General features: G+C 41.1%; 1 protein-coding gene and 3 long non-coding RNA genes across 6 annotated transcripts; 3 read left to right on the top strand and 1 right to left on the bottom strand.

Moving 5' to 3' along the window:
* Positions 1–9,098: 9,098 nt before the first annotated feature.
* Positions 9,099–27,250, bottom strand: LOC122459033. The gene is made up of 3 exons (XR_006279452.1): positions 27,240–27,250; positions 21,997–22,003; positions 9,099–10,689 (listed from the first exon to the last, which is right to left on the bottom strand). It is a non-coding gene; the product is annotated as an uncharacterized LOC122459033 (long non-coding RNA).
* ZEB1 (zinc finger E-box binding homeobox 1) lies at positions 13,456–229,730 on the top strand. 3 transcript variants are annotated; one of them, XM_038388627.2, is made up of 9 exons: positions 13,456–13,606; positions 174,769–174,969; positions 183,562–183,624; positions 186,420–186,581; positions 200,695–200,897; positions 216,790–216,895; positions 218,616–220,426; positions 222,387–222,567; positions 227,249–229,730. In XM_038388627.2, exons 1-9 carry the CDS (start codon positions 13,549–13,551, stop codon positions 227,779–227,781), a joined length of 3,318 nt encoding a protein of 1,105 aa, XP_038244555.1. In that variant the 5' UTR covers positions 13,456–13,548; the 3' UTR covers positions 227,782–229,730. The 3 variants fall into 3 exon arrangements, with proteins under 3 accessions (XP_038244555.1, XP_038244556.1, XP_043365472.1); XM_038388628.2 differs by lacking the exon at positions 13,456–13,606 and adding an exon at positions 15,352–15,599; XM_043509537.1 differs by lacking the exons at positions 13,456–13,606; positions 174,769–174,969 and adding an exon at positions 181,339–181,357.
* Positions 90,516–94,754, top strand: LOC122459032. Its single transcript, XR_006279451.1, has 2 exons — positions 90,516–94,081; positions 94,311–94,754. It is a non-coding gene; the product is annotated as an uncharacterized LOC122459032 (long non-coding RNA).
* Positions 151,837–160,955, top strand: LOC122459034. Its single transcript, XR_006279453.1, has 2 exons — positions 151,837–152,375; positions 159,635–160,955. It is a non-coding gene; the product is annotated as an uncharacterized LOC122459034 (long non-coding RNA).
* Positions 229,731–288,358: the final 58,628 nt, after the last annotated feature.

Below are 288,358 nucleotides of genomic sequence, written 5' to 3' on the forward strand. Positions count from 1 at the left end.
ATTAATGTATCTGTCACCATGCACTTAAATATCAGATTGTGGATTCGATTCTGAGGTAGAGTAAGGGGAAAACTAATGGCCTTCACATTCTTAAGACTGAAAAGGGGGAGACACACCTCCCTGATGAGCCCATTCGGGTCCTATGGGGAAGTAACAAAAGGTCTAGAGAAATTGGAATCTGCCCCATGATAGGTTTCAGAGTAGCAGCTGTGTTAGTCTGTATTCGCAAAAAGAAAAGGAGTACTTGTGGCACCTTAGAGACTAACAAATTTATTAGAGCATAAGCTTTCGTGAGCTACAGCTCACTTCATCGGATGCATTTGGCATCCGATGAAGTGAGCTGTAGCTCACGAAAGCTTATGCTCTAATAAATTTGTTAGTCTCTAAGGTGCCACAAGTACTCCTTTTCTTTTTGCCCCATGATATTTTGTCTTTTCCTCCCATTAGGGAAGTATTCAGAATTTTCTTTCACAGAGAGCTTTGAAATGTTCAGGTTTCGTTTTAAATCAGAACAAAGCCAAATTTAAAAATCTCCAAATCCTCTATGAAACAGAATTTCTGTCTTCCACACAACTCTAATTAATAATTCTCTCTTCAGAGCAGGTTTTAAATAGTGTGCAGTAAATAGGGCTTGAGAAAAAATGAGGATAAAACAAATGATTGAATAGCTGTTCATGAACTGAGCACCACCCATTCTATGTAGTGAATGAGGCAGGGGTCCTGTGGAAAAAATAATATGTGATCACTTAATTAAAAGACTGTATCATATAACACATACACACAAGGGGGACAAATTAAGGTTGCATTTGGAATATCCTAACCTCTGAGTGCTTAACTTTTGCAACCTTAATGTTCTTTCAGTGAAGCATTTATGTGTATGTATCTGTATATAAATCTATTTGATAGTAGATTTGTTATAGTTGTTCATTCATTAAAGTATTATTTATATATTTTTGTTTTTTCACATATAGAAGTTCTGCTGTGTAAGAACTGATGATGAAAGTAGAGCAGCAGTGATGTATTAACCAATAGGCCAAGGCTTTGCACAGCAGCAAATGAAGGGCAGCATATCATGGCAAGAGAGGAAATACATAGGTGACTTTGCATAAAATATTTTGATTCTGATTTGATTTTGTGTGTTCTTGTGGCCCATTTGATGATCCCTGATCACTTGGGCACTGCATCCAGTGCATTCTTCTATATACTTGAAGAGTTGCCTGTTTGCAGAATTTTGCACTTCCATCTAGGCAGCATACAGAAGGTAGGTATGTATGTTTGTTTTTATTTCCAGTCTTGTCCCAGTCAACAGCAAGGGGTAATCCATCACTGCACAGCAGGAAAGAGACTGGGAAAATAGGTGCCAAAATCATTTGTCTAGGATTGGCTCTGCTGTGCATCTGTTTGGGGAGAATGGAGAAGCAGCTCATCTGTTAAGAATTTGATGTAATGAAGATACAAAACTAATAGTCTTACAATGTAAAAGCAAATTATAGTTGAATGACCTAATAAATACATATGGAAGTCAAATTAAATTGTGGATTGTTCAATTTTCCTTAAATAATCGGGTAGATAGAAATCTGTTTAGAATTAGGCCCTGTCTATGCTAAACACACCATATTTTTGTAATAATTTGACCTGGTTACAACACAAACAGTTTGATTGTGTCCACATAGCAATTTTTTCCCCATAACACAATAACGTAGGTGCGCACATACTTTGTTGCCTAACTATGGGTATATCAGTGCATTCTGGGAGAATATGGAGAGGATACTGCCTCACTACTGCCTCAGTAAGGGATAATGCCCAGAAGACACACACAAAGAATGACATATGTCGAGCAATGCACTAAGGGATGTTTTATCACACAAAGCTAGAAGCAGGAACAACCACTTAATTAGGTTACACAGGCAAGGTTAAGACAGTCCCACAAACGCAGCCAAGTAAGTTTTATAACCTAGTTAGAGGAAAACAACGATGTGTCGCTTTGGGCTGATTACAAGGGTGGCACAATTAGTTACCATCATTATTAAATAGTGCATTAGCCAAGACATCCAGGGAGCCAGCTATGTCAATAACTGGTTACAAACACTTAATTTATATTGCAAACAGGAATAAATATGATCCAGTTAACCAACTCTTCATTTTAGCACTCCTGATGACTTTGATTTTTACCATCTAGGGACCAAGTTCTGAAGTCTCATTCAGTCCTTATTCAGGCACAACTCTGATAGACTTCTGTAGTTTTGCCTTAGTAAATACTAGCAAATCTGGCCCTAGATTAATATCTTTCACCCACAGATGGTTTGTCTATACTAAAATTTTTAACTCTAGCTAAATTATCTCACGTTAGCTAACAACTTTTTTACATGGTCATGTGTACATGCCACATTTGTTCAAGGACACGAATATTTGTGATTTAGCCAAGGGCAGAGCGTGTTGTCCTGGACCAACAATTTGTTGAGTATCCCAGCTAGCATGTGTAAGTGTTATCTAACTGAGTTTAGACTCAAGTGCACAGATATCCACCCTGTAGGGAAGCTGATCTGCACAGGGGCTTTAAGCTCACTTTTACAGTCTCCTGATTCTGCAGCTCTCTGCAGAACTGGTCCCCCTATACTATGTTGGAACAGCCTGAGGGCCTGCCAGGCTAAATAAGATAAAAAAAATTAGTTGATTGGTGTGATGCACGACAGTCACGACTCTTTTCCTTTCTATGTCAGTAGCAGGGTATGTTTGAGGTTCACAAGTCCCTACATCAGCTCTACAACAGAGAATCACCTTGCACTGAGGTGATTCTCCCTGGTCCACCAAGCCAATTTCATAGCCAGAGTATACTGCTGATGAGGTGTCAGATAGTCACACCAGAGAATCTGACCCATAGAGCCTGCTTTTCAGGTAGGCTAGGGCTCCTTTACATCATTCATTTACACTCATCCTAAGATACCTTGGCACTGCCAGTGGGAGGCTAAAGCTCCTTTACACAATTGAGAATCAGGCTCACTATGTTTAATACCTTAATGTTTCATCTCATGTCTCATAAATTTAGATCATAACCATTACACTGTTCTTAGTCTTCTTTTTATAATGATTGATTATTTGTTGTGATTTTTATAAAAAAACACCAAAACCAAACAATTCAGACTTTTATGTATTTATTGTGGAGGTTATATTTCTTTTCTGGTTCTCTTTATGCTAATACTGTTTATTCAGAAGACACACTACAAGCTCCAAATCTACAAATTTTGTAAACATATTAAGCACTTTGCAATAAAAGAAAATAAGTGAATGACATCTAACAAGAAAATGTCTTTCAAAAATAAAAAAAAAACGAAAAATTTATGTAGTGAAATAATAAAGAAAAGGATTGTAAGTTTGCATCTAAAGATCTGAGTGAGACAGCTGTACAGATATCACAACAAACAGAATAACTCCAAATGAGAGCCAAACAAGCAATAGCTCAACATTTTGAGACAGCAAGGAAGAGGGTGGGTAATAGAGCTAAATCAGAAACAGAATGCAAGTTACAGGAGGAAACAAACATGAACCATATGGAAAAATATTCATAACACATTAGTGTTTAATTAAATAATATGCTGGAAAGGACACTTATGCAAGTCATCATAAACATAGACAAAGAATAAATGAAAAATGTGCTGCTCATAAAACTGGTTAATCAATTTGCCCTCTAATTGTAAGCTGAGCAGCCACAAGTTCAGATATGGTGACTTAAAGCTGAAAATAATTATGTTTTTGGTACATTACTTTGCTACTGTAAATCACAGTCTATAGGTTAATGACTATCAAAGTAGAAGCTCCAGGATATTGTAAGAAAGAGCTACTCATAATCAAATACATGAGTCCAGAATTAACGAGTCACACTGCTAAAAGAAAAGGAAGAAAGTAGTAGAATGTATTTGGAAAGAGAATGTATTTGGAATTGTCATAACCATACAGCTAAGGATAGCGTAGTATTTCCCGAAGGGGAAAACGAACTATCTAACAAACCACTATTAACTATATGAGAAAACTATAACTATAGAGAACTATGAACTATGTGCACTAGGAACAAAAGACACTGCTAAGGCACTTGCTGTAAGCAGCGAGTAAAGTTCCAGCTAGCTGTCTTGGGCGATAAGAAGGAACTGACGGGGTGGAGGGTCGGCAGGGCCCTATACTAGGCGCCATGTAGGCGCCGCTCCAGGGGGCGCCCAGGCCAACACTACGGACGCTACTAGGGAAAAATCTTCCGGCTGGCGTGCACGCGGTGCACACACACCTGCTTGGAATGGACATGAACAATCACTCGAAGAACTAATGTTGCAGCAGTTGCTCTTTGCCTACAGGGCTGTACCACATCCCAGTTTAGGATTTTCACCATTTGAACTTGTGTATGGCCGCAAGGTTAAGGAGCCATTACAGTTGGTGAAGCAGCAATGGGAGAGGTTTATGCCTTCTCCAGGAACTAACATTCTGGACTTTAAAAAAAGAAAAGGAGTACTTGTGGCACCTTAGAGACTAACAAATTTATTACACGAAAGCTTATGCTCTAATAAATTTGTTAGTCTCTAAGGTGCCACAAGTACTCCTTTTCTTTTTGCGAATACAGACTAACACGGCTGCTACTCTAAATTCTGGACTTTGTAAACAACCTACAAAACACCCTCTGAACTTCTTTAGCCCTTGCTAGAGAAAACCTAAAAGATGTTCAGGAAGAGCAAAAGGACTGGTATGATAAACATGCCAGAGAACGTTCCTTTAAAGTAGGGGACCAGGTAATGGTCTTGAAGGCGCTTCAGGCCCATAAGATGGAAGAGGCATGGAAAGGGCCATTTATGACCCAAGAGCGTCTGGGAGCTGTTAACTATCTCATAACATTCCCCACCTCAAACCTAAAGCCAAAAGTATACTATGTTAATGCTCTAAAACCCTTTTATTCCAGAGAATTAAAGGTTTGTCAGTTTACAGCCCAGGGAGGAGATGACGCTGAGTGGCCTGAAAGTATCTACTATGAAGGAAAAAGTGACAGTGGTGTGGAAGAGGTGAACCTCTCAATGACCCTCGGATGTATTCAGTGCCAGCAGATCAAGGAGTTGTGCACTAGATTCGCACTGATGTTCTCAGCCACCCCAGGACGGACCAAACGGGCATACCACTCTATTGACACAGGTAATGCTCACCCAATTAGAGCCTAACTGTACCAGGTGTCTCCTCAAGCCAAAACTGCTATAGAACAGGAGATCCAGGACATGCTACAGATGGGTGTAATCTGCCCCTCTAACAGTGCATGGGCATCTCCAGTGGTTCCAGTTCCCAAACCGGATGGGGAGATGTGCTTTTGCGTGGACTACCGTAAGCTAAATGCTGTAACTCGCCCAGACAACTATCCAATGCCATGCACAGATGAGCTGTTGGAGAAACTGGCATGTGCTCAGTTCATCTCTACCTTAGATTTAACCAAGGGGTACTGGCAAGTACTGCTGGATGAATCCGCCAAGGAAAGGTCAGCCTTCATCACCCATGTAGGGCTGTATAAATTTAATGTGCTCCCTTTCAGGCTGCGAAATGCACCTGCCACTTTCAAAAAAAGTTGTAGATAGTCTCCTATCAGGATTGGGAGAATCGGCAGTTGCCTACCTTGATGATGTGGACATCTTTTCTGATTCATGGGCAGAACACCTGCAGCATCTGCAAAAAGTCTTCAAGCGTATAAGGGAGGCAGGGCTAACTGTTAAGGCTAAAAAATGTCAAATACGCCTAGACAGAGTGACTTATCTTGGACACCAGGTGGGTCAAGGAACTATCAATCCCCTACAGGCCAAAGTGAATGCTATCCAAAAGTGCCCTGTCCCAAAGTCAAAGAAACAGGTCCAATCCTTCTTAGGCTTGGCCGGATATTACAGGTGATTTGTACTGCACTACAGCCAAATCGCCGCCCCACTGACAGACCTAACCAAAAAGAAACAGCCAAATGCAGTTCAGACCAAAGAGTGTCAGAAGGCCTTTAACCAGCTTAAAGCAACACTCATGTCTGACCCTGTGCTAAGGGCCCCAGATTTTGACAAACCTTTCCTAGTAACCACAGATGCGTCCGAGCGTGGTGTGAGAGCAGTTTTAATGCAGAAAGGACCAGATCAAGAATTACATCCTGTCGTGTTTCTCAGCAAGAAACTGTCTGAGAAAGTCACTGGTCAATCAGCAAAAAGGAATGTTACGCCATTGTGTACACTCTGGAAAAGCTACGCCCATACGTTTGGGGACAGCGTTTCCACCTGCAAACAGACCATGCTGTGCTGAAGTGGCTTCATACCGCCAAGGGAAATAACAAAAAACTTCTTTGGTGGAGTTTAGCTCTTCAAGATTTTGATTTTGAAATACAACACATTTCAGGAGCTTCTAACAAAGTGGCTGGTGCACTCTCCCATGAAAGTTTCCCAGAATCAATTGGTTAAAATCATTCTTGAAATGTGGAACATATTGTTAGATTTATATAATTAGTAGTATCTCTAGAGGTGCATGTGTCTTATTAACTCAGTTTTCTCCTAGCGCTCCAAGAAGAAATCACAGCCAGTGTGGTACAGGCTGTCCAGCACTGTCTGTGATTTGGGGGATGTGTCATAACCATACAGCTAAGGGTAGCCTAGAATTCCTCTTTACCTGTAAGGGGTTAAGAAGCTCAAATAACCTGGTTGGCACCTGACCAAAAGGATCAATGGAGAAAGAAGATACTTTCAAATCTTGTAGGGGTGGGGGGGGAGGGAAGGCTTCGTTGGTGTGTTCTCTGCGGAAAGCAGAGAAGCATCAGGTCAGAAAACTCCTTCTCCTATAAACCATCCTAAAAGTCTCTCATATTACAAAAATTGTAAGTAAAAGCCAGGCAAGGCGTGTTAGATTATCTTTTCTTCTGCTTGTAAATTTTCCCTTTGCTAGAGGGAGGTTTATCCCATTTTTTGGTAACTTTAAGGTTTTGTCTAGAATATTATTATGGTTGGAAGGGACCTCAGGAGGTCAGCTAGTCCAACCCCCTGTTCAAAGCAGGACCAGTCCCCAATTAAACCATCCCAGCCAGAGCTTTGTCAAGCCTGACCTTAAAAAATTCTAAGGAAGGAGATTCCACTACCTCCCTAGGTAACCCATTCCAGTGCTTCACCACTCTCTTAGTGAAAAAGTTTTTCCTAATATCCAACCTAAATCTTCCCCAATGCAACTTGAGACCATTGCTCCTTCTTCTGTCATCTGCTACCATTGAGAACAGTCTAGATCCATCCTCTTTGGAACCCCCTTTCAGGTAGCTGAAAGCAGCTATCAAATCCCTCCTCATTCTTCTCTTCTGCAGATTAAACAATCCCAGTTTCCTCAGCCTCTCCTCATAAGTCATGTGTTCCAGTCCCCTAATCATTTTTGTTGCCCTCCGCTGGATGCTTTCCAATATTTCCAATCTTTCTTGTAGTGTGGGGCCCAAAACTGGACACAGTACTCCATATGAGGCCTCACCAATGTCAAATACAGGGGAATGATCACGTCCCTCGATCTGCTGGCAATGCCCCTACTTATATAGCCCAAAATGCCATTAGCCTTCTTGGCAACAAAGGCACACGGTAGACTCATATCCAGCTTCTCGTCCACTGTAACTTTCTGAGGAGGTTGCCTATTAAGAGATAATTAATGCCAATTACAAAGTAGATGTCTGTCCAAAACGAACTAGACAGAGGATCTGCCAAGTAGCCATCCGTTAATTTTAGTCACTGCCATTAACAAATCTCAAACTATCCAATCTCCCCCTTTTGGGACACAGATATTAATGTCTAGCTAAAACTGTTCTGCTGGAAATTGTAAATGAATGGAACCATTATATTTTTTTTATCATCAAGTCAGCTATAATCTTTTCCTCAGATATTATCCACTCACATGTATTCAGGTATCATCCAGTGACAGTCAGGACTACTCCATGTATGTCTAGAGAGGAACCCTCTGTGTTTTCAATCTGATTACCCTGTAAAGTATTTACCATCCTGATTTTTCAGAGGTGATTCTTTTACCTTTTCTTTAAATAAAATTCTTCTTTTAAGAACCTGATTGATTTTTCATTGTTCTTAAGATTCAAGGGTTTGGGTCTGTGTTCACCTGTACCAACTGGTGAAGATATTATTCTCCAGCCTTCCCCAGGAAAGGGGGTGTAGCGCTTGGGGGAACAGGACTCCAAGTGGTCCTTTCCCTGGTTCTTTGTATAAATCACTTGGTGGTGGCAGCATATTGTTCAAGGACAAGGTGGAATTTGTGCCTTGGGAAAGTTTTTAACCTAAGCTGGTAAAAATAAGCTTAGAGGGTCTTTCATGCGGGTCCCCACAACTGTACCCCAGAGTTCAGAGTGGAGAAGGAACCCTGAGAGGAATGGTGGTAGAACTTCCTAGATTACATTCCTCCTTTTCCTAAATAGTAGTTTTTTATGGAGGGTGTTTGTAAATCCACGTGGCTGGTTCATACATGCTACACACTAGGGCATGAATCCCCAGAGTAAAATTGGTGTAAGAATGGAGAATTAGACACTGTTTGTCCTATTCATTAAATTTATACAACGAAGTAGCACAATGGTACCCTCCTACATAAATCACAAAATTGGCATAGAGCAGCATCATGGGTTAATTGCCTTCTGACAGTAGACCTATCTGTGACAGCATTGGGAATGGAATGGGAATGAAAAGTACGCAAGACAAACAAAATGGTAGGGAAATAGTCTGGATATGTATGATTATTTATATGTTTACAAAGAAAATTTCAAAAGAAAAATACACAAAAGACTGTCCAGCTCATAGTAGGTGTAATTTACACAAGTGGTGCTTCATGGCACTTAACCTTAGCTTTCACTATGCTTACAATTTTCTGAGAAGGCTCTTTTCACTTACTAGAGAAATTTGTAGAACTATTTAATTATTTTTATATAAATTGCACGTGGTGTTTTTTCAGGTTGGTAAGGATGATAGTTGGACCACAATTAATGTTCAGCAACAGGACTCAAACACAGAGAGAGAATTTCATGGTAAAGTTCTCAAATAGAGAAAAAAGTCTGAGAGGATAAAAAGTAGATAAAACCCAATATTTTTAAATTTTTATTTTTTTGTTAAATTGTATAAAGAAAAGATCCTTAATTATACAATACAATAATAAGTACTTATATTAATAAATGAAAAAATTCTGTAGGGTAATCATGAGCACAAAATATTCCCATTTTACATGGTTTACAATGCACTTGCACTAATGTGACTTTGTAATTATTTTCTTAACAGAGTTTGCATCCCTCCCAACCAAAGACTTTCAATCCTAAAAGTTTCAAGCATATTATGTCCATATTTCAAAAATTAAATTCATATTTAACTGGAACTAAATTTGTATACTATTCATATGGAGCTGAAAACTGGGTATTTTTGGTAGCTGGCCACATCTCTGGAATTCTTTCTATAAAGAAATATGCTTTCAAACCAGGCTATGTTTAGAAAGTGCCACAAGATACATCTCTTTGCTCAGAACTTTACAAATAATTAAACTATTAATTCCTAGGTTCCTAGCTGAAAAATCAGATTAAAAGATGAGGATAATAAGGGGTTTCATGTTTCTTAATTCTCATTTACAATATAAATTGACAAAATGTAAACCTTGTAACATGTGCCTAGATACTACAGTGATGGGCATCTTATAAATGCAGTAATAACATTTAACTAACTGGCCTGTATGAGGAATCAGAAGAGATTCATTAGGCCAAATCATCATATTTGACGATGGATTTTTTATTTATTGTGACAAACTTTTAAAAACAGTATAGCGAGTATATGAAATTCTTCATGAGAGGCTGAGATCCGCAGTTGCTTGGTGATTAAATATAGCAAGGTTCAAAGAATCCACTCATCTACTTCTTAATGGTAACTGCAAGGCTTTCAAGTGGTGGTTGTGGGCTAATCCATCAATTTATGCAAACTCTAGCTTCTCTTTTTTTAGTTGCTAATCCTTTTGGTTGCAGTTAACCATCCAAATATAAACTAATTCAGTGCTGTCTTCATGTGACTACAAACAGATCACTCCAGTGTCTCTCCTATTATTTCTAAGCAGCAGCAGCAGCAGTATGAAATTAAGAACGCTCCCATCAGTTTCACTTCTGCTCTTCACAAACTGGTGGTCAGCTGTCATCTGTTCTCTTTCTGCTGTTGCTTACAAATCTCCAAGAGACAAGTGTGTGAACAAGCACTGCAACTATTCACAAGGAGTATCAGATAAAACTGAACAAAACCTCAGAGGTGAGGCTGAGGGAAGTCAAGAATAGCAAGAGATATACCCCATCATGCACAGCAGCCAGTAGGCTCAAGGAGAAATAAAGAAGCAGAGAAATGATACCTTCCTACAACAATCAAGAGGCTCTAGGGAAGGAAATAATCTTCCCCTTCTCCCTCTCAACAACCTGAAGAAAACACGTTCATAGGAATCGCAGCTTCTTTAAACCTAAGAGCCAAAGTGATTTTTTCCCCCCCAAAGGTGACAAGCTACAAAACAGAATCAAAACAAGTTAACTGAAGGACACATACAAAGGAGAAGTTTGGATATTGGTACTGTGTGCGCAAGAGACAACTGTTATAAACATTTTGAATAAAGAGAGTATGAATGGTGAATTAAACTAATGAGATTTTTCCCCCCCATCTTCTGCAACTAAAGTTTACAAGTTTAAAGAGACTGAAATCCTAGCACAGTACTCCACAAGCGACGCTCAGGACAAACATCATCAGTAGAATTACAAGCATTTAAATTTATTACCTGTGTTTCTAATACCTTAGGGCAGTGGTTCTCAACCTATTTACCATTGTGGGCTGCATATGCAGTTCTCTATGTGTTATGTGGGCTGCATCCACACTATATATATATATATAGGGTATAGCCCTGATGATGTCATATGGGCCATAACTGTGTGCTGACTGGGTGGTATGTGGCCCAAGGGTTGAGAACCACTGCCTTAGGCCCTAACCTGAAAGGTGCTCCATAGGACTGGATTACTTGTGGCACCTTAGAGACTAACAAATTTATTTGAGCATAAGCTCACTTATGCATCCGACGAAGTGAGCTGTAGCTCACGAAAGCTTATGCTCAAATAAATTTGTTAGTCTCTAAGGTGCCACAAGTACTCCTTTTCTTTTTGTGAATACAGACTAACATAGCTGCTATTCTGAAAACTGTCATAGGACTGGATGTTTGCTTGTATGCAGAGCAGCTTGCAGGACTGGGCCCTAGACAAAATTAAAACCCTGCCTTACTTTTCACCATTTATATTTTTTTACTCTTTGTAATGTACTCAGTTTTAACAATAATATTTTACTGAGGGTTTCACTTGTATTTCATAGTCCATTTCACTTTGTGATTCTATGGTACCCTTGTACTTGGGTTTCAGAAACTTTTAATTCATAAAAAGATTTCTATTATGATTTGTAACCCTTTTCAAAAAAGGTCTAATGGGCAGATCCTTAGCAGGCATAAACTGTTATAGTTCCACTGAACTCACTGGAGCTCTGGTAATTTACACCAGCTAAGGATCTGCCCCTAAATGCTGAGCCTAAACTTACCCAAATTTTCAGAAGTATGCACACTCAAACAATGCTGACGTGTGCCTGTAAGTGAGAGCTGTGGCATACTTAGGCATCTGAACACATAAATCCATGACTTGCATACACTTTTGAGACTGTGGACTGCCCTGTCCCTTTAACACAAAGTACAGAACAAATACACAGCCGCAAAAAATTAGCTTACATAGATCAGTGTTATGAGAAAATATTTGAGAAATCTGTGGAATCTCATGTTTCAGCTTTCTCTGTCATTTTTCAATTAAGAAAAAGTCACTTCAGTTTAAAAACCCATTGCTTCTACAAAATGAGGTCATATATGTACATGAATATACAGACTACCTAACAGGATGTGATAAGGTCATTTAGGCCCCAGATTTAATAGTTTTAAAATTATTTTAAAAAATCTAATACAAGTAGAAATGTTTTCACTGAAATTTACTGTGTTCTGTTCAGATTTAACCATTCACAGAAGCGTTGGCAACCTAAACATCATAGAATTATTCGAGTGCATGAGAACAAGGAAGTGAGAATAATTAGAAATAAGAGGGAAACTGACTAATTTATTTTTGTTCTCTAAACTGAGTGAAATGTAAAAAGTAAACAAATAGCAAAAATGGTGAAAGATCAATCAAATGTCTAACATTTTCAATGTTTTAATAACTGAAGGTATTTATTAAATAAAGAAATATGTGGGTTTTTAATTTTAAAAACAACAGCATTTTTTTGGTGTGTATAGCCTCTCCACCCCGGTAAAGTAGAAAATATGGTTTGTTAAAAAGGTATTTGACGAATTCTTTACATTGTGGAGACAGCTCACTTTTCTTCCATTTTTTTTTCTTGATTAGAGCCCTGTAATGCAGTACCAACATCATTTATATAAATCATCCCATATTACTTTGAAGTACATGACAAATCAATCAGTTACTTCATATCTATATGGTGATGGAGATTATGGTAAGAGATAAGTGAGGTCATGCTATACAAGTGGAAGAGGAAACGACAAATATGTAACATGCATTATGTTCAGGAGCTGTTATGACTACAAGTGGAGCTTCTCTGCCATTTTGCACTTTGGAAGTCAAACTTAACTCTCTTCCTGGCCTCAGTTAACCTTTTATTTCCTAACACCAAGTGCTTTATTTAGTAAATCGGATCTTCTCTATAGGCTTGTACACCAAACAAACCCTGACTTGCCAAATCTCTCCAGCTATTTTGAGGCTGATGGTGTGTGAGAGAGAGAGATTCATGTGGAAGACAAGAGGCAAGACCTGCCCCTAGTGTCTTTGGGAAAGGAGACAGGCCCATTTTTTTTTGGGGGGGGGAAGAGGGGGAGCAAAGACTCCTTCACTGAACTTAACTTTTAAACTAAGTCTCTCTGTTCTGGAGATGACTGAAGGGGGATTTTAATTCGATAATTTTGCTGCAGACGTTAGGATCCCTGCCCACGAGCATACCCGTCACACACGGAAAACCCCACGACCCGGCTCCGCACGGGGCGATCCCCCTCCCGCACACCCATGCTCACAGGAATCCCCGCCTTCCTCGGTGGGGATCCCCTTCCTGCACACCCCGGGCCCAAGGGTATCCCTCTCGCCTCCCGCCCATGGGATTCCCCGCCCCGCCCCCGGTAGGGATCCCCCCTCCCGCACACCCTTACCCACGGGGATCCCCCGCCCCTCTTTCGCTCCCGCTCCCCGGGTCGGCGCCACAGCCCGCCCTGCGCTCTCCTCTACCCCGGCACCTGAGGCAGGAACTTTTCCCTCTTCCCCGTTCAAACGTGCTGCCGTAAAGCACCCGTCTCCCCTGGCAACAAGGTTCCGGCCGAGAACTAGGTGTAGGAAGGTGATGTAAAAGTAAAACCACCCAGTGTCGTAAACCAGGTCCGGGGGGGAGGGGTGGGAGGGGAGGGAGGGGGAGGAGGTGACTGGAGCATTTAGACACAAGCGAGAGGATCATGGCGGATGGCCCCAGGTGTAAGCGCAGGAAGCAGGCGAACCCGAGGCGCAATAACGGTCAGTCAGCCCGCAGGGCAGCGGCCCGCTCCGCGCCGGGCCGGCTCCGGGGCCGGGCCGGGCCGCCCGGAGTGCAGGGGGGACGGGAGAAGTAGAAAGTAATGTCCCTGCTGCTCCTCGCTGGGTGCCCGGCTCCCTCTGCACCGTTATATCCGCTACCTGGTGCCTCCCTCGCTCCCTCCCTCCGCGCTCGCTCCCTGCCTCCCTCCTCCGCCTAGTGGTGCCTCCTCGCTCAGCCGCCTGTCCGGGACCGTTACACGCTGCCTCCCCCACACGCCCGGCAGCGGCAGCACCTTCTCCTGCCGCTCCCCGGGGCTGCGGCTCCCCCCTCGCGGGGCTCCGAGCCCCTCGGGGCAGCGCGGGGCGGCTCGGCCGGCCCTGGCAGCCCAACTCCCAAACTTGTTACCTGGGTGCGAGAGAGAGAGAGCGGGGGCAGGCGCCTCCGCCCCGGGCTGGCAGCGTGCGCGCCCCGGGCCGGAGCGGGGCGCCCCCCTCGCTGCCGCCGGGGCGGCTGTCTGTGTCCCCAGCGGTACTTTCCCCGCGTGCTCCCGGAGAGCGGGGGGGGGGGGGCTGGCGCGAGGCGTCACCTGGGGGGGGGGACTGGGACCCACCCGCGGAGTGGAGCGGGGTGACGGATGGGGCGGCTGGCGCTGGGGGGGGCGGCGGGGCTGGCCCCGGCGGCGGCACTGTTGCGTGCTGCGGTGCCTCTCGATTTGCGGGGGAAACACCCTCACCCCCACGCCCGGGGGGACCGCAGTGAAAGGGGGACCTCCCCCCCCCGAAAATAGCCCGTTTGCTACTTTCGGAGCCGCCTTTACTGCAGCGCAAGTTTATTTCTGTTTGCGGCCGTTGGCTGGGCTGTTTCTCCTCCCTAAAAAAGTCCCGATCTCTGCAGGATTGTCGGGACAAATAGGTTTCATAGGAGTGGCGGGGAAGGGAGGGTTTCTGTCTGTGTGGCGGGGGAGGGACGGCGATTCGGTGAAGTTTCTTCCCTTCCTTTGGCTTTGGAGGTACCTGTTTGTGTAATCATGGGTGGTAACGGTTTGGCCAGGGGCCCCTCTGCTGTGTGTCTGAACTGCTGCAGTCTATATAAGGAATTACATTTACATTTCAGACTTAAGGGGCTGTTTTTTTGCTACGTGTGTGACTTCAAAACGCATTTTGAGGATAAATAGAGGGGGGAATAAACGCTCATAACTCCTACTCCGTGTTTATTTTCAGAAAATAAGGAAACGGCTCTGTTGTTGGAGTAACTCTTTTTAATGGGATGTTAAACGGGAGGTTTTGTAACCGTCCTTGGCAATTTTAGGTTTTATGTGGCATTTCCTGTGTAGGGTCACGGATAGGAAGGCTTTCAGCTGTGATTCTTACCGCGTGAACAGTTTTTATTTTATTTTTTTTTATTTTTTTTTTTAATATATTTGACTCAGGGGATTGATGTTTCTGATCACTGCTTCGAATTGTTTAGGTTTATAAATGCGTATGTAAACATTGGCCTTTTAAGGGACTAACAAGTTGATCTAATCGTACTGAACTCGTGGCTCTCTTATTTTTACTGTAGGGAGATGTTTTTATTATAGCAAGTATCGGTGTATTTTAAAATTGCAGTTTTTAATTTCCTGTTTTACATCAGTACTTATATTTAGTTGATGTGGCTTTATTAAAGGTAAGTTTAGAAAGTGCTTTTCTCTTCCACCTTATTTAAAATGTTGATGATCAGAGAAAGGGGCTTTTCTTGTTGCTGACGACATGTGTGTGACATGTGAGTCTGAACCACCCAGTGTCTGTGCGGGAGCAGTAAACATGTTTACCTGAGCAGGAAAGAAAATGGATTTTATCTTAAAGATCCCGTGATATGAATATCATCCTCTTAAAGCATATCAACAGATGACTTGCAAGAGAGAGAGAGATTTTTTTTCCCCGAAAACCTAGCTTTTGGAATCAACGGGAAAAAGAGGTTCTCGATCGCTGCAGCAAATGGCAACTTGTGCAGGTAGAAAAAAAGATGGTGTTTAGTTTTCTCCTGCATGCATGTCAGCCCCCTCCTGTCTGCTGCTTTCATTCTCTAGGGAGGGATTTATTTACAACGCTTGCTGTCAGTGTTTTTTCCTTTGTGCTTAATATTAGAAAACAGATTTGAGGCTGTTTAGCACAAAACGTTTTGTCTGCAGCGTGCATCGCTTGCAGAAAACAAAAGGTGTATAAGGCCATTCAGGTGTCTTTCATCTTCGTCACTTTGGTCCTCACCATTGCACCTTTTTGTTATCAGAGGCGTTTTATTCTTTATTAACTAATTTTGTTGTATAGAATTTTTTTATTACAAATTAAAAATAACTTAAGATATTGTGTATTGAAGCATGAGGATAGGTTAGATAATAGATGCTGGATAATAGCGATTTCTCGGCAGTGGGCTTATGTCTGACTTGCAAATGTTTACTGAAGAAAATTGATAGAAAAAATGTTAAACCTTGAGCACAAATAAGTAACTGAAATTATTTCTGTGGCAAGCTTCTAAATGTACTATAGATAGAGATCTTTTTGTTAATCTAAGATTAAGGAACAGTAGATCCTCTAGCCACTGTGTTACTAGGCATATGCAGTAAATTAATTTGTACTCTGTTCCTTTCTCCCTCTACATCTCTTCCCCCTGCAGGACATTTTACTGGATGTCAACAGTGTGTGGCTAGAACACCAAACTGTGTACTCTAAACTTTAAAGCTGTTGCTCATGTAATGGAGGCACATACAAGCTCTAATTGATTTACCATGACTTTTTTGTTGCTGTCAATTATCTACTTTTTTTTTTAAATATCTATGCTTTTCTCCTTTCTTCCCCTGTTTGGAGTCCAAACTTATGGCTGCCATTCTGGTACATTAATTCTGGATGGAAAGACAGCTGCACACCTTTCTGTATCTGGAGCTAGCTCCTTTGCTGCCTTTTGAATCAGCCAATACTGGATGCTAGCAAAAGATCTGATTTGTTGCCAGTGAAAGCTTTCTGGTAGAACCAATATCTGGCACTTTCAGTTCATTAAACCATTAATTAAAGAGCAGCATAACGCACATAAAAAGATCCAAAGAATAAATGTCTGTATAGTGTTTCTCTATAATTAGAATTAAATTACCAGACTGTAAACAGTAGCAACACAAAGATTCTTGAGTGATTGTATGTTTTTCGTTCAGTATTTTTGTGGGGGGTGGGAGGAGAGACAGGAAGAAGGCCCTGATTCTTCAGTCTGATCTGCATGGACATTACTCTTACAGCTGTGTAGAGAGGCCTTTAGAAGTCAGTGGGTCCTGTGTAGGTACTGGGGTCCAACAGTGTGGTTCAATGTTCAGGCTCGGGGCCTAAGGATATTGTTTTGTCCGTATGGCTTTACGTCACACCTCTTCAATTAAAGACTTTAGCATGCATGTTGCTTAATTCTAATTTAAATACAGTACAGGTATGGTTGTTATGGTAATGATTAATAATGGTTGATGGCGAATTGCCTTTTAATTTAAAAGTCAGATAGCAACAACTATTACTTCTCCTGCAGGAAGGCTAAATGGAGAGTCAACTCAAAATAGTAATTTTCAAAAAATGCGTTTAGACACAACTACAGATGCCTTGTGAGCACTACATCTTACATTAAGTACCTTTACCAGGTTTTTGAGGTGGTAAAATATTTCCACTTTTAAAAAATAAGTCTTTCTACATGCAGAGCAATATGTGAAACTTACTAGCCATACACTGCAATCATATTTACAAAATTAAAAATAAGGTGGATTTTTCTCTAATCTTTCATGTATAGTAATACATAATATTACTTCTAACAATAACAGACAAACATTTTCAGGAAAGCTTTTTTTTTATCAGTGACTCTCTAACCATTTTACCATTGTTTTTTCTTCATTTACAGTTTTATGATATAATTTTATATATCTTCCATATGTTAAAATATAGATTAAAAATAACATTGCTTCCAAATAAGCCAAAAGTATGACATATCTGTTACCTTCAAGGTGTTAACAACTGGTAGGATGTCAGGTGTTTGTGACAATTGGGATACTAATTTCTTTTTCATGCCTTCTTCTTTTCCCCCCCCCCCCCCCACCTTCCCACTAGGTATTCTGTTTTCACTCCAGCATTAATTTAAACTTCCTATTTGGGAATTGAGGAATGTAGCCCAAGTTAAAATTCTAGGGACAGTGAACAGGTTCTGATCAGCCAGTTGAGTTAATCCAAAGAAATCCTGTATCTCATGTAAACTAAATGCAATTTTTGACAATTTTAAAATCAAGTCCAGTTTTCTCCTTTTTAACTTTATTCTCGATTGTTTGTGTCTAGTATAAAAATGGCTGTGAAGCCTGTTATTTGAAGTTAATCGGCTTATTTACTTCTAATAGCAGAAATATTTTCACTTTAATTTTTACAGCGCTTTTCAAGGGTCTGTACAGGTGTCCCAGCTTCTGTTGACTTCTGAATTTGGGTTTTATGTTTTCAGTGGTTATCAACCTGGTATCTAGATGAGCCTGTCTCCCTATTTTGTACATACAATTATTAAGATAAAGTTCAGGCGATTAAATTATTGGTATAATTTATATTCTGTTTTAGGAGGGACATTAGAGAGACAGGACAGGTGAAGCAATATCTTTTATTGGACTGATTTCTATTGGTGAGAGAGACAAAGTTTCAAGCTACACAGAGCTCTTCCTGAGGGAGGTGGCATAGTATTGGTTCATCTGTTCTTAATTATCCTCTGTTAAGATTTGTATACTTATTATTTTTCTTATCATTTTACATATTTCAGATATTGTGCCTTTGCACATGTGGAAACGACTACAGAAACATGAAATATTCTCAGCAAGGGATATTGATGATTATAAAACCATTATTTACATGAAATATTCTCAGCAAGGGATATTGATGATTATAAAACCATTATTTACACTTCTATTCCTAAGGATGTTATGCTCTTTCATTATGTCCTTTTTTTAAACTTACATGCATGTGACTAGGATTACAGTGACTGCAGTTTGGTGGCTTTTTTTTTTTTTTTAAATCCTTGAGCAAAACATCTGCTTGAGCAACTATTCACAATACTTGCAAGAGGAAACAGTGCTAAGACTGAGACTATCCAACCTGCTGGTTTAAAAAAGAAAACAAAAACAAACCCTCAGATGCACAAACTTTTAACTGCAGCCACTATCATAATAAAAATTAGTTGCTTTTAATTGGTTGCTGTATTTTTTGCAAAGATGGAGACAAATGAGAGCTGATTATGCATATCACTTCGTAGGAGGCACACCTTCTTGTGACCATAGAAGTGCAACAAGTGCTATTAATGTTAAAACTTTTTAATCTTTGTAGCCCCTAGAGGTCCTGGTTGTGGTAGGCTATATGCAAACATGGAAGACACAGTGTCTACCCCAAAAAGATGGGACTCTGGAGAATTGGGTTCAATTCCTGGCTTTGCTACAGATTTCTTTGTGACCTTGAGCAAAGGGCCTTAAGCTACATTTTCAAATGTACCCACAAATAGGATCAAATTTTTAAAAGTTCCTTTGTAGGCACGTAAATAAGGAACAGATTTGTAAAGGTGCTCGGCACCCAGCAGTTGCTATTTTGCACATATAACCAGACTTTAAGAACTCTGCACCTGTTGTGCTGACCTATCTTGAAAATTTAGCCAGTTCATACTGGTACCTAAATGGGAAGTGAGCTTTCTAGAAAAAATGCATCCCTTAAGTGATTTGCCCAAGGTCACACATGTAGAAATGTGACTGGAATTGAACCCAGATTACTTGAACCCCAGTCCATGTTTTGCCATCAGGAGTGTGCATCCTCTCTGGTGAAGGGAGAGCTTTAAAGAAAAGGGATGGATCTAGAATAAAAATTCGGCAAATGCCTATTAAATGCTTAGGAAGCCCCTTTGACTGACTTAGTCAATACATACAAATATTAAGTTCTGTTCATACATATCAAGGTGCAGATACCGTACATGTCAAGCAGTGGTACTTAATCAAAACCAACTAAAAACGATTAAAGAAAAAATTAGGACACTTTCTTCCTGAATGACTCTTCCTACATTTAAAGTCGATGTGGAAGGAATGAGGAGCAAAAGTCCTGTACCTTGATTTTGCACAGCATAACAAGCAATAAATCTATTGCAAAACAGAGTGTAGGCAGGGACACAAATAAAATTAATGAGGGAATTGAACTGTAAAGAATGCTAACCAGTGTTAATGGTCTAAATCTTCTTGGGTGTCCGAGTAGCTGGTGTAAGTCTTTACTTAGATGGTTAATATATGAGTTCCATCAGGGAAGGAGGCTGCTTGACCTGCCCTTGGTCGACTGTGGCTCAGAGAGAGAGAGAGAGAGAGAGCATGCTATTGGATGGCTGAAATTGCTAGCTTCAGAAAGCATCTGCCAGAAAAAAGTAGCAGCATGGTGGATTTTTCATTTTTAGGTATGAATTGGGTTGTAAAATCTACCTATTCAAGGTTGGCACAATAAACATCTGCTGAATTGTTTGTTTTTAAAATTTCTAGCCTTCATTTCTAGCATGGCTGCATGCATAGTCATTCAAGTGTGAAAAGAGAGCATAAATCTATTCGGTGATGTCTTCCTAAACTGCCCGGATATCTCCAGTATCATCACTGCTTGGTGGGGAGGGAAGAGAGGGAATTGCTGCTTTTAGGACAGGGCAGCAGAGAAGGCCACTCTCAGGAGTAGGGTGGCCTGGTGACATGGTGGCTGCTTGTACAGTCACCACCAACGCTGGATCGTGTGTTTGGGCATAGGGCTGGCATCTTAACTGAGGAATATGTAGACTTGTGGGAGGAGTCGAGGGCATCGTAAACTAATCTCTGGTGACGGGGACTGTCTTTTCATTCATTTACTGAAAAGGAGTGTAGGTTGATTGGGGTAGAGGGGTTAACTGGTTGTAGGAAAACATTAGGAAGTGTTGAAGAAAAAACAATGCTTTTACTCTTTTGTAGGGGGTGGGGAAATGGGAGCATTTCAACTGTCACTGAGGTTTGATACCTTGCCTCTATGGTGGTCTTTTCTTGAAAAGTGTACACCCACCTCTTACAACATAGTGCCATTGGCTGGTTGTGCAATAGGAGACCATAGTATAAAATATTTTTTTGACATCAGTTGATCAGCTTATGCTTTGAAACACTAGGATTGCTAACCCTTAACTTTTCTCCTTACATGTTCTTCATGTAAATGGGCAATCTTTTAAAATCTCACTTGGCTATTGCCTCCAATATCCTGATTTAGTCAATCCCACAGGTTAATTATGAGATGCACAGGAGTTTCTCATCAGTCTTTAATCAGTTTTTTTTTAGCTTTTTAATTTCAAGTGTGTCCTTGTTTTGTAAAGTATAGGAAAGAATAATGGAAGTCCATGACTAGGTTGAAACCACTCATTGTTCTATATTGTTGTACTTCTATATTCTCAGTCTCTCTCTCTCTCCACTTCAAACTAAATAACGCTAGTCTTTTTAAAACTGCCTCTTTTATGAAAATGTCTTCCGTGTACGAATTTTTTTTTTACTGATCTTTTTGTGCCTTTCTAATTTTTGCTGTGTTGGCTAGGATAAGTCCTATTTGGCAGCCCAGAAAAATGAAACTTCCTATTTGGTGAACAAGCTCCTGACTTGCTCTTAGATTCATGTAGGTACCCACAACTTACCTAGGTATTTATCTGGACCACCACCACCATAGTATTAAAAACAAGAATAGCTTACAGAGTCTCCCTGTGATTGTGTTTGTGTCCCTGAATCCTCGTCTAAATATTTCATTACCAGCACTGTTGCCCTCTGAATGCATTTTCTCTTAAGGACTTGTATAAAATTAAAGAACTTGCTCTCCTTGGTCTTCTGGAGAGTGAAGGAGGAAAATAAAAGTAGTGAAACTCAAATTTTTATGTTTAAGACTGGTGGGGCAGAAAGGGTTTAATTACATTTTCTTGATGGGGGAAGACTCTTCCCAGCACCTGGCACAATACACATTTTTCAAAATGTGGGAGCAAGAATAAAGGAGATGGTGATACAAAGGAGTCAGAAAAAGGCTTTTAGATTAGAGGCTGATATTATTAGTTAAATATTATTAAAATATTAATAAATATAAATAAAATAAAAAATATTATTAAATATTAGTGCTGATATTTTTGAACTTCTTACCGTTCTCCATCTTCATTCTTCTGGGTCAGTTCATCCTTATCTCCCAACCCATCATTTCATGCTTCTCTCCAGTCATATATTTCATTTGACCTCTTTTTTTTTTTTTTTTTCTCCCTTTCAGGGTGTTGTAAAATTGGTGTAAGTATCCTGGGTTTTCCAGCATGTCTTTTTGTTCTTAATATGTCTCTGTTTCTGCTCCTGTTTCTAACGCTTGACCTGGCATCTGGCAATAGTAGTATAGTGAAACTGGTGTAATCCTGATCTATCGCTCTGCTGCTCTTGTGGAGGACACATTTACAGGAGCTGTTCTGGTGAAGAGTAAAAAGAGGGGATGTTGCTGATAAACAAGGGAGTGGGATAGTAGTTTCACCAATGGTCAAGTGAAAGAACACATTAGTACCTCTTCTGCCTGTTCCAGTGCTGCAAAATTAGTGCATTCAGGGCCTGGTTTGTGAATGCTTCCCATCATTCTAGGAAACTCCCCTTCACTAAATTGCATCTGACAGAGTTGTGTGGCTGGATAATGGTGTCAGTTATGTCCACCCCCTTTTGTACAGAGGTTGCCAACATAGGGGAACTTTTGAAGGGAGTAAGGGGGGGAAAAAAGATTCCAAAATATCCACAAACAAATGTGGTGCTGGTGGTGGGAAACACTCTCCATCTGAAGGAATGGATTAGAGAAGAGACCCAGAAAAGAGGAGAAAATTGTTTGTGGGGGGTTGAGAGTTATTTTTGCTAAGATTAAGGTGGCAAGCTGGACTAGTAGTTCAAAGAAAATATTCTAACTAAACCTACAAGCAAAACCAACATTGTGGCATTCTCCATCTGAAAATGTTTGGGAGAGTGGGAGACTCTGCTTCTCTTACTCCCAGATACATACTTAATTTGTGTCTGGCAACAGCTTCTCTCCACACTTTAGTCTGAGCGCCCCCTGCCCCACCCCAGTCCCCTTTTAGGGCTGTCTTTTGAGATTTCTTTACCATCATTTTGTTTGTTCATTCTCCAAGGCTACATATCACAGTGACCATCAGTCAAACTAATTCTGGATTTGACTTCATCCAAAGCCTGGCAAACATTTTCTTTGGTCCAGCCTTCTGCTCTGCTCTTCCTAAACAGAATTTTGTCTGTGCCTTGTTGCTATCTAGCAGCAGCACCAGGAGTTGCAATAGAACAGAATTGATGTTCCCTCTTGTTAGGTTCACTCTGTGGTTACCGTGAGGAAGTGTTGCGAGTAGCAAAAGCAAATGCCCAGATGCAGTTGATTCCTGCAGCAAAAGGGTGTGGATAGAAGAGAATACAATGAATCTCTCTTGATGTCTACCTATTAACTTTCTCTCCCATCAGAAGAGAACCTGATAAGATCTGCATCAATTTCTTTCTGCTTTTGAGGAAGTGTTCTAGGTTGTAGCAGAGATGAGGTGTGATCTTCTATGAGACCATCGTACAGAGGAATTTCAGAACTTTTTGAGTGGTGAAAAGGGACTAGAAAAAATAGTTCCCATGCCAAAGTTAAACTCTTGTTTTGTGAAGATTACTTCAGTGAGTCATCCCCAGCTAAACTTAAGTCTTTTGAGAGATTGCAACTAATTCAGATACCATTAGTGAATTAGAAGCTCAAACTTTTGGTTCCAGTGTGTGTTTATACTCTGAATTTCATCTGTAATTTGTTGTTTGTATTATAAAGTTTAAATAATTACAATATACACAGAAAGATTTTTGCTAGTATCCTATACCTCTTACTTCATCTAATAAGAGATTGGCTTAAACTCTGCATGTTTATAACATGGATAAACTACGCTTGCACAGTTGGTAACGATAATGATACTAAACAAACCAAGACTAACAACTTTCATATACGGAATCTGTTCTAATTCCTTGGGATGTCAAATCAAGGACCTTATAAAATTCTCCCTGTGGAGTAACGTTCTTTAGTAACTTATTTCTTGTGGGTTTTTTGGTTTTGTTTTGGAGCCTAGTTTAGGGAAAGAGGAAACTTTCCATCCTATACGTAATGCCTTTCCCTACCTCCTCATCATTCTATAGAGGAACAAATAAAATAAATGGTTTGCATTTTTCTTGCAAACAGGCCTTTATTGGGTGTGGGTGAGAGAGATTTCCCTCTAAATTGTAGAACTTGTGTCTATTTTCTGAATGTTTTTAAAATCACCTCCAGAAAGTTCAGGAAATAGTAAAATTCATATTGCAATCTTTTTTACAAGTTTTTATTTTCTCTAACTGGACATTGCCCCTTAAATTTCAACCTTCATCTCTAACCTATCCAGTTTAGAACTTTGAATTTGTCAAACTTTTATAAGGATTTCTCTACAGAAACTTCCTGAGACTCCATCTTTGGCATCCTACAGACATTGCTTGTGTTATAAAGACTTCTGTTCGCTTGATATTTACGCAAACTGAGGGAAAATCTTAACTGGTATCAGGCATTCCACTTAGATTTTTAATAGTCTAGGCTGAATAGGCTTAAAGAACTGCCATGTCTCCCACCAGCCTCCACAATACTAGGTATGGTTGCAAGAAACAACTAGACAAGCTCCCTGTAGGAAGGTATTGGATGGTCTAGCAAGCACAAGAACCAGCAAGAATTGATGGATTCCCACCCCCCCCCCCCCGTCTCTCTTGCCACACTAACTGTTGGCAGGAAATGCTAACAGCTTCAACAAATGGCTCTACTGCTGTTAGGCATACAAGAAGCTGTTTTCAAAGATATTGACACACCTGACATTAAAAGCAGGTTTTGACACAGCAGCTTGCATCTGCTTCTTGTGTCCTAGCTTCCTTCTTGACATTAAGTAACTTAACATTTTATATTGGTAAACTTTACCACTTCACTCATTTTAATCTGTAGAAGAGCTCTATGTAGTTTGAAAGCTTGTCTTTCTTTCACCAGAAGAAGTTGGTCCAATAAACCACCTTGTCTCTAAAATATAAAGCAGTCTTGGTGCACTGCACCATCAACCTTTTTCCATAGTCAGAAATAGCCATTTTTGATTGATCCTCTTACCCAGTTCTTAGTCTGACAGTAGATTTATTTCAGGTCTGTTCCCAACTCTTTTTAACAGCATCTCTTCAGAGACTGTATTAAATATTTTGAAAGTCTAAATTTAATCCACCAGCTCCCCTTAATCCATTATTTATATTTTTTTAAATTTAACTGGTAGAAAGGCACTAAAAGCAGCCACGACTTCTCCATTGTGCCAAGTGTGCCAGGTGCTTTACAGACTAATCTAAAGAGTAGGTCTTTGCTCCAGAGATGATGCATTCTGAAAGGACAGGGAATAAACAAGGGATAGCAGGAGGAATGTGACTAAAAGTAGCATGATAGTATGGTTAAATAGAACAAGTATCTTATTCCACTGTAATTTAGTGTTTTGTATATAGAAGTGTGTTTTATCTAATCCAACAGGCAGAGATGTTTAGGGTTTTATAGGCCCTTTTGGAAGGGTATCAGATCTAATTGAAGGAATGAAGGCCAGAAGCATGGTGGATTGAGACAGGGATGCAGTCATGGAAAGAAGATTTGGAGCAGATAACTTTACTGGTTGGGTGGAACAAAGGCATAAAGGAGTGTGCAGAAATACTCAGGAGTTAGTGTCTCAAGGCCTAAACAACCCAACCTGGTACCCTATCACAGCAGATCAGGGTTTCAAAGACTTAAGCATTTTCTGCTACCCATGTTCTTCCTAATCTCTACTCGCCACCAGAGCTTGGGGTGGAGGGAAGAGACTTTATTAGCTTTGTGGTAGGCTTGCAGCATCCAGCCAGCAGATGTTTTGCTCTAAATGAAGGAGCCTTCCTGGACCTTGCCTCCACTCATCAAGTGAGGGCAGTGTCTTTTGACACAAATACAAACTCTCAATTGAACTGGCAAGTTAACATGAAACAGTTTGTTCTGTTATGGAAGGAGTCGGATTCTTGAGGTTTGCAAAATTTTGTTTCCAGTGTTTCATTTCACCTGAATGAAAGTCTAGTCTATCTTGGCATTTTGTTTTTAGTCTGTTTCAGACATATCAAAGCGTTTTCAAATTTCCACATGGAAAAGGATTGTGTTTTACCACATGAACTCTAGTTCATTGTCATTTAAGCACTAAGTTCTTGTTACTGTATATTGTAAGTATTTGTAACTCTTACTCTGTTTACCTCTTTGAAAGGTATAGTTTATGATCTCCTTACTCCCTGGCTGCTTTTCTCTTGGTCTAACCATAATTACTGTCATTCAAGATGCATCATTTTCATGTACATGAGACTCACTTTATGACCCTTCCAGATTTCATTGCGTCTTAAGTACCTCTACACCAGATTTTCCTTCAATCCTAGATCCTATTGTCAATAACCTTTCCCTCCCTCCTATTTCTCTGTTTCTCTGTTTTAAATAGTGACTTTAGAATATGAAACCTATCTGTGGTCCACAGAGAGCTGGCAGGGTACTCGGTGCTGCCTCCACCTCTGTCCTTAAATTTGTTTCTACAAACATCCAGGCTCTTTATGGCATTGAAAAACCTGGCTGTCTATATTTTTAAATAAATAAAATAAAAAAACCTAGAGACAAGGAAGAACTAGCCTAGATGCCTCCGTAGAGCAGTGGCTTCTAGTGTGAGGAGAGGTGAATGCGAGGAGAATGGAACCAAAGTCACTCATGGAGACTATATCAATTATTGGAACATTTAAAAATACTTGTTTCCACATAGGCAATTAATGTAGTTTATATAGTCTCAAATTTAAAGAGAAGGGTTCATACCACCGTCTTGGGAAGGGAGGTTGCCGTTGAGACTCTGTAAAATGTAAGCCAGGCTAATGAACTCTTGTGTTGGAGCCCTAGTAGATTTCTGTGAATGCCAGGTTTAACGCTTATGACTGGCCAACCTATGTTTGTTACTAAAGTCTCCCTGCTTTTCAAAGTGAATTGGCTCTCTCAGAAGTGAATGTCCCAGTCGACTGAGTCTCAAATGCACATACATGGGAGGCGGGGGGGGAAGGTGTCCAAAGACAACTGTGACCTTCAGCAAATAGGGGGAATTGAATATGAAGGGGATAATATTCTACAACTATTAGTAGATGTGCAATTCTAAAGATCACATGTAAAACTAGGGAGGTGGTAATGCTGCTTAATGTCGACTTGGTGTGTGACTTTTGCTAGAATGTTGTGCAGTGGTCCCCACGCTTCAGGAAATCTATAGAAAAAGCAGAGAATACCATACAAATGGAGGGATCAATTGCCTGAAGTTTTAAAAACTAATTTAGATTAAAAAGATCTCTTGCTTTAAACAAAAAAGATAAATAATGGTAGAATAACTACCAAGGTAGGTGGTGTCTGAAGCACAATTACTGCAGATATTAAATCTATTGCAAAAATTTGTTAGTGGGAATTATATAGTGAATAATCCTCCTATAAAGGAGGTTAACAGTGTTGTTTTCAGGCCCTGCTTCTCTTTTCTCCTCACTACATAAAACATCAGTCACTCTGACGCTGCTGCAGATACTGTGGTGTACAATATGATGATTTTTTTTTTCTCAATTGTCTAATCTCCTAACTCAACCAACTGGCGATGCCTTTCAAACAAGACTGCATTTGTCACTCTCATTGAAACTGTCAAATCGAGTTTGAGAGTACTGTTCTAAAACTTTGTTTTAACACTAGGTTCTGTCCACACTGGCTAGTCCAAACCATGTTTAAAATGCAGTTACAGTAAAACTCTATCCTTGGACCTCTGGTCTGCGTAGTAATCTTACTTCTGGGGGAATTCTGCACCATTGCGCATGTGCAGAATTCATGTCCCCTGCAGATTTCTTTGCTTCCCTGCAGAAAAGTGACTTTCTGATGGGGAAGCAAAGGGAAGCCCCAAAAGTGCTTATGCAACCCTCCCCAGCAGTATGTTTTGGGTGCCCAGGGCAGCTGGCAGAGATGCAAATCACTGCGGGGTAGGGGGTGGAATTTGAAGACCTGGCTGGTGACTCCTACCCTGTGCCAGGCTCAGCTGATAGTCCTGGCTGGGCTGGGGAGGATGGGACTTCCTCTTCTCCTGCACAGCATCCAGGAGTGGGTCAGATCCACCCCCAAATTTCTCCTGAGGCTTCAGAAAGCTCTGCAAACTTCCTCCCGGCCCTCGCTTCCTGCACCCATTGCTCCTCAGCTGCATGGGGGAGGGATTGCTGTATGGAGAGCTGATCCTCCATCTGCCCAACCCCCATGTGTCCAGATCTCCTCATACACAGAACCCCCTCTCCCCCCAGCTGAGCCCCACTGCCCCTGGTCCAGTCACTCGCACCTTGATCCCCACTCCACAGAGCCCCAACAGCAGCATCTGGATCCCCTACTGACCCCCCCCACACACACACACCCAGACCCCCTGCTGAGCTCAATCCCCACCACACCCAGACTCCCCACCCCCACTGAGCTCCAACCACCTTCACCTGGACCCCCTGCAGAGTCCCATTACCCTTGCAACCCTCCCCAACAAGCCCCTGTGCATCCAGATTCCCCCTGCACCCAGGTTATCCTACACAGAACCCTCTCAACCCACACCAAGCCCCTCCACACTTGGATCTGGCCAGGCTGAGCCTGTCTTCCCACACCTAGTGAACCTGGCACAGAGTGACAGGGCCCGGGGGTGTTTCTGGGGCAGGCCCCGTCCTTGACCTATGTCAGGATTAGGTGCATTCTTACTGGTGAGTCCATGCCCTGGGGCGGGGAGCTGCAGAGTGATCTCCCTGCTCTGTGCTCCCCAATGCCATACTGGAGCCTCCACATTTATTTGACAAATAAAATTTGCGGAATTTATTTATTTATTTATTTGGGTGCAGAATGCCCTCAGGAAATTGAAACAACAGAGTCAGATTCTTGCCTCTGCTCCAACAGCATATGGAGTTATGGTGATTTGAAGAGTAATTCTCTCACTGTAGGGCAGATGCAAGTGACTCTGCGCTGCCCAGCAGCATCCCAGGGGCACAAGAATAGGAGTGTGCTAGGGCCCAAGAGAGGGCATTCTCAGTCATATGGAGATTCTGGACTGCAGAACCGCTTGAGTAAGGCTGTCATGAGTTAAAGTAGCACAGGGCTGCTTTAACTCATGGTGAGGCCACTTCAGCCTTCAGAGCAGTCCAGAATTCAGGTTGTGTAAAGCTGCCTTGCCTTCAGTATAGAATCTAGCCTATTGTAGCCACATACTATAGAAACTACAGATTTAAACAAATCCTTTGTCAAGCATGAGTTTTGGAAGCCAGATGTACGTACATCTTATTAAAAATAGTCTAATGAAGTCACTTTTAATCTGGAATAAAAGCGAATCAGAACTGGAAGTTCTTTGCTCAATTTAATGACTGTTCTCTGAAACCACAATCTTACAACTTGCTGAAGCAACAGCTAAACTCACACCTGTGTCTTTGGTAGCTGGGAGTGTATGTGCTTCATAAAGGCATGAAACAGCATAAATTAGTTTTCTTTCGTTACTGTGTTTTTTCCTCACCAACTATCAGTTGCCATCTCCCCTCCTCTTTAACTTTGTAGCCATCCAGCCTGCTAGTGTTTCAAATTGCTCCATGCTAACTGGCTTCTTCAAAATGTATTGAACAGTTTTGTAAAAATAGACATTTGAGGTGACTTTTTAATTGACACTAGTTAGAAATCAGTGTGGTGTAGCTCTGCATTTCTATCAAAGTAACAAAGGTCTGTCTGATAAAACAGGATAATTAAATCTGAATTTTATACTTGATCCAACTGACTAAGCTTTCATTTATACAGAAAATGCTTTCTGTATTTTTAGGGGCAAAGGGACAATTGAATTATCTATTCAGGGCCTGCTTTCCACCAGTTCACAATATTAGTTGCTCTTTAGCTGAACTGTATTAATAAAAATTGATTTTTTTATTCAGTTTTTGATTTCACTTTTAACAGGAGTCTTATTTGAGATTTTTATTTGTACTTAGACAAAATTGTGTCACTTGCTTAAAAAAAAAAAGAGAGAAATCTAGTTTTGCTGCTTCATCTAAATGACATTCTTTGAATTAAATTTACCAAACATTCCATGATATTTTTGGCCAACTCAAGCTCCCATGTCAGAATCTCCATTACTGTAGATAGGGTTAAGCTAGTCCCTTTTTAAAATCTGAGTAAGCAGCAGCTGAAATACTGCTAAATGACCTTTGACATAGGAACCCATGAATGCCCCAAGTATGATTTCACTTTCACCATGTTCTCTGTGAACCTGAATGCTTGTCAAATCAGATGTGTGTTTAGACCTTTTCACTGAATGTGCCTGGAGGGGGAGAACAAAGCATGGGGTCAATTTGGCATAATCCCCACATTTTATCTTTATTCTGTTATAGTGGCTTGTGGGGGATGGGGTAACTAAGGTGAAAGTGCAAGCAGAGTGTAGGGAAGCTATCGGTCATTTCTTCTAGACTTTCTTCCCAACAACCTAGCTGGTCTCCTGTGATGTACACACACTAATGTATGGCTGACTAGATAGGTTACTGGTTGATATGTGTGATTGCTATTTGCTCTACTCACCACTGTTATGTAATAGTAGCATCAATTGGCTAATTATGTGAAGTAAACAAATGTGTATATTTAACCTTGGACAACATGTGGAAGTCTATACTAAACACTGCTTTCTTCTTGGCCTTGGAGCAGGGAGATGATTATTTGTGGTATATTAAAATGATAGGTAAGCAGTTTGAATATCTTAAATTATTTTTATAAAGACTTGAGCAACTTAATATACATTTTTACTGTGTAATCTTCATTACATTTCCTTTGCAGGTTTTTGGTTTTACTCAAAGTAGTGACTAAATTTTCAAAGCATGTAAGGTTTTGTTGTTTGGGAAACAAATAGTAGAGCTCCTTTCCTACTAAATTATTACGGTTCTTGTAATAGTATTTGGAGATTTTACTCCTGTAATAGATTGACTTTGCAATAAAGGATATTGGTTTCTGTATTGAGCTTGAGTGGTCTGAATCTGTAAATGAGCCATTGTGTGGTAAAGTATGAGTGGATGGAGGAACTATGACAAAGGCTTAAAGAAAAGGAGTACTTGTGGCACCTTAGAGACTAACAAATTTATTTGAGCATAAGCTTTCGTGAGCTACAGCTCACTTCGTCGGATGCATTGCTCACGAAAGCTTATGCTCAAATAAATTTTAGTCTCTAAGGTGCCACAAGTACTCCTTTTCTTTTTGTGAATACAGACTAACACGGCTGCTACTCTGAAACCTGACAAAGGCTTAGTTACCTTTACAGTTTGTTCGCTGTACCTTGTACACTTTGTTTCAGAAGAAAAGCACTATTCAGTGTCTTATGTGAAAGATTACCTCCTCAAACACAAGGCTTGTGGGAAATTTCTCTCCAGCTTGTGGGTTTTCAACTTGTGTAGAGTTGCATTGAATGCCTTTGGGATGTGACTTTAAACAGGTTTTTTTTATATAAAACATCTTTAGACTGAGCATTTCCTAGTTTGACACTTTGATAGTGAAAACGGAAATCAAACCTCAAGAGCACTTAAGAGGTGGAACATGTTGGTCACTAGCCCTTTTTAAAGACTTACTCTTCAGAAAAGATGCTTTTCCAAGGGACTCCTAAAATAGGAAATTGCTTTCACTGAGGTTAAAAATCTTGCTTTAATTTTGGGAGGAGGAAAAGGCATCTAAATGTAAAGCGCTAATTAAGTATTGTCTTAACCAATTCTGAAAGAAAAACAAGTTTTTGTTAACTGAGATCTAAACCTCCTCTGCTGTCCTCATTAAACCTGATAATTGTCTTCACACAAACCCCATAAAAATTACACATTTCAGTATTGTATCTGGGTGTATAACTGCTTTAGAAAACAAAGGGACAACTTTTGTTTCTTGTCTACATTAGCACTGCAGAGAATAAAACTTTTAAAATACTTTTCAGAAAGCTGCTAAGTACATTTTAGGAGGTATGCTTCACTCAAAATATAATATAACTATTATGGGGATTAAAAATGTAACTATTCTTCCTCTATGCCTCCAGTCACTGATTTTTGTTTTTTGTTTTTATTTATTTGACTGCAGTCCTCTTTGGCATTGGAAGTGGGAAAGGGTGTGATGGGGGGGGAGCTAGGGTCATTCCTGGCTAGCAGTCTCCTTCAAGAACTCTTGTATTCTTACCTCCCTGAGTCCTGTTCTTAGCCCCAAGCTTATCTTCTGCCCATCTGTATGAATAGCTGCTTTTCTTGTCTAAGAAGGTAATTCTGGGAAAGGATTAATACTACTAGGCTTGAGAGACATTTCCCAGAGGAGGATGATTAAGAAACACAGCCTGTCTCTGAGGCAGGCCTTGGCTCCATAAAAGCTCTTGCAATTTTTCCCTATTGCAACCTGCTGCCCTCTGAATTTTCAGACCTTGCATCAAAACTACTAACCCAAGTTCACAACCATGTGCTGTTCTGAATTAAAGGAATGCAAGCCAGAGTGCATTTGCAGAACACTTGAACAACAGCCTCTTCTCATTCATACCAAGGGTGCTTCAGTTCATCTCTTCTGTGTTAGTAGGTCATGGTGAGAGAAGCAGTCTCTGGTAGGTACATTTTCTGCAGCAAAAAAAATTGTTAAACTTAATTTGGAAACCTGTAAGCAAGGAACATTGGCTTAATCTGCATGTACTAAGAATGCTACTTACTATTGCATTCAGCATCTGCTTCAATTTAACCTTAATCTAGTGATGAGGGGGGAAAATTACATTAATTGTGTTGTGAAGGACTTTTGTCCCCCAGATGCATTCAGAAACTAAGAACAATTCTGTAATGTTTATGCAAAAAAAACCCTTTATTTTACTAGCAAACTGAAAGAACTAGCAGGAGTCTCTGTGTGAACCTGTATCCAATTTTCACACATCAGTATTGATGTGGAGTGATCTGCACATATAAAATCACTGCATTCTCCATGTTGCTTGTGTCTCTTCTGGTCAGCTGACTTTGGGTGAACATGACAGCATCAACAGCTGAGTTTGCTAGGTTCTTCTGTGGTGGCTGGTTTTTTGATGGTAGGCAAGGGACAAGAGTGCTGCTTTGATGGACATGGTGAGATGATTGGTATCAAGGATTCTTCCCTTTATATGTGTGTCTACGAGTCACTCAGCAAGACTGACGGGGAACAAGTGCCTTCTTTGTCTTGGTCCAATGTGTTGTGCCATGCAGGATTGTAGCAGATCCAAAGGACGAAGGTTGCAATGCCAGCAACATCAGGTATGTTGAAAAAAAGAACCATTGGGCGCCTATTTATCTTATGCCTGAAGGAGTACATTATTACAAGATGGTCCATATTATTGACACCACTTTTAATGTCATTGTAGTGGAGAATTATGTAGGGTTTCTTTTTGTCTTTTTCCACAGCCTTATCACGATGCATCTTGGATATCATTATTACTGACTTGCCCTTCTTTGGCATATAGGAAACCAGAGTGAATGGCCTAGCAAAATTGAACATTGACTATTTTTCTCTGCTGTGTTTATGGATGCATCTTATTGGGTATATGTAGCTTATTTCATTGGATTGTTCCAGCATAACTTTTTTTTTTTACCAGTGTTCAGTTTGCTGAAGATCTACCTCAAGTTTTTGTTGAGGTAGATCTTCAACTACATCTCTCCCAGTGTTACATCAGGTGTGAACATGAGCTCCTAATTGTCTGAAGATGAACAATCAATGGAAATGTGGTCTTCCTTCTCAGAGCAACTCTTGATGTGATCTAGCACAAAGTCATTATCATCTAATACATTGGCAACTCCGAAAGCAAGTTGTCATATGATGACAATCATTTTTATAAGGCCAGAAGCAGAATATTATGCCCATTTGTTTGCCATCTTGAATTGTGCAACACAGAAAATTCCCTAGAGTTTCCCGAGTCTGTAGTGTGTTTGGAGCACAATACCTGCATAGAAAATCCCCTTGAGTTTTGAGGCTACTTAACACAGAGTGGACTGATGCTGGCTGTCTTTGCCTAACAGGCCTGGAAGAACCAACCTCCCTGGAATACTTTCTATGGGGACTAGGCAGCAACCTCTGTCATTGCAATGCATTATCAGTTAGTATATGCTGACTACTAAAATACAAGATACTCTCACTGAAGCAAATATGTAAATTGAACTACTAGAAATCCAGGATAATAGTGCAACATGTTTCAGATACACTTGTGTACCACATACAATGTTTTCATATAATTTTTTTTCCACTGAATCATGTACGCGTGCCTACGTGAGTGTCCTAAAATAGCATAGTTTGAGGGCCACTAGGTCATGAATTACTGCAACTTGTATGCTTGTGGGATATAACATTACCCCACGAATGTACATGAGGTCTCAGATGTAGACCTATGGAGAGAGCATTGCAGTAGTACAATCTTGAAGTGACAATGGCAGGGATGACAGTCAGCCTGCTTCTAAAAGGCATGGTAGCCTCCAGATCATACACGAAAGAAAAGAAAAGGCTGATCTGCCTGTTTGATCTCCTGGTAACGGTAGAGAATCTAACCAGATCTCTAGATTGTGAATCTGACCAACAAATTGCAGACACATTCTTAATTAAGAGGACAAGAACAACAGCCTCATCTATCTTAGTTGTAGTCTTATGCTACTTACAATCATCATAATGTGAGTACTAATGATTTTAATGGAAGACAGAAAGTCAGTCCCTGATGTACCAATTGTCTGATTGCTTCGCTCAACCAACTGACATCACTTCTGTCTTGTCTAGGGCCTCGATGAAGTTCATTGAGACACTGGGGCACAGGAAGAGGAGTGAATGTAAGTGGAGGATGAATGGGGGTGAGTGAACAATCTGGCTATGTATGAGTTGGTTCAGTGGTGATTTGAGTAGATATGATGGTTGGTGTAGCCTGTGTGTATGTTTCTCCTTGTTTGTGGTCATGTGAGTGGAACATCTAGGGGTTTCTTCATTTTGGTGTTCATGGTAAGGGTAGGCTACAAGGCTCTCATCCAGATTGGTACATTTCCTTGCTAATTCTGGAAAACTGTCTTAACGTTTTGTGCACTTAAATTTTAAGCCGTTAACTCACTCTGCTAGTTAGCTGCTTTTGCCACAAAATTTTACTGAGCTCGATAGAGTCAGGAGCTATCCTTGGATCCTGGTGCCTCTGGCTACCTGGTTGCCCTGCTCTGTGGCACTATGAGCTAAGCGATCCTGGAGATCTTAGCAGTACCTCAAAGTGCTCAGAGGTAGGGCTGCCCCAACCCTATTTTGTTCAAGGTTTTGTGGTAGTGGAAGCTAAATGGCTTCTAGCTGAGCCAGTAAAGTGCAAAGTTTTGAGGAAACTTTAATTGTTTAACTAATGAAGCCAAACGCCTGTTGTTGTTGTAATATTGTAATATTTTCTCCAGCTTCCATGATGTAGACTAACAATGCTAATAACTCTTTACTTAAAACTGAACTATGATTATTTTGCATCTGTTCCACTAGCAAAAGTTTAAAGTATTTAAACAAAGCCATGTAAATTTAAGGGATCTGAGAACTAACTCCTGCCCATTAATTCTTTAAATTCCTCGACTATTGAATATACTTAACTCTGTATAGAGTTACAAGTTTTATTCAGTAGTGTTTACTTAATGTGGCATACATTTCATGGTACACATTTTTTATTCATCACAAGTGTTAAACCCTGCTCCAGCTGGAAAGGAGTATCCAATACCAATAAAAATTATAATGGATTTTCACCCTACTTCTCTTCTTCCTTATTTAAAAGCAACATTTTTTCCCCCAGTTGGCAGCTGCCCCATCCAGCAGGGATTGCAGTTGTATAAATAAAAAAATAGTTGGTCTATTCTGCATCGCTGTTAAACTATATGTGAAGTTGATAGCTCTGCCTACAGTTAGATTGCCCAAAACTTGCCATTGTAAGACCCTATTTTCAGTTGTTTATAACTTTGGGTTGAAATATCCCAGGTGTTTTGCTTCACACTGGATATTTTTTTTTTGAAAGCTTCAGCAAAAACTATTCAACTGTTCCTGAGAATGATATTGAGGAAAATACATTATTTTGCCCATGGTTTTAAAATAAATAAATAAATTTTAAAAAATCTTATAACCATTTCTTTAAGAATCTTTAGTGTCCGGATGCTTTGGGAAAGGGACTTGAAACTTGGTATGTGTTCCCTTTTTTAGTAGGGCTATGCTTTAAGTGGACCTTTTGCTGCTCCTATGGGGAAAAATCCAAATTTGGCCAAACTATTGTGAAAAATCAGTTTGCATATGTTCAGTAGATACTTGTTAGAATTTGGCAGCTAAATTCTCCAAAGATTCCACTGTACTAGCAGGGTGGATTTGATTTAAATCACTAGTCAGGAAGACTCGATTTAATCATGGATTTCTGCATAAAAGTGCATTCTTGTTGGTTGTTATAACCTTAATACACATTCTTCACAACTCAGATGTAGGCTTCACTTTTGGAAGGTACACATACATTTTTAAAGTGATTTATTTTGAAAACTTTTCAGATTAGTTTTACAGCTATATCAGAAAATGAATGGTTATTTCATTTACCAAAGGTAATTGAAGCAGATAGTTCACCTCCCAGTGACTTCATAAATATCTCCAATTCAACAGGTTAATCATTAATATTTGGAGGATTTTCTTGCCATGCTGTATTAGGAGGAGAACATCACCAAATAGACACTTTAAATGGTTTTATTTAACTAAAACAACAATGTTATGTATTCTGGATTTTTTTCTTCAACAGCAAATATATAACTTAACAAAACAAGCATATGAATTTTTGAATGTAGTTAAACATTCAAGTTTTTTAAAATCAAGTGTTTTTGTTAAAATCGTTAACTAAAATAGTTAAATGAAATAAAAAAACCACACCAATTAAATCAACTTTGTCAGCCAGGTCAACATGAGAAACTTAAAATATTGGCTGCTTCAGCTAACTCTGTCATCTTCACCTTCATTTTCCTGTTTGTTCATAATCTGGAAAAGAAAAACAAGCTTTCCTGCTTTTTTCAGGTCCCAAACGATTTCTCAATTTGGAATGAATTAGTCCGAAGGAAGAAAATATTCTTTCTATACCATCAGAAGAAGCCACTGCTGTTATAAGTGAGGTTATCATTTCAACAGTCTCTGAATCCAAGTGCTTAAGTGACTTCCACTAGTTGATTGGTGTGACTTTCTTTAAAACATCATCAGCAAACATATTTTTTGAATGGTTCTTATGCCCAAACTGGGTCTCTCTTACAGCCTGCTGTCATTATAGTTTTTCCCTTCTAGCGAGAGAATGGTATGATAGATCTCAAATCAATGAAGGCTACACTCAGAAAGACCTCAAGACTTCTGGAATATGCTGCTCAAACAGTTTCACTTTTGTTTTTACTGCCTGTCCCTCCCTTCTTACATATATCTCCAGACTTCTTCTTGTCCAGATCTGTTTGGCCCCCAACAATCTTCTATTCATGGAACTTTTTGAAACTTTGCACTTTTAGAGAGAGGTAAGGGATTGACTCTGTGTATGCAAATTTGCAGAGGGACAGTAGGGTTGAGGTCTGTTAATTCTCATCTCTATATATTATATTTATCTATTTAAAAACATTTTTGCTGTTAACAAGCATGTTATCTCTGGAGACATGAATCCACAGTTTGAGAACTGCAAAACTAAGCATCTCTGAAAGTGCTCAGTCTAGAAGATACCGAGTCCCATTGGATAGGTTGTATAGATTAACCCAAATAAATCTTTCTAAGGCCCCTGGAATCGCATAAAATTGGGTCCCTAATCCATGAACTATTGGAACTCATTTACAAAACTTTTCTTAAACATTATATAAATATATTGGCTCATACTTTAGAATTTATGATCCCTATTCTATGATGATATCCTTGAGCTATAATGTGTCTTAATTAAAACAATCTTTAGATTGCTTTTTCCCTCAAAAAGCATTTTATCAAAAAAATCAGATATACATTAAAAACCTGATTTTATTTTTTTATTAATCATTTTTATGTGTACTGGGCACACTCCAGCCCAGGGCTGCAGGGATGGAATAGGATTATTGCTGCTTATGGCTGCTGTGGTGCCAAGCCACTAGAATTTAGAGCAGGGAGATTATTTTCTGTACTCCCAATGCTGCCTCATTTGTTGTAGAGGTTAGAAGGTGGTAATAAATGAGGCAGGGGACTGCAGGAAGAGAGGATCGCCTCATGACTAAAGCAGTTGGAATGCTTTCCTGGAGAATTGGATTGTATTTGTATTTGTATTTGCTATGTGATGCTATATAAGTCAGTTAAACCAAATTTCACAAGTTATTGCTAATTGTCTTCCTTATTTTCTGGGTGTCTTAGTTGAGACCCTGGGTTCTGAATTTTCAGACTTACTAAGCACTCACAGTTGTAACTGAAGTTAATAGGAACTGTGCTTTGAACATACGAAGTACTCTATAATACTAAGTACTCTGAAAAATCTTGCCCCAGGTGTTCATAAAACATGCACAATACCTCCCCTTCACCTCACTGGGGTGTTGTGGAGATAAGTTCACTTTTTGAAGCACTTGGATACTATAATGATGAGCGCCACAGAAAATCCCATGAGGAAAGTAATAATTCTGTATTCTGAATAATGTGCAGTAAAGAAGAGATGAGGCCACATATTAAACAATAAGTATTCCTCAGGGAATTCTGTGCCCCCCCCCCAAAAAAAAATTCTGCATACAGTATTTTAAAATTCCACATATTTTATTTGTCACAGTAACACTATATAGTTATGCCAGTTTCAATTATGTTGACAAGTATTTTGAAATAAATTTACCAACAACTGTCTGTAACAGTCCAGACACACACAAATTTCCCCTAGGAGTATAGTTAAAGAAACACCTATGGCAACCTGGTCCTGTTTCTGTGTCCTCCCCCTCAAGCCCAACCCAGGGGAGGGGTCAGACCCTCCCCTGCCCCCAGACATCTGCACACCTACCCCCTCCAAAATCCAGGGGGAGAAACTGCCTGATGCTGGGTTCCCAGGCTTATATAGCATTTCCTGCATACTGCCTCCTTCCTTCAAGGTGTGCCCAGAACCCTCCAGCTCCTCCCCCCTTCCCCCCACAGTGTCTTATATTTATCAGCTGTGGAGCTGGACTCTGCTGAGTCCAACAGCCCTTAGTGGCAGCCAGCAGCTCTGCAGTGCCAATTTTGGGGATGGGGGGGGGGGGTGGAAGGAAATTCTGCACAGAACATTTAATTCTGTGCAAATTCTGCATTGCACAGTGCTGCAGAATTCCCTCTGGAGTAAATAAGGATAAAACAAAATATTGAATAGTCACTTATTCAATGAGCACAGTTCATCCTGTGTATTAAAGGAGGCAGCAATCATTTGAAAGTCAATGTGTGATCATGTAATAAAAGACCGAATAATTATGCAAGTCACAACAGGGCCTTTTTAAGGTTGCATGGATAACTTTTATTCTGGTATTTCCTAAACTTTGAGCAGTTGACTTTGCAATCTTAACGTTCTTTTCATGTAGTTTTTTGGAAGTAATAAAATTATGCTCATGGCAGTTACATCCTATGAACAGTGGAGAATCTTGTAATTCTGTGTAAAAACACCATACTACCTTCCCAGTATGCGGAAACTTGATAGCTCATAATTTTAACTTTCCTCACAACTTTTTGTACACTGGGAAAACTAGTCCTCCATTTTATTATCAGGCTTGAACAAAAACTTCTGTACTGCACCATTTAAAAAAAAACTGTTTACTGTAGCTCATTAATTTTATCAACTGTGATGTTCCTTTTTCTCTTTCCTGTTCACATCTGCTGTTACAAATGAGGTGTTTGCTAATATTTTATTTTGTTTTTACAGAGTACATCAGGCCCCAAAAATCTTTGCAATACTTATTCTGTAGAGGCTGCTGCTTTCTGAAGTAATTCATGCCAGCTAATTGTCTTCTACTACCATGTATAAAAGGAGTGTTTGAACATAGCCTGGGCTTATCTCTGAACTATAATAATTTTATAATTTAGGCCCTTTAACCCACAATATTTAAATCTATATCCAGCCTGCCAGATAAATAAAAAGAGCACTAGTAGGCCTCTTGCCATTTGCAGTGTCACTGCCATCCAAAGTATTTCCTCCAGTGATAAGTAAAAACTGAACTGTCTATGGCATCTCTCTGGAAATCACTTGAACTTCATAAATATAGTCAATTTCTAATTTATCTGAGTTTACACAAATAATTCCTGATAATCAGTTTGATACAAAACCAAATATATAGGCAATCCTCCGACTTGCGACACAATTGGTTCCTGAAAATTGCATCAAGAGTCGAGATGTTATAACTCGGAACTGCAATCCACTCCATTGTGGGACTGAGCGTCATAAAGTCGAAACCAATTGTTGTAAGTTGAATCAGTGTGTCAATTCAGAAGCATCATAAGTCCCGTTCATTGTAAGTCGAACGTCATAAAGTCGGGAACTACCTATTGTGACACGGTCGGGCCAGATGGCTACAGGAGAGTGATAGAAGGCAGATATATTAGTCCCAGGTTAAATAGGTCCCTTTCCCTGGGTAAGGTAACAGGGAAGGTTCTAGAACAATCAGGAACTTTCTGGAAACAATTAAGGCAAACAGGCTGATTAGAACACCTGCAGCCAATCAAGAAGCTGCTAGAATCAATTAAGGCACGCTAATCAGGGCACCTGGGGTTAAAAAAAGGAGTTCACTTCAGTTTGTGGTGCGCGAGAGGAGCTGGGAGCAAGAGGCGCAAGAAGCTGAGAGTGAGAAGGTGTACTGTTGGAAAACTGAGAAGTACAAGCATTATCAGACATCAGGAGGAAGGTCCTGTGGTGAGAATAAAGAAGGTGTTGGGAGGAGGCCATGGGGAAGTAGCCCAGGGAGTTGTAGTTGTCACGCAGCTGTTTATAGGAGGGGTTGACCTCTGTTTACAGGAGGGGTTCTACCAGAGGTGAAGGTCTCTGTCATGTTCCCTGATCCACTAGGTGGATCAGCAGAGACTGTGGGGATTATTGTTCTTCTTTTCCATGCTGGCCAGTGATGAGGCTAACTGAGTGAATGGCAGATTTGAGCCATGAAAGCCAAACTGAGGGCCGCCGTGAACCTCTGAGGCGAGAAAATCCGCCAAAAAGCCCAGGACCCACCAAGGTAGAGGAGGAACTTTTGTCACATTGTATATATTTTTAATTGGATAAACCAGAAATATGGATAATTGAGGTTGAAATATAGCTTGAGAACCCTTTACACAACACTAAAAGGCATCACCTGTAAGAGTGGAATATGACAATTTTTATATAACCATTCAGAAAGGGATGAACCCAATATCATCCTAAAACTGAGAACTTTTGTGAGTAAAATCATTTAGTCAAGGATAGGGCTAGCTATTACTACTGTACTGCAAAATGTGCTTTTATTTATTTTTAACCCATATATGGTTAGGGCCTCCATTTCTTTTCTCCTCTGAAAGACACCACCTCCAGCAGCAAAGTGCCTATAACACCATGCCTGAACACTTGCTTAATATTTATTCAAAGGAGAAAAAAAGCAATTCATCGAGTGACAAACACCTTTTTGCAGTACTTAGTGTTCTTTAAATGGTATTCATCAGGTCTGAGTAGTTTAGGAGATTTGAATACTGGAGCAGTATTGCTTCCTTTCAAACTACTCATTCTGTTAGGTGGGCTTGGGTGGAGGATGAAGCCTGGCTAGAGGTGGGAATACTCTCCAATTGTCTGTATTTGGACAGAGAGAATGTCTCCTCCACCTCCGCTCCTCCCCCAAGCAATTTTTTTCTTCATATATTGAATAAAGGAGGTGATTAACACAGCTTAAATGTACAGTAGCCAATCTAGTAAGCAGAAAGCTTCTATGGGTTCAGTCCTCTTTGAACATGCAATTGCTATGTAATAGCAATACTATTAAGATTTAAGCAGTTTAGTATTTGTAGTACCAGACAAGATTCTACTGACTTTGACTTTTTTCATATTTCTCCCCAGCTTGGTGTTTATAGGGTAGAGTTAAGGTGATTTGGGTATAATAAATGCATTTCTTTCTTAACATGTTTGAATTTATTTTTAAGTGTTACCTTTATTCTGTTTCTTCAGTTTGTAATACTTATTTTGGGATGATTATAACATCCTTGTGATGTGTGTTTGCCATTAAGTTACTGAAACATACACTCAATCCTAGACTTTTTTGGGGAGTGTTGGGTAAAATTTCCTTTGTCTTGAATATTTAAAATTTCATTCTCTCTCTCAAACCCAAGGAGAATGCTACCAAGAGAGATTTCTAATGACATAGTAAAACTTAGATTTTTTTTTTTTTTTAAGATTAAATTTTAAAGGCAGATTCACTGGTAGCACAAAACCAGAGTGCACTGATCAGTGAAGCAGGCTTTACAGCTGCTTTGTGTTACCAAAACAAAACAGCTGAAGCATATTAGTAAATCTGGCCCTTAATTTGCAGTCAACTGATCGGTTTAGAGGGTTGAGTTAATGAGACTGGCACAAAGGAATGGGGGTTGGGTAGGGAGAATTTAGTCCCAATGTCTTTGTGGTTTAAGGTGTTCTCCTGTACTCTTGTCTCAGTTCTCCTGGCGTGGCAGTGCTGCCTCAAAGTACAGTGACCCATAGCACTGCTGCTTTGGCACTTTCACTCACTGATGCTGTGGCTACATGATAGTTTAGGCATCTTTAATGATGGGACAAGTAATCTGCCAACATGAACTCTTGATGTGTGTCCAGTCTCCCTCAGACTGCTAATTCAGTACAGGCAATAGAATTGTTGTATGAAAACTAGCTGTAGAAGAAGGGTGCTGGTTGGTTTTTTTAGCTCTGTCACAATGGCCCCACTTAAAGGTTACCTGACTTGTTGATTTGATCCTGTCTGAAGATTATGTAATCACAATAATTAGATAGTCATCAATAATGTAGCTTAATTATAACCTAACTTAAAATATAGCCGATGCACGATGTTTCAATAAATTGTAAATATATAGAAAGTTTGACTTGTCTATTTCATTAAGAAATCTGGTATTTATTTTTTTTTTCCCAAATGATCTTAAAGGGCCCAGTTTTTAATGCTAACTCAGACTAATTAATGAATTTACTTGTCAATTCTCAGAAAATTACTTCTGTACTTAGACTAAGTGCTGGAAGTTTGCAGAGGAGACACTGTATGTTTAATATAAAGCAAAAGATAAATCCCTGCTTTAAGTCGAAATGGAGCTCTTTTAGCTATAGTCATGACCAGCACCTCCATCATATAATCACATAGCAATTAAAATAAACCAATAAAAGCTCCTACTCTGCAAAAATGTTAATAAGTATCAAACCTAATATCTGCCAGCTTTTTACTCCCAAATAAACTGAAAGGTAAGTACAATATTTCCACACAAGAAAGGAATAATGGTGTTGCTGTTAAAGCAATGAACTAGGATTCAGGTGATCTGTGTTTAAATTCCTGGTTCTGCAACAGGCTTGTGTGACCTTGGGTAAGTAACTTAATCCCCTATTGCTTCAGTTCCTTATCTGTAAAATGGGACTAGTGTTTCCTCTGTCTACTTATAACTGTAAATACTTTTGGTCAGGGGCTTCCTAGGTGTTCAGCCCCTAAAAACTTTGGATTCTTTATTAATGCTAATATGAGAGAGATCCCAAGATGAATGGCAGGGCTGACAGTTTACAAGTGAGGAATATTTTTCCTGAGCAGTATGATCGAGAAATCCACTGACATTTGTTCCCTATAAACTGCTCACTTTCAAGCAAAGTAACATCTTAATGAAAAATGGTGTAGTAATTCATCTTAGCTTTCCATGCTAGCAATTTTCCTATATTGCCTCTAATTTTCACATTGAGTCATCCTGTTCTGCACAGAATTACAAGAACACTCCCATAACACAAACTATTCAGATAGTAGGTGTTCCTCCCCCCCCCCCCTCCACTGCATTTGTGTACCCTCAGCACACCAATTTGATTTTTGATTTGTTACTTCTCCTTTCATCACTAAAGGACCACACAGCTGATTTTTGTTTAGGTACTCATTGCCTTCTGCTATTGAAATTCTTCTGCTGTTTCCCCCTTTCCCTAGTATTTTTTTTTCTCTTTATAAGGACAGACAAAATTGAGGCAGTTGATGACTTATTTTCCTATGATAAAACACATGTTGGACTTGAAATATCTCAGTACAGCTGAAGTGACTAACTTTAAATAGCTACTATGACTGACTGATGCTCTATCTGCCCTTAGGACTGCATGAAATCTGAGTTGTAGGATGCCTGGCTTCAGATTCTCTTCAAAGCTTCTGAGGCTATTTATTTAGTACTGGACCATTCTACTGCCTCTAAAATATCTGACACAAAGACTACTGATGGCAGTCCTTGAAAAAGAAAACCAGAGTGTTTATCTCTCATTGGGACCTACCGGCTTATTCAGGCTTAGTTCAAGGATTAGCATCACGAAATTATGTCCTGTAACTATTTCACCTGGTGTTTCTTCATCTAATTGAAAAAAGAACTCCTGAGATAACTGCAACCTATTTGACCTTCCATGAGTTATAACAGTCACTTAAGGCAAGTTTATTATACTTAACTCAGATGATTGGTTCCCCTACTCGAGACGTACCTGGTTTTTACACTGAGAATGTCCATGACTGATGTTAGACCTAGTTGCACTGGTTTCCTGCCTGGAAGAAGTGGGCAAGGCTTCACTCCAGATGTTGTCTTAATCTTTTTTGTTAGGTATATGTAACTCCCAGATTTCATAATGAGAAAGCAACAGGATTGCAGTTTGTGCTTATACTCACTCCAAAATGTGCTGGCTTGATTAGTTCCCCAGTATGCTTTCTGAACATTGTCTCAATCTAGCTACTGTAAATGCTCCCCCTCCTCATTCTCTCTCTCTCTCTCTCTCTCCTTTCCCCCGAATTTTGTGGAGTCACTGGGTGCTGTATACACCAAATCCTTCCAAGTATTTGGTAATGTGCCAGTGTACTGTGAGATAGAAATAAGTGCTGGAAACACCTACAACATTAGTACTAGTTCTGGCACCTGGCAATCTGCCAATAAGTCCTCTCAATTTTTAATGAGGTGGTGCAGTTACTATAGGTACAAATTCTTAGACATGTCATTTGTGTATATAGCTTCTTATAAGTTCCTAGATAACAGTACATTTAAGTAGGTATAAGTGTAATTTTGCCCACTGAGACCAAAACTGAACACAGTACTCAAGTTGATGATGTGCTAATTTTATATATGTACGCACACACACAATCACATTTCAATATTTTCAGTATTCAGTTCCTTCATGTATTTTAACATCTTGGTCTCTTTGTTTTCAGTTTTATTGAACACTGCTGTGTATTGAGCAACAATTTCATTAAGCTGCCTATAATAATATTAGGATCTCATTCGGAGTGGTTTTAGTTAACTTAAAACGCATCAGTGTCTGAGTAGTTCGTATTGCTCCTTCCAATATACATTACCTTGTACTTACCTAGACTGAAATTCATCTGCCATTGTGTTACCCAGTTATGCTCCTTGGAACTGTGATGGGGCTTCTTGCCAATTTGGAACACTTTCAGGCCACTTGTCTTGCAGCCTCCCTCACTAGTTAGCATCGTGGCTTTCCTCCTTGTGTTCCTTATTTGTTCCTTCAGGCCACTTCCCCTGCTGTCTGTTACTCACCTAGCCTCCCTAGCATTGAGCTGCCTGTATCTATGGCTCCTCCTTGATGATTCACCACCTGCATTTCTGGGATCTCCCCTCCACCCTACAACCTGACCTAGACCTTCCCTTCTCAGTTAAATCGTGGAGGAGGACTCTCTACTGCAGAGGTGGGCAAACTTTTTGGCCCAAGGGCCATATCCGAAACTGTATGGAAAGCAGGTGTAGTGTATTAAATTGCTCCCCATAGGAATGTGCTGCTTACTTACGGCTGCCAGTCCTGGTGCTCTGAGCTGCATGGTTAAGGGGCAGGGAGTCCCAGGGGACAGTCAAGGAGCAGGGGGCAGTTGGATAGACATGGGAGTCCCAGGAGACCTATCAGGGGATAGGGGGTGTGGATAGGGGTCCGGGCAAACGGGGAGGTTGGAGAGAGGGGTGAGGTCCCAGGGGAGCGGTTAGGGGCGGGGGGTCCTAGGAGGGGGCAGTCAGGGGACAAGGAGCGGGGGGGGAGGAGATGGGTCTGAGGGGGGCAGTCAGGGAGTGGGAAGCGGTAGGGGGCAGGGGCAGGCTGTTTGGGGAGGCACAGCCTTCCCTACCCAGGTATAATGTATTAAATTGCTCCCAGTAGGAATGCGCTACTTATGGTGTACAACTTGCTGCCAGTCCTGGTGCTCTGTAAGTAGCGCATTCCTACAAGAAACAATTTAATACACTACACCCAGCGGCTCTCGTACCCACGCTGTCCAGCAGGAGGTTGCAGCCCCGCTGCCCAGAGTGCTGACAGCACACCTAGCTGAGGCTGCATGGGAGGGGCTGGGGGCTCAAGGACCAGGTAGGATGGTCCCACGGGCTGTAATTTGCCCACCTCTGCTCGACTGTCTGATGATTGGATTCTTAAGAAAGCCTTCCATCTTTGGACCGATCCTTAATATTACCATCCATCTGGTTTCTCTGTACAGGTAGAGGCAGTCAGATCTCATTCATCTTTTGACCCATGGTACTTTCGTGCTCCTTGATAACTGACGTGCTTGGGAAGAAGTTTTGCCTTTAATATATTATTCCATAATGTCTACTAAGGTTTCTAAGCATGGTACTCTTCCACCTAAAGTGCATGTAAATTAAGGGTGAAAGGCAAAACAATCCATCCGTTTCATCTGAAGTACTAAGATGAATGAAGCCAGTTGGGAAGAGTTCGTATATTATCAAAAAACATTGGTTTATTTTTAATGTACATGTTTAAGGACTAAAACAGTCTCCTACTGAACCTGTAACCATGAATAAGTATTTGGTAACAAATATATCTTTTAATCTTTTTAATAGGGAAAGCTACTTTGAAGTGTGGTATATCAACATGAAGAACTAGGGGTTTTTAATAGCTGTAAATTTTTTAAATTGAATGGCTTTGAGTTTAGAGTAACTTGATGGATGTTTGAGATCAAGGAAAAGTGAGTTCATTGCTTAATTGAATAATTCACAAGGCACAAAAGCAGCTTTTTTTAAACTCTCCACTCCTTTCTCCCTATTCATTCTCTCTTAATGGCCCCTTCATAGCCAAAGAGCAACTTTGTCTGGATGTGCAAAAGCTTGGACATAATTGCAACCCCAGTGTTAACAGACTACTTAGTGAAATCTGTCTTGAACTGGTTAATAAGCAAGAAAACTAAAAACTGTGCTTAAATGCAAGCATTTCATTATGAGGCTCTGTATTTATCAATTTATATGAAGTGGTGTTGCAGAATTTCCATTGAAAATATCAGCATTCTAAAAGTCTTGCCTCTTTATATTGTGTTTCATACAGCATTAATTTTGTGATTTTTTTTTTCCTTTAAAAAAAAATGGAACTGAAGAGCCCTGTTTTTAGAGCAGGAGTAGAATTAGCACCACTTAGTTCAGTTATTATTGGGCCACTAAAATAAATTTTCAAGTGACCTGTAAAAAGATTATAGGCGCTAAAATCTGAGATTTTTTTTTTTTACAAGAGATTGAATTAAACAGTACAACTTACTTTACCTCTCCCTTCAGACACCAGTTGCCTTTTTAGTGACCTAAAGACTTTTTCTGGTAAATGAGACCATTATCAGGATGTAAATAGTCTAATTCCACCCCTTGACCTCATAAAGCTCTGTCAGAATGCTTGAGTTCTGAACTACAATTGCCGCTCCTTAGTCAGGTCTCAAAATAAGTGTCCCAGATTTCCACAGCATCAGTTTGTTGAAGTCATGTTTTAGACTGTGGAGATTTGGTCATTTAATTTTAAAATTTTATTAGAGCTATCAAGCGATTAAAAAAATAATTGTGATTAATCGCACTGTTAAACAATAATAGAATACCATTTATTTAAATATTTTGGATGTTCCTTACATTTTCAAATATATTGATTTCAATTACAACGCAGAATACAAAGTGTACGGTACTCTATTTTTGATTACAAGTATTTGCACTGTAAAAAACAAATAGTATTTTTCAGTTCACCCAATAAAAGTACTGTAGTGCAATCTCTTTATCATGAAAGTTGATCTTACAAATGTAGACTTAAGTACAAAAAAACCTGCACTCAAAAATAAAACCATCTAAAATTTTAGAGCCTGCAAGTCCACTCAGTCCTACTTCTTATTAAGCCAATCACTCAAACAAATTTGTTTTACAAACTCAGTTCTTGTTCACAATGTCACCTGACAGTGAGAACAGGCATTCTCATGGCACTGTTGTAGCTGGAATCGCAAGATATTTACATGCCAGAGGCACTAAAGATTCATATGTCCCTTCATGCTTCAACCACCATTCCAGGGGACATGCGTCCATGCTGTTGACTGGTTCTGCTCGATAAGAATCCAAAGCAATGCGGACTGATGCATGTTCATTTTCATTATCTGAGTCGGATGCCACCAGCACAAGGTTGATTTTCTTTTTTGGTGGTTCGGGTTCTGTAGTTTCGCATTGGAGCGTTGTTCGTTTAAGACATCTGAAAGCATCCTCTATGCCTCGTCCCTCTCTGATTTTGAAAGGCACTTCAGATTCTTAAAACCTTGGGCTGAGTGCTATAGCTGTCTTTAGAAATCTCACATTAGTACCTTCTTTGCGTTTTGTGAAATCTGCAGTGAAAGTGCTCTTAAAATGAGCAATGTGTGCTGGGTCATCGTCGGAGATTGCTATAACATGAAATATATGGCAGAATGCAGGTAAAACAGAGCAGGGGACAAACAATTATCCCCCAAGGAGTTCAGTCACAAATTTAATTGACACATTATTTCTTTTAACGAGCATCATGAGCATGGAAGCATGTCATCTGGCATGATGGCCGAAGAATGAAGGGGCATCTAAAAGTTTAGTGTATCTGGCACGTAAATACCTTGCAATTCCAGCTACAAAAGTGCCATGCGAATGCCTGTTCTCAGTTTCTGGTGACATTGTAAATAAGAAGAGGACAGCATTATCTCCTGTAAATGTAAACAAACTTATTTGTCTTAATGATTGGCTGAACGAGAAGTAGGACTGAGTGGACTTGTAGGCTCTGAAGTTCTCCATTGTTTTTGTTTTCAAGTGCAGTTATGTAACACATGCAGAATTTTTTTAAGTTTCACTTTCACAACAAAGATTGCACTACAGTACTTGCATGAGGTGAATTGAAAAATGCTATTTTATCATTTTTACAGTGCAAATGTTTGTTATAAAAATAATATACACTTTGATTTCAGTTACAACACAGACTACTTACATAATATATGAAAATGTAGAAAAATATCCAAAATATGTATTAAATTCAATTGGTATTCTATTGTTTAACAGTACAATTAAAACTGTGATTAATCCCTATTAATTTTTTGGGTTAATCGGATGAGTTAACTGCGATTAATAGTCAGCCCTAAATTTTTATGTAAAAATGCTTGCTACAATTAGGTAGCATACTCTTAAATCCTAAGATTTGGATTGTTGAAAAAAATGACTTTTCTGATTTTTTTTTCTCGTGTGTGTGTGTGTGTGTGTGTGTGTGTGTGTGTGTGTGTGTGTATAGAGACGCACACAGTATTTTAAAAATATCTTAGCACTTTACACTTATCCTTTTAGAAAGGTATTGTATTGATTTTATATATTTTACTAGTTCAGTAATAGGAAATGCAGTAATATTCCTTCCAAAATACATGAAAATGTACTGCTAAGACAGAATCTTACATACAGTACCTTAAGTTTTAAGTAATACAAAAGCCTATACACATCAGACTAATATTAGTCTAAAATAATGATGAGCCTGTAGCATAGGTTATGCTGATGAATTCCTATTCCAAAGAATCTTTTCTCTTCTGGCTAAATCTTCCAGAATTCTTCATTTAATGGAGAAACAGAAGTCTTCCTAAAAAATGTGAAAAAACTTCTAGTATGTATCTCCTTCAAAGTTTAACTGGTTGTACACCAAAAAAAGTTTTGAATATTTCTCTAGTCAAAGTATGAATGAAGATTGCACATGGATTGTGTTTTTGGAATGAAGTGATTCTGAAAAGGACTTGAGGTGGGGGGCAGTCATGGTGGATAATAAACTGAACATGAGCTCCCAGTCCATAAGAAGGCTAATGTGATGCTTACTCATATCAACAGGGGGCTATTGAGTAGAAGTAGGGAAATGGTACTGTCGCTATAAATAGCGTGAGACTGTTACTTTGTCCAATTCTGGTCTCAACACTTCAAAAATTAATTTGAAGGGCTCAGAAAAGAGCTACTAGTATGGCTTGAGATCTGGAAAACATTCCTTGCAGTAAAGAAGCTCAAGCTATATAATTTATGCAAGACGAGGATAAAAGGTCTTGATCAGTACATAAATACAAACGGGAGTGAAGATTTCTTAGAGTAGAGGGTTCTTCTTCAGTCTAGCAGACAACAGTATAACAAGATCCAATGGCTGAAAGCTGAAGCTAGACAATTTTGGATTAGAAATTAGGTGTACATTTTTAACTGAGGGTGGCTAGTCATTGGAACAACTTACCTAGAGCTATGGTGAATTCTCCATCACTAGAAGTCTTCAAATCGATATGGAGTGTGTTTGTTTTTGTTTTTTTTCCTAAATGATATGCTCTTGCTCAACCATAAGTAATGGGCTCGATGCCAGAATTACTGGGTGAAATTTTATAGCCTATGTTACACTGATCAGACTAAATAATTGTAATGTTTCCGTCTGCCCTTAAAATCTATTAAATAAATGACTCTCTTCACAAAACAGTTCAAACATACCAGGTTCCAAATTTCTAATTCTCAGAGCAACTCTTCTAATCTCCAGTCATTAAATGTCGTGGTTAGATAAATATGAAGGAGTAAATCCTCAGAGTAAATTGTTTACTATTCTGTTGCTGTAAGCCTAGGTCTTTCCTTTACTGCTTAATGACTTCATCCCAAATACTTCCTGAATAAACTTCTATTGATAACACATCTTCCTGGAATCTTCCTGTTCCATAACAAAGCTTAAAGAATACAAACATTTTTAAAGAGAGCTCTTTAACTGTTTTCCACAAATACTACCAGATAGTGCAAAGGAAGATTATAAACACTCACATTTTTAAAATTTTACCCAAATAAGTTCTTCTAAATGCTCATGCAGTTCTTTATCTGCAGCTTAAAGTGATCCAGTTAGATACCAATTCATTCAATCTTGCGCCAGAAGAAATGACTTTTCTCTCCTGAACCCACAACTACTGTTAATTGTACACAGACTCCCAGTAAAGAAAACGGCACTTCATCTACCATCTTCCTAGGGTGTGTTTACACAGTAGCTGGGAGGTATAATTCCCATCTTGGGGAGATGTACACTCTAAAAATAAATGTGGCCGTGGTGGCTTGGGCTAGCTGCTTGAGTACAATCCTGTCAGAGATCATGTGTATATAGCTGGCTGCAGCAGCTCAGGCTAGCCATCCAATTACAGTAACTCCTCACTTAAAGTCGTCTCTGTTACCATTGTTTAATTGTTACGTTGCTCATCAATTAGAGAACATGCTCGTTTGAAGTTGCGCAATGCTCCCTTATGTTGTTTGGCAGCTGCCTGCTTTGTCCGCTGCTTGCAGGAAGAGTAGCCTGTTGCAGTTAGCTGGTTGGGGCTTGGAACCAGGGTGGACTGGCAGCCCCCCATCAGCTCCCCGTTCCCCTAAGTTCTCTGTGCGGCAGCCACCAGCAGGGCTATCAATTGCCAGCAGTTCAGCTGTCCCTCCCCTCACTGCCACATGTTGCTCCTACCCTCTATCTTGGAGCTGCTCCCCAGAGCCTCCTGCTTGATGTGGGGGGGAGGGGAAGAGGGAAAGGGGCCTAATGTCAGGGTGTTCCCCTGCTCCTGCACCCCACTTATCCCATATCTCTAGGGGGGTCGGCATACTTAAAGGGGCAATGCACATCTCTTGCACAGTGTCTCCCCTCTCTCCATTCGTGCTGCCTTGTAGAGTGTGAGGCTACATTAACAACAATGGGTTAACCCTTCAGAGCTCAGCTGATTGCTAGTTCATCATTTAGTAGTAAGGCATTCCCTGGGAACTATCCCACCCTCTGTCACCACATTAACTAAGCTTGACAATCATCATTGCTGTGTACCGATATTAAATTGTTTGTTAAATGTTATAGTGTGTGTGTGTGTGTGTGTGTGTGTGTGTGTGTGTTCTGGTGAAGAAAATTTCCCTGGAACCTAACCCTCCTCCATTTACATTTAATTCTTATGGGGAAATTGGATTCGTGTAATGTCGTTTCACTTAAAGTTGCATTTTTCAGGAACATAACTATGTTAAGTGAGGAGTTACTGTACATACCCAAGAGTTTGGATGGGATTGTACTCAAGTGGTTAGCCTGAGCCTCCACAACAACATTGTTCTTTTTAGTGCCAGAGGCTTGATTTAAAGCCAGCACATGTTGGCTGATCTGAGCTGGGAATGATACCTTTCTGCTGCAGTATAGGCATACCTTGAAAATGCAAATACTAGGCATGCTGACTGCCTCAAAACTGAATAGAGCTGGATGGAAAACAGCATTTCCATCCCAGGGGAAATTCTGACATTTCTGAAATTTTGGAACAAAAGTCAAAACTTCAAAAAGTCTTATGGAACAGAAATTATGAAAATTTGCTTTAGAAACATTGAAACACTATCAACACTAAACAAGTCAACATTGACATGAAACACAAAGTCCAGTAATAGTAATTTTGAATTCAGAATCTTCAGTTCACCAGGGTGGTGAATGACAATTCACACATGTAAGTAATCAATCAATCAATCAATCACATACTTTAGTAATGTGAGGGATTAAAAGGTAGGGGAGGAGGTGGTTAACCCCCTCACTAGTCAAGAAAAAGGCTCTCAAACATTTGGGAGTATTTCTCGGGTAGAAGTGTGGCCCAAAGTGGGTGCCTAACACCACTGAAGGCGGGTTTCTAGGGCCATGAGGGTGGGAATCTGAGACCAGCGCCCTGTGATGCCACCTCCACAGACCGCTTCAAGGGAGCAGGCTACATAGGTGCTTTTCTCGGAGGGAGTAGCTGCAAGCTGTGTCCAGGGTGCCATGCGAATGGGCTGTTGCAGCCCACAAAAGGATGGTGGAGGCCCAAGAGTGCTTCTGCAGCAAATACCTTAGTGGGAAGGTTTTCTGAAATGGAGACTACAGACCAGCTGATCAGCCAGACTAGCCTCTAGAACAGGCGTTCTCACACTGGGGGTCAGGACCCTTCAGGGGGTAATGAGGCTTTTACATGGGTGGGGTCATGAGCTGTCAGCCTCAATCCCAAACCCTGCTTTGCCTTCAGCATTTATAATGGCTTTAAATATATAAAAAATTGTTTTTAATTTATAAGGCTGGGTCGCATACAGAGGCTTGCTATGTGAAAGGGGTCACCAGTAAAAAAAAGTTTGAGAATCACTGTTCTAGAACCCCTTTATTAGTTGCCCTACTTATGGAGGGGGATGATCCTACAGGAAGAGATGTAACAGAGCTTAGGGGACATGGTCCCCTCTACATTTTTTGTTTTGTTTCTTGTGGGAGGTTTTTTAAAAAACAAATCCTCAAAAGTTAATTTTAAAATTCATCATGTAAATTCTACTAGGTGGAGCCTAAAACACCATATAATAGGCATCACAGAAACTTGGTGGAATGAGGATAATCAATGGGACACAGTAATATCAGGGCACAAAATATAGTGGAAGGATAGAACAGGTTGTGCTGGTGGGGGCGCTATATATGAAAGAAAACTTAGAATCAAATGAAGTAAAAATCTTAAATGAACCAAACTGTACAATGGAATCTCATGGATAGTAATTCCATGCTCGAATAATAAGCATTTAGCAGTAGGGATATATTACTGACTACCTGACCAGGATGGTAATAGTGACTGTGAAATGCTGAGGGAGATGAAAGGGGCTATTAAAATAAAAAAACTCAGTAATAATAGGGGGTAATAATAATATCCCCATATTGCCTGGGTACATATCTCTGCATCTTGTCCTGAGGTGATAAAGTTTCTTGACACCTTAAATGACTGCTTCTTGGAGCAGCTAGTCCTGGAACCCACAAGAGGAGAGGTAATTCTTGATTTAGTCCTAAATGGATTACAGGATCAGGTCCAAGAGGTGAACATAGCTGGACGGCTTGGTAATAGTGACCATAATATAATTAAATGTAACATCCCTTTGGTGGGGAAAATATCACAGTGGCCCAACACTGTAGCATTTAATTTCAGAAAGGGGAACTACACAAAAATGAGGTTAGTTAAATAGAAATTAAAAGGTACATCAGCAAAAGTAAAATCCCTGCAAGTTGCATGGAAACTTTTTAAAGACCCCATAATAGAGGCTCAACTTAAATATATACCCCAAATTAAAAAAAAAATAGTAAAAGAACCAAAAAAGAGCATCTGTGGGTAAACAGAGTAAATGAAGTAGTGAGAGGCAAAAAGGCATCCTTTAAAAAGTGGAAGTTAAACCCTAATGAGGAAAATAGAAAGGAGCATAAACTCTGGAAAATAAAGTGTAAAAAATATAATTAGGAAGGCCAAAAAAGAGTTTGAAGTACAGGTAGCCAACGACTCAAAAAGTAATAGCAAAAAATTTAAGTACATCAGAAGCAGGAAGCCTGCTAAACAGCCGTGGATGATTGAGGTGCTAAAGGAGCACTCAAGGACGATAAGGCCATTGCGGAGAAACTAAATGAGTTATTTGCATCGGTCCTCTAGGTTGAGGAAGTGAGGGAGATTCCCAAACCTGAGCCTTTTTTTAATAGGTGACAATTCTGAGGCACTGTTCTCTAATGACACCAATTTGGAAGGTTTTGGAACAAATTGATAAACTAAACTGTGATAAGTCACCAGGACCAGATGGTATTCACCCAAGGGGTCTGAAGGAACTCAAATGTGAAATTGCAGGACTACTAACTGTAGTCTGTAACCTATCATTTAAATCAGCTTCTGTACCAGATGACTGGAGGATAGTTAATATGATGCCAATTTTTAAAAAGTGCTCCAGAGGTGACCCCTGCAATTACAGACCAGTAGCCAGTACTGGGAAAACTGCTTGAAATTATAGTAAAGAACAAAATTGTCAGACATGTAGATGAACATAATTTGTTGGGGAAGAGTCGACATGGTTTTTATAAAGTACTAGAATTCTTTTGAGGGGAGGGGGTCAATAAGCATGTGGACACGGGCAATCCAGTGGATATGTATTTAGATTTTCAGAAAGCCTTTCACCAGATCCGTCACCAAAGGCTTTTGAGCAAAGTAAGCAGTCATGGGATAAGAGGGAAGGTTCTCCTGTAGATTGGTAACTGGTTAAAAGATAAGAAACAAAGGGTAGGAATAAATGGTCAGTTTTCAGGATGGAGAGAGGTAAATAGTGGTGTCTCCCAGGGGTCTGTACTGGGCCTAGTCCTATTTAACATATTCATAAACGATCTGGAAAAAGGGGTAAACAGTGAGGTGGAATAATTTGCAGATGATACAAAACTACTCAAGATAGTGAAGTCCCAGGCAGACTACGAAGAGCTACAAAAGGATCTCTCAAAACTGACTGACTGGGCAACAAAATGGCAGATAAAGTTCAATGTTGATAAATGCAAAGTATTGCACATTTGAGAACAGAATCCCACCTATACATATAAAATGATGATGGGTCTAAATTAGTTGTTACCACTCAAGAAAGAGATCTTGGAGTCATAGTGCATGGTTCTCTGAAAACATCCACTCAATGTGTAGCAGCAGTCAAAAAAGCAAGCAGAATGTTGGGAAACGTTAAGAAAGGGACAGATAATAAGACGGATATGGACCAGTCCAAAGTCCTTGAGGCTGACTTCACAGGACCTACTGCTCTCTCCCTCTGCATCCATGGTGGTACTTACAGCTGCTGCAGCATCTGCTGTAGTGTTGCCTTTTGATAATGAGGATACTGCTGCCCATGTCTTATGCGTGGAAAATGACTTAGGCCACCATGTTTCTCATTTTTGGGATTTGACTGCCTCTCTGCTATCTGAGAGGAAGGAAGGATGGCACTTTTTGAATCAGGATGGGGAGGAGGTGCCCCTACATATGTTACCATCAAGTAGAGCTCTTTCTCCCTGATAGCTTTAAGAAGGCAATTTTCCCCAAGAGCAGATAGCATGATCCACACTAGGGTTTCTCCAATGCTGTCATTCTCTCCATGTATGTCAGTCTTTTCTCCTGCAGGCATGGCAAGGTAACTACTTAGCTGGTTCCTGTATCATCCCTGCTGACCAGCGTTGGGGCCTCAAAGGGCTCTAGGATGTCCATGACTGGCCATTGGGAGAATGACAGGTGGAGCCTGGTGTGACTGTGCTTGTGTAGAGCCATGGATGTAGAGTGCTTCCACTGCTTCTGTCTGTGCATACAGACATTTTGGCCAATAAAAAGTGGAGCTCCTCCAGGTCACTGCCTCCTCTGGTGGTGTGGCGCAGAGTCCTGTAGCTGTCTGTGTGTGGCTTGCTGCACAGGATGAGCAGACATGGCTGCAGATCTTCCTGGGCATTAACAGCAGTGACTGCACCTCTTCAGAAATTTTCCCACAACCAGTTAGAGGCAGCTGTCAAGGCAAGGGACATGCTGGAGGACACCATTCACACTGCATTTGTGATACTTTATGTACTGTCTGTTGTCACAGATCCAGCAGAGAGGGCAAAGGGCCTTATTCACTTTGCTATGACTGCATGTAGTTTGTGAAACATTCTTGGAGGTGTGATGTTTTTCAAACTCGCATGTGGACAATGTGATATGCTGGCAACATGCACATTTTCAGATGCTGCTGCTAGTCTTTCTCCTGGCTGCTTGCGCAGTAGACCATAACAGACATGTAGTCCATTCTCTGTCTGACCATTGGTCTGCATGTCAGTTGGTGGGTGCATCCTCCCACTGTACAGCATGTTGTACTGCAGTTCTCACATCACACCGATCTGGCCACAATTGATCTGGACATCATGCTGCCTTTTCCACAGCTAGGTATCTGCTGCCTGGGAGTGGCTGTACCCATAAGGCATCTGAAGCACTTACCCTCCCCCAGGAAGAAAGGAAGCATGACCATGGCTAGAGCCCTGTGCGGATAAAAAATTTGAATCCGCAGATGCGGATATCCATGGATATAAAGCGAATATCTGTGGAGCTCCAGGGCTCTACCAGGAACTGCAGCAGCAAAAGCAGCAGGATGTCAGGCCACTACTTGCATGAGCCAGTGCCAAGCTCAGGCAACTCCGCCGGCGTGGCTATACTGCCCCCAGGCTCATCAATCGCTGTCCTAGGAGTGTCTTCCATGCAGCGGTCTGCGTCTCCTGTCTGGGAGCATGTGAGCTGCTTGCAGATGCTAGCATGACCAGGGATAGCTGCCGGAGAGCCTAGTGCCTGTCCTAGTGGGCGGTGCTGCTGGCGGTACAGCCATGCTGAAGGACCTGCCTGGCTGGGCACTGGCTCCTGCAGGCAGCAGCCTGACATGCTCCTATGAACCATCCTTATGTACATCCCTAACGTTAGCAAAATTTCATTTTGCATTAAATTCCTGGGGATTACTCGTCTGCCATTTTTATGGCTGTATCTTCTTATTGGGAAATATAATCTATACATATTTGGTCCTGTCATAAAGTGTTTGACTTTAGCAGTGGCACGAGTCCATCTCTGGTTAAGTAGGGTAGTGAACAGAAATTCTTCTGTTGTAACCAAATGTGGAAAACTGTAATCTAGCATGAGAAACGTACTGTTATACAAAAAATGCACAAATGTGAAATTCAGTATGGGCTACCTTTTGATTTGGAATATTATACTGAAGAGTGCAGTTTTAAGATTTCATGTCTAAAATCACTTGTGTGGTTGGGGGTTTTTTGGGGGGGTCAATTAAGTTTTATTGGTAAAGTAATTTCTATTGCAAAAAAATTTTGTGATTAACCCACAGTAATCACAATACTTTTTCAATTGGAATATTGAGGGTATATTTGCCATTTATTTACATCTTATCAGAAATTGTGTGAGCATTATGTATGCTTTCTATGCTTACAATCTGGTGCAGACTTATTAGTGTTTTGATCTGTGGCTTAGCTTTTCTTTGAATTTCCATATAGAGGTTAAATAACTTCATCCTATGTATACCAGTTTGGAAGTTTCTCCTCAACTCTGACAGGTAGCTGCACCACCAATAGCAATATTATGAGCTGCTATTATGCCTTCCATCTGTGAATCATTGCAAACAATTTTTAACGTTTTCAAGCACTAGTCCCTTATTTTGTGATGTCCAGACTGCAGCAGACTTTAATCCAGATGCCATTCTAAGCCACTGTTACTGTCTTTGTGACAGAGGACACCGTCAGTGCAAGATCAGGGTGCATTCCACTGCAGCTCCTTGTGAGAGGTTAGTGTGCTCAGATTCATTTGGAGCTGCTTCAGTTTTGGGAATTGACTGTAAAACCATCTAAGAGGCATCTTCTAAGGAGGACTCAAAAGGAATCCATCTTATGCTTAGCAAGATGATTCAGGATCTGTGTGTGTGTGTGGCAGAGGGGCTTTTGAACTAGAAATGCAAGCAGACTTCAGACATGGCTCAGGAGGTTGGGGGAGAAAAGGAACATTTTCTATCTGTAGTCGCAAAATATGCAACAGTGAAATACTCAAGTAATTTCTTGGAGAGGTATTTCTCCCTCCCCGCCTCTCCCCCTTACACAGTGATAGGACTTGGGAGTGTGGGGGGAGGTAAAGAAATTCAGAGGTTGGTAACAAGAAATATTTTTAAGAGGGAAAATATGCCCCTACTTAAGTTTAGATGAAATTTAAGGTGATTATAATTTAATATTAAAAGCTTTGCTAATTGTTTGAATGGGCTTATGCGCTACCCTTTTTCTCTTCCTCTAAATTAATTCATTTAGCAGAATGCAATCCCCGCAACCTCAAAATTATGTGCATGTGGGTGTCTCTCTGTCTGGACTGCTGAGGGGGGGGAAAGGGTAGATGCTACTTCTAATGGTCTCTTCTCCCTTGCGGCCCACCCCCCACCCCCCTTGGAGTTTGAAAGATGGCTAGCTGGGGGTGTGTGGGGAGAGGCTTCACCTGAATGGGTGGGTGGGTAGGCAGGCATGTGGGGCTCAAGTAAGTCATTGGCCCCCATGGACCCAGGGGAAAGGAGGGTATATAAACCATGTCCCTCTGGCTTGATGCCCTTCTAGCTAGCTAGCAAAGAAGCATCAGAGGAACCTGTCACTGTTCAGCATGGCAGTGGACCCGCCCCCCCCATGCAGGATTGTAGTCCTACTGAGGATGAGGGACTAGGAGAAATCTTTTTCCTCACTACCAGATATGGTGGAGGGACCTGGTGGGGTAGGTCAGAAGATAAGAATTTCACAATTTTAATAGGTGGCAGGTACTTGTTATATAGGAGATTGATTCCTTGATAAATCAGAATTGGAAGTGGACTCAGGGGAAGGAATCCCCTAAAGAAGCTGGGAAATGGGATTGGGGCTCCTAATATTTGGTACAGTGAGGAAACAGTCCTTCTCCAACCCCTTAACCCTCATAGAAAATGAGGGCATGGGGTCCCAGCAAGGGTCTGGGAACCAGCTGTGGAGGGGTTGGGGGCTGATGTCAGTTTTCCACCAGGTGGATATGATTAAGAAAGGAATCATGACCTGTGATCTGAGTTATTGCTGAGTAGTTCAGAGTTAATAAAAGCTGTGACCTAATTAAACCACATCCTTTGCATCTTGTCTGTCTTCCTACATGTCGGAGATTAATATTAAACTTCTTGTTGTGTGACCTAGGTGTCTTTCCCGCAGGCTGTAGAGTCAAAAACCTCTCACCTTTTTGGGACTTAGCTTTATCTTATGGGGTTTTTTTTTTCAGCTCGAGACTTTTTCCCCCCATGGTTGGATGCTCTTAAGGTTTCCGATTTGACGTCTGGGCTGAGCAGTCCCATCTCTTTTCTTCAGATAGCTACTTGCACTTCCCATATATCTGGAAAGGAACCACAAAACTAGCTTCTAGCAGGAGCAATACCTGCTGTAGCTTTTCATGTCCCACCTCTGATGGCAGTTCCCCAATGTACCAGTTCGTGATACCAGGCACTTCCAGAGGGGTATATACTTTTGTCAAAGATTTATAGCAGTGAAAAAGGTTAAACTTAATGCACTATGAAATTCTTCTCTGTGTCTGATATTTGTCTCCAGCTAAGGTTTAATGAAATTGAGTTCTAAGTTGCTTCTTACATTTGTAGTAACTACACAATTTAGTGGAAAAAGCTACACTAAAGGGCACTCAACTCGTATGAAAAGACAAATGTGTAAGGACCTAAAGAGAACACAGTAGTAAATGCTAAAAACACAAAGGATTAAATGGGAAAGGGTAAGTCTTATGTTGCATCCCTTTCTCACACCAATTTTGTCTGTTTATATACCGTCACAGGTGTTCTGTTGCTTTACAGACACATGAAGATAATTCCCTGCCCAAGAGAGTTCACAATCTATCTGAGGATAAGATGATCTAACAGTATTATTCAGAATATAGTTTTCCTTTGGAAAACTTCAAGGTCTGGAGTCATCTTGTAATTGAAAGATGAAGATTAGAATTGGATCTTCAAAATTCATTCAAAGATTCAAAATATAAAACTTCCCTGTATATTTTCAACCTCATTTGTAATAGAACTGTGGTCTTTCCATACTTAAGAATGTGACTAGATTTGTTTTAAACCACAATTTGACCTGCCCTTCCATCCCCTGCCCTGCAATTTCAGGTACGTTGATTTCTTTTTGCCTAAGTATCAGGTGTACTCACTGAGAATATCTTTGATCACTTTGAGGTTAGTCTGACATAGTATATGGGAGACATGAGTTTAAAATAGAGGCTGTATACTTTTTTTAGATGGTTCTTAAGAATATTTTCCAATTTATCTCACAACTGACATAGTGGTGTGTGGTATGGTTTTTGGAGGAGGGGGGTTTTGTTTTTTTGTGAGGAGGTGGGGAAGATATCTCAACAAGGATCATTGGCTTAAACTTTTTTAATGAGATACCTTTTAGATTTTGAGTTATCCTAAGCTTATTATAAACTTGAGTTATACCATAGAATTTGAAGTCTGAAATCATATTGAATGATATTTGAGATATCCACAGTCTTTTCCTAAAGTCTGTATTCAAGTCATGAAAGTATAAGAGTCATGGGGTTTAAGACACCTGTAGCTGAAGACTCGTAAAAGCTTTTCAGGAACTACTGCGTCAGAACACTTACAGGGGTCATAATATCATAGAACTACAGCAAGGATGCCTTTCTCCCTTGTGGCCCCCTGCTGCTCTGTTGATTGAACTGATGGGATTTCCATGGTTCCTCTTTTTTTTTTTTTCCTCTTTAAACACCTTAACTAGAATATGCTATCTGTTTTTTAGTACCTACAATATTCTAATAATCTACTGAAGTAACTGATTTGTTATATGAAACCAAGTGTTATGCCAGTAACTATAGAACTTAGAGGCCAGTCACTAATAAATTTTTATAGAGAAATTAAAAGTAAAAAGAAAAGGATTAGTGCAAGACACTTGCTAGGTGAGTGCTAGTATTTTACTAGATATTAATTTTGCTTTTTTTTTTTTAAACTTTTCTACATGCAATGCTTAGAGACTTCATTATGCAGAAACTCCATTATAGTTAAATAAGCAATTTTAAACTAGAATTTCCTGGAATGGTGGTGCCGGTTCAACATAGTCAAGCACCTATATCCACAATAGCATTCACTGTAATAGAAGTAACAAAGTTCATTGGATTGATCCTGACTTGGAGATAAAGTAGTATAGTAAGTATTGATTATAATTAAAAATAGGGAGTTATGAAATAAAAATGACTTTTAGTATATTTAAAGCAAAGAACAAACATCACCTCATTGTTTAGTTCAACTGTATTTTAATAGTGTTGTATAAAGCAACTTATTAAATGCAATTTTGGAAAGCATTTTGAAAAGATATGCAAGTTTAAATGAGTCTTTTGATCAGACATTTTATAATAGAATATATCTGTATCTCTATTTACAGATATACAATTTTAAATAGAAATATCAAAAACAGTTTTCTCTTATAAAATTTTAGACGGAGAGATCTTTTGAAATGAAAAGGTACGATGGGTGGATGGAATAGCTCGTGAATTTTGAATCCACTTTTGCCAGACTTAGGCTTTGTCTACACTGAAACTTGAACGACACAACTTTAGTCATTTGGGGTGTGAAAGAAATACACACACCCCTGGACAACAAAAGTTTTGCTGATGAAAAGCGCGATGTGAACAGTGCTTTGTTGGCAGGAGAGCTCTCTCCTGCTGACAAACAGCATGCCTTTTAGCAGCACAGCTGTAGTGAAGTTTGTGAGAGAGAAATAGGGTGCATTTATCTCTTAAATGAACACTCGCTGGTAATAGAACCACACCAACCTACCAGCTGTCTTGTGGTGTGTGTGTGTGTGTGTGTGTGTGTGTGTGTGTGTATAATATATATATATATGTCTCATCTTCCTTTTAACTCTAATGATCTACTCAGTTCCTGAGAACAGGTAAGATATATTGAAGTTCAGGCAAAGTCTACACTACAAACTTTTGCTGCCATAACTGCGTGATTTGTGACAGACAAACCAGTGCCGGCAAAAGCCTATAGTCTAATTGCAGATATACTGGCCAAGCTGCTTCCACTCTAGCAGCAAGAGACATTATAGGGTAGCTATTTAGGCAGAGGTTTCAGAGTTATAGCCGTGTTTGTCTGTATCAGCAAAAACAATGAGGAGTAAGTCTTTAAGGTGCCACAAGTACTCCTTGTTGTTTAGTCAGCTTGTCCTTACAAGAAGCAAAGCAGGATTCCTGTGGAATTGCATATCTTGCTTGCTCACAGTCCTGAACGCAGAAGATGGCATGACATGTTTTTGCTAACAAAAGGAGAGAGAAAAGTAGGTACTAGTGGTAATTTATTATCTTGGCTGATAATTTAAAACTTTATCAAGCTACAGTCCTTATTTTGGGGATCTGGGGTTTTGTCTCCCCAGGATGAGAAGATCATTTTAAATTAGATTAACTTGAGCCTGTTGCTAATAATTTTGACTTTTGTTTACGACATCCTTAATTTGGTGGTATTGTGATTAAAGATGTGTAGGTAAGCATATTTTACTAAATTTAAACAAAAAATAGTCTTGATTTGGTGACTGTTTAAACTTTTTGCATCTAGCCCCAGTTAGCTGTTGGCAGCATTCAGTTGCTCATGAGAGGAAGGGTGTGGAGGAAATGTGATATAGCTTGACAAATGGACTGTAACCCTTTTAGACTAAACCTGCTAGGACGTATGCGCATAGTCAAGGCCACATGCTGCTTAAAGTTTTTTATATATGAAAAGAGAAGAGCAGCTGGTATATGTAGCTAACATAAGGTAGTTTGTGGAGCTGAGTAATAAAAGTATTCTAGTTTTGAACCCTCAGGCTTCTGGAAAACTGCTTAGCAACTAAAGATGCGACCTGAGTTAAAGCAGTGTTTTGATTCAGAGGGGGAAAATGAACTCAGGCTAGGGTTTTAAAATTAGTTTAAGAAAAACAATTGTTCTGTTACTTTACATATACTTTATAAAGTGTTTGGAGGGAACTGTATATGGTAGAAGTACAATTAAATAGCCTTATACATTTTTAAAAACATAGGACAAACGTTCATTTTTCATTTGGAAAAAACAAACTGAGTTTTATAAGGCTTATGCAAGAGGAGGGTTATTGTTTGGTTTTTAGTCAGAGCAAGAGATCCTTGTGTCACTATTTTCTGACACTTAATTTGATTTCTTCAATACCATACTAATATGATTGACTTTATCTGACTTTCTGTCATTTTCTCTTTGGGGCTAGTATTTTGTCACTATCTGAGCAGATTGATATAGACTTATGGATGTGCATTGTAAGTCCTCATGCATTTGTGGTGCTTTGAAAGTGCCAGATCTACCTTTTAAGGCATGATACTGGAAAGTATGGCAATACAGAGTTAAAGGAAGCTATCAGTGTAGCAAAGGTTATATAAATGTATTAAATATTTAATTAAAATAAAATGTTAAAAATTGCCAAGAAGCTTCAGCTTTTCTGTGGCAGCCCTGACTCATCTCTTGGCAACAGCCATTTTGAGGATCAGGGGGCAAAGCAGGCTGTCTCTCTCATTTCTGGGGTGTTGCTAGAACATTTTAGGCAGAGGGAGTCACCTTCCCAGCAGATTACATACCACACATTTCACAGTAGGTGCCCTCCCCTTCTCCAGGATTAAAAAGATAATGTATCACGTGAACCGGGTACCTTTTATAATGTTGATTTCAAAACAACCAATTTTTTAAATATAAACTGATAAGAATTTGAAATTTAGCTCTTTGATAATGGGGCATTTACTACATGCATAGAATCAAATATTAATATGGGAGAAGAATCTTATGAACAATGAGTATATACAATTTTCTATAAAATCAAGTTAAAGCTGACCATATGGAAACAGCTAGATTTTTATGGTCAAATGTCTGCAAATCTTTTATGGGTGGCCCATATATCCATCTTCCTTTTTTTCACTTCAAACTAGTATAATTATAATTACATAAAAAATATATAAATATTTATATAAATATATAAATATTATAATTATAGGGTTAGAAAAAATAAAAGCAACTATATCGAAAATGATCAAGCGATTCATTTCTTTATATATCGTTTGAGCGTGGCTTAATCTTATATTTACAGGTTTCAGAGTAGCAGCCATGTTAGTCTGTATTTGCAAAAAGAAAAGGAGTACTTCTGGCACCTTAGAGACTAACAAATTTGTTTGAGCATAAGCTTTCGTGAGCTACATCCGATGAAGTTCACAAAAGCTTATACTCAAATTTGTTAGTCTCTAAGGTGCCACAAGTACTCCTTTTTCTTTTTTATATTTACAGTATCTCTCTCTGTTACATTTATATTTGAATGTTCCCTTTTAAAATGCACGATATGCTTGGATAATTTGTGGAGAAACACTGAATTACAAATCGTTTCAGGGACCTAGTGTTCAAGTTTAAGGTAGAAATTCAATTTGGACTTAAAACTCCCTATTTGGATCAGCTTTGATAACTAAGGTCAATGGCTAACTTCACTTCAAAAAAGTTTTGTAGTTGTCTTTGCTAGACCTGTGGAAAAAGTAGTTTGTTAAGCTTCATTGGCTGTTGAATAGGGTATTAGTGAATGGTTTGATTGCTTTATGTGTGAACTATGACTTTTATGACCTGTTTAAAACTAATTAACATGTTATGCTTTTCTGGAAACAACTTGTGAGTTTTGACTTTGAACAGAATGGTGCAGCCCAATTTGTATTATGCTTGGGTATTTTAGAATAGATTGATTAGGTTTTTTTTAACCAGAAATATGAAATCAGCATTCCATGTTTTACTGTCTGGGATTTCGTTCTTGTGTATTCTGTTGCTTTTTGTGTAAACTGAGTAAATCCACTATTCTCTGGCAGCCAATCACAATGCAAGACTTTTACACCACTCTACGCCCTGGAAGAGGTGTGTTGTGTGTTGTTTTGTTTTTCCCCTTCAGACTGAGGCCTCATGCTGTGTTACTTCAGAATCAACATGTCAAAAATGGCATTCAGTTCATTCTTACCCAAAACCCTAGCATGTCAAGAAGAACAAATTCTGTGGAACTCAATCTTTTTCTTAGGATGCCCTGAATACCTTCCAAGCCCTTCACAATACAGTTTAGGCATGAATCTTCTATTAAAAGTATAGCTTTAGTCATCTTTGCTTGCTTTAGGGCCATGTGGCTGTACAATACTTTAAGAAAGTTGCATATTCCTGTTTACATAGTACCCATTCTTTCCTTTCTGGATATTGATTTAAAAATACATCTAGCAAGAAGAAGCTACAGCGTTTGAAGATTCCCTTACAGGTGACCAAAAATGAAGTAATAAGCCCAAAGAAGATTGTGTTTGTGTATATGCATATATTGTATGAATTAGTAGCTGTATGAAGTACTATTTCTACTGTTAGGACAAAGGGCTCAAAGGGAGAGACCCTGGAGCAGATGAGAAATAACTGACTGAATCATATTCTTTGTTAGGTCACATTACAATTTGGGATCTTTTAAAATGCAGACTTGCTGTTCTTTCACACAGGGAAGATTACCATGGCAGATGGTAATATGGGCAAATTGAATCTGCAACAAAGCAGATTCGGCCATTTTACCGAACTTGAAATGATAATCGATGAGGTTGGGTTTCTGGCTAGATTTTGCACCAAGGTGTTTATGGTCTGTACTTATTCATTGTACTGATAAAATTTACCAAATGAACACTGTACATTTAGGGGAAAATGTTCAAGTGACATTTTCATTTTCTTTTTTAAAAATAGCATTCTTTTTCCTTTGTTTGGGGTATAGAGCACATAATACTGTGACTACTGAATGTTTTAAAAAAAAAAAAAAAAAATTAGAGGGCACCTATGCCTTGATCTTAATGCATCCTTTTCCTGTTTAATTGTGTGACCTTAATAAATATTTTAAAATAACCTTTTTTTAAAAAATAGGATTTTCCTAGACTATCTTTCTAGACTGGATACGGCGGAGTCAGCAGTGGAGAGTTGGTACTAATTGCTAATCTATGCTAGAGAGACCAAACTTGCCACACTAGCTTGGAGTGTGTAACTGTGGTGGCCACTACCTAAAAGAAATCTGATTTACAATAACTGGTGATTGAGCAAAGAACGTTGGACTCAGATTGCAAGAGCTAAGAATGATGGTTATGGAAATCGGGGTGGGGTGGGGAAAACAGTCATTTGGGTAGAGAAGAAAAACTATATCATGCTTCTAATTTTGACACTGATTTGCCAAGTAATTGGGAATATATTTTTGGAAAATGTACAGCTAAAATAACTCTTCTAGTCGCAGAACATATTCCAGTTCTCTTGGTATGCATGAGCCCAAGACACTTCCCTAGATGAAATTGAATGGAAGTGATATGAAGGTCACAGATTGTGACTCACTTGTATTATTGTGTGAATTTTTTATAATTTTTTATAATTAATTTTATCCAAACTTACCTCAATTAAAAAAAATTGGCTATTACTATTACTCATACTTCTAAAGCTTGTGTCTTGGTACTAACAGAAAGCTCCTCTTATGTGAGGTATTGCATTCTCTCTAGAGAATTTTTTGTTTGTGACACCTGTTTAGTGAGATAAGGTGGGTGAGGTAATATCTTTTATTGGACAGCTTCTATTGGTGGGAAAGACACACTTTTGAGATGCACACATCTCTTCTTCAGGTCTGGGAAAGCACTCAGGGTGTCACAGCTAAGCACAAGTTTAGCATGGTTTAGCATGATTTTTAATGTCTAGCAAAGTTATGAATTTAAGCTCCCAGGCTCGTCTCTTGAAGTTGTCGTCATCCAGCTTTCCTCCGAGGATAAGGACTGATAGGTCAGATATAGAGTGATCGCTTTGTGAAAAGTGTTGGCCCACAGGTGATATGGTGTTTTTATCTTTTATCATTTTCCTGTGTGAGTACACTCAAGAGTGTAATGATTGTTTGGTTTCACCCACGTACACCTCTACCATGATATAACGCAGTCCTCAGGAGCCAAAAAATCTTACTGCGTTCTATGTGAAACCACGTTACATCAAACTTGCTATGGAGGGCTGGGTAGGGAAGGCTGTGCCTCCACAAACAGCCTGGCTCCGCCCCCTATCCGACCCACACCTACTTTCCGCCCCGACTGACCTCTTGGAACTCCAGACCCATCCAACACCCCCCACCATTCCCTGGCCCCGACTGCCCCCTGAGACCCTCTGCCCCTTATCCAAACCCCTGGCCCGGCCCCCTTAACACGCTGCTCAGAGCAGCTTGTCGGAGCCAGACACGCTGCTGCCATAGGCGCCGACTCAATCAGTGCTCCGGGGCTGGAGCACCCATGGAGAAAAATTGGTGCGTGCAGAGCACCCACCAGCAGCTCCCTGCCCCGCCCCCCACCCCAGCTAACCTCCACTCTGCCTCCTCCCCTGAGTGCGCTGCCACCGCTCCGCTTCTCTCCCTTCCCTCTCTTCCTTCAAGGCTTGCCGCAAATCAGCTATTTGGTGCAGCAAGCCAGGGAGGCAGGGGGAGCAGCAGAGCGCTTGGGGGAGGAGGCAGAGCGGAGGTGAGCTGGGGCCGGGAGCGGTTCCTCTGCATGCTCCCTCCCACCCCCTGGTTACTTGCTGCGGCCCTCCCCATGCCCTTCTTCCGCCCCAGCTCACCTCCGTTCTGCCTCCTCCCCTGAGCGTGCCACAGCTCCGCTTCTCCCCCCTCCCTCCTAGGCTTGCACATTCGGATCATGTTATATCAGGGTAGAGGTGTAGTTGTGGGAGCATTTAGTGAGCTTGATGAGGTACACCACATGTTGTGTCAGGCATGTGCAGGACTCCTGGATCTTGAAAGATATATTGTGGGGGGCGTTGAGCATTGTAGCAGTGGAGGTATGTCTGCAGGTTTTGCATCTATTGTTCCAGCAGGGTCTGATATGGCTTTGAGTTGGTGTGTCCTGGTCTGTGGGGAGTTTGCTTCTTACAATGAACTTGGAGAGTTGGGGGGGGGGGTTTGAAGGCCAAAAGAGGGGGCTCAGGAAATATTTCTTTCAGGATAGGATCCCCATCGAGTATGGGTTGTAGTTGTTACCTTGTATGGGTTCCAATATGGGGTGGTATGCGCCTATTAGTGGAGTGCAGTCTTTCAAAAGACAAGCCTGGGAACTTAAATTTGTAACTTTGCTAGACATTAAAAAACAGTCTTTATTAAGACATTGGATTTGTGGCTTACTACAGGAATCTGTAACCTGCTAGCCACCCTTTTTATCCTATGGCTGTAGGGGTGTTAACAGACCACTTCACCTTGAATGGTCCCTTAGAAAATGTGCTAACTACTTATGCTAAACTATCTCTTTGACCTTATATTTAGCTGGTTTCAGAGTAGCAGCCATGTTAGTCTGTATTCGCAAAAAGAAAAGGAGTACTTGTGGCACCTTAGAGACTAACCAATTTATTTGAGCATAAGCTTTCGTGAGCTACAGCTCACTTCATCAGATGCATCCGATGAAGTGAGCTGTAGCTCACGAAAGCTTAGGCTCAAAAAAATTGGTTAGTCTCTAAGATGCCACAAGTACTCCTTTTCTTTTTATATTTAGCTGTGACACTCCTGAGTACCTTTCCCAGACCTGAAGAAGAGTTCCCTGTAGTTTGAAAGCTTCTCTCTCTCACCAACAGAAGTTGGTCCAATAACTGATATTACCTAATCCACCTTGTCTCTCTCATATCCTGGGACAGACATAGCTACAATGACATTGCAAATGACATGTTAGGATTTTTTTTGTTTTTAGTTACTAACTTTCATTATGAGGAGCAAATAAGATGTACTGTAACTTGTTTTTAAAGACTCAGACCTCACTTATGGCTGTAATATTCATATTAACACTTTGATTTATTTTTTCCCATATAGGAATTCAAAGGAAACTTTAAGAGTAAATCTGATATCGCTGATTAGAACATAAATAGGAACTTAAACAAAAATACAGTCTCAATAGAGTGACTTTTAAAATTAATGGAAGACTGAAACTAGTGGTCAGATACCTTTAAAAATCTAGATGTATTTGGCCACTGGCTGGCTCCCATATTTTTTTTCCATTTATGCAGTAGAAACCAAGTGGGAGAACTGCAATATGTTAAAGTTCAGACTCAGTACACTTAATTTATAATAAGATGTGATCATAAAACTTAATGAAAATTCTACTAATGTACTGTGGTCATTCAACAAAATGTGATGGTGATCTTTTTTCCCCAGAACATTTTAGCTATAAACTCTAGCCATAAATAGGTTACATCCTGTGTTTTGGTTTTGATTTTTATAAAATGACTGTTTACAAATACATACTTGCTAAGTCAAAAGATAGTGTTGTCATGATAGAATGTCTAATGAGAATCTTTCTTGTATAGAATGAGCACTGCCATTACTAACTAGTCTTTGAGATATTAATGTGACTCTGAAGTACCTGTGTAACTTTTCTAAATGAGTCTCCTTCTGGAAAGTTTGGACCAGGGTGGATTTGATTTAAATCATGACATACTTCACTAGTTAGGAAGGCTTGATTTAATCATGGATTTCTACATAAAAGTGCATTCTTGTTGTTTATGTCTTTAAAAGATACTCTTCACAAATCGGAGATAGATGTAGGTTTCATTTTTAGAAGGTATACACTATACATTTTTAAGTGATTTATTTTGAAAACTTTTCAGACTAGTTTTACAGCTATATCAGAAAATGAATGGTTATTTCATTTACCAAAGGTAATTGAAGCAGATAGTTCACCTCCCAGTGACTTCATAAATATCTCCAATTCAACAGGTTAATCATTAATATTTGGAGGATTTTCTTGCCATGCAGTATTAGGAGGAGAACATCACCAGACAGACACTTTAAATGGTTTTATTTAACTAAAACATCAACATTATGCATTCTGGATTTTTTTCTTCAACAGTAAACATATAATATTTTAACAAAACAAGCATATGAATTTTTGAATTTAGTTAAATACTCAAGTTTTTTAAAATCGGGTTTATTTTTGTTAAAATTGTTTAATTAAAATAGTTAAATGAAATTAAAAAAAACCTCACCAATTAAATTGACTGTCAGCCAGGTCAACATGAGAAACTTAAAATATTGGTAAAAATAAAAGGAGTACTTTGCGGCACCTTAGAGACTAACAAATTTATTAGAGCATACGCTTTCGTGAGCTACAGCTCACTTCATCGGATGCATGCAGTGGAAAATACAGTGGGGAGATTTATATACACAGAGAACATGAAACAATGGGTGTTACCATACAGACTGTAACAAGAGTGACCAGGAAAGGTGAGCTATTACCAGAAGGAGAGTGGGGGTGGGAGGAACGACACCTTTTGTAGTGATGATCAAGGTAAGGTAGGCCATTTCCTGCACTTTTCAAGAACAGTAAGAGGGGAAATAAACAAGGAGAAATAGTTTTACTTTGTGTAATGACCCATCTACTCCCAGTCTTTATTCAAGCCTAAGTTAGTTGTATCTAGTTTGCAAATTAATTCCAATTCAGCAGTCTCTCGTTGGAGTCTGTTTTTGAAGCTTTTTTGTTGAAAAATTGCCACTTTTAGATCTGTAATCGAGTGACCAAAGAGATTGACATGTTCTCTGACTGAGTACCCCGAAGTTACCTACTACAGGACAGGCCCAACAAAGAAAACAGAACGCCACTAGCCATCACCTTCAGCTCTCCAACACATCATCAAAGATCTACAACCTATCCTGAAGGATGACCCATCACTCTCACAGATCTTGGGAGACAGGCCAGTCCTTGCTTACAGACAGCCCCCCAACATGAAGAATATCTATTCGGGGACACCATCATAGGGCCTAATCACATCAGCCACGCTATCAGAGGCTCATTCACCTGCGCATCTCCCAATGTGATATGTGCCAGCAATGCCCCTCTGCCATGTACATTGGCCAGACTGGACAGTCTCTATGTAAAAAAAATAAATGGACACAAATCGGATGTCAAGAATTATAACATTCAAAAACCAGTCGGAGAACACTTCAATCTCTTTGGTCACTCGATTACAGACCTAAAAGTGGCAATTCTTCAACAAAAAAAACTTCAAAAACAGACTCCAACGAGAGACTGCTGAAATGGAATTAATTTGCAAACTGGATACAATTAACTTGGGCTTGAATAAAGACTGGGAGTGGATGGGTCATTACACAAAGTAAAACTATTTCCCCTTGTTCATTTCCCCTCCTACTGTTCTTGTAAAGTGCTGGAAATGGTCCACCTTGATTATCGCTACAAAAGGTGTCGTCCCCTTCTCCCCCCTCCCCCCAGCTCTCCTGCTGGTAATAGCTCACCTTTCCTGGTCACTATTGTTACAGTCTGTATGGTAACACCCGTTGTTTCATGTTCTCTGTGTATATAAAATATCCCCACCATATTTTCCACTGAATGCATCCGTTTAAGTGAGCTGTAGCTCACAAAAGCTTATACCCTAATAAATGTGTTAATCTCTAAGGTGCCACAAATACTCCTTTTCTTTTTACGGATACAGACTAACACGGCTGCTACTCTGAAACCTTAAAATATTGGCTTCTGCAGCTAACTCAGTCGTCTTCATCTTCATTTTCCGGTTTTGTTAATAATCTGGAAAAGAAAAACAAGGTTTCCTGCTTTTTCAGGTCCCAAACAATTTCTCAATTTGGAATGAATTAGTCTGAAGGAAGAAAATATTCTTTCTATCCCGGCAGAAGAAGCCACTGCTGTTAAAAGTGAGATTCTCACTTCAACAGTCTCTGAATCCAAGTGCTTAAGTGACTTCCACCAGTTCACTGGTGTGATTTTCTTTAAAACATCATTGGCAAACATATTTCTTAATGGTTCACCCTTAGCTCTGAAGTTTATTATAGTTGGCATTATGGAGGGATGATTGTTGGATGTCCATGTCAGAGCCAACACCTCTTCTTAAGCAGTTAAGGTTTGATCCTGGTACCGACTATTGAGAATATTTGCAAGAAAATGAGCTGGAGATAGTGCTTGTCCCATTTGTTTTTTTCTTTTTAATGCTTGTAATTTAATTCTGTCATTGCATATTTCTCTTTTTAAGATCTCACTCAATTCCTTCCAAATTTCAACAGCATCAGCAATAAAAACAGCTATTTCCCTGCATTTTGTTCAAGGCTACAGAAATAGGCTTTAGGGTACTCACCATGTGTTCAACATTTCTCTTATGCCCAATGTTGAGAACTTTGGATGTGACAGTGCCATCTATTTTTTTTTCACCGTTTTGTTCACAAACTGTCATCAGATTATGCCAGTTCTTGATACAGTGCTCAAAACAGTCCACTACTGAGTTCCATCGCAAGTCTTGTGGGAGAGTTAGCTTGATTACTCGCACTTTCTTCAGAGCAGCTGCTGCAAAGTTGTTGTTACGTAAGTATTTTGCAATTTCAACAACATTAGCCTTTATTTCTGGAATACTGAAGTCTTTTTTGGCTAGGAAGTGCATTAAATGAGCACTGCATAGGTGTCAACTTCTGCTGGCGTTAATGCTTGTCCCCCCTCTGCCCCGGCCCGCCCCTATTCCAACCCCTTCCCCAAATCCCCACCCCAACTCCGCCCCCTCCCTGTCCCTATTGGACTCTTTCCCCAAATCCCCGCCTCTTCCCCACCTCCTCCCCTGAGCATGCTGCATTTCTGCTCCTTCCCCCTCCCTCCCGGAGCTTGTTATGCCGCAAAACAGCTGTTTCGCGGCAGCAAGCGCTGGGAGGTAGGTGGAGGAGTGAGGACATGGCGTGCGTGGAGGTGGAGGTGAGATGAGGTGGAGGGGAGGGGAGCTTGGCTGTAGGTGGATGCAGAGCACCCACTAATTTTTCCCCGTGGGTGCTCCAGCACCGGACCACCCACGGAGTCGGCACTTACCATATGTTATTAGCTTGGGACTCTCGTCACTGTCTTCTAAATTTCTTCTCATCTTGGTTACATTTGCAGCATTGTCTGTGACGAAGCTGCATACTAGACATTAATATTTTTTCAGTTTGTTATAGTTTTTACTGCTGCTTCTTGTAAGTATTCTGCTGTGCGTGAATTTCCTGTTGTATCAATTGTTTCTGTAAGGAAGACATTCCCTCCTTCTGTTGTCACATAATTGCATACAACAGGATCATTGTGGACATTGCTCCACCCATCAAGACTCAGGTTCACAATTTCACCCTCTAGACCTTTTGCACACTGCTCAATTTCTCTTTCATACACTTCATCCAGCAATTTGCCTGTGACATCTGCTCTGTTGGGTGGACTGTATCCTGGTCTTAATGACTGGACCATGTTAATGAACTGTGGGTTCTCAATCATACGGAAAGGAGAGTTTATTGCATTAAACATGCCATTTTTTCGTCAATTACTTCTTTGTAATCTGCTGGTTCTTATCACAAATTTATCTATGGTTGTTTCTGGATGATTTTTCTTTTTGCTACAGGTGATATACTGTGGCTCAGTGACATACATGATGTGACTGAAACATTATCATTGGCAGATAACTCTGAAACTATAGAAAATGATGGTGATCTTGAAGGTGGATAGTCTTCAGAATGCTGTATGTTGAGGATGGGTTCTCTTAAACAAAATAAGTCAATGCAGTTATTTAATTATTTTTACCATACTGCTCATTTAGTATTACTCACTGCATTCCCTGACACTCAGTATTACTTTAAAGGTGAAATTGTAAGAGAAAGATCTGCCTATTTCAGCTTTTTTTTTTTTTTCACAACTGCATCTAAAATTATAGTACCGTAGAGTTAAAAACTATATTTTTTGCTCAAATATGAAAATTCAAGAATAGTCCAGAAGGAAGACAGGCAGTCCTTTAAGAAAGAAGTATGAAATAAAAAAGTTTACCAACCTGAAGATCCTGCATGTTCAGACATGTTCCTTTCATCATCTTCTATGCAGTCCCTCCTGAGAAGGAACACTTCTCATAATGTTTTATTTGGGCAACCAGGCCTTGCATTTCTTTGTTGCACTGTTTGCATGCATGCCTGTCTTATCCACAGGTAGAGAAACTTCATTAAAATATTCCCAAACTGGGTCTCTTTTATGGCCTGCTGCCATTATAGGTTTTCCCTTCTAGTGAGAGAATGGTATGGTACCAATCAATGAAGGCTACACTCAAAGACCTCAAGACTTCTGGAATATGCTGCTCAAACAGTTTCACTTTTGTTTCTACTACCTGTCCCTCCCTTCTCACATTTATCTCCAGACTTCTTCTCCTTGTCCAGATCTATTCCACCCCCCAACAATCTTCTATTCATTGAACTGTTTGAAACTTTGCACTTTTAGAGAGAGGTAAGGTATTGACTGTGTACCCAAATTTGCAGAGGGACAATAGGGTTGAGGTCTGTTATTTCTCATCTCTATATATTATTTATTTACTTTAAAAGATTTTTGCTGTTAATAAACATGTTATCTCCGGAGACACGCATCCACAGTTTGAGAACTGCAAAACTAAGTATCTCTAATAGTGCTCAGTCTAGAAGATACCGAGTCCCATTGGGTAGATAGAAAGATTAACCTAAATAATCTATACAGAAGCTCCTGGAGCTCCATGAGATCGGATCCCTAATTCATGAACTATTGGAACTCATTTACAAAACTTTTCTTAAACATTACATGAATATATTGTCTCATACTATAGAATTAGAATTTATAATCCCTATTCCATGATGAGATATATTATAGCTCAAAGATATATTAATTAAAACTCTTAAAATGCTTTTTGAGGAAAAAAGCAATCTAATCAAAAAAATCAGATTTAAATTTTTTTAAGTCATTGATTTTTATCCACCCTGATTTGGAGAAAATAGGGGAATTTACTTTCCGTAGAGTCTAAATTCTGAGTTTCAGTTCCAATTATGATCTTGTAACTGATCGTACTGATGTCTGTCTTCTATAATGCTCACTTGCCAGAGGATGGCCTGTATTGCATATTATGTGCAGGGGATTACTATAATACTTGGAAATTTTTTTGCAGTAATTTCTGCACACTAGATATTGACAATGCAGACAGCTGGGTTATCATGCATGCACTCTTTTTTTAACAGGCAGATGGAGCAAAAAGCATGTCAGTCTTTTTGGCATTATGTCAGCTACGCTTGCCTCTTGAACAAGGACTTTGTATTTTTTCCCCTTGTGTTCAATTTCCTTATATAGCAAAACAGATCATGACAGGGAAAATTAAGTGTATGGGTAATTGTACCTCTTGTGACTTCCTCAATAGCAGGATCCTTCTGTTCTGCTTGTGATAGATGCCATACTGAGACTCTCCTGAGAAATGGTAGCTCGAAGGCCTCATCTTGCACCTTAAAACAGAAAAGAGAGAAGTGTTTCTGGGCATAAGAGGGCACATTTCCTCTATATCCACTCTATGTACATGCAGAGCTGGTTTCATTTTTAAGCAAAGCCCTATAAAGCATCCAAAGCACAGGAAACAAACCTGTTTAGAAGCCACAGCTAGCCTATGTGACTCCTGTAATCCAACAGAGGATAGTCACCATCTCATTTTACATCAATCTCTTCCTCAATTTACATTGAAACAAGAGTAGGAGAATTCTTAAATCTATCCATTTTTATCTTAATTTGAGTATTTTTTTTCAACAACTTTGTTTTCAAAAGAGGAAGGACGATGTTAGCTTTAGCCTAGAGTCTCTCCTTGATGCAGATAAGACTACTTACCTGAATGTATATTTGCTTAATAGGTTGAGACTAAGTAGCACTACATTTAAGATGTAAAGCCCTGTCAATGTTTCTAGAAGACTGATAGTGTTCTCTGTCTGAGAGTATACAAACACTTGAAGGAGCAATAAATAAGTTTTCCAGATGTGACGTATTCTTCGGTCTGTCTAAAAATTTAAGATTCCCAAGGCTGTTTCCTGGATTGAAAGTCAGCTCTTATAATGGACTCTGGTGGCAGGCTGTATTGAAACCCTGTGATGGGACCAATTCTTTGTCCTTTAAAGCAGCAACTGTCAGCAAGATGGATGGTGTCCTAAGGGAAAGATAAGACACAGCTGGAGTCCTTAGTTTTGCCTTTTGACTTCTACAGCGCCAAGAGAAATAGTGGCTTAGTTTAAAAATTCAAAGGATTCCAGGCACAAGAAATCTAGGAACTGATAAAAACTAACAGACTTTTGTATGATGATATTATAGTGATTACATTTGTTTCCAAACTTGATGTACAGCCTACTGCTTAGATAAAATCAGTGGATTAAGCCTTTCACAAAGGTTTTCACTTTGAAGGTCAGATTAATTGGCGCCTTGTTTTAAGGGTTAAAAACTGGGATTTAAAGACTGTTGTGCTGTCAGGATCGTTTTTACTTGTATTTATTTATGTATTTTATTTTGCTAGGGAAAGATGCAACTCTTAAAATGTGTCATGGCTTTGGGTCTGTTTTCAATAAAAACAAAAGAAAAAAAAAAAACAACCCCAACCCAAACAAACAAACCTAGAAACTGGTTGCCTAGAAAGGCCATACAAAGCCACATGAAAATCTTAATATGAAATGGCGACCATGTTGCAGAGGACAACTTGTTCCCATGACGGCAGTGGCAAATTGCAGTCCTTTCGGGGAAGGACAACTTCACAGGATTTAGGACAGAGATCAAAGTCTTGTGAATTTTTTTTAAAGCCACCTAATTTTACAATAGTCATGATAAAATCATGACAGCCAGCAATACTGATTCCTGCTTGAGGTGAGGGAATGTGGTGAAGGATGTTTTGTTTGTCGATTTGCAGCTTCTTAGTCTAAGCTCCCCTAATTCTTGCGCATGAAAAATTAAAGCATAATTGGAATTTAAAATCTCCACCAGTGAAATACAGGAACTCCTCACTTAACGTTGTAGTTATGTTCATGAAAAATGCGACTTTAAGCGAAACAATGTTAAGCGAATCCAATTTCCCCATAAGAATTAATGTAAATATGAGGAGTTAGGTTCCAGGGAAATATTTTTCACCAGACAAAAGACTATATTTTATATACACATACGCGCGCGCGCGCGCGCACACACACACACACACACGAACTAGCGATTGGCTGAGGCCTCAAGGGTTAACTCGTTAATGTTAACTCGTTAAAGGAGGGGAGACAGCATAGCAGACAAAAAGAGTACTTGTGGCACCTTAGAGACTAACAAATTTATTTGAGCATAAGCTTTCGTGAGCTACAGTGAGGAGATTTTATATACATAGAGAACATGAAACAATGAGTGTTACCATATTCACTGTAACGAGTGATCAGGTAAGGTGAGCTATTTCCAGCGGTGGGGGGAGGGGCAGAGAGACACCTTTTGTAGTGATAATCAAGGTGGGCCATTTTCAGCAGTTGACAAGAACGCGTGAGGAACAGGGGAGGAGGGAATAAACATGGGGACATAGTTTTACTTTGTGTAATGACACATCCACTCCCAGTCTTTATTCAAGCCTACGTTAATTGTATCCAGTTTGCAAATGAATACCAATTCAGCAGTCTCATGCTGAAGTTTTTTTGTTGAAGAATTGCCACTTTTAGGTCTGTAATCAAGTGACCAAAGAGATTGAAGTGTTCTCCGACTGGTTTTTGAATGTTCTAATTCTTGACGTCTGATTTGTGTCCATTTATTCTTTTACATAGAGACTGTCCAGTTTCGCCAATGTACATGACAGAGGGGCATTGCTGGCACATGATGGCATATATCACATTGGGAGATGCGCAGGTGAATGAGCCTCTGATAGTGTGGCTGATGTGATTAGGCCCTATGATGATGTCCCCTGAATAGATATGTGGACACAGTTGGCAATGGGCTTTGTTGCAAGGATAGGTTCCTGGGTTAGTGGTTCTGTTGTGGTGTGTGTGGTTGCTGGTGAGTATTTGCTTCATGTTGGGAGGCTGTCTGTAAGCAAGGACTGGCCTGTCTTCCCAAGATCTGAGAGTGATGGGTCATCCTTCAGGATAGGTTGTAGATTCTTGATGATGTATTGGAGAGCTGAAGGTAATGGCTAGTGGCGTTCTGTTGTTTTCTTTGTTGGGCCTGTCCTGTAGTAGGTAACTCCTGGGTACTCTTCTGGCTCTGTCAATCTGTTTCTTCACTTCAGCAGGTGGGTATTGTAGTTGTAAGAGCGCTTGATAGAGATCTTGTAGGTGTTTGTCTCTGTCTGAGAGGTTGGAGCAAATGCGGTTGTATCGTAGAGCTTGGCTGTAGACAACGGATTGTCTGGTGTGGTGTGGTCTGGATGAAAGCTGGAGGCATGTAGGTAGGCATAGCGGTCAGTAGGTTTCTGGCATAGAGTGGTGTTTATGTGACCATTGCTTATTAGCACCGTAGTGTCCAGGAAGTGGACTTCAGTTTCGCTTCTACCTCTGATATGGTAATATCTACCTCTTGTGTGGACAGGTCCAGGCTGAGGTTGATGGTGGGATGGATATGGTTGAAATCATGATGGAATTCCTCAAGGGCTTCTTTTCCATGGGTCCAGATGATGAAGATGTCATCAATGTAGAGCAAGTAGAGTAGGGGCATTTGGGGACGAGAGCTGAGGAAGAGTTGTTCTAAGTCGGCCATAAAAATGTTGGCATACTGTGGGGCCATGTGGGTACCCATAGCAATACTGCTGATTTGAAGATATACATTGTCCCTAAATGTGAAATAGTTATGGGTGAGGACAAAGTCACAAAGTTCAGCCACCAGATTTGCCGGGACATTATCAGGGATACTGTTCCTGACGGGTTGTAGTCCATCTTTGCGTGGAATGTTGGTGTAGAGGGTTTCTACATCCATAGTGGCGAGGTGTTTTTGGAAGATCACCGATGGATTGTAGTTTTCTCAGGAAGTCAGTGGTGTCTCGAAGATAGCTGGGAGTGCTGGTGGCGTAGAGCCTGAGGAGGGAGTCTACATAGCCAGACAATCCTTGAACTACAAAAGGTTTTTCCCCCCACTCTCCTGCTGGTAATAGCTCACTTTACCTGATCACTCTTGTTACAGTGGGTATGGTAACACCCATTGTTTCATGTTCTCTGTGTATATAAATCTCCCCACTGTTTTCCACTGCCTGCATCCAATGAAGTGAGCTGTAGCTCATGAAAACTTATGCTCAAATAAATTTGTTAGTCTCTAACGTGCCACAAGTACTCCTTTTCTTTTTTCGATGGATTTGTAGTTTCCTCAGGAAGTCTGTGATCTTCCTGAAAACACCATCCTAGCCACTATGGATATAGAAGCCCTCTACACCAATATTCCACACAGATGGACTACAAGGCCCCACCAGCTAGCTCCATCCGGCTGCTCTTCCTGCAAACAGTGGACAAAGCAGGTGGCTGCCAAATGACGTTAGAAGGGAGCATTGCACAACTTTCATAGATCCATAGATACTAAGGTCAGAAGGGACCATTCTGATCATCTAGTCCGACCTCCTGCACAGCGCTGGCCACAGAATCTCACCCACCCACTCCTATGAAAAACCTCACCCATGTCTGAGCTATTGAAGTCCTTAAATCATGGTTCAAAGACTTCAAGGAGCAGAGAAGCCTCCCTCAAGTCAACTATTCCCCATGCTACAGAGGAAGGCGAAAAACCTCCAGGGCCTCTCCAATCTGCCCTGGAGGAAAATTCCTTCCCAACCCCAAATATGGCAATCGGCTAAACCCTGAGCATATGGGCAAGATTCACCAGCCAGATACCCAGGAAAGAATTTTCTATAGTAACTCAGATCCCATCCATCTAATATCCCATCTCAGGGGATTTGGCCTATTTACCCTGAATATTTAAAGATCAATTACTTACCAAAATCCTATTATCCCATCATACCATCTCCTCCATAAACTTATCGAGTAGAATCTTAAAGCCAGATAGATCTTTTGCCCCCACTGCTTCCCTTGGAAGGCTATTCCAAAACTTCACTCCTCGGATGGTTAAAAACCTTCGTCTGATTTCAAGTCTAAACTTCCTGGTGGCCAGTTTATACCCATTTGTTCTTGTGTCCACATTGGTGCTGAGCTGAAATAATTCCTCTCCCTCTCCTGTATTTATCCCTCTGATATATTTATAGAGAGCAATCATATCTCCCCTCAACCTTCTTTTAGTTAGGCTAAACAAGCCAAGCTCCTTAAGTCTCCTTTCATAAGACAAGTTTTCCATTCCTTGGATCATCCTAGTAGCCCTTCTCTGTACCTGCTCCAGTTTGAATTCATCCTTTTTAAACATGGGAGACCAGAACTGCACACAGTATTCTAGGTGAGGTCTCACCAGTGCCTTGTATAACGGTACTAAAACCTCCTTATCCCTACTGGAAATGCCTCTCCTGATGCATCCCAAAACCGCATTAGCTTTTTTCACAGCCATATCACATTGGCAGCTCATAGTCATCCTATGATCAACCAATACTCCAAGGTCCTTCTCCTCTTCTGTTACTTCTAATTGATGCGTCCCCAACTTATAGCTAAAATTCTTGTTATTAATCCCTAAATGCATAACCTTACACTTCTCACTATTAAATTTCACCCTATTACTATTACTCCAGTTTACAAGGTAATCCAGATCCTCCTTATAATATCCCGATCCTTCTCCGAATTGGCAATACCTCCCAGCTTTGTATCATCTGCAAACTTTATTAGCACACTCCCACTTTTTGTGCCAAGGTCAGTAATAAAAAGATTAAATAAGATTGGTCCCAAAACCGATCCCTGAGGAACTCCACTGGTAACCTCCCTCCAACCTGACAGTTCGCCTTTCAGTAGGACCCGTTGCAGTCTCCCCTTTAACCAATTCCTTATCCACCTTTTGATGTTCATATTGATCCCCATCTTCTCCAATTTAACTAATAATTCCCCATGTGGCACGGTATCAAATGCCTTACTGAAATCTAGGTAAATTAGATCCACTGCATTTCCTTTATCTAAAAAATCTGTTACTTTTTCAAAAAAGATTAGGTTGGTTTGGCACGATCTACCTTTTGTAAAACCATGTTGTATTTTGTCCCATTTACCATTGACTTCAATGTCCTTAACTAATTTCTCCTTCAAAATTTCTTCCAGGACCTTGCATACTACAGATGTCAAACTAACTGGCCTGTAGTTACCCGGATCACTTTTTTTTCCTTTCTTAAAAATGGGAACTATATTAGTAATTCTCCAATCATTCGGTACTATTCCTGAGTTTACAGATTCATTAAAAATTCTTGCTAATGGGCTTGCAATTTCAGGTGCCAATTCCTTTAATATTCTGGGATGAAGATTATCTGGGCCCCCCGATTTAGTCCCATTAAGCTGTTTCAGTTTCGCTTCTACCTCTGATATGGTAATATCTACCTCTTTATTCTCCTTCCCATTTGTCATGCTACCATTATCCCCAAGATCCTCTTTAGCCTTATTTAAGACTGAGGCAAAGTATTTGTTTAGATATTGGGCCATGCCTAGATTATCTTTAACCTCCACTCCATCCTCAGTGTTAAGCGGCCCCACTTCTTCCTTCTTAGTTTTCTTCTTATTTATATGGCTATAGAACCTTTTACTATTGGTTTTAATTCCCTTTGCGAGGTCCAACTCTACTCGACTTTTAGCCTGTCTCACTTGATCCCTACATGTTCTGATCTCAATTGGGTAGCTTTCCTTGCTGATCCCTCCCATCTTCCACTCCCTGTATGCTTTCTGCTTCTTCATAATCACCTCTCTAAGATGCTTGCTCATCCAGCTTGGTCTACAACTCCTTCCTATGAATTTTTTCCCCTTTCTTGGGATACAGGCTTCCGATAGTTTCTGCAGTTTTGATTTAAAGTAATCCCAGGCCTCCTCTACCTTTAGATCCATAAGTTCTTCAGTCCAATCCACTTCCCTAACTAATTTCCTTAATTTTTGAAAGTCAGCCCTTTTGAAATCAAAAACCCTAGTTGCAGTTTTATTTTTGTTAATCCTTCCATTTAGTTTGAACTGAATTAGCTCATGATCACTTGAGCCAAGATTGTCCCCTACAACCATTTCTTCTATGAGGCCTCGCTGCTCACCAAAATTAAATCTAAAATGGCATCCCCTCTAGTCGGTTCAGCAACTACTTGATGAAGGAATCCATCAGGTATCGCATCTAGGAAAATCTGAGCCCTATTATTATTACTCGCACTGGTCCTCCAGTCTATATCTGGGAAGTTAGTCTCCCATGATCATGCAGTTTCCATTAGTATTTACTTTATTAAAGACATTAAAAAGGGCTGTATCCATATCCAAATTAGATCCCGGAGGTCTATAGCACACCCCAAGCACTATCGTAGGAGAGGCTTTACTAGTTTTCTTCCCCAATGTAATTTTTGCCCACACGGACTCTGTCTTAGCCATTGCATCGCTTCTTATTTCTTTACATTCTACCTCATCATTGATATACAATGCTACTCCACCCCCTTTACCTTTGTTTCTGTCTTTCCTAAAGAGCACATACCCTTCAATACCTGTAGTCCAGTCATGACTAGTATTCCACCATGTTTCTGTTATCCCTATAATATCTGGTTTCACTTCCTGCACCAGTAACTTTAGTTCCTCCATTTTGTTACCTAGACTCCTCGCATTGGTGTACAAACATCTTAATTTTTGCTGTTTGGCCTCGCTCATATTTTGTACCCTATTAGGCACAGTCATTCTACAGCCAGTATAACCTATTAGACTGGTATCCACACCGCCCGCACTCCTTATATACATTCTCCTACCCATGGCTGTATCCATTCTTACTTCATCTTCTTCCCTCTCAATGCTAAAATCTGGCGTGGAGATTTTCTGGATATCTCCCATTTCCCCCCAATTCCTAGTTTAAAGCTCTTTTTATCAGTTGTGCCAGCCTCGATCCTAGAAGTCTATTTCCTTCCCTATTCAGATGAAGTCCATCCCGAGAGAACTGACCTCTGTCCGTGAATGCCTCCCAGTGGCCATACAGCCCAAAGCCCTCCTTATAGCACCACTGCGTAAGCCATCTGTTGACAGTCATAATCTTGTCAGACCTTTGTTGCCCTTCTCTAGGAACAGGAAGGATCCCGCTAAAGATCACCTGAGCCTCAATTTCCTTAAGCGTCTTCCCCAGCCTAGCATAGTCTCCCTTAATACTTTCCAGCGAGAATCTAGCCGTATCATTTGTTCCCACATGAAGGATAATTAGGGGATTCTTTCCCGCTCCCTTTAGGATCCTTTTCAACCTCAGGTCTACATCCCGTATCTTAGCACCCGGAAGACAGCACACCCTTCTATTCTCAGGATCAGCTCTAGTTACAGGCCTGTCTATTCTTCTCAATAAAGAGTCCCCGATCACATAGACCTGCCTCTTCCTGGTGACAGTGCTATTCTCCAGTCTCTCCCCTGTTACCTCTGGCTGCAAGTTCTTTCCATTCCTATTTTCCCTTACAATCTTCCTCAACCCATCCTGTATCCTCCTGGGGCTCATATTTGGTGTAGTCTCCCTTGACTCTTCCCCTTTTTCTATAGGACTAGCCTCTCTTCTCTTCTTCCTTACCCTTCCACCTTCAACAAGTACCTGCTGAGCCCCTTCTTCATTTTCCAATTCTGCAAACCTATTCCTAAGCTCTATTTCTCCTTCACTAGCCCGTCTTTTTCTCTGCCTGGTTCTTTGAGTCACATGTTTCCACTGACCACTTTCCTCATCCAGTCTCTCCTCAAAATTCCCCAGCCCTGCTTCCATCTGCGAGTCTGAGCTTTTCCCTTCAGATACCTCATATCTTTGCTCCATCATCTGCTCAAACCCCTTCCTAAACTAAACCAGACTTTCCACCTGCATCTCCAAACCTCAGATCTTTTCCTCCATCAGCTCTATCAGACGGCATTTCATGCAGAAAAAACTCTTACCGGTTCCCCCCTCCAGGATCATGTACATACCACAGCTTCCACATCCAGTCATCCTCAATGTGTCTTTCACTACAGGAGTCACTCCCACAGCTGCCTCTGTATCTGTCATCTCCTTCCCACCTAAATCCTGTTAATCTGGGAAACACAAGCCACACCAAAAAGACCACAACCCCCCAGCAAAAGCAAACCCCAAACAAGCACCACAAGCCAAACTCCCCTTGCAAACTCCCCTGTTTAGAGCTCTGTTTGCTAGCTCCTGTGCTGCTGCAGCTGTCTGCATTTAAAGCCTCAACTTTAAATGAGGATGTTCCCTAATTGATCAGCAATGTAACAATGTTAACCCCGGGACTTTGGGGAAGTTATTGTATATACAGGAACTCCTCACTTAAAGTCTGGCATATATTTGAGTTCCAGCAGCTTCTCAGTCCGTGGCTGCTATTTCTCAATGCAGAGATTTCCCTATTTAGTTCCTAAGTAATGTCCCCATGACTCATTTTTATAGTGCTGCCTATATTGAGGGAACACCCAGAAACCCTTAAGAGGCAGCTATCAGTCTCCCCCAGAGCGCAGGAAATAAGTACCAGCCATATGGGACAAATCTTGCCTCGGGGTGAACCCACCCTATCATAAAATTTTTGGGAAAATCAGTCTCAGCTCATATTTATTTAAATGGGAGTTGAGACTGTTCAGCACTTTGTAAAGGAATAGGTCTGCAGATAACTTTACTCTGCTGAGAATTGCATTGAGGGAAGATAGGATAACATTAATCTTTGTATGGTAGAACTCCTGTTTGCAGACTATTGGGCATTGAGGAGTTAATAAGATTGAACATCTCAAAATTACAGTCACTATGGACATAAGTTTCAGTATAATATACTGCATCTCTCTCTCCTTGTCATTCAGACTACTGCAAAGTGATTTCCAATGCATTGAAGGCATCAGAATGTGAAGGGATGTCGACTTATCCTTCATTGACATCACTTTCATTGTGATTTTTTTAAATACCTTTTCCCCATTGGGATAAATGCTTCGTATAACTGGTTGTTTGTAAGATTTGGTGTTCATAAAATTGAAGTTCTACTGTATAAACTCTGAAAATGACAAAGAAGAAAAGGAGTACCGGTGGCACCTTAGTCTCTAAGGTGCCACCGGTACTCCTTTTCTTTTTGCGAATACAGACTAACACGGCTGCTACTCTGAAAAAAAATGACCAAGATTACTCTTGTTTTTTGTTACATCAGTTTTCTGGAACACGAAGACCACACTAGGGATTCCAGATGTGGCTTTAGGAAAATGAAAATAAAAATACAGTACTTGAGTGAGAAAATAATTCTTAATCGTATTAAATCCAGCTACACGTGGCTCCATAGTAATTTCCAAACTGGTAGCCGCCTTCTGCCTCGCTGTTAGATCAACAAGGTAGCCATTAACTCTCAGAACTCTGCTTCAGGACAGAAGTCTAAACGAAGTATGACCACAGTTTGAATAGAAGTTGAATCACAGCCATTTCCTCTTAATGTTTGCACAGCATTTTTTTGGATGTAAAGCTTTGTGACTCTTGAGGAGTATTCCCTGCTGAATAGCAAAGCACTCTTAGCTCTTGTATACACTAGAAAAGAATTGCTGGTATAGCTAGACAAGCAAACCAGCCTAGTGCACAAGCATCTTTTGTCAGTATAACTTACACCAGTTCCCCAAATAAAATAATATTGGCAAAAACACTTTCCCTCCAGTATATAATTGTGGCTACACTAGGACTTTTGTCAGTTATAAATTAAATAAATAAAAAATTACACACCTAACCAGCACCACTCTACTGGCAAAATTTTTTAAGTATAGACCTGACCTTAGATGTAGAGGCACTCTGGATTGAGGTAACACCAAACAAATATTTGTCTCTTTGGTCTCATCTAGTTAGATGTTTAAATTCATAAACACATCTCTGTGCACAATAACAAACAGTGAAAACCTAACCCAATACACACATTGTAGGGTAATGATGGACAAACTTTAGACACTTGTGCTATCCATCTGTCAGCTTTCACAAGTACTAAAAACTTCTTTATGAAAATGTAGTGATAAAAGCTGAATGGTATAATTGTGGAGGCAGGCTGTAAGCATTGCTTGGTCCGCTTAACCTGTAACATCTTGACATTTAAAAAAAAAAAGGTAAGCTTTTAATATGTCATTTAAATACATTCAGCAACTGTGGGAAAATTCTTTTGAAAAAGGCTATGCTTAGTCTTATGGTAGATCATGCTAGTAGTACCAGCTCATGCATGTGCTTGAAACTCCCATTGCATTCCCCAAACTACCTCAATAGTCTCTTAGATTTAACTTTAAAAGAAAATTTAAAAAGACACAAACTTTAAAAATCCCCAGGGAGGATCTGATTTAGCAGTCCCTGGCGCACTACCAACTGCTTGTCCATCCCCCGGGGGCTGTAGCAGTGGCAGAGAACCTGGCTTTCTACAGGCTTTGACTTGCTGGGCAAACAGTGAGACTATTGGGTGTTTCCGTAGGGTGAGATGGGTAGGAGCACAGCCGTTTTACAGTGATGGGAGGCACAAGGAATATGTGCCTAGGCGGCTGTTGTGCATCTGCCATGAAGATGGCTTTCTGAGAAGGTATTTCAAGCCCCTAACAAAATTAAGGTAGTGTAATGATGAGAATAAACTTTAGCAACATGAAGAACAGGAGTTCTTGTTGCACCTTAGAGACTAACAAATTTATTTGAGTATAAGCTTTCGTGGGCAACAGCCCACTTCATTGGATGCAACCTGGTAGTTTTAAAAACCAAAAGTTTTTGAAAGGACATCTGGAATTAAGAAGTTGTGGAAAGGCTGTAGTTCTGGTGTAAAGGTCCCTATTCGTGAAAGGACATCTGGAATTAAGAAGTTGTGGAAAGGCTGTAGTTCTGGTGTAAAGGTCCCTATTCGTGAAAGAACTCCAACATTGCCACTAACCCTGTCCCTCCTTAGTTCTTACCCTAGTTTATCCTTCCTTTTTACCAGTGCAAGGACCTCACCTTGTGCCAATTTAAACAAAAGTTTTGTGTTGATCAATTATGATACTTCGGCTTTGTTGTACAATTATACAAGCTGCCCTGGCAAGTGAACAGGGCAGAAAGTGATCCACCAACAATTAGTGAACACATCCTACAGTTTGGCTCTTAATTTAAGAGTTGACACTTCCCATGATTGTTACCACTCATCTCAAAGATGCTTCTCAGTGGCAATCAGTATCTGTATTACTAGTAAGCAAAATAAACCATCTGTAATTTTGTAACATAGTTGTGCACATATTTAGCAAAAGGAATGAAATGTAGTAAAAGGTGACATGTACCCCACATTATCCTTCATCCAGATACTTACCTGGCTTAGCATACCTAAATACTTATGTCTCTCCATCTATAAACTTTTTCCTTACCCCAGAGTTTTATGTATTCATTTTGAATTAGTTTAAGTTAACAACAAAAACAAAACTAGTCTCCATGAGAAAAAGTGGTGTGTCCTTTGTGACATGCTGCATAAATTCTGCCTCACAAAATGGCAATTGCTGTTGTAGACAGAAATGTAAAGGTTCAGTACAAAGGATAGTCACAAGCTGAAAAGAAAAGGAGTACTTGTGGCACCTTAGAGACTAACAAATTTATTAGAGCATAAGCTTTCGTGAGCTACAGCTCACTTCATCGGATGCATTTGGTGGAAAAAACAGAGGAGAGATTTATATACACACACACAGAGAACATGAAACAATGGGTTTATCATACACACTGTAAGGACTCTCCCATTGTTTCATGTTCTCTGTGTGTGTGTATATAAATCTCTCCTCTGTTTTTTCCACCAAATGCATCCGATGAAGTGAGCTGTAGCTCACGAAAGCTTATGCTCTAATAAATTTGTTAGTCTCTAAGGTGCCACAAGTACTCCTTTTCTTTTTGCGAATACAGACTAACACGGCTGCTACTCTGAAAGCTGAAAAGAGAAACAAAACTAAAGATAGATGGAGTTACTATTATTTCTGGAAAGGAAGACTAGGTAACACTGTACCAGAAGGATGTACTTATCAGCTGTAGACTGACTAAATTTCACTGATATTTTTTTTAAAGGGGTCACTTTAAATTCAGTGAGGCATAGAATTAATACCAGGTGATCTACAGGAGATGGATGGCAAGATACAGCATGAGGTAGCTGTTTGTTTTAGCTGCAGATTAATGTGTAGTGTGTGGTTTGGTTTTTTGTTTTTGTTTTTTTTTCTGGGTGCCCTTGATACTTTGGGTGCTCTGTTACTCTACAGATATGGTGCCTTGGCTATAGTGGTTGTAGGTTCTTACTGTTCCTGTATCACTCTAATATTGTTAGTCACTGGAGCAGGTCATGGATATGGAGTTGCAGCATTGTCTGTACTCTTCCAATGTACAGCTCAGCTTGCAAAGAGAGTTTTCAAGCCCTACACAATCTTTATTGGATACCCCCACCCTGAGTAGCACATAGTTTTCAGATGAGTGAGGCCCTGGGCAGGGGAGCAACCAGGAAGGAGAAGTGCAAAGAATGATTAAAAATGAAAGCAGAAGACATGAGGAAAACAAGATTTGGGATGAGATGGAAGAAGAGTGGTCAGAAATGTAGAGAAATAGCACCTGTGCTAGGGCATGATGAGGGTGCAGAGAGCCAACCCAGCAATTCATCAAAAGGGGGCTTCAACAAAACAGGTTGAAACTCTTAATATAGTGATTTACAGTTTCTCTATCCTTTCACTGATTGATTAGTTCCAGCAATGTATATTGCCATAACTGTGCACCAGTCTACATTTAAAAGGTTCAACAAGCTAATTAAAAACTCTAATGTAAGTTTACATGCTTTTTATGAATCTTCGTGTCATCTCTTCCATCCTCAGTCTGTGCTTGTATAAATCTACATCATGGTAAAATCATTGGGCCAAATTAGGAGGTGACGCAAATTAAGCTCACTTGTACTTCCCTAGATCTACTTTCACCTATCCCACCCATGTGTAAGTGCTAAATTTCACCACTTGCCTCTTCTGAATTAGTCATTTTAACTTTTATGCTGGGGCCCTGACTTCATTTTATGGTGTGTGGGAGAGGCAATATTCTTTCCGATACTCGTTCTTATGTACAAGGGGTGTTTCCCAAATGGGGGTTTACTACCCCCTTCACGCCTCTGCAGTTCATACATCTGCTGCCCCTCTCCTCCTTGTTTAGAGCAGCAGTACAAGGAAGAAGGGGAAGGAAGCTGTGTGGAGAAGAGGTTGCTGGACAAGCAGGAGAGCTGCTTGAAAGGAGGGTCAGATGAATATTCTATTTAAAGAGGGACTTCTCCCCAAGAAAGGAAGATGGGGGAACGGGGAGAAGTCCACCACATCCACAAGGACTACTACCTGCCTTCCCCCATACCTAGGGCCCTACAAATTCATAGAATCATAGAAGTTTAGGGTTGGAAGAAACCTCAGAAAGTCATCTAGTCCCACCCCCTGCTCAAAGCAGGACCAATGCCAACTAAATCATCCCAGCCAGGGCTTTGTCAAGCCAGGCCTTAAAAATCTCTAAGGATGGAGATTCCATCACCTCCCTAGGTAACCCATTCCAGTATTTCATCACCCCCTAATGAAATAGTGTTTCCTAATATCCAACCTAGACCTCCCCCACTGCAACTTGAGACCATTGCTCCTTGTTCTATCATCTGCCACCACTGAGAACAGTCAAGCTCCATTTTCTTTGGAACCCCCCTTCAGGTAGTTGAAGTCTGCTATCAAATCCCCCCTCCCTCTTCTCTTATGCAGACTAAATAACCCCAGTTCATAGATTCATAGATACTAAAATCAGAAGGGACCATTCTGATCATCTAGTCCAACCTCCTGCACAACGCAGGCCACAGAATCTCACCCACCCACTCCTACGAAAAACCTCACCTATGTCTGAGCTATTGAAGTCCTCAAATCATGGTTTAAAGACTTCAAGGAGCAGAGAAGCCTCCCCCAAGTGACCCGTACCCCATGCTACAGAGGAAGGCGAAAAACCTCCAGGGCCTCTTCAATCTGCCCTGGAGGAAAATTCCTTCCCGACCCCAAATATGGCGATCAGCTAAACCCTGAGCATATGGGCAATATTCACCAGCCAGATACTACAGAAAATTCTTTCCTGGGTAACTCAGATCCCATCCATCTAATATCCAATCTCAGCCTCAGTTCCCTCAGCCTCTCCTCAAGTCATGTGCCCCAGCCCCTGATCGTTTTTGTTGCCCTCTGCTGGACTCTCTCCAATTTGTCCACATCCTTTCTGTAGTGAGGGGCCCAAAACTGGATGCAGTACTCCAGATGTAGTCTCACCAGTGCCGAATAGAGGGGAATAATCACTTCCCTCGAACTGCTGGTAATGCTCCTACTAATGCAGCCCAATATGCTGTTAGTCTTTTTGGCAACAAGGGCACACTGCTGACTCTTATCTAGCTTCTCATCCACTGTAATCCCCAGGTCCTTTTTTGCAGAACTGCTGCTTAGTCAGTCAGTCAGTCCCCAGCCTGTAGTGGTGCATTCACGGTCCATTTTAGTCAATTTCATGGTCATAGGATTTTAAAAATAGTAAATTTCATGACTTTTTAGCTATTTAAATCTGAAATATCATGGTGTTGTAATTGTAGGGATCCTAACCCAAAAAGGAGGGTGTGTGTGTGGGGGGGGGGGCGGAGGGTCACAAGGTTATTGTAGCAGTGCTGACTTCAGAACTGGGCAGCTGGCCAGGAGGCCAGTGCTGAAGGCAGAGCTGCCACCAGCAGCACTGCAGAAGAAAGGATGGCATGGTATGGTATTGCCACCTTTACTTCTGTGCTGCTGCTGGTGGGGTGCTGCCTTCAGAGCTGGGCACCTGGCCAACAGCCACCCCTTTCTGGCTGCCTAGCTCTGAAAGCAGTGTAGAAATAAGAGTGGCAATATCGTGACCTCCCTAAAATAATCTTGCAGACCCCCCCCATGCAACCCCCTTTTAGGTCAGGACCCCCAGTTTGAGGAACGTTGATCTCCCCTGTGAAACTTGTATAGTATAGGGTAAAAGCACACAAAAGACCGGATTTCACTAGGGGAGAGCAGATTTCATGGTCCGTGACGTGTTTTTTATGGCCAGGAATTTGATAGGGTCCTACCCATACCCACTGATAGCTGCTGAAGGAGGCTTGCTCTGGGAAGCGTCTTCAAGTCTGTCCATTGCCCTGGAACTGAGCAGCAGTGCACTTGCTTGTCCACTCCTGCAGAATGGAATTTTCAAATTGTGTGTGTGAAAGGACTGAAAAATATACACTCTGTGAACATGCATTGAACTTAAAGCCCTGTGGGACAATCGAACTGCCATGCACGTTGAGCAAGTTTAAACATTAATCTTTATTTGATTCCAGTAAGTGAACCCCTGAAAACATGGATGAGAGCCATTTTTAATGGGGACAGGGTTGTGGCAACAGGAGGACCATACTCTTGTCTAGGGTATAGCATCTAAAATTAGTAAACTTTGGAAAAAAATAAACTGAAATTCCAGACTCTGATAATGAAGCAAAAATTTACACAATAGCTGCAGCTTACTTTGAATAACTTCCTTCATTAAATGCTGTTAGTAACAATCAAGAATATTTGACTTCATTTCTATAGCGCTATACGTGTTCAGTCTGAGAATAAATTCTGTTTAATTTGTTAAGCTATTTTTATATCAAACTGAGAACAGCTTTTCTACAGCATACATTTATTTTTTTACATCCAACTCAATAATGAGATGAATTCCTATTACATTATCAACCAGCTAAGCAGAGCAACAGTAAGCTATGCCAATCTGGTCTGCACTCAGCCTGTTTGTTTTTACCTTTCCAAATATGGAGATGGAGTGGAGCTCCTATAAGGAAGAGTTAATCCTTTTTGTCCTTCTGTGTATGCCTGCCGTGGAAGCAGAAATTTACACAGAAGCTAATACAGAGATAAAACAATGTAATAAAACAGTTATTTGCTATTACATTTTAAACTTAAACTGTCTCTTACTGCTTTTATTATTTGTACTCTTTGTAAAAGGGAATTAACCATACAATCATAGAAATTGAAGGTGGAAAAGACCTTTTATGTAATTGAGACCCCTCTCTCCTGCCAGTAAAGAATTGTTCTCTACAGTATATTTTTCAGTGCTTTAATCCTGTCCAGGTCAAAATAATTACATTAAAATCATGTAAGGTTTATGTGTAATGGGGTTAAGAGTTCATTCTATCAAAAGACAAAAATCTGAGCAAGTCCAGCTCTGCTGTTCAATCCTGTGTTAACATGCTTTGATGCCACTACTTATTTTTCATGATTTCTTTTGTGTATGACAGTGTACTTTACTTATATAAATGTGTGGATCTCTTCAGGTGCCTTTTTAATCCGCAAGAATACTTACTGTAAATTACATAACCTATAATTTATAAGTAAATTTTGAAATGCTTCATTTAGCTATTTTGCCTTTTATTTTGTTGAAGTTACATTCTTGTAACCTTGGAAAGCTGTCATATAGTATGGGGTGCTTTTAATTTGTTTTAAAATTATTTTCATAGGGATGGAGCCAAAACAGATTCTGTGAAATGACCAAAACTTTGAAGTACTATGCATAAAGTAGCTCAGTTATAACCAATGTGAAACTGATGAGTTCTTACCCTTACGCTTGATAGATGCACAGAATTTTTGAGACTCAAACATTTCAAAGTTTATACTTTTGATCTTTCCCATGCCTTAGACCAGACAAGAGTTTAATCCTAATATATAGTAATAAGGGGAGAACACACAAGAATGTCTTTCAATTTGTAATGCAACTATACAGCTTGGCATTGTCTGATTCTTTCTGAAGTGCGTTATTTGGATGATAGGCATGGGGATAGAGATGGTATACAGGCTGCACTTCAGTTGTCTCCTCTGATGTGGCATTGGATAGTCATGAGGATAGTTGTTGTCCTGGGTGACTTAAATCTCCATGCAAATGATTATTCTTTTGAGTCATCTCATAGTCTCCATAACAACTATGAGCTGATCCTACGTGGTTTCTGGTTCAACATACAAAGCAAGTCATAGCATGGATCTTGGGTTTTGGGATGCTTTTGGGGAAAGCTGATGTCTATATTACTTTGCCACTACCGTCTCTACTTGAGGTCAGGGCTCTCCTTTTGGGCCTGTTTTAATTACCTGGCCTCCAGATGGGTAGAAGCAATTGGGTTTGGAAGCCTCTGCAGAAAAATGCTGTTCAGATGAGCATTATTGATACCTTGCTTAGACATTCTGATTTTCTGTTGTCCTCAATTACTGGCACTGTGGTTTTTAAGTCTTCTGTCCATTTCTCCATTCTCAGAGGTCACCTTAATGTGTAAATAGTCTGCAACAAATAATAAGAACGCTAGAGCATTGGTGGTGGAAAGTTTTTTAAATTTGTTGACCTTAAGAGTCTAGAGCAAAACCCATCTTTTCATTGGGGCTTATCTGGACAGGCAAAAGGTTTTGGATTGAAATCTGGAGGTGGGTGATGTCTTCAATCTTTTTAAAAAATTGTTTTAAGGGTATGACAGGTTATTTTAATTCTTGTTATAACTTGATTGCTGGATTTTGTTGTATGATTTTGTATTTATTGTGGCAAAGGCACTTAGAGCTGAGAATAAATGGTTTTAAGGTGTTTTTAGTTATCAAAATAAGTGAAGTAAAAGTTTATTTGATATCAAGTTTCTAACACTTAGGGTTAGTTGAAAACAATTCTAAAAAATCAGGTTTCAGAGTAGCAGCCGTGTTAGTCTGTATTTGCAAAAAGAACAGGAGTACTTGTGGCACCTTAGAGACTAACCAATTTATTTGAGCATAAGCTTTCGTGAGCTACAGCTCACTTCATCGGATGCATTCCGATGAAGTGAGCTGTAGCTCACGAAAGCTTACGCTCTAATAAATTTGTTAGTCTCTAAGGTGCCACAAGTACTCCTGTTCTTTTTTCTAAAAAATCAGTACATCTAATTCAAAGTAAAGGAAAAATAGAAATTACGATTTAGTAGTGCAAACAGATTTCTAAGTTTGTCAATATATGAAATGGATTGTTTGTGCGTCCTTGCATCTGGATGCAAAATACAGCAATAGGATATAGACATTCAGGTTCTAAAGCTCAGAAAATGGACTTCTTATGGAAATGCTTGTGCAGGTAGAGCTATAGTAATTCTGTAGGTTCTCTTGGGAGCACTACCGGAAGAAATTCACCAAAATTATTATTGTTGTAGTAGTAGTAATTAAAAAACTGAGGGCATTTCATGTACCTGATGAGATATGCAGGCTCTTACATTTAGTTTGAAGAAATTAGGATTATTGGTGTAGGTAGCTAATTTCAAATTAATATGACTCACTTTTTGTCTTAGTTACTTAAAAAAAAAAAAAAAGAGGGGTACTTGTGGCACCTTGGAGACTAACAAATTTATTTGGGCATAAGCTTTTGTGGGCTAAAACCCACTTCATCGGTGGTTTGGCAAGATAGAGAAGAATTTGGGGGACTTCTGCTTCCGTTTGTGTACTGTAGCCATAGTTATTGAAAGTGACACAGCACTAGGCATACAAAATGTACTGATTTGCATTTTCAATCTACAGTATGGTGTAACTTAAATATAAAGGGTTGGGACTGTGTGTGTGGGTAGATAGGTGTGTGTGTTAAACTTTGCACAGTTTGACACAAATTAGTGCTCAACGAATGTTGTAAACCTTATTATGAGTTAGCAGGCAATCTTGGTAATATCTTCTCCAGTATATCAGTCTTTTTTTTTTCCACTCTTGAGAATGGAGGTGGGAACTTAACATACTCAACTTTTTAAAGAGAGAAGAGTTTCCCTATAAAAGTAGCATGTAACATGTTGAGGTGAAGAAAGTGAACCCTTTTCTATTATTCCTGTTTTGGGAGGTGTAGCAGTGTGTGCACTTGCACCACAAATTTCAGACCTCACAAATTAAAAACAGTCTCTTTTTTAACTTTTTATTTTTAAAAACAAATTGAGAAATCAGTTTTAAAAAGCATAAATTCAAGTTGCATGTAAAAGAAGAATACTCAAAATGTCCCAAATGAAGTTATTTTTGTTACGACTTTTAGTGTGTGCACTTGATCACATCAATACTAATACTTCAGCACACCTGCCTGCCATATTCCCTGGATAGTCATAAATACATTATTTTCTCTTTTGTGTCTGGGGCCCACAAGCATAATAACTTTAAAATGTGGTACTTGCCTACTATTTTGAATTTCATAACTTCAGTTTTACCTGCAACTGTTATTCTTATGGAACTTAAAAACAGACTACACTTAACAAGATGGGTACACGTGTTAAAATACAAATATGTTTGAGACACTGATAATATAAATATTTTCTGTATTTCTAATACTGTTAAATCATTGGTGCTATGACCTTATGCTATCGGTGTGCACTGGAAAAATCTTGTGTGAACAGGAAACAAAAATGAAACTAACTCCAATTATACACTCATTAGCTCTAGCAGCAATATTCTGGTTTAGTAATTACTGTTGAGTTACACACAGTACAAAGAGTCAGTATTATCAGATCTCTCGAGCCCAAAACAGAAAGATTTGCAGTGAGACTATTCCAGTTAAGTTGGTGACTGACTACTCCATACCTTTTTAAGTTTAAAAAAGGGTGTGTGGCGGAGAGGAAGAAAAATGGTGAAAAGCCTGAGTGGCAAGTGCGCGCACACACACCCCTTTTTGGGGAGGCTAGCCCCCTGCCCCTTCGGCCTGAGGCCTCACCCCCACTCCACGTCTCACCCCCACTCTTGATGGCTGGCCTGCCAATGCAGCCCCAAACCCCAGCTGATGCCTGGAGTGGCCCCAAGCCAGGCCAGCCCACTGGCATCTGGAGTATCCCTGGCCAGCCAGCGAGGGCTGAGCCTGGGCCACCTAGAGAAGCTCTGAAGCTTGTCATGGCCTCATCCTGGGGCTGTGACGAGGTGCATTAGCGGAGGTTTGGGAAGGCTTAGTCTCCCCCAGCCTTCATTACCTGCCTCCCATTCTGAAAAGCCCAGCTTTCCTCAAAGATTAACTAGGAGCCATGGATCTCAAAGTCCAGATGTATCAATTGACATAGTTTGTGTTGACTGACTGAATTGGTTCACAAGTGTTTAATAAACAGCAATAGGGGTCTAAATGGCAGTGATGGGGGGGAAAACTAATCTAAAAGAGCAGATTTTTTTGGAGGCATCAGTGGGTAGCCATGTAGCTCATAAAGCAGCCACAGTGACTTCGGAAAGCTCATTTAATAATAAGTGTCATAGGTAACTAAAGGTTGAAAAACAAGGGGTCTCTGCATTTCACTACAGGAGCTGGCACAAGACTTGTGAACGAGTGGCTAGGAACTTCCATAGATTCATGGTTTCTGAGGCCAGAAGGAACCATTATGATCATCTAGTCTGACCTCCTGTATAACACAGGACACAGAACTTCTCCAAAACAATTCCTTTTGAACTAGAGCGTACCTTTTAGAAAAACATCCAGTCTTGATTTTAAAAATTGCCAGTGATGGAGCAGCTATCACAACCATTGGTAAATTGATTCAGTGGTTAATTATCCATATCCTCTAAAAATTTCCTGTCTGAATTTGTCTCACTTCAAATTCCAGCCATTAGATCTTGTTACAGCTTTTTCTGCTAGAATGAGGAGCCCATTATCAAATATTTGATTCGCATGTAGTTACTCTTATAGACTGTGATTTAAGATGCTCTTAACCTTCTCTTTGTTAAATTAAATAGATTAAGCTCCTTGAGACTATCACTGTAAAGCATAATTTCTAATCCTTTAATCATTCTCATGGCTCTTCTCTGAACCATCTTCAATTTATCAACATCCTTCTTGAATTGTGGACATCAGACCTAGACACAGTTTTCCAGTAGCGGTCTCACCAAATACTTCTACTTCGGGTCAAGATTTCTGTTACTGTATCCAAGGATTGCACTAGCCCTTTTAGCCATAGTGTCACATTGGAAGCTCATGCTCAACTGATTATCCACCATGACCCCGATGTCCTTTAAAGAGTCAGTGCTTTCCACAATAGAACTGCCCCCATTTCACCCCCATCTTGTAAGTATGGCCTACATTCTTTGTTCCTAAAATTACATTTAGTCGTATTAAAATTCATATTTGCTTGTGCCCAGATTGCTCTGTATCAGTGTCCTGTCCTCTTAGTTATATACCAATCTGTGATGCTTTCTTGGGGCACCCAAAACCATAAGTTACTGTATTACCCTCTGCCTTAGCAAGAGAGAGCTTTGCTGGAGATTAAACTGTGTCAGCTCCCCGACACCAATTTGTCTGCCTCACCAGCAAACTTTTTGAGACTCTGCCAGCTTCAGCTTTGCCTTGCAGGCAACATTCAGTGAATGTTTGTTTGTTCCCGAACCACCAGGAAGAACGTTCCTCTGCAGTATCCAGCCCCTTTCACTGGATACTTACAGATATTACCAAGTCCTCTGCCTCCAAAGAGACAGTATACACCCAGCCTATTAGTTTAGCTGAGGAATGCCACTTACTTTAATACACAGCACTGAAATGATTTTATGGAAAAACCAAAAATAAATTTATTAATGAAGAACAGAGATTTAAGTGATAGTAAGCAAGGATAACAAACAGAAAATGATTATGAATAAAACAAAAGTAAAACACTTTCTAGTGTCTAAAATTTAACAGATTACAATCCTAGTCTCAGGCAGTTTCTCAGTTGGTGAGTTCTCAGTGTTCTCAATCCACATGGCTGGGGGATTCACCTTTCACAGATTCCAAGAGCTGTGGCCTCTTTCATCCTTAAGTGATGGATAACCAAAACGTCTTTGTTGCTCATTATATTCACCAAAGTTCACTGTCTTGCCTCAAAAGCCAAGAAGACCCACATGGGTTCAGACTCCAATCATGCTGTTTGTTTTCCCTCTTCCTGCTAGTTTGATCACCCTGTTTACCTTGGATCCAAATGTACTTTCTTGTCTTTTTGTTTGTAATCAAGCCAAGACATTTCCTCCTTTGCCTGTTAGCTTTATCACTGTGTATACAACAGATGCAAATATATTTATTATACATTGTCTCTGGCTTACAATTCTTGACCCAGGCAGACTGGCCTAATATACGTTCCTTTGTCTATGACCCTGTTTATCAATTCTGCTTGTATTGCTTGGTCCAAACATATTTTAATCGCATTTCCAGCATTCCTAGATAATTCTTTACACTATCTGTACATACATCACACAAGAATATAATGAGCAGAGTGTCATTAGTTTTCGTATGATACCATACAACATACTCTTTGGAATATGTATTCTGACAACGACGAGTCGTGTAGTGAGTTTGTTAGTTTAAGATAGTGAACCTATTGAGAGGCTCAGAGGTCTCTCGCTGTCACAGTTGTCATCTGTAAATTTTGAGTGATGATTTCTGTTTTCTTCATTGATAAAAATGTTAAATAGCGTAGAGCCGAGAACAGATGCCTGCAGGACCCCACAAGAAACACACCCACTCGATTTCCAGTTTACAAATACATTTTGAAACTGATCAGTTAGCAATCTTTTAATCCATTTAGTGTGTACTACTGCTAATTTTGTATTCTAGTTTTTTAACCAAAATGTTGTGCAATACCAATGTTGTGCCTTACAGAAGTCCGTTACATCATCATTGTTACCTTTTATCAGTCAATCTTGTAATCTCATTAAAAATATCAGGTTAGTTTAATAGAATCTATGTTCCATAAATCCAGTGATTGGCATTAATTATATTATCCTCCTTTAATTCTTTCTTAATCAAGTCCCATACCAGCCCCTCCACTATCTTGCCTGGGATTGATGTCGGACTGATAGGTCTATAGTGACCTGGGTCATCCCATTTACCCTTTTTAAATACTGGCACAACATTAGCTTTCTTCCAGTCTTCTGGAATTTCACTGCTTCCAAGACCTATTGAAAATCAGCCTTCATGGTCTAGTGATCTCCTCAGCCAGCTCTTTTAAAACTCTTAGATGTAAATTGCTGGACCTGTTGTTTTTAAAACTGTCTAACTTCAGCTGCTGCTGCTCAATATCCTCCTGAGTTACTGCTGAGTTACTGCATGTCATCATACAATATGACTACATCTGTTTTTTCCCAAATACAAAATAGAAATATTTATTGGACATTTTTGCCTTTTCTCCAATATTCTTGATGATTCTACCATTTTGATCTAGCAATGGACCAATGCCATTGTTAGGATTATTTTTGTTTTTAATGTACTTATTGTCCTTGATTCTGCTGTCCATTGACTTCTTTGTGTCCCTGTACTTCCCTTATCAGTTTTGTATGATTCCTAGCTTCTGATTTATATTTATTACTATTGACTTCCCCTTTCTTTCATTTATTTAGCTGTCTTCACTTTCCCAGTGAGTGAGGCTATTTTTAACCATTATGACCTTTTCTTGATTGTGACTTTTTGAGCATCTAGTAAAGTGATGTTAAACGATTCCCAATTATCATTCACATTTTCTATTTAAATTCCATTTAAATTTCCAACATTAAGCTTTGAGCTCTGCTTTGATTACATACAAGAGCTTTGTCCCAGGCACTCGGTTAGCAAAAGCTAGTGCTTCAGCAACTTTTAGATTGATGCACTGAATATCCTTGTGTTCTTGGATGGAAGAGTTGTGTACAAGCTGTGTTTGTGTTAACAGTAATAGCAAATAAACACAAATGAATTCGTATAATCAGTACTGTTCCTGGTGGGTTTGGGTGCATATTCTCACCCTGCAAGCTCTCATATGAAATTAACTTATAGAATAAACTGAGTAAGAGGCATTCCCTTTCTGTGTTCATTTGGAGGCTGATTACCTTTCATTAATGTATCAAAGGGAGATCAGTTTCTTTCTAGCCTGTAGTTATCATATTAATCTGGGGCTTGTTACTTTAATATGCAAATCTTTGCATTATGGGTAAGGCTACAGAATATGTGACTTCCAGCAACCTCCATGACTTCAGCCTGCAGTGGTGGGGAGCTGCAGGATCGCCTGTGGGGGCTGGGAGCAGCAGGGTACCCCTCCCACTTTGGGTGGCCCTCAGAGCTCTAAGGAGCCATGGACGGCAGGGTACCTCAGAACTCCAAGCCGCAGTGGGGGGCAATCCCCAGAGGTCCCAGCCCCTGCGAGCGGCAGGGGCACCTCACATCTCCCAGCTGCCGCGAGGGAACCTCTGAGCTCACGGCTGCCGCAGACACCTGAAGCGGCGGGGTACCCCACTACTCCCTGCTTACATGGAAGATGGGGGCACCCCACAGCTCCCAGGTCTCATGGACAGTGGGGAACCCCAGAGCTGGAGGCTGCAGGTTGGAGACTCCTAGCCCCTGCACAGCTGCCCCGCTTCAGGCAGTGTGGAGACCTGCAGTTCCCCATTTTGTCACAGATACTTTTACTAAAAGTCACTAGACAGGTCACAGTTTCCGTGACTTTTTCTTTGTTGCCCGTGACCTGTCCCTGACTTAGTAAAAATATCCGTGACAAAATCTTAGACTAAGTTATGGGATATTAATGTGGTCCAGAATAACCTAAAAGCGCCTTTTGAAACACTCAGTATCCTTTTAGCTCAAGTTTCTCATGAGTCATGTTCTTGGTGGCGGAGATTGGCTCTAAAGACTGATCCCCTTTACTATTTTATCATAATACTTTATCCTAGACTCCATTCCTAACATCACTATTGCTTGGTTTCATTGTTACAGAAGCTCTTTCCAACTCTCTCACCCGTTGCCTGATGATTTTATTTTGTGATTCCTTCATCTCCTCCACTCCACGCCCCATAGAAAGAGATTCTGATATTATAATCCCTCAATTTGAACAGTAATAAATGTTTTTGATGTAATATTTCCCTTTTCTTCACTTCCTATTACTTGTTGCAATATCTAATAGTTTAAGAAACTGGTTATTTTGTTTGCAAGGCGTCCTTGTTTTTTTCAGTCTCTTGATGTGGTGCTTGTTCACTCTCTGCCTCTTTGGAGAAATGAAAATCACTTGTCTGTAATGCTGTTCTTGAGATTTACATTCCACCTCTCTCCCCTCCCCCACATCCTCTCTGTCAGTTGAAGTTCCTGCTACATATTTGCTATATAAATAAATAAGTGTGTGTGTGTGTGTGTGTGTGCGCATGCGCGCGCGTATACACACACACTGTTATATCATCCATCTTGGATCCATGCAAACTCAGAGTTCTAATCCATTGTTTTGAGGATATCTGGGATTAGATTCCTTATGATGAAAGTCATACATTTTAGCAAAGTTCAGGAATTTCCTATTCTTGAACTATGGTCTGTCAGCTATTACTGTTCACTATAAAGTAGTCCATTATAACTGGCTGATCATGTCTTCCCAGGTTGAACACGGCAATTCTAAAGGACAAAGTTGGAATTGATAAATTGTTTGTGAGGTGTTCTTGCTGGGAATTGGTTCTTGCTGCTGGGAATCTTTGTACTTCTAATACACTTCCCACCTACCCACTATTTCTTGATGTGACTATCCATCTGGGGGCAGAATACAACTTCTCTAGCTTTTCTTTTTTATTTGGTTATTCCCAGGTGCTCTTCATGTATTCATTCCAGTATTTGCTGTCTCATCACTGGGAACCATGATCTGTGCCTCCTTCAAGAACACTCTTGAGAGCACTGAAAGTTTACTTTTATAGTGGGAATAGGGAGATGGGAAGTGTTCAGGGTTTTTTCTTTATTTATTTCTCATTTGTATCACTACTTCTAGCATTTCATCTTTAGCTGTTTCTGTTTCCAGTTTATCCCATATACCCAGAGATACAGCACATGACATGATTAAAAATTTAAGTGTTCACATGTGTTTATTGCTTGTTCCAGATCATCAAGCTGTGTATTGACAAGTGGAACATATGCTCTTGAGAATGTGTCTGCCATTACTAAGCAGAATCCAGGCTGAAGTCAAAAAAACCTTGACAAATTAGTTAATTGGTTTGAAATAAACAAGATGAATTTGAAGACTAGTGCAAAGTACAAAACACAGAAAAGAAAAATCAAACGCACAACTACAAAATGGGGAATAACTGGGTCAGCATTAGTACTGCTGGAAAGGAACTGGGGGTTATGGTGGATCACAAATTGAATTAGTGAACAAGGTGATGCGGTTATTAAAGAGGCTACTATCATTCTGGAGTGTATTATCAGGAGTATCGTAAGACACCAGAGGTAATTGTCCCGCTCCGCTTGGCACTGGTGAAGTCTCAACTGGAGTGCTATGTCTAAGTTATGGGTAAATTGGGGAGAGAGAGTCCAAAGGAAAACAACAAAAATCATAAGGTTAGAAAACCTGATTTATGAGGAACAGTTTAACAAAACTGGGCGTGCTTAATCTTGAGAAAAGAAGACTGATTGGAAACCTGATAAGTCTTCAAATATGTTAAGGTCTATTTTTAAAGAGGACAGTTCAATTGGTCTCCATGCCCACTGAAGGGAGGGTAAGAAGTAACTGGCTTAATCTGCTGCAAGATAGTTTGGGCTAGACATTAGAAAGTTTTTCCTCACTATAAGGGGAGTTAAGTACTTGAATAGTTTTCCATGGAGGTTGTGGAATCCTATCATTTGAGGTTTTTAAGAACAGGTTGGGCAAACTCCTGTCAAGAGTGGTTTAGGTTTACTTGCTCCTGCCTCTTCACAGGTGGCAGATGGGAATCGCTTCTAGTCCTACACATCTGTGATTCTATGAAACTCCTGGGTCATGTCATATACTTCTGTATTTTCAAAAGTAGTCACTGTATCTTTGGAGGTGCTTCTCCAAATCCCTTACTGTGTATTGCAATAAGTGGTTTGTGATTACTTTCTGATTTGAAGCTACAGACATAGTGAAAGTAGAGCAATCTTGTATATCCATACATCAGACCGTATTTTTCTTTCAATTTGTGTGTTCATCATTTCTGCAGCTGTCATAGTCCTAAATGTGTATCAGACTGACAACCAATCAGTTCCATGACACTGTAATAGTATTGCTCCCAGCCCTCCTTTTGAGGAATCTGTAGAGAGCTTGATGTCTTTCAGCGGGTCAAAAAATTGCAGCATTAGCGCTGATGTCAAAATATGCTTTAAATCATTGAAATCTTTCATGCTCTGGCATCCAGGCTCAGTCAGTGACCTTGTAGAGTTGTGTGAACTGCATTGTTAGGTATTAACTTGCTGACATATTTCAATATGCTTTGCAGCCTTCGAATTCCCCTTTTTATGTTCAGAATGCAGCATGTTCAGTATTGCCTGAATCTTTGATTCATTGGGCAAGATTCAATCTTTCTCCCAAGTATGTTATTTCCATTGTTTGAAATTGACACTTGGCCTTATTCGCTTTAAGGTGGTTAGCTTTTGCAATTTCTTGACCTCTCCTCAGTTGTTCATGACGTTCAGTGACATTGTTTCCCCAAATTATTGTCTCATCAGTGTACACTTTCACACCTTCCAGGCCTTCTAGCATCTGGCTCATTGTATTGTAAAATACTTGTAAAGCTGAATGTATTCCAAAAGGCGGTCTTAAGAAGCAGTATCTGCCGGTGGTATGTGAAAGTACAGATCTTAGAGCTTTGTGTCCAAGGGGTCTGCCAAAATTCAGCCGATATATCTTATTTGCTTGAAGACTTTGGTTCCTGCTGTCTCTCTTGTTGTAGGCAAGTGTGTTTTTTTCCGTATGTTTTTGTTGAGCTCCTTAGGGTCCATACACAGCTGTAATCCCCTCTCCTTTTTTCTTTACAATCACTGAGTGAATCCAAACTGTTAGTGGTTCTTTTATTTGAATACCATCTGTAGACATATTCCACAACTCTTCTGGCTTCTTTCTTATGGTTTGTGGTGTTTTCATGTAGCATGTATGTTCTGCATCTTCTGTTAACTACAGTTACTGAGAGGCTCCCATTTCTTATGAATATCACATCATATGAAGATGTAATACTTTCATACCTGGTTCTGTGTTGACTTTCTCTGTGGCATACATTCTCTTAATGAGACCATGTACCTTATATGTGCATAGGCCCAAGACCAGTTGCTTGTCTTTGTATACCATCACAAATTCTTGTTTTATCATTTTTCCCTTTTTACTTAAGTGTCTGTGTTCACTCTCCCAAAACTGGTATTGTTCCTCCATTATAGTCTTTCAGACATTTCTGATTCATGTACTTTCATATGGCTTCTTACAGCTCTCTGTTACACACTGGGGCACAAGTAAACAATAAACTATCTTCTTTGGCACATAAGTGCCATTTGTGGACATTTTAATTAGCCAGTTTTTTGAGTTTTCCTTCTCTTCCATTACTGTGCTTAAGAACAGCTCTTCCTTTTTACTGAAGGAATCCATGCTTGCACTTTCAGCATAATGGTTGGGCTTGTTACAGTTTCTTCATATCTGCCCTTATTTCCTGCACTTATGCTGGTTGCCACGTGGCTGGCATTGTTTCCTCCTCTCCAGTTTTCTGTCTCTAGACAATTTAATTACTGTGAACTTTTCCCTTGGTGGTTTAGCTGTGGCACTCAGTCATATGCTCTGGCCCTTTTCACTAGGCTTTTTAGTTGTTTGTTTGTCCTATCTATCTATCCTATCTATCTAATATGCCAAATAATATATAATTGCCATTCAGACTTTTTTTATTGTTACACCCTTAGACAATTTGGTCTCTATTGAATCTTTTAATATCCCATATTCACAGAACTGATTTCTTGACAAATTCCTATTGTTTCCCCTTCATCCTGTGTTCTTACCCTGAACACCTCTCTTATAACTAACATTTTTTCCCCTAGGGACACAATGATTCTAAAACACTTTCATTATTTCCAGAAAGCTTTCCTCTCTTTCCCTGACCACTATCTGCCTGTAATGCATTGTATACATCTAGGGCTTCTGTATCTGCCACTGTTAAGATCAGAGCAGTATTTGGCGCATCTTCCAGTTTATTTGCCCTTGTGGCTTTTATATACAATTCAAATTGCCATATGAACATTTTCCAGGGCTCTTCAGCTTTCCCCCCGATTCTCGCGTCTGGCAGGGGAGTTACCTGCGGTTGCACACGCTCTGTAGCATCCATTTCCAAGTTACATATCTTACCGTGTAGTATCTTACTGATGAGCAGACTGGTGTAAAGATAAGCCCTTCATTATTAACAAGAACTATGTACAGAAATAAGGTAACAGTCTTCACAATGCTTTGTGTAGCTGCAGCCTGCGACTGCCCTGTCCTGGGCTTATTTGTTTCTGCTCCCCCACAAGAATAGTTATCAGGGAAACCAAAAACTGCAAAACAAGTGTACAGGAAATGTGGCATCTCTACAATTTTTGGAGGAGTTGCTCTATAGTGCAGTATACATACTTGAGCATCTCATCATTCTCTTCAAGGCTCTGTGCAACTTTGCCTCTACATCTGTGTTAATTTTCTGCTAATCCTATTTTGTGGCTTCCAATTCTTCCATGCTGCTCTTCTAAACTTGTCTTTTTATATACTGCATTGTCCTGTTCATGTCCTCTTCCATGGCATCCCTCACAATTAGAACTCTCTCTCTCTCATATTGTGTGGGGAATGATCAGGTTTGTTTTTGTTTGTTTTTTAATCTTCAACACACTTCTTTCCCAAAGCTTTTTGAATTAAATGTAGTTTTTAAAGAAATTTCTATCCCTCTCTTTGTAAAGTCTGGCTTCCTTAGTGTCACAAATGTCAACTAGACTGGCCCTGCAAGAGAAATTTTATAACACGCACATTTATAATATTGTATATAGAAAGGCTGGTAAAGAAGGCAGACCTAACTAAAGCTACTTCATTTGAAATTTCTTCATTGGGTCCACAAACTCAACCAGAACAGAGTACTGATGGGTTACCAGGGCCGAACTACGGAAACAAGTAGTTTCTCAATTTAAGACACAGGAAAGTGCATCAATCTCTGTACAGAACAAAAAAATTCTCTTTATAGCCTTGTTCCCCATCTCCTTGAAAAGGGTACAGGTTAGGTTGTTAAGGCAAAATCCTGACTTCTACATTTTGTCTTATACTTAACTTGTCCTTTTACCTCCACCATAGTCATACTGGGTTATGGGAAAGCAAGCTACTTAATGCATGTAAAACGAGTTTACATAGTATCTGACCCTTTAGTATGGAAAGGGTATATGGCTAACATAATCAACTTTAGTTTGCTTTATAATTCTTGTCTACTTTTTCTCATTAGAGTTCATCCTCATTTTGTATCTCTTGGAGCACATTAACTTTTTTGAAATCAGAATGCAAGCCATTTATTTCTTCGAGATATTTCTTTATTAGGGTGTGACTTTTTGGAATAAAAATGCTGTTTTAGTTATAAAGCTGAAGTCAAGAAACTGAAAATTCTACTATCAGTATTATGGTTCAGCATAATGTTTCCATGGTCCACATACTGCACCACACCCCTTTGTGGGCAGTCTATGAAGCTTAAATTAGGTTGATTGAGCATGAGACGTTACTCTGAAAAGTTCAGCTGAAAAAGGGGACTTCCTAAAACAATTCAGGTAAGGAACACTAGTCTATCAGAAATATTGTAATATAGTAAGTGCCTTCTGAAACAGTTCAGCTAGATTTTTGTCCAGTTGGGTAAGAGTATTTATTTTAAAATCTTATTAATTGTACTTGATATAAAGTTGTTTTCTTTCTGCCTAAATTACTCGCTGTCAGATTATGTCTTGTGTGCAAACTGTTCCTTTTTATTTATTAAATTGTTTTCAGTGTTACAAGAATATTTAATAAATTGCCTATCAATTAAACAAATAACAGCATTTTTGATACTCTGAACTGAAGGTATCAGATTTCCGGAGCAAACAGCTAGTAACATGAACAAAAATATTTTAATACCCTTTCATCAACATTTTCAAAATTGGGCCCTGAAATTGACAAGAAACCCTGTGGCCATTGGTGGGCTTTAGCTAGAGCATGGCTGACCCACAGCTTGGCTCCCCGCTCAGGGAGGTGAGAAGCTGGGGAGGCAAGAAGCCCGGGTGGATCCGCATGGAGCTGAGAGCCCTAGCTCTCAGTCCTCCACACTGCCCCTTTTCAGTTGGTGTAAGTGCTCCTGGTGAAGATGCGCACCACCTACCGATGGAGGATTGTGTGAACATCAGCCACAACAATAATTACTTACTGACTTTTAGAAGAGAAGGGAGAAGAACTCTGGTACTTTCTTTAAGACCAGTGTTCTGCATACCTTAGTAATGTATTGATCCATAAGTCAAGATAATGCCCATAATTTTGTACATGCTGTACAAACGCTGTCCAGCATGGTGCTTACTACCATGAGCCATCATAGACAATGGGACTTCTCACAATAGTAAACACTACATTGAGTAGTATTGGTAGGAGATGAACCTTTAATGAGGGTTTCTGATACCTGGTTTTAAGTGTTTTAACCAGGCATACAATGAAATGCTTGATGGCAGAGTGTTTCTTCAGTAGCTTGTATGGAAAATGGGGAGAGGGTGCAGGATGAAGGGGAGAAAGTTGCATGATGATCTTCGAGGGCCTTTGTGCATTCCCATTTATGGAATTTAGTGCCTCTAGCATTAAGCTGTGGAACTATATAACAAAGCCTTGTCCCCTGGATGGTGCAATAGTGTTCTCATGGTAGGATAATGCCATCAGCTCTATCTATGAAAGGGAGCTCCCCATCTACCAACCTCTTCGTAGAACCTCTTTGTTGCTGCAGAGAATTAAATAGAACTACTTCTCATGTCCGCAAGCTGGTTAGCCTTATTGTTTGTTTGTTGCTTAGTTACTCACAGCACAGTTAGAGTAGTTTGGGTAACTTTCTTTGGCTTATCCTCATGGCTGCATCTGGTTCTGAACCCTGTAGGTTCAAGACACCTGCTCAGCCATCTTTCCAGAGACGGATGTACACATTTGGTGCCCAGTGTGCTTGGGAGAGGCTCGCATAGTATCTCCATACACCAGAGCTATAATTAAGCATTTTAGCTCCCATTTAGCCCAGAGATCTTCAAACTATGGGGCATGCTTCCGTAAGGGGATGTGCCCTATAGTTTGAAAATCATCATCTTCTGTCAGGAGATGGCAGATCAGAAGTTGGTGGGAGCTGCCTGGACTACTCGGGCCCCTGACTCTCTGTTCTATGAGATCTGGGATGCTGGTTGGCTGCATCTGCATGGCCAGCCATTCCACAGGCAGGGTGGGCACCACAGCTCCAAGCTGCACCCCTGACAAACTCTTGCCTCTGCCTCAAAGGAGCTTGGTGCAAGCCCTTGACACCCTCTGGTGTCTGTGTACTGGGAGGGAAACAGCTCTATGCCATACTCCCCACTCCCAGTCTGGGCCTCTGTGGGGGCAATGCCCCCTGCCCCAAACTACGCCTGTGGACTGTGGCCGACACTGCTGGGCTCAATCCTGGGAGGGAGAGGGAGGCACTGACGCCACTGGTTCCAATCCTGTGCTGCTGCATTTTTGTGCCCCTGCCAGCTCTGCACCCTGGATGGCTGCTCCTTTTGTCCCGCCCTGCCCTAGTTACAGCCCCACAATACACAATTTGCTAGGCCTTCACTCCTTGGATGAGGAAGAACAGACAGTTAAGCATGCAGACCACTAGGCTACTTTAAGATTTCAGTAGGAACATCTTAGCACTTCTTCTGGAATTTTGAGATCCATCTCTTTGTCTGCCAAGGACTTCTGTAAAGAGACATGAGATGCACCTGCCACCCTAGCCTTGGAATGGCCCTCAATGTTAACCCATGATCTACCACCTCAATGCAAATATCTACTCTAGCAGAGCTTCCCAACCAGGACTGTCCAATGCCTCAGGCTCCATTAAACCTGACTGACTACTCTGGTACCGTCATCTCTGTCGGTACTGTTGGTGGATCAAATGCTCTGTCAGTGCCCTTAGAGTCCACACCAATCAACATTGCAAGTGAGAGTTACGCAAACAGATCTCCTTGTTCCCCTGTTTTTAGGGACTCCAAAAGGAGTATAGGAAGGGAAAAAAAAATCATGATGGTTCTCCTTTTCCGTTGATATATATCACTTTTGGAGACTCTTAAGTGATCTCAGTGCTGCCTCTAGTATGCATCCCTTCCCAACTTGAGGCTCCAGTGACGCTTTAGTGCACATACCCCGACACAGTCAGGTTTCTCCTTTTATGTCTGGGGGATTTCTGTCAAAGCTTTTGGCAACACCTCTGCTGCTTGACTGTGCAGCAGTTTTTGTTGCTGGTTGTGACTGAGTGCTAAGAGAGGGAGCTTGAGCCAGCACTCTGGTCACTATTAGCACCAGTTAGGTCCCCCCAGAGAAGATCTAATTGCTCAGGGTGTGCTGATTACTAGGCCAGATTGCAGTTATAGGTAATTAGTTCATTAACATCCTAATAGGCAAGTAGTTTAAAAACATCACAGGAGCGAAGTGAACAGAGGGGTAAGTAGAAGAAAGAGAGAAGAGGCCTGATCAAGGGAGCCGCCTGTGTGAAGAGACCTTTTCCCACCTCCCCTTCTTGGGGGAGTAAAGCTGAATGACTGTAAATCATGTGCATGAGTATGAAAGGTGGTGATGTGAAGCGCTGTACATAAACTGCACAGTGGAATCTACTAAAGGAAGGTCTCTGAGTGGTGTGTGTGAGAGTAAAAAAGACAGGAGCAGAAGGCTGTGCCTCTATCACTGCTATTGTTCAGGAATATCCTTGAGGAACAAGGGATTGCCTTGGAATCGACCAGGCAAGCTCCTGCAACTTGCTGCAGAGAGCCTAGTTAGCTTTCCTTACCAAAAGCTGCATTTGTCTGGAAAGACTCAAGGAAGGGCCCCCTACAGTTGTTAATTGGGTCCTACATTCAGAAGTCAATGAAGGCTTTACTGAATGCTGCCAAAACTAGTATGGTACATTTAACACTGGTGATCACACTGACACAATACTCCTTCTGGCACTGTAGGCAAAGGGCACAGTCAGGTCTGTCATTCCAAGTAAATTACACGCTCTAGAGTGGATCAGAGCTGAAAAGCTGGAGGGTAAGTATATTTACAAGACCGTGAATAATTTTTCTCTTCTTCTGAAAACTAGTTTTTGTCTTTACAGTTATTTGCCAAAAGCTCCCTATACACTATAATCTTTAAAAAGCTATATTTCACTAGAATACAACAGAAAAGAAAGAAAACCTTGCTACAGTAGAAATGATTACTAATAGTATGTCCCCCGGCAGCATGCAGAGTACAGACACTGCATACCCAGGTAGAGTGGGTATAAATAGCAGTGGAGATAGCTTAGGCGGGTAGAGTGCCCTACACGCCTGAACTCCCAAGGAATATACCTTCCAGTACATGTGTCTACACTACTGCTTTTAGCTAGGTAGTGTACCATTGACTCCCTGCTACTGGAGGCTTTTCATGTTGCTTCCCTACTGCTGAAGCCTTTCCCTGTGGAAAAGCTATACAATGCAGTGACAAGTGCGGATACAGGCTGCCTTTCACAGTGTACACTGCCTTTACATGTGTAGTTGCATATGACTGGCTCTACACGCTGCTGTAAGTGTAGATATAGCTTAAAAGATATGCTATTAAATGCCAATCTGGGAGCTGTAATTGTAAAATGTAGGGTTGCCAACATTATACTCTCACAAAACCGAACACTCTTGCTTTGCCCCTGTCCTGCCCCTCCTCTGAGGAGCTGCCCCTCTCCGAGGCTCTGCCACCGCTCACTCCATCCCCTCTCCCTCTGTAACTCACTCGCTCATTTTCACCAGGCTGGCTCAAGGCGTTGGGGTGTGGCAGGGGGGTGAAGGCTCTGGCTGGGGTGTGGGCTCCAGGGTGGGGCTGGGGATGAGGGGTTGGGGTGCAGGAGGGTGCTCTGGGCTGGGACTGAGGGATTTGGAGAGCAAGAGAGGGATCAGGGCTGGGGCAGGCGGTTGGGGCATGAGGGGTAGGGATAACAGCTCTGGCTGGAGGGGTGGGGGCTGGGGTGGGGCTGTGGATGAGGGGTTTGGGATGCAGGAGGGTGCTTCGGGCTGGGATTGAGGGGTTTGAAGGGTGGGAGGGGGATCGGGGCAGGGGGTTGGGGAAGGTGTGCAGGCTCTGGGCGGTGCTTACCTTAAGTGGCTCTTGGAAGCTGCGACATGTCCCCGCTCTAGCTCCTACACGGAGGTGCGGCCGGGCGGCTCTGCATGCTGTCACATCTGCAGGTGCCGCCTTGCAGCTCCCACTGGCCATGGTTCCCGGCCAATGGGAGCTGTGAAGCTGGCACTTGGCGTGGGAGAAGCGCACAGAGCCCCCGGGCTGCCCCTACACCTAGGAGTCAGAGGGGGGAACATGTTGCTGCTTCTAGGAGCCGCGCGGAGCCAAGACAGGCAGGGACCCTCCCTTAGCCCCACTGCGTCACCAACCGGACTTCTAACGGTTGAAAACGGACACCTGGCAACGCTAGTAAAATGCCTTTTTTAATCCACACTGAAAAATATTTGCAGAGACAGTGGCTTGTACTCTAAGGCCCTGATTTTAGCAGAGCACTTAATCATGTGCTTAAAGTTAACCATGGGTGTAGTTCATTGAAGTAAATGGGATTATTTACATGCATAAAGTTAAATGTGTTCTACTGAGTGGGGCCTAAAGCAGTGTCTTTTAAAGTGTTACCACCGATGATCCATAATTAGTGTGCACTGAAGTATGTAAAGGCACAAAAAAGGTCCACTGTTTCATAGCGTGAATGTGAATTAATTGGGCCACAATGTCAGTGGTGGAAAAAGATTGGTCAGGTATGCAAGATTAAGCTCTGTAGCTGATATTAATATTGAAAAGGTTTTCTGATATGCTTACAAGTGCACAGCAGATCTATTGCATGTGGCCTTGGGCACATCTATGGCCTGGCTAGCATACAACAGTCTACATTTCTCAGAGCAGCAGTTACATAATCGTCCACATGGGTACTACTTGCTAGATGGAGTGACAGATTAGTGTCAAAGTAAGTGTTCCATTTAAGTCATTTGTCTAAATAAGACAGGGTACTATCTAACCTTAATTAGATATTTAATGACCACCTTTCACATCCCTTTAATGAAAATGAGCCTCTTAACGATCACTTTCAACTTATGTTTTCAAACACCTGTATGAGCACAGCAGTACTTACTATGCACTTCTGGTATGTAGTGCTCTAGTAGTCTGTCTTTTTAAGAAAGTGGCATTAGTATTAGCAAAATAGGTAGAGAACTGACATTTTGTTGGAGAATAAAGAACTGTCATCAACCATGCAGAATCAATTTGGCTCTGAAAGAGGGAACTGGATTCTTTTCTGGCATCATCAGACCCTGATTCAGTATGTGCAGAACTGCAAAGCAGTGTGATTTAAGCACATGCTTTAGTTTTTAAATGTATTTATGTAGTGTTCTAAATAGGGAAACTTTTCTGATTCAGGGCCTCAGTTTTTAATTGACTTCTAGTTCCTGGGTTTCTTTCCAGCTGCATTGTCTCCAGATTTTGCCTCATTTACACATGTTCAAACAGAAGGCAACATGGTTGTACTCATATAACTGAGGACATAATTTGAGTAGAAATGTGTTGCCCAGGTAATTAGGGATAGTACTTAGCCTGCAAAACTTATAGTTGAACACCCAGAAACCGGTTAGGTACTTCACAAGAGGAGATTAAGATTCAGACTTTGCATCAAAGTTCTTATAATCTAAGGTTGGACATGCATAACAAGTGGGCATGAAAAAAGGGATAAAAAGGGAGGGAGTAAGACTATAGCAAGAAAATACATATACATGATCATTCTATTCTTTTTTATTTATTAATAATAATAATCATGTTTATCATATAGCCTAAGGGCCAACCACGAATGGGGTCTCATTGTGCTAGGTGCTGTGTAAACAGTAGCGGATATCTCCTATTCCGAAAAGCTTATAGTCTAACTGGAAAAGACCGACACAGGATGGGGGGAAGGGGTAGAATATCCAGCAGAGTGAACAGTGTGTTGGCAGCAAATGTCACATTAGTCCTATGATTTTTGGTGGGAGGTGATAAGTTCAATGGATGGGGAAAGGGAGGGTGGGGATCCAGGACAGGGGAAAAGAGGGTAAGACGGGCATGTGTGGAGTGAAGCTGAAGTGAAGAGACAGTGAGGAAGTAGGAGTGGGAGGATTGGAGTAAATAGCCAATCAGCACAAGACAGAGAAAGTTCAGTCCAAACTATAGAAAGTTCTCCAACATCCAAAGGACCACATGTCCCTGCTTTGGCCACTTCTGCCACTATAGGCTGGAATCGGTGTCTGGCTTCTTTCTGTACTGTTCTCCCAAGCCCACATCGGGAGGAGAAAGGGAGACACCTCCTGAATGCTCAAGCTCCTACAGCTGTAGTTCTCAATCATTCGCCTGCGGGCCACTTGCGGCCCAATCAGCACAGAGCTGCAGCCTATGTGACATCCTCAGGATCATGCTGGTAGTATTGGATGCAGCCCACATAACACATTGTGGGCTGCATATGTGGCTCATAATGGTAAATAGGTTGAGAACCATTGCCCTTGAGTGTTTGTGTGAGGTTTCCCCTGCACCATTGAGGGCCCAGGCAGTGGTGCTGGGGGAGGTTTGGCTCCGGCTGGGCCCCAGCATAGCAGTCCCTGCTATGGCTGTTTCTGCCCCTACTGGCTGGAGTCTCTGGCTGGTTTACAGATAAAATAAATTTTTAGCTGAGTCTTGAATAAGGAGTGGGAAAGTGGCTTACAAATTTTGGAAGGGTAATCCCAGAGAACAGCATATGGTAAGGAACAGATGTAGAAGTAAGAAAAGAAAATGAAGGTGGCATCCGAGTACAGTTTGACTCTCACCCAGGTTGAGTTTGCTGAAGGTACAAATAAACCGTCTTTTTACTTGCAAGTTGAGCAATATAGAAATCATTAATAGTCAAATGTAAAGATCACCTTTACAAAGTCAATTTTGAGAACAGAATTCTACTGTAAGAACTTGTCATCTAGCCTAGTGAGCTATTACCAGAAATCTGTGCAGAAGTTTTCAGACACTTATTAGTCAGCATTTCTGTAAGCATAAGAACTGGAGGATGAAAAAGGAGAGGGAACTGGAATAAACTACATTTTATGATTTTTCTTTAAAGTTAAATAAAGACTTCTCTCAAAACAAAAATGGAAGTACTATATTTGAAGCAGAGAGCTCCACTTTTTGGGGCAAATAATTCTTAACTCCTGTGATATTCTCCATCTCAAGGATTTAGATGCAGTAAAACACCATGAAAAACAATCAAAATTACACTAAATGCATGACGAAAGTATTTTATGCTTAGTGTATAACATATTATCATAATGAGCAAACTATACATGGTCAAATATTGAAAGAATCTCATCCTTCTGACGAAGTCATCACCCACCATAATATGATCTAAAATGAGCGTGATCTAAATGTACAATGCAGAGAGGAAAGAATTTGTAAGAGAAACTGTACAAAGAGCTGAGTCCATATAACCTGGTGGTAGAAAGAAGGAAAACATGAAATATAGCTGCATTAAATATTCTTTGCTGCCACAAAATGGCTTCACCCACAAAAAAAGCCTAAATAACAGATTAATCCAACATCAATTCAATTTTCTCCTTTAGACTAGACGCAATTAAAAATCATGAGCAACAAATTTTTAACAGTTCTTTGTCTGAACCAAGGAGTGCTGCACCTTGAACCCAGCTGACTTCTATAAATAATTATTTCTCTTTCAAGGCCAATAAGATGCATACTTTTCCTTTCCTTTTAGTTTCCCATTCCCATTGCCTGTTGCGTGAAAAGACTTTTTGCTTTTAAAAAAATCTCTTCTGGCTTTGTGGACCTCAGCCTTGAAGAGGCCTCCCAAACAGGCACCTATACAGAAGGAGTATTATGCAAAGTGCTCAAGAAGAAACTGCTATGTATTTATTAAAAAGCCACCTTATCCTACAGTGCAGTAATAAAATTCAAATATACCTAGCAGAAACTTTTTTCAGTTAAATTAATAATATGGCAGGACAATTCCAAAATGAAGATTTGTATTTAAAATAAAGTTCCACTCATTTTCCTCTACATGCAACATTATTTTACTCAACAACAAAAAAGTAAACTAATACAGACTTATAAGTGATTACTAAATGCATTATTTTAAACTATGGCAAGATTGTGCTTCTAGTGGACACCTTATCAAGTAAAAACTAATTTAAATTATGACAATTTATTCCAAAATGATTGACATATTTTGAAACACATTTTGAACAAAAGGTTACTATATATTTGCAGGGAAATTCAAAATTAGTCATGCTTTTAGCATGCATATGAAGTGTGGTTTGTGAGTCACTGTCACCTGTTCCTTATTCATATTGTAGGGGTAGAAAAGAGATGACCTAGTCCCAGATGGTTAGAATTGGTTTCTTTCCAGTCTCTCCACCCAATTTTCTCATTTGTTACAATATACATAGAACAGTTGCATGTCTGGTCAGAGAAGTATTCTTAAAGTTTGTGGCTTTCCTTTCCTGTTAATTTACATTAAAGTTTCTCTGATACTAACATTTAATATGCTTAATATGGGCTATGATCATAATTACTGCTTTGCAGTAATTAAGATCAGTATGTTGGTGGCATCTGAATCTTGCCAAGTAATCATAATTTGTTTTGAAAGAAACATATTGCAACCAACTGTAATAGTTGAAGATCTTTATTCCAGGTCTGGATCACCATCTCTTGTGATAAAATTCATTGGGGGGCACTTAGGTGGAGGAAACTTTGCAAGGACACTCTTGTATATTTTCTCTCTGTGTCCTGTATAAACACACAAAACAACGACATTAAAAGAACAAACATTATTAAGATTGCAAAATCAAGCACTCAGAAATTAGAAAATGTCAGAATTAAGGTTGCCTGTGCCTTTAATTTGCCTCCCTTCTGTGTATGCATTATGATGATCTTCAATTACAAGATCACATGCTCTTATTCTAGAGGACCCCTGCCTCATTTAGTGCACTTGATGGATAGCGCACAGTTACTGAGCAGCTATTTATAGTTTATTTTATCCTCGTTGTTCAAAGAATGGCCCTAGCGCCTTATTTACTGCGCACTATTCAAATCATGCTCTGAATATAGGGTTGCCAACTTTCTAATTGCACAAAGCTGAACACCCTAAACCCACCCCTTCCCTGAAGCCCCACCCCCGTTCAGTACATTCCCAGTGGCTTGCTCTCTCCCACCCTCACTTTTGGTGGGCAGAGGTTTGGGGTGCTGGAGAGGGTGGGGGCTCTGGGGTGGGGCTGGGGATGAGGGGTTTGAGGTGCAGGAGGGGCTCCAGGTTTGGGGGGACTCAGGGTGGGGTTGGGGCTCGGGGTTGGGGCACATGCTTACCTTGGGTGACGCCCAGTCAGCGGCGCAGCAGGGGCGGGGAGGTGGGCTAAGGCAGGCTGCCTGCCTGTCTTGACGTTGCGTGCGTGCCAGAAGAAGCCAGCAGATCCACAGGCAACCTTAATTTTGACACTTCCAGACTTAAGTGTATGACTTTGCAAACTTCCGGGACTCTTAAAGACAAACTGAAAAAACAGAGATTCTCTTATGTGGCATTGCACTGGCTCCTACATGGTTCATCAGCAGGGTTGGAAACCTTAGATCACACAGACCTTGGCCACTTGAGCTAGTGGAATAACTGATAACAATAGCAGGTTGCTTATCCTCTCTGAAGACCGGCACTAGAGGGGAATGAGACATACGTTTTGCCAGTGGTTTTCACAGATGTTTGCTGATGCTAAGAAATAGTCAGACTCAGGAATTTTGGATTCCATTCCAGGCTCTGGTGGGGATTGTGCTATAGTGGACGCAGATTCTTTTGTCTCCCCCAAGCTTGACTTCTTCTGGCCCTTTCTCTTATGTCCCAGTCCTATCTCTTCCCCAACCCTGGATCTTGCCATTCACCACTCCTCAGGCTTTTCATCCCAGTCCCAATCTCTCTGCCTAGTCAGTCCTAGTTCCTTCTCCTGGCTCCTCAGCCAATCTGTCTTCCTACCCCATCCCTGGCTTCTTGTCCCAGTCTCTTTGCCAAAGGCAGATTATGGATTTGTGGGGCCCTGGGCCAGAGCAAGTGAGGGTACCCCCTGCTCTCCTGACCCTGCTCCCCAGCAGAAGCGCTGGGTGGGCGGAGCGGGGCAAGCCCCTACACCCCAACCCTGCTCCCTGGCAGGAGTGCAAGTCAGGCAGGCAGGCAGAGCGTGTCGGGACATGGGGGGGTGTCCATTTTTCCAGGGCCCCCCAATTGGCTGGAGCCCCAGTGACTAATCCACCACTACTCTTTTCCCAGCCAGTCGCAGTTCTCCCCACCACATTCCAGATCCTCGTCAGATCTGTCTTCTCTCTCCTCACCCCCATTTCCCTTACATTGGTTTCTAGTTCCAATGTCCTTGTCCAGACAATCCCAGTCTCCCTTCCTCTTGCCATCTTCTTGTCCAAATTCAGAGTACTTCCCCTGTTGCCCTTGCCTTGGCCAACCATCTGTATCTTCTTGCCTAGCCAGTTCCAGTCTCTTCCCTGCCAGTTCCAATGTCATAGACTCCTTTCCCCAATCTACTCCTTTTCCTTCCCTGCAGTCTGGCTTTTGTCTCCCCTGAATTCAGATCAGACAACTTTCTCTTTTACAGTGCCTGAGTGCCATCACAAAGATCATTGCGAACACAGGAGAGAGAGATGCCCTTCTCTCAGTTCCAGTGTCTGTCCCCACAAAGTCCTAAAGCAATTAGGAGCATTTATAGGTAAAGTCCAGCTTTATGCCTGTAGCCCTGGGCTGGAGGGAGCGTGCTCAGTCACTCTGTGGGGATGAGGCAGTCTCAGTTTGGTCAGCACAAGGAGCTGTGTGAGAGGTTCACAGATTCAGTCCACACTGAACTTCTTGGAGATTTTTAGCTATTAAATACTAAGAAATCTTTACAGAGCATATGCAAACTCTGATTTTTCAGAGGCTTATAACTTGGCTAAATTTGGATTTTCACAGAGGTAGCAAAAAGGAACATCTCTAACACAAACTCAGGCTTTCCAACAGTCTTGGGTTTTGGAGGGAGGGAATGGGCCAGACCTGAGTAGTCCTGTGTGCTGCTTTAACCGCTTAAAGGACTGGAAGTACATGAACTCTGCTCCCTGCCAAATTTCAAGCCCAAAGCACGGGGGCCTTAGAGTTTTCAAAGAAAAGGTTGCCAGAATTTTTTAACAGGCTAAAAATACCTGATTTTTTCCCAAAGCTGCTTTTCTCAGAAACAGCTAAACCATTTTGACTGAAAATTTCCAAAACAATTCAGCCTCAATGGTGAAACTTTGGCAAAATAATAAGCAACTGAAAAGAGAATCTTATAATGGGAAGTGTCAGTCAACCTTAATGGGTGGTACTACCAGCCCTGCCTATAATTCTATTCTATATAGGTTATTACACAGTTCTGTTAGGCAGGTGGAGAGTGTGTTGCTCTCTGCTCCCCCAGTAGCCAGAAAAACTGCCCCTCCCCAATCCTTGGGATCTTCCAAATGACAGGAGAACCTGTGTGAAAGTCTTATGACTCTGTGCTGACTCTGTCCTCAACAATCCATTTTCTCCCTTCTGCCTCCTTCCCCTACCCTCGGAAGTACAATTCCTTAGCAGGCAAGCTACCAGGGCTGTCTCTTGGCCCAAGTTGCCCTAGGGATTCCTCTCAAAGGGAAAGAGACTCTTCAGAAAAAAATTTACTCTAGGCTGTTATCTTTTCTCTGCGGATCTACTAGGGGATGATGTCTGCCCCATAACCCTGCCTCCAGCTATCATGGGGCCAACTCACTCCCTCCCTATCTGCTGGCGGGATCCTGACTCCATGCAGTGCATTTTCTGGGGTTCAGGGAATTAGAGGCTGTACCCATCCTCCCCTTCCCTGTGTAGAGAAAGTTGCATCTACATATGTCTATATCTTTTCCCCAGTATGTTTTTCCTGCATTGTCAAATTTTGCCTTAAAATAAAAATACTATTTTGTAACAGCAAACAGAAGCAATAGTAAAGCTATTCGAGAATTCTGAAATTTTTCTCAAGAACCACCTTTTACTTTTTAGGAGGTACCAACTAATATCTGTGCAACTGAATTGTCACATTTCAGAAATGTTGTTCTGCTTAATGTGTGGAAATAATGCACTTTTTTTACACATCTGTTTTGAATTAGAACCTCCTATGAATGAGAAACTGCTGTTGTGAAATGCTTATTACACATGGAGAATAAACAGGAAAAACTAGAAGTATTAGTATGTAATTTAAATGATGACTTAAGTGGCATCATAGAGGCTTGGCGGGATAAATTTCAAGGCTGGGTTATTGGTATAGCTTGTTCAGGAAGAACATGCAAGAAATAAAGGGAGGCGTTACTTTATACATCAAGAATGTACACTAGTTCTGAGGTCCAGAAGGAGGTGAGAGGCAGACAAGTTGAAAGTCTGTGGGTAAAGATAAAATGGGGAAAAAATAGAGCTGATGTTATGTTACAGGTCTGCTATAGGCCATCAAATCCGTAATAGGAGGTGGATGAAGCATTTCTAGAACAAATATCAGAAACATACAAACCACAATACCTGGTTGTAATTGGGGACTTTAACTACCCAGGACATCTGTTGGAGAAGTAATATGGCAAAACACAAAATTTCCAGTAAGTTCTAAGAATGTATTGGGAACAACTTTTTGTTTCAGAAAGTGGAGGAAGTAACCGAGGGATTTTACACTTGATTCCGACCAATTACACAAGTAATTGGTTGTGAATCTGAAGGTGGAAGGCATTTTGAGTGAAAGTGATTATGAAATGATGATTTCATTATTCTAAGGAAAGAGGCCATCAGAATAAGGACAATGGACTTCAAAAGGCAGACTTTAACAGACTCAGAACTGGTATATAAGGTCCCATGGGAACAAAATCTAAGGGATAAATAAGTTCAGGAGAGCTGGCAGTTTCTCAAGGAGATAATATTAAACGCACAACTGCAAACTATGCCAGTGTGAAGGGGAGAGAGAATATTAAGAGATCAATATGGTTCCATCAGGAGCTCTTTAATGGCCTGCAAATCAAAAAGGAATCCTAGAAAAAGTGGAAACATGGATAAGTTGCTAAGGAATACAAAAGAATAGCTCAAGCATATAGGGACAAAATCAGAAAAGTTGAGGCACAAAATGAGTTACACCGAGCAAGGAACATAAAAGGTAATAAGAAAAGGATTTTTATATACTTTAGGAGCAAGAGAAGAATGAAGGAACGTGAAGATGTTCTATGTGGTGGGGAAGGAGAGACCATAACTGAGACAATCGAGAAGAATGAGGTGTTTAATGCCTATTTTGCTTCTGTCTTCGCTAAAAATGTTAGTGTGACTAGATACTCACCACAATTTAATATTAACAAAGGGGAAGAACAATTAAAGAATGTTTAAATAAGTTAGATGTGTTCAAGATGTCAGGGCCTGATGAAATTCATGTTATGGTACTTAAGGAACTAGCTGAAGCAATCATGAAACCATTAGCAATTATCTTTGAGAACTCATGGAAAAAGGGCGAGGTCCCAGAAGACTGGAGAAACCCAAATGTAGTTTCTATCTTTAAAAAGGGGAATAAAGAAGACTCATAGAATTATAGACCAGTCAGATACGGGAACAAATTATTAAACAATTTGTAAGCAACTACCGGATAATAGTGTTATAAGGAATAGCCAGCATGGATTTGTCAAGAACAAATCATGCCAAACCAACCTCATTTTCTTCTTTCACAGGATTACTGACATAGTGGATGCAGAGGAAGCTGTAGATGTGATAAATATTGATATATATTTGTAATAAGGCTTTTGACACAGTTCCACATGACATTCTCATAAGCAAACTACGGAAATGTAGTCTAGATGAAATTACTGTAAAGCGTGCACAACTGGTTGAAAGACTGTACTCAAAGAGTAGTTGTTCATGGTTTGCTGTCAAACTGAGAGTATGTATCTAATGGGGTCCTGCAAGAGACAATCCTGATTCCAGTTCTATTTAGTATTTTCACTGATCACTTGGATAATGGAGTGGAGAGTACGCTTATAAAATTTGCAGATGACACTGAGCTGAGAGGGGTTGCTAACGCTTTGAAGAACAGGATTAGAATTCAAAACAACCTTGACAAATTAGAGAGTTGGTCTAAAATCAACAAGATGAAATTCAGTAAATACCAGTACAAAATATTGCACTTAGGAAGAAAAAATCAAATTGTAAAACTACAAAATGAAGAACAATTAGCTAGAAGGCAGTGCTGCTGATAAGGCCCCGGGGGTTATAGTCGCTCACAAATTCAATGTGAGCCAAGAACATGATCATTCCCCTCTGCTCAGCATTGGTGAGGCCTCATCTGCAGTACTGTGTCCAGTTTTAGGCTCCACAGTACAAGAAGGATGTGGAAAAATTGGAAAGAGTCTAGCGGAGGGCAACAAAAATGATTAGGGGGCTGGAGCACATAACTTATGAGGAGAGGCTGAGGGAATTGGGGTTATTTAGTCTGCAGAAGAGAAGAATGAGGTGGGATTTGATAGCTGCTTTCAGCTACCTGAAAGGGGGTTCCAAAGAGAATGGATCTAGACTGTTCTCAGTGGTAGCAGGTGACGGAACAAGGGGTAATGGTCTCAAGTTGCAGTGGGGGAGGTTTAGGTTGGATATTAGGAAATCTTTTTCACTAGGAGGGTGATGAAGCACTGGAATGCGTTACCTACGGAGGTGGTGGAATCTCTTTCCTTAGAGGTTTTTAAGGTCAGGCTTGACAAAGTTCTGGCTGGGATGATTTAGTTGGGGATTGGTCCTGCTTTGAGCAGGGGGGTGACTAGATGACCTCCTGAGGTCCCTTCCAACCCTGATATTCTATGATTCTATGAATGTGATGCAGTTGCAAAAAAGGCTAATATCATTCTGGGATGTATACAGGAGTGTCGTATGTAAGACACAGAAAGTAATTGTCCTACTGTATTCAGCATTGGTGAGATCTCAGATGAAGTACTGTGTCCTGTTCTGGAGGCCACACTTTGGGAAAGATCAGGCTAAACCGGAGAGAATCCAGAGGAGAGCCACAAAAAGTATTAAAGATTTAGAAAACCTACCCTATGAGGAAAGGTTAGAAACACTGGGCATGTTTAGTCACAAGAAAAGAAGACTGAGTCGGGGGGACCTGTTAAGTGTTCTAATATGTTAAGGTCTGTTGTGGAGAGAATGGTGATCAGCTGGGATACTAGAAATCCATTTGCCATGAAAAAAAAAACAGAATTTGTGTTTTTACAGAATATCTTTAGTTTTTACATTTTGTGAAAAAATAAAATAGTATATTACTCCTTAACTAAATTTTACTGAAAATACCAGTGTCACTTATTCAAAGCACACAACCTATCCCTCTTGAATGCTCTTTAAATTTACATAGTGAAACATACTACAATAAACTGCTTCCAATGTGTAATGGTTACTTCTGGGTTCTTGTTTTAATGCATCTCAAATTTCACTTCAGCCTCCAGACGTGAGTACAATAGAACCTCCGAGTAACAATAATCTCGGGAATGGTGGTTGTTCGTAACACTGAAATGTTCGTAACTCAGAACAAAACATGGTGGTTCTTTCAAAAGTTTGCATTTGAACATTGACTTAATATAGCTTGGAAATTTTATTATGCAGAAGATAAATGCTGTTTTTAACCATCTCAATTTAAATGAAACAAGCACAACAACAGTTTCCTTACATTGTCAAGTCTTTTTTAAACTTTCCCTTTATTTTTTTTAGTAGTTTACATTTAAGACAGTACTGAACTGTATTTGTTTTTTTTTTCTCTCTACTGCTGCCTGATTGTGTACTTCTGGTTCCAAATGAGGTGTGTGGTTGACCAGTCAGTTCATAACTCTGGTGTTCCTAACTCTGTGCTGTAATTAAAGTTATGAAAAGATGCCAGAAATTTTAAAAATCACCCATAAAAACTGTGTCACTTAGTTTGGAAAGGACAAATTTCATATTGATGGTAATGTGCTGTTATGTACTGTATGCAGCATGACTGTAGATTACATTTGGAGGCAGACAATTGTAGAACACATGGAAAGTGCTAAACTGAATGAAAAGAAACAAAAGCAAGAGGCTGAAACAGCAGGGCCATCAACAACAGTAAAGAAAATGCACTGTGAATAGATTAATATTAATTTAATTATAAGGCTTGATGGCACTGGTAGGCTTCAAACTTCCTTAAACATTGTAAATATATCAATAAAACATGTTCAACTGATATATTGTGGCTAGGGAAATTAAAGTTCAGTGTTTCATTTTAATTGCAGAAAAGGGGAGATTTTTATGTTTTGGGTTTTTTTTTTAATCAGACAATTTTTTTTGTTTTTTATCACAGAAAAATAGATTCCCTGCTGATCTCTTGTTCCCCTTGTCTGTTGAAGGGAGGACAAGAAGTAATTGGCTTAATCTGCAGCAAGAGAGTTTTAGGTTAGGTATGAGGAAAAGCTTTCTAACTATAAATGTAGTTAAGTTTTGGAATAGTCTTTCAAGGGGAGTTGTGGAATCCCCATCAGTGAAGATTTTTAAGGACAAGTTGGAGAAATACCTGTTAAAGATGGTCTATTTATTTGTTTATTTTGTCATGCCTCAGCACAGAGGACTGGAGTTGATGACCTCATGAGGTCTCTTCCAGTCCTACATTTTTATGATTCTGTGATGCTCAGAGTTAAGCACTGAAAATATGTATACTTAGAAAACCAAAACCTTTATGTACTAATATGGGTGAGTGAAAGTTGATCTCAGCGTTTAAGCTTCTCTTTTAGAGATTTCATTCAAGTCGATTCAAGCTTCACTTTTTACCACCATTTCACTGAAGGCCCAATCAATACCTGAAACCCACAATAAATAATTTCTATACATCGCTATTTGACCTAAACTTATTTTCTCCTCATTTTTAAAAAAAAGATGGAACGCTGATCCAAACTGATCTGTAGATAATTGGCTGATTTTCCCAATGTCTATCACCTTTGCCCCCTCCTTTTTTAAGAGTACCATTTATAATATTTAAATTTTGGTTTTTCAAACATGCATTTTATACATTTAAGAAACTTTTCATTCTTGATGCAGACCAATACTATATTATTGTCCATAAAACAATACTTTTTTGGCATTTGCTGTTGCTGTATAGTATATCTTCCACCTTTTGCTCTGTACGTGTCTGTCGCTGATATAACAGTTAAACTATGTTTGTGGATTTACTATGACTTCCTCTTTAAAACTACATAATCTGAAAAATATTGCATTTTGTAACCTTATTAATCTGAAATTTGTAAAAATTTCAAATGATATATCTTGGGTTTGATGCAGAAAGTTAGGATTTCCAAATGTATGTTAGTACTTATGGCTGGAATTAGACCTTAAAATCCAAGAAGCAGCGCTATATAAATTTTTAAAAAAAAGTTATTTGATTTCATCCACTAGATTTGGGGTGCATCGTCCCCTCTCAAATCCAGCCTGAATAGAAGGCAGTTGAGGATTGATTGATATGCATCATGATTAGTTTCTCTATCAGTTTATAGGTAATATACAACAGAGACGTTGGTCATTAGTTCTTTTGGTCTATCGGTGTTTTCCCTTGCTTGGGAACATCTACAGCCTTTGCTCTGTGCCACGCTTTTGGGATGTGATAGTCTTGGTTATGACGATTCAAAATTGGAGCAGCCAGCTTTTGGTGATTCATCTCTCACTTTGGGCCAAATTGTTGTGGATGTTATCCAGCCCAGGAGCATTGTTAAGATACAATTGATGTATAACCAGGTCGAGCTGTTGATCAGTAAAAGCAGCCATCAGATTTGTGTCCCCACTTGGAGTCTGCCATCTATCAGCAACAATCATTTTAACTGCATGGCTGAAAACTTTCTCGATTAGGAGAAATTGGCCACTAGCAGTGATGCAATGCAGTTTAGTGTGACTGGATTTTCCCTCTTGATCAAACTAGATGTCCACTCAGTCTCTTAACAGTTTGCCAGGGTTTGTGACTGGAATGCATGAAGTTCAATTTGGAGACAGGTTTATTTCCATTGCTCTTGCCTGATTTGATCTAGAAGGTGAAAAAGGTCTCTACTTCTGTCCAACCCCCCCTCCCCCGCCCCTCAAACAGCCTATTCATTCTTGGTGGATTTAAATTCTTGATATAGTCTGGTTTTATCAGATGACCATCCAGGAATGAATTGTTGATCAAATCAGTGAAGCGTACATTTCTTTTTATCAGCCAGAACTTGCTGAAAGTTTTGTAGACAGCACTGATATGGTTCCGAATACTGATTCCAAGTCTTTACCCACAAGAGACTCCAACTTGGATTGGAACAAATCCCAGCTTGTCTTCTGGAAATTGCACCGAGGTTTCTGGGGGGTCACTTTTACTTGGAATTTGCATGTCTGCTGTGATCAGACATGGCTAGTGCAAGGAACAAGGAAACATATCAAGCACTTAAGGCTGCATGACCACTAGAGGGTGTTGTCCAGTTCAAGGAAGGAACCTGAGGTCCATCTTTTATTCTGGGTGTGGCTACTTATGATCCTACAGAAACTGCAGATTGACCATCGATGCCCACTCCTCTAGCCTTACTCCATCCACACCATCATCAGGGTATCCCTGGTGGGAATAGTGGGAATTTTAAATTGCCACAGTGAACTAAAGATCCTGAATAAAAGGCTCCATTGGATGTTGATTCCTTCTGACTGTATTTCTTTCACATTTTATGATGAGAACTTGAGCTCAGATTTTGCATTTTGTCAACTTTAGCTTCAAGTTCTTTATGTGACTTGAGATGTAGAAAATACATTTGAGTCAGGAAAGAAAGTTGGTATAGTCCTTATTGACCTGACAGCAATCTGAGACGCTGTAGCATGTTGAGCTGATTGCCAAGCTGCCGCAGTTACTCCTTATAGGCCAATGGTGCTGTTCATCCAAGAAATGATCAGTAACCAAAGCTTCATCCTGAAAGCCGGGGAGAAAGTCTAATCACCTTAAATGTGTCTGTAATTGCCTTCCACAAGGGTCAGTTTTGGCTGCCCTTTTGTTCAGTATCTACATATATAACTGACCTGAAATGCAGGACAAGAAGTATGTGTATGCTGATGATTAAGGCTATGTTTTAGTCACAGGTATTTTTAGTAAAAGTCACAGGCAGTAAACAAAAATTCACGGCCTGTGACCTGTCTTTTAATATATGACTTTTAATATATACCCCTAACTAAAACTTGGGCAGGAGGGTGGGGCCATGGGTGCTCAGGGGGGCGGTCCAGGGGCACTATGGGTGCTGGGGAGCCTCCCTGTTGATGCTGGGGAGTAGGGGAGCTGAGCCACATTGCTGGTGCTGGGAGGGGGGATTGGCGGGGCTTGCAGGCTCCCTACCGGGCTCCAAGTCCACGTGTCCCCACAGCTCCGGCCAGGAGGGCTCCAATCACTCTTCCCGCCACAAGCGCTGGCTCCGCAGGTGCAGCTCCCATTGACTGGGAACCGCAGCCAATGGGAGCTGCAGAGGCGAGGCCTGTGGGAGCAGGCAGCACACGGAGGCCCCTGGCCTCTCCTTTGCCTATGCCAGTGGGAGCTGGGAAGCCCCCCCCACCCCAAAGTAAGCCCCCCTCAACACCCTGCCCCCAGCCTTGAGCTCCATCCCACACACCCAAACTGCTGCTACTGGCTCAGGGGCTGCCTGGCCCGGGGAGCCCCTGAGCCAGCAGCAGCCGCTGCAGAAGTCATGAAGAAACTCATGGAATCCGTGACCTCCATGACAGACAAACAGCCTTACTGATGATCTCTGTATTGATGGCACTGGAAACTATTTCCATAGGATTGAAGAGAATCTCAGCCAAGACATAGACATTTTGACCACTTACATCCAGCAGTGAAGACTAATCCTTAGTGAAACCGACAGGGCAACTACTTTCTTTCTAAACAGTCATCTTGACAGTCAATCCGTCTCAATCTGTGTACAAGGACAGTTACATTCCATTCTAACCAATTATCACATACTTGGGAGTAAAACTTGACTATAGCCTGAGATACCAGCCTCACCTGGAACACCTGAAAATGAAGATCTTTGTGTGCTGCCTTGATACAATAACAGTCAAAGACCTCCTAGGGAGCAGACCCTTCAGTCCTTTGTACACGTGTATTGGGCCTGGTGTTTGCTTCAGCTGAATACTGCTCTGCAGCTTTGGGGGTGCAGTTGCCATGCTCATCTTGTCAAAATGGAGCTGAATTCAGCCATTCGTATTATTAGTGGCTGCTTGCATTATACCCCAACCTGTAGTTCATAGGCGCCGACTTCTAATGGTGCCAGTGGGTGCTCGACCCCTTTCTGCTCCTGACTCCACCCGTGCCCTGCTCCCATTCCAACCTCTTCACCAAAGTCCCTGCCCCAACTCTGCCCCCTCCCTGCCCCCATTCCGACTTCTTCCCCAAATCCCCGCCCCAGCCCCGCCTCCTCCCCTGAGCGCGCCATGTTCCTGCTCCTCCCTCCGCCCTCTCGGAGTTTGTTACAGCTGTTTGGCGGTGGCGGCAAGCGCTGGGAGGTAGGTGAGGAGTGGGACATGGTGCCCTCGGGGAGGAGGTGGTGGAGTGGGGTGGGGAGCTTGGCTGCTGGTGGGTGCAGAGCACCCACTAATTTATCCCCAAGGGTGCTCCGGCCCCGGAGCACCCATGGAGTCAGTGCCTATAGTTTGTATGTGCTAGTGCACGTTGGTCTGTCATAAGATGCAATTACTGTTAAGTCTACTAGGAGAGCTATGACAGATGAAACAACCTATTATACCTCTGGTTGAAGCCCCATTTTCAGACAGGAATCAACACATAGCACCAATTTGAAGATTTTGTTGCATTCATAGAAAGGATTAGAAGGAGTGTTTGTAAGCAAGACGTGAGAAGTAATTCTTCCATTCCAGTCAGCGTTAGTCAGGCCTCAGCTGGAGTACTGTGTCCAGTTCTGGACACCACCCTCTGGGAGGGATATGAACAAACTGGAGAGAGCCCAGAGGAGAGCAAGAAAAATGGTTAGTTAAAGTTGTAGTAAACCTGACCTACGTGGAAAATTTTTGGGTTTGTTTAGTCTGGAGATGAGAAGACTGAAGGGCGACATAAGTCTTCAAGTACATTAAAGGTGGTTTTAAAGAGGAGGATGATAAAGTGTCCTCCTTATCTGCTGAGGATAGAACAGGAAGTAGCGGGCTTAAATTGCACAAGGGAGATTTAGGTTAGACTTCAGGAAAAAAAACTCCTAACTGTAAAGGTAGTGATGATCTAGATCAGTGGTTCTCAACCAGGAATACAAGTAACCCTGTAGGTTTGCAGAGGTCTTCTGGAGGCACATCAAATCGTCTACATATTTGCCTAGTTTTACAACAGGCTACCTAAAAAACACTGGTGAAGTCAGTACAAACTAAAATTTCATACAGACAATAACTTATTGATACTGCTCTATATACTATACACTGAAATGTTTCAGAATAGCAGCCGTGTTAGTCTATATTCGCAAAAAGAAAAGGAGTACTTGTGGCACCTTAGAGACTAACAAATTTATTTGAGCATAAGCTTTCGTGAGCTACAGCTGATGAAGTGAGCTGTAGCTCACGAAAGCTTATGCTCAAATAAATTTGTTAGTCTCTAAGGTGCCACAAGTACTCCTTTTCTTTTTGCGTATTCACTGAAATGTAAGTACAATATTTATATTCCAATTGATTGATTTATTTTATAATTATATGGTAAAAATGAGAAAATAAGCAATTTTTTCACTAATCGTGTGCTATGACACTTTTGTTTTTTATGTCTGATTTTCTAAGCAAGTAGATTTTAAGTGAGGTGAAACTTGGGGTATGCAAGACAAATCAGACTCCTGAAAGGGGTACAGTAGTCTGGAAAGGTTGAGAGTCACTGATATAGATAATACTTAGTCCTGCCTCAGTGCAGGGGACTGGACTAGATGACCTATCAAAGCACTGGCACTGACTTTTGTTTTCGCCACTGGGTGCTCCTCTCTGCGTAAACTGTGGGCGAGGCCTCAGGGAAGAGGCTGAGTGAGGGTGGGGTCTTGAGGAAGAGCGCAGGCGGGATCATGTGGGGAAGAGGCCGAGCAGGAGTGGAAGAGGGCCAAACTGGGGCAGGGCTTTGGGGCAGAGCAGGTGGTGGGGCCCACAAAAAATAAATCTGGCCTTGTGGGTACTAAGCACCACCAACTTTTTTCGGTGGGTGCTTGAGTACTAGAGCACCCACGGAGTCAGCACCTACATATCAAGGTCTCTTCCAGTCCTACATATCTACAATTCTGTGATCCTGTGGACCTGGGTGTGGCACCATGTCTAATCTCTAGACATCCCTTTGCTAAGGCATATCATGCACTACTAGAGAAGAGCGCTACTGGCCCTTTAGCATACACTACTGTTCAGCACTGCTAGTGAGTGGAAGCATCTGTGGGGAAGAGTTTAACACACTAAGTAAATTCAGGAATCCATCGCTGTATGTGCCTTCTTGTCCACTTGATCATAGATCCTGGACCAGGCTACTCTGGCTCATGCAGAGTTGCCACAACTATGTACTAAATTGGCCTGGTCTCCTCTCTATGTGGAGCAGCATTGCAATCAGCAACTCCTGTTGTGGAAGAGTGCCAACTTGACATCTGGATGGCAGTTTATGCCTTGCCTAGCCTCCCTTCATTCAAAGGCTATCCTTTAGTTACAGAACCTAGACTCAGAGCTCTGATGTCTGCATATGAGAAGACATTACTAGATATTTGTTAGTGATAATTTTTAACGAGCTATACATATTTTTAACTAAAGTGCAAAACATTTGTTTTTGTCTACAGATGGTTTTACACAGGATATTTTGGCTAGTAGTAGGCAAGTGATTTTTTGCTTAGAAACTTTGCTAACAATGATGTTTTACAACAATTTGCTTATTTCATCTTCCAATTATTTTTCTTTTATGCTGATGGTTAACTTTTATAGGAACTGTCTTTCATTGGGTTTCATTGTGTATTTGAGCTTCCTATACCTCACTACAATGTGGTCCTTTTAAAACCGTGATCCAGATGAGCTTTTGCTAGACCATTTGGGCACAAAGGGTAAGAATGATCCTGTTTGGGCTTGTTTTTGGCACAACTTCAAATTCTGAAAGTTGTCATAGTTGCAGCTTTACACTGCAAGTGACTCTGTGAGTTAAGCATTACAAATCTGGAAAACAGCAGGAAGCAGCTTCTAAAAATAACATTAAAGATTTCCTTATTCCCAAGTATTAATCTACAAAAATCTATACTGCCCTCATCTGTTCTTTGCATTCGGTTTAAAAACTTCTGTTTAAACTGACTTTTCCTTTTAACGTCACAATTCAAACTGAATGATTGCTGGCTGAACTTGTTTAAAAGTAAATACTCTTATTTACTAGAACCAATATTTGATTAGTCTGGCTAGTATAAAGTATTTAGGAAAAGATGCTGGTAGTGTCACCTATAGTTAAGGTTGCCTAATGCTTTCCTTGATATAAGTATCTGAAAACAGGACTTTAACTTTGCCAAACTGTAACTATTTGAACTAAAAATATTCATGCCTGGTGTCTGTCTTGAGCTTTTTCTTTTTTTTTTTTTTTTCCCAAGCCTCAAAATGCTGAAAATAAGGGTCGGATGGGGGTGGGGAATGTTTTTGCTCATGTTTTAAAAAAAATGTAAACTATTTTGGGAAGATCTAGGGTTCTCCATGTTTTGGAACAATTTGCTGGAGGGGTTGTCCAAGGGCAAGAAAGATTCATTTACCAATTTCTAAGACTGAAAACCACCATTTGTACATACTCGGCAGAGGTTTGTGAGATTTTAGAAGCAAAATTCTCTGAAGATTCTGTCAGCACTGAGGAAGGCTGTCCTTTCAACTTTTGCTCCTGGATGTTGGGGCCACTGGGGCACCAGGCACTAGAACTGAGAGCTTGGAGAGAAACTTTGCTGTGCTTTGTGCTTCCCTTTCTGTGCCCAGGCAGCATTGAGGAGAAAGAGGAAGTAGCCTGACCCCAATGCAGAAGAGCAAGAAGTCAGAGGAAAGGAGTGGGGGAATGTGGGGGGAATAAGGGATAGGATAGGAGAAGAGGGGGACAGGAGCTGGAAGAAGTGATGAGTCTATAACCCCTAGAGAACGCTCCCTTGCAGTACCTGTAATTAAAAGCAGGGTCCCTGGGTCCCAACATTTTTTCTGTTGTAAAGTAAATAGCTGTTAAATCCCACTAGCAAAGGGTCTCATTCCTCTCTCCAGTGACTGGTTCGTATAGGATACGTCTGCCCTTCAAGCTGGGGGAGTGAGTCCCAGGTGGAAGAGATGTACTGCTCTAGCTCTGATTGAGCTACCATGCTAAAAATAGAATGTAGCTGTGACAGTGCAAGTGACAGGAAGGACTAGCCATCCCAAGTACATATGTACTTGAGGTGGCTAGCCCCTCTCCCTGCTGACCTACACTCTATTTTTAGCAGAGAACTAGCACAAGTGTGTCTCCTTAAGATGGAATTTACATTTCCAGTTTGAAGTGTAGACATACCCATAGTCTAATAGCCTACCGCTGCTGCCAGTTATTCAATTACCTCAAATTGTTGAAATCTGTGCTGTAGATCTAAAGGTTCTAATGCTGCTGATGACCTATGTGGCGGTCAGTATGGTTCAATCTAATACAATTTATTTGTACAAGTTTGCTTCTTTTTTTTTTAATTTTTAGGAAATTACATTTAAAGATCATCAGATTAAAAAAACATTAAGGCTATAACATCAAATACTCAAAAGTTAAGAAATGCCATATATAAGCAATGCCAGATTACCTGTGTAATATTAATTCAACCCCCGTTGTGCATATGCATTGTGATAGTCTTTAATTGCATGATCACATTCATTCAAGATGGAGGGTGTTTGGGAATGAATCAGGGTCGGGTACTGGTACCTTGGTCCAGATTTTCAGAAGTATTTATCGCTCACAGTAACTGAGATTTAGTTTGAATTTATAAAGTGCTATAAAATGCTAAGCCCCCCAAAGCGCAGTAAGCCCAAATATTGCTGAAGCTGGCCCCACATTCCTAAATATTGGTGGAGCACGGGCACCATGGGCCCATATAACCCACCGCCATGCAAGTGTAGGAATCTCAAGTGTAGCATACAAATTAGTGGCCACTTCAATGGTTTTGACCTTAATCATCTTATGCTTCATTTCCCCATCTGTAAAATGGAGATAATACCACCTATTGTCATAGGATGTTGTGAAGATTGATTAATGTTTATGAAGCACATAGATATTATAGTGATGAGCACCATAAACAAAGCTCATGATTAAATTAATACTGTTTTCAGTGCAGGAACTGGATGGTGTGTGGTAAATAAGGCCTGGGACCACACATTGAATAATAGGGATAAAAAATAAATATTGATTAGCTACCTTTTCAGCAAGCATGCTGTTCATCCTATGCACTGAATGATATAGGAGTAATGAGGAAAAAATAGTATGTGATCATTTAATTAAAGACTATACCATAATGCATACATACAAGGGGCCCAAATTAAGGTTCCACAAGCAATCTTAATTCTGGCACTTCCTAGCTTTTGACGGCTTGACTTTGCAACCTTAATATTCGTTTAATGCAATTTTTTTGTATGTAATTTGTATTGTTGTAGTTTTCACTGGTTGTTCTCACTACAGTTTCTTTGCATAGTTTCTTTTATAATGTTGGCAAGGTTTATATAGTTCACATTGTCCAGAAAACGTAATCTGAAAAATCAGATGTGCATATTTGCTTTTCAGTCTTCATCTAGTCCCATGAAAATCCAAGTCCTGTTACCATTCCTGTCATGTTTCTGCAAGTGAAAGTTTTAACGGCCCATCTTCTCTTACTGAAATCAGTACTTTATTAGAGGGACCAGCAGCGGAAAGGTTGTTGGGGTTTTTTTATTTATTTTTTTAAAAGTAAGAATAGGGTGTGGGTTGTTTGTTTTTTAAACAAACAGGTAAGGTTCATCTTCCTCTTTTTCATTGTTAAAAAAAACTCACTCTTTCTTTAGTTCCCTTTTCATTCTACATCCATGGTACTGTACATTTTGTTTCCTCACACAGTTATTACTTGTTGCGACACTGCTTCAAGAGATTGGAGTTCATTACAGTTTCAAACTAAAAGCAGCTGTTTCAGGATCTGAAATTTTCATATACCAGTTAAGCTTTTCACACACTACTGTTTTCTTTTTCTTTCTTGCTTGCTTGCTTGCTTGCTAGCTACCCATTGAAACCACTAACTCCTCTACTCCCTGCTAAAGTATCATTCATGATCTGCCTCCTAATATTTCTAGCAGTACTATATTACAGCTTACTGTGCTGTATTTAATTTAGTATCTGGCATAATAGAATGCTAGCTTGTGATACTATTAGAATTTATACCACAGAGAACTCTGAAGGCTTTAAAAATATACATGAGAAAAAGATAATACCCACAGTGTTTTTTCTAGGATTTGGAGAAAATGAGATTTACTTGTACGAAAGTGTTCTAAAAACACGGTATAACATTAGTGATATTTCATATCCACTAATGGCTCCTGGAAATGTCACTTAACTGATCACACATTATATCCCAATGTGTTTACATAGAACTCTCCATTTATTTCACTGATATGGACCCAAGTATTTAGAGTTCTGTTGGCCTTGTTTTGCCTGGCCCTACATCCAACCTGATAACACTTCTCTGTCTCTCTGTTGAGAGTGGCCTAACTAGGGCCGGTGCAACCACTAAGCAAACTAGGCGGTTGCCTAGGGTGCCAAGTGGTTGGGGGCAGCCAAAAGCGCACTCCAGGGAAGGCGGTGGAACGGAGGTGAGCTGGGGCAGAGGGGCGTGGGGAGGGCCACCTGCAGCAAGTAAGGCGGTGGGAGGGGGTTACACAGGGAAACCGCTCCCCACCCCAGCTCACCTCTGCGCCGCCTCCTCCCCTGAGCTCTGCCCCACTCTGCTTCTCTCCCTCCCAGGCTTGCATGCCTAACAGCTGACTGACTCTGCAAGCCTGGGAGGCGGGAGAAGCGGTGGTGTTCTCGGAGAGAAGGCGGAGCCGAAGTGAGCTGGGGCGGGGAGTTGAACCACTCTGAACCTCTCATTTCTGTCCTCACCCCAGAGCCCTCACCACCTCCCACACCCCAACCCCCAGCCCAGTGAAAGTGAGTAAGAGTGAAGGAGAGTGAGTGACAGAGGGAGGGGGGATGAAGTGAGTGGGAGGCGGAGCCTTGGAGAAGCATGGGCCAGGGGCAGGGCAAGGGTGTTCAGTTGTATATGATTAGAAATTTGGCAACCTTAATGGAGGGGGGCAGTCCAGGGGGGAAAGAATGAAGGATTCTGGTATATGGAGGAGGGAAGAATAGGGGACAGAGAGCCCTAACATGAGAAGGGGTTGTGGGCTGTAGTCCTCATGGGAGTCCATGAACCAGAGGGTGATAGGAAGGTGATACACAGAGAGCTAGTTGGGAGGAGGGTGGATGGAGGGATGCAGGGAGCACCTGCAGTGAGGTGCAGTGAGCTCTGCCTACAGAAGCAATGAAGTGTACGACCATCTAGTTTAAGTATCACAACTTTTTAACTAGACATCTTTGCATGAAAAACAGACATTAGAAATGGAAAAGACTTGTTTGATCATCCAGTTTATCACACTGCCAATGCAGGTGTGTTCCTGATAGTACATTTTTCTAGTCTTTATCTAGTTGAGCTTTAAAACTTCCAGAACAAGAGGGTTTTCTATCACTTAACTTGAGGAGATTTGTGGCACCTTAGAGACTAACAAATAGTCTTTAAGGTGCCACAAGTACTCCTTTTCTTTTTGCGAATACAGAGTAACACGGCTACTCTAGAACTTGAGGAGACTGTTCCTCATCTGTACCATAATGGATGGGTGTGTACAGGATGGGGCCTAATATTTTGTTGACTCTTCTAAATTTCATCCCATTAATCCTAATTATAGTCTCTTGTCCATGAGGGTGCTACAGCACTAACTGTTAACACTTAAGAAAATTCTAGATGATAGATCCCACCCCCTGCATTTCTGTTAGCTAAACTCTTTCATCTCTTAGCCTTTCCATACAATTCAATCCATCTACCTCCTAACTAGTTTCCTGCTCTTCTCCCTCCTATGTCAATAGCTTTCTGGTAATGAGGCGCCCAGAATTACATGTATTATTCCAAGCATGGTTGTGCAAGAGTCAGAGAGAGAGGGACTATCATTGAGATAGTTCTTAGACTTGGTATTTCAGAATATTCAGCCCATAATCTGCTTTTTTGCTTCCATGTTACATTGCAAAATCATCATAGTGGCATTGAGTTACGCTATGTCTACACTTAAACTGCTAGAGCAACACAGATGCAGTGCATAGTGCTTCAGTGTAGTTACACACTACATGGAAGGGAGGAGTTCTCCTTTACCACCTCTCAGGGAGGTGGATTGCTAGGTCAGCAGAAGAGTTCTGCTGACGACCTAGTGCAGTTTACACTGAGGGTCAGCTTGTTGCGCAGGGGTGTGGATTTTTACTCCATGAATGATGTAACTGGGTTAACTTACCCTAAAGCCAGGTGTACACTAAAAAGTTACGTCTGCAGTCGAGCCAGAGATGTGACTGCAGTACTTGTAGCTGAACTAGCTCTGATCTAGCTAGCTCTCAAATAACAATATCAGTCAGGGCTACAGCAGGGTCTATACAACCCCTCTTGGGACCCAGGGTGTTTACTCGAGCTGCTAGCTTCTGCTGCTGCTTCACTGCTATTAATTATTCAAGCTAGCTAGATCAAAGCTAGCTCGGGTATGTTACACAACGGTGCTTTTGTCTCCCCTTTAATGGCTGTGTAGACATACTTTTACATCCAGGAATAAGCAACAGAAGCAGATTAATCCTTACCAAAGATTCTTGATTTTATGCAAATAGCCATAGTGCCACTTAAGACTGTAGAATAACACATCAGCAGAGTTGTTTCAAAATATAATCGTTTTAAAAAGTTTTCTTAGATGTGTTGGTGGCTGTTAAAATAGCTATGCTTTATTTTACAGTTGAACTTTTTAGACTGTGTGTGTGTGTGTGTGTGTGTGTGTGTGTGTGTGTGTGTGAGGAAAAGGAATTTCTGTAAAAACTAAATGTTCTTAGCTAATAGATGCACTGTATACTAGTATCATGACTGTCAACAGACCGTGCTTTCCACTTTTAAAGAATTCGTTGCATGTAAATATGAAACAATATAAAAACATATATAAAACAAACATAAACAGTTAACTGACTGCTGGTCTGCTTGGTGAAAAGTTTTGTGAATAGTATACTTACAAAAATGTTATCTTTTGTTACAATACAAAACTTGGTGACCTAGACACCTAGCATTCTATTTATGTACATTATTCAGATGGCTGAGGTATATCATTTCCACTTATCAACAAGCACAACTGGAGTGTAAAGGCACAAATGTTTCCTCTGTTATATTTGTGAGATTCATTCTCCACTGTCTTGTTTGCAACATCAAAATGTCCTTGAAAAGATACTGAATCCATGGATTTTATTCATGTGTATGATAAAACCTTACCCTTCATTCTAGTTGCTATTCTTTGCATACAAGTTTTTTGTGTACTGAAATGTCTTGTCTGATGCTGGATATATACTTGTTACTTTTAACTATCACTGTAAGAACTATGCCTTTATCAATTGAAATTAGTGTCATGGTTTTCCTTTTACTGTTTAAAAATTGCTCCCCCAGTCTTTATAGTTGCAGTGAACTAGAGCCTTGATTTCCAAACCTAGATTTATTTTTTTTTCCTCACTAGGCCAAGTTTAAATGTTTCTTCTGGTTGCTTCTAGCTGCTATTTTGGGATATTTTATATTGTTAATCAGTTTTAAGATATGTTCTTACGGTTTGTTTCTAAATTTATACAAGTTATACCTGTAAATGACTTGCCCTACTTTTGCCATAAATTTTGTAATTTAACCAGACTACAGGGGAGGAGTTCAAATGGTTTTCTGACTATAATATAATATCTACTAGCTACTGAAGCCGGAGAGACTAATATAGATTGGGGTTGATTACCCGGTTGGAAGGCACCTGATTGTAACAATGCATGGAAAGTACAAATTTCCAGCTACTGATCATGTCCACTGTCAGCTAGGGTTGCCAGGCATCTGGTTTTCAACCGGAACGCCTGGTCAAAAGGGACCCTGGCAGCACCAGTTGGCACTGGCCGACTGGGCTGTTAAAAGTCCAGTCAGTGGCACAGCAGGGGTCTGGGGCTAAGGCAGGCTCCTAGCTCCGCATGGTTCCCTGAAGTGGCTGCCAGGTCCCTGCAGCCCCTGGATGCATGGGCAGCCCGGAAGGCTCTGCACGTTGCCCTTATGCCTGCAGGCATAAGGGCAACGTGCAGAGCCTCCCTGGCCACCCATGCATCTGAGGGCTGCAGGGACCTGGCATCCACTTCCAGGGGGCTGCAGTACGCGCCACCGGGACCCCGCACCCTGCACCCCCTCCCACACCCCAACCCCCTGCCCCAGCTTGGAGTCCCCTCCTGCACCCAAACTCCCTCCCGGAGCACACCCCCACCCCAGAGCCTGCACCCTCAGCTGGAGCTCTCACTCCCCTCCTGCACCCCAACCCCATGCCCCAGGCTGGAGAAAGTGGGTGAGGGTGGGGAGAGCAAGCTATGGAGGGAGGGGGGTGGAGTGAGCAGGGGTGGGGCCTTGGAGAAGGGGCAGAGCGGGGCGGGACCTCAGGGAAAGGGCAGGGAAGAGGTGTTCGGTTTTGTGCAATTAGAAAATTGGCAATCCTAGTGTGTGCCCTTTTTGTTCTAGAAACACTGTTTGATAATTGTAGGGGTCTCAGTATTTCTAAGTTAGAAAAGCAAGAAAACTCATTTTAATGATTGAAATCCAGTTGTATTCTTACATTTTAAATGCATTTTAAAATGTGAAAATCCAATTTTTTTCCTACCCTCTTTTATTTTCTAAGCCCTTAAGTCCAGGTTCTAGGTTCTCCTGTAGAAGCTGTATTTGATGTTGTCTTGTACTGTAAGGCTTTTAAGATGAAGCTTCATTCTACTACATAAAATGGCTGTATTGAAAGGACAATCATTGTGTGCTGTCACCAATAATTCCTGTAAGTAAAATCACATAAATCATTCAAAGAATCCAACTGGCAGTGAAAGACTAACATCTTCTTCAGAATATTGATCTCTTGCCTATTAAACCCCACAGTATTTATTATTTTGATTTCTTAAATTATCTGTATTTTATTTGGTGCTAAGAAACATGATCAATTTTAGATGAATTAATTTATTTCCACAAAAAGAAAAGGAGTACTTGTGGCACTTTAGAGACTAACAAATTTATTTGAATTTGTTAGTCTCTAAGGTGCCACAAGTACTCCTTTTCTTTTTGCAAATACAGACTAACACGGCTGCTACTCTGAAACCTGTAATTTATTTCCAGCGATGTTTATTTTAATTAAACTTTTTTTAAAATTTCTTTTTTCCCCTCATGCCCATAACACTTTTTTGTGTTTTTTGTCTTTTGCTAAAAAATAACTTTTTTTTAAAGAGGGGTGTTTTGGTCTTAGAGCATAAAGTTTCTGAAATTCTTTTTATTCCCACTTTCATAAGATATTTACATGGGAGCTTGCTGTTTTCTCATAACATTGGATGGACCTGTATTTCAACTATGTACCCTGATTTTACTTTCAGTAACTTACTATTTGGCTAAAAAATTACTCCTGAAACCTGATATATCATCTGAGATTGTGAGAGAGAATTTGGTTAAGGGAAAAATATTTAAGTACCCATAAAGGTTTAAGGTACATTTTGCTTCTGGAAAGTGTTCCTCCTTATGTAATATGTACTATTCTTGGTATACATAGTATATCATGCACTATCAAGCTTTAAATCTGATAATGCAGTATGAGCTTTGGTTGTTAAAGAATTTCCAACTTTAACAAAAATTAAATGTCTGTGGAATGCCTACCAAATTATCCTGTAAATGTACACTCATATAGACTGTGTGTGTGCCTCATGCAATATCAAGAGGCTTAAAAATAATTAATGACAAAAGTTACAGGAAAAAGGCTGCTCTTTTCTTTGAGAAACACTTTTCTGTATTTTGAAAAATACAGTTAGCACACCTTCAGTTTGCCTTGCAAGACTAGGAACTAGTCTGCGATTAAAAATAATGAGGGAGGAGCCCATAGGAAAAAGACATACTCATATTTAACAGTTTCAAGTGTAATTGATTCTTCAAAAGGTGGATGACAGTTCCAGGCCCTTGGGTAAAATACTTAATTAACAATGTAGTTAATTGAACCTGGGGTGGGTTTTTGTTTTTGTTTTTTGTGAAGAGGGGAATGCTTATAATGCTGTAATGTTTGCCATCAATAGAAGTATACTGTACATTAGGGATGCAAGTATTATGTCTCTGGTGTGATCACAAAACTTAAGTCCCAAAACATTTTCTTAGATGGTCCAGTTTGTCCAGTAAACCATACATTAAACAGAGGTAGTTCACTGACATTCTGCTACCTTAGTGATGAGCTTTTCATAGACCATTTGTGTATTTTAGTACATGAACTAATAATGTTTCTAAGATCCTTTTTATAGAAACAAATAGAGACAATCTACTTCTAACAGGTGCATTTTGTGGAGTGTAGAATAGTACAAATATTACTTCTGGGTACACTGTGCAACAGAATGAATTTGACATATCGCAACAGTACACTTTTAAATATGTATTATTAAAATGATGCAAAAATAAATAGCTTATCACTTTTTAAAGTGTCTTAATTTTATGTTTTGAAAGGGAAAAATTTGAGGGAAATATGGCATCCAGACAAATAAATCCCAAAATTATGGAGAAGAAACTAAAGCTCTTTTACGAGTGATCATCCCATTCTACAGACCTATCAGACAAACCTACTGATTTGTACCTAGTTCAAAATGACTTTTGAAAGCAAAATGTAACTCTCCGTATATACTTTCGGACAACTTGCTCATCAAGTCAGGTTATTGGCAAGAACCATATTAATCGATTCTGTCACTAATCTAATTCTTTTATCCTAATTTTTTTGTCTGATAGAGTAAATTATAAGTCCTCCCAGAAGCACATCCTTTTACTAAATAGAATTTGTATACATATTAAGCCACATTTAGCTGTCCTGTCATACAGAAGGAAAGACTTGGTAAAGCGTGCATTAACTGTTCTGTATTTTAGATCAGTCTTATTACTGGAGAACTAGATGGCTCAAAAGGAGAAATTAAATCCAACCTTTTGTTCATCAATTCATAGTAGCAACTAAAAGTTATCACCTGATGGCTCTCTAGCATATATGGGCTCTCTAGCATATATGAAATCAGTTGGTTGTCTTAGTCCAGTTTCCAGTGGACGTGTGTGTACATCTGGCACTCATGTTGGCTGTCTCAGCAGAGAAGTCATAGACTGCATTTCTGACTTCCAAAAAGTGCTCCCTGCAGGTAAAATTAGAGCCACATTAATGGGTTATTAAGGGGAAGCTTGCAATCAAACGAAATATAACTCAGCATTTTCTGGTTTTCTAAAGCTTACGGAGATTCTTGCAATGCAAGAGAATCCAACAGTCCTAATTAATTATGTCCTCTTTTGATCTTTGTCTGAAGAAGCTCCTCACAGGTCACAACTTACTCCTCAAGCATATCTGTCTATTGTGATCTCTAACAATCATCAAAGTACTCCTTGTATCAGAGAGTAGTGAAATTCCATGGGATTCTGTAAATAGGAATGTTGGTTTGTAACTGTGAGTCTAGAGAAATGGCTACTTTTTGTGAGAGAACTTAACTGCTGTGTACTCAGTTACTATGCCACCCTAATGGGGAAAGAGTTAAGGCTGTTCGGTTCTGTTAATTGAGAAGTGGCACCTTACCTCTATTATCTGATCTTCTGTTATGATACCAGTGTCAAATTTAATTTTTAAGTCAAACTGATTTTAGAGAGGTTTGAAAATTCAGGTTTACACCGAATAGTTTTTGCATGCTTAACTGGCATGGCTACTCATCACTCCTTAATATAAAACTAGAATACAAGACTTTTTTAAAGCCAGCCAGTATCATTTTGCCGCTCTGTTGCCTTCCAGTCTCCTCTGCTTCACTATTATCAGGTATAACTTTTACAGGTGATCAATAGAAAAATGCAGCATACTCACTTGTTTGGCTCCAAAATAAAATCGACAACGTTACCTACTTCACAGAGAAGATTCAATACTTGGGATCAAAGGGAATGTATGTAGGAAGATTCAATCTGATAACTGTTTTACCAATTACTTCATAATATCAAGAATTTTAAAGGAACTTTGTCAGACAAATGCCTGGAGTATCTGGATATTCAAATGCAGTGTAATGCAAAAAAAATTTTCCTAAATATAAGGAAAATTCTGACCTCCCTTTAGAGAGAATTGAATTAATAATGTTCTGAAAGATAAGTGTGCAAGGCTTTTTACATAAGAGCCTATTGTGTTCTTCTGAGAGAAATGGCCAGGGAGGAACAAAAGAAACTCAGGCAACACCTTTTTGATCGTGGTTTTTGGACCAGAGATAGAGACTGTCTAATATAGATGTCCCTCTCAGCAAGGAAGAGATTCTAAATGATAGCGAATGTAATAATTGGTGACTATAGCTTGGTTATACCATGTACTAATAAGTATAAAAAGGCTTGAGTCTGATCTTACTGGTCACAATTGAGCTCAAAGTATATGGCAATTAAAGCTTCCAAGTCTCTATCTTCCTCAGTAATATTTTTCAGTACGAAAATTAATTTTGAAGAATAAAGCTATGTGCTTATATCATATTACACAAAACCTTCAGAACGAGGATGATGAGACTTGGAAAAAGTGCATTTGCAAAGGATTGTTACTTTTAGTTTTATTTTGTAATATATGATCAGAACTAAAAAATCAACTTTGCTTTTAAATTACACAATAAAACAAATTCATTTGCTATAGTTTAAGAATTGCTTTCCTGCCCCCCTCTTTTATTTACATGTTGGGTGGGCATGGAGTAATACATTAATCCTGGAGCTTTAGCTACTGTGAGACTTTTGTGTGATATGTCATGAATACATTCCCTTTCTGTTAAAATTGTGTTCAAAGTAAATGTAAAACACTATTGAATTGGAATTATTTGTACTTCTTTGTACCTGTTTTGCACAAATAGCAACAGTTTGACTTCTGTGTTTGTTTTCTGAGAATAGCCTATTAGTTAGTTTTCTAGTAGAGAAGTTTATGGAAACACAGGACTTTTAAAGCAGATATTGAGAAATATTCAGAGAAAGCCAAAGCTGAATTAGTAAATTCAAGTTTGAATGGAAACATCAGTTGAAGAGTCATGGTCAACCAGCTAAGGAACAGAAACCATGTTACTTCCAAATAAAAATAAAAAAACATAGCTCAAATAGTACTGTTAACAAACAGCTCACAGCTTGTCTAATTCTTTGCCAAACTATTTTGAAGAACACACTTGAGAAAATTATTTCCTGATAACTATGAAAAAGGTGAAATTTTAACAAATTATATATTGTAAATGGTTCATCTAACTGAAAGATGTGCATGCAATTACTGGATAAATGGATGCTTTGTCTTTTTCAAATTACAAATACACAGTATTCCACCTAAATTACATTGTGTGTTGTGATTTTAAAAGTACATCTTTCAGCTATATGCTTAAGAATTACTCTGATCACTTCAACTGTTTTCAGATGGTGGATAGTTTGCTTTCTCCTCTCCTTTGTGGTTTCCTTCATGCACCTTTTAATGGTGCAGCAGTGGAGGATTCCTGGATACCCTAAAAATGATATCCTTTGGAGCTTCCTCATTTCTTTCACTTGCAACAGCACAGAGAGCTGGGGCAAATACCTGCCCTTTCCAGCGATATTCTGATGTCATCAAGACCTATATTTTAAAACATGAACTCAGCTGTAATTTACATGTCTTGCTGTAATTTACATGTCATGTAATTGGTTTCCTTCTCTCCTCTCTTCAATTTCCACACTCAGTTTGGTATCATACCAAACTCATGCCTCTGCCCTAGCCATCATTCCTCTCTCCATTCTTCTGTCCGTCATTTTTCACTTCAGTCTTCTTCCCTCCGTTTTTCCATCTTACCATCCTCATACTTATCCTTTCCTCTATTTATACCCTACTGAGCACAAAAAAAACAACCCTTAATGCTGTTCCTTTAACATTCTTGTTTTTAAAAGAAAAAGAATCACCTAAAGTCAAATCATGATCAAGGATGGTTGTAGTTCTTTTCATCCTATTTACTCCCTTTGTGTGTATTGTCTTTGTTTAGATTTCAATCTCGGCTGTACGATACTGCTCCTAGAATGCTTTGGTGCTTTTTTAATAATACAAAAAGTAATAAGACTGGTAAATAACATTGTCTTCACAATAGGCAAAACTTCTGTTGTCCATAGAATGTTTCAGCTTTTTCTTCAATACTCATTTGCTAACAAGACATTTACACTGTTGCATCACACTCCTCCAAAATAATTTCTTCAAGTAATTTTTCTTCAGTTCGTTTTTATGTAATTGGAAACTGAAGAAAGGCAGGTAGAGCCCCCTGCCTGACTCTTCTCTTCAGCTCAAGTTTTTCTTATGCATTCACTCAGGTTTGCAAAAAGAAAAGGAGTACTTGTGGCACCTTAGAGACTAACAAATTTATCTCTAAGGTGCCACAAGTACTCCTTTTCTTTTTGCAAATACAGACTAACATGGCTGCTACTCTGAAACCACTCAGGTTTAAAACTCATCAGAGGCCAGCAGGGATTGCTGAATTTGAGAAGTGATATTTTTTTAAATGTAGGTTGTACATTACTATACGTTTTTGTTTTGTTTTGTTTTTTAATTCCATTTGTGACTAGTTTAGTAAATTGCTTTGAATAAAAATACTTAGTCTGTGGCATGGAATTTGGCCATATTTTCCATAACCTGAAATACTTAAGTCATTATGCATGTTTGTCCTTCTCCTTGTACAGTTCCATTGTACAATCATCAGAGTCTCAAGCTTAATAGTGGTGTGTGTCTGTTGTATTTTATCCTCCAAGATTTTCACCCTTGGAATATTGCCTCCTTCCTAGCACTTCTGTGGTCTAATCACTTAACTTGTTATAGAATCTCTACATGATCAGGAAATTCAAATCGGCTCTTGACATCAATAGCTTTTTATTCCCAAAGTAATCTGAATTTGGGCTAAAGATTTTACACTAAGAATTCTACTTGTACGCTTCCTAAAACAGTTGATTATTAAAGGTACCATAACCGTTGGAAACCCTCTTTTGAATAGCAATCTTAATCCTAACTAGACTGGATTTGTGGATGTTGTTCTGAGTTATCACAGGTAATGACAGTTCTAGTGTTCATATCTCAATTCAGAAAAGGAGTACTTGTGGCACCTTAGAGACTAACAAATTTATTGTCACAAAAGCTTATGCTCAGATAAATTTGTTAGTCTCTAAGGTGCCACAAGTACTCCTTTTCTTTTTGCGAATACAGACTAACACAGCTGCTACTCCGAAACATATCTCAATTCAGTAATCTGAACTATCTGTGTATTAGTTTCTGGACAGTTTAAAGTGCAACTCTACTCTGAAAAGTGTACATTTAAAATGGCACCTTAGTGTTTAACAGTTCTGTTCTTTTTAAGTAGTCAGTCATATCCACTGGCTACAGTGACAAATAAGGGGTTTGGTTTTGAGCTATTTATTCCTTCTGTTAGTAGTGCTGATGGAATACAGCTGAGAGAAACTGAGCAGGAGTCATTGCAAATCTGTTAGCTGCTTCTGTCAGAGATCTGTGTCCTTATACCTCATCTCCCATAAAACCTGCTTCTGTTCTCTACTTCTCCCTCAGAGCTCTTCAGCCTACTTCTACTTCCTGCTGTCCATCACTCTTAGGGTTGCCAACTTTCTAATTGCTGGTAACCAGATCCCCCTGAGGCCTTGCCCCTCTGCCCTGCCTCTTCCCCCTAAGGCCCTGCCCCTGTTCAGCCTCTTTCCCCAAGGCCCCGCCCCTGTCACTCACTCCTCTTACCCCTCTCCCTATCGCACGCTGGATCATCTCAAGGAGCCTGTCTGCAAGCAGGGGCTGGCACAGATTAATGACTCAGCGCCTCTCCCTGCCTCACGGTAACTAGACGTTTGGTTTGGGTGCCATTTAGGTAGGGTGACCATATTTCCCTATGCTGAATATGGGATACCAGGTAAAATTATTCATATTCAATCGAGTTCAGCAGCAATCCATCAGAACTATGCAGTACAAACATTCAAATTAATATTAAGTTGACTGAGCCCCCATTAAAAAGAAATACTGCGTAGTTGGATTCTTTTTATTTATCTTCTTATCATTAAGGCTTTAAGGTTCACATGGTCTCTCACACACACACACACACACACACACACACACACACACTCACTCACTCACTCGTACCGCTCTCTCACACAGGGGGTGACCGACAGATCGACTCTCCCTGCTCGGCGTTCTCCAACCTCCATGCCTGTCTGGGTCCCCAGAACAGACCTGCCTCTTCCAGTACCTGGTGCCACGTCTTCCCGAGGCAACATGGGGGGGGGGATGGGGATGCAGAATCACATGTCGTCCCCTCCCCCACCAACTCCCCCCCCCCCCCCGGACTTCTGCCAAGATTCACACCAGACCGTGGCCAGCAGCAGCCTTTCAGCACTGTGTCGGAGCGAAGGGACAGGAGCCACAGCAGGGAGAGAGGCCTGGCCCTGTGCTCTGCAGTTTTGCCCCACCACCAGCCTTGCACACTCATCCCAATGGTCAACCCTTAGACCACCCCACTCACTGCTGATGGACGGGCAGCTGGTGAGCAGGGATCCAGCCAGCAGCTGGACCCGCCAGTACTAATGGGGGGGAGGCAGAAAATACGGGACAATTTGCCCATTTTTAAGAAAAAGTCAGGACACCTGGAGGAGTTCTTAAATATGGGACAGCTGGTAAAATTACTCATATTCAAGTGAGTTCAGTGGCAATCAATCAGAACTATGCAGTACAAAAATTCAAATTAACATTAAGTTGACTGAGCCCCCATAAAAAAGAAATACTACATAGTTGGATTCTTTTTATTTACCACCCAGACATAGAAGCCAAAAAACACTGTCCAGGTAAAACCTAGACAGGTGGCAACCCTAGTCACACTCCTACATCCTCTAATCTCTTTTAATCTAGAAACACCTTTCCCAAAAGCACTCTAGATTCTAATAATGTCTAGCTTTTCCTCTATTAATTTCTTTTTCGTTGGCCTCAGATATTGCCTCTTTCCTCCATAATCCCCTTGATATTACCTGAAAGCCCCCCTCCTCCTTGAAACTCTTCACTATGCAATTATTTTCCCCCTGTACATTTCTTCTCAATGCCCTTTCTCCCTGGTAGCCTTCACTTCTCTGCGATCCATTTCCTCTAGCATCCCTTCCTCATTTCTTCCCGACTTCCAGGATCCCCTGTCCCTTCTCCCTGCTGCCCTCTCTTCCTTCCTGCCCTTTCTAATATCGCCATTCCTCTTCCTGGTGTTGATCTTTTTGTCCTTTCTTCCAACGCCCAAATCGTCCATCCCCTAGTATCCTTCTGCCTCCTTCTTCTATCCTGGCTTCAACTCTAGCCCCCCTATCACACTCTGCCCTGGCTTCTACTCTACATCATGTTGCATCTCCTGGTAGCCTCCATTTCTCTCTAATACCAATAGTCCCCAAGCCATTTTCCATTGGCATCTGATTTTTCCCTGACCTCTACAGATCCTCTACCCTCCCCCTCCTTTCTTATTCCCCAAAGCCTCTTTGCCCCCTTCAACTAGTTTCCTCCTCTAACTTAAGCTCCCTCTGCTTTTCTCCCCACACCAAAGATCACCATTGCCTAGAATTCTCTTTCCCCCAGACTTCCCCATCATCTACCTCCACAAGGATCTCCTCTTACTGCTGTCCTCAGTTTACCCCGTCCTCTAACAAGAATTCACTTGTTCCTCCCTCCATTTATTCCCCTTCCTTAGATATCTTCCTGTCTCATTATGAAGTTCTCTATCTCTCCATTCCAAAATGTCTCCCTGTATATCATCTTCCATCTTGAATCTCCCTATCTGACACTTTCCAAGGCTCTGAGTCAACATACAGGGATCTGAAGCTGTGGGGTACAGTACTATCACCTCTATCAAGGCTGAAACTTAGTGGGGACAGGTCTTCTATTCATTCTTAAAATTACAGCTGTGCTTTTGCTTTTGTATAACATGAGGTAGTAGTGAGCAACATTTTCTCGAAGAACACAGCAAGAAGCAGGATAGCTTTTGTCCAAAAGTACTCCAATATTTATTATAGCTATTTTGAGTGATGACAAAACATAGATTAGGACCAATTGTGTGAGAATTGTCTCACCAAAAAAGGGCCCTAAACACAGTCAGTACTGGGTGTGCGTAGGGAGGAGGGTATTTCAGCCAGTTTCAGACACTGAAATTTTAGGTTTTCTTCAAAAGTTGTACCTAACAACCCATGGAATGTGTTAATACCCTTCATTGCTTACTAAAGCTATTAGAGAGACACCAGAGCATATTATTGATGAGAATTATTAATGTTTTCTTTTGGAAGGGCAAACTGCCTGACATTTTAGTTGCTCACTTAGAAAAAACATCTTTGAATGCTAACAACCTTGCCAATTATCCTGTCTCCTTGTGAAGGAGATCATTTGAAAAAATGGTGATGAACCAACTCCAGCCACATTTGATTCCATATATTTCTTTGACCTCTGCCACTCTGCTTAGATTTGGATATGGACTTGAGACACCAATAATTATCTATTTGTAACTATCTACTTCTATGTCAGCCAACATCAGAAAATCTGAGCACCCAGTCACTAATTGATATCACCTCTCCAAAGTTCTGGTGCTTATTTTTTTTTAACCTATTGGCACCTTTTGATACCAGATAGCCAGAGGATGCTGTTCATTTTCTTGTGGGATCCTCCCAGCTTAGTTGGTGTAACCCTTCACCATTCAAACCTTCCATTGGAGACCTTCCAGAAGGCAGTGCAGGCTAACTTTATCCTCTATGAAATTGTATAGGGTTTCATCTGATCACCTTTCCTCTTCAATGTGCTGTACTGTTATCAATATGCCAGAGATGCACAGCTCTGTAACTTGGGTTTGATGAAAATGAGTCCTAGTTTTATGTCTCACCAAGGATATGATCTGGCTGAAAGCAACTAGTTGAGACTCGATATGAACAATACTGAAGCTGCTGCATGTTGGAGGGAATAATTTGAACTACTCCTACAACTTTACTAAATTCTAAAATTTACTGTATCAACTCAGGGAAAAGAACCTCATCTTCATTGTGCCATTCAAGGAAGAACTCCATTCAGTGTGAAGCAGTGCACTTTAGAACAAACAACAAAATGTTAGAATGGATAAGGAATAGAATGGAGAATAATATGGAAAATAGTATAATGCCATTATATAAATCAGTGGTACATTTTCATCTGGAAAAATGGGCTGAGCAGAACTGAACATCTCAAAAAGCATATAGCAGAAATAAAGGGAGTTTATAGACTGGCAACAAGAATGATTAGTGGCATAGAAAAACTGTCTCATGAAGAGATGAATAAGAGGGGACATAATGAAAGTATACAAAGTAATGAACGGTATAAAGAAAAGAGATAGTAGGAATGTCTGTTCACCGTTTCACGTAATACAAGATCAAGGGTACAATCAATGAAATTGAAATTGAAGTGGCAAATTTTAAACTGTTAAAATACTCTTTTCCGCATACACAATTAGACTGTGGAGTTCAATGGTATGAGGTGATACTGAAACCAACAGCTAAGCAGAATTTTTTAAAATGTACATTTATGTGGATAACAAGAATATCCAGTGCTATAACGGTAAATATTTTGTTAAAAGAGCTTTGAAAGGGATATAAATCTTCAAGTTTTGAGACATCTGGCAACCTGTAATTACTAAAGATTAGGAAGAAACTTTTCCCTTAACTGATTACTACAGGGTTTCTTCCTCCTAAGTGGCTGGTGGTGACCATTATCAGAAAGTCCTGGACTAGACAAATCACTGGTGTTCTTATGATGCTTGTTGATGAGGGGAAATATTTTGGTAGTCAGTACCACCTGTTAAGGACATATGCCTAACATTTTGCCAAAATGGCTGTCAGTTTTGGGGTCCTAACAGATCTGATTAGAGCTTCTGGGTTTTCAGGAAACTGTTGTAGCCAGTAAAGTCTGTTGTTCATGACTGGCAAGAATTTTATCATAGAAGATTAGAGTTGGAAGAGACCTCAGTAGGTCATGTAGTCCAACCCACTGTTCAAAGCAGGACCAACCCCACAGAAATCATCCCAGCTAGGACTTTGTCAAGCTGGGCCTTAAAAACCTCTAAGGATGGAGATTCCACCACCTCCTTAGGTAACCCATTCCAGTTATGCCAATTCTTCTTTTTTATGAAACCTTGCAATGGTCATCCACAATGTTATCACTTCCCTGGGTAAACTATTATAGTGCACTCTATTTTGGGGTACTGTTGAAATTCACCTGGAGGCTACACCTGGTGTGGAATACAACTGCTGTTCTCCTGAGTGGAGTAAGATGGTATGTACACACAAAAATTGTGAACAAATCTTTGCACTGATTTTTGTTTACTTCTGGGTGCCGTTGAAAGTGCAGAAAATTATAAAGCTCTTGATCTGAAAGATCACTCTTCCCACTGTGGTGGTTGATAGACTTCTGAGAGGCTCTTGCTGTCTGTTCTTAGGGTCAGAAGCTGGAAATGATAGTAGGGTTTTCTTATTGAAGGGACCCACTTTTTCTGGCTGATTTCCCCTTGATATTGAAAAGAGTAGTATTTTGCAGGGCCCAATACAAAATGCATATACTCAGTTTCACTTTCATTATTTTAATACTTTTTATAAATAAGTGCTTGGCTACAATGATAATTGTACGCTACAAATCAAAAATAGGAAAAAATCTAATCCTAGAAATCCTAAAATCTAATAGGAGGAAAGCTGCCTGAAATCTGTTGCAGTTGTTGTTATATAACATTTTGGTATGCTTCAAGATGGTGTCACTCGGATGCAAAATTTTTGCTTAATTTTTCTTCTTCTTCTTCTTCTTCTTTTCTTTTTCTCTGTCCCTAACTTTTCTTAGTTAAATTATACCAACTTTACATCTGGATTTAATTTTATCTATTACAAAAATCTAGCACAGATATGCTTATTTCTGCTCTTCTACTCTCCTCCTAGTTTTTGTTGTTTGGTTTTGGTTTTTACTACATATTGACTACTTTGGCACATCGTTTTGATCAACTGTTTTTCAACTCTATGAAAGGGAAGAGATTTTTATACGTTCCTGTTTGTATTCATTCTCTCTTCTCTTGTCTCTCTCAATTTCTAGAATGGTTAAAAAACCAAATATAATAATAAAAGTAGAAAAAAGGGTTTATATCAAGCAGGAATTTACTTAAATTAACTGTCTGCTGCTTCTGAATAAATGTAGAGGAGTATTTTTTCTGAGTATCCTTATACAAGAACTTTGCCTAATGGACTTACTCAGGTAGTGCTTATACATTTAATTGATTTTGTATTATTTCATATTTATAAATATTGTCTTTGGAGTGAGGTATGAATAGTATGAATCCTTTTAAGGGCTCTGTCTAAAAACTGTAGCATAATTTGACTGTTTTATTGATCTGACATACAGTACATACTTGCAATTGTTTGTACCAGTCAATAAAAGAATTTGTTGGCTTTCTTTTAACTGAACATTTGAGAAATGCAGTTCTTTTATCCTGTAGAATTTGAATTGCTTACGTACTAGAATATTTACTAACCTCTTTGTTGTTTCATTTTGGAATGACCTTATTTAAAGATGTATGAGGCTATTTATAATCGACTCTCTGGCAGTGATTAAAGAGGTGTGAATAATAGGTTATTGGAAGTTGACAGCTTCTTGTTTACTAAACCAGTGTTAGAACATTTATGCTGCTCAGTTCTACCTCATTTTTCTAAGGTGGGATTTGCATTTTGACAAGTGCATAGCGTGGTACGTATTTGGCTTTTTTTTTTTAAAGTGGTTACCAATGTATTGGGGGGTTCTTATTTTTTACATCTGCGTAAGACTAACAAATCACACAGTACGTACCTAATAATCATTGTACCATGTATTAAGATAAGAGTCAACAAATTAGTTGTTTGGCTTGCAGAATGTCCCCCTACTGTTCCTCAGACGTTCTTGTCAACTGCTGGAAATGGCCCACCTTGATTATCACTACAAAAGTTCCCCCCCTCCTCCCCCCCCCGGCTCTCCTGCTGGTAATAGCTTACCTTACCTGATCGCACTCATTACAATGTGTATGGTAACATCCATTGTTTCATGTTCTCTGTGTATATAAATATCCCCACTGTATTTTCCACTGCATGCATCCGATGAAGTGAGCTGTAGCTCACGAAAGCTTATGCTCAAATAAATCTGTTAGTCTCTAAGGTGCCACAAGTACTCCTTTTCTTTTTGCGAATACAGACTAACACGGCTGCTACTCTGAAACCTTTCAAAACATTGTTCTTCCCACATGGAAATCCTTCAGACGTGCTTAGTCAAATAGTCAAAAGTCTGCCTTTCTGACAAAAATAGTGCTTTTTTTGAGTGCTTCTGATATTTTTGTTTTGAAAGATAGGGATTTTTAATGACTTTTTAATAATTCAACCCCAAAATGGTAATGTTCAATTCTCTTCCTAATTGTTGTTCAAAAGCGAGATTCAAAAACTGTTTGGACACAGGAAGCTGTGATTTTATTTTATTTTTTAAAAATGTATTTTTATTTATTTTATCTTTAAGCAAAGTCAGTATTTTTTGTTACAATGCTCATAAGCATGATTATAAGCATTAATAAGCTTGTATTATTGTCAGTTTTTTATCCACACAGTTGTAAAGCGCAGGTAACTTCTTCAGTTTCCCTCAGTCTCCTGCTGTTAATAACATCTTTGACCCTGTGTACCCCTTCTAAAGGTGAGCAGTAATTAAAGCTCCCTGCTCAGTCTTGTCTGTCTTTTAGTGGAAATAAACAGTTCTCTGTATGTCTCTAGGTATTATAATGATCAGCGGTAGCATAAAATGTTAAGATAATTGAAAGAGACAAGGTGATGAGGTAATATCTTTTATTGGAACAGCTTCTGTTGTGGAAGGCAATTGAAGTGATTCTGGGTGGAGATTGATTTGAGAGGCACTGGAGAACTTCTAGTTCATATTCCATATGTATCTTGTGACTCTCTGCCAACAGAAAATTGATAAATAGATGCACTTTTCTTCACCAAGGTGTTTTTTGCTTCCAGTGATTGAGCTTATTTAAAATCTCTTCGTGCATTTTTGAACTATTACCCAGAAGTGGAGGACGATGATATATTATTCACAAACTCATCTGGTTCCATATTTTAATTTCTGTATGTTACTAATGAGTGATATATTAAAATAATAGTTTAGTAGTAATATTACTAATGACATAAGTGAGTTATGGAAAAAGATTTATAATTCTTGCTAGTTTCTTTTTGTAAGTTTGTCTTTTTATATAGTCTTTTTAAGGTAATAGAATAAGTAACCATCATACTACCACCTTTGACTGTAATCTCATTAGTCACACAGGATTTAGTATTTAGATGGAAAGTCTCAGATAGTGCAAAAATTATTACTGACCCAATGATCTGGAAAGTATTCTGAGCAATGAGTTGCTGTAGGTGCTACCTTTTAGATTAGATACAGTATAAAATTGAACCCATTTATATTGTGCTCTCAAAAGGTAAATCGTATTTTTATAAGAATACTGATACTAACCCCTGTTTCCTGGTCATATTTAAATTATGGCAGTTGCATTCTCTCAGTAGTTTTAGTGATATTATTTTTTGTTCTGCCGCCTCAAAACTGTGGTATTGTTTACCTGGCCTAAAATGAATGCCACATTCCACTCTAGAGAGAGTTACATTGTAGTGCTCAGTGATAGAGCCTTAAATAGTCAGTTAAAGTGTTCTGGAATCCTCCTAGATGAAAAGCTCTAAATATAATGTGGTATGGGGAAGGGGACCCCAGAGAAGTATATGGTCTTCTACAATCTACAGAATTTTTGAAAACCTCTCTATGCCTTATGAAACACTTTGGAAACTTAGTTTTTCAACTTAATTGGAATGTAATAAAATAAAAAGTGTGTGTGTGCAGTTTTAAAAATAGATTACTGTTCCCTGTGCTAGAACTGAGCACCCTAAGAAGGATTCTTGACACATACTCTTGGTCCTTGTTTTCTATTTGTTCAGGATCCCTTCATTTTTTCAAGGCCTTCTCATTGCACTTTTGACCTCATTTGCCTATCTGTGCTATTTCTGACTAAATGCCACTAATGTCCTCTTGCTGCACTAGTGATGATGCTTAGCAGACACATTAGAATTTGATTGACTAGCTAGTGGGTGAGTTTTCCTACATTGTTTGGGATGGCAAACAGCCTTAGAGGAAAATGTTGGAGCTCAAATGTCACTTCTCACTGAAAGTCATCCCTGCTTTTACTATAGTTTAAATTTTTTTTATTTAGTAGGCCATAGTTACAGATAGTTTTAAATTGTAATGTTTTCTTTTAAAAGAAACATTGCTCCATTTACAGTTTTAAAGTGGTATTTAAATAATATGCATGTTAATATTACAACTTAATAAGTCAGTGAAACAGTTCTGGACTAAAACCAAGACGAAGAATGCTCACATGTGTTTCTCCGCACTGTGCAATACTGCAGAGCCTTGGAAGGGTTTCATTAACTTTTTTTACCGTATGCTTGTGTGGCCTAGAGTTTGTAAATCGACAGGCTTCACAAGTGTTCCAGATGATATATTCTTACAGTACCTTTTATGGCTGTTGGTTTCCGGAGTACAGTGATTACTTACCTGCAGTGGCCAATACTAGTTGCTTCCTGTTACAGGTCAGTGGTTACCTAATTGGTCTAAAATTAGCTGGTAAAACAAAGTTGATCTTTGCTTTTGCATCTTAGGGTTTTCTAAGTCATGAAATATTTAACCTGTAATAAGAATTGCTATGCATTAGCTTGTAAGGTTATTCCTATTTTTTGCTCTTCCCTCTTGCCCTCGCCCCCACCCCCCCAAAAAATAACTAAAGTGTCATTTATTTTGACTTATAAAAAGATGTGTATTTTTAAAACAAGTTTACTAATAAATATTATTTTACACGTCTACCCAATGTTAGATTTTTTTGACATACTTTATAATTAGGGTTGCCAGGCGTTCAGTTTTCTACCTGAACATCTGGTCAAAAAGGGACCCTGACTGCTCAGGTCAGGACCGCTGACCGGACTACTAAAAGTCCGGTCAGTGGTTCAACAGGGCTATGGCAGGCTCCCTGGCTCCGCGCAGCTCCCAGAAGTAGCCAGTATGTCTGGTTCCTAGGCACAGAGGCGGCCATGGGGGCTCCATGCGCTGCTCCCACCCCAAGCGCTGGCTGTACAGCTGCCATTGGCCAGAACCACAGCCAATGGGAGCTATGTGGGTGGCACCAGTGGGCGCAGACAGAGCCCACAGCTCACTGGATCCTCCGCTTAGAAGCCAGACAAGCTGGCCACTTCTGGGCGCTGCCTGAGATAAGCGGTGTGCGGGCTCCAGCCATGCAGTGAACTCCCTCCCGCACCCAACTCCCTCCGAGACCCCACACTCCGGAATTCTTCCTGCACCCCAATGCCTTGCCCCAGGTCAGAATCCCCTCCCACAACCTAACTGCCTCCCAGAGCCAGCACTCCCTCCTGTACCCCAAATCCTCAGCCTGGCCCCAACACACAGCCTCCAGCCAGAGACCTCACCCCTCCTGCACTCCTGCAGGGTACCCAATCCCCTTTCCCAGCCCAGAGCCCCCTCCCACACTTCAACCTCTTGCCCCAGTCTGGTGATAGTGAGTGAGGGTGGGGGAGAATGAGCGACAGAGGGAGGGATGGAGTGAGCAGGGGTGGAACCTCAGAGAAGGGGCAGGGCAGTGCTGCATGGAATGGGCAGGGTGGAGCAAGGTTGTTTTGGTTTTGTGCGATTAGAAAGTTGGCAATCCTACCTATAATTTAATAACTACACTTTCTGGGAATACTTTTCAGTCCTTAGTAGTTGAGGTCTAACAACTCATACTTCTCACCAACACAGCTGCTATCCAAGGAAAGTTGTCAGTTTGGGATTAAATACCAGCGGTGGTATAAAGTTTTTGTTTATAACCAATAATTACCAGCAAATCTATAACTTTATTTCAACTTTATTTTTACCAGCCAAAATTTCATACTAATGAAAAAAATGTAATACGTTTGGGGGGAAGACTGGAATATCCCCAGTGATAACTACTTAGAGTGATTTCTCAAATGTGCTATCTTGCTCCCTTCATCCACAACATGGTTAAGATTGGCCAATTCTCTTTCGCCTTTTTCCCAGCAGCCAGACCTTTCTCTCAGGCTACCCTGCTGAGCTCTTTCCCTTTCTAATCTTATTCAGCTTCCTTTCCCCATTCTCTTCTGGCTCCTTGGCTTTTCTGTTCTCACTTAGCCCCTGTTCAGTGACTCCTACTCAGTGAAAAGAAAAGGAGTACTTGTGGCACCTTAGAGACTAACAAATTTATTTGAGCATAAGCTTTTGTGAGCTACAGCTCACTTCATCGGATGCATTTGGTGGAAAATACAGAGGGGAGATTTATATACACACACAGAGAACATGAAACAATGGGTTTAATCATACACACTGTAAGGAGAGTGATCACTTAAGATGAGCCATCACCAGCAGCAGGGGGGGAGGGAGGAAAACCTTTCATGGTGACAAGCAAGGTAGGCTATTTCCAGCAGTTAACAAGAACATCTGAGGAACAGTGGGGGGTGGGGTGGGGAGGAGAAATAACATGGGGAAATAGTTTTACTTTGTGTAATGACTCATCTATTCCCAGTCTCTATTCAAGCCTAAGTTAATTGTATCCAGTTTGCAAATTAATTCCAATTCCGCAGTCTCTCATTGGAGTCTGTTTTTGAAATTTTTTTGTTGAAGAATAGCCACCCTCAGGTCTGTAATCAAGTGACCGGAGAGACTGAAGTGTTCTCCAATTGGTTTTTGAATGTTATAATTCTTGACGTCTGATTTGTGTCCATTCATTCTTTTATGTAGAGACTGTCCAGTTTGACCAATGTACATGGCAGAGGGGCATTGCTGGCACATGATGGCATATATCACATTGGTAGATGCGCAGGTGAACGAGCCTCTGATAGTGTGGCTGATGTGATTAGGCCCTATGATGGTGTCCCCTGAATAGATATGTGGGCAGAGTTGGCAACGGGCTTTGTTGCAAGGATAGGTTCCTGGGTTAGTAGTTCTGTTGTGTGGTGTGTGGTTGCTGGTGAGTATTTGCTTCAGACTGGGGGGCTTTCTATAAGCAAGGACTGGCCTGTCTCCCAAGATCTGTGAGAGTGATGGATCGTCCTTCAGGATGGGTTGTAGATCCTTGATGATGAGTTGGAGAGGTTTTAGTTGGGGGCTGAAGGTGATGGCTAGTGGCGTTCTGTTGTTTTCTTTGTTGGGCCTGTCCTGTAGTAGGTGACTTCTGGGTTCTCTTCTGGCTCTGTCAATCTGTTTCTTCACTTCAGCAGGTGGGTATTGTAGTTATAGGAATGCATGATAGAGATCTTGTAGGTGTTTGTCTCTGTCTGAGGGGTTGGAGCAAATGCGGTTATATCGTAGAGCTTGGCTGTAGACAATGGATCGTGTGGTATGATCTGGATGAAAGCTAGAGGCATGTAGGTAGCAATAGCGGTCAGTAGATTTCCGATATAGGGTGGTATTTATGTGACCATCGCTTATTAGCACCGTAGTGTCCAGGAAGTGGATCTCTTGTGTGGACTGGTCCATGCTGAGGTTGATGGTGGGATGGAAATTGTTGAAATCATGGTGGAATTCCTCAAGGGCTTCTTTTCCATGGGTCCAGATGATGAAGATGTCATCAATGTAGCGCAAGTAGAGTAGGGGCATTAGGGGATGAGAGCTGAGGAAGCGTTGTTCTAAGTCAGCCATAAAAATGTTGGCATACTGTGGGGCCATGCGGGTACCCATCGCAGTGCCGCTGATTTGAAGGTATACGTTGTCCCCAAATGTGAAATAGTTATGGGTGAAGTCACAAAGTTCAGCCACCAGGTTAGCTGTGACATTATCGGGGATAGTGTTCCTGACGGCTTGTAGTCCATCTTTATGTGGAACGTTGGTGTAGAGGGCTTCTACATCCATAGTGACTAGGATGGTGTTTTTAGGAAGATCACCAATGGATTGTAGTTTCCTCAGGAAGTCAGTGGTGTCTCGAAGATATCTGGGAATGCTGGTAACGTAGGGCCTGAGGAGGGAGTCTACATAGCCAGACAATCTTGCTGTCAGGGTGCCAATGCCTGAGATGATGGGGCATCCAGGATTTCCAGGTTTGCTTGCTTACAGACAGCCCCCCAGTCTGAAGCAAATACTCACCAGCAACGACACACCACACAACAGAACCACTAACCCAGGAACCTATCCTTGCAACAAAGCCCGTTGCCAACTCTGCCCACATATCTATTCAGGGGACACCATCATAGGGCCTAATCACATCAGCCACACTATCAGAGGCTCGTTCACCTGCGCATCTACCAATGTGAATATATGCCATCATGTGCCAGCAATGCCCCTCTGCCATGTACGTTGGTCAAACTGGACAGTCTCTACGTAAAAGAATAAATGGACACAAATCAGATGTCAAGAATTATAACATTCAAAAACCAATTGGAGAACACTTCAGTCTCTCCGGTCACTCGATCACAGACCTAAGAGTGGCTATCCTTCAACAAAAAAGCTTCAAAAACAGACTCCAACGAGAGACTGCGGAATTGGAATTAATTTGCAAACTGGATACAATTAACTTAGGCTTGAATAGAGACTGGGAATGGATGAGTCATTACACAAAGTAAAACTATTTCCCCATGGTATTTCTCCTCCCCACCCCACCCCCCACTGTTCCTCAGATGTTCTTGTTAACTGCTGGAAATAGCCTACCTTGCTTGTCACCATGAAAGGTTTTCCTCCCTCTCCCCCTGCTGCTGGTGATGGCTCATCTTAAGTGATCACTCTCCTTACAGTGTGTATGATTAAACCCATTGTTTCATGTTCTCTGTGTGTATATAAATCTTCCCTCTGTATTTTCCACCAAATGCATCCGATGAAGTGAGCTGTAGCTCACAAAAGCTTATGCTCGAATAAATTTGTTAGTCTCTAAGGTGCCACAAGTCCTCCTTTTCTTTTTGCGAATACAGACTAACACGGCTGCTACTCTGAATCCTGCTCATTGGCTTCCCTACTCAGCAGCTTCCAGTTCCGTCTCTCTCTCTTTCCCACTAAACCAATGGAGAGCTCCAGCTATAGGGATGCTCTCCAGCAGCAATCCTCATTTCTCTAGCAGCTCCCTGACCTCTTCAAGGTCTGGATTCCTCTCCTAGAAGAGGGTGGGACAGCAGATGACAGATTCTCTGACTGTGCTGATCATCTTTGGAGCTGCCATTCTCTACTTTCTGGCATCTTGCCCCACTATTTGGTCCCATTTACATGGGTTTGCAACTACAAAGATGGGCCACCTGTTTGGGGGGAAACAGAAAAAAGTTAAGTTTTTTTGAGAAAAATTTTAAAAATGCATTTTTATTTCTCATGCATGTCCCAGATTTTAAAAGTGTCACTAGTTTACAAATTGGTCTAACAATATTTTAAGATAAATGCGTTACTTATACTTCAAGTGAAAATTCTTTTCCTGTCACCTTTTCCCCATTTACAGAGAATGTTTGTACTCCTCACAATTATTTTATATCTGAAATAATGTCCCATTAATAAGGTTTTTCAGTGGAGAAAAACTAGCTTAACCATTTTGCCTTTATTAGCATTGTTGTGTTCTGCTTATTTCCTTTTCCGAGGAGAAAGTGAATCACAGTCAGACTGACCCAATGTACAGAACGTAGGTAACTGTTTTTAATAAATAAATTCTGTTATAATCAGTTGCAAATACTTACACTTATTTAATGGTATATATTTATTATGAAGTTAACTGAAATACCATATATACTACTTTAACATGTATAGGTAATGTTGTATGTTTGCTGTCTTCAATTTCTCTGACTTATCTTAGGAACTATTAAGATTTCTACCTCTATGTGAAGCACTTAAAATAACTCACAAAGTATTTGAAAACAACTTAGTCTCTTCCTCTTCAGAATGCTCTCTCTCTTCATGAGTTGATCGAAGCCATTGCAATCTGTGCAGAATATTTCTCCATTTTGGACAAGATTGCACCCTCCCACAGTAAAATACAATGAAGGAGGCTAACAGAGAGGCATATGTCTGAGAAGTTGTTCATGGAGATTTCCCCGCAACATTTTCTTGGGATGGAATAGCATTTGATTTCCTGCAGAATAGGTCTTAGTACCCTCATTTGAATCACATTGATCCCCTTGATCAAAAGAAGGGTAGGGCCAGCCATGCCAAAACCCTGCTGCTCCAAGCTGGCTCAAACTCCAAAATGCTCCCTTCGTCCTAGAAGAATGACTCCACTGGGGGAATGCTACCAGGGGTTCCACTTGTCATGGGAACTTTTGTTATTTTGGCTACCCTTTCCTTATAGCGAATCCTACCCATGGAGGGGAGGGTTCCATGAAACAGGTAACACAGTCACAGCCTTTATTATTTCTTCCTGGTAAGCTCTGAGATACCAAGATGAGATGATTTGCTTCCCCAACCTAATAGAGATTATTTTTTTATTGGCCTAACACTACCTCTCTGCCCCACTAGCATTCAACTAGTTCTTCATATATGCAGCCTTCTGACAAGTAGAATATCTCTATTTGAAAGAGTTTGACAGAATTTTTTCTCCTATCCATGTCATTATTAATCTGAAATCAGACATGTCTGTTACGTACCCACTATACTTCATTTTCATTTACAAAAGGCTAACAGAATTAAATTCAAGGCTGCCTGAAATGCATGTCAGCTCATTTATATGAACAAATGTAGTTTCTAAAATCTGGTTCTTTCTAGTTAAGATACACCTAAGTTGATTCTTTCTCAGATTCTGCCTTATCACTACTCTTTCATCTTGCATTTGAATTTCAGTATGAAATGGAACAGACAAGCTCCCTTAAATTTAAGTCTTAAAATATTTAACTTTGTTCCTGTGTAAACAATCAGAATTCAAAGGTATGGGACTGAACTGAACACATTTCTTCATCACCATCATCATTAACAAGTGTTTTGATATATGTGGTGTAGAATAAATTCCTTTCATCACAGTAAAAATCTTCCAATTATCTTTTATTCTCTGATATTTTGTATCCGATTCATACTCATGACCTGGTGTGTTTTTCCCCTGCTCCCTGCCACGCACACTATTTTTAGTGTAATGTATTTATTGAGAACCTTATACAGACTCTAATGAATTAAGGGTCAACCTTAAATAAAAATGAGTTCATGTATTCTTAAAAATTCAACGTATGCTGGAATTGTATAGCATATAAAGTAAAAAAAAAAAATTATATTCCATAGACTGTAGCATTTGATTATTAATATGCATTAATTCAGCCCACATTATAGTAACCTGATGTTAACTGAAGAAAATCAGAACAATCATGCAGAACTCTCTTGCTTCTTGTTTCAGCTGTATCATACTGGCTTTTACTGTTTTTCACTGCAAATATGGGAATATTGACAGTAATGTCTACATGTAGCTGAACCTGTATGCTTAACAAAAAACAGCAACAAAATAACTCTGAAAAGTAAGATTTAGAAGTATATTAGCATGTGGCCATTGGTTACTATTGCAAGTGAAGAAAACTAAAATACGACAGGAAAAATCATCAATCTGGGACTGGCTGGAAAACAGATGTGAGGCAAATTGATAAAACCTCAAAAAATGACGTACAGAAGAGATTACTGGAGGGTAAAAACTCACAAATCAAGTGTTTAAAACATAACTCATGTTAATTGCAGTTTTTTCTTCTATAAAAAAAGCTATTTCCCCTGGGGCTGAGAAAACTATTTCTTCTTCAAGTGCTTGTTCATATCCATTCCACGTTAGATATGTGCGCGCCACATGACCATTGCCAGAGATTTTTCCCTCAGCAGAATCCGTCGAGCCGCTTTAGCGCCATCTGGAGCCGGTATAAGAGATGCCACCAGTCACTCCCCCTCTCAGTTCTTTCTTACTGGCATGACCATTGTTAGTACAACCCTTCTTGCTTCAGCAAGGTTTTCTTCCCAGTTGTTTTTGGTATAGGTGTAGTTAGGTGGGATTGGATGGGAGGGGGGGCATTGCGTTTCCAAAAAACGGAGTGCCACTCCCTCCGACCCCAATTTCTGCAAGCGCCAAGCTTCCCTGCACAGCTAGCTCTTCCCTGGCAGGCCAAGCACAATAGCCTGCGGCTGGACTGGGCTGGGGAGCAGGACGGAGCTGCTGCTCTGGATTGCTACCTCGGCAACAGGCCATCGCCTTCTGGGACCTAATGCCTGCCAATTTCCTGTACAATGGTGAGTGCCCAAGGGTGGGGCAGGGCGGTGGGGGGAAGAGGCGGTAGGGAACAGGGGATAGGGAAGGAGGAAGAGAAAGGACGGGGGGAAAGGGGCAGAGGCAGTGGGAAGAGGGAGATGAAGGGGGATGGGATGGGGAAGAGAAGGAGTTAAGGGACTGATGAGGGGAAGGAGGAACCCAAAATGTGGCTTCCCCTTGGTGGCAGCAGCAGCAGCCCCAGCCCCAGCAGGAAGGTGGCCACAGTAGCACTGGGAGGCACCAGAGCAGCCACATTGCTGCAGCAGCTGGTGCCAGGGTGACTGCAGCTCCTGTGGTCAGGTTACCACAGCAGCAGCTGGGCTCCCCCCATTAAGCCATCCTGTCTCATCCCATCCCTCACAATCATGGGAGTACAGGTACCACTCCAGGCAGGAGGAGAGCCAGTGAGCCAAGGGAACTGGCTTCAGCAATGCACAGGCATGCATGCATGCTTTGCCCCTCCCACATACCCCCTTCTAACTCTTTGTTCTTAGTTGTCATACTTTAGTGTATATAGTTTTTGTAATTAGTATTACTGTACATAATGTAATAGATAATTCCTGTCGTTCATGAACTCCTTCACCCCAGGGGCCGGGCATGTTCTGGTTCCCAGGTTTCAAACCTGTGCTTCCTTTGGCAAACCCATGACCGTGAGTGACCCACACTCCAGCTGCTTGAAGTGCTTGGGGAAAACTCACATGAAGGACAAGTGCCAGATCTGTCAGGACTTCAGACCCCATACTAAAAAAAAGACAGATATTAGGCTGAAAGCTATCCTTATGGAAGCCACCCTGAGAGCTGAGTCACTCTGATTTGGTGTTGAGTACTTCAGCATCGGTGTGAAGTGCTTCTCCAGCAATGAGTTCTTCCCAGCACCATTCACCATCCCTGGTGCCGAGGAAGAAGCATAAAAAGCAGCGCACTGACAGAGGGTGCTTGCTGGTGCAGAAGAAAGACAAACAGGGGAAAGGCAGCGTAGAGAGACCTGGGCCACTCTTCCACTACTGGGCCCGTGATAGCATTGTCCACTCTGCTTAGAGCGTTGAGTCTGGTGCAGGACCCTCCGCCCACACCTGGAAGCCACCATGGAACCAGCAGTCTGACTTGTGTTGACCACAGGGGCTTTCCAAGTGGTGAGGGACCTACTTTCTTTCCCAGTCTCACAGAACACCTTCCAGTTCCAGTTCCACCTGTCCAGAAACAGGAAAGAACAAGGGGTGTTGGGTTCCTTCCCAGCACCAGACCCCCCCCAGCATCCTCTAGAAGCAAGCCAACCCTGATCTCAGTGTCCCAACCATCTCTGGTCTTCTGCCCATCCTCAGACCCCAAACACTGCATGTTGGCAAAATGGGGTACTGCTCCATCGTGGTCACCAAGAGAGGGCTCCTCTTCTGAGTCCAAAGGGGAACCCTACATGCAACTCAAGGCTCACCACTGGTACCTAGCCTATATGCCACTGGACTTTGGTACCAGTCTCCCCGATGGCACTTGGCCAGCGGGACATTGGCCGATGCAGTGGCCTTACTGGAACCTTGATTGCTCATAAACAGCATGTAGGTCATACCGAGTGTCTGTGTATAGCTGCAGCCTGCCAGCAACACTCCAGTTGACACTGGTTTCCACCAGCCTTGGTTTCTCTTTTCCAGGTGACCCCAACACACTCCCAGTCCCAAATTTTCCTCTCCTGGATACTTCAAATATTAGAGGTTGTCACAGAGTGCGTCACTCACCTGCCAGACTGGTGCCTTCTCCTGGTTGTTCTGGGGATTAGGTTGATGCCCCGGTTTGTGGTCTGCACCCCATCACTCCTTCTCAGCAGTCTGCCTGCAACCCCTTTCACAGTGTCAGGAACAGCAGTTGTTGTCTTTGTGGCTCAATCCTCCCGTTGTGTCACTGTAAGCATTCCCCCACTTCTGGGGGAGGTTTAACTTCTCAGTAGTCCAGCCACTTCCTCAGTGATGACTGTAGTAAATTGTCCTACCACTTTCCCAATGGCGCTTGCAGTAAATTGTTCTGACCCAGGCTCACCCACTATTTCGGGTCACAGTCCTCTGAACCGCAGTCGCTTATTGTGTTCCTTTGCCTCTACTATCACTGCATTTCCCTGGGCCACTTCCTCGCAGCCATAATACCCTCCTCAGTCTCAGCAGCCCATCCAGAGCGCCTTCTCTTCTCCCCAGGTTCCTGCCTGCAGTGTTCTGTCCAAGGTGCTACTGGGTTGCAATCTACTCCAGACACATTGGCTACTTGTCGTGCAACCTCCCTAAGGCTCTATTAACCCCTTACTGGCTAGTGTGGGGTGGACACCCCATCATAGGGGTCCATTGCCCCTGTATAGGCTCAATATGCAACAGTTTTCTACTTTAATTGGAGTTACCAAACAATTCAGTTTAAACACAACACTGAATTAGTTTTAATTAAAGAATAAAACAGTTTATTTAACTACAAAGAGAGATTATAAATGAGTACATGTATAAGGCATTAAAGTCAGAAATGGTTACGAGAGAAAAAGAAAAAGAAAATGCTTTCTAGTAACTAAATTGTAACAAACTAGACCTGGTTCAAGGTAAAATCCTCACCACATGTTCTCAGCAACATAGCTGAACAAATTCTCAAGTCAGGATCTTTCCCCAGAGTTCAAAGGGCTGTTTCCTTTTTTCATCTTTGGCGAAAGAGCAAGAGATCCACTGGGGTGTTTTTGCCTCTCACTATACAGGAACGGAAGGAACACAAGGAGACAGTCTGTGGGAGACATGCTAGCAGACTGGGATAGAATGGGTTGGAAAGGTTTGTAAACACTAATGAATGCTCCCTTCCAGAACCTGGAATAGCATGTAGGATTCCTGAGTTCACAACATTCTTCTGCTGTCTGCAAATAGCTGTGAAACCCACAGGCAAAATGTGTCTCCCTTCCCCCTGCAGTGTCTTCTGCTACTACCACCAGTTATTCCATCAGTTCAAGTGGTAGATGTCTGTGCTGAACATCTAAAGAGCCTGCTCGTGACCCAGGTGGTGGTCAGTTTGGTTTCATATGATGGAATTTGTTTTTATCAGTTTGATTTCCTAAATATCTAGGAATTTTTTTTTTTTACCAAAAAATGTAAAGTTGAAAGAATGTTAAGATTTCAAAGTTCAGCACTCAAAAATTAGGAAATGCCAGTATTAAGTTTACCCAGGCAATCTTAATTTGGTCGTCTTGTGAGTATGCAGAATGATGATGTCTTTAATTACATGGTCACATACTGTGTTTTTCTACAGGATGGACTGAATCAGGTTGTGAATGTTGTTGTGAATGAGATTGTTGTCAATAAGACGCCTGCCTCATTTGTTGGAGACCTTGGAAGGTGTGAAGTAAATGAGCCAGGGGACTGCAGGAAGAAAGGATGCTCCCAGGATTAAGGCAGTTGAATGTCACCTTGAAGAACTAGATTCTATTCTGCCTCTTCCTCTGTTGCTTAAATCAGACTTCTCAGCCTTAGACACTGTATATTCCTTATTGTATGGGTGCCCAACTTGAGAGAGCTGGGGACTGATCTGAAGATGTGCTGAGCACTACTGCAACTAGAGTGAATGAAAATTGTGCTTTGAAAATATAAAATGCTAAGTACTCTGAAAAAATAAGGTCCAAGGCACCCCAGATTGGGCATTCCAAATTAGTGAATACTTTTGACAGTTTTGGCCTTACTCTCTCTGCACTTCAGTTTCCCCTTCTGTAAAAAGGGGATAATATACCACTTCACTTCATAGGAGTGTTGTGAAGTCAAATTCATTGATGGTTGTGAAGCACTCAGATGCTGTGGTGTTGAGCACTGTCTGTGGAGATATAATTCTGAATTCAGGACAGGGTTTTGGATAATGTGTATTAAATAAGGCATTGAAACCACAGATTGAATGATGAGGATAAAAAGAAATATTGAATAGCTATCAATCCAGCTCTCAATCCCATCTTGAGCAAATGAGGCAGGGATGCTAAAGACAACTTGATTCACGACACAAACCTGATTTGTTCCCTGAGCACCATCCATCCTGTGCACTGGATGAGGCAGAGCTCCTGTAGAAAAAAGAAGTTGTATGTGATCATGTAACTAAAGACTATATCATAATGCATGTGCGCAAGGAGGCCAAATTAAGATTCCACAGGCAACCTTTATACTCGCATTTCCTAATTTTTGAGGTCTTGATTTTGTCACGGTAATGTTCTTTTTGGTATGTATTTGTTGGTCAGTTGTTGTATCACCCAAAATGTGCTGAGCACTTTTCAAACATATTCTTTTGCCTTGCTCTGCAGAGCAAGAGGAAGACTAAAATATTGGAGCAAAGTTTTGTACACATTTTAGTATGTTGAGAGTTGTGGAATGAAAATCTACCTGAATGAGTCATTGGTTTAGATTCTGAGAATGGATCTTTGTTAATTTTAGCATTCCACAAATGTTGGGATGAGAAGATTCTAAGTTTGTGCTGAATCCAACCATGATTGTAGTGAAAACATGAGAAGCTTTCAAAATAACTAGAATTATGAGTTCATTATATTTAAAATATAAAAGCAGTAGTAATCAAGACCATTTTCTTTTACAATATTTTATTGTGTGGATTAGACACACAAACTTACATGTGCATGTCTCCAAATGGCTGTATACTACAGACATTTGTTTTTCATTTTCATATTTGAACACTACTTTAACCCTGATTTTTCTAAAGATTCTAGTTAATATACTGATTACATAACTAAGCAAAACCAAAACAACCCCCCAGTAACCCGAGTTGTTTTCATTTTATTTTATTTTATTTTTTTGGAAAAAATGTTCTTATGTATCATGGTTGAATTTTTAGCTCCTGATCCCTCAGTGACCTCCATGAGGGCTAATCCCAATACACCTGTGTAGAGTTTGATTAAATTCAGTTGGCACCATGTGACCAGACCTCTACACCTGTGCAGAACACCATTAAATTAAATTCAGCTCCAAATGGGTAAAAACCTCATTGCAGGATCAGGGTCTCGATTTGTAAAATTAGAAAAATATTTGTAAAATGTTTGTATCTTTTTTTACCTCATTATTGGTTCTATGTTTGCAAAGAAGACTAAAACACGGGTAGAACAAATGACCAAGAAGGAGATAGAGGTCAGACTAAAGTACATAAGAACAGCCATACTGGGTCAGACCAAAGGTTGATCTAGTCCAGTATCCTGTTTTCTGACAGTGGCTAGTGCCAGGTGTCCCAGAGGGAATGAACAGAACAGATAATTGTAAGTGAGCGGTCCCCTGTCACCCATTCCCAGCTTCTGGCAAACAGAGACTAGGGACACCATCCCTCTCCATCCTGGCTAATAGCCATTGATGGACTTATCCTCCATGAAGTAATCTAGTTCTTTTTTGAATCCTGTTATAGTCTTGGCCTTCACAACATCCTCTGGCAAGAAGCTCCACAAGTTGACTGTGTGTTGTGTGGAAAAAATACTTCCTTTTGTTAGTTTTAAACCTGCTACCTATTAATTTTTATTTGGTGGCCCCTAGTTCTTGTGTTAAGAGAAGGAGTAAATAACACTTCCTTGTTGACTTTCTCCACACCAGCCATGATTCTATAGACCTCAATCATATCCCCCCTGAGTTGTCTCTTTTCCAAGCTGAAAAGTCCCAGTCTTATTAATTTCTCCTTATAGGGCAGCCTTTTTCACACCCCTAATCATTTTTGTTGCCCTTTTCTGAACCTTTTCCAATTCCAATATATCTCTTTTTGAGATGGGGCGACCACATCTATGTGCAGTATTCAAGATATAGGCGTACCATGGATGTATATAGAAGCAATATGATATTTTCTGTCTTCTTATCTCTCCCTTTCTTTATGATTCCCAGCATTGTTTGCTTTTTTGAATTCCGCTGCACATTGAGTGGATGTTTTCAGAGAACTATCCACAATGTCTCCAAGATCTCTTTCTTGAGTGGTAACAGCTCATTTAGATCCCATCATTTTATATGTATAATTGGGATTATGTTTTCCAATGTGCATTACTTTGCATTTATCAACATTAAATTTCATCTGCCATTTTGTTACCCAGTCAGCCAGTTTTGAGAGATCCTTTTGTAGCTCTTCTCAGTCTGCCTGGGACTTGACTGTCTTGAGTAGTTTTGTTTCATCTGCAAATCTTGCCACCTCACTGTTTACCCCTTTTTTCAGATGATTTAGGAATATATTAAATAGGAGTGGGCCCAGTACAGACCGCTGAGGGACACCACTATTTACGTCTCTCCATTCTGAAAACTGACCATTTATTCCTACCCTTTGTTTCCTATCTTTTAACCAGTTACCAATCTACAGGAGAACCTTCTCTCTTATCTCATGACTGCTTACGAGCCTTCGGTGAGGAACCTGGTCAAACTCTTTCTGAAAATCTAAATACACTATATCCACTGGATCCCCCCTGTCCACATACCCCCTCAAAGAATTGTAGTAGATTGGTGAGGCATGATTTCTCTTTACAAAAACCATGTTGACAGGTTTCAGAATAGCAGCCGTGTTAGTCTGTATTTGCAAAAAGAAAAGGAGTACTTGTGGCACCTTCGAGACTAACAAATTTATTAGAGCATAAGCTTTCGTGAGCTACAGCTCACTTCATCGGATGCATTTGGTGGAAAAAACAGAGGAGAGATTAACTCTGACATCATAATCAAAAAGGCTGACAAAGGAGGTGCTGTCGTCATCATGAATAGGTCAGAGTATGAACAAGAGGCTACTAGGCAGCTCTCCAACACCACTTTCTACAAGCCATTACCCTCTGATCCCACTGAGAGTTACCAAAAGAAACTACAGCATTTGCTCAAGAAACTCCCTGAAAAAGCACAAGAACAAATCCGCACAGACACGCCCCTGGAGCCCCGACCTGGGGTATTCTATCTGCTACCCAAGATCCATAAACCTGGAAATCCTGGATGCCCCATCATCTCAGGCATTGGCACCCTGACAGCAGGATTGTCTGGCTATGTAGACTCCCTCCTCAGGCCCTTCGTTACCAGCACTCTCAGCTATCTTCGAGACACCACTGACTTCCTGAGGAAACTACAGTCCATTGGTGATCTTCCTAAAAACACCATCCTAGCCACTATGGATGTAGAAGCCCTCTACACCAACATTCCACACAAAGATGGACTACAAGCCATCAGGAACAGTATCCCCGATACTGTCACGGCTAACCTGGTGGCTGAACTTTGTGACTTTGTCCTGACCCATAACTATTTCACATTTGGTGACAATGTATACCTTCAAATCAGCGGAACTGCAATGCCCTACATGGCCCCACAGTATGCCAACATTTTTATGGCTGACTTAGAACAACGCTTCCTCAGCTCTCGTCCCCTAATGCCCCTACTCTACTTGCGCTACATTGATGACATCTTCATCATCTGGACCCATGGAAAAGAAGCTCTTGAGGAATTCCACCATGATTTCAACAATTTCCATCCCACCATCAACCTCAGCCTGGACCAGTCCTCACAAGAGATCCTGGACACTATGGTGCTAATAAGCGATGGTCACATAAACACCACCCTATATCGGAAACCTACTGTCCGCTATTCCTACCTACATGCCTCTAGCTTTCATCCAGATCATAACACTCAATCCATTGTCTACAGCCAAGCGCTACAATATAACCGCATTTGCTCCAACCCCTCAAACAGAGACAAACACCTACAAGATCCCTATCATGCATTCCTACAACTACAATACCCACCTGCTGAAGTGAAGAAACAGATTGACAGAGCCAGAAGAGTACCCAGAAGTCACCTACTACAGGACAGGCCCAACAAAGAAAACAACAGAACGCCACTAGCCATCACCTTCAGCCCCCAACTAAAACCTCTCCAACGCATCTTCAAGGATCTACAACCTATCCTGAAGGACGACTCATCACTCTCACAGATCTTGGGAGACAGACCAGTCCTTGCTTACAGACAGCCCCCCAATCTGAAGCAAATACTCACCAGCAATCACACACCACACAACAGAACCACTAACCCAGGAACCTATCCTTGCAACAAAGCCCGTTGCCAACTCTGTCCACATATCTATTCAGGGGATACCATCATAGGGCCTAATCACATCAGCCACACTATCAGAGGCTCGTTCACCTGCGCATCTACCAATGTGATATATGCCATCATGTGCCAGCAATGCCCCTCTGCCATGTACATTGGCCAAACCGGACAGTCTACGTAAAAGAATGAATGGACACAAATCAGACGTCAAGAATTAGAACATTCAAAAACCAGTTGGAGAACACTTCAATCTCTCTGGTCACTCGATCACAGACCTAAGAGTGGCTATACTTCAACAAAAAAGCTTCAAAAACAGACTCCAACGAGAGACTGCTGAATTGGAATTAATTTGCAAACTGGATATAATTAACTTAGGCTTGAATAGAGACTGGGAATGGATGAGTCATTACACAAAGTAAAACTATTTCCTCATGGTATTTCTCCCTCCCACCACCCCCCACTGTTCCTCTGATATTCTTGTTAACTGCTGGAATTAGCCTACCTTGCTTGTCACCATGAAAGGTTTTCCTCCTCCCCCCCCCTCCCCCCCGCTGCTGGTGATGGCTTATCTTAAATGATCACTCTCCTTACAGTGTGTATGATAAACCCATTGTTTCATGTTCTCTGTGTGTGTGTATATAAATCTCTCCTCTGTTTTTTCCACCAAATGCATCCGATGAAGTGAGCTGTAGCTCACGAAAGCTTATGCTCTAATATATTTGTTAGTCTCTAAGGTGCCACAAGTACTCCTTTTCTTTTTGCAAAAACCATGTTGACGCTTCCCCAGCAAATTATGTTCATCTATGTGTCTGACAATTTCGTTCTTTACTATAGTTTCAACCAGTTTGCCCGGTACTGAAGTCAGGCTTACTGGTCTGTAATTGCCCAGGTTACCTCTGGAGCCCTTTTTAAAAATTGTCATCACATTAGCTATCCTCCAGTCATTTGGTACAGAAGCTGATTTAAATGACAGGTTATAGACTACGGTTAGTAATTCTGCAATTTCACATTTTAGTTTCTTCAGAACTCTTCATAGAATCATAGAATATTAGGGTTGGAAGAGACCTCAGTAGGTGTTCTAGTCCAATCCTCTGCTCAAAGCAGGACCAACACCAACTAAATCATCCCAGCCAAGGCTTTGTCAAGCCAAGCCTTAAAAACCTCTAAGGATGAAGATTCCACCACCTCCCTAGGTAACCCATTCCAGTGCTTCACCACCCTCCTCATGAAATAGTGTTTCCTAATATCCAAGCTAGACCTCCCGCACTGCAACTTGAAACCATTGCTCCTTGTTCTGTCATCTGCCACCACTGAGAACAGCTGAGCTCCATCCTCTTTGGAACCCCCCTTCAGGTAGTTGAAGGCTTCTATCAAATCCCCCTCAGTCTTCTCTTCTGCAGACTGAATAACCCCAGTTCCCTCAGCCTCTCCTCATAAGTCATGTGCCCCAGCCCCATAATCATTTTTGTTGCCCTCCGCTGACTCTTTCCAATGTGTCCACATCCCTTCTGTAGTGGGGGGATCAAAACTGGACGGAGTACTCCAGGTATGGCCTCACCAGTGCTGAAGAGAGGGGAATCATCACTTCCCTTGATCTGCTGGCAATGCTCCTACTAATACAGCCCAAAATGCCATTGGCCTTCTTGGCAACGAGGGCACGCTGCTGACTCATATGCAGCTTCTCGTCCACTGTAATCTCCAGGTCCTTTTCTGCTGAACTGCTGCTTAGCCAGTCGGTCCTCAGCCTGTAGTGGTGCATGGAATTCTTCCTTCCTAAGTGCGCTCTTGGGTGAATACCATCTGGTCCTGGTGACTTATTACTGTTTAGTTTATCAGTTTGTTCCAAAACTACCTCTAATGACACCTCAATCTGGGACAGTTCCTCAGATTTTCCACCAAAAAAAGAAAAAGGAATTGTTCTGTCTTCTCCTTGTACTTGATGTCTGCTTGTGTACATAGATGTAAATTAGACAATGTTTTCAGGCATGTAAATTCATAAATTACTGCTGTTTAGGTCAGGAAAGGCATTTGAACCCTAGCTTATTGCTGTCCTTCACACCAGTGCTTCTCAACACTTACAGCAACTCTACTTTGCATAATTAGATTCACTGATCACTAAAGATGAAGTAATTCAGGTTCAACAGATCAAATGGGCCAAATATAAGGATTTGGACAATCCAATTTTTAGATAAAGCGGAATTTATTATAAAATTTCAAGCTCTTAACAAATGAAAAGTCATCTAATGAACTATTAGAATGCGTGGGATATTTTTCTGTATATTTAAGCAGTTAAATTAATGCTAGTTAAAAGATCTGCAGGTGAGAGTCCTTTAAAGAATTGTTGTGTGGTGTTTTTGTGTAAATGTGCCAAATAATATCATTACTGTAAAAGGATCCAACTTGGCTCCACTGAGTATGTGAAATTATTGTAACAGGAGTATCTGATGTAATTCCTTCCTACTGCCATTACTCTCTTTACATACTGAAATCAGGATAGAGAAATGTCAGGAAGATACAATTAAATAATTCTGGTTTGGTTTTTATTGTCAACTTAATGTAAGTCTTCTGTTTTTCTTTTATTAGTACTATCTTTCAAAACTTAATAAACATAAAATGTAATTGTTAGTAACAATAGAATAGCAAGGTATTAATATGATAACATTATCACATTGTACATATACCAGAATGTGTGTATTTGTGGGTTGTCATAGAAAACCTAAAACCACGAAGGAGTGGTTGCACATTACATTTTTTGAAAATATTATGCATATATGAAATATGTGGTGATCATTTTAAATTCAAAAACGTTTTGTCATGCTGGTGCATATTTTACATGGGACATTTTTCTTCTGAAATGGAAGGAAATGAGCTAGTAGTTTTCTGATTCGCAGTGAAAATATTTCCTTGCCTAAATGCTTGTTTTAAGTGGTTAGAATATTTACCTTTTTTAAAAAAGCGGTATTTAAAATAGCAGGAATCTAGCCTCCCATTTATTTTAGTAGGAAAATTTGAAATGAGAGCATTAATCTACCTTCTGGAGTGTTAACAGTGCAAATAGCATAGGTGTGCAAGTATCCTAAAGTAGTGAGATTACTACATCATAGATATGATTCTTTTAACCTCTGGAGGAGTATCGCCGGTATAATAACATCTGTAGGCTTATTCATTGATAAATATGTGCCTTTTTTTAAATCCCCTTTCTCATTCAAGGTATGTCAAAACACTTCATAATAATACATGAAAATCTGCCTGTGATTATTGATATGCAGAATGAGTATGTAGCAGAGAACTTTACACCAAAAAATATAAGCATAAATAGTTTATACTTTAAAAATATTAAAATTTCAGTATGTGTAACATTTGTTTCTACAGGTTGTAAGAGAAAGAAATAATGTTTTTGACTAGAACAATTATAACAATTCAAAATTATAACATCTCCTCTGCATCTTTAGGACTATTTTAGTGATATCTACCTCCATGTGATGGAAATACATAGAGCACTCAATATTGATAAATGCAAAGTAATGCACATTGGAAAACATAATCCTAACTACACATATAAAATGATGGGGTCTAAATTAGGTGTCACCACTCCAGAAAAAGATCTTGGTGTCATTTGGATAGTTCTCTGAAAACATCCACTCAATATGCAGCGGAAGTCAAAAAAGCAAACAGAATGTTGGGAATCATTAAGAAAGGGATAGATAATAAGATAGAAAATATCATATTGCCTCTATATAAATCCATGGTATGCCCACATTTGAATACTGCATGCAGATGTAGTCAACCCATCTCAAAAAAGATACATTGGAATTGGAAAAAGTTCAGAAAAGAGCAACAAAAATGATTAGGGGTATGGAACGGCTGTCCTATGAGGACAGATTAATAAGACTGGGACTTTTCAGCTTGGAAAGAAGATGACTAAAGAAATATGACAGAGGTCTATAAAATCATGACTGGTGTGAAGAAAGTAAATAAGGAATGTTATTTACTCCTTCTCATAATATAAGAACTAGGGGTTGCCAAATGAAATTAATAGGCAGCAGATTTAAAACAAACAAAAGGAAGTATTTTTTCACACAGCACACTGTCAACCTGTGGAGCTCTTTGCCAGAGGTTGTTGTGAAGGCCAAGACTATAACAGGGTTCAAAAAAGAACTAGGTAACTTCATGGAGGATAAGTCCATTAATGGCTATTAGCCAGGATGGACAGGGATGGTGTCCCTAGCCTCTGTTTGTCAGAAGCTGGGAATGGGCGACGGGATGGTTCACTTGATGATTACCTGTTCTGTTCATTCCCTCTGGGGCACTGGCATTGGCCACTGTTGGAAGACAGGATATGGGCTAGATGGACCTTTGGTCTGACCCAGTATGGCTGTTCTTATGTTCACTGTACAGCCTTTTCTCCACAAGACTGTTATGTCCTCCAGTTTGAACAAACATAAACTCTTACTCTTTCCAGGTACCAAATGATAGGGGAAGATGTGTAACATTTCCTTTGTAAAGCTGCCACTAGGCTTGTTGTTTTTGTTTGTTTGTTTGTTTTGTTTTAAAACCTTAATTCTGTTGGGAGCTTGTATAGTGTGGTGTAGGCTTGTATGCACCACTCGTGTATACTAGCTTCAAAAAGAAGAAAGTACAATAACTGCTTATCACCCACACTAAATATCTCACTAAACATGTTGGATGTGCTGTAGTGATGCCCCTAAAGAAATCATAGTTATAGTCTGAACTAAGAGTGTTTTTGTTGATTCATTTTTTGCTTTTTGTCTCCATGCAGTTACCAATTACAATAATGTGGTAGAAACAAATTCAGATTCAGATGATGAAGACAAATTGCATATTGTGGAAGAAGAAAGTGTAACAGATGCAGCAGATTGTGATGCTAGTGTGCCAGAAGATGACTTGCCAACAGACCATTCAGTATTACCAGAAAACAGTGAAAAAGCGGGAAGTACAAACAGTTGCTGGGAAGATGAAGGTATGTTCCGTGTGGGTAATGATGCTCTAATTAGAAAAATTATATTTGGAAACATTCACTCAATAGAATTTTTTTTAATACACTTCGTCATTAATGTGTATTTGCTAGATATACAAAGAAATATGGGAATGGTGATGCCAAGAAAATTATTGGGATTCAGAAAGCCTGAGTTTGGTGCTCAGACTCCCTGTGAATGGGGAGAGATAGGCATCTCTAGAATGGGATTCACAAAACCCAGTATGGTAAGAGGCTCCTTGCCTAAGCTAGACGTTGGGAGGTGCTAAGCCCTGCCTCTTTCTCAGAGACAGATGCTTAAGTCCAGGCTGCAGGCAGGTGCCTCCCTCTGCTTGGGATTCTCAGATGAAAACCTTCTCTTGGTGGTAGGTACCTATGCTGTTTTAGCAAGAAGCTGGGGTGGGAGGTGAAGAGCTCTCTAATAACTTTTAACCCAGTGGTGAGGGTACTCACCTGCGTTGTGAGAGATGCCCCGTTCAAGTCCCCCCTCCACCTGAGTGGGAGAAGAGATTTGAACAGGGATCTGCCACCTCTCTTGTGAGTGTGCTAGACAGTGGGCTATAGGATATTCTGATGTGCAGCTCCCTCAGTGGCTCCTGTTGAAACTGTTCCAGTAGGGAGGGAGGGAGGGAGATAGATAGATAGATAGATAGATAGATATAAAAAGATATATATATATATAAAAAAAAAAGTCATTGGAGCAGAGGGACTCAATCCAGGACCTCCCATCTGTCAGGTGAATGCTCTAATCATCAGGCTACATTGTCATTTTCATGCTTGTTCTTTCTCTTTCTAGTCTGATGTTGAAAGTATTCCATGCTTCCTGGATCGGGCCCTGCAGACAAGTTAGGTGGGGGAACACCTAACTTTCCCTCATTCATGAATCACTCAGGGCAGGGGTGCTGGAACTAGGGGGGCCAAGGGGTAAGAGCCACTTGGGGAGCCCAGGCAGCTTTGTGGAGTCATTGACCCTCCACCTGCCCAGGGTGAGGGCCCCGAAAGCCCATGGCCCGGCTGTGACTCTTCGGTCCCCAAGCCTCCACCCCCAGGCTGGCAGCCGGAGCCAGGTCAGGGTAGGAGCTGCGTGGGCACCTGTGAGGATTCGCGGACCCTCCTCCTGCCCTAGGTGGAGCGTCCGGGGGGGATGGTGACATGGGCCAGGGGCTGCTCTCAGACCACCTAAACCCAGGCAGGTGGTGAGGCCTGGACTTCCTGCTCCAGCTCCAGCTTGGCCTCAGAGCGGGGCCTCCGGGGGGAAAAGGAGGATTAGGGGCTGGGTCATGGTGAGGACAAGGCCTTATGGCTTCCCCCACTTTTAGGAAGAATCCCATACATGTTGTGCTTTCTCGGAGCTCTAACAGTGTAATTTCACCTGCTTTTACTGTTCTTATTTAAAATATACCAGGCAGCCTTTCAAATCTAGCTGATAAAATTGAGCAGCTGAACCAAATTGTACTATAAATCTGGTATGCATGCCAGCATGAGTATGAGAGACAGGTGGCTTAGCTTTTAAGCTTGGCTCTAAATAGCTCCATATGTATAAATTTGTACAAAACCATGACTTTGGATTGGGCTTAATTATTAACTTTACTATATTTTGATTTTTGTCTCTATTATAAATACATTAAATATGCAGCAAATGATTGTCTACTTCAGTCATTTTTATTAACATAGACTTTCATAGCTGTTTGAACAGCTAGTAGATTTAAATAATTCATATACTGTGTGTTTGCTAAAATAAAGTTTTTAACATTCAATACTGAAAAATATACATACTCTAAAACATTCTTCTTATAGTGAAGAGAAGTCAGAGGTGGATATAGTACATTACAACATTTTGATTTGCTTTGTATTTATATTTTTGACATTTCTAGTAAGAAAGTTAAGTCACAAGTATTTTGGTGCTCTTGGTTGTACAGCATAGGTCTAAGAAAACAGCACTTGAATATGTGCTGTTTGTCTTAAAGGGGAAAGACAATAGGGTGGGTAACTGTGAAGCACTGAGAACAGCCCTGAAACACTTTGTGTGTGTGTGTGTGTGTGTGTGTGTGTGTGTGTGTGTGTGTTAAGAATGCCAGTTTACAGCATGTGTAGCAAGTTGTTTTTTATCACTAACCTGTACTGAAATTTATCCTGCATATCTTTACTCTGTGTACTTTTTGGTTTTCATCTGATTGATCAGTTCAGAAAAATGTAAAAGTAGGTGCAACATACTTAAACTACATTTCATTATCAGATCAGTTTCTTTCCGTTTCCAGCAATTCTAGCAGAAGTTCTAAAAGGTGTCTTCAGAACAGGTGTCTCAAATATCAGGTGTATATCTCAAGAGGTTTAACTGAAACATGAATCCAAGTCTACATGTATCCCATACAAGTTGATGGCAATGTTCCAGCATTGGTTTGTGTTGTGATTCTATAAGGTTGTCTTTTTTCCCCCTTTTAGTTTAAACTAAAACCTACATTTATATTTTAAAAAAAATATTGTTATAAAATAAAGTTTGCTGATGAAAAAATATAGTGGTGTTAAACTAAGATATGATAAATTTCCAAGTAAAATATATAGGAAATTAAGAGGAGCAAAATATGCATTTTCTGACTGTTTTTTTCAGGTGTTTAAAACATGACTGAAAAATTCCATTCTTGTTGGATTTCTGTATCAGCATCTTTAGAATGAGAGCAAAATTCTTTTTATCTTTCTCTGTGTTTAAAAAAAAAATAGTTCAGACATTTGAGGAATCCAAATGCATTTGAAAAATTAGTTCAGATACATTTTTGTGTTTGTGTAATTCAAAAACAAATTAGGTGTAATCCATAACAAGGTGCAATAGCGTTTGGCATTAAGAGGATAATTTTGAAAAGACCTTATAGAATCAACAAAGTATTCAAGCTCTGAAAACCACATAAGATGAAATTCATGCTGCTGAAGAGGGCCCACTCAAGACCCCATGCAACATTTAAACCCCACATTAAGAATTTAAGTAGGGCTTAAGTGCAAGGCATCTGGTATGTGGTAAATTTCACCCATAATGTGCACACACTCAACAACTGGATGCTATTCATATCTAGTGGATACAGTGCTTATTAAACTATTTTTATTTCTGTATTCCTTTCAATTTAAGTTCTTACACTCGTATCTTAGTGCCTTCCAAGTTTAAAAAAAAAAAAGGCAGGCTTACTAATGTAAATTAAAAGACGTTTTCTCACCATTTTCCCTCTACCCTTCTCACCCCAAAGGGGGAAAATTAGATTTGGGTTTTTTTGTTTTGTTTTGTTGTTGTTTTTTTTAAAGTAGAAGTAAAACTAATATGCTGTAGGTTGCTATCCAGGAAACCCATGTTGAAGTTAGTCTTGCTTTTCAATGGGGAAGATTATAAGGTTTGTGGTTATTCTTAGTTTCTGCCAGACTGTATTCTATATTCTTGGGCCAGCCCTCAAAAAATCTTCTTTCCTGCACCGATGAGCTTCACTCCTGAAGTATGCAAAGCCATCATTTCTGAGGAGCAGAGCTGTTGTGGGTGGTCAAGGTGCTGGAGGGTAAGACCTCGTGTAACCGGACCATGTCAGTTTTTATAGCCTTAAAACTGACAGCTGAGAATTTAAACTTCAATTGATGTTTTCTAGAGAGGCTTTAAAGTTAAAGTAGTACAGATTGTGTTTTCTCAGTAACCTGGGTTACTGAGGAGGCATGCTGCAGCATTCTACATTGGTTGCAGCTTTTTTCAGGCCTCATGCTTTCAAGCCCAGTGTAAGCTGCATGATGTAATCAAGCTCAGAGATAATGGAAGTATGGTATGATTCAAGACAGGTTATTCCCAAAAAGTACAGGCTTTAGCCAGTCAGAGAGGGCAGATCAACTTGACTGTAGACCGGACTTGCTATGTGCCAGTCCAGAATCAGAAAGTTGTCTATAAAGATTACTACACTACCGAGTGCTTTTATGGTTTGTGGAATATCTCTTCCTCCACTACAGACAGCACTGTGGCAAAAAACTCTCTGAAGTGTTTCTCTGTCTACAAGCAAAACCTCCTTTTTGCTAGAGTTTAGTTTCAGCCAAGCCTACCTCATCCATGTGCCGATCTTTGTTACCTAACTGTCTCTGTCTGTGGTGATATTGTAGGCTGTGAACAATAGGTAGAGTTATGTGTGTTCTGCATATTATTGGTATTTGAGCCCATAAAATCTCTCCATTTCTCTGAGCAGCTGTATGTAAATATTGAAGAGGAAGGGAACGGCATAGTATTCCACAGGTGAGGGCTCTGGCGGCGGCGAACAGACGCCCATCACTATCTTTTGGGTGTAGCCCTTGAGAAATGTTTCACACCATTTTAGAGCTTCTGCCTGAGCCTCTGGTACTTCTCTTAGGCTGGGTAGTAGTAGTCTATGATCAGCCATATTGAACGCTGCAGTGAGATCCAAGAGTATGACTATCCCTTCATCTATAAATAGCAAGAGAGTGTTCATCCACACTACCAATGGTGATTCTGTTCCATGTCCTGGCCTGTCTTGAATGGGAATAGTGCAGAGTAGGTAGAACAGTGCCAAGGATCTGACCTGTGTGCTGGTGCCCTCATCTAGGATGAGGTGGGTGCCAGGTGCCCAAAAAGCCTTTAGTCAAAGTGCTGCAAGTCACATTTAAAGGGACTTTTAGCATTAAGTCCAGATCACTCTTGGATAGCAGAACTCTGACTCCTGTTTGATCAGAGAATGTCTTGCATTCTTCGCCCTAGCACTGGATATCTTTTTCTCCTTGGTGCCTATGTTTGCAGCATAGTCCTCGACTCCTGAATGCAAGAATGCAAGTAAACTGTTCACCGATGTTGCTATCCTTTGCTGAACATATATGACTACAGAGTCATTAAAATGATTGTATATTTGTTTGCAAAATATGTTGCAAGGCTAATAATATAACAAAAAATATAGAATATACCATATTCTGTTTATTAAACATCTGCTATGTAAAGGTTAACACTGTGGGGGATATGCAAAGACTGAGTTAAATTTGTGTACCTTCAGGACACACAATACCTTCCTACATGAAGAAAAAAGAAAGATGAATGCTCAATAAGTGGCTATGAAATTACCTCTGTTTGTTTGTTGTATTATGGTAGTGCCCAAAGGTCTCGTCAGGATCAGGGCCCTACGTGCTGTACAAGCACACAGGAAGGCGTAGTCCATACCATGAAAAAGTTTACAAAGTAGTAGATTTGGGAATTTTTTTTACCTCCTGTGAAATTAAATCCTGTTGCCACTGAAATCTTAAATTACTCAGGATCATCTTGGCTAATATTATTTTTTCCTGTTATGAAGCCAGAGGGAAATGCTGTAAATTGTTATAAATAGTCAGTAAACTACATTAATAATCCCACCTCTCCAGCAGATCCCATTGTCCTAATGAAGAGCCCTTTTTATAGGGGAAAACATAGTTGTGTGTAGTATGGACTATTTTAAATAAGCTAAGTATTTGGTTCTAGTGGATTTACAGCATGTAAAGATTTTGGACTTGAAGCACAGGACAGTTACCATTGGTGGATTGGATCAGACCAACCAAACATGGATTTGTCTATGACTAACATTTTTCAAGGTGATGGTCAAAATTAGAGCTAGATTTAAAGCACTCCAGTGTTCCTTTAATTATATATCTTGTTTGTGAAAATATCTGCAAATGCAGGCATATTTTCTAACTTATTAGTTCTGTAGACTTCTGACAGTCTTCATTACTACTGTCTCCACTATTAGGGTAGTTAGAATTAGTCATCCTTTTCCTTTTGGAAAGACCTATTTAGAATGGAATTTAAAGTAGTCCTAGAAGTCCTCAGTTTATGTGTAAAGCAGAAATTGGCTTCTGTATTGATTAAAAAGGTAGTATGCCCTTGCTTTTTTAATAACCACTACAAATTATGGATTCTAGCATTTGTTATGTGATTACAACACTTTTAGCTCACTTCTGTGGGAGCGTAAGAACATAGGAATTGTCATTCCAGATCAGATCAGTAGTTCATCTAGTCTAGTATCCTGTATCTGAAAGGGAGACAGGACCAGATGTTTTTCTGTTCTGTTCTATTCAGGTTTTATGCCATACTTATCATTATAGTATCTGAGTGCTTTCTAGTAGTGCATCTGTCACATCTCATTTGTTCTCTCATTTTTTCCCCAGAGGGAGAAGCATGTGCAGTGGAGTGTCTTGTTTTGGTAGTGTCTTTTTAAAAATGTATTAATAAACATTGCAATGTGTATATTTAGAGAAGGCCAAGTCAAAGAAATGTGCCTTGCCCTTGGAGCAAAAAGCTATGAGATCTGTGATGGTCCTTAGTTCCTAGGGGAGTTCATTCTACAATCTCAGAGCACCCCAGAGAAAATTCTGTTTCCTTGCATGGGTGAGCTTTACTCTTATTGTTGAGAGTCCCATTGTGCCAAAGGAATATAGAGGAACATGCTAGAATCCCCATAATGGACAATTATAGCATAATCTATTTAACCCCCACTAGCTGCCATATTCTCTGAAGTACTTGTATTTGTCTCCTAATTAATGTAACTGTGGATTTTCTCATTATTCATATACTGTAAATGATCCGCTGCCTTTTTTGAATACCTCTAAATTCTTGGACTTGCTATATGTGGCAGTGAGTTCCATAGGATAACTATGCATTGTGGGAAAAAGTACTTGCCTGGAATAAAGATGTAGATTTCCCTCTTCTGTTTTTAGAGAACCAAAGATTTTTAAAGCTTTTATACAGTACCTAAAATCTGTGGATCATTACTGAATTAGAAAAGCATATTTGGCATTAATTTTGAATAAAAGTTCAGCTGAAAAATATTTGAGCAACTAGTTCGCTCTTTTCTCTTTTTGGTATTATTTCAAGTTTGATGTGACCTTTGGGTTGGAAAATTCTATATATTGTGATGGGCTTAGATAGACACTGACTTCAGATCCACACTCTGCACTTCATACCAAAACTTATACTAAATAAGAATTCCATAGTTGAGCATGTATTGATTACAATAGCAAGAACAAGTTACGATGCTTTTATCAACATTCCACATACTATACTGCTCATTCCTGAAGTGCCATTGTCTACCCAGAACACAAGGGAACTGGACAACTGGATGGCTCAAGGAACAGATAGTAGAATATGTGGGTTTTCATGTTCACTACTGGCTCAAATCAATATGGGCTGAAAGTTATTACTGACTGAAAGATGTTTAGTAGCCTGTATAAAGTGAGTTGGTAACTTTAGACAAGTTCATACTGGACAGGTCTCCAAATTTTAAAACCACCATAACCTTCGGGACTAATTGCCTCTCTTGTTAATAGTCAAGAGTTGAGGCATGTTGGTGGAGGTGTGTGCAGAAGCCTCAGTTATCAGTGTCTGTGCTATACTAGATTTGTAATTAATCTAAGAATTTTGAACTCTTGTATAGGACTGCTGCTCTAGCTCCTTCAGCAGCAAAAGCTTCACTTAAAAGCCCCCCATCTGGAGCCACTGTTTCTAGAGAGAAAACAGTAGACAGAAGCAATAAATGATGGTCACCATCAATATAGATTTGATGAAAATATGGGGCTGGTAGTGAAAGTGACCTTCCAGTATAGAGGGTCACCATTCTGAAATGGTATGGAGAACATTGTGACCCATAGAACAATTTTACCATATCTAGTGCCTTGCCTAGACTCAGTCTTAAAACTGATTTAAAATTAGTACATAAAGAAATGATGTCAGATCATGATTTTGAAGTCAGTCCTATTTTGCAGAGATATGTGAATCCTTCAATAAATCATCTTTTAAGGGCATCTGTACAGAGATACGCAGTGGTGTCAGTAATAGTACTTTTGTATGAGTGGTGGTTTGGTGATTCCAATACACAGGAAAGCAGTTGGTAAAACACTTAAAATCCGCTTTACACAACTGAAATATATGCTTTAATTCAGTGCCAATACTTTCTTGTTTTCTTAATTCAATAGTCAAACCTAGCAAGAATTCTCGTAATGATTTTTATTTGGCTAAGTTTAATAGGCTCTAGATGTCTGCAGGTAATTGTATAGTATTACATGATAAATTGTTGAAAATAATTTTGGAGTAATTACTGATGATCTGCTGGTTTTGCTAGTTAGAAAAAGCAGAGCAAATGTGTTAATTTTACAATAAATTAACCTCTGAAAGCAATAATCTAGTGAATCAGATACTAAGAATAAACTGCTTGCCTTTTATTCTAAGCAGCACAGTTTGTACTTGCCAGAAAGATACTTGTACTACAAAAATACCCTATTTGGATATGTAACAGCAATCCTTACCCTATTTTTTCCCTGTCTTCAAATAATTACTTTGGTATTGTATGTTTGCCTTCTGTTAAAATTGCAGTTTCTTTTTCTTGTAAAATCTGTATGACCTAAGAAACTCAATACAGCTAAAATCATGAGGATTCCATATTTTTTCAAGTGCATGAGATTTAAATACATTTTCCCAAACATTAGAAAAATATGGAAATTTTTGTTTAAGAAATAAGGGAACTTTTGTAATATGCAAAGAAAGATAATGGTATTTTAAAATGTTAATTATTCCTCTTTTTCAATATTTTATTTCAGCTGGAAAAGAAACAAAAGAAATCCTGGGGCCTGAAGCTCAAGCCGATGAAGCTGGATGTACAGGTATTTGTCTGATTAAATTCTACAGTCTGTCCCCCTTATCCATAGAATGTTCTTGGGATTGGAATAATTTAGTATCCCTGGAAATCTTTTAGGATTCCCCCTCACCTTTCTTTTTAAAGTGCCTTTCTCTCCTGTACTTGATGTGGTAAATTGCAAACACTGTTCTTGGTGAAGAAGACTAGACTGGGCTCCCTTTAGATCTCTTCATTCTTGAGGTTTTGCTGACAAATGACTCAAAGCAGTCCCTTTCCCCAAGCGACTAATTGCAGTGCCTCTGCAGCAGCTTAGCCTGACTTTAGGAGAAAGGAAAGGACGAGGACTCTGTCACTCGTGTTTCACATGGTAGTACAGAGCGCTACTATGGGTCATTAGACAGAGCCTAAACCCATAGCCATTAAAATGAACTAGAATTAATATCTCATTATTAACTCTTCTGTTAATAGTAATATTACAGAGTAGATAAAATAGAATGTGTGTCTTCATCTTCAATACTATGCTAGGAAATGCACAGCTCCTTTTTCTTACTATATTTTTCTTCAATAATGTTGAAAATAATCACTGTATAATTTAAGGGAATCTATATACTATTTGTAAATGGTCAGATAAATTAAGATATTTGCTTATTGGTCAGTACTTAGATAGTACAGTAATAAGCATTATACCAGGATGGCTTGCGAGCCAGATGTGGCTCTTTTGCGTAAAAGTGCGGCTCGTGGAGCTCTTCCTTCCCCCCCCCCCCCCCCCCCCCCCCCCGCCGCTTCCCAATTGTCCACCTACCAGACTTAGGGGGTGGAGTTCAGGACCTCTGCCTTGCAGCGAGGTGGTGGGCTAGGGTCTCGTGTCTTCAGCCCTGCAAGGCATACCTGCTGGGGCTTGGGGCTCCAGCAGGAGCAGGGCTGGAGCCCCAAGCCTCAGCACGAATCTCCACCGAGGATGAAGCCTCAAGCCCCGGCAGGTGCCTCCTGTCTCTTGAACTCCTGAAGATTGTCTTATGTGGCTCAAAGGTTCAGTAAGTTTGGCCACCCCTACACCATACAAAAATGTAGGATTATTCGGAAATATGTTTGCATTTTTTTAATCTTGGTATACATATTTTAACCATACGGTCAGTACCAAAGAGAACAAAGAACTACTTTGTGTGTGTATGGTGAAAACTGTCCCATGTCATAAATAGAATCTAGCACTTGGATTTTAAAACAGGAAGACCAGTCTGAGACTTCACACTGTGAGACAAATGGGAAAGCTTTACCTTCTTATTAAAAATATGTTCCATATTAATAACTGAGAATGAAGTATAGGATAGTAATTTACAGTCAAAGCTTTCATAGAATGCATTTCATGGCAGTAAGTATAAACTCCATGAATATTTACTAGTAAATATTTGTCATGCTATAGATTATGTAAAATATTTAACTGTGCTTTTGCTAATAGTGAAATACAGTTTTAATGAAAAACAAATGAAGTTGATCATTGATTGTGCCAAGTTTAAACCTAGATGATTTGGAACAGTACTAACTAGATTCAGAGCAAACTGTTTGTTTGGAAACCCGTGGCCAAACCCTGGTGAACAAGCTACTCAAACTCTCAAGCTTACTGCATTTCAGCCAGGAAGCATGCTTTCAATGAAAATCTGCATGAATATGTCCTATGGGTTTGCAGTAATGAACAAACTTTAAATATAGTTTAAAAACTGTGTCTTGAACAAATTCAGCCTTGCAATTGCAGGACCCAAAGAAGCTGCGGGAATGGCAAGTGCCATTCAGAATAGGATCACTCAGTCATGATCAAGAATCCATCATTTTACCCCAAGATTTTGGAAAAGTTAAGTGGAACAAAGGAGCCTAACATGGACAAAGTTAGGACTTTTAAAAAAAATTGTCCTAATTTTTAATTTTTATATTATCTTCTATGAGTCTGAAGATGGAGAAACCATTCAAGAAGGGAATCCACAATGGGAAATAAAAGCATAATGCCAACATTTAGTGGTTTGAAGGGAGATCTTGATAATTGCTACCTGTAGGGGATTTCTTTTCAGTCTGTACACTTTATAAGGCAAACCCTGGGTCCAACTTGTGCAGTGGAATTGATTGTTGTTCCAAATAGCCAGGCTTTGAGTGGTTTCCTTTGAATGTGCCTATTTAGAAATTAATTACGTCTTATCTGTTCAACTGCTGTTTTCAGCTTACCCCAGTATGTTAAACATGTTGGAAAAAGAGTACGAGTTTCCTTTCATGGAGGAGAATGGTCTTATGAATTAAGTGAAGGACAGGATGGCAGGAAATCCACATGCAATGCCTGGTTTTGATACAGGCTTTGTGTGATATTGAGCAAAATCTCTTAGACACACTGCCAACTTGAAATCTAGTCAAAATCTAAAAATAGCTTAACAAACATTCCTCTAACTCTGCTTGCTAATTTTTGTGGTTTTACAACTACATTTTCCTGTTTCTTCCCCCATTGCTATGTGAAAGACAAACACGGACCAGGGACAGTGACTGACTAAATAACTGAGCCTGAAAGGAAAACAGTGAAACATTATACAAATGAACTTTGATTTTGTTTAAGTTGATGTCCCTTTAACTTAACTATGCCACAGTTTCTCTATTTGTAAAATTGGGCTAAAACTCTTATCTCACAGGGCTTAACCTAAGACTTAATTAATATTTGTGAAGTGCACTGGGATCCTTGAATGGAAGATGCTATAGAAGTGCAAAATATTAGTCATTTATGTATTATTTTAAAATGTTTTCATTCGACATTGAAATTCCATTAACAAAGCTTTTTTTTTATTTTAGTAAAAGAAGATGAAGGTGATTCCGAAGTAGAAAATGAACAAAATCATGACCCCAATGTTGAAGAATTCCTTCAACAGGAAGATACAGCTGTTATTTACCCTGAAGCACCTGAGGAGGACCAGAGACAAGGCACACCAGAAGCTAGTGGTCAGGATGAAAATGGTAAATATTATTTCACTAATCAGTAGTCTTTACAAAATGAATTACACTGAAAGGTTGACCCACAAATTCCCTATATTTTAGAAAGATAAGGATCCAGGCATCTATTGTAGACATTGTAGTTGTGGAAATAAATGGAAGTTCAAAACGCTGATTATTATGAAATGAGGCTATAATCAAGCAAAAATTGCTTTTAAGGTTTCTGAAGTTTAAATGGCCTTAGGTTTAGCATTGACTATTTATTTTTATGATAGATTTCGCTTATACCCTCTTATACGTTCTGTTTCACTTGTCTTGTGTGAAAGTAACAACTGATACATGCGATAATTTAAAACATTTGGGTTTGGATTATTTGTACTGGGAATTGTTAAGTGGAAATGCTAGTCTACAATAACGGAGTGTAAAATAACGGTCTAGTACTCCATTTGATAATAAATGTAAAAGCATAATAAAACAACATTTAAATTAATGTCAATTGATTGAGTCAAACTAGCACACTTTCTGTAGAAGTAACTTGTGTCTCTGTAACAGGCTGGCTATTTGAAACATGTAATAAAAATAATTGGCAAAGAGAATCTGCTAGATGGTAATTCCTTGAAGATCTAAATCATTTATGGCAAGTTCCTTCTCAAAAGACTAATGAGAAAATAAGAAATACTGGCTTACATACAAAATCCTCTTCTGGAATAAGAAATGGCTAAACAGTAGAAAAATAATAATTAATGGTTGTTTTTCATAGTGGAGATAAATTGCAAGATGGATAAAAATTATTTACTAAAAATTAAATTATTTTTTAAATTTAAAACACGATTTTTAGTTGAAATCAGATTTTCGATTTACATGTTGCTAGTTCGTTCTTCCCATTTTATAACCTTACATTGCAAAAATCGATGTTCTGCACTAATTTTCTTAATTAGTTTCCTGGTTGTTAGCAAAATTTCAGATTTTATACATATTTTTTCTATTAAGAAGTTTCTTACTGGAAATTCAGAACTGTAATGAAAAATGCTGATCTGAACTGAAAAGACAATTCCAGAGTCTTATTCAAATTCTTACTGCAAGAAGAACACAAACACAATAATTGATAATAAAACAGCCCATGGCCTATTTGCAGCCAACATCAGCTTCAGATGTATTGAACCTCCACAAGTCAAGAAAACAGAAGTGCTTTGACCAGGCTATGCTCCATCAGCCATTTGAAGTCAATGGGACTTGTACTCCTAAAACGCTCAAGTTGGGAATTTCAAAAGCACTTGGGTATCTACAAAATGGCTTAGTAGCCTAAATGTAGGCTCTGATTTTTTAAAAAGAAAAGGAGTACTTGTGGCACCTTAGAGACTAACAAATTTATTAGAGCATAAGCTTTCGTGAGCTACAGCTCACTTCATCGTAATGCATCCGATGAAGTGAGCTGTAGCTCACGAAAGCTTATGCTCTAATAAATTTGTAAGTCTCTAAGGTGCCACAAGTACTCCTTTTCTTTTTGCGAATACAGACTAACACGGCTGCTACTCTGAAAGATCTGATTTTTGTATATTATGGCCTGTCTGTATTATAAAAAAAAAAAAAAAAAAAAAAAATTCAGTTACTTTGTTAATCTAATAAATTTAAATAACTTGTTGTGTTAACACCTAAGCAATTTTGTTTTGAAGTGACAAAGATTTTATGCCATGCGAAGAGATGTTTCTTTTTTAATAAAAAATATTAGCTTCTGATGTTGCAAACACTTACCATCATCAAACATGTATAGCCTACTGAGAACTGTTGCACCAGCCAGGATGAATATGGTTGATGGGCACCAGGCATTATGTAGTGAAATTCCAAGATCTGGCTCAATCCTGCAAATCCATGAATACTTGGGGCAGAGTTAGGTAGGGCCAGGGCATGCACCCCTTTGCACATAAATGGAGAGATTGATAGCACGCTGTGCTTAGGTGTTTTTGTTCATCCTGACATCATGGCTGAAAAGTATGCAATGCTGCTTTTCAATGTAATGAGCAATTGAAGGAAGGCCAGATCTCTGCAAGATTATGACATTTCACACAAAGTCAAACAAGTGTATGCTTAGGATTTGGTACTAACAGTGCATATGGAGTGTCTTTAGCTGCTCCAAGTCTGCCTATAGGTCTAGGTTTCTGATCCATATATAGAGGTAGTACACAGGTTTGAGATATCCTGAAGTTTGAGCTGGTCTATACTAGAAAGTTAGTGTAAGCTTCTTACCTCTCAGGGCCCGGGTGCCTCCTCTGGTGGCACTGGGGAGTTGGTCAGGCAGCCTGGCATGCAGCTGTGCAATTGCACAATAGCAGTTCAAAGCTCCAGAGGACGATTAAGCAAACAACTAGTCAGCCAGTAGCCCAGGCCTCCTGCTTGAGGTGAACGGTAATAGTCTATGGCCCAGGCCCCCTAGGTGTGGGCTTGAGCAATTACACAGTCTATGGTCCCGGCCGCCTGGCTGGGATAAATGACTATAGTCTGTGGATCAGGCTTTCAGGCCTACAGTTAGCTTAGCTTAGCTACATTGCACAAAGTGTGAAAAGTTCACACAGTTGACAGACATTAAGATGACATAAGCCTAGCGTAGACAGCACTAGGTCAATGGAAGAATTCTATCAACCTAGCCACTGCTTCTCGGAGAGGAGGATTTTCTGCAGCAACAGAAGAACCCCTTACGTCACTATAGTGTCTACACCAGTGGTTCTCAACCTTTTTATCATTGTGGGCTGCAGGCCACAGGTTAAGAACCACAGAGCCCTCCCCCCAACCTCCCACATTCCCCTGTGCCAAGCACCCCCTGCCCAGAGACCCCTCCATAGAACAGGACCAGAAGCAGAACACGGAACTGAGCAGCCGGACACTGGACCACAGTGCAGGGCTGGGCAGCCGGACCTCACAGCCCTCCCCCCAACCTCCCACATTCCCCTGTGCCAAGCACCCCCTGCCCAGAGACCCCTCCATAGAACAGGACCAGAAGCAGAACACTGAACTGAGCAGCCGGACACTGGACCACAGTGCAGGGCTGGGCAGCCGGACCTCACAGCCAGGACTCTGCCAGGGGCTTGGCAGCTGGGACCCCATCACCCACGGCTGGGCAGTCGACTGCCAGGACACTGCCACCCAGGGCCAGGCAGCCGGCAGCTGGGACCTGGATCTCACCATGCCAGGCAGGCAGTTGGGACCTCTGGTGCCAGGCCAGGAGCAGAGTGCCCGGTCAGGCCAGCAGCCAGTACCTAAGGCACAGGGCCAGGAGCGGAGCCACACACAAGATCTGGGGGTGCTGCAGCACCCCCACAAACCCCTAGTTCCCAGTGTCCCCCACCCTTCACTGCCCAGAGCCCTCTCCCAACCTATTCAGAGACCCGCTCTCCTGCAACCTGCCATCATGCGGCACTCACCAGCCCCCTGCTGGCAGGAGCACTCCAGCAGGCTGCCAGTCGAGGTCTCCCACTCAGCAACCCCTGTCCCCTGCCAGCCCAGAGTGGCAAATTTTGAATATTTTTAGAACACAGCTGGGCCGCAGCTGTGTGCTAATTGGGCTGCATGCTGCTCAGGGATTCGGGTTGAGAACCGTTGGTCTACACTACTATGTGTGTAGTAGACATACCCCAAGTCTCAGACATTTTTGCTTCCATAAATGAGACATGGGTTTCATGCAGTAGGCTGCGTGATATTTTCATCAAAGAACATCCAGTTTGCTGCAAATATTTGGACACTGCCTGTAGCCTAGCTAAATGAACTCATCAACACTCACTACAATAGTCAATTCCACCTGCACCAGGGGTTCTGGTGGCCCAACTCCAAGATTCATGCCATGAGGCATTCAACCCCATAGTGGAGACAACATCAGAGCTGAAATTCTCTGACTTCTCCACTAGCAGGGCAACATCATTGGTGTAGTCTTGGTCAGTGAAAACTTCTTGACCCATCTTGATTCTGACATGTGAAGCGGCAAGTCCCAGTATCCAGTTGATAGCTTCACAGAATAATGCTGGGGAGAGAATGCATCCCTGCCACATACCTAGGGTCATGTAGAAACATGGAGAAAGCTGTGAACCACTACACACACTTCGCACCAATACCAGTGTTATGACTGCACACCAGGTTTATCTAAACATCTGGAAAGCCAACTCCTTTCAGGGCGAGGAAAAGTGCTAACATATCACCTAATCAGAAGCTGCTCTGATGTTGATATCTGCCTCATGGAGTGAGTGGTTAAATTTTCAGATCAGCCAGAAGCCAGAGGTAAGGATGATGTCTGTGGTTGACCATCCAACAGGGAAACCTGATTGCTGTGGAGGACAATGTTTGTTAAGGAGTGGCTGCATCCCACCAAGACAAACGTGAACAAAGACCTTTCTAGAGACCAATAGCGATGAGATTGGCCTGTAGCTGCCACACTTGGTGTGATCCTTTGCCCTTGTACAGGGACACTGATGCCGTCTTTCCATTCTGCTGGTATTTTGCCTGATGGCCACATTTTAAGAACATGCCAGTGCTTACTGGTTCCAAGGTACCTTGAGCTGCAAGGGCGGAACCATTGGTTGGCCTTTCATACTTTTTTGAGTGACAAAGGTTTTGTGTTCTTTTTCGAGGGAATTGGTCATGTCAATTCCATTCGAAGTGTGCGCGTGCCTATGTGCATGGTCATTGGAGATTTTTGTCTTAGCGGTATCCCGTAGGATTGGCAGTAGTTTGCGTTCATGCACCGGTATATCAGGCACCGCCGACCCTACGCCCTCTCAGTTCCTTCTTTACTTCTCGTGGTGGTTAGTCGAAGCGCCTTTCCTTGCATACCAAGGGCTAACAGTTTTTGTCTTTACTGACTTCGAGCCTCAGGGCCTTATAAATAGTTTGTTTATAGTAATTAGTGTTAAATAGTTAAGTGTAGCTTGCAGTTAAGAGTCCCTGGGCTGGGTTTAAGTCCTGCATGGACTGCAACAGGCCTATGCCTGTAAGTGACCCCCATTGCAGCTGCCTCAAGTGCTTGGAGGAATCACACCTGAGAGATAAACACTGTATTTGTAAAAACTTTAAGCCCTGCACACAGAAGGAGTGGGATATTCGTTTACGGGCTCTCCTCATGGAATCCACCCTTCGGCCAGCTTCCATGCCGTCCCACCAGGACTCGTTGAGTATATCTGCCTTGGTGTGCAGTGGTCTGCTCGTCACCATTCCCCCTTGCTGGTGCCCAAAAAGAAGGCTAGGAAACACGGCTCCCCAGCACCAGGCAAGAAGGGCCATGGGTCATCAGGCAAGGGATCCACTTTGGGCCACCCGGCCACTCCAGAGCCACGCATTCGTGCCTCCTCAGTTTGGGCCTTTAGCCCTTGAAAGGTCCACCACCAACTCCCAGGAGCGGCATGGGACCTAAACTCCTGATGGCACTTCACAAGCTCCCCCAGCACCGAGAGAACAAAGGCCTCCACTAATGCCATCAACGCAACACATGCCTCAGGAATCAGTAAAGGCTCCCAGTGAGGGCAAGCCAGCCGCTAAGACCTCTCAGGGGGCAGTGGAGCACTGCCAATCCCCCAAGACAAAGCAGCGCTCTTCACCTCCACGACGCAGATCACCAGAGTCACAGCCCAGATCCTCTGGGGCTTGCCCTTAGTCACTGGCATCGCAATCATGGTCCCCGCCATCTTGACATGGATCACCTAGAGGGAAACACTGGTCTCCGTACTACCGGCACCATTCACCCTCCCACCCATCATCCTCTCAGCACAGGTCCAGGTTGCCTGCCCCGTGGGAGTGCTCCCCGTTGCATCTCGGTCCCCTCGACACCTGTCTCCAATGGCGATGGTCAGCAGACAGACTCAGGCGTCGATGGCTCCACCGTGGGCACCAGAAGGCGATTCCTCTGGCACAGAAGGACATTTCAGCCCCTCGTCTACACTTGACCGGCACAAATGGGGCTGAAGCCGCGTCAACGTCGACTGTGTCGCCCTGACAGAATGGCCAGTGGCCAGCACAGTGGCCTTATTGAAGCGCATGGGGAATACCGGTCATGGTGATGTCCCCTTCACACCACTCATCGGCCACTGCCTCGGAGCAACAGCTGGCAACACCGATGGCACTGGGCTTGGTGCACAAGGCACGCTTGGACATCAAGGCAGAGGAGCCTGCATCTACCCCTAAGCCTCCCTTTCCCCCCCCCCCGCAGGGGAAGATGCCCCGGTGCCTCCCCCGACAGTACAGTCATCACCTTCATCCCCAGACCAGGTGGTTGCGAGGGCCAGCTTGACGGACAATTTTAAGAACACCAGGCCATTCTTCATCGGGTGACCAAGAACTTGAGCCTGGGGGCGGAGAAAATGGCTGAGCAGGCGGACACCTTGTTTAATGTCCTGTCAGCAGCTACCTCAGCCTGTGTCGCACTACCAGTGCATGACGATGTCCTCAAGATTGCCAAGGCCCTCTGGCAAACTCCCTCATGCATCCTTCCCACCTCAAAAAGGGCAGAAAAGAAATACTTTGTCCCAGCCAAAGGGTTTGAGTACCTTTACATCCACCCTCCCTGGGGCTCACTGGTGATCTCTGCAGCCAATGAAAAGGATAAGCAAGGACATACCAGTTCAACCCCCAAAAGAAAGAGGCCAAAAGATTGGACCTGTTTGGGAGGAAAATTTATTCACCTGTCAGCCTGCAATTCTGCATGGCGAACCATCAGTCCCTCCTAAGGAGATACAATTTTAACTTATGGGACTCCCGCCATAAGTTCAAGGAGTCATTCCCTCAGGGCTTGGCTCAGGAATTCGGCACCCTGGTGGAGGAGGGCACCACAGTGGCTCGAAGCCCCCTCCAAATGGCTTGGGATATGGCAGCTAAGGTGGTCTCAGCAGCTGTGGTGATGAGACGCAACTCCTGGTTTCAGACCGCCGCCACTCCCAAGAGATGTAGACCTTGATCCAAGACCTCCCATTCCATGGGATCGGTCTTTTCTCAGAGCAAACAGATGCAAAGCTGCATGGGTTGAAGGACACTTGGGCCACTTTGTTCATTGGACATGCATACGCTGCAGTCTGCGAGAAAGCAGTTCTGGCCGTCGTCACCCACTGCCTAGGTGTTGGCAGTCTCACCTGCACAGCTTGGCCCAGCAAAGTACCCAAGGGGCCAGAAGCATACTTTTTGAGGCTACAGTCGAGAGTGATGCCCCAGTCACCACCCGGGATTCACCCCATTCTTTCATCAACCATCTTCGTTCGTACTGTTCGGCCTGGTTGCGAGTCACCTTAGACTGATGGGTGCTGTGGATAGAGTCCACGGTCCTGCAGGGTGTAACCTTGAGACACTGAGTCCACCTCCATTGGCACTGCTTGTGAGTCACCTAGAATGGAATTGATATAAGCAAGCACTCAAAGAAGAAAAAAGTTACCTACCTTTTCGTAACTGTTGTTCTTTGAGATGTGTTGCCCGTGTCCATTTCATTACCCGCCCTCCTGCCCCTCTGTTGGAGTTGCTGGCAAGAAGAAACTGAGAGGGCATAGGGTCAGCGGCCCCGATATACCACTGCATGAGCATGGCACTCAAGGGGGCGCCACTGCTGCCCCAACAGATAATGCTAAGGCAAAAATCTACAACAACCGCACATGTGGGCGCACGCACACCTGGAATGGAATGGCCATGAGCAACCCGTCTCGAAGAACAACAGTTATGGAAAGGTAGGTAACCATTTTCATCCTAGTGTCTGCAGCCATGTGGTTTGCCAAGTGACATGGCTCTGGACGGTTGTCAGCAGGTACATAGTTGAGTATGCTTTCATAATGTGTTGTCCTTCTGTTCAGGACTTGTCCATCAAAGAGCAGAGGGAGTTGCCTGGTTTTGTGATGGGGATGTTAGAAGGCTGTTTATGGCTGCCAGTCAGGAGTGTGATGACCCTTAAACAGGATGCAGATTGTTGTACTTTTAGGCTGTCCTCTGCTTCATTGGCCAGGGAGTTGATATAGATCTTATGGTCATGTTTTACCCCTTTCCCCAAGACCCCATCCCTGTCCTGCCTCTTGCTGCACCCACTCTGCCCACACCCCCCATCTTCCCGCCCAGTTTCTCCCCCTCTCCCATGCATGCCCCTTCTCCGCTCCTCCCGCTTTCTCTCAGCACCTCCTGCTCTCTGCAGAACAGCTGATCCCAGAGGGCAGGAGGCACTGGGAGGGAGGGAGGGAGAGGAGTTGATCAGTGGGGCCACCAGTGGGCGGGAGGCGCTGGGGGAGAGAGGGGAGCTGGCTGCCTGTGGATCCTAAGTACCCGCTAATTTTTGGGAGTCGTCACCTCTGCTTGTCAGTGGCACAAAACTAAGCAGCTTGTGAGACGCTTGAAAAGGATGCAATGAAACTGGGGAATTAGGCAGCATGATAGAAGACTAAGGGTGGGATCCATTTAAAATGCACCTGATTTATTCTGTTACCATTTTTCCATTGACTTCACTGAAAGCAATGTTAGGCCACAATGAACCTTTTAAAAATTCCACCCTAAATGTAACTTGAACAAGTGCAAGATACTGTAATACATGTTGAATGATACTCTGACTGGAATGGAGTGTGTTTCCACATCACTCTGCATCACTTAAAAATGAATTATAAATGGGGCAGAAAACAGACATTATAGAAAGATGATGATAGGATAGCCACACCTTTACATCCGATGAAGTGAGTTGTAGCTCACGAAAGCTTATGCTCAAATAAATTTGTTAGTCTCTAAGGTGCCACAAGTACTCCTTTTCTTTTTGCTAACATGGCTGCTACTCTGAAACCTTTACAATTGTGTTCAGTTTGCTCACCCTGCCCAAAAGATAGGCAGAGAAGAGAATGAAAGTATCCACAGTAGGGTACAAGAAACAATAGGTTTTACATAGTTAACCTGCAAAATAGGCAGAGTTTGGGGGCTCATGGGAGGCAGGCAGTCTGAGCATGCAATGTAATGAGTTCAGCAGAGGAGACAGGAGATTGCTAACATCTTGTGCCCCTGAGGCAAGAAGTCAGAATTTTGTTTATAAACAGAGTGATTAACGGGTGATTAAGATAAGAAAGGGCTGTTAGGATGGTTCCTAAGTTAAATGATCAGTTCCAAGCTTGGTGAACTGCAAAAAGTAAAAAGAAAAGGAGTACTTGTGGCACCTTAGAGACTAACAAATTTATTTGAGCATAAGCTTTTGTGAGCTACAGCTCACTTCATCAGATGATGCAGTGGAAAACAGTGGGGAGATTTATATACACAGAGAACATGAAACAATGGGTGTTACCATACACACGGTAACAAGAGTGATCAGGTAAGGTGAGCTATTACCGGTGGAGGGGAGAGACCTTCTGTAGTGATAATCAAGGTGGGCCATTTCCAGCAGTTAACAAGAAGGTGTGAGGAACAGTGGGGGGGGGGGCTGGGGGGAATAAACATGGGGTAATAAGTGAGCTGTAGCTTACGAAAGCTTATGCTCAAATTTGTTAGTCTCTAAGGTGCCACAAGTACTCATTTTCTTTCTTCATGGGGTAATAGTTTTACTTTGTGTAATGACACATCCACTCCCAGTCTTTATTCAAGCCTAAGTTAATTGTATCCAGTTTGCAAAGTAATTCCCCCCAATCTGAAGCAAATACTCACCAGCAACCACACAACACACAACAAAACCACTAACCCGGGAACCAATCCTTGCAATAAAGCCCATTGCCAACTGTGTCCACATATCTATTCAGGGGACACTATCATCGGGCCTAATCACATCAGCCACACTATCGGAGGCTCGTTCACCTGCACATCTACTAATGTGATATGTGACAGCAATGCCCCTCTGCCATGTAAATTGGCCAAACCGGACAGTCTCTACGTAAAAGAATAAATGGACACAAATCAGATGTCAAGAATTATAACATTCAAAAACCAGTCGGAGAACACTTCAGTCTCTCTGGTCACTCAATTACAGACCTAAAAGTAGCAATTCTTCAACAAAAAAAACTTCAAAAACGGACTCCAACAAGAGACTGCTGAATTGGAATTAATTTGCAAACTGGATACAATTAACTTAGGCTTGAATAAAGACTGGGAATGGATGTGTCATTACACAAAGTAAAACTATTTCCCCATGTTTATTCCTCCCCCCACACACACCCCACTGTTCCTCACATGTTCTTGTCAACTGCTGGAAATGGCCCACCTTTATTATCACTACAAAAGGTTATTCCCCGCCCCCTCCCCCCCCCGCTCTCCTGCTGGTAATAGCTCACCTTACCTGATCATTCTTGTTACAGTGTGTATTGTAACACCCATTGTTTCATGTTCTCTGTGTATATAAATCTCCCCACTGTATTTTCCACTGAATGCATCCGATGAAGTGAGCTGTAGCTCACGAAAGCTTATGCTCAAATAAATCTGTTAGTCTCTAAGGTGCCACAAGTACTCCTTTTCTTTCTGCGGATACAGACTAACACGGCTGCTACTCTGAAACCTGCAAAAATTAAGTAGCCTAAATGATAGAAAGTAACTGTAGATTTTTTTTCTACAATTGTTTCAGTTGTTGTACTCAACAGGTGGTAACAAAGTTAGTAATATCTTTTTTTTGAGAAGATAACTGACTTTTTAGACAAGGAAATGCATTAGATCTAATCTACCTGGATGTCAGTAAGGCATTTGATACAGTTCCACATGAGAAATTACTAGTAAAATTAGAGAAGATGGGAATTAATAAATGAAAGGTGAATGAGGAACTGATTAAAAGGAAGACTACAATAGGTCCTAGTGAAAGGTGAACTGTCAGGCTAGAGAGAGGTTACTGGTGGAGTTCCTTGGGAATCAGTCTTGAGACCAACCTTATTTAATATTTTTATTACTGACGTTGACACAAAAGGTGGTAGTGTGCTAATAAAATTTGCAGATGACACAAAGTTGGGAGGTATTGCCAATACCAAGGAGGACCGGAATATCATACAAGATCTAGATGACCTTGTAAACTGGAGTAATAGAAACGGAATGATATTTAATAGTGCAATGTGCAAGATCATGCATTCAGGGACTAAGAGCAAGAATTTTTGCTATGAGCTGAGGATTTATCAGTTGGAAGTGACGGTGGAGGAGAAAGAGCTGGGTGTATTGGATGATCACAGGATAACTATGAGCCATCAATGTGATGCTGCTGTGAGGAAGGCTAATGCAGTCCTAGGATGTATCAGGTGAGGTATTTTCAGTAGAGACAGGAAAGTGTTAGTATCATTATACAAGCCACTGATGAGACCGCATCTGGTGTATTTTTTGCAATTCTGGTCTCCCATTTTTAAGAAAGCTTAATTCAACGTGGAACAGGTGCAGAGAAGGGCTACTAGGGTCTTACAATTCAAAGAGCTTGGCTTGTTTAGTCTTACCAATAGAAGGCTGAGGGGAGACAGGATTGCTCTGTATAAATACATCAGAGGGATAAATACCAGGGAGGGAGAGGAGTTATTTAAGTTAAGCATCAATGTGGAACCCAGAACAAATACATATAAACTGGCCATCAACAAGTTTAGGCTTGAAATTAGGCCAAGGTTTCTAACCACTGTTCCCTCTACGCTGTGCGCATGTGTGCACACAGATCCGAAACACCGCGTGCATAAAAATTTGCACAGAAGTACAAACATTTGCACAGAAGAAATTTTTTGTGCACATGGCTGGTCAAAAATTAGAGGGAACATTGTTTCTAACCATCAGAGGGGTGAAGTTCTGGAGCAGTCTCCGAAGGAGAGCTGTGGGGGCCAAAAAACTAACTAGCTTCAAGACTGAGCTTGATAAGTTTATGGAGGGGATGGTATGATGAGACTGCCTACAATGGCATGTGGCCCATTGGCAACTGCCGGTAGCAAAAATCCCTAATGGCTGGAGACGGGACACTAGATGGGAAGGGCTCTGAATTACTCCAGAGAATTCTTTCCCAGGTATCTGCCTGGTGGGTCTTGCCCACATTCTCAGGGTCTAACTGATCATCATATTGAGGTCAGGAAGGAATTTTCCCCTGGGTCAGATTGGCAGAGTCCGTGGGGTTTTTTTAACCTTCTTTTGCAACATGGGGCATGGGTAACTTGCAGGTTTAAACTAGTGTAAATAGTGAATTCTCTGTAACTTGTCTTTAAACTATGATATGAGGACCCCAGAGCTTAGGGGGTCTATTACAGGAGTGAGTGCATGAGGTTCTGTGGCCTGCAGTGTGCAGGAGGGAAGACTAGATGATCACAATGGTCTCTTCTGACTTTATTAAGAGTATCTGAGTAAGAATATACATTACAATTTTAAACATAACCAGTGTCTCATAAGAGACTTGGCACAAGATGTCAGAACATGTAAGTATTATAGCTGAGTGAGTTTAATATTTATTTAATTTTCTTTCTTGATATAGGAATTAGATACAATGCTCTTGTCAGATATTTCTCAGCTATTATCTGCAAAAACAGTAGAGTTTTCAGTTGCCTAAGTCAGTGGTTCACAACCAGGGGTATATGTACCCCTGGGGGTTTGCCAAGGTCTTCCAGGGGGTACATCAAATCATCTAGATATTTGTCTATTTTTACAACATGCTACATAAAAAGAACTAGAAAATCAGTACAGACTAAAATTTCATACAGATAATGACTTGTTTATACAGCTCTAAATACTATACACTGAAATGTAAGTACAATATTTGTATTCCAATCAATTTATTTTATAATTATATGGTGAAAATCAGAAAGTAAGCAATTTTTCAGTAATAGTTTGCTGTGACACTTTTGTATTTTCTGTCTGATTTTGTAAGCAAGTAGTTTTTAAGTAAGGTGAAACTTGAGGGTACACAAGACAAATCAGACTCCTGAATCACGGTTAAAGTTGCACCCTTCCCCCCCACCCCCATCTGAAATGGAGCCTCCGGGGGCAAGCAAGGAATTCGTCCCCTCCCTCCCATATGCTGCCTGGTGGCTTGACTGGAGCTGCCCCCCGAGATGTAGAAGTCAAACTATACCTATGCCTGCAAATATGAGCATTACTTACCCTGAAAATGCAAAGACTAAGAAGGGACTTAGTTGAGAGACACAACACTACAAAGGATATAGTGAAAATTGATACAAGTCTCCTCTTTTCCTTGTCCCTCTGTGCAAGAACAATGGAACACTCGATAAAAACTGAAAGGCACTAAATTCCAAGCAAACAAAAGGAAATGCTTCTTTATGGAGCATATAATCAGCCTGTGGTATTAATTGCCACAGCTCATCAAGATAAATAATTTAGAACTACTTTCAAAGGTACTGGTTAATTTTATGAGTATTAATAATATTTGTAGTTTTGCAAGTTAAAATAACAGTCCATGGACATTTACATCTTGTGTTTCAAGGTATAAGATCATAATCAGTGGGGTTCAAATAGAAATTCTGCCCTCTCCCTTGCAATAGTTCTACACAGTTGGATAAATTGCATGATGGCAGGAATTGCCTTCCATTTCCTCTGAAGCATGAAGGATTGGAACTGCCAGAGGCGCGATACTGCACTTTATAGATCAATACTCTGATCTAATATGGTAAATCCTACATTCCTAAAACCAAGTTTTTATTATCTGAAAATAAAATAAGAGACTTTTGAAATAATATTTTCATTTTTATTGTTAAATATGTGAGAAGATTAACAGCCAGGATGTTTACAATGTTGTACATAAGTTACTTTCTGTATAACATTGTTATGTTTAGATATCAGTGTAAGAGTTCTTGAATATATGTACTTACATATAAAACCATAAACATGTCTTCTCTCATACAGTCCTGTCTAGTCATAGAGAGACTAATTCTGGTTTTACTTTATGCTGGTGTAAAGCACAAGTAACTCCATCAAAGTCAGTAGAGTGACATCAATGTGAACCCGGGTGTAAGTGAGATCAGAGTCAAACCTGTTTGTTCTCTGCTTTCTTCCCTCTTTCTGCAATTGCATATTAGTGACATTTGTACCACAGGTGATGAGTGAATACATGTTAGGAAAAACTGAAATAAGAATTCTTATTCTGAGGTATATTCCTCCATGTACATTATGGAAGTTACATGAACTCACATATGTGAAAATATATCCCCAATATGTTTGTTCATATTAATATATTTGATCTTTCATTTTATCTAAATAAAGGTTTATTGTCTGTCCTTTGCAGGAACACCAGATGCATTTTCCCAACTGCTTACCTGCCCATATTGTGATAGAGGTTACAAACGCTTTACCTCTCTGAAGGAACACATTAAATATCGCCATGAAAAAAATGAGGATAACTTTAGTTGCTCATTATGCAGTTACACATTTGCATATAGAACACAGCTTGAACGCCACATGACATCACATAAATCAGGAAGAGATCAAGTAAGTGGAAGTTTTATTAATTTATATATTGATCATCATACTTGTAACAATATCTATAAAGACTTATTTATGTTAGCAATAATGCAGAGCTAAGAGTGTGGGTATACCAGATTACCTACATTCTAAGGTCCTGATCCTACGGTCTTTGCTTGGGCAAACTTGCTATTAAATTCATACTTTTCTGTAGGTAATCACTGTGGGATTAGGCCTCAAATGAGGTGCCTTCAGCCACTTCATGTACAATAACTGAATTTCTTGAAGTGTTTTATTGCCTTATAGACAGTGTGTTTTCTTGAATTTTGTACCAATAGGCTATTGATTCCTGAGCCTTGTGACTACACCAGATATTACATCAAATTTTGTACTCAACCAATGACATTTTTTTTCACAAAGATCATTTTATAATTTTGGATCTTCAAATGCGTTTTTCTTGCTTTCTTACTGCAGGAAGAATCACTGTCTTTATGAAATATAGGTTGCAAGTAGGTTCTTTATGGACATTTGAGTAATGAAAATAATTGTTTGTACATAAACGTGTTTTTCTGATCCTGAAAGGTGCTCAGATCTCACGTGCGTGCTGAGATAAGTGGAACTAACAGGTTACTCAGCTCCTCTATTCCTCTTGTATGACTGATTCTCAGGATTGATTATGATTATGATCTTGGTTTAGCTGTTACTTTGGCAGGTTGTAAGTAACTTTCCATTTGAACTTCATTAATTCATAGATTTTTTTTTTAAAGCCAGAAGGGACCAATACGATCCTCTACCCTGACCTTCTGCATAACGCAAGCCATAAAATCTCATCCATTCATTTCTGCATCAAGCCCACAACTTCTGTTTGAGCTAGAGTATATTTTTTTTTAAAAAAAAATATCCACTCTTAATTTAAAGACTAAGTCACAGAAAATGCATCATGTCTCTAGGTAAGTTGTTCCAATGGTTAATCACCATTATTGTTAAAACATTGCACCTTATTTCTGAATTTGTCTAGTTTCAGCTTCTAACCATTGGATCTCAATTTACCCTTTTCTGCTGGATTTAAGAGCTGTCTGCTATCAGAAATCTCTTCTCTATCTAGGCACTTGTGAACTATGATCAAGTCACCTGTTAATCTTCTCTTCAATAAAAAGCTCAATATGTTTAGTTTAACTCTATCACTATATAGCTATACATCTCTCACTATCATTTTTCAGTTCTCAAATCATAATTATTGCTCTTTTCTGAATCCTTTCCAATTTTTGAAGTGTGGACAGCAGAACTGGACACAGTATTCCAGTCATGGTCTCATTAATGCCATATACAGAGGTAATATTACGTCCTTACACCTATTTGTTATTCCCCTGCTTTTGCCTCCAAGAACCATGTTCATCCACTTAGCCACAGCTTTGCACTGGGAGCTCATGTTCAGTTGGTTATCTACGATTACCCCTAAATCCTTTTCAGTGTCATTAAATTCCTATCTTGTAAGTGTGGCCTACGGTCTTTGTTCCTAGATGTATGACCTTTCATTTGGCTGAATTAAAACACATGTTATTAAAATGAGCTCACCTTACCAAGCTATCTATGTCAGTTTGTGTAACTGACTTGTCTGCATCATTATTTACCACTCAATCAAATTTTGTATCATTTACCAGCAACAATTTTGTTTTCTTCTAGATCATTGATAAATATATTGAATGGCATTGGATCAATAGCGGATCCTTGTGGGACTCCCCTAGAAACACCCCATAAGTTTCCCCATTAAAAAAATTGCTTTTTGAAATCTATTTGTTAACAAGTTTTTAATTCATTTAATATGGCTGACATTGATTTTTGTATAGTGTTAATCTTTATCAGAATGTTATGCAGTACTAAGTCAAATGCAATGCAGAAATCTAAGTATATTATGTAAATAGTTACCCTTTATCAACTAAACTTGTAATATCATCAAAAACTATATAAAATTTGTTGACAAGACATATTTTTCATAAAGCCATGTTGATTGGCATTAATTATGCTACTATCCTTTAAATTTTTATACAGGTTTTTCTGTGATCAGTGTCAAGCTAACTGGCCTGTGATTATCCAAGTTATTTGGTTTACCCTTTTCAAATAGGGTACAACTTTCACTTTTTTCCAATCTTCTGGAACTTCTCCATTGTACCAAGAAATCTAACATTTCTTTCACTTGCCGCAGGAATAACTGTTTGGCAATCTTATCATACTATTTCTTGTAGTCTACTTTCTAGGTAGCTCTTTTGTAACTACTTCAAAGTAATTTGTCTTTGGCTCAAGAAGCTTGTTAGTTGTTGGTACTAAGGTTTTTGGCTGTTTCTCTAGAAGTCTCTGAACTCATGGTCCTAAGAAATCATTGTGAAGACCTGTGGTATTCCAACAAAGCTGGGTCTCAATCCTTTGAATTCACCAACATTTTTTAATCAAGTTCTTTGTTTTTTATTCTGACTTTTCTGTTAACCCATTTGACAGTGCATTGGTAAAGCTTGATGTGGTGTGCTTGAAAGTATCAAAGAGAATTGTTCAAATGAGCCATTCATGAAGTATGGGCCTTCACTTGTTAACTCATCTGGAATCCAGTGCAATTTATTACACTATTACATTGCTATTTGACATGAGGTGCAAACCTCATTTAAAATAAAAACTCATCAGTAGTCTATCAAGAAGAGGCAAACTTTTCCATTCACTTCAAACAGATCTGTGCTAGCCTTGGACCAAGTTCAGTCAGGAATCTTACGTGATTTCAGAGGGTTTTTTACATTCCTTTCCCCACATATATTGCAGACTTCACATTTTGGGTACTTTTCTTCTATGGCTGAATTAATAGCTGACCAGAGGAGGATGTCTCATTCTCTGTTCTTACAGTTTTCAATACTCAGAGACAGCACGGATTATTCTTAGCATTTCTGATTTATTTGTATGATATTTATGACAGGTAAAGAATTTCTTTGTAAAGAATCCCATCATATGCAACAATTTCATCTCTGTCCCAGTACATTTTATTTTTGGATTTGCCTGAGCATTTTCCATAGGCAAGCCATGTAGAATTACACTGTCATGCTGTTGTAAGGTTGGATCATTTTGTGTTTCTTGACTCCAGTGGAACTTGTTTCACTCAGAAATAAAAGTAGTTTATAATGGTTATGTTTTCCAGTCATGGAACAGATACAATATCCTATGATTTAGGTGCTCTGTCAAGAAAAACTGGGATATCACTGTGGACAGATCAATTAATATATCTTCTCCAAGCACAGCAATGGTCAAAAAAACAAACAAAATGTTAGGATGTACAGTCGAACCTCAGAGTCACGAACACCAGAGTTACAAACTGAACACAACTCATTTGGAACCAGAAGTACACAATCAGGCATCATCAGAGACCAAAAAAAAGCAAATACAGTATTGTACTGTGTTAAACATAAACTACTAAAAAAAAAGGGGGGGGAAGTTTAAAAATAAAGATTTGACAAGTAAGGAAACTGTTTCTGTGCTTGTTTTATTTAAATTAAGATGGTTAAAAGCAGAATTTTTCTTCTGCATAGTAAAGTTTCAAAGCTGCATTAAGTCAGTGTTCAGTTGTAAACTTTTGAAAGAACTATAATGTTTTGTTCAGTGTTACAAATGTTTCAGAGTTAGGAACAACCTCCATTCCCGAGGTGTTCATAACTCTGGGGTTCTACTGTAGATGGGACAGGAAATAAGACTGAGGATATTATACTGCCATTATATAAATTGACTGCATATCCTTACCTGGAATATTGTGTTCAGTTATGATTACTTCATCTCAGAAATATATAGCAAAAATAAAAAGAGATCGAGAGTTGAATGACAAAAATGCATGGAAAAGCTTCCGCATGAGGAGAGATTGAAAAGACTGAGACTGTTTAGAGACGAGAAAACAAGAAACATGGTAGGATACAAAATAGAGAATAGAATAGAGGAAGGTAAATTGAGAGCTCCTGTTTACTCTTCCTCATAAGTTAAGAACAAAAGAACAGCCCATTCAAATGAAAAGCATCAAACTTAAAAATGATTGTGGAAATATTTTTTTACACAATACATAAATTAACTTCAGTGCTGCAAAATATCATGGTGTCCAAAAGCTTAGCCGGGTTAAAAATAATTAGATATCTATATGGCTAAAAAGAGCATCACAATTACATTAAATACTCCTGTGGGAATTCTGTGCCACTGGGCAGGCACAGAAATCATGTCTCTCTGAAGTTTTCTTTGCTTCCCTGCAGAAAATGACCAGAAAGCAAAGGGAAACTGCAAGAATGGTCACAGACCAGATGGCACCTAGTTTTCATCACCTGGAGCGGCAGTAAACAATGTGGGGTGTGGGTGGGACGGCAAGATATGGGGGGGAGGGGCGTGTGCCACTGCTCCCCCCCATTTCTTCGGGTGCAGAGCTGCCAGAGTGAGAGAAGGTGGCCGTTTGAGTTCCTAAGTCAGCAGCTGGATGCTGTCTCTGGGTCCTAGTGCCAGTCGACTTCCCCTTCTGTGTGTGCCGGGTGGCTTTCTGTACAGTGGTGAGTGCCTGCAGTGGGGCAGGGCAAGAGGGGTGGGGGAAGTGGGGAAGAAGCAGTGGGGATAGGATAGGGCAGGGTGTTGTGGGAGTGAGAGAAGAGTTGGGGCAGGGGGGAGGGGATGGGGAAGAGAAAGGGATAGGAGAATTGTGGGGTGGCGGGAAGCGGGAGCAGGTCATGCGGCATTCTCTTGGTGGTGGTGGCAGCAGCAGCAGCTGGGGCTCCCCTGTTAAGCAAGCCCATCGAACCCCCACCCTGAGGACCCCACTCCCCTGCACCTGGAAAACCCTCACCCCCGCGCACCTGGACCACCCCAACAAACCACCCAGACCCCTCACCCCACTGGACCCCCACCCTACCAAGCCCCACTCCTCCAACATCTGGACCCCCTGACCGAGCTACATCCCCCCCCACACCCAGACCACCCCTGCTGAGCTCCAACCACCTCCACAGCAGAGTCCCATTGTCACTGCCCCTGGAACCCCCCAACAAGTTTCTTCATATCCAGAACAACCACTGAGCCGCCTGCACCCCCCCACAGAACCCTCTCATCCTTCACCTGGATCCCTCCACGCTGGGATCCTGCTGGGCTGAGGCTGCCTGCCCACACCAGGTGCATCTGGCATCGAGGGGCAGGGCCTCAGGATGTTTTTGGGGCAAACCTGGCCCTCCTGCTGTGTCAGGGTCAGGTGCAGCTTCACCGGTCAGTCCCTGTTCCAGGGGGTGGGGGACTGCCGGGTTATCTCCCATTTCTGTGCAGCCAGTGTCCTGAACCCACTGCCATCCTGGAGCCTCCACATTTATTTATTGACAAATAAAATTTGCAGAATTTTGCAGAATTTTAAAATATTGTGCATAGAATTTTTATTTTTTTGGTGCAGAATTTTTAATTTTTGGCTCAGAATTCCCTCAGGAATAATTAAATAAGAGAAAATATTACAAGGGATATAAATCAGAATTCTTCCGGACATAAAGTTTTACTAGCTGAAGGGAATTAGGGGAAAAGAGTAGGTTATTCCATAATTATACATTACTGGGGACTTTCTTCTGAAGCATCTGGTACTAGCTACTCTCTGACACAGGATACTAGACTACATGGATCACTGGTTTGATCTGGCATGGTAGTTCCTAGGTACTTAAGTGAATACTCCCTGTAAACATTTTTTGACTTTCCATTGGCTGTCTTACCTGCTATCTTTTAGTTGACTTGGTTCCACAAGTATGGATACTTTCACTTTAAGTACTGCTGGATGTTCCTAATGGTAAATGTGTTGGATGGTTCTAATGTATTCTGGTTGATACTTTTCAGAGTAGCAGCCGTGTTAGTCTGTATTCGCAAAAAGAAAAGGAGTACTTGTGGCACCTTAGAGACTAACAAATGTATTAGAGCATAAGCTTTCGTGAGCTACAGCTCACTTCATCGGATGCATTTGGCATCCGATGAAGTGAGCTGTAGCTCACGAAAGCTTATGCTCTAATACATTTGTTAGTCTCTAAAGTGCCACAAGTATTCCTTTTCTTTTTGGTTGATACTTGTTACTGTATACATGTTAATTTATCATTTAAGTAAGTTATAATTCTTTGAGTAGTGTCCCTGTGGGCACTCCACTTCAGATGTGCTGGACCCTGCACCTTTTGATCAGAGATTTTTGATAACAGTGCCCATTTGGCCCGTGTATGCACCCCATGCATTCTTTTGTCCCATGCCAAGATTTATACTGGACTGAATAAATGAATGGCCCTCAGTACCTTCTCAACCACTTTTAGCCCAAAATGGAGTTTACTGTGTGCCTGTTCTCTAATATTTAGCTTTTTCCTCAAATAGTTACCTTATACTGTAGTTACTTACTGTTATAGTGTTATAGTTGTTGGAACAGTTGTTCCCTTTGTTTTTTCTTTAAAAACCAAAAAACATTTTATTTATAGAGATCATTATATTGTTAAGAGAGGTCCCCTTATAGGGGTTATGTTTTCTTTAGTTTGGCTCGAGAATGCCAAGCTCCCTGTGATTCAAGAGGTGCCTCTCTTGTCATGAGGCTATTCCGATAAGTGAAGGACACTCCCCGTGCCTCCACAGTCTGGGCAATGCTCATATCTTCAGTGAATAGACCTCCCCATACAGCCAGTGCCCTGTACACATGGACATCTGTCACAAGACACTGGTAGAAAGATAGATAGTACCATGGCAGTGAGTATATCTACAGTACCAAAGTCCTCATTTACATCTGCCTCTAAGCTGAAGGAAGTAAGGAGTGGATCTTCAAGAAGTTCTCTGTCACCATCTCACAAAAAGTCTACAGAGGCCACAGGTCACAAGGGGAGTTCCATGCAGGTTCCGAGTGAGACTGCTACTACAAAGGTGAAGAGGAGTCTGTCATTTAAGACAGACTCAGTACCAAGTTTGGATACCCATACCCAGAGCAGCAGAGACATGGTTGAAAAGACCAAATCCATCCTTGAACAACACGTGATAACAGTAACAATAAAATCAGTGGTATCAAAGACCACTCATCTGCCTATGGTACTGAGGGAATCCCGTATCAAGTGCTCAGTACCAGTTGTATCAGTATCAAAGCAGTCCTCTACAGGTTCCCATACAGCCCAATCTTTGATATTGTTGGTACTGCAAGAGTTTAGTTACCCTAAGGATTTTATAATATCTTCTGAGTTGGAGTCTCCTCTGTTAATGAGTGCTGGGGGTTTGTTAGTGTAAAGACTGTGTCACTGAACCCTCTATCACATAAAACATCACACTCATCTATTCTGTAAGCTGAACAGCTATCTCCCTTCTTAGAGTATGTGGAAGAGGCTCTCAAAATTCAGTACAAGATTCCCCTGGCTATTCTAGGACACATTATAGAATCATAGGACTGGAAGGGACCTCGAGAGGTCATCTAGTCCAGTCCCCTGCACTTCATGGCAGGACTAAGTGTTATCTAGACCATCCCTGGCAGGTGTTTGTCTAACCTGCTCTTAAAAATCTCCAATGATGGAGATTCCACAACGTCGCTAGTCAATTTATTCCAGTGCTTAACTGACAGAAAGTTTCCTAATGTCCAACCTAAACCTCCCTTGCTGCAATTTAAGCCCATTGCTTCTTGTCCCACCCTCAGAGGTTAAGAAGAACAATTTTTCTCCCTCCTCTCTGTAACAACTTTTTATATACTTGAAAACTGTTATCATGTCCCCTCTGTCTTCTCTTCTAAACTAAACAAACCCATTTTTTTCAATCTTCTTTCATGGGTCATGTTTTCTAGATCATTAATAATTTTTGTTGTTCTCTGGACTTTCTCCAATTTTTCCACATCTTTCCTGAAATGTGGTGCCCACAACTGGAGATAATACTCCAGTTGAGGCTGTAACTGTGCCTCAGTGGGTCACAACTAAGCATACCCAAATTCAAGACAAACTGCTGAGAAATAGAGTAGACATACCCCAAACTGGTGGTTATTCCTTCATAAGATATACTAAACCAGCAACAAAAGTAAACTTCTGTCTCACAACACTGTCTAACAAGAAGTTATAAAAGCAGTTTCCTTAAGTATTCCAATCCTTGTATCACCCCCCAAAACACTGGATTTAAAGATGAGTGGTTCTTTACAACCAGCCTCATCAAATAAAAGGTTCTTCTAATCCCAAAGGACCAGCCATACACCCAGGTCAATATATAACCCAAAAATCATGCTGTTGCAAAGCCTTTAGTATCTAAAATCTAAAGGTTTATTCATAAAAAGAAAGAAAGGTGAGAGTTAAAATTGGTAAAAGGAATCAAATACATAAAATAAATGCAAAGTTCTTGGTTCAGGCTTGTAGCAGTGATGGAATAAATTGCTGGCTTGATAAGTCTCTGGTTGCTTCCAAATCATTGGAAGGACCTCAGTCTCTTGGTTAGAATGCTCCCATTAGTATAAGTCCATAGTCCTGTAGGAAAGAGGCAAAATTGGGGTGTTTCCAGGACCTTTCATACTTTCTGCCATGTGGAAGGGAACCCATTGTTTCAAACAAAGCCCTCAGCACAACTAGTGGAAAATTACAGGTTCTTTAAAAGATGGGAGTTTGAAGTCACATGGCAAATCACCTATCCATGCCCAATTTTGCTTAGTCTTAGCAGGAAACCATTACCTATACTTCAGATGGAACATTAGCAGGACAGTCTGTTCAGTGTAGATAGGCATCTCCCATGGTCCATTTTCAGTTAAGTATTTCTTGCTGAGCCACTTAATTTGAATAGTCCCTCCAAGAGGTGCAGGCTTGTGGACATTACCACAGGAGCAAACATTTGAAATCCAGGTGTGAATCCAATACTCCTGACTTCAAATACAAAAATGATACATGCATACAAATATCATAATCCTATTCAGCAGGTCATAACCTTTCCATAGACATCTTACATGCCACATTTTGCACAAGATTTGTTGCAATTATGTAACAGCAGTTCCATCAATGATCTATATGGTCATATTTTAATCAGATAACGTCACGCTCCCCAACGCAAAATTGATGCTCCAGACACTTCTGAATGCATCACTGGAACTTCCCATTCTTGGTTCTGTATTACCACAGCTTTTAACCCAATATTAGAAGTATCAGTGTATAGCAGAAATGGTTTATCGAAATCATGTTTGACTAAAACAGGATGTTTCTTTGTAAGACTTATTATGGAAGTAAGAATATTATTGAATTTCTTTACAAACCCAAAGTAAAACTTGGTTAGACCAATAGTGCATTGGATCTGCTCTTGCACCATAATTCCTGTATTCTCATGTGATCTTGCCATTAAACTAATGAAAATAGCTAATTTATCCATACAAGCTCTGGCAAATGTTTGGAATTCAATTAACATCAAATCAATGTAGATATTGATGTTCTTCTTAGTGTAGGAATCTTGGCATTTAGACATGAAAGCAATATTGTAGCATGCCTCAGTTTCCCTTTTCGTACAGCACATTAGGTCTGCAATGTCTTTTCTCCTGTGTACAGTTTCAAGACTAGTTATAGGCATAACTGTGAAATATCAGTATCACAAGGCCTTTTAACATAAAGTGTGTTCTTATGTATCACTCTAAACATGTTCAAGGCTTTTTCAAAAAGATTATACATAATTACAGTTTTTGATATCAGCAACACATTAGTCACAAAAGTTAATATTAGCATTAATATTAACATCAAATCCATTGCAAGTGTACATTTACCAGTATTTTTGTCATGCCATGCCTTCTGTTCAACATCATTGGGGTTTTGGCACCTGTGGCTTCCATTAGTATGAAAAAGTTTTTTCCTTCCTCTGTCCTGTAGGGTAAAAATCTGAGCTCTCTGATGTAACAGAATCCATTGGCTGGCTGGATGTGTCCTCTTTGCTAACAACTACCAACAAGTCTTTCTCCCCCCAGTCAGTCAGGTAATTTACATCAACACAGACACAAGCTTATTTACTAGTTTTCAGATTCTTAACCTTTACCAACTCCAAAGCTGGACTCTGTCTTAAAGAGAGATCATCCATTTTCACAAGCATGTTAGACTTAAGGTTCTTTTGTCCTTCCATTACCAATCTCTGTTTCCACATGGAATCGGATGTTGAGTCCGCTAAGAGACTACAAGACATCTCCCAAGTGTCTACATGAGAGTTTGCCTGCCATCCCCTGTATTTCCGAAAGATCAATTGCACAGCTGTCCTGCTCCGTAGATCCAGCTACCCAGTCTTCTCTCTGAACCTGAGACACAGACTGTTCACTTACAGAATCAAGATGGAGACGTTCCTGTCCCAACAACATTGCCTCCCCAACAATCTGGTCAAACTTATAGGGCTGTTCAAAATCCCTACCAATTTTCATTCCATCTAAAACCTTCTCAAAACTATCCACACTGGGTCTTTCTAAAGCAAAGACAATGGATCCATGCACATTTGAAAGACTCTGAAACTACCTCAATCAAATCACTTCCATGCCCCTGCTTGCAAAAACTACCATGGGGATTCTTCTCCTTAGGAGCGTCTTTAAGTAGCAATTCATTTTTCACAGAAATTTTGCTCTTATCCTCTTCACTTAGTGCTTGCTTTAAAGGAACATTTTCCTGAGCAGCAACAGACTCTTTCTGGGTTTCACTTAAATCCAGAATCACCTGTGGCACGTTAAGAGAATTTTCACACAATTTCCCTTTATGCAAGCTGCTAGACTCCATAGTTAGAGAGACTCCTCTCCCCCTCTGCAACCCTTCTTGCCACTAGTTTCCACACTGTCAGTGGGTAACACGGTTAAATCACCTTCATGCTCTCCTTGTGCCCTGGCAATGATATCAACCTAGTTACACAGAGTTGCCATATCTTTACTCAGCAATATACTAGCACCAGGCAAAATAGAAGCACCAGAATCCCCAGGTCCCTGGGATTCAGTTATGACACTAACTGGATGCGACCTAGTTACAATGTCATTCTCCCTAGCAGACACAAACTTAGGAACATTTCCTTCCTGGGCTTTAATTAAATCCAGAATCAACTCTGCTACAACTGATACATTTTCAAGTATCATAAACTGAGAAGCACTTTGTCTGCTCCCAATCCCATGGAGCCACCAAAGTTTCCTCATCCGGAGATGCTGCCCTAGGAGCAGGACTTTCTGGTAATCCAACCAACAGCCTCAGCTTCAGCCTCGCCCACACGTGTTGCGATGTTGCATGGTTTGTCCTCCCCTTCCATCCTACAGGACTTCAAAGTACAGTAGAAACTCCGAGTTACAGACACCTCGGGAATGGAGGATGTCTGTAACTATGAAATGTTCATAACTCTGAACAAAGTGAAGTTCGGGCTCCAAACCCAGCAGCTGGCACTCCCTACTCAACACTGGCATGGGTTTGCAAGCTTGTCCCCCTCCCGGCAGGGGGGGTGTGTGTGTGTGTGTGTGTGTGTGTGTGTGTGTGTGTGTGTGTGTGAGAAAACATGTCCCCTTCCAGGAGAAGGGGGGTAAAAAAGTGTGTCCTCCTCCCAGCCAGGGGAGGGGAGGTAAAAACAGCATGGCCCGCTCCAGGCGAGCGGAGTGTGGGGGGTGAAAGTTGCACAGACCGCAGCCTTGCTCCTGCTCTGCCGGCAGCCCCAGCATCTTGCTGTAAATGGCTGCCCCACGCATGGGGGGGTGGTGACAGGCAGCCCAGATGTGCCTACCTTTCAGATGCAATACAAGCACTGTACAGTATTTGCTTTTTTTTTTTTGCTCTTTTTTTTTATTTCTGCTGCTTCGTTATTGATTACTTCCAGTTCCACAAGATGTCCGATTGACGGTCAGTCCGTAACTCTGGTGTTCATAGCTTTGAGGTTCTGCTGTATACTAGGACCTGTTATGTTGGGTGACTTCATCCTTGGGTATGCAGGCGGAGTTTCTCCAGGAGAATATCCATAAACTCATGGACATTCTCCAACCCTCTGTCCCTGGGAGAGTGGCCCTAGTGATTAATGATGTGCTTCTCAAGCCTGCAAGTGCTCTTTGGAGTACATTGGCCTGAATACTACTAGTGGACAAATGCTTGGAGAAGCGCTATTTTGTATCAGTACAGGGATACAAGGGATTTTATTGCCAGCTGGCCCCAAACTCCTCATAGTCACAGCAGTGAATGACAGCACCTGCCAGGGCAGATTCAAGTCCTCCCCCAAAGACAGAGATATGAAGTGCCTAGATCTCTTAGGCAGGAAGTATACACCTCATAGTCACTTCAGATGAAGATTGCGAACCAGCAAGCACTGCTGGCCAGATATGGCTTCCTCAACTAGTTGGTTTTGGCAAAGGTTGAGGAACAGTTTTCTCAAGGCCTCCTGGCATGAATTTTGTGTTTGTTACTGAGGGCAGTGTGGTGGCAAAAACATTGTTGCAATCTGCGCTTGAAGTGGCGGACACTTCAGCCAGGGCTATGGCCTCCACAGTTACTATGAGGAGAGCTTCCTGGTTTCAGATTTCTGGGATTATACTGGCTGTCCAGCAAGCAACTGAGGACTTGCCATTCAATGGCCAGACCTTGTTTTCGAATAAGACTGATGAAACCCTGTATTCCTTCAAGGATTTGAGGACCACTTTAAGGTCCCTGCGGGTGTGTACAACACACACACAGAGACATCATTATGGTGCACAGCAGCAGCAGTGATATGGGCTACAAAGCCCCTTTGTGCAGCCCTTCCCCCCAAAGATAGTGAGACTACCCCAGGAAAAGGGATAGGTCTCACAAGAGGAAGCAGTCAAGCTCAGGCCTCGCCGCTCTGTGCACCCTCCTTCAGCACTTGCTAAACATGCATTTTGACTTGTTAGGCCAGAACATTGTTCCAGTTGTTCTTCCTTCCTCATCATCCCCCTGTTCCTTTGGAGACAAGCTGGCTCACTTTTACAGTGCCTGGGTCTTGATAATGTCCAACAGCTGGATCCTAGACACTTTCGGATTGGGCTACACTTCCTACAATTCCTCTCCATGCCACCTCTCCAAACTCCACCTCCCGCCCCATCCTTCTCATGAGATACTGCTCTTTGAATAGGTCAGCTCTCTGATAGTGCTGGGAGGGGTGGAGGAGGTTCTGTGAGAACACCACAGTCCTTGGTTCTACTCCCAGTTATTGCCTGATACCAAAATCCAAGGGTGGGATCAGGCCCATCCTAAACCTCCACGTATTCAACACTTTTTCTGCCTAGCACTAAGATTGGTTTGCTAACTCCGTTGTTTACCTGATTGGATTGCTGGCTCAGCTTTTCACCGGATCAGATTGCTGGCTCAGCTTTTCACCTGGCTGTTTTCTTTCCTTACCAGACAAGAAGGCATCTTTTCTCATGTCCCAGCACCAAAAATATACATTCTACATACCACATCCTACACATGCCTTCCCGGACCAAATAGGCATTCAGTGGTTCACACACTCATGGACAATACCACTATGATGTCCTATGTGAAGAAACAAGGGGAAACTTGCTCCAGAGCACTCTGCCTGGAGGCAGTCAGCCTGTGGCAGTTCTATATTGAAGAGGACATCACCCTGATAGCTATCTACTTACTAGGGATCCAGAATTGTCTTGCGGATCATTTCAGCAGGATTTTCTCCCCGAGCCTCAAGTGGTCCCTTTAGTCAGAGGTCCTTCAGATGGTGTTCGCAACGTGGGGCATCCTTACATTCGACCTCTTTGCAACAAGGGAAAAGAAGAACTGAGCCCAGGCTCCCTCTCTGATTCTTTGCCCTGCAGCTGGAAGTCAACTCTACTGTATGCATTCCCTCCTATCCCAGTTCTTCCCCAGGTCATCGCCAAACTCAAGGCAGAGCGAGCCAGGCTCATCCTGAATGCCCCAGCATGGCTGAGGCAGCCCTATTTCTCAGATCTCCTTGCTCTGTCAGTTCAGTCTCCCATGCCTCTTCCTCTCCTCCCTGACCTCCTTACCCAGGACCCTGACCACACCCTGCATCCGGTGACCTGTTGCACCTCACTGCATGGCTGAATGAGGAGGAAGGGCATTGCACAGAGGCTGTTTCAGAGTTCCTACTTAACAGTAGGAACCCTTCCACTAGAATGTCCTACTTTGCAAAGTGGAAGAGATTTTCCATGTGGTTCTTGGCCCGTTGGACCCATCCGGTGGACGCTTCCATCCAGGACATCTTGGAGTACCTGTTACATCATCAGGACTCGGGCCTAGCATTCAATTCTCTGAGAGTGCATGTGGAAGCAATATTGCCATTTCATCCACCTACCCAAGGGAAATCTGTTTTCTCCAATACCATTGTGATGAGATTTTTGAAGGAAATCTGGCCCTCAAGCTCCCACTGGAATCTGGGGCTTGCCCTGCTCCCGTGCTCCAGCAGGGGAGCAGGGTCAGAGGCCGTTCCGCACATGCATGCTGAGGCTCCGGAAGCAGCAGCATGTCCCCCTCCAGCTCCTACGTTTAGGGGCAGCCAGGGGCTCTGCGTGACACCCCCGCAGCTCCCATTGGCCGAGAACTGTGGCTAATGGGAGCTGCAGGGGTGGCATCTGCAGAGTTGCCTGGCTGCACCTCTGCATAGCTGCTTGAAGTAAGCTCCTCCTGGAACCTGCACCCCTGACCCCCTCCCATGCCCCACCCCAGAGCCCATCCCGCATCATGAACTCTTCATTTCTGACCCCACCGCAGAGCTCACATCCCCAGACAGAGTCTGCACCTCCCCCATGCCCCAGCCCCATCCCCCTCCCATCCTCTGAACCCTTTGGTCCCAGCCTGGAGCACCCTCCTACACCCCAAATCCCTCAGCCCCACCCCAGAACCCTCCCCCTCCCCCCCATACACCCTAACCCCCTGCCCCAGCCTGGAGCCCCCTCCTGCACCTTGAACTCCTAATTTCTGGCCCCACTCCAGAGCCCGCACCCCCATCAGAGCCCTCACTGCCTCCTGCACCCTAACCCCAATTTCATGAGCATTCATGGCCCCACCATACAATATCTATACCCAGATGTGGCCATCGGTCCAAAAAGTTTCTCCACCCCTGTGGTAGAGCATCACTGGTCTTATTTTTCGTAGACAGCTTTATTTAAAATTGTTTGTTGCAAATATATTTATTTATATAATAAACTAACTCAGTTTGCTCTAGCAGTAAATGTTCCTTTCTCTCTCGCCTCTATATTGAGAATTAAACAGCTCTGACTGTACTTTCAAAAATAATATACTTGGTCAGTATACATATACATTTGTACATGTAAACTATTTATACTAAAACAAAAGTGTATTTACTTAAACTTGTATTTCTTGGCCTATGCTACTTTAAAAGAATTGTAATGTAAATAAGGCTAAAATGATGAAAATACTTTAAATGTGTAATAAATGTTCTCACAAGACAAGACATAACAAAAAGATAGTTAAGTGGCTTCATCACAATTGTTAAAAAATATTAGGTGTTTGAGGAATCCATTTATTATAGTGCATATTTTAATGTAGATTTTTTGCATGTCTTTTGAGAATAAACTGTGACTAAGAGTGCCTTTGTTGTTACTGAACCATCTTCTCTTCAGCAATCCTGTGGTGCCATTACATAAAGAATCTAAGTCCAACAGTAAGAGCTGGAAGCATGTAAATGGAAAAATCAAGTCAACTGATTAAATTTTAAACTGTCTCTAAATGCTTTAATGTTTCTTTCTTGTATTCCATATCTATTGGATGATTTTTACAAACAGAAAAGGGAATATCTTACTAAATTTCTTAGGCACGTAATCTGGCCGTATTCCCTTTTTGTAAAATTAGGGTAGAGAGCAATGTCTTTTTTTAACTGTACCAAATTTACACCAAATGTTGTGCTGAAATTTGAAATACATGAGGTTTTCCTTATGCTGTTTATTCATTACATTTGAACTTCTTTGTACTCTGAATGAATTTCAGATTTTCTCTTACAGAGACATGTGACTCAGTCCAGTGGTAATCGAAAATTCAAGTGCACTGAATGTGGAAAAGCTTTCAAATACAAACATCACCTAAAGGAGCATCTACGAATCCACAGTGGTAAATATTCCAAGTCTTGATATACATAATGAATATTATCACATGTACTCTGTATGACTTCGGCATGAAAACAATTTTGTAACTATAAGTTTAAAACATAAAGTTTATATTTTGTTCTTGGAGATACTGTAAATTCTGGCCCCAGTACTCAGCTGTGCCCAAAGTGCTTCCAGGGCAATTCAAGAGGCTTTGCAAAAGTGGCTTTAAGCTGAAACAGTTAAGCAAAACTTCAGCTGTAGTGTTAGAGTTCTGGCATGTGTAAAACCAAAGATAGGCAAAGGAATTTGGGGATGTTTTGTTCATGTTATGTGTATGTATACAATTTTTAATTTTAAAAAGTGGACAGCCTTTGCCTTGACCTCTTTACTTGCATGTTGTACCTCTTTCCCTTGTTCTTTGTTGTACACCTTTCCTCTATCATTTGCTTGTTTACCTTTTTCAATTATATCCTCTTTCTATGTGTTTGTAGAACACTTAGCATGTTGTGGCCACTACTGGAAACAAGTAATTTACAGTAATAGTAATAAATATGACAGCTACCCACCTTACTGTGTCTGTGTATGCCACCATACAAGGGTAATAGTAATAAAGTACTGCCCCAAGCAAAGAAGGCAATCATACCCAAGATTTTTGTAGATTGTCATCTCAGCAGTCAGTGTTTCATTCTGTATGAAATTCTAAAGGTTAATTTTGGTCATTAAAAAAAAGTCCTCAATTTCTCCCCTCCCCCTCTTCTTTACCGATTGAAGACAGTCAGAAAAGAAGTAAAAATGAAGGTTTCACATTATCCTTTTCTACTACTTTGCCATCTGAATCAAAGAAGCAGCATTTAAGAAAGCTCTGTTTTTTCCCATCCGAGTGCATTTTCTCTGGCTCTCTTTTGTTTCTTCTCCCAACTAACAACACCTGTGTCTCATCTCCTTACTTTCAATGGTGACTCTGTTGGTGGAAGAGCCAGTGCTGGCACTCATCTCTCCCTGCAAAGAGGCAGACCTACCAACTATTCTCTTCCTCAGCAGCAGAGCTATGTTAAGAAGTCAGTGCTACCATTGGGCTTGACCACCAAGCTGGCTAGCTTGTAAGGAAGCTTTACAACTGATGTTCATCTCTGACATCAGATCACATGCATGTCCTCTGTGTGTGCCCAATTTCCCTTTACTTTGGTGCATCTATGTGACTGATTACAGTTATGGGTAGATAGGTGGCTAGTTAGTGTTTGTGTATGTGTGCTTACTCCAATACAAAAAATTATAGGATTTTACATCACCATTAATTTTGTTTATGCCACTTTTTTTTTGGATTTGTCGTTGTTTTAGTCTCCTGCTTTATCACTTTCTAAAATACTTTATATTAGCTACTATGGAAGCAAAGTTATTGTTTGGGTGGAGTTTAATGAAGTCTACAATATAATATCAAGCCAATTTATATGTTGGGTTTAGACACTTACACCAAGGTTTGGAAAATGCTAGAATTTATCATGGCCATATGGGGCCTGATCTTTTATTTCTAGTGCGCACACAATTTGTATTGAAATTCATGGAAGGAATGCCTGATCAGGCGCAAAGGTGGCATAATTATCTATATTGTTTAATTGAATGTAAAGTGTTTGTTGTCAGAGTCATGTCTGGGACCATTTGAGAGGAGAGAGATTGTTTTCCCATTATTTTAGTATAATGGAGATGCACTGTAACCTAATCGATTCTCATTTGTCTTTGTTTAGGAGAGAAGCCATATGAGTGCCCAAACTGCAAGAAGCGTTTTTCCCATTCTGGTTCATATAGCTCACACATAAGCAGCAAGAAATGTATTGGTTTGATGCCTGTGAATGGTCGAGCTCGGTCAGGGCTCAAGACGTCTCAGTGCTCCTCCCCTTCCCTTTCCGCATCACCAGGTATCCCAGCGAGACCACAGATACGGCAAAAGTTAGAAAACAAGCCCTTACAAGAACAACTTCCCATTAACCAAATTAAAACTGAACCTGTGGATTATGAATTCAAGCCCATAGTTGTTGCTTCAGGAATCAACTGTTCAACCCCTTTGCAAAATGGGGTTTTTAGTGGTGGTAGCCCATTACAGGCAACCAGTTCTCCTCAGGGTGTGGTGCAAGCTGTTGTTCTACCAACAGTAGGTCTGGTATCTCCCATAAGCATCAACTTAAGTGACATTCAAAATGTACTTAAAGTGGCAGTAGATGGTAATGTTATAAGGCAAGTATTGGAAAACAGTCATACTAATCTTGCATCCAAAGAACAAGAAACAATCAACACTGCATCCATACAACAAGCTGGTCATTCCCTCATTTCAGCTATCAGTCTTCCTTTGGTTGATCAAGATGGGACAACCAAAATTATCATCAATTACAGTTTGGAGCAACCTAGTCAACTTCAGGTTGTTCCACAAAATCTGAAAAAAGAAAATTCTGTTCCCACAAACAGTTGCAAAAGTGAAAAATTACCAGAAGATCTTACAGTGAAGTCTGAGAAAGATAAGAACTTTGAAGGAGAGACCAATGATAGCACTTGCCTTCTTTGTGATGACTGTCCAGGAGATCTCAATGCACTTCAAGAATTAAAGCACTATGACCCAAAAAATCCCACTCAGCTTCCTCAGCTCAGTGAAACAGAAGCTGAGAAGTCTGAATCCCCTGTTCTATCAGAAACAGGGGAGAGCAACTTATCTCCTGGTCAGCCACCTTTAAAAAATCTTTTATCTCTTCTAAAAGCATATTATGCATTAAATGCACAACCAAGTGCAGAAGAGCTCTCAAAAATTGCTGATTCAGTAAACCTACCACTGGATGTGGTAAAAAAGTGGTTTGAAAAAATGCAAGCTGGGCAAATTTCTGTACAGTCTTCTGGACCATCTTCTCCTGAACAGGGCAAATTAAGCAATCCTACAGATAATGATGATCAAGCAGGACCTACAAATCCAAGTGAACCCCACAACAACACAAGTAATTCACAAAACTCCCTCAAGATAATTAAGTCTCAGACTTTATCAGTGGGATTGACCCTGAATGATTCACGAAGTAACACGCCATCCCCATCACCACTAAACCTCTCTTCATCCAGAAATTCACAGGGTTATGTGTACACAACAGAGGATGTACCGGAAGAGCCACAAATAGAACCTCTTGACCTTTCACTACCAAAGCAACATGGAGAAATATTGGAAAGATCTACCATAACTAGTGTTTACCAGAACAGTGTTTATTCTGTCCAAGAAGAACCTTTGAACTTGACTTGTGCAAAAAAAGAACCACAAAAGGACAGCAGTATTACAGACTCTGATCCTGTTGTAAATGTAATCCCACCAAGTGCCAACCCCATAAATATTGCTATACCTACAGTCACTGCCCAGTTACCTACAATTGTTGCCATTGCTGACCAGAACAGTGTTCCATGCTTAAGAGCTCTAGCTGCCAATAAGCAAACCATTCTGATTCCACGGGTGGCTTATACATATTCAACTACAGTTAGCCCTGCAGTTCAAGAAACACCGCCAAAACAGACTCAACCTAATGGAAATCAGGTACCTAAGCCTGTGTGTATTCTTATACGTACTATATTTAGAGGTGTGGCATAATTCAGGTCATTATTTTTACCAAACTAAAACACTTTAATGGTAAAAGAAAAAAAGCCAGAATTGGTTAAAATAGTGTTTAAATTGCTGATAATATTTATTTTGGTTGCATCCTAATAAGTGGGTGATGGAAGTTATTGTAACATTTATTCCTTTGAAGCCAAGCTTGTACATAGTCGGGCAACATACAGAAACTAATCATTGTGTCAGATTTTCAGGACCAGTTTTAAATCCAAATAATAGATATATTATCTACTTACGAATTCCAGTACCCCTGGTTAAAAAACAATGTAACCAGACTCATATACTTTGCTGGCTCACTATCCCCTCCAAAAAAATAAAAAAGGCTGTGTGGGACATCTTGACCCTCCTATTTCGCCCTTCCTGTCGGCTCCCAGCCAGTACTAGCTTGATCTGGTGGGTAACTCTTCCTATACCATAATGTAACTTTAAACAACTTTAAAATGAAACTTTCATTGAAAATGGGGCAAGTGCTTGTCCCTTGCATGTGTTGTTTATGTACACTGCTCTGTTTCTACCTCAATATATGTCTCTGAGTGATCAGAGTCGATCCCACTGGTAGTTGTGCACAAATTATTAAGGTAGGAACAGAGAAGAATTAAAAAAAAAAAAGATACATGCAAAGGACAAGATCTTTTCTTGGTTGACTCCTTGTAAGTGGGTGATGGAAGTTAATGTAAACTCTTTCCTGTACAGTTGGAAACTGGTCAGCCTGGGTTTGGACAGACACAAGGTATGTGTGTGTTTGTTATATATTACGCTCATGCATACTGAGGTAGCTAATACATATTTTATTTGGATTTGAAAACTGATGCCAAAAATTTAATATAGTTTTTGTGACTTGCTGATACCATTAAAATATGCTTTTATGCTTCTTGAGAGTGAATTTAGCAGATGAATCATCTGGGGCTACAATTACAGTATTATGGTATTATAGGTACAGTTTTTGTTCATGGAATATTAGCATTCCCTGGCTAGCTACTTTAGGTTACATTTGTAACAGAATTATGGGACAGAAAGTAGCCAGTTTTACAGAATTGAACACTAATGTTAGCATAATTTTAATTTCCATAAAATGGTGAAACATTTAGATGCAAACAGTGTACCTTAATGTAAAATACTGTTAGAAACATCCTTGGTCTTCCACATTTCCAGTGCCCTTTTATGTACCTTTTCATTCTATAATCTCATTTCCCTCCCTTATCCAGCTCTTACTTCAGGGGTGGCCAGCCTGTGGCTCTGGAGCCGCATGTGGCTCTTTGCAGGTTAATATGCGGCTCCTTACCTAGGCACGGATTCCAGGGCTGAAGTTATAGATGCTAACTTTCCAATGTGCTCAACCCCCTAGCTCTGCCCCAAGCCCTGCCCCCACTCCATCCATTCCCCCAAGGCCCCTGCTTCTTCGCCTGCAGACATGCGAAGGAGCAGATTGCGGGGGGAGTGGAGAGTAGGTACTGATTGGTGGGAGCAGGCAGGAGGTGCTGGGGAGTGGATGGGGGGCTGCTGACGTATTACTGTGGCTCTTTGGCAATGTACATGGTAAATTCTGTCTCCTTCTCAGGCTCAGGTTGGCCACCCCTGTCTTACTTGGTGTGTCTGTGCTCCTCTGAAGTTTGGCTTGAAGCCAAATCTTGAAACTCAAACATTGCAACTCTGTTAAGTACTGGTTTTCCAGGCTTTCTAGTTGTAATAGATCAGGAAAGTTAGTGTCACAAAGAGAGAGTCTTTTCTTGGCTATGTAAATGTTAGAATTAAACAACATTGTTTGTCAATTTATTGAAATTAAGTGAAATTACAACTAAAATTCCAGAATATGATTTATAATCTCGCTTACTGTGTTGATGGAATTTGTACAAGGTTTGATTTTTTTTTTTTGTAATTTTCTTAGGATGAAAGGCAAGATACTAGCTCAGAAGGCGTCTCAAATGTGGAAGATCAAAATGATTCTGATTCAACACCACCCAAAAAGAAGATGAGAAAGACAGAAAATGGGATGTATGCTTGTGATTTATGTGACAAAATATTCCAGAAGAGCAGTTCTCTATTGAGACACAAGTATGAACACACAGGTATGTAGTAGTAAATATAGTTTTCTTATTTTAATTCTGATTGGATTCCATGCTTCAAAAAGAACATATAATATGTCCATGGTTGAAGGGTGGAAGAGAAAATAATAATTTTTTTCATCATCATGGCTCAATGCACACCTTTTTCAGTAAACCTACATTTTTTATGTTTGTTCAATTTCCATTGCAATTCCAGGATTATGTTATATTTTTAGGGACTAATACAAAAACATTAAGTGATCAAGTATCTCTTCTCCAGCAGAGTCATGGTCATGATTATCTGACAGCCCCTCTAATCAGGGACTCATTTCCCGCCTTCTAGCTCATACTGCTGTTTTCATAATTATTATTTACTCACAAAGCACTTTATATGTGTGGGACGTTTTACATACAACTAAAAGACAACGTCCCTGCCCCCAGGCATTTTACAATCTAAGAGTCTAATCTAAAATTGTTTGGAAATCAGTGGGAGTCTTCAGTGAGCTTTGAATCTTTCCCAAAAAGAATAGTGTTACAGTCTTAAGTTTTTTCATTTTTATTTTTCTGCGTTTCTCCTTTCAACTCCGGTTCTGGCTTTTTTGGTCATTTATTACATTCCTTTACTTTAGTCTTTGCTATCTTGTGTATTAAAGACGTGTTTTGATATGTGTATCTTCATATGCCTTTTTCTTTTTTTATTGACTAGATCTCTGTATTATTTCTCTGTTTATCTGCATTACTCTTTTTTTTAAATCTCTGTTAGGTTTGGTTCTTAATGGTGTATTGTCTATTAATTCTGTTAGTTTTCTTTTCAGTCTTTCCCATTCAGGTCAATTTCTCAGAGTGTTTTTCTCAACAAAATTTGTATTTTTCCCAGCTTTGCTTTGCTAAAGTTTAGTGTGTTAGTTTCTCCTCTTTTAGAACACACTAGTTCTTTCTATTTTACTTTTTAATTAAATATAGAGCTCAGGAAAAGTGCCTGTTTGACAGTACTAGACATGGAAGTCATTGCTCTTCTGTGTACTGTGATCAGAAAACTACCATTTGTCTGCATCTTTCATATCAAGGCTAGGCCTATACAAACTTGTTTTGCCTAATTTCTACCCTATTTAATTGTGAGTTTTGAACGCTGAAACCAAACTAACGTTACTGGGTTTTCTTGTATTAATTTAGATGGAATATATGGACCCAAAGAATCAAAGGTGTTAACATGACCCTGAAACTGCATATTAAACAGTTTTAAAGAAGTGTTGGGGTACAGAGACCTCAGCCAGCTTAGTCCCATGGCAAACATCATTACAAATCATTTTAATCTTTTATTAAAGATTCAGAGAAAGAAGAAAAACAGTTAAAGCATTTGAAATGTAAAGAAATAAGTAAGGTTTTCATTTTAACCACATCCCTTTTTCCCTTTCTCTTTAGCTGGGGAGAGTCTTTAAAAGTGTGGCGGGAATAACTTGAGAGTCTCTTAGATAGTATCAAAGATGATGATAAATGTCCTTTTTGGAAGAGGAAAGTTAGTTGGAATGGGCTGGAGCGGTTGTTACTGTTTTTGTTGTTGAAGTCCAATTCCATTTCCTAGAAGACAAAACAAGACACACACACACATGCACAGAGAGAGAGAGCGAAAAGAGGAGAAAGAAAACACAACTTCTGTTTCTGGTATTGCCTTTCACTTGCATCCTCATTGCTGGAAAAACACAGGCACAGCTCACGCTCTTATCTGCCACTCTGAGACCTGGCAAACTTGTACCAGCATTGGGTTGTTTCGGGGACATTGCCTTTAGCTTTTTGCTCAGAGGCTTTCAGCAGTGTTGCAAAATATACATTCTTGGCTGGTTGAATCAGATTCTGATTAGGCAGAATGCAAAAGGGGAAGGAGAAGAAGTAAGGTGGGGAAGGAAAAGGACACACTGGGGAAAGGGATGACAAAGTCTCACATATGAGGTTGTGTTTGGGATTCATCAGAGCCAGTGAGTGGAGGTGGAGCCCTTTTATGGCTTGGTCTGGTCAGGACATCTCTTGGGATTAGGACAACCAAGACACAATGATTTTACAATGGGTCCCAGGAGACAGTGCACGTGGCAGCTATGATAGTGAAGCTCACTTCTTCCCCTCCTTTCAGTCAGCAATTCTCTCCCTTTGCTTTCTCTCAGTCTCCTTTATTTTAAGGACCCCAAAAGGGACTGATGGGCAGAATACTCCATCCTCTCATTACTTTGTCCACCAATAGGCCTAATTTCAGACACACCAATTTTGGTTCATTGATTTCTGATCTCACACTGTTATTGTTTACTAGGTCTGATCTTGATCAGTTTTGTTTCAGCTAATTCTCTTTTCTCTTCTCTTCTCTTCTCGTTTTATTTTTTACCTTTTCCCATCAAATTGTTGTTATAGCTTATTGTAACATTTTATGAACTTTCACTTTTCACAGTTGAGCTCACAATTAGGGTAAATTTATAGGCCCAATTATCACAACAGTTTATGTTTAGAAGAGACATTAAAAATAGCAGAGAGGAGACAAAGAAAAAAAATCTGAAAACTGGAGCAGAGAGAAGACTGAGGGATAAACAAATACAGAGAGACCGAGCAGGGGGTAGGAAAGAGATTTTTCTAATGAATTTGTAGGAACAGAATAAACACTTGTGCCAATCTATTTTGGGGGGGAAGGGGAATGAAGATCTTTCTTCTCCTCTCTTCTTAACACGAAGTGAGCAAAAATATTTTAAGTGAGTTATGAGTGGAAAAAGTGGGATTAAAATCTAGGTTAAAAATGGATTTGAATTTGAACTAATCTTTTATAACAAAAATGTTTCATGAAATTCACCACGATTAATTGGGACCCTATTCCTCTTATCCCACCTAATTGTGGGATGTTCATTCATTAAAAGTAGCACCCAGGAGCCACTCTATCAACTTCCTACATTCTGTTCAACTTTGGCAAATGGCTTTCAAGACAGCCATCCTTGTGTTCTCAAATTATTCAGCTATGTAGAAATTCAAGAAATTCAATTCACACAGTTCAACAAAGGAGTTAAATGGATGTAAGCATGTGATTAAGTCAGTGAGACTCAAGTACGTGCTTAAAGTTAAGCACATTAATTGCTGTGCCAAATTGGGGCCTGAGCATGCAGTGGATGATGGTGCTGAGTCTGCCCTTTGTTAGAATGGGAAAATAGGGTTAATAAGTGTTGCAATTTTCTAATATCTTTTATCATCTTTTTTGGAATAAGGTTTTAGTTATCAAGATGGATCTTTATAGTTCCATTGAGTTAGCTATACAACTGGCCTAGAGTTGCTCTCTACAGACCTGTCTCCATTCTCATTCTGTGATGAGCAGGGCATACAGTCTCCTGATAGTCTCATCACAAAAGGAAGACTCATTCATTGAGTGCAGAAAATAAGTCATTATACACAAGCCTCTGACCTTGTGATGTATGTCATATTCACTCAGAACTTTGGATGGGTTTATTTAAATTTATTATTTTGATTTGATTTTTATTTTTATTTTGATTCAGCCTAGAATTTAGGCTGAAATTCAATGGGAAATGGGTTAAGTCCAAAGCAGACTGCAAAGCATAACAAAGGGATCTCATAAAACTGGGTGACTGGACAACAAAATGGCAGATAAAATTCAGTGTTGATAAATGCGAAGTAATGCATATTGGAAAACATAATCCCAACTATACATAGAATGATGGGGTCTAAATTCACTGCTACACAGAAGTAAGAGGTATTGAAATCAGCGTGGATAGTTCAAAAAAACCAACATTAGGAAACATTAGGAAAGGGATAAATAATAAGATAGAAAATATCATAATGCCACTATATAAATCCATGGAATGCCCACATCTTGAATACTGCATGCACATCTGATTGCCCCATCTCAAAAAAGATATTAAAATTGGAAAAGGTACAGAGAAGGACAACAGAAATCATTAGGAGTATGGAATAGCTTCTATATGAGGAGAGATTAAAAAGACTTGGACTTTTCAGCTTGGAAAAGAAACAACAAAGAGGGGCTATAATAGAGGTCTATAAAATCTTGACTGGTGTGGAGAAAGTGAATAAGGAAGTGTTATTTACTACTTCACATAACACAAGAACTTGGGGTCACCCAATTAAATTAAAAGGCTTCAAGTTTAAAACAAACAAAAGGAAGTACTTCTTCACACAACACACAGTCGACCTGTGGAACTCGTTACCAGGGGATGTTATGAAGGCCAGAACTATAACAGGGTTCAAAAAAGAGCTAGATAAGTTCATGGTGGATAGGTCCATCAACAGCTTTTAGCTAGGATTGTCAGGGATGCAACACCACACTCAGAGTGTTCCTAGGCTCAGTTAGCCAGAAGCTGGGAGTTGAAGACGGAATGAATCACTTGATGATTACCTGTTCTGTTCATTCCTTCTGAAGCACCTGGCATTGGCCACTGTTGGAAGACAAGATACTGGGCTAGATGGACCATTGGTCTGACCCATAATGGCCATTCTTATGTTACGTCTTGGGATCCTTTGAAAATCCCAACAACCCTGAGAAAAGAACATCTTCTTAAATAAATCTCCCAACAGTTGTACCAAAATCCAAATGTGAAACCGCTGCTTTTCAACAAATAGTCTCCACGAACCATAGATCATATGGAAACCAGTAATAACAATTAAAGTGTAGAAACTAAAATTACAAATATTTGCTTATTATTTTTAGGTAAAAGACCTCATGAGTGTGGAATCTGTAAAAAGGCATTTAAACACAAACACCATTTGATTGAACACATGCGACTGCATTCTGGAGAAAAGCCCTATCAATGTGACAAATGTGGAAAGCGTTTTTCACACTCTGGGTCTTATTCTCAGCACATGAATCATCGCTACTCCTATTGCAAAAGAGAAGCAGAAGAGCGTGATAGCACAGAACAGGAAGAGACAGGACAAGAAGTCCTAAATAATGAGCATGCTGGTGCCAGAGCATCTCCATCGCAGATCGACTCAGATGAGAGAGAAAGTTTAACGAGGGAAGAAGAGGAAGACAGTGAAAAAGAGGAAGAGGAAGAGGAAGACAAAGAGATGGAAGAACTTCAGGAAGAAAAAGAATGTGAAAAACTACAAGAAGTAAAGGAGGAAGAAAGGAAAATTGAAGGTAACATGAAGAGTGAAGAAGCTGTAAATCAAGTGAGCAATGTAGAACAAGAAGCTACTCAGAATGATGAGCGGGTGTCAGAAAAAACAAACAAAGCTTAACTGATAGGGTTTTTTTTCCTATAAGGAAAACAACTAATTGGTAATGAAGTTTGTTCTATACTATATATGCTTAACATAGAAACACAGTAGTCTGCATACTGTGATTTCTGTTCACTACTGTGTAAAAAAATAAAATAAAAAAATTATAGTAAAATAAGAAAATGAGAAAAAAAAAAGAAATCCAGGTGTGCCTGAACCTCAAACCTAGTAATTTTTCATGCAGTTTTCAAAGTTAGGAACAAGTTTGTAACATGAAGCAGATTAGAAAAATACAGTGACTCTGGAAGCAAAGATTTAACAGGTTGTAGGAAACCTGATTTATTAGACAAGCATCTGGCATCATTTGTTTTATCAGTATTAATTTTCATTCTTATGTCGATTAATTTTTTAAGCTGTACAATTGGGAGAGATTTATATGATTTTTTTTTTTAATCCGGAAAACATTTGCTAAATCCGCTTCAGTATTTTATTATGTTTAGAAAATGTGAGAACTTCTGCACTACAGAATTCCCTTTCGCAGAAAAGTATAATGCAGTTCCAAACAGTGCTAGACTACCTTTGTAAATTCAACCTAGAAGGTAGCAATATAACATTAGATGTTGTAGTAGAGCATATTATCATTTAAAGTGTATTGTTAGCCTTAAGAAAGCAGCTGATAGAAGAACTGAAGTTTCTTACTCATGTGGTTAAAAATGTAGTTGAAAAGATTGTTGTTGAGTTCTGATTGCAGGGACTAACAGTGTTAATACTGGTAAGGACAGCAAAGTCGTCAAAAATCAGTGTTTGTAATTGTGTTTTGAGTATATAGTAACAATATGAAGGATATGATATGAAGCTTTGTATCTCCTTTGGCCTTATGCAAGACCTGTGTGCTGTAAGTGCCATTTATCAGTATTTTAAAGGCTCTGACCAGCCTTTATCTAATGTGTGGCCTACAATAACTAGCATTTGTTAATTTGTATCAAACTTCTAAACTAAATCATGCGGGGGAGGGGTAGGAAACACTCAACCATCCAAGAAGTAAGAACAGTGGTACATTTCATTATTTAATTCTTCAGTATTATGTTTGGTTGATATCTAATTTGCAGAATTTCTCTACAATAATTACAAGGGAAAATTTCTAATCTGCTTTATTGGTTTACTTTAATTTCAGACACATACATGACATGTTATCTGGCTCATAAGTGTTTCCAAATGTTAGTTATTATGGACCCCATTTATTAACAATGTTAGCTGATTTTTACCTATCAGTATTATTTTATTTCTTTTAGTTTATAGATCTGTGCAACATTTTGTACTGTATGTCTTCAAACCTGGCAGTATTAATACCCTTCTTACTGACATATGTACCTTTTTAGTTTTAGAAAACTTTTATATTTATGTGTCTTATTTTTATATTTCTTTATTTATTACACAGTGTAGTGTATAATACTGTAGTTTGTATTAATACAATAATATATTTTAGTATGAAAATTTGGAAAGTTGATAAGATTTAAAGTAGAGATGCAATTGGTTCTCTTGCATTGAGATTTGATTTAACAGTGTTATGTTAACATTTATACTTGCCTTGGACTGTAGAACAGAAGAATTAAAATGGGAATGTATTAATTTTACAGTTGCAATCCATTCATTTTACCTTTACCCAGTTTTTAATATAAAGCTCTTACATTTTGAAATTCACTGTGTGACTAATAGCATGATGCTCTGCAGTTTTATTAAGAGATTAGCCTAACCATAAAACTCTCATTTCCTTAGGAAGCCAAATTAGAATAATCTTATAAACAGTGTTGGGAACAATGTTTAACATTTTTGTGCCAATTTGTTCCTGTATTCATGTATGTAAGTTACAAATCTGAATCTTCATTTTTAAGTTCCTTGTTACATCATGGTCATTTTCTAGTTTTTTACCAGGCTCCCCATCTCACAATAAAATGCGTCAACAAGCCTGACTTACTGTCGTTATTCCAATAATATAAGATGATTATGTTTTGAATTATTTTTATGAGATGTCATGCAGACTTCACTCTGCTTGGATACAGATACTCCACTTGAGCTGTGTGTAGGTAACAAATGAATAAAAGTAAGGCATAGGGATAGCTGTTTTGGTGGTTCACTGGCTTCTATAAAGATCAATACACCAAAAATTTTGGTTTCAGAACAAAACCACATGTTTTCTTGGATTTTTGTTGTTTTTGGATCTGTATTGTATATTTTAAAAAGATACATCTCATTAACACTTATTTTAAAGAAAATAGTTCTGTGAGTGTTTTCTTGATTTAGCAATAGGTTCAAGTATATATTGCTGTTGGACTTCCTAAAAATATTGAACAGACATCTCTGATACAGAAAGCCACTAATGTAAAATTAAGGTTTTTAAAAAAAATTACACCTGAATTTGCATTAGAAACTGTAAGAAACTCGTATCTTTACATTGCATATACTGAAAAGAAATGTAAAAGAATATAAAGAAATGTACTGTAAACACACACCATTTACAAACAATGTTCTGCTGTCTTAATGATCCCTAAAGAGCATTTTGATGTGAAGGCCATGCATCTTATGCTTTACATTCAAATAAAGTGTTTTGAAACACTTTAAATCCTATTCTAGCATGACTCTTCACCATTAAGACATATAGAGGATTGTTCCTATGTAACTATAAGATAGCTAGCACTTTGGCTGTATTTCATCACATAATATACCAAATATTGCAAGGTTTAAGTGGAGTAAACTGCCTACTAAACAATATGCACCTTTTTGAGAAAAACCTAAAATTGATTTACAATGACGAAGAAAGATACATTGGCTTTTAATTAATATCTTTGGATTATAACAGGAATTATGCAGGAGGCTTATGACTTCTCTCAGGGAAAACTGAATCTGTGTCTAAAGATCCTTTAAAGGCATAGTTAACGATGCCCCTCTTAAAACACTTTTCAGAACAGGCATTTCAGCACCTCCACAATTAAGGATGATTATATTAATAAACCCAGTGAGACATTTGTTGGAGATGTGGGGGGAAGAATATTTGCTTTTGCACTGTAAAAATGAAACAAAGGATTTGTGCAAATCAGGAAGTCTGTTATCTGCTGTTACACGTGATAAGATTCAGTTATATAAATCCTAGTTGCATGTTAAAGGCCAAAAGCTTTCGGTTCTAGAACCTCAAATGAAGCAAGAGAAAACTATGCTCAGATAGAAAACAGGTTCTGAGTAATTTGGAATCAGGAAATTCTATGACCTTCTGTGAGGAGATTTATATTGACTACAGTTTTAAACCCCGTGTTAAAATTCTGAAGCCAAAAACAAGAATATCAGCTTTAGCACTTGTTAGATTTCAGAGATGGGCTCTGATGCTACTGGCTTATGGTTTTGACATCATGTATTGTCCATCTGAGGAACTCAGATGCATTAGAGTAACTCTGATGCATTATCCTAAATGCAATTAGAGGAGTAAAATCAATTGCAACAAGGTGGAACTCTGGAGACCTGGATTGTATTCCAGGCTATGTCACCAAGTTCCTACGTGACCGTAGACAAGTCAGTTAAACTCTCTGGACCTCAGTTTTTACAATAGTAAGATGGGGATCATACTTATTGGTATATATTTCACAGGGGTGCTGAGAGTTTAATTTTATGAATGTGTATGTAAAATATTTTAGATCCAAAGATGGGAGACACTGTGTAACTATAAACCATTATTTATTGATGTTTTCCTTTTTGGAAGAACTTTCTATTTCTCCAAGGGAAATTACAGTGGACTGAAAAAGAATTTATCATAAAGGGGAGGAAAAGATAAAACTGCATACAGTATTTTCAGAATCTCATGAAAGCCACACTCGAATAGTTAGTATGAAAGCTGTCCAGCAAAAAAGGCCCATCTTGCAAATCTTATGTGATTAAACTGTACTCACCCAAGATCCATTGTCTACTCAGCGAGTAACATTTGCAATATTAGGTGCCATGACTGACTCGGGTTATAGAGCTTGTGAATGCACAATGTGACGTATGCACACAGACCCATGCTCTGCCACTACATGAAGCTGCCATCCTTGAATTTGGCTCAGAACCCATTGAAGAGAATTCTTTTTGACTTTACAGACTGATTAAGGACTGTCTTAAAATGCCATCTTAGAATAATATTGTCTTCTCCTGAGACATCAAGTGGCAAAGTCATTACAGGAAAAATCAGACTGACAGAAAAATGTAAAAGTAAAAGGGTATAAGATCTGAATATATATTTTCTCTTCTAAACAGGTGTTAGTCAGAGATTACAGGGGAAGAGAGAACTAAAAGTGGAATAAAGGTTTACTGAAAGGGAGCTTTATCCTATGATCTGTGTTGTGTTTATAAATGGAAAAGTGATCCAGGTGAGTCAGTCTCAGTAAGGTCACAGACTATTGTCTGTGCCTGTTTCTCCCTTAAACTCTGCAGCCATGAGATGACTCGGCCATCCTGCCCCATGATGTGGGGGAACAGCTCCAGTCCAGATCAAGAGAAAAGGTAAGGCTCATTTAGAGACACTGTGGCTCAATGGAATAATGATACTTACCTCCTTAATAAAGTACTTTGAGATATACGGAAGAAAAGTGCTATAGAAGAGCTAAGTATTATTACATATTATTATTTTATTACTGGGGTATAGGAGAAAGAAGGGTCTCTAGGCTCAAAGATTCAGAGAGAGCAGGAGTAGAGCTCTGAAATGCTCAGGAGAGGAGCAGGAAAGATCCTGATGCAGAAATAACTGCTTGATTTCTTCATCGTCATTTCCCAATGTATGCATATTGTGCATGTCTTTATTATATGCAATATGCTGTGATGTTTTAATGCAATTTTTACATTTGTAATTATGTGAAACAGCTATTTAATTTCTGACTTTAATTGTAATATTAATAAATTGAATATTGGAACTAAACATGAAATGTGCATAAGCATGAGCACTTTTGATGGCAGGTGTGGGGGTTGGCCCTGTAGTTATGTTTACATTGCAATCGAGGTGTGATTCCAGAAGCTTCACTGCTATTGATACACAAGCTAACTAGATTAAAGCTAGTTCAGATATGTCTACATGTGCTGCAATCACATACCCTGAATTGGGATCTTTTAGTTTGTCAGCTTTCCAGGACAGGAACTGTCCTTTTGTGTGTCCTGCAAAGTGCTGAGTGAATTTTTGGCATTTAAATAATGAGATGCTTTACATAATGTGGTATTTAACCTAGGGACTTAGGGGTAAATGAGCTTTGAAATGCATGTACATGAACTAAGTTTGGCTCCTTGTAAACTTCTGATTTTCTTTTGCCTAGAAATGAATGGGAAGGGTTTAGCTAATTTATTGTTACAACTAATATTCTAGCTTGCACTTGTAGCAAGGGGCTTAATCCTACATTCCTTGGACACTGGCAGAATGCGGAATTGGGCTGTAAGAAAGGAGAGACCTGTGTGTAGAAGAGTGCCGAGGTGAAGCATACTAACTTTTTAGATGCTTAGACTGCTGTATGCATCTTTCATTCTTTGTTTCAGAGTAGCAGCCATGTTAGTCTGTATTCGCAAAAAGAAAAGGAGTACCGGTGGCACCTTAGAGACTAACAAATTTATTAGAGCATAAGCTTTCGTGAGCTACAGCTCACTTCATCGGATGCATTTGGTGGAAAAAAACAGAGGAGAGATTTATATACACACACACAGAGAACATGAAACAATGGGTTTATCATACACACTGTAAGGAGAGTGATCACTTAAGATAAGCCATCACCAGCAGCAGGGGGGGGAAAGGAGGAAAACCTTTCATGGTGACAAGCAAGGTAGGCTAATTCCAGCAGTTAACAAGAATATCAGAGGAACAGTGGGGGGTGGGGTGGGAGGGAGAAATACCATGGGGAAATAGTTTTACTTTGTGTAATGACTCATCCATTCCCAGTCTCTATTCAAGCCTAAGTTAATTGTATCCAGTTTGCAAATTAATTCCAATTCAGCAGTCTCTCGTTGGAGTCTGTTTTTGAAGCTTTTTTGTTGAAGTATAGCCACTCTAAGATCTGTGATCGAGTGACCAGAGAGATTGAAGTGTTCTCCAACTGGTTTTTGAATGTTCTAATTCTTGACGTCTGATTTATGTCATTCATTCTTTTACGTAGAGACTGTCCAGTTTGGCCAATGTACATGGCAGAGGGGCATTGCTGGCACATGATGGCATATATCACATTGGTAGATGCGCAGGTGAACGAGCCTCTGATAGTGTGGCTGATGTGATTAGGCCCTATGATGGTATCCCCTGAATAGATATGTGGACAGAGTTGGCAACGGGCTTTGTTGCAAGGATAGGTTCCTGGTTTAGTGGTTCTGTTGTGTGGTGTGTGGTTGCTGGTGAGTATTTGCTTCAGATTGGGGGGCTGTCTGTAAGCAAGGACTGGTCTGTCTCCCAAGATCTGTGAGAGTGATGGTGTCGTCCTTCAGGATAGGTTGTAGATCCTTGATGATGCGTTGGAGAGGTTTTAGTTGGGGGCTGAAGGTGATGGCTAGTGGCGTTCTGTTGTTTTCTTTGTTGGGCCTGTCCTGTAGTAGGTGACTTCTGGGTACTCTTCTGGCTCTGTCAATCTGTTTCTTCACTATCAGCAGGTGGGTATTGTAGTTGTAGGAATGCATGATAGAGATCTTGTAGGTGTTTGTCTCTGTCTGAGGGGTTGGAGCAAATGCGGTTATGCTGAATTGGAATTAATTTGCAAACTGGATACAATTAACTTAGGCTTGAATAGAGACTGGGAATGGATGAGTCATTACACAAAGTAAAACTATTTCCCCCTGGTATTTCTCCCTCCCACCCCACCCCCCACTGTTCCTCTGATATTCTTGTTAACTGCTGGAATTAGCCTACCTTGCTTGTCACCATGAAAGGTTTTCCTCCTTTCCCCCCCCTGCTGCTGGTGATGGCTTATCTTAAGTGATCACTCTCCTTACAGTGTGTATGATAAACCCATTGTTTCATGTTCTCTGTGTGTGTGTATATAAATCTCTCCTCTGTTTTTTCCACCAAATGCATCCGATGAAGTGAGCTGTAGCTCACGAAAGCTTATGCTCTAATAAATTTGTTAGTCTCTAAGGTGCCACCGGTACTCCTTTTCTTTTTTCATTCTTTGGAATCTCTCTTTATGCCAAATCCTGTGTGACTGACTGCACATCATCTCCTTGAAGCTCTTGACTTCAGTAGGTCCATATATGTGAGTCAGGCTAACAGGATTTTCCCCGTTGTGTTTAATAATATCCAGATGAATATTTGTTCTTTCAGTATTAAAAAATACACTTTGATATTTGAAACAAATTGCTCTGGTGCTAGAGATAAACTCATCTGAGAGTGCTGCACTGGAAAACAGTGCAAAACTCCAAACATATGACATGAGACTAGGTCTACACTTAAAATGCTACAACAACATAGCTGCAGTGCCACATAGCTGTGCCACTCTAGCACTTCAGTGTAGATACTCACTACAGACACGGAAGGGGTTCTCCTCCCACTGTAGTTAATCTACCACCCTGACAGGTGGTAGCTAGGTCTGCAGAAGAATTCTTCCATTGACCTAACAATGTCTACACTAGGGCTTTGATTGACTTAACTGCATCTCTCAGAAGTGTGGATTTTTCACACTCCTGAGAGACAGAACTATGCCTATGTAATTTTTCATGGTAGACCAGCCCTGACTTGCAATTCATAGATTCATAGATACTAAGGTCAGAAGGGACTATTCTGATCATCTAGTCCGACCTCCTGCACAACGCAGGCCACAGAATCTCACCCACCCACTCCTATGAAAAACCTCACCTATGTCTGAGCTACTGATGTCCTCAAATTGTGATTTAAAGACTTCAAGAAGCAGAGAATCCTCCACAGCTCTTTAAGGCACTAGTTACACAGCAAAAAGATGTGGGTTTTTTTTCAATCAAGTTAGCTCAATTGATTTAGCTTAATTTGATGAACAGCCCTCCTCCCCCTTCACATTCATGTGGCCATAGTTTAACACCTTTTAGATTGTTTGGTTGGTCTTTAGAGCATATCAGCTGGCTACCTTGTGGCTAACACCTTATAGATTGTTTGAAGTGGTCATGACTACAACATGACCACTCAAATGATGTAAAAGGTGTTAAATTATGGCTGCACAGCTGTTAAGGGGAGTTTACAATCCAGAAAAAGAAGACTCTATTGAGTTAACACACCTTTTCCCCCACGTAGACATGGCCTAAACGTCAAACCCTCGGCCTAGCACACAGCTCAAATAACTGAGCCAAGTACTTTGCATCCTTTTGGCAGCAGCTAGCAAAGCTGTTTTGTAGCCTGCATCACTATTATTATTGCCATCTAGGACAAGAGGAGGCCAAGTCACTATTCATCTACATTAAAGATTGAGAGGTGACTTGAGTACAGTGATAAGAACCTTCATGGGGAGAAAATACTGAGGATTAAATAGCCCTTAAATCTAGCGGAGAAAGGCACAATAGGAATCAATGGCTGGAAGTGGAAGCCAGACAAATTCAAACTAGAAATAAGGCAGAAATTTGTAATAGTGAGGGTGATTAACCACTGGACCAAACTACCAAGGAAAGTGGTGTATTCTCCATCTCTTCATGTCTTTAAATCAAGACTGGATGCCTTTCTGGAAAATATGCTCTAGCAAAACACTAGTCACTGGGCTTAGTATGTGGGTAACTGGGTGAAATGTAATAGTCCCAGAAAGACAGGAGGTCTGACTTGATGACATGTCAAGTTGCTATGTTGTTGCTAGCTCTTGTGTTTTTTTCACAAGTGACAGACTTTTGGCTGGGGCTGGAGCCAGTCTTGTGATGACATGAGACACTCCAGCACTCTAGCGAATTTGAGCCCTCTGATGGCTGCCTTCCCCACTTGCTTGTCTGATGAGGCTACCAGTCAGATCTGCTGCTGGTAGAGTTGTCCACCTGGCCTCCTCTCAGCAGTCCAAAACCATTCTTATGGGGAGAGTAGGGAGCTAAAGAGCCCAGGAGTTCAAGGAAGCTCTGTTCCCTCCTCTCCTCTCCCTTCCTATGGGTAATGGGAATAGGATGGCCCCCTCTGGTCCTCTCCCCAAACTCCCTGCAGAATCTTGCCTGGGAAATGGCAGAGAGGTGTGAAGAGCCCTTGACCTGTTCCCCCTCCCTCAGCCTGGAAAGGAGAGAGGGAACTGTGCTGAAGTGTTCTCCCCCCTCCCCTTTACACCTGGAAGAGGACCAAAGGTGAGGCTGGGTGGTGGGCTGAACTGATATGGGTAGGGATTGAACTAATGCAGAGCCCTGCAAACAGACCCAAACCCAACAGGACCAACTACAAGTGTTAGGGTTGGGTCAGGTCACCTTTAATGATCTTCTCTAGCCTGTGAGGTTGGCATGGTGCTGGCAACATGTCCCCCTCCTGCTGTCCACCATCACCTGACTGCAGCGTGAGTATGCTGATGAGTTGCAGCACCTCCCATGGGCAGGAGGCAGCAGCTGCGGTGCTGACTCAGTTTCTGGGGGGAAGGGTCAGGTCAGAAAACAACTCGACTCTCTCAGGCTCATAGATTCCAAGGCCGGAAGGGACCTGATAATCTAGTTTCATCTCCTGCATAGCACAGGTTATAGAACTTCCCCAAAATAAATCCTACAGTATATAAGAAAAACATCCAATCTTGATTTAAAATTGTCAGTGATGGAAAATCCACAACAACCATTAGTATGTTGTTCCATTGGTTAATTCATCTCACAGTTAAATATTAACACCTTATTTCCAGACTGAATTTGTCTAGCTTCAATTTTCAGCCATTGGATTGTGTTATACCTTTCACTGTTAGACCAAAGAGCCCATTATCAAATATATGTTCCTCCTGTAGGTACTTCTAGACTGTAAACAATTGATCCCTTAACCTTCCTTTATTCAGCTAGATTGAGCTCCTTTTTTGTCATTATAAAGCAGATTTTCTAATCCTTTAATCATGCTCCTCATGGCTCATCTCTGAACCCTCTTCAGTTTTTCAATATTTTCTTGAATTGTGAGTACCAGAACTGGACACAGTATTGCAGTAGTGGTTGCACCAGTGCCAAATATAGAGGTAAAATAACTTCTCTGCTCCTCAACTCAACTCAACTCAAAATGCCCATTTATGCATCCCAGGATCGCATTTGTCCTTTTGGTCACAGAATCGCACTGAGAGCTCTTGTTCAGCTGATTATCCACCTGAACCCCCAAATCATTTTTGGTCCTTTTCTCAGGGTAGAGTCCCCCATTCTTAAATATGGCTTGCATTCTTGATTTCTAGATGTATGACTTTATTTGGCCATATTGAAATGTATATTGTTTGCCTGTGCAGTTTACAAAGTGATTGAGATGCCTTTATGTCAGTAACCTGTCCTCCTCATTATTTACCCTCCTCCAATCTTTGTGTCGTCTGCAAACTTGATCAGTAATGATTTTGTTTTCTTCCAGGTCATTGATAAAAATGTTAAATAGCATAGATCCGAGAACCAATCCCTGCGGGATCCCACTAGAAACAAACCCACTGATGATTTCCTGTTTGCTGTTACATCTTGAGACCTATTAGTTATCCAGCTTTTAATCCATTTCATGTGTGGCATGTTAATTTTATATTGTTCTATTCTTTTAATCAAAATGCCATGCAGTACCAAGTCAAATACCCTGGAAAGTCTAAGTGTGTTACATCAACACTATTACCTTTATCAACCAAACATGTAATCTCATCAAACAAAATCAAGTCAGCTTGACAGGATTTGTTTTCCATAAACCCATTTTGATTAATATTAATTATGTTATCCACTTTTAATTCTTTAGTGAACAAGTCCCATATCAGTTGCTTCATTGTCTTTTCTGGAATCAATGTTAGACTGACATTGAGTCTAGTGGGCTGGGGTCCAGTTTGGGCTTAAAAATTAGGCCCGAGCAGACACCTAAACTGATCAAGGTGCTAAACTGAGGGTGGGAAGAACAGATAGGGGTGGAAGCTGGTAAAGACAGATGAAAAAACACAATACTGTATAATCTTTGTAAAAATCTTATAACTTTGGAGGTCTGAGTCATGACTTTTGAGCTCTTGAGGTTGGAACTTCTGCTTATTCTTCCTTTCGGCCTTAACATCTGTGAATCGGTGCTGCAGGGTTGGCTGGAAAAGGGGGCTTAGATTTGTGCTCTGCTGCTTCTGCCTATGCAGCTGTTCTCAGCACAGTGCTTTTTGGTGCCAAAAGCATAGGCAGAAGCAGCACAGCACAGAGCAAAGCCCCCTCACTGCCAGCACCAGCCCCTTCCTTCAAACCCCACCCGCTCGAGCAAGAAGAACCGACAGGCCTCAGTGTTGGGAAGAGATAGAAGGATCACCCTGCTGTTCCACCTCTGCAGGAGAGCATGGGCCTTTAGGTTGCCCTCCTTGAGGGCAAGCGCAACCATCTGGCTCTCCCATCTGACTCCCAATGTGGGGAGGAGAGAGGAGCAGTGGAACCTAACAGTGGGACTCATCAGAAAGCATGTAGGGCGGGCAATCTTTGTGGGGGGAGAGGGAGAGAGACACTCCCTATACACAATGCCCTGTAACCTAGCAGAAAGCACACTAAGCTGCGACCCAAAAGCTCCAACCCCAGTGCTTCCACTGACCACTGTCAATATTCCTATGTCCTTCACAATGCTTATGATAAGCCAAGATTTCATAGCTTGGCAGCAGGGTAGTAGTGGTGATCAAAACGGTGAACAATAACATAGCTTCTACAAGGTTACTTCATGCAGAGCTGGGAATTGAACCTATGCCTCTAATATAACAGGGTCAAGTGTCTTCTGCTTTGCCACATTGTCTTTTAGAAGGGCCATGACAAATTAGGTCTTTCTGTAATCTACACTATCGCCATTTAGCAGTTGCACCACATATAGAGGCTTATGCTGCTGCTACTTCCATGCAAAGAGGGCTGGTTCTTTAGCTCAGGTAGAGGCTCAGACATTAACATCTAGAGTTCTTGTTCAGTCTATCCAGATGAGCCGAAGAAAGGTGGTGGTACATTTGGCTATACAGTTTATAGCCACTAGATTTCAACATAGTCCCAGAACCAGGAAGAGAAACCAAGAATGCTAATGCCCAACATTCCAGTGCCATCTGGCTCACAAATTCTTATGTAATAGGTTGGTGATGTGAGTTGTCTCTCCCTGCATGAGCTGGTCCACATAGAGGATAGTAGCATACTGCCCCCCCACTTCAATCCCATCCCTGATTACTACTATAGATAAGGTGGAAGAGGTACGTGCTGTGGAACAGAAGTTTATGGGTTCAAATTCATGTCAGATGAAAAAAATGTGTTTGTACAAACATTAGCGAAAGTACTGTAGAATAATTGTATGATTTTATATTTTAAAACTTTGCTTTTAGCTGTGAATTAGGATATTGGTACCAGTATTGGTTTTACCATTGCGTTTTGCCTGGGGAGCCGTGCCTCCTAAAATAGCATGTGACAAACAGTGTGTGTTGTAAATTTCTCTTCCCAGGAAACAGGCCTAATTGATGTGGACACAGCGGCAAAGTGAGGACAGACACATGCATGGAATTAAGTGGCAGGCCACAACTTTTATTAAACTTTACCACGGGGAGAGGTTCTACCCACCCATCACCCATAATCTGCTATATCAGGCATTTGATTGGTTCCATTGTGGGAATTACAGGGCTGCTTACCATATAACCTGTAACTAATGCCAAGGGTACAGCAGTCCTTACCATGTAACCCATAACATGTGGTAGGCTCAAGTCAGCTCCCTGAGTCCTAGCAACCTCCCCCGACGAGCGGGCTAGAGAGGGCAGCAGGTTGGGGATCTTGGCCCCGGAAGACCACATGGTCTCACCCTGTCACATAAACCCAAGACTAAACGCCAAAATCCTAGATCTCTTACGTCTGAGGACTGTTCATTTTATTCTCTTAACCACACTGGAAACCAGCCAGGGGTGCCAGTGACTAGCTGGTAGCTCCCCATCCAACCATGCTGCCTGGTATCACGCCGCCTGCACAATCTATACCTGTACATGGCATAACCATATGTCAGCACCTCAATCTGACAGATGTACCCCATCATCCCTGAACACGTCTGGCTGATTTTAATGGATGTGCCTGTGCTGTCTCCCTGAACCCCATTAATGGGATATCGTGGTGACCCCCTTAGTTACTTTCTTACTAGCTTTGTCCACATGGGCTGGATCTGCTCCCAGCCCCTGCCTGTCAGTGAGTGCAGAAGTGGTATGAGCTGATCCCACTGCATGCCTCTTCTGGATGCAAACAGCTTCAGCCCAAAAGCCCAGCTGAGACCCTGCTGCCGTCTTAGCTGCCCTCTTGTGGGCCCGATGCACTATAGAGAGCCCAAACATCCAGACACTGCTATGCTCTGGGTAGCTTTGGAAATAAACAAGCATTTTGGGTTTTGCCATTCCCTGCCATCTTTTCCTTGGTGCAGACATAAGTCCTCTAACACCTTGATTTCCAGTGTCCTAATGCCTGCACCTGCTGCAGGCAGAACACTCTGCAGCCACTAACATGGCTGCCCCAATCCTGAAAGGATGAGTACCAAATTTACCCTGGTCAAGACCATAGTAGCACATGTTGTTGGTTTGTTTGTTTGTTTGTTTTTCAGAACTGCGCTGAATTGGTACCTTGTCAGGAAGCTGCCATCACTGTGTATGAGCAGCAGGCCCAGCTGGTAGCCCCAGATTTTTAGTGAATGTATAACATTAACATTTGGGCGTGGGGATTGGATGCCTCAGGACATTGCTAATGAGCTCTAGGGTCTTTCAGCTGTAGGTCACCAGTGTGAGTCCTGTCTTGGGGTTCAAACTTGTTTTCATTTAGTGCATGCTTGGTCCCTGTTACAAACAGGCCTGGTACCACACAGTATGCACACCACGCTGCTGAGAATGCACCCAATTTCTGGATCCCATGTGCTTCCAAGTGAATTAGGTATGGGTGGAGTTTAGTCATGATTTGAGTCCCCAGGCTCAGACCTTTTGTCTGAGCTGTTTCTTGTGACGTGGGACTCTGCAGTTCAGCTGCCTAGAGCCCGAAACCTGTGCCTCAGACCTCCTAAGCTTCCCAGTCACCTTTAGTCAGTCCCTCAGAATTTCACTTAGCTGTGCACACTCTGGGCTGCTAGTTTAACCCCTTTGAGATACCACAGCAGGAAAGCAAGGCACACATTCTTAACCACAGAGCTTTTGCTCATAAAGCACTTGAGAGTTACAGATCTTTGAGAACACTGTTCCCTAGCACAATGGAAGCCTGATTCTGGGCCCCCTAGGGAGGCCTTCTGCAAGAAGGGCCTAATTCATCTTCCTGTCTATAAGTTTATGAGAGTTGGCAATACTATAATTGGGTAACGAATGGTGACCCTAGTCTCTGTTCGTCAGAGGGTGGAGATGGATGTCAGGAGAGAGATCACTTGATCATTACCGGTTAGGTTCACTCCCTCTGTGGCACCTGACATTGGCCACTGTCGGTAGATAGGATACTGGGCTGGACGGACCTTTGGTCTGACCCAGTAGGGCCATTCTTATGTCACGTATCTATTTAGGTGAGCAGGGGAAATTAAAAATCAGGAGACCAAAAATATGATTGATCTTTTTAAAGCAATATCATGGTATTTTAACTTTTAGAGTTGGCAATATAGTATTCCAGCCAGCCTGCCTTCTGCTGCTCATGTCTTGATGCACTGTGTTTGAGGGCTTTAGGTGCTACCACAGTATGAATGTTTAGAAATAATAATGTGAGTACTAGGTCAAATGAGGGTGTCAGGGAAATGGATATTGTGGCAAACCTATACAAAGGGAGGGCCCACAGATTGTGGGGGAAGCAGGTGTCAGAGACCCATATTATCCAGGGATTCTCCTGCACCAGAGTAGTCCCCAGCTGACTCTTTAAACCCAGATTGCTGACCCCTTTTTGCCACCAGAGCTGTGCAAAAAGCCCAGCATGGGGACTAGGTTATGTCCCAAGGAGTTCATACTGTACAAGTTCTCTGCAACCAGAGAAGGTTGGAAGGGGTATACATATCCTATGGAGAGGTAATTCTGACACAGGATCTGAGGAGAGGGATGTATTTTCTCCACCATTTATTTAGATTACTGTAGCTCCCCCAGTGTGGTCAGTGCTTCCCAAACATAGAGGAAGACATAGACCCTGCCCCAAAGAGTGTACAGTCTTCATAAACATATATAAATAAAAATCTGGACAGTGCATTTTACCTGAACCCCTAATTCCCTCCCTGTACATCTTCCCCTGCTGGGATTACTCATGTTCTGGCAGACACTTGCTCCTGGCACAAGTAATCTGAGTGGGTGGCTCTGCAAGGGCTGGTTGTCAGAACACAGGAGCAAAATGACTCTTTGGGCCTCATCCTGAACTCCGTCTACCCAAATCAAAGTTGAGAGTAACTCCATTGTGGTAAATGGAGTTCCACCTGTGTAAAGCTATCAAAGTGAAACCATAATTAACAACACTTTCATTCTTCTTCGAGAGATGTCCCTGTGGGTGTGCCACTTCAGGTAATGCACCTTTGCTGTGAGAGTTTTGCAGCAGTGCCTTTACAGGTCGCGCACGCATGATGCCTGCCTCACGTGCTGTTGGAGCTTCATCTAGCGTGCGTGCAACCCAGTCTCCTCAGTTTCTTCTAAACCATCTCCAGCCTGAGCTGGAGCTCAGCAGTCCTGTTGAAAACCTTCATTTCTACTAGACAAGTTTAGATAAATTAATAAATTAGGATAGTTTAGATATGTTAAGTTTCAGTTATTAGAGTTATGTTCCCTACCAAAAAAAAAAGTTTTTATTTTTCCATCCCTTAGTACAGTTAGTCTTAGATTAGAAAAATTCCTGGTTCACAAGGATTTAAAAGATGCACAACATGCAGAGAGGCGATGCCTGTGTCAGATGGACACGCTCAATGTGGCCGTTGCCATGGGGAAGCTCACATTCCTCAGAAATGTGCCTATTGTAACAAACTGAAAGCTAGGGCATGCAGAGATAGACACCTGAGACTGAAATTCATCTTGATGGAGACGTCACTAAAACCAGCCTTCAACCCGGGGCAGGAGCCCTCCTCCTGGCATAAGTCACCAGACTCTTCACCGACATGGTCCCCGAAGACCAAAAAAATCTACCAAAAAAAATGGCCATCCTCTTCGCCCCATAGAGACCAGGTCAACACAAAACGGTCACCAACTAAATCGCTCTCAGTGGTGCCGGCTGCACCATGGCTGAGCACCTATGACACTCCATGCACTTCTGGCACTGTCCATGCAGCAGCTACCACCAGAACCCAGCACTCCGGTGCAGAGTCTAAGGGCTCTAAGCTGTCTGTCTCCACCAGATTTTACCTTTCAGTCTGTCAATAGTGCCTTCCATTTTCTCAGAGATCCTTGTGGAAGTAGCAGCACACTTGAGAAAACAAGGAAGAATAATATTCCCTTACCTGGACGACTGTCTCTTGAAGTCACTTGATCAGACACCTTTCGCTCAAACGAAGATAGATTGCTTCCAGAGTTTGTCTACAAATAAACTAAAAGAAATCAACAATAGAACCAGCTTAACAGTTAAAATTCATTGGTGCTTACCTTGACTTGGTGGCAGCGAAAGTGTCACTTCCACAAGACAGATTAGGCATGATAAAGACACTTATATCCACAGTGCAGCCCACAGGTCACAGCCCACACATGCCTAAAACTTTTGGGCCACATGACAGCATGCACATTTGTGGTCAAACGCACACACTTGCACATACTCTGCCTGCAAGGATGGCTAATAACCATCCACAGACCAAACAAACACAGGTTAAACATACGATTAATGATGCCCACCAAGGTCAAAAATTCACTAACCTTGTGGACTTGACCACACAACCTGTGCTCGGGGATCCCGTTTACACAAGATCCTCCATGACAGATGATCACAACAGATGTCACCCTAAGAGGGTAGGGAGCACACATGGAACATCACAAAATTCAGGGATTATGGTCCACAGCCGAGACAAGGCTACACATAAACCTGCTAGAACTTTGTGCCATCTGCAATGCCTGCCTACACTTTCTATCATTCATAAGAAATCAAAAATAAGAGTAATGACCGACAACATCACTTGCATGTTTTACATAAACAGGCAAGGGGGAGCCTGATCACACGTGCTATGCACCAAGGCTATGAGACTCTGGAATTGGTGCAGCCAACACAATATCCACATCTCGGCTTCCAACCTATCTGGATGCCAGAACACCACAACAGAGGAACTCAGCAGATATTTTCCCCACAACCACAAATGGGAATTAAATGACACCATACTGCAATGTATATTCCAAAAATGGGGCCACCCACAAATAGAACTATTCACAACTGCCTGCAACACCAAATGTCCGAGATTCTGCTTCAGTGCAAGTCCTGACCAGGTGGAACACAGAACTCCTCTGTGCATTCCCACCAATGCCGTTACTACCTACAGTAATAGAGAAAAGAAGGACCGACAAAGCCAGAGTCATTCTAATAGCCCCCACATGGCCAAGACAAGCATGGTATCTGTACATAACATAGATGTTGGTATGTGCCCCAATCATTCTCCTGCACCAGACAGACCTGTTAGTACAATAAGAGGGTCAAATGCAACATCTGAACATAGAGATGCTACATCTGAAAGCATGGCTTCTCTGTGGTTCTGTAATGGCAAACTAAGTTGTTCTGAACAGATCCATCAGGTGCTACTCCACAGTAGAAAACATATTACATGTAACACCTACCTACAAAAGTGGAAGAAATTTACAGCATGGTGCCCCACTAGACAAACCACTGCAGCATCTGCACCTCTTCCATTGATATTAGACTACCTCCTGGAATTAAAACAATCTAGCCTCTCCATCAGCTCAACAAAGATACGTTTCACAGCTATCACTGCTGTGAAACCACTGCAGCATCTGCACCTCTTCCATTGATATTAGACTACCTCCTGGAATTAAAACAATCTAGCCTCTCCATCAGCTCAACAAAGATACGTTTCACAGCTATCACTGCTTTTCACCAAAAAATCAACGACACTACAATATTTGCTCACCTAATCACCAAGCACTTCCTTGGGAATATTCAAACCATGTATCTGACATGAGACCACCCACACAACCTTGTGACTTAAAAGCTTGGTTTTAATGGCCCTCACTCGGAAACCATTTGAACCCTTAGCAAACTGTTCCCTACTACACCTATCCATGAAGGTGGCATTCCTAATAGCGGTAGAGAAGGAACTGAGGCGTCTGGGTCACACACGCAATAAATGAAGTGCCAATGGCATTCGAGGCACGCACAGTGTGTTTGTGACTTGTATGGGCATTGCTGCAAAACTCTCTGAGCAAAGGTGCAGGGATGCACCATCACCAGGAGTAGAGCACCCGCAGGACACACTTCTCGAAGAACCTCAGTTACTGCACAAGGGTGAGTAACCTTCTCTTCTCCCTCCCATCTTTTAACAAAAACAGAGCTATTTATGTTCCCATTTCAAAGGCAAAAGTAGAAAATGGAGAGCCAGAATCTGACCTGAGTTTATTAGGCATTTTTTTCCTGGAATGAAAAACTGTGTACAAAAAATAAAATATGTTGCTTTAATGCCATAATATGGTTAATAACCCCACTTATCTGTCATGTTAGTTATTATAATGTTTCTGTCATCATGTTTAACAGTGTAGAGCTCAGTACTGCAAATACTTACTCATGTGAGTGATCCCTACATGTTGAAATAATTCATATCAGGATTATTCACATGAGTTAAGCTTCGAAGCATCTGACCCCTACTTTGCAACTAGAATCTTCAGAAGTGTCATTTAAAAAAAATACTGCCAGGGAAAACGCACACTATTTTCCTGCTTTACTATAACTTAATGGGAACATTCTATCTGGCTCATTATTCCTTCCCTACAATCTCTATTTCTGTCTAAGACTGACATTAAATGCATTACTCATGCCATAAAAATGGAAATGTACACAGTGTTTTTGAATCTGTATCCATTCAACACACAATATTGGAACCTTTTAATTTAAAGTAGCTACAGAGTCTGACATCTGAATAAGCAAATGTTTAATGACCAAAAATGTGCGTAAGTCATAGACGTTTTATATTCGTGATTTTAAAATATATGGAAACGAGCACCGTTAAATATATTCTGTTATCACTCTATGTAAATATGATTGCATATTTGTATCTGCTATCCTCTCTTTTCAACAGTACAAACAATAATTAAAATGCTTTACAATACCAGATCAGGAGCCAACTTGCATTAATTGTCACAGTGGAACCACATTATGCAATTAGACAGCTGCACCTAACTCGCATCTTAATTCACTTTGTTTTATTTATATTGTGCCTTCTAAATACAAACTTTAAGCTGTTTTATGGGATTTCTCATACTTTATGCCCTCAAGATACACTTAGAGACATCTTACATGTTTTGCATGCCAACTTTTCTTAGTTTACATAACTGAAACACCATTGAATTGGGGGTCTTCTATCACTTTGCAAGTGTTCTCTTCCCTATTGTTTCTTTCATATCAGGTCTGACACCATATTTCAGATGTTAGCTGCTATGAGGCTTGCTGAATAAATCTTTGACTGTGGAAAGTTGAATCTTCATTCTTCTGATGGGTCTTCACTAACAGATGTCAAATAGTTCCCTAACAGTTCTAATTGCAAATCATTGCCAGAGTGAAAGGAAAATGGGTTCCGTAAACTTGTAACACATTCTACCTTTGGGACTACAACATATTCCTCCCCCGAAGACACAATAATCATCTGGAAGAATATTAGTGGTTGTATTTTTCCAGAAATTGAATAATAATTGCTAAATAGTACCTTTAATTATTCTGCAATCATTTACATTATTTTTTAATGTAAAACCAAATTTATTATTATAATAATAAATTATTATTTTTTAATGTAAAACCAAAACCAGCAGTCCACTATGGACTAATGTACTGCAAAATGTGTGTATTATACTAAAGCTGTTTTATAATTCCTAAAAAAGCACAAAAAATTCTAGTTGCGTTTAGATTTTTGTCTTTCTGAAAATTTAAAAATGGCCACTCCCATTTAAATCAAAGTAATGTTTTGGGGGGGGAAAGAGTGACAGTCTGTGCTGAATTTATATGGAAGCTTATATGGTAGGGAAGTTTAGGGAAGAATCGTTAATTATAATCTATGGTAGTGGTAGTGGGCACTTCAAAACCAAAATGTTGCTTTCATTCTGCTCTGAATACAGAGTGCACAGTTACTACAGGTGTCAAAGCTAATTCCCCATTCTGACACTTCGAGTGCAGAAGGTGGGGGCCCGCAAGGATTCTAAAAATTAATACTGGCCACCATAGGCACCGACTTCCCCTCTGCCCCCCGCCTTGCCTGCCCCTGCACCACCCTCACCCTGCCCAAATTCCATCCCCTTCCCCCAAGTCCCCACCCCTGCAGTACCTCTTTACTGACGCCTCCTCCCCCTCCCTCCCAGAAAGTCGTAAGCGCTGCCAAACAGCTGTCAGGCGGCGGGCGGGTAGTGCTGGGAGTGGGAGGAGCAGAGACGCGGCACGCTCGGTGGAGGAGGAGGAAAGGAGGGGCGGGGGCGGGGGGAGCTTGGCTGCCGATGGATGCGGAGCACCTGCTAATTTTTCCCCATGGGTGCTGCACCCGCAGCACCCACGGAGTCAGTGCCTATACTGGCCACTCCAGGTTATATTAAACTTCCAAGGTTACGGCTTTCCTCTGACCTTGGATTGGTAGATGCTGCCACTGCCCAAGTGTAGAACCCCTTTGAGACCCCAGGAAGGCACACTTGGGAATTCCTTCCTGTGGGGTACCTTTAGCGTTTTCACCCCCACTCCGGGGAAGAGCTGAGAAAGAAAATAAAGGAAATCAGCTGCTGCCACCAGCTAATTAAACAACATGCGTACAAACCTCTTAGGACACAAAAATCCAATTCTGTTATTAAAAAAGGTACATTTTACTAATAAAAAGAAAGAAAATACATCTGGGAACTCAGGCTATTGCTAGATTTAAAAAAAAAAAAACCAAGGATTAAGCACCAAGAATAGCTTTCTTAAAGTCCAGCTTCAAGGTTACAAGCAAAACAAAAGCTCCTGGGGTTAGCACAAAGGAATCCACAAGCCATAACAAAATAAAAGGGATAAACCTAATCGCTTCTTCCTAGACATTTCCTGATCTACTTACATATCTGGGGTTTTAAATGAGCAGTTCTAGGTATGATACTGATGATTTTTTTCGTACCTGGCCCAAGCTTCTTACAGCATAGTTCCAGCCCTGTCTGCCTCTTCCCGAGAACAACAACAGACAGACAAAAGGGGAGTCTTCTCTCAATTTTTAACGCTTTACAGGTAGAGCAATTGGAGAACAGCTACTAAGAGGGATTTTATAGCTACTGGCTGGTTGGGTGTCCATAAAAGGGAGCTACTCCTTTCCCTTTCATTTATCAGAACAGGTCTTTAAATATTAAGTGTGATAAACTTTAAAGGCAAAAACCTATGTTTGCTTCCTGCATAATCATGGCTTAAAACTTCAAATATTCTCTATAGTGTAATCAATTTACTTAGGCTGCGAGCAATTTGTAGCAGGGACCATCTTCTCATACGTGTGTATGTTGCCTAGCAAAGTAGGGCCCCCAGTCACTGTCTGGGACTTACCACTGTGACGACAATACAAATAATAATAGTAATGGACTTATCCCACTGACATTCTAGCCAACTCTTGTTTTTTCTTCATCCGTCACAGGACCTCTGTATATCCTGGTGACATAACAGAATGGAGCTGGGGGCAATGGCATTCAAGAGCCACTGTACTGATGGTTGTGAACTAAAGTTCAACAGAAAGGCCAAAAAAGTCCATTGACAGAATAGTGTGTTGGCGAACAGTACTCTCCTTCTGAGGCCTCTGCAAATATACAGGGCTGAGTTAGTCCAGGCAATCTGAGAAATTGTTTGGCCTAGAAAATTAGAGATTTGGTGGTTGAGATAATATCTTTTATTGGACCAACTTCTCTTGGTGAGGGAGACAAGTGTTTGAACTTACACAGAGCTCTTCTTCAGGTCTGGGAAACTTACTCAGGCCAGGACTATGCTACAGACCTATATTGGTATAACTATGTCACTCAGGGGTGTGAAAAATCCACACCCCAGAGTGACGTGGTTACACCGACCTAACCCCCTTGTGTAGACAGCACTATGATGACAGGAGAGCTTCTGCCATTGACATAGCTACCACCTCTCAAGGAGGTGGATTAACTTCACTGACAGGAGAAGCTCTCCCTTCAGCATAGTAACGTCTTCACTAAGGGCATGTCTACACTACAAAATTAAGTCAATCTAATTTACATTGTCATTCAGCTGCCGCAGTAATTATATCACTTGTGCATGTCTACACTTTGCTCCTTATGTCGGTGGTGCGAATCCTCACCAGGAGCGCTTTCACCAATTGAACTGTCAGTGTGGGGCATTATGGGACGGCTTCTGAAAGCCAGCAACAGTTGATGTAAGCAACACAGTGTCTACACTGATGCTACGTCGACCTAAATGCATCGACATTGACTCTATGCCTCTCGTGGAGGTAGAGTAAAACGCTACGGCAGTGCAGCTGTATGTGAAGACAAGTCCTCAGAGTGTCAAAGTTAAATACAAGGTGGAACAGATTGTTTATCATAATTAGTTAACGTATATTTCAAAGGACCATTCAAGATGAAGTGGCCCATTAACTGTCATGGGGGGGAAAGGAATAGGGGGAGAAGAAAGCTGAGGGGAATTGTTAGTGGGTTATAGGTTGTTGTAATAAGCCATAAATCCAGTGTTTCTAGTGAGTGCATGATTTTTAGTATCAAGTAAAATTATGAATTTAAGCTCCCAGGCTCATCTTTTGAAAGCATTGTGCAGGTTTCCTCTGGGGATGAGGATTGATAGATGAAAAGTGTTCACCCACAGGTGATAGGGTGTTTTTGTCTTGTCATTTTCCTGTGTGAGTTCTTTCAAAAGTGTAGTGATTGGTTTCACCCACATAGATGTTATTGAGTTATTTAGTGTACTGGATGAGGCACCCCACATGTTGTGATAGGCATGCATATAACCCATTGATCCTGAAAAGTGTTTTTTGGACGGTGTTGATCAGTGTAGCAGTGGAGATCTTTCTGCAGGTTTTGCATCTGTTGATCTGGCCGTGTCTGGTGTTGCTTTAAGTTGCTGTGTTCTGTTCTGTGGGGAGCTTGCTTCTGAGGATGAGCTTGGGGGTTGTCTGAAGGTCAGAAGAAGGGATTCAGGAAAGATTTCTTCCAGGATGGAGTCTCCATTGAGTTTGGGTTGTAGTTTGATGATACTCTGTATGGGTTCCAGTGTGGGGTGGGAGGTGACAACTAGGGGTGTGCGGTTGGAAGGGGTTTTATTTCTGTATTGAAGCAGGTTCTCTTGGGGTATTTGTGTGGCCTGTTCCATCATGCTGTCTCCACTTCTACAATGATCAACACCCTCTACAGCACATTTTTCAAGATGTTAGTTCAGTTCCCAAATTAATGGATTTACCAGTGTCCAACATGGCTGTAAACAAAAGCTATCCAATAACCCAAGGGACAAGATGCATCCAAAGGTTCCTCCTCACTCATTTATAATTTACTCAACCTTTGCTCTCTCAGGAGTTTGGCATTCTAATTTGATGTTTGCATTCATATTGTGCATTTATGAATGCAAAGTTCTTGCAGCCACTAAATGATCTTGAACCAGATTCTGATACCCATGTCCTTGAAATCAATAGGGATAATCACAGAGTGAAGTACTACTCAGTGCAAGTAGAGAATCATAATCTGTATCCAGATAACAGTTATGGCCAGATTCTGCCATCTTTACTAATCTTGTAATGTCTTATCTGTAGGTACTACAAGGTGAGTAAGGATACCAAAATCTGCTCCTTAATCTAAATGTTCTCAGGAGATTTGCTTGAAGTCCTTTTTTAATACTTAGAAAAACAAAACCAAATCTGTTTGTGTCACTAAAGAAATCTCTCTCCTCCCATTTCAACCCTGAATTGCAGCCTAACTTTTGACAAAAGAGAAGAGATACAGTCTTGTTTTAAAGAACTCTGAATCTCCTTGGCAGTATGCCATGAAATGACATTAACTCAATATAATTACAGATTACTAATGGCTTAACCCAGGCATTCTATCCCCCACAGTTCTTGTCTCTTCTGCATATGACACTTCCTCCAGTTCTTGCTAAATTTCACTAAATACTGGTGAGCTGCCCTGATGGAACAAATAATTTACATTTTTCGCTTTTAGGGCTATTACATGAAACCATGAGACTGGATGTGTCTTCATTCTTTTAGCTGTTCAGTATTTCAGCAACAGCTGGCATAATGAGCTGAATGTAAATGGTTTTGTGTTTGTAGTACAGCCAATCTCTGGAATGAATGAGATGGGGGAGGGAAATCCCAGACTATAACCATCACATAACAGTACAAAAAAATTAAAACTGCCATGGAGTGTGTGATGAGACTTATTAATATCTGTACCTTAAAGTGTTTTGATCTCCTTGGGTGGAAGGAGCTATAGAACATCCAAGTATTATTAATTACTATTATTTTATTTTTTATTTTATTATTATAGGTGGGCTGGTAACATTGTCTCTTATTGAGGCTTCACGACACTTCCAATTACAAAACCCTGTTTTCAGCTGCTTATAACATTGCCAAACTGGAAACATTTGGGTGTTCGCACATGATTGGTAGAGATTTGCTTGAGCTTAGCAGTTAAAATCTCTGACAATTTCATTCTATTTACAAGTCTAGTGCTGACCAGTTTGTGCATGTGCCACTCCCACAGAAGGACTGAGTATGCTCCAGCCCAGCTATGGGAGCTCTGAATGATTTTCCCTCTAATGGCTGCTACTAGCTGCTCCATGCTGATGTGGGGTCAGGAACCAGAACTGAGAGCAATGAGCCTGCCATTCCTACGCTGTCAAAAACCTCTCTGCTGGTGCTGAGGCAGTATGGAGAAGGAAGCTGTCTGATTTGAATGCAGAGAGGAGAAAAGCTAGATCAGGGGGAAGATAAAGGACCAGATTGGGCCTGGAGAGAAACATGATTGGTTGAGCAAGGAGACTGGGACTGGAACAAGAAGTCTGTTGGGTGGAAAATGGGATGGGTCAAAGAGCAAGGACTGGGACTGGGACATGAGGGAGCAGACAATGCAGAAGGTGTCAAGTTTGGGGGAAATGGGTGGAAAACTCTGTGCCCACTAGAACACTTTCTTCTCCAGAGCCTGGACTGGTACCCAAGCCTCTTGAGTCTCACTATCCCTCAACTGTCCATAAATATCTGTGAAACTCACTGGCAAAGTGCAAAGGTGTGTCTCATCCCTCTCTAGTGCTGGGCCACATAGAGGATGACAACCTACTATTGCTGTCAGTTACCCAACAGCTCAAATGGCAGAGGTTAATGTGGTAGATCTAAAGGTTCTAAGATTGTTAATGGACCATGTGGGTGTCAATATTATGCCACATCGTGAAATTTATTTTTCCTTTTTGCTTTTTAAAAAAAAGCTAGGAAATTAAACACAAAAAGCTACATTAAAGAACATTATTAAGGTGGCAAAGTCAAGCATTCCAATGTTAGATAGTTGAGTTTGTGATGACCAGGAGAACTGCATGGTGAATTGCCAGCTGGGTGCAAAGGGTATAGACCTCTTGAGACATCTAGGCAGATATGTGCAGTGCTGGGGAGGAGCCAGTGGTTGTGGTACATGTAGGTACCAGTGACATAGGAAAAGATAACAGAGTGGTCCTGTAGGCCAAAATTAGGCTGCAAGGTTTGAGATTAAAGGCCAGGACTTCCATGGTAGCATTCTCTGAAATGCTTCCAGTTCCACACGTGGGGACAGACCGACAGGCAGAACTGCACGGTCTCAATGTGTGCATAAGATGGTGCTGTTCGGAGGCAGGATTTAGGTTTATAAGGAACCTGGGATCTTTTGGGAAAGGAGGAGCCATACAGGAAAGATAGACTCCATCTAAACTAAACCAGAACCAGATTGCTGGCATGTAAAATTTAAAAAGTTGTAAAGGAGTTTTTAAACTAAGGGCTGGAGAAAAGCTGATAAGTGTGGAGGAGAACATGATTTGGATGGATACATTACTTAGGGAAGGATTTATTAAAGGGGATAGTCTGCTAGTAAAAAGGAAAGGATAAAAGTTGATAAAGTAGAGGTAAGAACTGAAGAGAAACAATCACATAAAAAAGAGTTCCCTTCAGTTACATCACACAAGGCAGACAACTAAATATTGACACATTTTATAGGTGCTTGTAAACAAATGCAAGAAGTCTAAATACTAAGGGAACTTGAGGATATTAATATAATAGGCATTGGTGGAACAATGATCATCAATGGGACACAGTAATTGCTGGATCCAAAATATGTAGGAATGACGGAGTAGGTCATGGTATTGGGGGAGTGGCACTGTATGTGAAAGAAAGCATAGAGTCAAATATAGTAAAAATCTTAAATGAATCAAATTGTACTATAGAATCTCTATGGAGAGAAATTCCATTCTTGAATAATAAGAGTAGAGCAGTAGGAATATACTACTGACCACCAGACCAGGATAGTGATGGTGACTGTGAAATGCTCAGGAAATTAGAGAAGCTACAAAAACAGAAACCCCAATAATAATGGGGGATTTCAACTATCCTCATATTGATAGCATACATGTTATCTCAGGATGGAATGCAGAGAAAAAATTTCTAAACACCAGTAATGACTGGTTAGTGAAGCAGCTCATCCTGGAACCTCCAAGTGGAGAAGCAATTATTGATTTATTCCTAAGCGGATCATAGATTCTGGTCCGAGAGATTAATATAGCTGACCTTGTCAGTAATAGCAATGTAATTAAATTTAACATCCTTGGGGAGGGAGAGAAACGCATCACAGTAGAATTTAACTTCAAAAAGGGTAAGTACACAAAAATGAAGAAACTGGTTGAAAAGAAATTAAAAGGAACAGTCAGAAGAGTGAAATGCCTGCAAGCTGCATGGAAGATATTTTAAAACCCCACAACAGAGCCTCAAACTAAATGTGTACCCCAAAATATCACAATGACCAAATAGCAGAGAAAGAAGCAGTTAGAGGGGAAAAAGGCACCTTGTAAAAATTGGAATTCAAATCCTACTGAGGAAAATAGGAACATAAACTCTAGCAAGTCAAGTGTAAAAGTATAATTAGGCAGTCAAAAAAGAATTTGAAGAGGAACTAGCAAAATACACAAAAACAACAAAAATTTTCTAAAGTACATCAGAAGCAGAAAGTCTGCCAAACAATCGGTGGGGCCCCGGACGATTGAGATGGTAAAGGAGCACTCAAGGAAGACAAGGCACTTGCAGAGAAGGTAAGTGAATTCTTTGCATCAGTCTTCACAGTAGAGGGTGTGAGAGATGACCCCACACCTGAGCCATTCCCATTAGGTGATAAGTCTGAAGAACTGGACCACACTGTCATCTCAGCAAAGAAGGTTTTGGAACAAACTGATAAATTAAACAGTAATAAGTCACCAAGACCAGATGGTATTCACCCCAGAGTGCTGAAGGAATTCAAATAGGAAATTACAGAACTACTAACCTAGGTATGTAACCTTGTATCACTTAAATCAGCCTCTGTACCAGATGACTGGAGGATAAGTAATGTAACACTGATCTTTTTAAAAGGATTCAGCAGTGATCCTGACAATTTCATGCCAGTAAATCTAACTTCAGTATCCAGCCAATTAGTTGAAATTATAGTAAAGAACAGAATTATCAGACACCTCAGTGAACATGATATGTTGGGGAAGAGTCAACATGGCTTTTGTAAAGGAAAATTATGCCTCGCTAATCTATTAGAATTTGTGGAGGGTGTCAACTAGTTTGTTGATAAGGGAGAACAAGTGGATATAGTGTACTTGGACTTTCAGAAAGCCTTTGACAAGATACCTCACCAAAGTCTATGAATCAAAGTAAACTGTCATGGGATAAGAGGGAAGGTCATCTTATGGATCAGTGAGTGGTTAAAAAATAAGAAACAATGGGTAAAAAAAAAATTATCAGTTTTCACAATGCAAAGTGGTAAATAGCGGGGCCCCCCAAGGATCTGCACTGAGAGCTGTGCTGGTCAACATATTCAGAAATGATCTGAAAAGGAGAGTGGCAAAGTTTTCAGACAATACACAATTACACAAGATAATTAAATCCAAGGCTGACTGCAAAGATTTAAAAGGCGATCTCACTAAACCGGGTGACACTGCAAGAAAATGGCAGATGCATTTCAGTTTTGATACAGGCAAAGTAATGCACATTGGAAAACATCATCCCACCTATACATACAAAATGATGGGGTCTAAATTTGCTGTTACCATGCAAGCAAGAGGTATTGTAGTCAGTGTGGATAGTTCTCTGAAAACATCTGTTCAATGTGCAGCAGCAGCACAAAAAACCCAACAATGTTAGGAACCATTAGGAAATGGATACATAATGAGACATAAAATATCATAATGGCACCATGTACACAGTATGCCCACACCTTGAATACTGCATGGAGTCCTGGTCACCTCATCTCCAGAAAGAGATATTAGAACTGGAAAAGGTACAGAGAGGGGCAACGAAAATTATTAAGGAACAGCTTCCATATGTGGCAAGACTAAAAAGACTGGGACTGTTCAGCTTGGAGAATAGATGACCAAAGGGTGAGATGATGGAGATCAATAAAAGCATGAATGGTGGGAAGAAAGTAAATAGGAAAGTGGTGTTTACTCCTGAACATAACACAAGAACCAGGGGTTACCCAATGAAATTATTAGGCAGCATGTTTAAAAAAAATGTAAGGAAGTACTTCCTCATACAAAGCGCAGTCAATCTGTGGAACTCATTGCCAGGCGATGTTGTGAAGGCCAAAGTATAACTGGGTTGAAAAAAGAATTAGATAAGGTCCTGGAGGATAGGTCCATCAATGGCTATTAGCCAAGTTGATCAGGGATGCAACCCCATGCTCTGAGTGTCCCTAAACCTCTGGGCCTGCACGATGGGGGATAGATCATTCAATAATTGCCCTGTCCATTCTTTGAAACATCTGGCACTTCTCACTATCAAAAGACAAGATATTAGGTTAGATGGGCCATTGGTCTGACCCAGTATGGCCATTCTTATGTTATGTTCTAGGAAATGCCAGAGTGAAGGTTGCTAGTGCAACCTTCATTTACACCCCTTGTGCCATATGCATTATGGTACAGTCTTTAATTATATGATCACATGCTGTTTTTCACAAAGGCCCCCGCCTCATTCAGTGCATAGGGTAGACCTACTCTGGAAATGAAGCAGGGCTGTGCAGTGAAGGAGGCTGTTGTCTATGGGAGCCCTGCCTTATTTGTTGCAGAAGTTGGAAGATTTGTAGTGACTGAGGCAGGGGACTGCAGGAAGAGAAAGAGGTCTTCTGGTTAAAACAGTTAGAATCCAATTCTCCAGGGCAGCATTCATCTCTGCCCTTGACACAGAGTTCCTGTGTGATGCTAGGCAAATCATTTAAACCAAACTTTTCACAAGGGTCACTAATTGTGTGTTCTTTGTTTCCTGGATACCCAGCATGAGACGCTGGAGTCTGATTTAAAGAAGTGCTGAGTACTTGCAACTGCATTTGAAGTCGATGTGAGTTGTGGTTTGAACATATAAAGTTCTACATAATGCTAGGTATTCTGAAAATTCAGGTTCCAGGTGTTTCAAATGAGGTATCCAAAATTAGTGGCTGCTTTTGACCTTAATTTCTCTCACCCTGATCCACCTAGGGATTTAGGTTTTGCAATGCTGAACATCGCAGCACCTAGAGAAATTACAGGAACAACCTACAAACTACAAAGCTGAGTTAGGTTCCTAGTATTCCTAACCACGTATGGTGAGAGAGAGGCACCCTACACTGTGAGCCACAAAGGCAGCAAGCTAGGTGGGGAGCTTCTTAAGCTAGCCAGTGGGACATGCCGACCAAAGGGATGTGTGCTAAGCCCTGCCCCCTCTCAGAAATAAGTGCCAAGTCCAGGCTTCAGGGAGGGGCCTAACTCTGCTTGTGATCCATGGACCAGGAAAAGATAGGCATTGGGCTGCGTAAATTGCATGCAGGGCCCGAAACAAAGTGGATGGGGGTGGGAGGAGGTCTTCCCTTATAATGTTTAGCCTAAGGGATTAGTTACACGCTCAGGATGTGGCAGTCACCCTATTCAAGCTTCTCTCCCCCCATAGAGAAGGGATTTGAACAGGGCTCTGCCATCTCTTAGGTGAGTGCCCTTGTCATTAGGTTATAGACTCATTTAGCTCTTTCACTGGCCCCGTTAATATTTAATTATTCAATTATTTAATTAAAATGGAGCAACGTCAGTAGAGGCAACCCCACATCAGAATATTCCATGCACAACCTGAGTTCTGGCATTTCTTAACTTTTGAGTGCTTGACTTTGCAACCTTAGTAACCAGTGTAGGTTTTTTGTATGTAATTGAATATAAGGTCACTACTATTAAGAACATTCTTGTAATCTAATCTGGTGCAATAAAAGTGATTAATTTCCCCCTCAGTACCATTCTCTGTTTTGGAACTGACAAACTATAGGTTCCTTAATACATATTTATAAACTACGAGGTGTATGGAAGGGAATGTTATCTAATTATTCAAGCATAGAGCTAGGTGTTAATACGCATGGGTTATTCCCCTTTCTGCCACTGATTCATTGTTTAACCTTTGACATGTCAACTAATATCTTTGTGCCTCAGTTTATTCATCAGTAAAATACTTTATATTTACATAACACCATCCATAGACCTTCTCATTGTGCTTTACAAGTGTAGTATAGTCATCAAATGTAGATAATAAAGAATGTTTTCAATATACTAGGAACAAAAGGAATCCTAACAATGTAACAATGGTATTGTTCCATTCCTAGATGGGAATGATAGAATTGTTAATAATGGAAAAAAGCAAATATGTTCAATAAATAATTCTGTTCGGTATTTAGAAAAAAGCCAGATGATGTATTCATACTATGTGATGAGGATGGAATACTTTCCACTTCAGTAGTAACTCAGGAAGATGTTAAAAGCAGCTACTAAAGCTGGACACTTTTAAATCACCAGGTCCAGAGACTTTGCATCCAAGAGTTTTAAAAGAGCTGGCTGACGAGTTGTCTGGAACATTAATGTTCATTTTCAATAAGTCTGGGAACACTGGGGGAGTTCAAGAGGAGTGGAAGAAAGCTAATGCCCCAATATTTAAAAGGGGTAAACTGAATGATCCAAGTAATTATAAGTTTGTTGGATTGACATTGTTCCTAGGCAAAATGATGGAATGCCTGATATGCAACTGAAAAAATTAAAGGAGGATATCATAGAATCATAGACTATCAGGGTTGGAAGGGACCTCAGGAGGTCTTCTAGTCCAACCCCCTGCTCAAAGCAGGACCAATCCTCAACAAATACATACCAATGCCAATCGATATGTATTTATGGAAAATAGATCTTGTCAAACTAACTTAATACCTTTTTTGATGAAATTATAAATTTGGTGGATAAAGGAAACAATATTCTTGATTTAGACTTCTGTAAGGAATTTGACTTGGTACTGCATAATAATAATAATGTTTTGATTAAGAAATTAGAATGTTTAAAAAAATCAACATGGTATACACTGAATGAATTAAAACTGGGTAACAGGTAGATCTCAAAATGGAAATAATCATCAAGTGGGTTTGTTTCTAGTGGAATCTGGCAGGGACTGGTTCTTTATTTAACATTTTTATCTATGACCAGGAAGGAAACAAAATCATCACAGATCAGGTTTGCAGATGACACAAATATTGGGGAGAGGTAAGTACTGAGGAGGACAGGTCACTGATACAAAGCCATGTGAATCACTTGTCAAGCTGGGCACAAGCAAATATGTGTTTCAATACAGCCAAGAGTAAAATTATGCATCTAGAAATCAAGTATGCAGGCCATTCAGGATGGGGGACTCTATCCTGAGAAGCACTGACTGAAAAGGACTTGGAGGTCAGGGTGAACATGAGCAGTGTGATGTTGTGGCCAAAATAGTTAATATGATGTTTGGATTATAAACTGGGGCATTTTGAATAGGAGTAGAGGTTATTTTACCTTGTATTTGGCACTGGTGCGGCTGCTACTGGAATACTGTTTCCAGTTCTGTTGTCCACAATTCAAGAGACTGTTGAAAAATTGGACAGTGTTCAAGAAAAGCCACAAATATGCTTAAAGAATTGAAAACTTGCCTTATAGTGATAGACTCCAGGACCGCAATCTATTTCGCTTATCAAAGAGAAGGTTAAAGCATGACTTGATCACAATCTGTAAGTACCTACATTGGGATCAGAAATTTGATGATAGAGGACTTTTCAATCTAGCAGACTAAGGTATAACAATGGTTGGAAATTGAAACTAGCTAAATTTAACTAGAAATAAGGCACATGTTTTTAACAGAGAGGGTAATTAACTATTAGAAAAATTTATGAAAGGCTGTGATGGAAATGTTAAAATCAAGTGTTTTCTAAAAGGTCTGCTCTAGTTCAAACAGGAATTAATTCTGGGACATCCTATAGCCTGAGTTATACAGAAGTTCAGACTAGGTGATCACAATGGTGCTTCATAATCTATGAGTCAGTCCATTCCATGATTGGTTAATCTGGAACAGGATTTAGACACAGTGTGTGTAGTGGCACTGGAGCACAGGTTATGTTCCTCAGTCTGCTAGCTAGAGGACCCAAGGAATTCTGCAAGTGTCTGTGAGTGTCCAGCATCCTGAACAAATAAATAGTCCTTTTTGTGTTTGCTACACCTGAACCCTGTCATTTCTGTATCACAAGGGACACTACAGCAAGCACTGGTTAGTTTAGTGTTAAAACATCTCTGTCACATAAGTATGATCACCCCATTTTACAGAAACTGAAGCAGAGAGCAAAATCAGGAGATTTTCCCCAGGCCACACAGGAAATCTATGGCAGAGCTGGAAATAAAACCCTGACTTCCTGAATTGCAAGCCCTGTGCCTTAACCACAAGACAATCCTTCCTTCCCTACTCCCTAAATGGGCCTGATCCTGGCTGCTTTGGGGGTATTTCTACATGTTAGAAAATTCTTTCCTGGGTATCTGGCTGGTGAATCTTGCCCATATGCTCGGGATTTGGCTGATTGCCATATTTGGGGTCGGGAAGGAATTTTCCTCCAGGGCAGATTGGAGAGGCCCTGGAGGTTTTTCGCCTTCCTCTGTAGCATGGGGCATAGTTGACTTGAGGGAGGCTTCTCTGCTCCTTGAAGTCTTTGAACCATGATTTAAGGACTTCAATAGCTCAGACATGGGTGAGGTTTTTCATAGGAGTGGGTGGGTGAGATTCTGTGGCCTGCGCTGTGCAGGAGGTCGGACTAGATGATCAGAATGGTCCCTTCTGACCTTAGTATCTATGAATCTATGTTCAAAGGGGGTACTACCAAATCAGAATTGTCCACTCCGACCATGGTAGTGTTTGACACCCACTTTGCACAAGTGTGAAGAATTTGGCCAAATTTGGGGAGTTTGCGTAGGTGCTGTACTTCTTCTGTGGATGAATAGAGGACTTCAGTCCGCAGGGTTGCCAATACAGCATCGTTCTATGAGCAAGTTATTTGCACACAAATCATTTGGGGGGTTTTATATACAGACTTGATGTTACTTTCACCTTTTATATGGTTTGTCTGTTGCATGATTCTTCCACTTGCATCTCTAAAGGCACCACTTCCGCCATCTGCCATTGTGTGTCTCCTGGGAGAAATCTCACCCAACAAGGAAAATGCTTGAGTCTCCGCAACTCACATATTGCATTAGAGAAAAGCCTGGGACTATTTCTGAGAAAAGTAACAAAATCCAAAGGTTGAACCTTTGAATTAAAAGATGGCTGGAATTTTGGATCCTATTGAATATTTTGGGAAGTGTAGAAAGCGACACACTCAGTGACTGTCAAATATAAAATTTAGCAGCTGGGAAGGCAGGAGTATGATATATCTGAATGTTTTTCCAGACCCTTTATAATGTTACAGACAACAACCAAAAATACATGTTCCAGGAGGTCAGCCTGGTCAAAAGCCACTGGGAAAGGAGAAAACAAGAATCTTGCAGATCAAGAGAGCAAACAGAATGATATCTAGGCTGAGTTTTTGTTTGGTTTTGTTACTATGGGCTGTATTTTAGGTCTGAAAGAGGGGTGGGACCTCCCTAATGTGTCAGCCTCTGCGTATATAAACTATTAGCTTTTAGTAGCAGACCCAAAAGAGAAAAGCCCTACTCCTAATGACAGCTAAGTAGAAGGTTTGGAGCTCAGTATCTTGGACTGCATGTGTATGTGTCCAGGTGGCTCTCTGTTACATTAGCTGTTCTTTTTGTTTGTCCTGCACCCAGAAAGACCTAAACAGTATGGACCATGGTTTGCTGAAAGTAAGACTCATACTTTAAAAACACTGCTGCTGCTAGAGGTGCTGCAGCAAGCAATGTTTAATTCTGATGTAAAGACTCTGATGTTACTGCTTTTTTGACTAGTCCCTTCTTGGCCCCTGGGTTTAACTATTTTTCAGTCTCTGTTCTTTTTCTAAATACATGTAGACATACTGTTTGTACTGTGCTATATAGGACCGCAGATGTCCTTTTTCTTCTTTCCTGTATGGTACAGCATCTTTCAATTGGGAATATTTTTGAGACTGTGTGTATAAATATGTGCTTATTGGGCTATTTAAACTCAAAGTTATGGATTACAGTTGTAGGCTGCCCTTTCCCTGCTTTTTTTTTTTGACTATTATTATTCAGGTAATTACTTCTGGTTAGAGTGATAGTACTTCAGAGTCCTTAGCTGAGGTAGCAAAATAACAACTGCCTTTTTTAGTGAGATTAAGTCATCTAGACATAATTGAATCTGGAGAGGTAATTCCAGTTCAGACCATTTCTAAAGATATTCCATGAACACTATTCTCCCAACAGGAAATCAGCTACCAACACCGTCAGCCACAGATACATAGAATAGAAGTATTGCAATTTCAAAATGCTAATTGGTAGAACGTGCTTTACAATTTAACCCTTTCATGAGTATCTCATACATTTCATGGTAATCTTATTCTTTTTCCAATGACTGAACACTATAGCTGTAAAAAGAAAAGGAGTACTTGTGGCACCTTAGAGACTAACAAATTTATTAGAGCATAAGCTTTCGTGAGCTACAGATCATTTCATCGGATGCATTTGGTGGAAAATACAGAGGGGAGATTGATATACACACACAGAGAACATGAAACAATGGGTTTATCATACACACTGTAAGGAGAGTGATCACTTAAGATAAGCCATCAGCAGCAGCAGGGGGGGAAAGGAGGAAAACCTTTCATGGTGACAAGCAAGGTAGGCTATTTCCAGCAGTTAACAAGAATATCTGAGGAAAAGTGGGGGGTGGGGTGGGGGGGAGAAATACCATGGGGAAATAGTTTTACTTTGTGTAATGACTCATCCATTCCCAGTCTCTATTCAAGCCTAAATTAATTGTATCCAGTTTGCAAATTAATTCCAAGTCAGCAGTCTCTCGTTGGAGTCTGTTTTTGAAGCTTTTTTGTTGAAGGATAGCTACTCTCAGGTCTGTAATCGAGTGACCGGAGAGATTGAAGTGTTCTCCAACTGGTTTTTGAATGTTATAATTCTTGACGTCTGATTTGTGTCCATTCATTCTTTTGCGTAGAGACTGTCCAGTTTGGCCAATGTACATGGCAGAGGGGCATTGCTGGCACATGATGGCATATATCACATTGGTAGATGCGCAGGTGAACAAGCCTCTGATAGTGTGGCTGATGTGATTAGGCCCTATGATGGTATCCCCTGAATAGATATGTGGACAGAGTTGGCAACGGGCTTTGTTGCAAGGATAGGTTCCTGGGTTAGTGGTTCTGGTGTGTGGTTGCTGGTGAGTATTTGCTTCAGATTGGGGGGCTGTCTGTAAGCAAGGACTGGTCTGCCTCCCAAGATCTGTGAGAGTGATGGGTCGTCCACACACTCTCAAAGAAACTGCGGAACCACCTGATCAACATCCTCTACAGCAAACAGGGAAAGATTAAGAATGAGCTCTCAAAACTGGATACTCTCATAAAGAACCAACCTTCCACACAAACTTCCTCATGGCTGGACTTTACAAAAACTAGACAAGCCATTTACAAAACACACTTTGCTTCTCTACAAAAGAAAAAGGACACTAAGCTATCTAAACTACTATATGCCACAAGGGGCCACAACAATGGTTCCCGTAACCCACCCAGCAATATTGTTAATCTATCCAACTATACTCTTAGCCCAGCAGAAGAATCTGTCCTATCTCGGGGCCTCTCCTTTTGCCCCTCCACCCCCACGAACATGATACAGTTCTGTGGTGACCTAGAATCCTATTTTCGACGTCTCAGACTCAAGGAATATTTCCAACACACCTCTGACCAACATATTAACCCACAGAGACCTTCCTGCCAACACTACAAAAAGAAGGATTCTGGGTGGACTCCTCCTGAAGGTCGAAACAGCAGCCTGGATTTCTACATAGACTGCTTCCGCCGACGTGCACGAGCTGAAATTGTGGAAAAGCAGCATCGCTTACCCCATAACCTCAGCCATGCAGAACACAGTGCCATCCACAGCCTCAGAAACAACTCTGACATCATAATCAAAAAGGCTGACAAAGGAGGTGCTGTCGTCATCATGAATAGGTCGGAGTATGAACAAGAAGCTACTATGCAGCTCTCCAACACCACTTTCTACAAGCCATTACCCTCTGATCCCACTGAGAGTTACCAAAAGAAACTACAGCATTTGCTCAAGAAACTCCCTGAAAAAGCACAAGAACAAATCCGCACAGACACACCCCTGGAGCCCCAACCTGGGGTATTCTATCTGCTACCCAAGATCCATAAACCTGGAAATCCTGGACGCCCCATCATCTCAGGCATTGGCACCCTGACAGCAGGATTGTCTGGCTATGTAGACTCCCTCCTCAGGCCCTTCGTTACCAGCACTCCCAGCTATCTTCGAGATACCACTGACTTCCTGAGGAAACTACAGTCCATTGGTGATCTTCCTAAAAACACCATCCTAGCCACTATGGATGTAGAAGCCCTCTACACCAACATTCCACACAAAGATGGGCTGAAAGCCGTCAGGAACAGTATCCCCGATAATGTCACGGCTAACCTGGTGGCTGAACTTTGTGACTTTGTCCTGACCCATAACTATTTCACATTTGGGGACAACGTATACCTTCAAATCAGCGGCACTGCGATGGGTACCCGCATGGCCCCACAGTATGCCAACATTTTTATGGCTGACTTAGAACCACGCTTCCTCAGCTCTCGTCCCCTAATGCCCCTACTCTACTTGCGCTACATTGATGACATCTTCATCATCTGGACCCATGGAAAAGAAGCTCTTGAGGAATTCCACCATGATTTCAACAATTTCCATCCCACCATCAACCTCAGCCTGGATCAGTCCACACAAGAGATCCACTTCCTGGACACTAATAAGCTAATAAGCGATGGTCACATAAACACCACCCTATATCAGAAACCTACTGACCGCTATTCCTACCTCCATGCCTCTAGCTTTCATCCAGATCATACCACTCGATCCATTGTCTACAGCCAAGCGCTACGATATAACCGCGTTTGCTCCAACCCCTCAGACAAACACCTACAAGATCTCTATCATGCATTCCTACAACTACAATACCCACCTGCTGAAGTGAAGAAACAGATTGACAGAGCCAGAAGAGTACCCAGAAGTCACCTACTACAGGACAGGCCCAACAAAGAAAACAACAGAACGCCATTAGCCATCACCTTCAGCCCCCAACTAAAACCTCTCCAACGCATCATCAAGGATCTACAACCTATCCTGAAGGACGACCCATCACTCTCACAGATCTTGGGAGACAGACCAGTCCTTGCTTACAGACAGCCCCCCAATCTGAAGCAAATACTCACCAGCAACCACACACCACACAACAGAACCACTAACCCAGGAACCTATCCTTGCAACAAAGCCCGTTGCCAACTCTGTCCACATATCTATTCAGGGGATACCATCATAGCGCCTAATCACATCAGCCACACTATCAGAGGCTTGTTCACCTGCGCATCTACCAATGTGATATATGCCATCATGTGCCAGCAATGCCCCTCTGCCATGTACATTGGCCAAACTGGACAGTCTCTACGTAAAAGAATGAATGGACACAAATCAGACGTCAAGAATTAGAACATTCAAAAACCAGTTGGAGAACACTTCAATCTCTCTGGTCACTCGATCACAGACCTAAGAGTGGCTATACTTCAACAAAAAAGCTTCAAAAACAGACTCCAACGAGAGACTGCTGAATTGGAATTAATTTGCAAACTGGATACAATTAACTTAGGCTTGAATAGAGACTGGGAATGGATGAGTCATTACACAAAGTAAAACTATTTCCCCATGGTATTTCTCCCCCCCACCCCACCCCCCACTGTTCCTCTGATATTCTTGTTAACTGCTGGAATTAGCCTACCTTGCTTGTCACCATGAAAGGTTTTCCTCCTTTTCCCCCCCCTGCTGCTGGTGATGGCTTATCTTAAGTGATCACTCTCCTTACAGTGTGTATGATAAACCCATTGTTTCATGTTCTCTGTGTGTGTGTATATAAATCTCTCCTCTGTTTTTTCCACCAAATGCATCCGATGAAGTGAGCTGTAGCTCACGAAAGCTTATGCTCTAATAAATTTGTTAGTCTCTAAGGTGCCACAAGTACTGCTTTTCTTTTTGTGAATACAGACTAACACGGCTGCTACTCTGAAACCTGTCATTATAGCTGTAAGTATGTTTCTTTTCCTGCCAAATACACAGAGCACAGACTATTCAAACACAGTATTTAAAAGTCTTTGCCTTTCTCGCTGAGTCTACAGCATAATGTTTCTTGGGTTGACAAAACTGCACCGAAACCAAAATGTAGTAGGTTTGTATAAAAGAGATCAGGAAAATAAATGTTGCCATTTTTAAAGGATTGTGAATTGTTTGCAGAAGGAAAGTGCAGGCTTTAAAGAATTTGTATTGTCACTAGGAATTCATCCCCGGAAAAAATGGGCTCTGGAGTGAGTCAATGCTTGACACAGTTCAAAGAAAATATTTTTTAAACACCAATAAAAAGGGATGTTTGCCTCTAAAAAAGAGCCATAAGAGTCCTAAAAATATAACTTGAAATTCTTGACTTAGCACAAGACTAGGAGTCAGCAAGCCAAGTCTCAGCTTCACAAGTGATTGCTGTTTGACCGAAGGTAAGTCACTTAACCTCTCTATGTTTAGTCACCCTACCTGAATTGAAATATGGGGTTAATAGGGTGTATTGATCTTTGTGAAAATTTTTAAAAGCTCTGGATGAAAAGCACTGTATAAAACCAAAGTATTGTTCATTATCTGGTTAAATGAAGCTGAGTGGTACATGCAAGGTTGATTTTTGAATACAAGCAAAGCTAGTAGGACTTGACTCATTGCTATTTGAAGACTTTACATCATGAGCACAATTTTCAGCTTCTAAGAGGGGGCATAGAAAGGTAAGGACACACAATGCTGTTAGGCTTTATCCAACAGCAGTCTCTAAAGATAGGGCAACTCTTTCTAATTTTCTTCCCTCCTGACATCATATATCGCAGAGGTGGGCAAACTATGGCCCATGGGCCACATCAAGGGCCACATCACATCATGGGCCCTTGAGCTCCCGGCCTGTAGAGGCTAGCCCCCCTCCTCTACAGCTATGCCACTGTATGGGCAGCATGGCTTGCACCCACCCACCTCCCAGGCTTTCCAATAAGCCAGTCCTGCTGTTCTGAGCGGCAAGGTAAGGGGGTCGGGAGTGGAGTGGGGTTGCATAAGGGACAGGAGGTCCAGGGGGGCAGTCAGGGGTCAGGGAGCGGTTGGATGGGGTGGAAGTTGGCAGGGGGCAGTCGGGGATGGGGAACTGGGGAGTTGGATAGGCGTAGGAGTCCTGGGGGGCTTGCCAGGGAGCAAGAGTGTGAATAGGGGGCGGGACAGTCCGGGGACAGGGAACAAGGGGGGTAGGATAGAGGTTGGAGTCCCAGGGGGGGCGGTTAGGGGACAAGGAGCGGGGGGGGGTTGGATGGGTCGAGGGTTCTGAGCGGAGCAGTCAGGGGGTGGGAAGCGGGAGGGAGCGGATAGGTGGTGGGGGCCAGGCTGTTTGGGGAGGCACAGCCTTCCCTACCCAGCCCTCCATACGGTTTTGCAACCCTGATGTGACCCTGGGGCCAAAAAGTTTGCTCACCCCTGATGTACAGTAATGATATTACTGGTCACAAAGCAGCAGCCCTTACTTTGCATAACATTGAAGATAATCTTTCCTGTGGTTGAATTGGTTTTTCACAGTTTTGTGATGCAATGTGCCATTACTGGACCACTCGCACCACAGGCAGAAAATAGCTCTGAAAATTATGGAGCATGTTAAGGCTTGTCACAGTGGATAAGGGTAAAGCTATTGGTTCAGCTGTTTCTTATATGATTCATAAGGAAAACTTTCATTCCTGATAGTCCTTCATTCCTCAGTGCCGGTAGTCAGAATTCCAAGCCATAAATACAGCTGCACCTGTCAGTAATGTACTCACTGGGGATGGCTATCACAAAAAATTAGCTCCACGTGTTGGCAGTAGGGTCCCAATGTTATCTCAATGAACTAGAATAACTCAAGAATAACCAGAGACATGTTTCCCCAAATCACTTTGTGTGTTGGGTTATTTGTGAAGCTTTAATTCTTTTTCTCCTTGTTTAAAGAAGAAACAAACAAAGCAATAAGGAGAGAGCAGTAGCTCCAGTGTGAGAACTGTAGGAACCCAAAGATAAGTAGAAATGAGAATAAACTACACAAAGAGAAGAGGAAACAAAAGGTAGCTTTAAACCTGGAAGTTGCCAACCTTGCCTAAGAGAGCATTGTCAGCAAGCTACAGCTGTGCACCATATAAGCAGGTGAGAAAGCAACACTGAGAAAGGTGTAATGTTGGTTGTGTGTCAAAAATGCATCCAGTCCAACACCCCTGAGGATCTGCTATGTTGTTTTATTTCTAATTTAAGAGATTTAAGTAGGTGAGTATCTAAATCTAAAAGATTACATGTGAAAGAGGACCTGGGAGGTGGCGTGAATGGCTAATATGTGGTCATCAAAGGCTAAAGTGCTTGTCATTGTAAAGACTGAAATGGAGTCTCATTTAAGTAACTTTTTTCAGAGTAGCAGCCGTGTTAGTCTGTATTCGCAAAAAGAAAAGGAGTACTTGTGGCACCTTAGAGACTAACAAAAATTTAAGTAACTTGTAACCATTAGAATCAAATGATCAGTGCCTGCAAACCCATAAAACGGAGAGCTTTCTAAATCAGCTGTGGAGAGAGAATCTGTACTTCTCCTTTGTAAAAGAACAAAATGAATACTGCCAGCTGTTATAGTGCCAATGCAGATAAATCAAATATTGTTGGTTCTAAGTGTGACCCACAGGGTGACCAGATAGTAAGTGTGAAAAATCAGGACACTTTGCAGGGGGAAGTATAATTCCCTTGCGTATATAACACAAAGCCCCCCACTATAGGGATGTCTGGTCACCCTAGTGACTCACATGCTGTTAATTCATTACATGCAGCCAAATTACAATCCAAATGGTGCAAAGTTCTTTCTTGTCTAATGAAACATCACAAAAATACAATCAAGTAAATGGTTTCTCATTGGATCCTTAACAGACAGCACCCTGGATCGTTATAGGCAAAGAATGAACTCATCTGAACCAAGGGGAACTGGCTTTGGGAAAGCCAGACTTAATCCATGGCCTCAAAGGCTCATTACAAGTGGTATCAGTAAAAGCTGAACTCTCCTCCTGTGTGAAATGGAAAGGGTTGTTTGTGAGGAGGATTCTCAAACTGCTTTCATTCCTCTCATTCTACAGGGATTTCACTAGCCCAAATGCCTCTTCTTATTGACCTAAGAGCTGACTTTTAATACATTTACAGAATAGTTTGATATGTTTTAGTAATTACAAACAAATCAATTTTTCTTTTGTGGGCATCTCTGCAACAATCTCTAATGAACAGTGATTGTGGTCCCATTGCCTGCTCCTACTCCTTGATCATAGAACTATTTCCAGTTATTGCTGAGCTGTGGCTTTATTGCTTGACATGGGGCAAGGCAGGATCCTCCATGCTATGTAAAGGTCTTGCTCCCCAGTGACAACTTAATGGAGCTTCTCCTGTAGCTGCTGCTCCTGGACTGAAGGAACTAGGTTCTAACTCCCAGCAGGAAGAGATTCCTCATAGTCAGCACTGCGTGAAATCCACCCAGTAATGCCTGGATGGTAGAAGATTCCAGTTACACTGGAATTATGCATGGGATGGGCAGTGATGGCACAGAAATTAAGGGAAACTCCACACCTCTATATAGGAGGAGTAGCCCTTGTTCCAGCTCAGGGACTGGATCACAGCTGGCACAGAGAAATTATATGCTGTCTATGGGCTGGGTGTAGATTCCCTTTTTCCCTGTTTTGCAGTGTTATCTCACAAAGACCCGTTAACTTTGCCTTTATGTGGAGCATATGTAGGGGCCAGGTTACTTCAATTTCTATGTACAGAGTATTGCTGTAAAAGTTAATATATTCGTCACTTTTCAGTGTTTCTTTCTGCTATTTCTGCCCTTGATGACGCTGTCCATGGCCAGCTCATGTTTTCTATAATAGGAACACACTGACCATATTAACAGTGGTACTGGAACAATTTTTATAATTGGGTTGCTGAAGGCAGAAACCATGTATTTGGGTTGTTACTACTTCAAACCATGGGGTGCAGTACACTCCTAGCTCCAGCACTTATGCAAATTAACATAAACACTTACTGCAAAATTCTAGTATCTCAGAACTCTCTTCACTCTGATCTTATCACTGGATGATTAAAATGTTTAATCTCTTAGGCAGTAGGCATAGTCTTGGAGATTCACTTTTGAACAATGTCTACCAGAATTGCATTAAGACACTCGGGGACACTTTGCTTAAACCGAACAGCCTGGCAGCAATCAACATCAGACCCAAACCCTAATCCTTCACTCTGTGAAGCTCATGGGAACTTGGATTGGAAGAGAAGCAAGTACCTCCAATGTTGAATAAAAGTGCAGAAATATTCCAATTGGCAACTTTAAACTGCAGTGGGGAAATTACCATGGTACCCAAGATGGGATATTGATAAGGGTCTGTCCCAGACCCTGAATCAGACTAGAGAAGAAGATGGATTACTTCTTAAGCACCAGCTTGTAATATGTGGAATGAAAAATGGTGGTGTTGTGCAGGACTTCAATTTTGAAAACAGATACTGGAGGTCTCTTTCAGCCAGAAGTAAAATATCATGAGAGTTTCTAAAAATTAGAGATGATGATTTTCTAACAAAAAAAAAAGTATTACACCCAAAATAGGTCAACTCTATTTTGGACCTCATTATGGTGGATAAAGAATTAGGCACTGGACTAGAAGTTGGTGGTTGTCTAGGACCAGTGATCATGATCTGATTACATTCAATACTGGCAAACAGAGGACTATCCCAACTGTATTATATATATCTGGTGCTTCAAAAGGGCTAATTTCACAAAGTGGAGGAAAATTATGAGTGAAATTGATTGAGGGGAAAATTAGACAGAAAAAATGAATAAAAATTGGGAACTCTTTAAAAGGAGTTTATTAAATGGCCAAAAAGCCATGAATCCACAATCAAAGAAGAGAACAACTTTGGCAAAAAAATGAAGGAAGCATTTAGAAATAAAGTATTATATAACAAATGGATAATTGATAGCAATCAGAATATAGAAGAAGTTTAAAAAATTGATAAGAGAAGCTAAAGACATCAGGGAAAAATCCATGGCTAGCTGAACTAAAGGCAATAAGGAGGAGTTTTTTTAGTATATTAGGAAGAAAAGAAAGCATAGTTCTGGTACAAACCCATTGGTAGATGGAGATGGTAAAGTTGTTAATGATGGAGAAGAGGAAGAAGTGTTGAATAAATATTTCTGTTCTGTATTTGGAAATAAGCAGGATAATGTACTTGTATGACATGAAGATGAAATACCTTCCAGTCCATCGGTAACTAAGGAAGATATTAAACAATATCAACTGTGGATAAACATTTTAAAATCAGCAGACCTGGATGACATGCTCCCAAAGGTTCTAAAAGAGTTAGCTGAGGAGATCTCTGGCACACTGATGTAGGATGCCTGCTCCCGCTCGTCCGAGGGATGCTGCTGCTGTCGGAACAGGACAGTGGTGTGGGAAGAAGGTGCAGCATTATGACACAATAAATGCTGGTGGTGTATATGCTGCACATTGGGAAAGCTCCCAGACTGTGCACTCATTCAAAAAAAATTGTTTTAATACAGCCAAATGTGGGGTTCTGCTGGGATCAATACCAGGTGCGATGCTGTTCAACATTTTCATTGATAATCTGGAAGTAAATATAAAATTGCTGCTGATAAAATTTGTGGACAATGCAAAGACTGGCATAATGGTAAATAATGTTGAGGACAAGATAGTCATACAGAGTGATCTGAATCACTTGGTAAGATGGGCCCATTCAAACAAAATTATGTTTTAATACTGCCAAATGCAAAAGTATTCATCTAGGAACAAGGAATGTAGGTCAGGCCTACAGAATGGAGGACTATATTCTGGAAAACAGTGACTTTGAAAAGGACTTACGGGTCCATGAAAAGTAACTCAGCATTAGTTCCCAGTGTAATGCTGCAGAAATGAGAGCTAATGCAATCCTTAGATATATAAACGGGTAAGTAGGAGTAGGGAGGAGATTTTACCGCTGTACACGGTATTGCTGAGGCCAATACTGGAATACTGCCTACCGTTCTGGCATGCACATTCTAAAACGGATTTTGAAAAATTGGAGATGGTATAGAAAAGAGCCACAAAAATGATTCAAGGATTGGAGAAAATGTCTTACAGTGAGAAACTTAATGTGCTGAATCTGTTTAGTTTATCAAAAAGAAGATTGAGAGGTGACATTGTTAGAGTGTATAAATACTTTCATGGGGAGACAATATGAGGTACTAAAGGGCTCTTTAATTTAGCAGAGAAAGGCATAACAGAAACCAGTAGCTGAAAGCTGAAGCCAGAAAAAAATCAAATTAGAAATAAAGGAAAGATTTTTAGCAGTGAGGGTGACTAATCACTGGAACAAACTATCAAGGGAAGTGATAGTCTCCATCTCTTGTCTTCAAATCAGGACTGAATGCCTTTCTGGAAAATATGCATTAGCCAAGTTATTGGCTTCAATACAGAGATAATTGATTGATTGAAATGTAATGACCTACAGGAGATCAGACTAGATGATCTAATGGTTTGTTCTGGTCATAAACTCTACAAATCTCCCGCTCTGTTATTATACAGAAAGAAAAAAATGAAACAATGGGAAATGCAAAAATACTCCTTGGCAATTTAGTTTTGATTTAAATGGGAGCAGGATTGTTTGGGAGATAAGCTGAAATTTACTTAGGAACCAGTTTCTTCATACTAAACGGTATTGGGGAATTTGTTTAGTGAAAAAAATTGAAAATAGCCAGAAAGATAGATAAGAAAGAAGGCAGCCAGGTATGTATGTATGAACGGGGTTTGAAGGTGTTCTCATACCATTGTGAATGGTACAGATTAAGAACCTGACTTGTATAGAATAGATGTCCCTTCGTAACATAAAGGCCAAACTGAATCCTAGAGAGATCAATAGCAAAGCTGCCATTGACTTTAAAGGGAGCTAGATGCAGGCCATAAAGGGTTATCAAGGCTTTCTATAGATTTTCAGCTGTGGGACTCCTGTTAAACTCACAGGGACTAAAATCCTTCAGATCGCTTTGAAAAGGTAACCCAGAGTAGCACTGTCTCTTTTTTTTAAACTGTCATCTCTCAGTTATGGGTTGCCACTATGACTACTGATGTTGGGTTCGTTGGAAAGTAGAAATATGTTTGGGGGGGGGTTAAATTTATTTAACGTTTGGGTGAAACTTCTCCTTCTCTCCCTTTCCCCCTATTTCCTATGAAAATTCACTGAGGATTGTTAACACAAACCCACTAGATTTGTAACAACTACATTAAAACAGGCTGTAAACAAGTACTGTGGGGAACATACTGAGCTATCAGGTATGTAACATATGTAAGGGAATTAGAGGGTCACCTTAAAATATGTTAATGGCCCCTCTGTACCCTGACCTCTAAGTGGGAAATGAAGAAAATTTCTACTTGCCTGCCAGCCCTTGCATGGTTTGTGTCAGCTGGACCCTCTCCAACAGGGAGCTCACAAGAGGACAGACGTTGTTTCTCCATAATGCAACAGTACGTATGTGTATACCCTCTGTGAACACAGGGAGAGATTTACAGCACATGCCTTAGCACAAGTCTGCAGAGAGGTTACTGCCAACTTTGATGCCTGGAGAACATTGCTGGGTATTCCTGAGAGCAAGCATAGAATGAAGAATTCAGAATAAAATCAGAAACTGTCCCAGTAAGCCCCATTCCAATCTGCTGAGCTGAAACCTGACTCTTACGGGACCTACAGTGCCAACACCACATTACTTAATATCTTGATGCCATTCCAGAACATCTCTAGGGTTCCAGGAAATTATCCCCAGAGCAGGGAGAAGGAGAGGGATGGTGGCTTCCCTGTGCAGCAGCCCTCTCTAACCATTCCCAGATCATAGTGTGCTCTGGACCCACATGGCAAACAGTTGATGATGTGTACATCTTGCATAGGTACCATAAATATCATTGTGTTGTAATGCACTCTGGACTCAGGTTCATGTATGCAGAACACAAAATGTCTTTGCTCTGACTACTAGAATGTTCAGCCTCTATATTTACAGGTGGTAGCAGTGAAAACTTCCCGACACTAACTCACAGAAGAACTCAGGCCTGTCACAGAACAATCACCTCTAGTATTTAAATATTTTGGAATTCCATGCTACACCATCAGCTTACACATTCAGCATACTGTATACTGATTACAGTTAATGAGTTTTGTGCTTCCACACCCCCACAGTACAGTATATTATGCTGATCCTTCGGAGTGCAAGAGGTTAGCCAATGTTATACTCTATAGGGACAAGGTTTTTTTTCCTCAGAAACTCATGTTTTCTCTCTCATTATTTTTTTTTGTGTTCTGTGACTTGAGGGTTCATTTGTACATGATAGACGTCCCACATTCCTTCCCCTCACCCTAACTTCCTTTTGTGTCAGCAGGATCTTCATTCATGTGAGCTTTACTAAGGGTATGTCTACACTACAAAATTAGGTCAAATTTATAGAAGTCAATTTTTTAGAAAGCTATTTTATACAGTCGATTGTGTGTGTCCCCATTTAAGACCATGAAGTTGGCAGAGTGCATCCACAGTACTGAGGCTAGCATCAACTTCTATAGCGTTGCACTGTGGGTAGCTATCCCACAGTTCCCGCAGTCTCCACCACCCATTGGAATTCTGGGTTGAGATCCCAATGCCTGATGGGGCAAAAAACATTGTCACGGGTGGTTCTGGGTACATGTCATCAGGCCCCCACCCCCTCCATGAAAGCAAGGGCAGACAATCGTTTCATGCTTTTTTTCCTGGGTTACCTCTGCAGATGCCATATCACGGCAAGCATGGAGACCGCTCAGCTCACTGTCACCGTACATCTCCTGGGTGCTGGCAGACATGGGACTGCATTGCTACACAGCAGTAGCTCATTGCCTCGTGGCAGCAGATGGTGAAGTACAACTGGTATCTGTCCTCGTCATCTCCTGGGTGCTCTTGACCGGCCTCGGTAAGGTCGGTTGGGGCATCTGGGCAGATATGGGTGCTCCTTGCAGACCTCGGTAAGGTCTGTCAGGGGTGCCTGGACATAAATGGGAGTGACTCAGGTCATTCTTTTCTTTAAGGTTTGTGTAATGGAGATTCAGTCCTGCCTGGAATATTGGCAGAGGGATAGCTCAGTGGTTTGAGCATTGGCCAACTAAATCCAGGGTTGTGAGTTCAATCCTTGAGGGGGCCATTCTGCCTCAGGCTGCTCTCCCAGCCAGCAGCACTGCGAGCACCCAGGAGACGATGGCTAGCAGTTGTACTGCACCATCTGCTGCCAGCCTACCCCTTGCTCCCCCCTCCCTCCATGAAAGCAATGGCCGACAATCATTTCATGACTTTTTCCATGCAGGCACCATATTGCTGTCAGCATAGTCATCCACCCACCACTTCCGCTGCCATTCTGCTCTCCTGCTCACGCCATACCACAGCAAGCATGGAGCCCGCTCAGATCACTGCGGCAGTTGTAACTGCTCTAAACACCAAGTGCATTATCCAGCACTATACGCAGAACCAGAACCTGCAAAAGCTGGCGAGTAGGTGACGGCAGCGCGTTGAGGAGAGTAATGAGAACATGGACACAGACTTTTCTCAAAGTACAGGCCCTGGCAATTTGGCCATTCTGGTGGCAATGGGGCAGGCTCATGCCGTGGAACGCCGATTCAGGGCCCGGGAAACAAGCACAGATTGGTGGGACTGCATAGTGTTGCGGGTCTGGGACAATTCCCAAAGGCTGCGAAACTTTCGCATGTGTAAGGGCACTTTCATGGAACTTTGTGACTTGCTTTCCCCTGCCCAGAAGCACCAGAATACCAAGATGAGAGCAGCCCTCTCAGTTCACAAATGAGTGGCAATAGCCCTCTGGAAGCTTGTGTCATAAATATAAAGGGAAGGATAAACACCTTTAAATCCCTCCTGGCCAGAGGAAAAACCCTTTCACCTGTAAAGGGTTAAGAAGCTAAGACAACCTCGCTGGCACGTGACCAAAATGACCAATGAGGAGACGAGATACTTTCAAAGCTGGGCCGGGCGGCGGGGGACAAAGGGTTCTCTCTGTCTGTGTGATGCTTTTGCCAGGACCAGAGCAGGAATGCTGGTCAGAACTCCTGTAAAGAGTTAATAAGCAATCTAGTTAGATGTGCGTTAGATTCTGTTTTGTTTAAATGGCTGATAAAATAACCTGTGCTGAATGGAATGTATATTCCTGGTTTTGTCTTTTTGTAACTTAAGGTTTTGCCTAGAGGAATTCTCTATGTTTTGAATCTGATTACCCTGTAAGGTATTTACCATCCTGATTTTACAGATTTTATTGTTTCTTTTACTTTTTCTTTAATTAAAATTCTTCTTTTAAGAACCTGATTGCTTTTCATTGTTCTTAAGATCCAAGGGTTTGGGTCTGTGTTCACCTGTGCAAATTGGTGAGGATTTTTATCAAGCCTTCCCCAGGAAAGGGGGTGTAGTGCTTGGGGGGCGGGAGACGTTTCCAGTGGGCGCTTCCCCTGTTATTATTGTTAGACACTTTGGTGGTGGCAGCGTTTAACTGAAGCTGCTGAGAATAAGCTTAGGGGGTCTTTCATGCAGGTCCCCACATCTGTACCCTAGAGTTCAGAGTGGGGAAGGAACCTTGACATGGTGGCAGAGCAGTGGGATCAATTTGAAATCATTTTGAGATTTTTTTTTTTAACCAGAAGCACAGAAGGATTTTAAAAGATTTTAAAGGATTTTGTAAAAGGGGACAAAGCAACAAGCCTAACAAAAGGGACCTTGCTTTTGTGAGTGGGAGTTTTCTCTACCTCAAGGCAGGGTAGTTAACCTCCTTCAGGGAAATTCACAAGTTTTTCACAGACCTGAATAGGTTTTTTTGTTTTGTTTTTGTTTTTTGTTTTAAGCTAAGAGCAACTAGAGGGTTTTTCTGTCTATTTCCCTGGAGACAAAGGATTTTTCTACATGCTGAGATCACTATCAGAGAACACAGGCATCAGGTTACAGCAGAACCTATTTTTTTTTGACAAGCCAAGTTTTTTGTTTGTTTGTTTTGTCTTATTTCTAACTCTCCGGTGTAAAGTTAATTAAAAACAGAGAGGCAAACATGACAGAGCCCAAGGCAGAAAAACCCAAAGAGGCTGCCCATGAGAGAGAACTGGAGGCAGTGAGAGAGACAGAAAAACACCAAGAGGCTGCTCACAGGAGAGCTATGGAGGCAAGGGAAAAAGAAATGGAGGAGAAGGAAAAAGAGAGGAAGCATGAACTAGAGTTGGAGAAGGTAAGGGCTGAGCGGAATCTACTGGATAATCCTAACCATCCTTCCCCAACAATCCACAAATGGGAGCAACTATGTCCACAGTATGATGAATCAAGTAATATTGGTGAATATTTTCTCACCTTTGAGAGACTGTGCACTCTTCATCAAATTCCTGAAGCTCACAAGATGACCACATTGTTCGCAAAATTAACTGGAAGAGTTCTGGACATATTCAATAAGATGCCTATTGATGAGGCTTCTAACTATAATAAGTTCAAGGATTTGGTTTTAAAGCAATTTCAAATTACATCTGAAACATACAGAGTAAAATTTCGAACCCTTAAGAGAGGGCCTGGACTAAGTAATGTGGCTTATCTAAACCAGATAAAGGATCTGTTAGATAAATGGGTCCAAGGAAGGGGTGTCACTAGCTTTGACGGAATGTGTGATTTGATAGCTCAGGAGCAATTCCTGAATATGTCCAAGGAGGAAATAAAACAGTGTTTATGGGATAAGGAAATGGACTCAGCAGAAAGTCTTGCTTCTTATGCTGATCGATACGAGCAGTCCCAGACCACCAGAGAGGCGGGGCAAGTCGGAACAAAATGGGTGGAGGGAGGAGAGAGGAACAACCCTGGTCGCAATTGGAGCGGATACCAAAAGGGACACCCTCAGACCGCACCTTACTACCGGGGGGCAGCCCAAGGCCCCAACTACACACCAAGGAATACTCCAGACACCTTATTGTCCTGCCACACCGTTCTCCAGCAACCCACCTCACCACAGTGACACGTCAGCTGGACAATGTTTTAAATGTAATGAGCTGGGGCGTGTAAAGGCCAACTGTCCCAAGAACCCCAACAGATTACAGTCCATTGCACCAGAATCACACCAGAGATCCTCAGGTCCAGATACCTCCCAGATACCCTCAGAGCGGAGGGAAACTGTGAGTGTGGACGGGAAGAAGGTCACCGCGTGGAGGGACACCAGAGCACAAGTGTCAGCTATCCATGCTTCCTTAGTGGACCCCAATTTAATCGACCCAGAGATCCAAGTGACAATTCAACCCTTCAAGTTCAACTCTTTCAATTTGCCTACAGCCAAGTTGCCTGTCCAGTACAAGGGCTGGTCAGGAACATGGACTTTTGCAGTCTATGATTATTATCCCATCCCCATGCTCCTGGGGGAAGACTTGGCCAATCATGTGAAGCTAGCCAAGAGATTGGGAATGGTCACCTGCAGCCAGGCTAAGCAAGCTGTCATGCCTTGCTCTGTTCCAGAAACTTATACCAGGACCCAGTCAGAGGTGATGGAACCGGACCCCATGCCAACGTCTGTAACGGCAGTAGTGGATCCAGTCCCAGAGACCCAGACAGAATCAGTCCCAGAACTGGAACTGGTGGAACAACCAACACCAGAACCATTGCCAGCACTGAATCCAGTACTTGCAACCCCAACACCAGAGGGCCCCCCAAAACCTGAACCGGCAGCAGCCGATAAACCTACACAAGAGGCTCAGCCGGAGCCTCAACCCTAACATAGTGCACCAGCAGACAGCGGTTCACAGTCAACAGAAACAGTCCCATCCCCTACATCGCTTCCAGAGGGTCCAAGCCCAGATCCACAATCCAATGAGGAACTGATGTCTCCAGCCTCAAGGGAACGGTTCCAGACCGAACAGGAAGCATATGAAAGCCTCCAGAGAGCTTGAACAGCGGTATGGAGCAACCCACCACTTCTTAGCTCTTCTAATCGATCCAGGTTTGTTGTAGAAAGAGGATTTTTATACAAGGAAACTCTTTCTGGTGGACACCAAAGAAGACTGGCATCCTCAGAGACAGTTAGTAATTCCAACTAAGTACCAGGTAAAACTCTTGAGCTTAGCCCACGATCATCCTAGCAGCCATGCTGGGGTGAACAGGACCAAAGATCATTTGGGGAGGTCATTCCACTGGGAGGGAATGGGCAAGGATGTTTCTACCTATGTCCGGTCTTGTGAGGTATGCCAGAGAGTGCAAAAACCCAAGACTAGGTCAAAGCCCCTCTTCAGCCACTCCCCATCGTTGAAGTTCCATTTCAGCGAGTAGCTGTGGATATTCTGGGTCCTTTTCCGAAAAAAACACCCAGAGGAAAGCAGTACATACTGACTTTCTTGGATTTTGCCACCCAATGGCCGGAAGCAGTAGCTCTAAGCAACACCAGGGCTAAAAGTGTATGCCAGGCACTAGCAGACATTTTTGCCAGGGTAGGTTGGCTCTGACATCCTCACAGATGCAGGAACTAATTTTCTGGCAGGAACTATGGAAAGCCTTTGAGAAGCTCATGGGGTGAATCACTTCTTTGCCACCCCTTACCATCATCAAACAAATGGCCTGGCAGAAAAATTTAATGGGACTTTGGGGGCCAGGATGCATAAATTCGTAAATGAGCACTCCAATGATTGAGACGTAGTGTTGCAGCAGTTGCTCTTTGCCTATAGAGTTGTACCACATCCCAGTTTAGGGTTTTCACTATTTGAACTTGGCCCCTTAACCTTGCGGGCATATACATTACAGTTGGTGAAGTGGCAATGGGAGGAGTTTACACCTTCTCCAGGAACTGACATTCTGGACTTTGTAATCAACCTACAAAACACCCTCCGAACCTCTTTAACCCTTGCTAAGAAAACCTACAGGATGCTCAAAAAGAGCAAAAAGCCTGGTACGATAAACATGCCAGAAAGCCTTCCTTCAAAGTAGGGACCAGGTCAGGGTCTTAAAGGTGCTCCAGGCCCATAAAATGGAAGAATCGTGGGAAGGGCCATTCACGGTCCAGGAGTGCCTGGGAGCTGTTAATTATCTCATAGCATTCCTCATCTCCAACCGAAAGCCTAAGATGTACCATATTAATTCTCTAAAGCCCTTTTATTCCAGAGAATTAAAGGTTTGTCAGTTTACAGCCCAGGGAGGAGATGATGCTGAGTGGCCTGAAGGTGTCTACTATGAAGGGAAAAGTGCGGTGGCGTGCAAGAGGTGAACCTCTCGATGACCCTTGGGCATATGCAGCAACAGCAGATCAAGGAGCTGTGCACATGACATTCTCAGCCACTTCAGGACTGACTGAATGGGCATACCACTCCATTGACACAGGTAATGCTCACCCAATTAAAGTCCAACCTTACTGGGTGTCTTCTCAAGCTAAAACTGCTATAGAACAGATGATCCAAGATATGCTACAGATGGGGATAATCTGCCCCTCTGGCAGTGCGTGGGCATCTCCAGTGGTTCTAGTTCCAAACCAGATGGGGAGATACTTTTCTGCGTGGACTACCACAAGCTAAATGCTGTAACTCGCCCAGACATCTGTGCCACGCACAGATGAACTATTAGAGAAACTGGGATGGGCCCAATTCATCTCTACCTTGGACTTAACCAAGGAGTACTGGCAGGTACCACTAGATGAATCCGCCAAGGAAAGGTCAGCCTTCACCACACATGTCGGGCTGTATGAATTTAATGTACTCCCTTTCAGGCTGCGGAATGCACCTGCCACCTTCCAAAGACTTGTAGATGGTCTCCTAGCAGGATTGGGAGAATATGCAGTCGCCTACCTTGACAATGTGGCCATATTTTCGGATTCCTGGGCAGAACACCTGGAACATCTACAAAAGGTCTTTGAGCACATAAGGGAGGCAGGACTAACTGTTAAGGCTAAGAAGTGTCAAATAGGCCTAAACAGAGTGACTTACCTTGGACACCAGGTGGGTCAAGGAACTATCAACCCCCTACAGGCCAAAGTGGATGCTATCCAAAAGTGCCCTGTCCCAAAGTCAAAGAAACAGGTCCAATCCTTCTTATGCTTGGCTGGATATTACAGGTGATTTGTACTGTACTACAGCCAAATTGCCGCCCCACTGACAGACCTAACCAAAAAGAAACAGCCAAATGCTGTTCAGTGGACTGAAGAGCGTCAGAAGGCCTTTAACCAGCTTAAAGCGTCACTCATGTCTGACCCTGTGCTAAGGGTCCCAGACTTTGATAAACCTTTCCTAGTAACCATAGATGCGTCCGAGCATGGTGTGAGAGCAGTTTTAATGCAAGAAGGACCGGATCAAGAATTCCACCCTGTAGTGTTTCTCAGCAAGAAGCTGTCTGAGAGGGAAAGCAACTGGTCAGTCACTGAAAAAGAATGATATGCCATTGTCTACGCTCTGGAAAAGCTACGCCCATATGTTTGGGGAGGACGTTTCCACCTGCAAACCGACCATGCTGTGTGACAGTGGCTTCATACCACCATGGGAAATAACAAAAAACTTATTCGGTGGAGTTTAGCTCTCCAAGATTTTAATTTTGACATACAACACATCTCAGGAGCTTCTAACAAAGTGGCTGATGCACTCTCCTGTGAAAGTTTCCCAGAATCAACTGCTTAAAATCATCCTTGAGATGTGGAAAATACTGTTGTCCTTATCTACTTGGTCGTATATTTAGATGTGCATGTGTCTTATTAACTCTGTTTTCTCCTAGAGCTCCAGGAAGAAATCACAGCCAGCGTTTCACCCTATCTGTGATTTGGGGTGTGTGTCATAAATATAAAGGGAAGGGTAAACACCTTTAAATCCTCCTGGCCAGAGGAAAATCCCTTTCACCTGTAAAGGGTTAAGAAACAAAAATAACCTCACTGGCACTTGACCAAAATGACCAATGAGGAGGCGAGATGCTTTCAAAGCGGGGGGGGGGGAGGACAAAGAGTTCTCTCTGTCTGTGTGATGCTTTTGCTGGGACTAGAGCAGGAATGCAGGTCAGAACTCCTGTAAAGAGTTATAGAGTAGCAGCCGTGTTAGTCTGTATTCGCAAAAAAGAAAAGGAGTACTTGTGGCACCTTCGAGACTAACAAATTTATTTGAGCATAAGCTTTCGTGAGCTACAGCTCACTTCATCGGATGCATCCGATGAAGTGAGCTGTAGCTCACGAAAGCTTATGCTCAAATAAATTTGTTAGTCTCGAAGGTGCCACAAGTACTCCTTTTCTTTTTTGTAAAGAGTTAGTAAGCAATCTAGTTAGATATGTGTTAGATTCTGTTTTGTTTAAATGGCTGATCAAATAAATTGTGCTGAATTGAATGTATATTCCTGTTTTTGTATCTTTTTGTAACTTAAGGTTTTGCCTAGAGGGATTCTCTATGTTTTGAATCTGATTACCCTGTAAGGTATTTACCATCCTGATTTTACAGAGGTGAATCTTTTACTTTTTCTTTAATTAAAATCCTTTTAAGAACCTGATTGCTTTTCATTGTTCTTAAGATCCAAGGGTTTAGGACTGTGCTCACCTATGCAAATTGGTGAGGATTTTTATCAAGCCTTCCCCAGGAAAGGGGGTGTAGTGCTTGGGGGGCGGGAGACGTTTCCAGTGGGCACTTCCCCTGTTATTATTGTTAGACCCTTTGGTGGTGGCAGCGTTTAACTGAAGCTGCTGAGAATAAGCTTAGGGGGTCTTTCATGCAGGTCCCCACATCTGTACCTCAGAGTGGGGAAGGAACCTTGACAGCTTGCAATGCCAGACAGCTACCAGTCAGTTGGGAATCAATTTGGAGTGGGCAAATCTACTGTGATCCAAGTAGCCAACATGATCACTGCCCTGCTGTTAAGGGTAAGTGACTCTGGGAAATGTGCAGATCATAGTGGATGGCTTTGCTGCGATGGGATTCCGGACCACCAAGGCAGCCAGTACATAAACCAAAAGGGGTACTTTTCAATGGTGCTGCAAGCGTTGGTGGATCACAAGGGACGTTTCACCAACATCAACGTGGGATGGCTGAGAAAGGTACACGACGCTCTCATCTTCAGGAACTCTGGTCTGTGGGAACGGCTGCAGGAAGGGACTTACTTTCCAAATCAGAAAATAACCACTGGAGATGTTGAAATGCCTATAGTTATCCTTGGGGACCCAGCCTACTCCTTAATGTCATAGCTCATGAAGCCATACACAGACACCCTGGACAGCAGTCAGGAGCTGTTCAGCTATAGGCTGAGCAAATGCAGAATGGTGGTAGAATGTGCATTTGGATGTTTAAAAGCGCGCTGGCACAGTTTACTGACTCTGTTAGACGTCAGCAAAACCAATATTCCCATTGTTATTACTGCTTACTGTGTGCTCCACAATATCTGTGAGAGTAAGGGGGAGATGTTTATGGCGGGGTGGAAGCTTGAGGAAAATCGCCCGGCCACTGATTATGCGCAGCCAGACACAGGGCGGTTAGAAGAGCACAGCAGGGCACGCTGTGCATCAGAGAAGCTTTGAAAACTAGTTTCATGACTGGCCAGGCTACGGTGTGAAAGTTCTGTTTGTTTCTCCTTGATGAAAATCTGCCCCTTGGTTCACTCTACTTCCCTGTAAACCAACCGCCCTCCCCTCCCCGCTTTGATCATCGCTTGCAGAGGCAATAAAGTCATTTTAAATTTATGCATTTTTTATTAATTCGTCACACAAATGGGGGGATAACTGCCAAGGTAGCCTGGGAGGGGTGGGGGAGGAGGGAAGCACCGGGTGGGGTGGTGGAGGAGGGGAGGATGGAAGGACAAGGTCACACTGCACTTCAAAACTTATTGAATGCCAGCTTTCTGTTGCTTGGGCAGTCCTCTGAGGTGGAGTGGTTGGGTGCCCGGAGGCCCCCCTATTGCGTTCTTGGACATCAGGGTGAGGAAGCTATGGACCTTGGAGGAGGGTGGTTGGTTACACAGAGGCTGCAGCAGCGGTCTTTGCTCCTGCTGCCTTTCCTGCACCTCAACCATACGCCAGAGCATATCAGTTTGATCCTCACGCTTGTTTTGTGCTTTTCTGGAGTCTGACATTGTCTCCCTCCATGCATTGTGCTGGACTCTTTCAGCATGGGAGGACTGCATGAGTTCAGAGAACATTTCATCGCAAGTGCGTTTTTTTTCAGCTTCTAATCTTTGATAGCCTCTGGGAAGGAAATGATGCATGGAGCGATGAAATATATGCAGCTGTGGGAGGGGGGAAAAAAGGAAGATTAGTCTTTAAAAAGAGACATTTTAGAGAACAATGGGTAGACTCTTTCATGGTGAACCAAGCTGTTAACATTACATAGCACATGTGCTTTCTTTACAAGGTCGCATTTTGCCTCTTATAGCAAGGGCCTGCCGGTATGGTGTGAGAGATCACACACGCAGGGCCAGCGGGCAACTCAGCTTGCAGACAGACATGGTAAGCCACAGTCTTTTGGCTTCTTTAACCTTCCTAACATGTGGGAATGGTTTCAAATAGCAGTGCTTTCATTTCACATACCAAGCACACATTGGGTTGGCCCTTTAAAACGGGTTGGCCATTTAAAAGGAGGGGCTGCGGTTTTCGAGTTAGCATGCAGCATAAACCCACCCACCCCCAATTCTCTGGGGTAATCACTTCACCCCTCCCCACACCGCCTGGCTAACAGCAGGGATGATTTCTGTTCAGCCACAGGCAAACAACCAAGCAGGAACGGCCACCTCTGAATGTCCCCTTAATAAAATTCCCCTATTTCAACCAGGTGACCATGAATGATATCACTCTCCTGAGGATAGCAGATAAAGAACGGATGTTGCTTGAATCCCAGCAAACACTGGGACCATACGCTTCCATGCCTTGTTATGCAATGATTCCAGCTAGCTGCCGTGGTAAAGTGTCCTACCATGGAGGATGGAATAAGGCTGCCCTCCCCAGAAACCTTTTGCAAAGGCTTTGGGAGTACATCCAGGAGAGCGTCACTGAGATGTCCTTGGAGGATTTCCATTCTATCCCCATACATGTTAACAGACTTTTCCAGTAGCTGTACTGGCAGTGAATCCATCCCAAGTCTTCAGGGCAAATTAATCATTAAACACGCTTGCTTTTAAACAGTGTATTATATTTACAAAGGTGCACTCACCAGAGGTCCCTTCTCCACCTTCTCGGTCCGGGAGCCCGCCTTCGGTGGGTTGGGAGGGTACTAGATTCGGGGTGAAAAACAGTTCCTGGCTGTCGGGGAAAATGGTTTCTCTGCTTGCTTGCTGTGCTTCAACCTCCTCCTCCCCAAAATCCACATCCCTGTTGCGCGAAAGTCCATTGATGGAGTCCACACACAGGGCTGGGGTAGTTGGCATGAATGGCATGAAGCTCATCATAGAAGCGATATGTCTGGGGGCTCTGACCCAGAGGGGCCGTTTGCCTCTCTGGTTCTTTGGTAGGCTTGCCTGAGCTCCTTAAGTTTCACTCGGCACTGCGGTAGGTCCCTGTTGTAGCCTCTGTCCTTCATGCCCTTGGAGATTTTTTCAAATATTTTGGCATTTCGTCTTTTCGAATGGAGTTCTGATAGCACGGATTCATCTCCCCATACAGCGATCAGATCCAGTACTGCCTGTTTGGTCCATGCTGGAGCTCTTTTGCGATTCTGGGACTGTATGGTCACCTGTGCTGAAGAGCTCACCATGCTGGCCAAACAGGAAATGAAATTCAAAAGTTTGCGGGGCTTTTCTTGTCTACCTGGCCAGTGCATCTGAGTTAAGAGTGCTGTCCAGAGCGGTCACAATGGAGCACTCTGGGATAGCTCCCGGAGGCCAATACCATTGAATTGTGTCCACACTACCCCAAATTGGACCCAGCAAGGTCAATTTCAGCACTAATCCACTCGGAGTACCGAAACTGGTTTTAAGAGCTCTTAAAGTCAGAAAAAATGGCTTCATAGTGTGGACGGATGCAAGGCTAAACTGATCTAATGCTGCTAAATCTGACCTAAACTCGTAGTGTAGACCAGGGCTAAGTAATCTAGCTGTCTGTTTCTTCTGAGCTCCTTCCAGCACTGGTGGATTTTGTAGTTTCTGGAATGAGATACTTTGCTTAACTTCCATCACCCTTTCAGTCTGGAAGTTAAGAGAAGAAAAATTGTTAATGTTTTGAGTGAGCATGCTAAATGGTTCTCAACCTCCAGCACTAAGCAGTGGCTGACAATTATATTTCTCTACAAGAGCTTATAGGACATACTGAAGCAATACATCATGAGAAACTGAAAGGGGAACAGTAAGTTTGGACTTAAGTGAATACATTTTTGCCTTGCTAGCTCTTGGTACATAGCCAACAACAACAGTGCAGGAGCTAGTTTGAAAAGACCACAGTGTGCAGGTGTGCTCCAGACATTTCTGGAAATACTGAAAATAATACTCTTAAGTAGTGCACTTCTGCTTTAGTGTCTTTAAGGCACTCTTGGTGGTAAATATGCACCCCGTGTGAGAGTTCTGAACACAAAAATATTTTTTGGTTAGTGTTCATTTTGAATCCCTGGAAAGGATCATGCTGTAATGCCTCCATGGTGTGGGAAAATTGAAAAGATTTAAAATCAAATGTGATGATTTTTTTTGGATTTCTAACTCTTTAGCAAATAGTATGTTATACAAAGTGTCCTGAAGTAAGAGATTTTCTTTCTTCCATAGGTGCAGTCAATCACATGCATTACTATTACCTGCTAGAAATATTGACAGAATATTTTTTTCATTCCCCAAATTCCACACTGATGCTCTATAGAGAAGCCAAAGTCAGCAGTATGTTCCCAAAACCAGAAGTCATGACCTTCATTTCCAGGCGAACTGCTACTACTGTTACAAACCCTGAACCACACTGCCTGCTGCCTGAATCCAAGAAAAATCACTTCTCTATGCTCCGAAACCTTTTAATCTTCACTCCATTAGTCTGGGCCTCTTGATTAACTAATAATCTCGGTGCCAAATCTTGAGAGTTGATGAGCACCCCTAGGTTCTCCTTGAAGTCAATGCGAGTTGCAAGAGCTTAGTACCACTCAGGATCAAGTTGTCTGGGTTTTAACAAGGTCCATGCACTAGCATGGTATATTTCCCCCTATTGCCTATTATTTCAGACCCTCCACTTCCTGCAGCATGTGTTTCTCCGCTGGAGTAATGGTGTATAAAATCACTGATTCCTGATACAACTTCAATTGAAACCTCACCCTGACACATCACCACCTTTGTTGAAAGATGAATTAACAATGCTTTTGTTTTATTCCATTCCTGAATGTTCCATACATTGCTGAGAGCCTCCAGTACGCACTCAGGGCAGAGAGCTCACACTATAAAAGGAAGAACGGAATTAAATTAAAGGCAAACTACCTCCTAAACCTCAGGGTCTTGGCAGAGCTAGAGAAGTTGGGCCAGCAAAGCTCTTATGAGAAGACAATTTTCAAGCATTGTATTTCAATAAATAAACCAGTTTAGAAAGGCTTACAGACTATAATCAATAAGAATTGCTTCTGCAGTTACACTATTGCAAGATTTGCCAATCTTTATGCTTCAGGTCATAAGATGATCACTAGCTGGGGACAGGAA

The sequence above is a fragment of the Dermochelys coriacea genome, chromosome 2 (assembly GCF_009764565.3).
Source record: "Dermochelys coriacea isolate rDerCor1 chromosome 2, rDerCor1.pri.v4, whole genome shotgun sequence".
Classification (NCBI taxonomy): Eukaryota; Metazoa; Chordata; order Testudines; family Dermochelyidae; genus Dermochelys; species Dermochelys coriacea.

Bases quoted from the DNA above. Each gene is read 5' to 3' on its own strand.
- ZEB1 (XM_038388627.2), top strand. From the start codon at position 13,549: ATGGCGGATGGCCCCAGGTGTAAGCGCAGGAAGCAGGCGAACCCGAGG. The intron at 174,970-183,561 runs GTATGTTCCGTG...ATTTTATTTCAG, and splicing joins CAGTTGCTGGGAAGATGAAG to CTGGAAAAGAAACAAAAGAA. The intron at 200,898-216,789 runs GTAAGTGGAAGT...TTTCTCTTACAG, and splicing joins ATAAATCAGGAAGAGATCAA to AGACATGTGACTCAGTCCAG.